The following is a 288,358-nucleotide window of genomic DNA, read 5'->3' as shown; positions in this document are numbered from 1 at the left end:
TGGATATCCAGATTTGATTGAATCCTACAAAGGAAAGGTTCTAGGGCTAGTGCGAAAAGGAGGGGTGATAGTGGGCATCCTTGCCTAGTCCCATTGGTGATCCCGAAGGAGGAAGAGAGAACTCCATTTACCTTTACTTGAGCACTTGGTTGGGCATAAATACTTTAAATCTATCGGAGCATATTTTCTCCCACCCCTATATATCGCAGGACCGAAAGAATAAACTGCCAAGTAACCCGGTCGAATGCCTTCTCTGCATCTGTCTCCAGAAATACACATGGTAGCTTAGATAAATTGGCTACATGTATTAAATTTACAACCTTAGTAGTATTGTCCCAAGCTTCTTCGGGTGTCCTGTCTGTTACGCTGGGCCTTTCAGTTATTTTGGGTCTTTCGGCTCTATCCATTTCGGGTTTCCCCGTTGAGGAGCTCTGTTTGTTTGGGGTGAAGTTAGTTTTTGATTGCTGTTCCCAACTAACATGTCTGCCTAGTCCTCTCCTATAGAACAGGAACATAACCCACAAGTCAAGAATTACAGAGGCTGTGTCCGTCCATGGACGACAGAGAAAGGGATTTTAAGGTGAGTACAAAAAATCCTATTTTCCCAGTTACAACAATACTAATAACAGAAAATTATGATGACCAGATGTTACTTACAGGTTTGAAGACTGCTGTTATACAGTACATGTTGCTGAGAATGTGTTTCTAGCACGACAGCATCGCACTGATTCTCGGCGACATGGTGCCGACATCTCGCACTCGCTGGATTAGACAAAGCACATTCCAGCGAACGAGTCATAGAAGCGACGGGAGATCCGACTTGGATTCCTGCCAATTCTAGCTGCGGCATTTGGTATGCATCCTGAGAGGGAGAACTCCACGCCAATTTTTAAATAAAAAACCGACATGGGTTCCCCCCCCAGGAGCATACCAGGCCCTTAGGTCTGGTATGGGTTGTAAGGAGACCCCCCCTACGCTGAAAAACTGACGTAGGGGGTCCCCCTACAATCCATACCAGACCTGTATCCAAAGCACGCTACCCGGCCGGCCAGGAAAGGAGTGGGGACGAGCGAGTGCCCCCCCTCCTGAGCCGTACCAGGCCACATGCCCTCAACATGGGGGGGTTGGGTGCTCTGGGGCAGGGGGGCGCACTGCGGGGCCCCCCCACCCCAGAGCACCCTGTCCCCATGTTGATAAGGACAGGGCCTCTTCCCGACAACCCTGGCCGTTGGTTGTCGGGGTCTGCGGGCGGGGGGCTTATCGGAATCTGGGAGCCCCCTCAAATAAGGGGGCCCCCAGATACTGGCCCCCCACCCTAAGTGAATGAATATGGGGTACATCGTACCCCTACCCATTCACCTGGAGGCAAAGTGTAAAAGTAAATAAACACGACACAGGGTTTTTAAAATAATTTATTAGTCTGCTCCGGGGGCCCCCCCTGTCTTCTTTAGCTCTTTTAGCAGGGGGGGCTTCTTCTTCACCGCCGTCTGGTTCTCTTCTGCTCTCCGGGGGGTCTTCTCCGCTCTCCGGGCTCTTCTCCGCTCTCCGGGGGGTCTTCTCCGCTCTCGGGGGGTCTTCGGCGCACCCCGGTTCTTCTCCCGCTCTCCGGTGCCTTCTCCTTCAGGGCTGGCCGCCGCTATCTTCGTGTGTTAGCTCAATTACTAGCAGGTGGCCAGCCCGCTCTTCTGTGACGTCTTCTTCTTCTCTTCTCTTCTTCTGCCTTCTCCCGATGTTGACACGACACCTCTTCTCACTGCAATGACAGGTGCGCGGCTTGCATCCGATTTATATAGGCCTCTCTTGTGATGTCACAGTCCCATCATGCTCCGGTACCTACCCACGTGTTACCTAGCCCTGAAGGAGAAGGCACCGGAGAGCGGGAGAAGAACCGGGGTGCGCCGAGTCAACAGCAGAGAAGATAGAAGAAGACCCCCCCGAGAGCAGAGAAGACCCCCCGGAGAGCGGAGAAGACCCCCACGAGAGCGGAAGAGAACCAGACGGCGGTGAAGAAGAAGCCCCACCTGCTAAAAGAGCTAAAGAAGACAGGGGGGGCCCCCGGAGAAGACTAATAAATTATTTTAAAAACCCTGTGTCGTGTTTATTTACTTTTACACTTTGCCTCCAGGTGAATGGGTAGGGGTACGATGTACCCCATATTCATTCACTTAGGGTGGGGGGCCGGTATCTGGGGGCTCCCTTATTTGAGGGGGCTCCCAGATTCCGATAAGCCCCCCGCCCGCAGACCCCGACAACCAACGGCCAGGGTTGTTGGGAAGAGGCCCTGTCCTTATCAACATGGGGACAGGGTGCTCTGGGGTGGGGGGGCCCCGCAGTGTGCCCCCCTGCCCCAGAGCACCCAACCCCCCCATGTTGAGGGCATGCGGCCTGGTACGGCTCAGGAGGGGGGGCGCTCGCTCGACCCCACTCCTTTCCTGTCCGGCCGGGTAGCGTTCTTTGGATACGGGTCTGGTATGGATTGTAGGGGGACCCCCTACATCGGTTTTTCGGCATAGGGGGGTCTCCTTACAACCCATACCAGACCTAAGGGCCTGGTATGCTCGTTTTTTTATTTAAAAATTGGCGTGGAGTTCTCCCTCTCAGGATGCATACCAAATGCCGCAGCTATAATTGGCGGGAATCCAAGTCAGATCTCCCGTCGCTTCTATGATGGCTTTGTCTCCAGGCTTTGTCTCCAGCTCGGCGCTGGCTCCCACGATGGGGCTCGTAGGTGGTCAATCTCGCCGAGAAAGGGAGCGAGATTGACACAATATCGCGGTCACCTACTGTAATCTTCAGTTTTCAACTCTGGTTTTTAACTCACCACTTAGTCAAGTTCCATTTGGTCAGAGTTCCAGCAAGCAAAAAGTGAAAGCTCAATGATGAGTAAGATTAAAAATTAGTTCTACAGAAAGTAATATAGGACCTGTATCACCTGTGACCAATTAACCCATCCCCTTAATTAGTAGTCTGAAGGAAGGAAAGAGAAAAAAAAATAAGGCTATTTAAAAATTGACAGAAAAGATCTTAAAAACTGTTTTCCACTCTCCACTCAAATGTTCCACTCTTCAGCTTCCAACCAGCAAATCTTGTGACATTCTTGCTTAGGATTTTTAATATGTCCTTATTTGGGCAATAATTTAATTGATAAATATAACTCTTAACATACCCAATCCTATAAACAAATGTTTGAACTGACCCTAATTAACAAATGTAACCACTTAATGTAAAAATATCCTATAATACTAATATTAAAGGCTAGATTATCTTCACCTAATATTTTTGCCAGAAACTATACACCTAAATAAAATGGAAAATTGTATCATACTTACCAGTAATTTTCCTTTCCTGGTGCCTATCCATGGCAGCATACCTGTGATAGAGCTCCGCCTCGACTCCTCCTTCAGGACTAGTGAATAGCATAAATTAAAGACATAGTCCCTCCCCCAACATTCTCCGTAATATAGAATACCGAGGGTGGGAGCGTATGCTGCCATGGATAGGCACCAGGAAAGGAAAATTACTGGTAAGTTTGATACAATTTTGCGTTTTCCTGGTGCCTCCATGGCAGCATACCTGTGATAAATAACTAGCTGACATGGGTGGGATGATGCTTAACAATAAATGTTTAATTAGAAGAGGATATAGCAGCCTGAACTGCCCTTCTTCGGAACTCAACACTCGTGAGAGCTCCTGGACCAATATGGTAGTGTCTGAGGAACGTATGGTGAGAAGACCAGGTGGCGGCCCTGCACACCGTCTTCAACAAAACATTAGCCCTTGCTGCCCAGAAAGCCGAGACTGCCCTTGTAGAATGAGCATTCACTCAGGATGGAGGATGAAACAATTGAGGTCGAATTCTATATTTAACCCATTGGGCGATAAAGACCTCATTTCATGTATCTATCTTGATTCTGACTGACTTAGTGTCCGTACCATATGGCTACCTCTCCAGTGGGGATTATATTTATCAATTGCCCAAAATTTAAGATCTTTGGGGTTCATATTATGGCACGAAGCGAAATGGCGCGACACATTATGATTCGGGAAGCCCTTTTCAATATTTTGAACGTGTTCCCTAAGCCTCTTCCATAAAGGTCTTTTAGTGCGGCCAATGTACTGCAAAGAACACGGACATTGTAGAGCATAGACAACTCCCTTAGTCCTACATGTTATTAGATCTTTTATTTGGTATTCCTTTTGTGTAACATTGGACGTGAAACTGGAAAACTTTTGGCCATTAAAATTGGTCTTCTTGAAGGCAAAACACCTTTTACAAGGGAAAAAACCCTTTCCTTGAAAAAAGGTTAGGGTGTTTGATTTGGTGGGAGGATCGGGTACATTTTTTGCCACCAAATCCCTCAAAGAGGGAGCACGTCTATAGATTACCCTTGGCATACTTGGAAGTATACATTGTAGCTGTTGGTCAGCTTGCAATATGGACCAATGCCGTTTGAAGATCGATTCCAATTGTCTATGTTGGACATTATAATTCAAAATAATTGGTATATGGTCGTCCATGGTTTTACTTGTTATCTTATCTTCAATTAATGTCTCTCTGGGTATGTCCAACACGTTTTTTATTTGCATCTGTATGAAACTACTATCATATCCTTTTTTGGTAAATTTCTCGCCAATCCAATTGGCTTGTTCCAAATAGGTCTGGGGATCGGTACAATTCCTGCGAATTCTTACTAGCTGACCTTTCGGTATGTTGATGAGCCATGGGTCATGATGGCAACTATCTACCGGAATATAACTATTCCGTTCTGCCGGTTTGAAAAAGGTTTTCGTAATAATCTTATGAGCTTCAAGTGTAATTTCTAAATCCAGAAATTGTATCTTTTTATCATTAATAGTATAAGTAAGTACAATATTTTTCTGATTAAGATTCAGTTTCTCAAAGAATTGGACTAATGATTCAGCATCTCCCTTCCATATGAGAATACAATCATCAATGAATCTTTTATACAGAACCAATTGATCTGGCAAGTTCTGATAAATAGCAACTTCCTCCCACTCGGCCATAAAGACATTGGCAACACTAGGTGCGTATTTAGCCCCCATGCCAATGCCATTTAATTGCCGGTAATACTTCTGTCTATACCAAAAATAGTTATGTTGTAGGCCAAATGCCAAACATCTCAACATGAATCTATTCTGTTTAGACACAAGTGACCCAAATTTGTTTAGAGCCCATTTTGATGCCTGAATTGCTTCTATATGATTGATAACAGTATAGAGCGAGGACACATCAGCAGTTGCTAGTAGGTAGTTCTCCGATGTTTCAACTTTTACAGTGTCCAAAATCTGAATCAGATGTTTGGTGTCCCTTAGGTAGGCCCTTGTTTGTGGGACCAAAGGTTGAATGAACTTGTCTACATACTGTCCTAATCTTGCATTTATGGACTGAATACCATTGATAATGGGTCTACATGGAGGTCTCAGAGGGTCCTTATGAATCTTCGGAATTGTATATATAATAGGCACCCTACAATTATCAGGGACTAAGTACTTAAATTCTCTTTTATGAAGTACTCCTTTGTCCCTTCCTCTTTGTACCAAATCAATTAGTTCTTCCTTGTATTCATTCGTAGGGTTTCCTCTCAATTTGATGTACGTACTAGAATCTTGCAATTGATTTTCCAATTCTTCATAATAATATTCTTTTGAAAGTACCACTATAGCTCCTCCTTTATCCGCAGGTCTAATTATGACCTGTTTATTTTCCTCTAATTCTTTTATTCCTTTGTGTATACTTTTGGAATCAGGGACTTTTTTTATTTTCAATTTATCCAGGTCTCTAAGTACCAATTTATTAAAAACTTCAACATGTTCATTATTATGAACCTGAGGGTTAAATAATGATTTATTCCTCAGTTGGCTGTGTTGGACTCTCCCCAGAAGATTTTGATCCTGTGCTCCTTTAATGGGTTGGTTCATCATATATTTTTTGATATTTAGCTTCCTGGTATACTTCTGTATATCTACATAGACATCAAATTTGCTTAGGTTGCGTTTTGGTGCAAACTTGAGCCCTTTATCCAATGTTAAAAGTTCCGTACGTGTTAGTTCAATCCCACTAATGTTGTAAATGCCCTCCCCTACTGGACTTTTCTTCTTTTGGACCTTGTGTCCACCTCTGCATCCTCTCTTTCGTTGGGGCTTCGCATATGTGTCATTTGATCGTACCGTGGAGGAGTTCTCTCGCTCCGACGATACTCTAAAAAAGAACGTGAATCATTTTCCTCTCTATAATTATCCAGTGGCTCATATTTGTTATGCGTGGGTATGGGACTTCTTCTATTATCATACTGATAATAGTCCCTGGTGATAGTGAAAAAATGACCGGTGACAATATGTGAAAAATGATACTACAGCGCTAAATTAAATAATCAAAAATATACCATTAATAAATCACCAAATAATAAAAAGCTGCAAAAATATTGTAGTGGGTCAAACAAAGTGAAAAAGTGAAATATGTAAATAATTGCGCTAATTACTAACTTAAATAATGATGCCAACCGTGCTAAACAGTGATTAAAGCTCTGGGTATAATAACACAGAAAAAACAATATAAGAACAAATCCACAAAATATGTCCAATTGTGCTTAAGATGTGCACCAGTGGTTCAATTGAAAAACAACATCCAGTTCAGTGCAGTGATAAAAAATCCGATGTGATCACAGACACACTCCTGCTTCACAGATAAGGGATCTCCTCCACACAGACACCGCTCATGGAAAAGAAAAGAAACAACTCATTGCGCAGATGGTAGGGCACCAAAGAAATCAAAAACCAAGATCTAAATCTCCGAGAAAACCTGCTTGGAAAAATAAGAATAATCAGAAACAGCCTAAACCTCCGCAAAATCGACAAGATTATCAAGGGGGACAACAGTATGGTTACCAACAGGATCACCAGTACTATACACATGAGTGCAGGGATCCTAGGGATAATTATCCCCAACAGCAATCCAGACCATCATCCCAACAATATAATTATGGGAGCTCAACTCCCAGGGACTATTATCAGTATGATAATAGAAGAAGTCCCATACCCACGCATAACAAATATGAGCCACTGGGTAATTATAGAGAGGAAAATTATTCACGTTCTTTTTTAGAGTATCGTCGGAGCGAGAGAACTCCTCCACAGTACGATCAAATGACACATATGCGAAGCCCCAACGAAAGAGAGGATGCAGAGGTGGACACAAGGTCCAAAAGAAGAAAAGTCCAGTAGGGGAGGGCATTTACAACATTAGTGGGATTGAACTAACACGTACGGAACTTTTAACATTGGATAAAGGGCTCAAGTTTGCACCAAAACGCAACCTAAGCAAATTTGATGTCTATGTAGATATACAGAAGTATACCAGGAAGCTAAATATCAAAAAATATATGATGAACCAACCCATTAAAGGAGCACAGGATCAAAATCTTCTGGGGAGAGTCCAACACAGCCAACTGAGGAATAAATCATTATTTAACCCTCAGGTTCATGATAATGAACATGTTGAAGTTTTTAATAAATTGGTACTTAGAGACCTGGATAAATTGAAAATAAAAAAAGTCCCTGATTCCAAAAATATACACAAAGGAATAAAAGAATTAGAGGAAAATAAACAGGTCATAATTAGACCTGCGGATAAAGGAGGAGCTATAGTGGTACTTTCAAAAGAATATTATTATGAAGAATTGGAAAATCAATTGCAAGATTCTAGTACGTACATCAAATTGAGAGGAAACCCTACAAATGAATACAAGGAAGAACTAATTGATTTGGTACAAAGAGGAAGGGACAAAGGAGTACTTCATAAAAGAGAATTTAGGTACTTAGTCCCTGATAATTGTAGGGTGCCTATTATATATACAATTCCGAAGATTCATAAGGACCCTCTGAGACCTCCAGGTAGACCCATTATCAATGGTATTCAGTCCATAAATGCAAGATTAGGACAGTATGTAGACAAGTTCATTCAACCTTTGGTCCCAAAAAACAAGGGCCTACCTAAGGGACACCAAACATCTGATTCAGATTTTGGACACTGTAAAAGTTGAAACATCGGAGAACTACCTACTAGCAACTGCTGATGTGTCCTCGCTCTATACTGTTATCAATCATATAGAAGCAATTCAGTCATCAAAATGGGCTCTAAACAAATTTGGGTCACTTGTGTCTAAACAGAATAGATTCGTGTTGAGATGTTTGGCATTTGGCCTACAACATAACTATTTTTGGTATAGATAGAAGTATTACCGGCAATTAAATGGCATTGGCATGGGGGCTAAATACGCACCTAGTGTTGCCAATGTCTTTATGGCCAAGTGGGAGGAAGTTGCTATTTATCAGAACTTGCCAGATCAATTGGTTCTGTATAAAAGATTCATTGATGATTGTATTCTCATATGGAAGGGAGATGCTGAATCATTAGTCCAATTCTTTGAGAAACTGAATCTTAATCAGAAAAATATTGTACTTACTTATACTATTAATGATAAAAAGATACAATTTCTGGATTTAGAATTTACACTTGAAGCTCATAAGATTATTACGAAAACCTTTTTCAAACCGGCAGAACGGAATAGTTATATTCCGGTAGATAGTTGCCATCATGACCCATGGCTCATCAACATACCGAAAGGTCAGCTAGTAAGAATTCGCAGGAATTGTACCGATCCCCAGACCTATTTGGAACAAGCCAATTGGATTGGCGAGAAATTTACCAAAAAAGGATATGATAGTAGTTTCATACAGATGCAAATAAAAAATGTGTTGGACATACCCAGAGAGACATTAATTGAAGATAAGATAACAAGTAAAACCATGGACGACCATATACCAATTATTTTGAATTATAATGTCCAACATAGACAATTGGAATCGATCTTCAAACGGCATTGGTCCATATTGCAAGCTGACCAACAGCTACAATGTATACTTCCAAGTATGCCAAGGGTAATCTATAGACGTGCTCCCTCTTTGAGGGATTTGGTGGCAAAAAATGTACCCGATCCTCCCACCAAATCAAACACCCTAACCTTTTTTCAAGGAAAGGGTTTTTTCCCTTGTAAAAGGTGTTTTGCCTGCAAGAAGACCAATTTTAATGGCCAAAAGTGTTCCAGTTTCACGTCCAATGTTACACAAAAGGAATACCAAATAAAAGATCTAATAACATGTAGGACGGAGGGAGTTGTCTATGCTCTACAATGTCCGTGTTCTTTGCAGTACATTGGCCGCACTAAAAGACCTTTATGGAAGAGGCTTAGGGAACACGTTCAAAATATTGAAAAGGGCTTCCCGAATCATAATGTGTCGCGCCATTTCGCTTCGTGCCATAATATGAACCCCAAAGATCTTAAATTTTGGGCAATTGATAAATATAATCCCCACTGGAGAGGTAGCCATATGGTACGGACACTAAGTCAGTCAGAATCAAGATGGATACATGAAATGAGGTCTTTATCGCCCAATAGGTTAAATATAGAATTCGACCTCAATTGTTTCATCTCTGATAATTAATTAAGTACTTGAATAATGTTGTGATAATGCCTATATAAGGATCTGGTTTTACACATACATATATATCTTTTTTCCTCTCTGCATTTTTAATTTTAATTTTAATTTTCATCTGCAATTTAAAAAAAAAATTTAAATGAATTTTAGAATATCTATTGATTTTTTCAAGGTGCGCTATATTGGGATTTTTTAATTGTATATTTCTAATTGTATATGAATGATGCGATTATGTCTGTGTCTATTTTTCATATTGTATTGATATGTTTTTGCTACACAAGCTGTGATATTCTTTTTAGCCACTGGAGGCTGCTATGCCTTTGATGCATATCCCCAGTGTTTGTTTAAACAAATGCTAATCGCTAAAGTTTTTTAAACAAGTTTTAATTGTTCTTATGTATTAAAATTGCCAACATGCATTTTGTACAGTGCGTGTTTAATTCTTTTATGCCAGCAATGATGAAGATGTTTAATCACTCCCTCGCTCCCGTCTTTGCTTAATTGCCTCACTGACTATAAATAACATCAGCTGAGAGCGGACGGGTAGTGACCCATGATTAAGTCAAGTGACCATTGACGTAACGCGTGGGGGAAGAGTTACGAGCGGGACGGATAGTGGATTCGAATGAGGAGATGAAACATCAGCTGAGCGGCTCTATGAAGGATTGGTGCACTGGTTATCTATGCATTGTTTTAACGGCAGTATCGTGAGTGTGCTATTGCTAGAGAATCATCTTGTGTTTCTTTGGTGCCCTACCATCTGCGCAATGAGTTGTTTCTTTTCTTTTCCATGAGCGGTGTCTGTGTGGAGGAGATCCCTTATCTGTGAAGCAGGAGTGTGTCTGTGATCACATCGGATTTTTTATCACTGCACTGAACTGGGTGTTGTTTTTCAATTGAACCACTGGTGCACATCTTAAGCACAATTGGACATATTTTGTGGATTTGTTCTTATATTGTTTTTTCTGTGTTATTATACCCAGAGCTTTAATCACTGTTTAGCACGGTTGGCATCATTATTTAAGTTAGTAATTAGCGCAATTATTTACATATTTCACTTTTTCACTTTGTTTGACCCACTACAATATTTTTGCAGCTTTTTATTATTTGGTGATTTATTAATGGTATATTTTTGATTATTTAATTTAGCACTGTAGTATCATTTTTCACATATCTTCACCCTGTAGGCCTTCTGGATTAACTTCACAACCCAAGATGCCAGAGTTCTGATGGAAGCTTCTTTGCCCCTGTATTTACTGAACGGTACAAAGTCTCTCAGAGTTTCTGAAGGGGTCGGTGGCTTCTAGGTAGGCCCTGAGCACTCTGGATACATCCAGCTCACGACAATACTCTGAACCTGTGTCTGTAAACACTGGTAGTGCCCAGGGTTCCAACAGGTGGCTTGGAGTAGCGACCTTAGGTGTGAACCCTCGAAGGGGGTGAAATTCCACCCTGTCGCGGAAGAAGGAGATGTGGACGTCACCTATCCCTAAGGAGTGAAGTTCCGTGAGCCTTCTGCCGGATGTAATAGCTAGCAGGAAAGCCGTCTTTAGTGTTAGGTTCCATATTGCTACTTGTTCCACTGGAGCAAAGGGATGGTCAGATAGAACTTCAAGGACCAGGGACAGATCCCACTCAGGCCCCATACACACCATAGAATCTATCCGCAGATAAATCCCATCAAATGGGTTTCTGCGGATAGATTCTATGGTGTGTACACTCCGTCGGATATTTATCCGCGGATAAATCTCCCCTGGGATGGATTTCCAGCAGATGGATATTTGCTGACATGCTCAACAAATCCATCTGCTGGAATCCATTCCAACGGATGGATCCGCTCGTCTGTACAGACTTACCGGATCCATTCGTCCAAAGGGATTCCCCGCACGCGTCATAATGATTTGACGCATGCGTGGAATTCCTTATATGACAGCGTCGCGCCCGTCGCCGCGTCATAATAGCGGCGACGGCGCAACACGTCATCGGCAGAGGATTTCAGCGCGGATTTCAATGCGATGGTGTGTACACGCCATCGCATAGAAATCTTCTGAAATCCTCGAGAGGATTTATCCGCGGATACGGTCCGCTGGACCGTATCTGCGGATAAATCCTCTCGTGTGTATGGGGCCTCAGGAAAGGATCGTCTGACAGGTGGACGAATCTTCAATACTCCTCTGAGGAAAGTGACTACCAAAGGATCCTCCACTATGTCTTATTTGTTGTGGCAGAGATTGCTTCTACCTGCATTTTGAGGGAGCTCCGACCAAGCCCCAGATCAAGTCCTGTCTGAAGGAAACCTAGAATATTGGACATAGAGGGAAGGATTGGATCAAATCCATTTCCGGTAGCAAATGACAAGAACTTGTCCCAGATTTTTGAATAGATGGCATTAGTTGCAGGCTTTCTGGCTCGAACCTTCGCCTTTTCAACCTCCAGATTCGAAGATTCAACTTCTGAGGGTTTGGATGAACTAGACTGCCTTGCGACAGAAGTTGAGGGAAAGAAGGGGCCCTAATTTGGAGAGCTCACACTGAGGCGCATGGCTAGAGGGAACCAGGGTCTCTTCGGCCAATACGGAAGTACTGCCACCACCTGGACTGACTCCCTGAGGAGCCTCAGGAGGAATTTGAATATTAATGGCCTGGAAGGAAAGGCATATGCGGTGGTGAACTTCCAGGGGCATGACAGGACATCCACTGCCTCGGCTTGTGGATGCGGCATCCGAGAGAAGAATCTGTCCAGCTTAGCATTCTTCGGGGAGACGAACAGATCTACCTGAGCGGGATCCCATATGCTGGCAATCTGATGGAAGACGAGGGGGTGGAGAGCCCACTCGTTGTTGTCCAGGAAGTTTCTGGACAACGTGTCTGCACCCCAGATACATTGCTCTGGGGTCCAGGAGGTTCTTCTCTGCCCAGAGCATGATCAGCGCCACCTCCTTGAGGAACGACCTGCTGCGAGTGCCTCCTTGCTTCTGCAGATAAGCGACAGCTGCCATGTTGTCTAAGCGTAGTATTCTCTGGCCTCTGATTTGGGATGCCAAAGAAGTTAGTGCTAAGAAGGCTGCCCTCATCTCCAAAATGTTGGATACCACTCCCTGGGTAGAACATGACCATCTACCCTATATTCTGGTTTCCCCGTAATGGGCTCCCCAGCCCTGTCCACTTGCATCGGACATAATTGTGATCCAAGGATGGGGGCCCAGGTGACAAAGTTTGGAGAGGTTTTCTGGAACTGTCCACCAGTGAAGACTCCTGTGCATTACTCCCGTCAGCATTATCGTCTGAGATAGTCATTGTTTCTTCCACTGCGCCAAGAAACCTGTCTGGAACTACATAAAGTGCCAATGGGCCCAAGGAACCATGGGTATACAAGAAGACATTGTGCAAATGAGGCTCAGGCATTGTGAAGCCGTCAGATACGGGCTCCGGATGACCTTGATCATTCTCTGGGTGACAATCCTTGCCTTTGGGGGTGGCAATGACACTGTCCCCTCCTGAGTGTTGAACATTGCACCCAGGTAGATCATCTGCTGTGTGGGTGCTAGTTGACTCTTTTTGGAATTTATTAGCCACCCTAGCTCCTTTAGGGACTGTAGAAGAATTTCCCGGTTACATACCAACTGATCCAGATTGCTTGCTAGGAGGAGGATGTCGTCAAAGTAGTGGTATATCCTCAAGCCCCTCTCCCGCAGGGGAACCAGAGCGGATATTAGTATCTTGGTGAACACCCTGGGAGAGGTGCACAGACCAAAAGGCAGGGCTTGAAACTGTAGGTGGGTCCATCCCACTGCAAATCTCAGATATTTTTGAAATGCAGGTAGAATTAGAACGTGTAGGTATGCATCCTGCAGATCGACTGAAATCATCCAATCTGATGGCTGGACTGCCTCAATAATCGTCTGCAGGGACTCCATTTCGAAGCTTTTGGGGCAGATATACCGGCTGAGCCTCTGAAGGTCTTTCACAGGCCTCCACCCACCTGTCCTCTTTGGGACCAGAAATAGGGTGGAGTAGAAGCCTGCGAAGCCCTCTGCCAAGGGAACCATAACAGCCGCCCCCTGATGCTAGAGTGACATTAGAAAGTTTTACAGAGCTTGAGCCTTCGGCAGAGAGGATAGAATCTCTGTTTCTTTGAAAGAATTCCGAGGTGGGGGATGAGAGAAATTCCAAAGGTGCTCCCATTGAATTGTTGGCAGAACCCAGGGGTTCTGGCAGCATGTGCCCAGACTGGGACAAAGAACTTTAGCCTGACTCCCACCGGGAGTGCCTGGGCTACTCTGGCGTCAAAAAGACTGCTTCTGCTCCTGTGGTGCCGGAAAGGTCCTTCATCTTCCTGTTCAAAAAAGAATGTCTGAGTACCTTTCCAAGGTCTTTTGTTGTCTCTGGTCTGTCTTGACTGCCTAAAATCCCTTGGATTTGTCTGGCGGAACCTAGAGTAACCGCCTCTGAATCTTCGCATCCATCTGTCCTGGGAAAGCATACCAGACTTCCCTCCTGACAGCCTGGAGATAGATTTATCCGTTGTGTCTCCGAATAGTGCTTTCCCATTGAATGGGATTTTGCACCAATTTTGTTTGGAGGATAAGTCAGCCATCCAATCTTTCAGCCAGAAGGCCCTCTTCACCATTACTGAATGCAACATGGATATGGCAGAGCACCTGATCATGTCAATGGCCGCTACCCTGAAAAAGTCTGCAGACAATCTAAGCTCTTCCAAGGCCAGTTGATGTCTTCTTAGACGAAACGCGTCGGATTTGTACGCCAGCATCAGCTGCTTTTATCACGCTAATTTCTATTTTTTGCATGATTTTTAAAATAGTTTTTTCTTGGAGTTGTTTTTTTGGCAAATTTTGCATTAAATATTGCCGTTTTTACGGATTCACACTATGTGGAGTTTTTTTGTCCTTTACATATGCTGTTAATCTTTGGGGGTATCCTTGATTGACATGTCCTGGTGGCCATACACTCGAGTTTGATACAGCAGGAGCGGCTTTGTTACAGTGAAGGAAGGAGGTGTCCCATGGGTCCATTCTAAGTGTGACCAAAAACGCTGAAGATCCACCGCCATACATAGTTACATAGTTACATAGTTAGTCAGGTTGAAAAAAGACACAAGTCTATCCAGTTCAACCACAAAAAATAAAAAAACAAAATAAAAAACACAGTAAAATCCTATACACCCAACTCCATACCCACAGTTGATCCAGAGGAAGGCAAAAAACCCCAGCAGAGCATGATCCAATTTGCTACAGCAAGGGAAAAAATTCCTTCCTGATCCCCCGAGAGGCAATCGGATTTACCCTGGATCAACTTTACCTACAAATCTTAGTACTCAGTTATATTCTGTACATTTAGGAAAGAATCCAGGCCTTTCTTAAAGCAATCTACTGAGCTGGCCAGAACCACCTCTGGAGGTAGTCTGTTTCACATTTTCACAGCTCTTACTGTGAAAAAACCTTTCCGTATTTGGAGGTGAAATCTCTTTTCCTCTAGACGTAAAGAGTGCCCCCTTGTCCTCAATGTTGACCGTAAAGTGAATAACTCAACATCAAGTTCACTGTATGGACCTCTTATAAATTTGTACATGTTGATCATATCTCCCCTTATTCTCCTCTTCTCAAGAGTGAATAAATTCAGTTCCTCTAATCTTTCCTCATAGCTGAGCTCCTCCATGCCTCTTATCAGTTTGGTTGCCCTTCTCTGCACTTTCTCCAGTTCTCCGATGTCCTTTTTGAGAACTGGTGCCCAAAACTGAACTGCATATTCCAGATGAGGTCTTACTAATGATTTGTACAGGGGCAAAATGATATCTCTGTCTCTGGAGTTCATACCTCTCTTAATACAAGAAAGGACTTTGCTCGCTTTGGAAACCGCAGCTTGGCATTGCATGCCATTATTGAGCTTATGATCAACTAAAACCCCCAGATCCTTCTCCACTACAGATCCCCCCAGTTGTACTCCCCCTAGTATGTATGACGCATTCATATTCTTAGCCCCCAAGTGCATAACTTTACATTTATCAACATTTAACCTCATCTGCCACATAGTCGCCCAATTAGACAGAGCATTGAGGTCGGCTTGTAAATTGGAGACATCCTGCAAGGACGTTATTCCACTGCATAGCTTGGTGTCATCTGCAAAGACAGAAATGTTACTTTTGATCTCAGACCCAATATCATTTATAAATATATTGAAAAGTAAGGGTCCCAGCACTGAACCTTGGGGTACACCACTGATAACCTTGGACCATTCAGAGTACGGTGAGCTGGGTCCACCTCTAAGGGTAAGAGTATTCATTTCTCCCCCTACTCACTGGTGAGAGCACTCCCGGGTGACGTCATTTACAGTACACCATATCTTCAGCGATCGCACATGAGCACGGATTATAGTGTGGACAAGAATACTCCTATTGGTTCTTCATGTGATGAACTGTTATATTTCCTAGTTTGACCATTTGAGTCCCTATAGACTGCCTATCTTTATTCATTTCAGTGGCTTAAGGTTGCCATTTTGATTTATACCAGTTTATATGATCTTTATTGGTATTATTTGTACAGCACTCCTCTGTTATATTTCACTTTTTTCAGAGTTCACGATTTATACCAGCTTATCTGATCTTTATTGGTATTATTTGTACAGCACTCCTCTGTTATATTTCACTTTTTGCAGAGTTCACGTTGGATTTATATATATTTTTATATACATTCCTTCTTATATTTGTGTACATACTGGGCTAGATTCACATAAATTAGCAGATCTTTAGGGTCCGCGTAATCTGTGTGATTTACGATCCGCCTGTGCAATTTAGTAAGGCTAGTGCAGTATTCACAAAGCACTTACCTTAAAAATTGCACCGTCGGATCGTAACTCCCCCGGCGGAATTCAAATTCCGCGGCTAGGGGGAGTGTACAATTTAAATCAGGCGCGTACCCGCGCCGATTTAACTGCGCATGCGCCGCCGGCGAAATTTCCCAGTGCGCATGCTCCAAATGACATCGCTAGGACATCATTGTTTTCGGCGGCAACGTCAATTGCGGCCATCCGTATTCCAGACCGACTTATGCAAACGATGTAAAAATTTGAAACTCGGCGCGGGAACGACGGCCATACTTAACATTAGCTACCCCTCATATAGCAGGGGTAACTATCCGCCGGAAAAAGCCGAACGCAAACGACGTTAAAAAAAAACGACGGGCGGGCGTTCGTTTCTGAATTGGCGGTTCTCCTCATTTGCATATGCGACGCGTAAAAGACCGAGGCGACACCTAGTGGCCGGCGGGAGATTGCAGCCTAAGATCCGATGGTGTAAGTCACTTACACCAGTCGGATCTAAGGGAGATCTATGCGGAACTGATTCTTATGAATCAGTCGCATAGATCCGACCGTCTGGACTCAGAGATACGACGGCGGATCAGGAGATCCGCCATCGTATCTCTTTGTGAATCTGGCCCACACTGTTTATGTGAAGAGTCTAGTAACAGACTTATTGGCACATTGGCCCGGATTCACAAAGCACTTGCGCCGACGTATCTGGAGATACGCTGCGTAAGTGTAAATGTGCGCCGTTGTATCTGTGCGCCGTACCCACAGAACTAGATACGCCTGAAAATAGGCTTCTTCCGACCGATGTAACTTTCCTACGCCGGCGTATCGTGTGCGCATATTTACGCTGGACGCATCTGGCGCTCCCATTGATTTCCTATTCAAATATGCAAATGAGGGAGATACGGCGATTCACGAACGTACATGCGCCCGACGCAGGCTACGTGTGGTGCGAGTAAGTTGTACATCCTGCCTAAAGTTATCCCTCATAAAGCAGGTGTAACTCAGCAACAGACGTGCACAGGTTAGCTGGAGAGCAGCTGCAGCAGCACCGTTACGGACGAGCTGAGCAACCACACTTGCAGGACAACACATCTGTATGCCAACATGCCAGGGGCAGCCATGGTCATAGCACTACTACTGTGTCCACAGGCACGTAGGAGGGCATGGGAGAGGATATACCGAACGCGCATGAACATCTTTGGCATGGGGGAATCTGAGGTGTATCGCATCTTCAGATTCAGCCCTGATGCCATCCTGGAATTAGCCACAGCCCTGCATGATGACATCACCAGCAAGACACAACGCTCACATGCAGTGCAGCCAATGGTCAAGGTACTGGCAACACTGCATTTCCTTGCCAGTGGATCTTTTCAACGTACAAGTGGAGTCGTGTCTGTGATGTCACAATCCACCATGAGCAGATGCGTGCACCAGGTTGTCCCCAAAATCCTCACACCCATGTCCCACCACATCATCAAACCCACCTATGAGCATCTGCGGCAGAAGGCAATGCAGGATTTCTACAGAATTGCCGGATTCCCACGCACCGTGGGGTCCATTGATTGCACACATGTGGCACTATGCCCCCCCCCCCCGTGCCACAGAGCACATATACTGCAATCGTAAGCATTGGCATTCCATCAACGTACAGGTGATAGCGGATGCCCAATGCCTCATATGGCACGTCCGTGCCAAACACCCCGGGGCCAGCCACGACAGCTACATATACCATCAAAGCACCATCCCAACAGAATTCGAACAGAGCGTGTACAGGGACAGCTGGCTGGTTGGTGAGTGACATGGGTGTCAGGCATGCCTGTCCGACCCCATGATGCAGACATCACTAGGGGCACATGCACGACTAACATCCTCCTGTCTTTTCCCTTCCAGGTGACTCGGCATATGCACTTGGGCCCCATCTCATGACTCCATACCATAATCCCTAAACCAGAGGAGAGAGAAGATTCAATGCTGCACACATACGTACCCGTGCAGTGGTGGAGCGCACATTTGGCCTCCTGAAGTCCCGTTTCCGATGCCTGGATAAGTCCAGGGGACCATGTTGTATTCCCCAAACTTTGTGTGCCAGATCATCGTGCATGTTGTGTGCTGCACAACTACACCATGACAAAGGGCCTGGAGATTGATATATGTGATGACCTGACCCCCCAACCACACAGCCCCCCCTGCCCGAGGCTACCCCGTCTGCTGAGGGAACAGCAGTCAGGAGTTGCCTCGTGGAACGCATCTTTGCACGTTAAACACACACATTCATCATGGCACATGGACAATGCACGCATGCACACCACTGTCGTCCCTAGCTCACACACACCACATCCACTTCACATTGGATTAGCCCAAGTCCACCATGCAGGACTTGGGAGCAGCAACGCCGCGCCAAGGCTCCAATGGTGTTGCTGTCCATTCATACCACATTCACATGGTCGTAGGGATAACCTCTCCCTGACGACCCAGGGTGACACACCTTGCTGGCAGGTATGTCACCCACACATTCACACACCAGTCACACTGTGGCCTGCACTCCTCACCGTGTGCATTCACTACAAAATAAATAAAACGCTCATAAGCTGAGCAAAGATAATGAAAAAAAGGCAATCAATTGCCCTGTCGTGGGTGGGCCACGCCTGGTGCCACGGCTCTGGCTCCTTAGTTGTCTGGGGGAAGCCTCAGGTGGGGGTGGTGGGGCATCAGGAGGAGGCTCATCCCCAGGTCTGCCACTCTTGGCAGGTGCTGGCTGCCTGCCCTCCAACGCCAGGGCAATGCAGGTGAGGACCGCATTAGTGTGCGCCTGCATCCGCAGCTGGCGGGTGGTGTTGTGCTGCTGGTGGCGCCTCGTCTGCCTCCCCTCCGCCTTGATGGCAGCAGTATTGGCCTTTACAGCCACTGCCAGGCTCTTTACCTCTGCCACGAGGCATGATGTTGTGGCCTGCAGGTCCCCAACGCAGGTGACAATCGCAGCACAGTTCCCACTGACATCCTGCAGGCTGTCATTTATCTGTGCCGAGAAAGCCAGGCTGTCTGCCACACGTTGCAGGTCCCTGGCTACAGCACCCATATGGCGGGTCTGGCGGGCCTGATACCTCGCAAGATTTTCCTGGAGGGACTCAGGAACCCCCCTTGTCTAGCGCGTCGCCTTCCTGGGGGCAGGAGAGGCTTGGGGCCGTGTGTATGGGGAGGCCTTTGAGGGGCTTTCCCTGATGGTGGAGGAGGGTGAGGGGCTTCCCCTGATGGGGGAGGAGGTTTGGGAGGGTCCAGGGATGATGGGATCCTCAACAAGGTAGACAACTTCCTTCAGGTCCCCATGCTCCTCCACAACTTCCTCTAGAGGAGAGGTGTGGGCACACTCATCCGGGGATGGCGTGGATCGTCCAGCAGATGTCGATGGCCCAGCTCCCTCCAGCACATCTGTGGATGATACAAAGCATTCACATGTTGGTGGATCCACACACTTGTCACATGTTCCCTTCCACCCCCTCACATGCTACACACCGGATAGGGGATAAAACACACTTACCTGTCCTCAAGGCCTGGTCACCGGAATCAAATCCCTCCATGCCCTCCACCTGCTCCCGCTGCAGACATTGGGCGATGACCTCCTCCTCATCGGTCAACCGCAGGCCAGAGACTGGTCCTCCTCCCGTGCCCCTGGCGTGCCTCCTCATAAGGGCCAGCTTGTCACAGACCCGACGTCTCAGGTCATTTATCTTTTTGTTCACATCGTTGGGGGTCCTGGTCTCATTACCGACAGCATTGACCTCCAGGGTGATCTCCTCTAGGATCTCCCTCTTACGTGCCCTGCTGGTCCGGGCACTGTGGGCACCATGGAGGAACTGATCAAATTTGGCTATTGCCGAAATAATAATAGCCCTCTCCTCCTTAGAAAAGTTCTTCTTCCTCCTCTCCTTGCCTCCATTTACAGCTGCCGCCATCTCTCAGCAAAAGTACCTTGCTTCAGGGGGAGGAAACAAGCAGGATATACTTTTGCGCCGGACGGGCGTATTACTGGGCGTATTTATGCGCTTGGCGTAAGCCGGTGGGCCGGCGTATCCCAGGAAGTTGCGCCGGTGTAGTTGTGAGCATGCGCACAGGGGAGCCCTCATACATCCACGTCACTGCGCATGCTCCGTTCATGATACGCCGGGCGTAAAACACTGCTCCATGCTCGGACCATCATTTGCATAAGATCACACCCACTTGCACTTACGCCAACAAAATGACGTTAAGCAGGCGCAACGTTGGGAGCATTTCCATTGTGAATACTGTGCTCGCCGCTCTGCGCAACGTCGGCATAGCGTATATTCGATACGCTACGGCGGCATAAATATGCGCCGATGTATGTGAATCCGGGCCATTGTGTTTATTATCACTGTATTTCACTTTAGAATAGGTTAATTCCTTCAAATGTATAAAAAAGTGGGGAGAGTTGGGACTTTGAATGAGATGCGTTTTAAGCAGTCAAACATTTAGGCCAAAATGTATTCAGCCACATGTCTTTAGTAAAAAAATCGCAATGAGCGTATATTTATTGGTTTTCGCAAAAATTATAGTGTCTACAAACTAGGGTACATTTTCTGGAATTTACACAGCTTTTATTTTATGACTGCCTATCTAATTTCTTGAGGTGCTAAAATGGCAGGGCAGTACAAAACCCCCCCAAATGACCCCATTTTGAAAAGTAGACACCCCAAGGAAACTTCTGAGAGGCATGTTGAGTCCATTGAATATTTTTTTTTGTCCCAAGTGATTGAATAATGACAAAAAAATGACAAAAAAAAAATACAAAAAGTTGTCACTAAATGATTTATTGCTCACACATGCCATGGTTATATGTGGAATTTTTGATTTCACTCCTCACTACCTATCATAGTTTTGAAGGCCATAAAATGCCAAGATGGCACACAACCCCCCCAAATGACCCCATTTTGGAAAGAAGAAACCCCAAGCTATTTGCTGAGAGGCATGTTGAGTCCCTGGAATATTATTTTTTTTTGCCCCAAGTGATTGAATATTGACCAAAAAATGTAAATTAAAAAAAAATTACAAAATGTTGTCACTAAATTACATATTTCTCACACATGCCATGGTTATATGTGGAATTGCACCTCAAAATACATTCTGCTGCTTCTCCTGAGTACGGGGATACCACATGTGTGGGACTTTTTGGGAGCTTAGCCGTGTACGGGACCCCGAAACCAATCACCAACTTCAAGATTTCTAAGGACATAAATTTTTGATTTCACTCACACAAATCTTGAAGGCGGTGATTGGATTTTGGGGTCCCGTACGCGGCTAGGCTCCCAAAAAGTCCCACACATGTGGTATCTCCGTACTCAGGAGAAGCAGCAGAATGTAATTTGGGGTGCAATTCCACATATAACCATGGCATGTGTGAGAAATATATCATTTAGTGACAACGTTTTGTAATTTTTTTTAATTTATTTTTTTGGTCAATATTCAATCACTTGGGGCAAAAAATTAAATATTCCATGGACTCAACATGCCTCTCAGCAGATAGCTTGGGGTGTCTTCTTTCCAAAATGGGGTCATTTGGGGGGGTTGTGTGCCATCTTGGCATTTTATGGCCTTCAAAACTATGATAGGTAGTGAGGAGTGAAATCAAAAATGTATGCCCTTAGAAATCTTGAAGGCTGTGCTTGGTTTTCGGGGCCCCGTACGCGGCTAGGCTCCCAAAAAGTCCCACACATGTGGTATCCCCGTACTCAGGAGAAGCAGCAGACTGTATTTTGGGGTGAAATTTCACATATAACCATGGCATGTGTGAGCAATATATAATTTAGTGACAACTTTGTGCAAAAAAAAAATCAGTTTATCATATTTCCGCAACTTGTGTCAAAATATAGAATATTCCATGGACTCGACATCCCTCTCAGCAAATAGCTTGGGGTTTCTAATTTCCAAAATGGGGTCATTTGGGTTTTTTTGTGCTATTTTGGCATTTTATGGCCTTCGAAACCGTGATAGGTAGTGAGGAGTGAAATCAAAAATGTACACCCTTAGAAAGCCTGAAGGCGGTGATTGGTTTTTGGGGTCCCGTACGCGGCTAGGGCTCCCAAAAAGTCTCACACATGTGGTATCCCCGTACTCAGGAGAAGCAGCAGAATGTATTTTGGGGTGTAATTCCACATATGGGGGGAGTATGCTTTGCGCGTGGGTGTAAGCATTACTGGCACTAACTAGCTACCTAGCAGCACCAGCGACAATAATACAGTGATCAGAAAAGCGATCACTTAGTGACGCTGGTAATAGGGGGTGAAAGGGTTAACTCTAGGGGCAATCAGGGGTTAAAACCTTTATTAGAAAATGTATGGGGGTACCTAACGCTATAAAAACCTAGCGGGCGAACCTCAAAAAATAACTAGCTACCTAGCGGCACTAATACAGCGATCAGAAAAACGATCGCTTAGTGACGCTGGCAATAGGGGGTGAAAGGGTTAACTCTAGGGGCAATCAGGGGTTAAAAACTTTATTAGAAAATGTATGGGGTACCTAACGCTATAAAAACCTGGTGGGCGAACCTCAAAAAATAACTAGCTACCTAGCGGCACTAGCAACACTAATACAGCGATCAGAAAAACGATTGCTTAGTGACGCTGGCAATAGGGGGTGAAAGGGTTAACTCTAGGGGCAATCAGGGGTTAAAACCTTTATTAGAAAATGTATGGGGGTACCTAACGCTATAAAAACCTGGCGGGCGAACCTCAAAAAATAACTAGCTACCTAGCGGCACCAGCGACACTAATACAGCGATCAGAAAAATTATCGCTTAGTGACGCTGGCAATAGGGGGTGAAAGGGTTAACTCTAGGGGCAATCAGGGGTTAAAACCTTTATTAGAAAATGTATGGGGGTACCTAACGCTATAAAAACCTGGCAGGCGAACCTCAAAAAATAACTAGCTACCTAGCGGCACCAGCGACACTAATACAGCAATCAGAAAAAACGATCGCTTAGTGACACTGGCAATAGGGGGTGAAAGGGTTAACGCTAGGGACAATCAGGGGTTAAAACCTTTATTAGAAAATGTATGGGGGTACCTAACGCTATAAAAACCTGGCGGGCGAACCTCAAAAAATAACTAGCTACCTAGCGGCACTAGCGACACTAATACAGCGATCAGAAAAACGATCGCTTAGTGACGCTGGCAAAAGGGGGGTGGAAGGGTTAACATTAGGGGCAATCAGGGGTTAAACCTTTATTAGAAAATGTATGGGGGTACCTGTTATGGTTAAGTACTATCACGACCGGACCCCATTGTTCCTCATAACTTAGTCAGCGCCGGAGATCACTTTGAACCAGTAATTGCACACTGAGACGAGTTCAGGGAATGATCTAATGATATATCTTTATTCATGGCTTTATATAATATTCTACAAGCAATAAGATAACACAAGAAATTAACCTGTTCATACATCCGGTGGAAGTACTAATATGGTCTTAGCGATCGGGGGCGTGGCCGGATGAGGGAGAGATTGGGAGTGAGAGTAGTGATGTGAGTATGAGTGTGTGAGGCTTCCACACCTCCCCGCTCCCGGGCAAAATACATGCTGCCTAAGTACTGATTCCTAAATCCCAGAGATGACCATTCTAAAGGACTGTCGTGTACCTGTCTGTTACCCGCTGCTCTGACGGGATTGGTCGGCTGCAATCGGAGGGATCGAAGGCTGCTGGACGCTGAGACGCTGAGCTGTGAGCGGGCTCCCCCGGCTGTTCCCCGACTTTTCCCCGACTGACTCCCCGAGTGTTGTTCAGGGGGGGCGGTGCGAGACTCGGGTCTCCCAGACGCTACTCCCGAGATCTCGCGAGACTACGGAAACTCGCGAGTGTGCCTGTCACGCTGATCGGAGCTGGTCGGCGTTGGGGAGACGACTCGCAGAGCTGGAGGAAGGCGATTTGCTCCACCAGGATCACTGCCGGAGGGGATAGAGTAGATCACAGAGGAGGGACATTACACTACGCGTGGAGGTACTGGTAAGGAGAAGCCTGCTCCAGCGCGCAAGTATAAACTACCTAGCGGTTCCCTGGTAGCTGCCCGAACATTTGGCATTTGGGATTTTGTCTTTGCGACTCCCCTCTCTTTTTGACATCAATAGACCACTATTATTAAAGGAACAATGAGAGCGATCTCAACTGCTGTTTAAGAAGGGGGGAGAGGAAAGGAAAGGAGAGGATTTAAACATTCCTTTAAAAAAAAAATCAATTTGTTTTCCTACTGTGTGGACTGAGATTTTGAATACATATAAGAGTCTGTTGGCTGCTGTTCTCCTTTATAGCGAGGATCGGGACCCAACTGAGCCACTGAGAGCGGGGGAAAGATCCCAGGGCTATTATTAGAGCTACCAGAGGACTGCATAGAGGCAAAGTGGAAAGAGCCACATTGTATGCGAGGGTATTGGTAAGGAGACAACTTCTGAAGCACGCAGGGACAAGTATCCAATGCTCTCTGGTGGTTCTCTGCGCTTATTGCCCATTGCATTAGAAACAGTGTGAATCTATGTGTTTCCTCCCTATTAACAATAGACTATCTTCTGATATGGGGTCCTAGATAGTCTTTGGGAGCCCCTGGGAGACTTGTCCCCCCCCCTTCTTTTTTAATATAGTTGGGATATTCTCTTTTGTATCTCCCTGTCTTTTTTTTTTCTCCTCCATGTTTACCATGACTAATAAACGTGGGCCTGAGGACCAGCAAAACTTAGAGGGAGCCCCTACCACACGGTCCGCTAGGGGAAAGGAGAGGGGTAGCCAGGCTGCAGCGGCTAAACTGGACCATTTCTTTCATCCATCTCAGCCCATATCCCAAGCGCCCACTAAAGGAGGCCCATCACCACCAGCTACACAGCCCAAGGGCTCCGTGGGTTCATCGGGGGTTAGGAAAAGTCAGGGGTCGGTGGTCTCTAAATCAACTAACCCCACAAATCTAACTGGGACTAAAGCCTCGACTACTACTAAAGGACTTGGGGGGGAGGTACATGGAGCTGCGTCTGCATTGGCTACGCTTACGATACCTGATCATACTACCGTACCCGGCCCTGAACTAGTAGAAGACCCCACATTGAGGGATGTCCTGCGAGCTGTCAATGATTGTAAACAATACATGGTGGGCTTTGATAATCAGTTAAAGAACCTGAGTGATGAGCTTGTCTCAATACATCAGGATATACGCAAAACTGTTGAAAGAGTTACCACCCTGGAAGAACGAGTGAGTACGGTGGAGGATACCCTGTATCCCTTTGAGAAGGAACTCAGGGGTCTACAGGAGAAAACGAATCAACAAGCAGCCAAATTGGACAAAGTCGAGAATAGACTTCGAAGGAATAATGTCCGAGTGATCGGTCTTCCGGAACGGAGTGAGGGGCCCAACACTATATCCTTCATGGAGGGCTGGCTTAGGGACATTTTCGGCCCAGCCACGTTCTCGTCCTTTTTCTCTATTGAAAGGGCTCATCGGGTTCCTTTCAAACTCCCGCAGGAAGGAGGGCGCCCTAGATCATTACTCTTTAAGTTCTTCTATTATGGCGACAAAGTCACTCTGCTCCAAAAAGCCAGGGAAATGGGAGATATCATGTATAAGGGAGTGAGAATTTCCTTTTACCCCGATTTCTCTCCTGATTTGCAAAAACGCAGAGCCGAATTTACGCAAATAAAACGTACCCTACAGCACCACAAGGTGGTATATGCCTTACAGTACCCGGCCCGGTTACGGGTTACAGCCCTGGGCAGGACTTTTTTTTTCAACTCACCGGCAGAGGTGGCACAATGGCTGGAGGCAAACAGCAAGGATCTCTAGACATTAATACAACATAACTATATGTCTCCCCTCTTTTTTTTTTTTTTGGAGGGACATTTTTTTTTTTTTTTTAGGTAGTAGCTATGCTACCGAAATAATTTCTCTTTTTTTCTCTCACAACTTGATCGCTTACACAAGGAGAAAAACACTATAAGATGAATAACACTATAAAGACTCACTATTTTGTGGGGGGGGGGGGTTCTTTCTCTCTCACAATTTGATTGATTACACAAGGAGAATAATATTACAGAATAATAACACTATAATGACCCACTATTTTTTGGGGGGGGGGTTTATTAGAGGGGGAAGGGGAGAGGGGAGGGGGGAGGGGGGAGGGGGAGGTTTTTGAAGGCAAGGAAAATATATATTAAAAAATTCTTCTTTGGGGGGGGGTAAAAACCTTTTTTTTTTTTAGGGAGGGCGTGATACGTACCTATTGTCACTTACTGTTACTTATATAGCCATACAATGTTCACTTGTATATTGCTAATGATCCTAATCTGTTTAAGTCTTTAAGTCTTTATATCTACAGACAATTAGCTTATTTTTTTTTTTAGTTCGATTGGGTATACAAGGAAATTTGCACTATAAGATTAATGGCACTAAATATCCCACTACTTTGAGGTTTTCTCTTCTTGCTTCAGGGAGAGGGAGAGGGGGTAGGTGGTGGGTGAGGGGGGAAGGAGGGGGACCCTTCTTTTTCTGTAAGGGGATGGGGGTTATTTGGGTTATAGAGGGTGTAGTTTTGAATTGATTGACACTTTATTGATACTTTTATAGTTGTATTATGCTTATTTATATATTATTAGAGGTTCCAGTCTGCCTGAGCTACCACATACACGGATAATTGGTTTACCCAACTAACTGGGGGGTGGGGGTGTACTATGTTCACTCTTATTATGCTAATGACTCCAATTTATGTAGGTTGGTAAATTGATCGATAACTGGATTAATTTGATCAACTGTGGAGTCCCTCTTCTCCTTCCTTCTTTCTTTATTCCCCCCCTCTTCTTTTTTTTCTTTGGGGAGGGGGGAAGGCAGACATTCTCTTTTTCGACCCTGAGAGATGGAGGCTCGGAATTTGACTAGGGGGATGGGGGGGAGATGAGAGGCTCTCGCTCCTCTGCTGAGGGAGAGAGGTGAATAAGTGTGAGAATGGGAGTATGGTTGCGGTTAGGTGAGGGTGGTGAGGTCACAGGTGAAGCCCTATGGGGAAGCCCAGGTAGGCAGGGGGGAGGGGGGATTGGGGAGGGGGGAGGTTGGGAGGGGGGAGGGGAAAAGTGGGAGGGAATTTTGGGGGAAAGAGGTATCTTGGTCATCATAGAGGAGAGGAGAGGTCTTGGTTTTGATAAGTGGCAGAAGGATGGGGAAAGGGAGAGAGAAGGGGATGAGAAAAAATCGGCTGCTCTATGTTATGCTATCTTATTTTATGTCATTGCTACTTTATTTAGTCCATGGCTTTGAGGATTAAATCATGGAACGTACGAGGGCTAGGGGACCCCACTAAGAAAGCACTGGTGCTGGCTTCAATGGAGGGAAGGGGGCCAGGGATACTCTGCTTACAGGAGACACACCTGACCAGGGACACGATGACCCAGCTGGGTCTACGAAAATTCCCGTTCCGCTACCATTCTGTACACTCCTCATATTCGAGAGGAGTGAGCATAATGGTGGGGAAAGGTGTGCCATTTACATGTGAGAGAAGTTTGATAGATGAGCAGGGGCGGTATGTGTTCCTGGCCTGCTCTATTGAAAATAAGAATAATAGCAGTGGGTGACTATAATGAAGTGCTAGGATAGAGCCTATGACAGATTCCCCTCGACATACGATCCAAATATGGAACAAGGGAGCCGACTGGCCCATTTTCTGGATGAGATGGGATTAAAGGATATTTGGCGTACTCGACATCCTTGTATCCGACAGTATTCTTGTCTATCTAGCTCCCATGCTACTTTGTCCAGAATCGACATGGCCTTGGGAAACGAGTTGGCTCTGGGCATGGTTGAGAAGATAGAATATGGGCCAAGGGGAATCTCAGACCACTCACCATTGGACTTAGTGATTAGGAGGAGTAAGAGCACCTCTCTAAGAGAGTGGAAAATTAGTCCATACTGGCTCGAGCTATTGGGAGACTCACAGGAGCTGTTGAATAGCTTGAAAGAATATGTCAAAATAAACACAGGCTCAGCAAAGCCTGGAGTGGTCTGGGATTCGCTGAAGGCTTACTTGAGGGGTTTGCTGATCCAGAGAGTGGCAAGAGTACAGAGAGAGTCTAGGGCATGGGAGGAGGATCTTAGAAGTGAAGTGATGGTAGCTGAACAAAGATATATTGAGACCCCGTCCCCAAGCAGGCAAAGAGAGTGGCTCGACAAACAGAAGGTCTATAAAATGGCTACCATGAGAAAGGCAGAGAACCATCGAATATTTCAAAGACAAACCCAATTTGGGGAGGGGGAGAAAGTGGGACGAGTATTGTCCTTGCTGACTCGGGCCAACTCCCCCTCTTCAAATATTTTGGCAATTAGGTCTTTAACAGGTGATATTTCTATGGACGGTAGCGAGATAAGACAAATATTCCACGGCTTTTATAAATCTCTCTATAAATCAAGGGGAGGAAACAAAGGAATGGAAACCTTCTTCCAGGGAATTCCAGCTCCAACACTGTCAGATAAAGATAGGGAAAAGTTGGATTCTCCAGTTACATTGGAAGAACTACAGTTGGCAGTAGCGGGGATGTCCAGCCACAAATCACCTGGCCCGGACGGGCTCCCAATAGAGATCTACAGGCGCTTTGGTGAAGCTTTGCTACCAGAATTGCTTCAGACATTGAAAAGTGCTTTTTTGGAAGGGCAGCTTCCCTCCTCTATGATGGAGGCAACGATTGTTGTAATCCATAAAGAGGGAAAGGATAAACTAGACCCGATCTCCTACTGCCCAATATCATTGCTCTGTACAGATGCAAAAATCCTCGCCAAAGTACTGGCAGATCGCTTAAAAGGGTGCATTGAGAGCCTTATCCACTCTGATCAATCAGGATTCATCCCAAACAGGTCAACTAGCAAAAACATCAGAAGAGCCTTCTTAAATATACAGATTCCCATTGACAATGAGGGCCCTAGAGCTCTTCTGGCTTTAGACGCCGCTAAAGCTTTTGATAGCATCGAGTGGCCATACCTATGGAAGGTATTAGAAAGCTTTGGATTTGGCCCAACATTTATTAAGTGGGTCAAACTCCTATACAGCGAACCACGAGCAAAAATTTAAATTAACGGTGAAGTCTCAGATATATTTGAGCTCGAGAGAGGGACGAGACAGGGTTGTCCCCTTTCACCTCTTCTGTTCGCACTTGCTATGGAACCTCTTGCTATCAAAACCAGATTAAATAAAGACATACAGGGGTTTAGAAGGGGTATAGAGGAGGACAAGATATCGCTTTTTGCGGACGATGTCCTGTTTTTTATAGGAAATGTGGATAGCTTGTTGACTAAAGTGGTCCAAATGGTTAAGGAGTTTGGAAGATTCTCGGGACTAAGTGTTAATTGGGATAAGTCGGCCTTACTCCCAATAGATCCGTTGGGGGAACAGACAATTGCCGAAATGCCCCAGCTGAAAATATCAACAAAATTGAAATATTTGGGGGTTTGGATCACTAGTGAAGTTAAGGAGTACACCACCAATAATATAGCTCCACTATTGTTGAGACTGAGATTAAAGAAGGATGTCTGGGGCCGCTTCCCCCTCTCTGTAGCTGGGAGATGCAACCTGATAAAAATGATCTGGCTACCCCAGATATTATATGTTCTCCACAACTCTCCAATTTGGGTGAACCAAATATGGTTCAAACGAATGGAAACATTATTCAGGGAGTTAATGTGGAAGGGAGGCCAGGACAGAATTAGACTGCAGACTATGCAGCTCCCGGTGAAGGAGGGGGGATGGCGGTCCCACACCCTAGAACATATTTTCTGGCATCTCAGTTGCAACACATGGTGGGTTGTGGTATTCAAAATCCGGGTAACAACGACTTTAGATTAATCCTATTAAGGTCCCCACATAAAATCCTAATAGAAGCTCTGGAAGCAAACTCATTTCGCCATCAGTGCCCAACTGTAAAGCTAATCAACAAAGTGTGGCAAACTACTAAAGCTTTGCTGGGATATACTGGTGTAACTGAGTATGCCCCCCGTGGGCACAATGAAAACTTGACAGAACTTAAAGATATTGAAATCCCTAAGATCTGGGAGAATCAGGGGATAACACGGGTATTACACATGTATGAGGGAAACTTAATTAAAACGTTTTCGAAATTGAGGGGTGAATTTAACATACCAAATAAAACATTCTTTAATTATCTACAAGTCAGGCACGCCCTCCAAACCCAGTTTAAGATTCATCCGATGGTTAGGACCCATACCCCTGCGCTTCTTAAAATGATTCAGACTAACATCACAAAAGGTCAAATCTCTGTACTGTATGGGAAATTGGGGGCTAAAGCCATAAGTCAAACCGGGGTCTCTAAAAGCCGAGAAAGGTGGGAAAGAGACATTGGATTGTTAACCTCTGAGCAGTGGAACCAAATCTTACAGAGAGGAACATTGGTGTCAATCGCCCCTGCACAGAGATTGTCCCATCTATTCCTACTGCACAGGGTCTATTACACCCCTAAAAAAATGTTCGTACTAGGCTGGAATGTAAGTGATGAATGCCCCAGGTGCAAAGCAACAGGGGATTTCATCCACATGTTCTGGAGATGCCCCAAGCTTTTTAGATATTGGATAGAAGTGATAAATAGGATTAATAAAATCTTTAAGACCTCTTTAGAACCGGAGGCCAGAACTTGCCTCCTAGGAGACATGGAAGACCATAGAATCCCTGCAGGAGCTTTGGAAAGCGTGCTTAGGTGCCTTTTCCAAGCTCGGAAGCTAATAGCACAGAGATGGCAAGCGCATGTTCCTCCAACAGTCGAGAACTGGGTTGAAACCATCAATGCTCTGATTTGGTGCGAGAGGGTGGCCTTTATTAAGCAAGGAAACTACAACAGGTTTAGAAGAGTGTGGGAGCCTTGGCTGACAGAAATGGGAATATCCGTGGAGAGATAGTCTCTATAGGGGGACCACAAACCCCCCCTTATCCCAGTAGTTGGTAAAGCCGAATGACAAGGAGAAATCAATCTAATATCGCTCTCTCCAGTCCTGGACATGCTGGATTCCCTTTCCAGGTTTTTGAGATTCGACACTTTCTCCCTTTTTGTTTTCTTTCTCTCTCTTTTTGTTTTCTTTTCCATTCTACTCTCTTCTCTTTTACCCCTTTATTCTATTCCTTGTCAACCAATCAAAAGACAATGTAGACCAAGATATCTGCCTCTACTTTTTTATAACATGTTTATAATATTAATAGGGAGGGTGGGAGGGGGGAGAAGAGAGGGAGGGGATGGGGTAAATTAAGGAATTTAAATAATATATGCTTGGTTATATGTAGAAATATAATGTAATTGTACCAGACAATGTAAACTATCGATATGTAAACATATAAATCTGTAGATATGTCTATTTTTTGGAAAACAATAAAGAAAAATTAAGATAAAAAAAATATGGTCTTAGCATCTTATGGTACAACAACAAGTTTTATCAGCAGACATGTTCTCATAACAATACATTGAAATGCGTCTTTAACACAGAACTCTGTCTATAAACTCCAAAACATAAGATAAGCGTTAAAGGTCAATAACAAGCTATGTTCTATAAACAAATGGTTACTTTAGAACAGACTGAAACAGAGAGACAAATAATGTCTTGACGAGATGAATCTAAGATGGATACTTATTCCTAAAATGGGGTCACAATGGCTCATATCCTTTCAGTACCTAACGCTATAAAAACCTGGCGGGCGAACCTCAAAAAATAACTAGCTACCTAGCGGCACGAGCGACACTAATACAGCGATCAGAAAAACGATCGCTTAGTGACGCTGGCAAAAGGGGGGTGAAAGGGTTAACTAGGGGGTGATCAAGGGGTTAAAAGTGTTAGGTCCAGGGTAGCCCCCTACCCCCCCAATAAAGGTTTTAACCCCTTGATCACCCCCTAGTTAACCCTTTCACCCCCCTTTTGCCAGCGTCACTAAGCGATCGTTTTTCTGATCGCTGTATTAGTGTCGCTCGTGCCGCTAGGTAGCTAGTTTTTTTTTGAGGTTCGTCGCCATGTTTTTATAGCGTTAGGTACCCCCATAAATTTTCTAATGCTATAAAAACTAGCTACCTAGTGGCACGAGCGACACTAATACAGCGATCAAAAAAATGATCGCTTAGTGACGCAGGCAAAAGGGGGGTGAAAGGGTTAACTAGGGGGTGATCAAGGGGTTAAAACCTTTATTGGGGGGGTAGGGGGCTACCCTGGACCTAACACTAACTGCCTGACACTAACTGCCTGTCACACTGACACTAAATGCAGTAATCAGTAAATGATCACTGCTATTTAGTGACAGTGTGACGGGGGGGGCTGGGGGGTGATCAGGGGGTGACCGGGGGGGGGGGTTGTGTGCCTATGTGTACTGGTGTCAGTGTAGTGCTTGTGTACTCACTGTTGTGATGTCTCCGCTCCTCCACCGGATGAAAATACCGGCGGGAGGAGCGGTGACATCACTTCCTCCTCTGCCTGTGTTTACAGTGCAGGCAGAGGAGGACGCGAATTGGCTGAGAGCGATCCGGAGGGGGCGGACAAAAGCTAACTGCCGCCCCCTCATCCTGGATCGCTCCTGAAGCCACGGGGACCACCGCAAGTACCAGGGGGGGTCCCGATCGGACCCCCCACCCACGTCTGGGGTTGCCACCTCATCCCTTTAAAACCGAACACATATAAATTACACAGGTTCTGAGGCTAATTTAATGCAGGTAAGGCACCAAATGAGTCTAATTACCACCTTAATTAGCCACAGAACCTGTGTAATTAATATGTGTTCGGTTTTAAAGGGATGAGGTGGCAACCCTACCCACGTCTAGGCAGGCACGTACAGGTACGTTGATGTGCCTGTCCGTGCCATTCTGCCGACGTAAATGTACATGCGGCGGTCCGGAAGTGGTTAAACATACATTTTTTTTATCACCATTTTTTTGAGAATAAAAACAAAGGTATCTACCACAGAGCAGTGTCAGTGAAACCTAGCAGGTCACAGCTGAGGAGACTCTGGCAGCTAACCCTGAATCTGAGTTAAATTGTCTCAGGTGGGTGGGCTAATGCCATAAACCACCATTGCAAATTGATTCTGGAAGAAAAGGGCAAATCTGGCCCTTTTTCCAGAATCCAAGATGGCCGCAGTGATGTCAAGTGGTATACAAAACAAAACAAAAACTGTAGCCCACCGCTGATTTCGGGGGAAACAAAACAACAACTGCAAGCCTGTCAGGATAAAAGGCACCTGCCCCATCAACCTGACCAGACTTAAAGGGAGCATCACAAAGTAAGACAACAAGCACTAAAGGAGACCTAACAGGCAAGTTAAAGGAAGGAAGGGATGGGAGAGGGGAGAGACAAAAAACAATATATGCCTAAAAATAAAATGGAAACCACCAGCCTGGAAGGATGTGAGCTGATCTTTTTGCGACTCCACTGCATTCATGAAGCAGCAAATGTTAAAGACATAAAAAAAATTACTTGACTTGAACACCCAGCGGCACCAGCGCATACAGATAGGATAAACCTGAGTGTAACTGCATCCAAAGGGTAGCCAAAGGGGTTATAGCAATAATAAGATACCAATATGTAGTAGGTGGTGAGCGCATCCGGGTATGGAGGTCCCCAAAAAAGAGCCCAGTAGCTGTTTTTTTGGGCTCTTTTTTGTGCGCTCTTTTTTGGGGACCTCCATACCTGGATGCGCTCACCACTTACTACATATTGGTATCTTATTATTGCTATAACCCCTTTGGCTACCCTTTGGATGCAGTTACACTCTAGGTTTATCCTATCTGTATACGCTGGTGCCGCTGGGTGTTCGAGCATTATATTCTATGCTGCCTGGCTGTTACCCACTGCCATTTTGCAGTTTAGATAGAATTGGTTGGCTCTACGATTAGTGTGGCCCATTTGAGGCACACATCAACCTGTTACCAAGTACTAATTTTGTCCACAAACATGTCACTTTTAAGCATATCTTTTGACTTCATACAAAATACTACTAGCTCCTGAAGAAGCGATCCTCGCGAAACATGTGAAGCTAAATAACTTATCCTACTATACAATACAGTCACACATCTTCTCAGTAAAATGTTTGACTGGTTCTGGACTTCTATTGGATAATTTCTTGGTCACTGCAGTTATACTGTAGTTCTTTTAGTTTTAAATTTATTTTGATGTCATGTTTTGTGTGTTTTATATATCTTTTTAACTAACCCCCACGGGCATGTGTTAATAAATGTATCTGTACTTTTACTATTGGTGCCTATAAAGTCCATTTTTTTATGTCTTTAATATTTGCTGCTTCAAAAATATTTTCGGGACGTGGCACTGCACTATTCTAGACACCCACAGTCCATCCTGTGGTTAGTGATCTAACAAATATTTAACAATTCCACTGCATTCATCATGGATGCGATAGCAGACTGCGTTCCTGTGAGGAAACTCTGCGAAAAGACCCCAACAGATCCATAGAGGGGTTTCCAGTCTTATCAGCACTGTGAGAGGCCCAAGAACAGGGACTGCGCACGGGAAAGGCTAAACCCAGTGGACGCTGCCGACTGCAGAGGTATGGACATACTGCTACTCTTCACCAGCACAAGAAGGTATGAGGAAAAAAGGAGAATGTTGGTGGAGGGACTATGCCTTTAATTTATGCTATTCACTAGTCCTGAAAGAGGAGTCGAGGCGGAGCTATATCACAGGTATGCTGCCATGGAGGCACCAGAAAAGTTGTTTACACCTTTCATGACAGGCCCCACTTCAACAATGACAGAGTCATTTGGTGCTTTTTAGGATAAAGCCCCTTTTAGGGGGAAGTGCTTTTTAGTGGAAACCTTCTCTTTGGATATATTCAATTCCTTTTCTTCATGTACCTATTTGAGATATTCATGTGTATCGTGAGGACAAAACACACTTGTGATTTTAAAATGCTTAGAAGCATAAAATGAAACTCATATTGGCAAATATTTTAATAATAGTACATTAAAGTGAAACTAAAGCTTTGTTTTTGTTTTTCATTAAAATAACAAATGTGTTATACTGGCGTTCATGGCTCCTCTCCTCTGCCGAGTGTCCACCATAAAAAAAGTTTCCTATGGTAATCACTTGTGCAGGCTTGATCTCTCTGCTCACTGGTTTTGACTCACAGCACCAATTAATGTATGAACTGGCACAGTGCCTTCTTTTTAGTAAATCACCCCCTAAGTGTCATTCCTGCTTGCTGCTTTATTCATTTGCTATCAGCATAAATCACTTCTGCCAAGTTTTCCTGACACCAAGATAAAAGTGGTTACAGGGGAGGGAGCTCCCGCTGATTGAGAGCTTCAGCTCTGTCCCTGTGTGCTGTGTGAAAAGGGTGTGTCTCTCTCCTCACTGAGCTCTGCACAGTGTAGTTTTAACTTTCCAGCCCCTGTTTTCTAAATGTTCATACAAGTTTTTTTTTTTTTTTTTATTGTTTTTATTTGAAAATTTTTCATCAAACATACACTTGGTAAAAAGGGAGCAAACATACATACACAATACGGCATCAAGGGAGCGGCACCGACAATGGGACCGCGAACCAGATTAACCGTTATACTCCTATACAATATAACAAATATCCATTATATGTATCCAAGGACACCAATGTGAGCAACTCAAATGAAATTGTTAGACCTTTCAGTTTATCAGTCCTCTATTGAGGTGAGATGAGATCGATAAAAAGGAAGGTGCTAAAACCATAAGAAGTAAAACATGAGGAGAAGAAAGAAAAGAGGGGAGACAGAAGAGGAGAAAGGAAGAGAAGGAAAGGGAAGGGAAGGGAAGGGAAGGGAGGGAAGGCTGAAGTGGTGAGCAGTAGGTTAGTAATTAGAAGAAGAAAGTCTTAGTCCGCTTTTACGGGAGTAAACCAAACACCAATAAATCAAATATCAGTTTTTAACCATATACCAGGTAGTCCATATCTTCCACAGGGCATCAAATTTACATCGCACCCCTCTCCTACTGGCCAAAAGAGACTCAAAAGCGTATTGCGTCTGTGTCATAAGGAGAACCTCTGACGCGTTTGGGGCCCTGTCAGCCTTCCACTGTTGTGCGAGCAATGATCTAGCAGCCAAGAGGATATGAGTCACCACCACTCTGCAATCTACAGGGAAGTTTTCTATCCCCACATGTAGAATCGCCAAGCTAGGACTGGGCCGAGTTAGAATACCAGTGATCCTAGATATATATTGGAAAATAGAGTGCCAAAAACTAGTCAAATGCTTGCAGGATCACAGCATATGGAATAGATTGCCTATTCCTCCACAATTCCTCCAGCATAACGGGGAACTTTGGTTTCCAAATTTAGAGATTCTATAAGGGGTGAGGTACCACCTTAGTGCTATTTTCTGGGATAGCTCCCAGTGGTTGATACATCTAGAGGAGGAATAGATTGCGCTGAACGCTTTAGTCCACTGAGCTTCCGTGACTGTTATTCCTAGGTCGGACTCCCACTTCCTGAAGGGTTGAGATTTAACAAAGCGCAACTTGCTTTGGAAAAGGTTGTAGAAGAATGAGATACCCTTATGGGGTGTTGGGAAAGTATGGTAAAAACTCCACACCTCCCTAGCCATGAATTTACGACATGGTCCAATTGAGTTCAGGAAGTGGGAGATGCGAAGATAGGCATAATGGTCTGGGGGGCCTAGGTTGAACTTGTCTACCAGGGATTTGAAGGTGAGAAGGGCATCCCCAGGAACAAGTCCTGAACAATTCCAATCCCCCTTGCCCTCCAACTGGATAGGGAGAGGTTCGGAATGACCAGAGACAGTGTCTCCAGCGGGATGGGGACTTCTATTAACTCGGAAGTGGGAAACTGAACCTCCCTCAGAGCCCTCCAGGCCAACAAGGAGGCCCGGAGAGTAATCGGGAGGTCTCGCAGACCAAATGGTCTCCAGACATCTGCAAGGAGGAGAAGATCAAGGCTGGTGGCTGGACCCAGGGCCCGTTCGATAGACCCCCAAACTGAATCAGCGTGGGGGGTCATCCAAGTCGCAAGTTGCGTCAGAATAGACGCTCTGTAATAGTCCCTAATGTCCACCAGTCCCATACCTCCGGCCCTCCTATGCTTAGTCAGTAGCGGCTTAGAGCATCTGGGACGTCTGGAGCGCCAAATGAATCTGGCAAGGAGTGTGTTCAAGGCTTTAAGATATGGGGCTGGTAGAGGGGTGGGGAGAGTTCTAAACACGTAGAGTATCTGCGGAAGAAGTAGCATTTTAAATGCCGACAGTCTTCCAGACCAGGACATTTCCACATTAGCGAGTCTGCTAACTTCTTTAGTCAATTTATCAATTAAGGGTGGGTAGTTGGCACTTGCTAAATCACATGGGTCCGGGGTCAGCTTAAGTCCTAGATAGGAGATATGGGATTTAGCCCAGGAGTAGGGGAAACTCACTTGAAGTCTTGACTGTAAGGGGGAGGGAACGCTCAGTCCCAGGATGACTGATTTGGTAAAGTTAACTTTATAGAATGAGATCTCACTAAACACCTGTAGGGTATCATGTGCATGGCGTAGGGACACTAGGGGAGAAGTCAGAAAGAGGATGATGTCATCCGCAAACAGATTAATAACATGGGACCTATGCTGTATCTGAAAGCCCTCAATACCTGGGTGGGACCTGATCCTCTCCGCCAACGGCTCCATCAGGAGATTGAAAATTGAGGGGGACAGAGGACACCCCTGGCGGGTGCCATTTGATATTGAAAAGGTGTCTGACAGTAGGTTTGAGGTATACACCTGGGCACACGGGGAGGAGTAGAGAGCGAGCACGGCCGAGAGTATCGGCCCAGAGAACCCAAATTTCCCCAGGGTGTTTTTCATATATCCCCAATGTATCCTGTCGAACGCCTTCTCCGCATCCAAGGAGAGTAGCAGAGAAGGCGTCCGACAGGATCTAGCATGCTGCATAACCCCCAACACCCTCCTTGTAGCATCTGACGCCTGCCTCCCTGGAGTGAAGCCAGACTGGTCAGACTTAACAAGAAAGGGAAGGACAGATAAAATTCTATGGGCCAATATCTTTGCGTATAATGTTACATCGGAGTTCAACAGCTAGATCGGCCTGAAGTTGGAAGGAGTGGTGGGATCTTTACCAGGCTTTGGGATAGTAACCACATACGCCTTGAGCATCTCAGGAGGGAAGGAGGTAGAGGACACCGCTTTGGCATATAAGGTATGTAGAGCTGGAACCAGCTCGTCTTGGAACGTTCTATAATAATCGTTCGGAAGACCGTCGGGTCCCGGGGATTTGCCTAGGGGGAGTGAGCTAATAATCTTTCTAATTTCAGGCTCCGAGATAGGAGCATTTAGAGAGTCTAGTTGTGACTGAGAGAGGGACAGAAGGTTAACACTAGCCAGAAATTCCTGGATCTTGTCATCGGAGGGTTGTGGAGTGTCAGGGTCATCCCTGAGATTATATAGGGACGAATAGTAATCGGCGAAGGAGTTCGCTATGTCTTTAGGATTAATAATTTTGTGCTTGTTAGTCGGATGGATCAGGAAAGGGATCTTAGCTTTGGTTCGGGCTGCTCGGAGCCTTTGGGCTAAAAATTTTCCCGCCCGATTACCCGACGAGTAATGGTTCAATTTCAGCCGTTGGAAATGTTTGTCATATTGCTCAATAAGAAGGGACCTGAGCTCTGCCCGACGCTGCGAGAGGGTTTTCCCTAGTGCCGCATTAGCGCTAGATTTATTTTGGGCTTCAAACTTTTTGATGTCATCTAGGAGCTGAGTCATTTTCAGTGTCCTCTGCCTTTTCTCCCTTGCACAGATCTGAAGGATCACTCCCCTAACCACCGCCTTATGGGCACACCACACAGTAGTTGTGTTAGAAACCGACCCCACATTATTTGCAAAGAATTCCGACAGACATTTAGCAATGGTAGTAGCATGAGTAGGCACTTGAAAAATCCTTGAATTTGCCCTCCAAAGATATGCAGGACTGGGAGTGTGCCCCTCCGCCACCGTTATAGAGACAGGAGCGTGATCTGACCACGTTATATTGTGGATGGCGGAGGAGGACATTGCCTGCAAAAGCATCTTATCAACCAGTATGAGGTCAATTCTAGAATAGGAATTGTGCCTGGCTGAATGAAAAGAATAGTCACGTTCTGTTGGATGGTGGCACCTCCAAACATCAAAGACGTCCTCTGAGTGCAACAGCTGCTGGAGTTGAGGAGGGGGTCTTTTCAATGTAGAGGAGGAGTCCAGGGCATAATCAACTGTCAGGTTGTGATCTCCACATATTACCAGGGACCCTCGTTTCACCGAGGCAATCTTAGCATAGGTCTTTTTCAAAAAACGGAGCTGATGGGAGTTAGGTGCGTACACATTAGCAATAGTGAAGGGTTTGTTGTTAATTTCTCCCACCATGACCAGGTATCTCCCCCCAGGATCTGCAAGAACTTGCTGTAAGCTGAAAGCCACTGAGTCCTTTATAGCCACCAAAACACCCTTGTTCTTGGCTGGGGTAGAGGCCATAAAAATGTGCGGGAAACGTTTGTGTGAGAAACGAGGCGGGTTGTCAGTGGAGAAATGGGTCTCCTGAAGACAGAGGACATCAGCCTGGAGGGCCAGAGCCTCCCTCCAGACCGAGGCCTGTTTGGCGGGGTGGTTAAGCCCATTCACATTAAAGGAGACAATTTTAACCGCCATTTGGGGATAGTAAACGAAATTGGAAACAGTACCTTGGTTTCATCCTTGGAAAGCAGTTCATCTTGCGGTGCAGCCAGCTTTCAGTGCCGAGTGGATCCAGCCTTCCCAGGGCTGTGGGGAGAGTAGGGGGTGTATACAGATCTTTCCAATGTAGAACAGGGTCCGACGACCAGAGAGGAGGAAAATGAGTAAAAAGGTCAGAGTCAAAGGAAAAAAACAACAACATGGAGTTCACTAAAAAAGCTTGAAAAAGCAAGAGCCAGAGGGTAGAATTTCTACCCATAATCAAGGGGGATCAAAGGAACGTAACAAACTGAATACTCCGGATGGAGTGGGAACCTTGGTGTGATTACTGAGCCACTACATTCTGTAGGGGGAAAGGATCACTCAGTGCGCTTCTTGCCTCTTTTCTTCCTGGACACTGTTTGCCATTGGTAGTGCTGATCAATCTTGGCAGATGGCATGGGACCTGAGGATGCCTGAGCTGGGAGGATATCCAGGGATCGGAGCAAAGAGAGGCCCTCCTCCAGACTAGCAATGGTTGTGTCTTTCCCATCATGAGTGACAGTAAGCTTCACTGGAAAACCCCATCTGTAGGGAATGTTGTGATTGCGCAGAGCTTTGGTGATCGTCACCAGTGACCGTCGTTTCTGCATAGTGAATTGTGATAAGTCTGCGAACAGTTGGAGCCCAGCGAACTGTTCCGGAAGTTGTTGAACTTTCCTGAAGGAGACCATGAGCTGCTCTTTAACTTGATAAAAATGTATCCTCATCAGGACGTCACGGGGTACATTTTCAGGCAGGAAACCTGGTTTGGACAGTCTGTGAATTCTGTCAATCTGCAGCTCTGACTCAGAGACATCAGGGAGGATCTGCTGCAACAGACCTCTGGCATATTGCTGTAGCTGGGCGGGGAGCACTGTTTCAGGGACCCCCCTTAGCTTAACATTATTATGCCTTGACCTGTCCTCGAGGTCAGCGACCTTTGCCCTCAGCCAGGCTATTTCATTATCATGTTCAGAGTGGGCATCAATCAGTGAGTTGTGAGAGGATGCAAATTCTCCCATTTTTTCTTCTACATGGGTGATTCTCTCCCCCAGCTCACCTACATCTGCTTTAAAATTCCTCATGCACTGCAGCATGTCAGCATGCATGGAGCTCCTGAGGGAGACAAGCATGTCTTTTAACGTAGTGTCAGACACTGCCTTCCCTGAGGTGGGGAAGGCAGTGAAGGGGTCAATTAGCTCCCTCGTGTCCTCCAGGGCCTCAGCCCCCCCCCCCGCTCACCTGACTGATGTTCGCCGCCAGGCGAGGCTTAGATTTGGCAGGGCTCCTGTCGGCCGGGGATGATCCGCCCGAAGATCGCTGTGTGGTGCCTGGATGCATCACCGGGCTCGAGGCCGTTGATCGGGAGCTGCAGGGTGAGGTAGGAGATGCGTCCTCCAGGCCGGCGCTGGTGCCATCTTGTTTTAGGCCTCGGCTTTTGGGAGGATAAAATTCCTCTAATTTCCGGGGCTGGGACCCCTCTTTTTGCTTACGGGTCATGCCACCCGTGTCTCCGAACCTCCAGGCGAGAATGGGGCAAGTGATGGGCGGGAAATCCGCCGCTGTCGCTAAGTGCTAGGTTCCCTTGGACGGAGCAGCTCGATCACACGTCCATACAGCCGCGCGGTAGCCACGCCCCCATACAAGTTTTTTTAACCACTTCAGCCTCAAAGGTTTTACCCCCTTAATGACCGGCCTATTTTTTGCATTATGGCACTGCTTCGCTTTAACTGACAATTGCGCGGTCGTGCAAGGTTGTACCCAAACAAAATGTATGTCCTTTTTTCCCACAAATAGAGCTTTCTTTTTGTGGTATTTAATCACCTCTGTTTTTTTTTGTGTGCTATAAACAAAACAAGACCGACAATTTTGAAATAAAATATATTTATTACTTTCTGCTATAATACATATCCAAAAAAATAAAATAAAAATGTATTCATCAGTTTAGGCCAATATGTATTCTGCTACATACTTTTGGTAAAAAAATCAAAATAAGCATATATTGATTGGTTGGCAAGTTTTAGCGTCTACAAAATAGGGGATAGATTTATGGACTTTATTTATTTTGATGTTTTTACTAGTAATGGTGGTGATCTGCGATTTTTAGCTGAACTGCAACATTGCGGCGTACAAATCTGACCCCAAGTGACACTTTTTGGAGACCAGTGACATTATTACATTGATCAGTGCTATAAAAATGCACTGATCAATGTATAAATGACACTGGCAGGAAAGGGGTTAACACTAGGGGGCGATCAAGGGGTTAAATGTGTTCCCTGAGTGTGTTCTAACTGTATGGGGGGTGAGCTTATTGGAACACCACAGAGATCGCAGTTCCCGATCACTGGGAACAGCAGATCTCCATGCTGTCCCCTGACAGAACGGGATCCACCTTATTTACAATTCATGAATAGCCACGAATAGTTTTAAATTACTTTTTTTCGTTCAGATATTACATTTTGTGCAGAGACAGTTCTAAGCACGGGAAACATGCGCTACAGGCAAATCCCCATTATGCCTCTGGACATCAAGTTTACCATGCACGGACCGACAGACGGGTAAATCAGTTTGCGCAGGAGAGCTGACCTGCCGCAGTATATACTGTATACTGTGGCTGGTCGGCAAGTGGTTAAATTCTGGAATTTAATGGTTGTAGAGAAGACAAGACTGCAGATACACAGGTAAAACGTATTTAGGAGAATGTGTTTCATCTCTGTGTATCACCTGAGGCCAGTCACTTTACTGGGAATATGTTAGGGTTTACAACCACTTTAGGGGAAAAAAACTTTTACCTTTACAACCACTTTAAAACAATGTTTTGCTAGGGACAATGTCAGCACACAGTTAGTTACAGACTATTAGGGGGATTAAAATGTAAAGTTTAGTATGGTTTTAACCACTTCAATACAGAGTACTTTTACCCCCTTCCTGCCCAGACCTATTTTCAGCTTTCAGCCCTGTCGCATTTAGAATGACGTGGTTATGCAACAGTGTACCAAAACAGCATTTTTATCATTTCGTTTACACAACTAGAGATGTATTTTGGTGGTATTTATTTACCACTGGGTGTTTTATTTTTTTGCTAAATAAATGAAAAAATTAATGAAAATGTTGAAAAAAAAAGATTTTCTTTGTTTCCGTTGTAAATTTTTTTAAAACATAATTGTTCTTCATAAATTTAGGCCAAAATGTATTTTGCTACATTTCTTTGGTGAAAATAACTAAAATCAGTGTATATTATTTATTCTGTAGAAAAGTTATAGAGTCCACAATGTATGGTATACATGGTGTGACGGTATCGGTATGATATCCCCATCAAGCATTCCCTCCTCTCCATACAAGACCATCACAGGATCCCCCACACATGAGTCAAGACTGGATGCTGGAACCAAGACTGAGTTTAATGTTATATCACACAGCTTATATGTCATTTCCAAAACTGTTACAATGACAAATCTCCGCCCCCCTCACACTGGGGCTTCCATACAGATTACAGGCAGACACGACGGAGCCGAGTCTGAAAACACATTTTCTTTAGATAATGACATCAGTGGAGTTGAGTACTAGTTGTACTAAATACATTAACTAGACAACTCGACCCCGCATATAGAGAGATAATTACCACAATGAAGCAATCAGAATAATTAACACAAGCCACATAAACACAGATCTCCTTCACACAACACAATAGATCAATTAACCTTTAGAAATAGTGAGGGGACATTAGCACTTCAATAACCGGATGGTAATCACAATGGCAAGCAGGGAGCATTAAACTGAGACATATAGGCAAATGTATCACAATGGCCCCCCTTTTTCTCCCTGCTCCGGAAAACCCGGTTGGACCTTCCCTGGTCCAGTAGGGTTGACGGGTTCAGAGCTTTTAGTCCGAGGTTAACTCCGTTTGGCATGACTGACCTCCCTTGGCAACTGCTTCAGACTCAGGTATGCCACCGGGTCGTCAGATCACACGCCGGTCAGTCCCCAAGTCTTTGTGCGATCTGCAAAGTCACCAGAAGTCAGTGTGAAGACGGCAAATGGGTCTGTGCGCCGCCATCTAGGTGTCCCGCTATGGGAGGGGCAGGTTATGGCTCTGAAGTGACAGTCACATGAGATTCATAAAAAAGAAAAAGTTATATTTGTTGAAATGCTGTAGCACTGGTGCTCAGAGTCCGGCGGGGAGGGGACTCAGAGCCCCATAAGGTCAGCCACCCCCTGCTCCCTCCGCAGCCGCCGGTTCTCCTCTTTGAGCTTCTCCAGCTCCATCTCCTGTCCATGGAGCCTGGGGGGGTCAGCCCGCTGTGACCTCAGGTGGTTGTTCTCCTCCTCCATGCGGCTTATGCACTCCTCCAGCTCTATGTACTCACGGATCAGATCCTGCTTGCTCATGTCTTGCAGGCTCTCCACGTGGTCCTTCATCATCAGGAACTGGGTGGTGGTGTAAGAGGCCACCGGTGGGCCCTTGGCGAACATCTCGGCCCGCATCTGGGGCGCCCGCTGCGATTCCATCTCCTCCAGTCGCTTCTTCTCCTCCCAGGTCCGCTGGTTATATGACTTCCAGGACCTCTTCTTCTTGGAGGGTAGCTGGCGGTGCCTCTTTCTGCCCAGCTCCCTCCAAGGCCCCTCCGGCTCATGGCTGTCGCCCATGAACAGCTGACAATGGTGTTCCCTGTTGTCCGTAATAACAGATTGTACCATGAGGGCTTCGTAAGGGGTGCCCAATGGTTCTTCCTGACCCAGCTCCTGGGGATCCCAAGCCGAGTCTACACAATGGGCTGCTGCTGGTGGGCGGTACCCAGGTTGAGACCAATTTGACCTGGTGTTGTCATTCATGGGGCAATTCTGCTTGAAGTGACCCAACTGTTTGCACCGGAAGCAGCGTTGTTCGTTGTCCTCCTGGCGTGGGTAGCGAGGGCTAGATGTCATCGGTCTGTTAGGCGGTTGGTATCTAGCGGCTGGTGGGTGTGAGGGCGCCGTTGGTCGTGGAGGTTGTACCCGTGGTGTGACCTGGTTTGTCTTGCGAGTATCCGCATATTCATCCGCCAACTTCGCGGCCTCTGGTAGAGTCATGGGCCTGCGATCTCTCACCCAATCTTTGACGTCCGTCTGGATGTGATTGTAAAATTGCTCCAGGAGCATTAGTTGCAAAATGTCCTCTGCGGTGGTGGCCTGGCTGCTGTTAACCCAGTTAGAGGCCGACAGGGACAACTGGCATGCCCACTCCGCGTAAGAGTCTTTCGTGGTTTTGCGTGAGTCCCTGAACTTCTGTCGGTGGGACTCTGGGGTTACTGCATAACGAGCCAGGAGCACTTCTTTAACCCTGGCGTAGCTATGGATATCCTGATCTGGCACGGTCCGGAAAGCATCAGAAGCTTTGCCTGACAGTTTGCCTGACAATATTGCAACCCACTCTCCTCTAGCTATTCGGTGCAGGTTACATTGTCGCTCAAAATCCGCCAGGTAGTTATCAATCTCACAGTCCTTTTCATAAAAAGCTTTAAAAGCGCTAAACGGAATCTTCCTTGTGTCTGCTGTGCTGTACTCACTGTTCGGAGAAGGTGCGGCTGCTTGTTGGACTGCTGCCAGTTTTAACTGTAGTTCTGCGTCCCTTATTTGTTTATCCTTCTGTAGCTCTGCGTCTCTTATTTGTTTATCCTCCTGTAGTTCTGCGTCCCTTATTTGTTTAGCCTCCTTCGCTAACAGGTCCATCACTCTCAGCACCACATCTGCCGTTAGGTTCGGGCCGAACCACGCTAGCTTCTCTCTCATTAGCTTGTTGGCTGGCGATTCCTCCTCCTGAATCACTGGTGTCTCCATCTCTTGTACTGCTGGCGTTGCTGCAATCCCGTCCTCCTGGTCTATCTCCATTGATTCTGCTATGATGACCCGCTCGGTTTTGTTGCTAGCAATCCTTCCACGAACTTCCAGTAGTTCTTCCAGTGTCTGCTTGGAATCCCGGTGTAAAGGAGAGTAGAAGGGAAAATCCCACTGCTACCAACCAATTGTGACGGTATCGGTATGATATCCCCGTCAAGCATTCCCTCCTCTCCATACAAGACCATCACAGGATCCCCCACACATGAGTCAAGACTGGATGCTGGAACCAAGACTGAGTTTAATGTTATATCACACAGCTTATATGTCATTTCCAAAACTGTTACAATGACAAATCTCCGCCCCCCTCACACTGGGGCTTCCATACAGATTACAGGCAGACACGACGGAGCCGAGTCTGAAAACACATTTTCTTTAGATAATGACATCAGTGGAGTTGAGTACTAGTTGTACTAAATACATTAACTAGACAACTCGACCCCGCATATAGAGAGATAATTACCACAATGAAGCAATCAGAATAATTAACACAAGCCACATAAACACAGATCTCCTTCACACAACACAATAGATCAATTAACCTTTAGAAATAGTGAGGGGACATTAGCACTTCAATAACCGGATGGTAATCACAATGGCAAGCAGGGAGCATTAAACTGAGACATATAGGCAAATGTATCACACATGGTATATCTGAAATTTATCAATCCTGATGTACTGACGACCTATCTCATTCCATGAGGCCCTAAAATGCTAGGACAGTACAAACAGCCCTCATATTAACCCTTTTTGGAAAGTAGATAGTCCAAGGAAATTAAGTAAGAGGCATGTGGGGCTTTTTGAAGTTGTAATTTTTCTATCATCATTTTTTTGTAAATTGAAGAATATAAAACATTTTTATGTCTTTATTTTTTATTACATTTTTTTCTTTGCATTTTTTTTAACACACTGTGACCAGAGCAATATAATTTTATCATAGTAACATTGTACTACTCTGGGAAAGTTTTAACACATTCTGATTGCTTATAGCAGTGAACTACATTGCTATAAAGAAAGCATTTTACTGAATGAAAAATGGTTCATTCAGTTTGTTTTGTTGTGATTAGCTTTTATTGGTCAAAGCTAATAATCACAGGGTAAATATGGACTGTGATTGGCCCTGTCTGTACCATGTAATCACATTGACCAATCACAGCTAGCAATACAATTGTACACAAAGGATGGCATGAAAGGAAGCCAACCATTGTTTATAACTGTCATGTGACCTGCTGTGATTGGTCACAGCGGTGACATGGTATTGGCAGTGAGCCAGTACACTGATCAGCCACTGGCTGTGTCCACTGCCGCACAAGTGGCACCTTCTGAGAGGACATCATATGATGTCCACTCAGAACGGTAAAGCCACTGCCCGGCTATCATTCTACTATAGGCCGGGAAGAAAGGTGTTAATAACTCTGCAAATACATACACTAGATGGCCATACACTGCTAACATTTCCACTCAAAATGTTTTCATTTCAAAAACATTTGTTGGATTTTCTAATTACTGACATTAAATTTTGACTATAGGTGACGGGAAAATTTGAAAAAAGCAAGAAGTAAAATGTTTCTCAAACCAACAAATGTCTAACAGAACTATAGGGAGAAAAAACTGCGCTTGTCAAAAACTTTCTAAATATATATGCGTCAAGGCAGCAGAAGAATTGTGATAAGCATATAAAGTCCAATATAAAAGTAAACTGCGCCAAGTAGGAAACCAGATATCAGGTAAAAAGCAATGATAATAGATAATATGAATAAAAGCACATTCAGTCCAATAAAAAGTTCGTAGCAGCACCACCATGTGTCAGCAAAACTTCAGTGTGAACACACCACCACCAAACTGAAAGCCGCTTACCAGAACCACCCAAACATTAGGCATGTAGACAGATTCTTCTATTCAATGGGCTCCACATCAGCTCCTATCCCCATTGAGAACGTCTGTTAATGACGAAACGTCGTCTGGGAAGGCGCACACTGACGTTGCCGCATTCCATCTGAAGGAGGAAGGGCTCCTATTGCTGGCCGGTATACATACACACTTTTAATCATGAGATGTTTGTAAGTACATGTCCTATGCATTTTTATTAAATATTTTGTACGGTATCACGCTATGGTCCGTTTTTATTTATATACCGAGGATATGTTCAATCATCGATGTGGTGCAATTTGAGATCTGCTCCCTGGATCCCTCCCCAGTCTGATGCTAATTTGATGTGGAGCCCATTGAATAGAATCTGTCTACATGCCTAATGTTTGGGTGGTTCTGGTAAGCGGCTTTCAGTTTGGTGGTGGTGTGTTCACACTGAAGTTTTGCTGACACATGGTGGTGCTGCTACAAACTTTTTATTGGACTGAATGTTCTTTTATTCATATTATCTATTATCATTGCTTTTTACCAGCCTGATATCTGGTTTCCTACTTGGCACAGTTTACTTTTATATTAAATTTCGAACAGAGAATGTGCAAATAACTGAATGTAAAAAGCAAATACAATTTTTTTGAAGTGTAGCACTACCCCCCAGAGGAGCTGCTGGTTTGTTTTGGGTGGCATGTTACCTTGTGTTCGTGTTTGTCTAGGGGTATTTGGTGAAAGTTGTAGTAACGGAATGTCCATACAACAGGTGTCTTTTCTGTGCTCTTTATTACCTAGCTGGGTAAAAACAATAAAACTTGGTGAAGAATAGAGGTTTAGCGAAAGTGGAGATAGCAGATTCAGGTGTGAGCGATAGGGAAACAGTCCTGTTTCCAACGATATTTTCTTTTTCACCACTCAAGCCTGAGTGGGTGTAGTGTACCTGGACAAGCCTTTCTCACAAGCCAGGCAGCCAGAATGTCACTCGGAACTTGGGAAAAGAAGTCTCTGCCACAGACCCTCCCAATAATTTCAGATAATAATAGTCCGAAATCCTCTTGACTAGACTTGACACCTGGATCTCCTTCAGGTAGTTTTAAATTAGGGTAATGACTGACAGGTGACCAACATCCAGCCTCTCAGTGTCCAGTTCCCCTGGTCCCCAATGGATGGTCAGGCCCCTATTGAAACACCAGCCTCTCTTGGTACTCCACAGGCAGACTCTCCACCGTACGGTTTTCTCCAACAGGGTTGACAGCCCAGGACCACCTTAAGTGGGACCCAGTCAATTACTGAGTCCCCAAGCGGCAGATCAATTGCTCCAGGCCAACGTGGTCCTGAAGCCAGGATCTCTGCTTTGCACGCGCACCCCGGCCCGGAAGGCCATTTGCCGGGACGGCGTGGAGTGGCTACCCTAAAGGTGAGGAGAAGACCCAGGGAAATGACGTCTGCCCCATAAATACCATCTCCCAGCATGCACAGCGAGGGAAACTCCTCCTGATAGGCTGCTGGGGAAAAGTATCCAGACCTTGACTCCACTGCTGCCATCTGCCGACCTGGGGTGGAACTGCACCCCAGGAACAACAGCATGAGCCCACAGCACAGCCAAGCTGGGACAGAAGCTCCAAATTTGAACTAATTAACATTGGTCAGAGTTGCTTAACTCTCTGACCCCCTCTAAATTTCAATAGCACCGGTTCTGAAAAGTAACCAGGCGCTACAGAAGCATTTATGAGTGACATTTGTTTTTTGTATCAATAGTCTTTATTAAATGTTTTCAGGTATACAAAGAACAAAACAAAACAAAAGATGGTGATATGCACAGCACCAATATACAGAAGTACAGCAAATAAATATCAAGAAAATGTGGAGAGACCCCCTAAATGGGGCTTTAAAGGCAACAAAAATATGTAGTAGTCATAGTAGTCAAAAAATGAAGTATTTTAATATACAAAGTGAAAATTATACAAAATGAAAATTATACATATAAATTGTTTAAAAACAGTACATGGATGGGTGTCATTGAAAAGCAACGTCCATGAAGACGTACACGGCCCTACGCGTTTCGGATTACCCTTCATCAGGGGCCGAAATGTGTGTAGTCAACATATATAGGAACCACTTTTCTAAAAAACAGAAAAAATACATATGTTACAAGTGTTACAAAAATGAAAAATGGCAATAAATACATCAAAAGGTGCAGATAAAAACACATACCACTCACAGCGCTTAATCAACCCTGCGCATCCCAGAAAAAGGACACCACTGTCAGGACGCAGAAGATTCCTCTGGATGGAAAATAGGAGGAAAGAAGCCGGCGGTGCAGAATCGCATATAGCAAGATCTCAAGCCCTTATAGTCCCAAAGTGACGTGTAATAATATACAAAACCTGTCCATAAATAAGGGACAGGATGAGTATGAATATAGTTAAATACTAAACCATTTACAAAAAGAAATATCTAAAATATATATAAATAACTGCATACCTGAGGTTTGCAGAAGTGTGTCAGTATTTTATTTGGCCAAAGGTGTCAGTAGAGAGCTAAGCAAAGCTCCAGCCTGTAAATACAATGGATGGCAGATAAGAACAGGCATTAAAATAGAAAAACAAAGCACAAATGAGAATTGAAGGCAAAAATGAATGGAGAGGTCCAGAGTAAAAGGTTGCTTACATGGGATGGACACTCAGTATGGCCCAAGGACGTGCCGCTAGTACCACTGCCGTCCAGCAGTGTCTGACATTACTGGGCGGCTGAACGTTTTTATAGGGAAGCAGTAAGGCGGGCATTAGTATAGTGGGCGTGGTCCGAAGGATCAGGCAGGACATGATAGGCCAGCTGTAATGAGGGGATGGTGATAGACAGACGCAATTGCGTCATGACAAAGGGGCGTGGCCAGACGGGACGAAGAGATGCTGGTAACACAGCGCCGCCCAAAAGGGCGGAGTCACGACACATAATACGTCGCAGCATCGAGGAAAAGAAGGGGGCGTGGCCGGGCGGGGCAGAGAGACGCCGATCATAAAATCGGAACCATAACAGCGCCGCCCTGAGGGGCGGAGTCACGGCGTGTGATACATCGTAGAATGTATGGGAAGGCAGGAGAAAACTGCCAAGTGACAACCCGACACAGAAATGAAGGCAGAACAAATGCTGGATGAGAATAGGCTAATGCAAAAGAAGGGGGCAGTACAGAAAGGAAGGTTACAAGAAAAATGTCTGCAGAAAACGTTTTACTAGAAAGTAATTGTGGGTTACAAAAACTGCTGGGAAAAATACCAAGCACAGAGTATATGATAGAAAATGAAACTTTAGACAAAACCATTTGAATATACAAACGGCATTGTTCTAAATGCGATAGGCCAAAGACACACAGCAAATAATTAAACATATTTAGTTAGTAGATATGTGGACAAGGGCAAAAGGGAGAGAGATCCAGGGACATATAGGAAACTCAAGGGGGAATAGATAATAACCCCTGTAATTTCCAAGTCCCTGTTATGGGCGCAGGTATAGACCCTTGGTCAAACGACACCTGAAAGGTGCGGGGGGACCAGGTCTGGGAAAGCCGTCCCATAAAAGGGGGACGGCTTACGTGCGCCCAGCTATATATAGCGAGACAAACACCGCTCGGACATCAATTCTGGGCCTGAGGGAAGTCCCCAAAAATGGGAATGCGCAGGGGATACAAGGACATGATAGTAAATATATAGATCATCAATATGAGCACAAAGATGAAAGCAAAAAAATCATCAAATTAACGAGAAACATGGAATGCAAAATACAAAATACAAAGAAGCAAAAACACCAAACAATTTAATCTCATATCAATCTTTCTCACACCCCCCAGATGAAAAGCCCTCCAAGAAGGGTCTAAAGCTAATCTGTTCATTTAGACCCGGAGGGTGGTTGGCCTCTAGCTCCGCAATCCAACGGGTTTCGAGTTGTAACAGAATTTTGTTCCAATCACCCCCTCTGGGATTAGGATGGACTCTGTCAAGGATCAAAAATTTGACCCCAAGAAAGAGTCCATCGTGTTCAGTCAGAATATGACGCCCGAGGGGTAGATCAGGATTGGCCGTACGCATGGCATGCAGATGACGGGATGCCCGTTTGTGAAAGGGTAGTTTGGTCTTGCCCACATAAAACCTCTTGCAATGGCAAGTTAGCAAATACACTACACCAAAGGTTTTGCAATTGGCATAGTGTCTGGGTTTATGGAGCTGACCATTAGGTAAGACAATTTGCCGATCGGAATTGATATAACGGCAAATAGAGCACCCTCCACAAGTGAAGGTGCCTTTCCTCTTACATGGATCACATCTGAAGGTACCTTTATACTCGCTTGTCACGAGATGGTCCCTAAGTGATTGGGCTCGGCGATACGTAATCGACGGTTCCTTTGATACGAACGGTCCCAATTGGGGATCGATCAAAAGCAAATGCCAAAACCGTTTCAAAATATTTCTAGTTACTTGATGTTGGGTGTGGTATTTGGTAATTATCCTAACACCCTCGTTGTTATCAGAGGACTTCTTTTCTTTATTAGTCAAAAGGAGTGGCCGTAGATGCCCATTGGCACGTTGAAAAGATCTTTTTAAGTTTTTCTTAGAATAACCTCTGAGTAATAGCCTATCTCTTAATCCTGCCGCCTCTAGAAGGAAATCTTCTTGCGTCGAACAATTTCGCTTAAGGCGCAGGTATTGGCTATAAGGTATTGATTTTATTAATGGAGAAGGGTGGGCACTGGTGGCGTGTAAAATGGTGTTACCCGCTGTGGGTTTTCTGTGAAGCCCCGTTGACATGGTCCCATCAGGACCTTTAATCAGGGTAACATCAAGAAAGGCGATTCTAGAGCTACTAAAATTCATTGTGAATTTGAGGTTGAAATCATTGCGGTTCATGATGGTCATGAACAGCTCAAGCTCTGGAATGGAACCCTCCCAGATCATAAGAACATCATCTATGTATCGGTACCATCCCGATACAAGATGAATGAAGGGTTGTACAGGGGTGCTGGTCAAAAATAGCTTCTCCCACTCCCCCAGGTACAGGTTGGCATACGATGGGGCACAAGAAGTCCCCATCGCAACCCCCTGCACCTGGAGGAAGTGGGAGCCATCAAAAGAAAAAACGCCGTGGTAAAGTATAAATTCCAGTGACATAATGAGAAATTCCCCAAGCCTACGATCTCCCCGAAAAATGGGGAGGAGAATGTTCTTCATAGCAGATAATCCCAAGGAATGTGGGATTGAGCTATAAAGAGCCTCCACATCGATCGCTACCAGTAGTGCTCCTGGAGATACTTTGAAATGCTGGATTTTTTGTAAGAGGTGGATGGTATCCTTTATATAAGATGGGAGGTGCAGTACAAAAGGTTTGAGGTGGGAGTCAACCCACATACTGAGATTCTCAGTTAGCGCACCATTGCCAGATACAATGGGTCGCCCTGGTGGGTTGACAATGTCCTTATGGACCTTAGGTAGACAGTAAAAAGTAGGTATTTTAGGGTATTTAATGCGTATAAATTCCCACGTGTCTTGGTTAATTGCGCCTTGGGAGAACGCCCCATCCACCAGAGCATAGAACTCGGTTTCGTATTTGATGATAGTAGATTTTGGGATGGGAGTGTACCAGTCCTTGTTAGAAAGGATCTTTAGACACATACTCTTGTACTGATCATTGGTTTGAATCACAATGTTCCCTCCTTTGTCAGCAGGCTTAATAGTAAGCTGGTGACATTCTTTTAGTTTCTCAAGTGCCTCATTAGGTTGGTAAGTCGTACGTCCAGCATTCCGAAACTTATGGAGTTTCTTAATCTCAGCCGTAGTGAGGGTCACAAAGGCAGCTAGATTGGAATTCATTTGTAGGGGGGGGAACTTATCAGATTTGTTTTTTAATATGTTACGTGGTGGTTCAGAGGGTATAGTTGAAGTAAATTCGGACATCAGATCTTCGAGGTCCGATAGGCCACTGGAATCTACCAGGTCCACCTCATCACATAGCGATAAGAGTAGATCAAGATCATCTTTATGTTGTTGAATGCTAGCATAGGAGATTTCTTTTTTTGGTTTGGAGTATAGGCTCTTTAGAAGCAATTTTCTAGCAAACAGATGAATATCCTTTGTAAGCTCAAAGGTATCTAAGGGTGCCTGAGGGCAAAAAGTTAGACCTCTCATCAATAAGGTCCTCTCATCATTGGAAAGCTGGTAATTTGAAAGATTGATAATATCCATGCCTGTGTTAGACACAGGGTGATCGGAAGGATCGCATGGTGATTCTACGTGCCTTGCGATGTTGGAAGGACTTGGGGAAAAAAACTTAGGGACCATCTCGTGACAAGCGAGTATAAAGGTACCTTCAGATGTGATCCATGTAAGAGGAAAGGCACCTTCACTTGTGGAGGGTGCTCTATTTGCCGTTATATCAATTCCGATCGGCAAATTGTCTTACCTAATGGTCAGCTCCATAAACCCAGACACTATGCCAATTGCAAAACCTTTGGTGTAGTGTATTTGCTAATTTGCCATTGCAAGAGGTTTTATGTGGGCAAGACCAAACTATCCTTTCACAAACGGGCATCCCGTCATCTGCATGCCATGCGTACGGCCAATCCTGATCTACCCCTCGGGCGTCATATTCTGACTGAACACGATGGACACTTTCTTGGGGTCAAATTTTTGATCCTTGACAGAGTCCATCCTAATCCCAGAGGGGGTGATTGGAACAAAATTCTGTTACAACTCGAAACCCGTTGGATTGCGGAGCTAGAGGCCAACCACCCTCCGGGTCTAAATGAACAGATTAGCTTTAGACCCTTCTTGGAGGGCTTTTCATCTGGGGGGTGTGAGAAAGATTGATATGAGATTAAATTGTTTGGTGTTTTTGCTTCTTTGTATTTTGTATTTTGCATTCCATGTTTCTCGTTAATTTGATGATTTTTTTGCTTTCATCTTTGTGCTCATATTGATGATCTATATATTTACTATCATGTCCTTGTATCCCCTGCGCATTCCCATTTTTGGGGACTTCCCTCAGGCCCAGAATTGATGTCCGAGCGGTGTTTGTCTCGCTATATATAGCTGGGCGCACGTAAGCCGTCCCCCTTTTATGGGACGGCTTTCCCAGACCTGGTCCCCCCGCACCTTTCAGGTGTCGTTTGACCAAGGGTCTATACCTGCGCCCATAACAGGGACTTGGAAATTACAGGGGTTATTATCTATTCCCCCTTGAGTTTCCTATATGTCCCTGGATCTCTCTCCCTTTTGCCCTTGTCCACATATCTACTAACTAAATATGTTTAATTATTTGCTGTGTGTCTTTGGCCTATCGCATTTAGAACAATGCCGTTTGTATATTCAAATGGTTTTGTCTAAAGTTTCATTTTCTATCATATACTCTGTGCTTGGTATTTTTCCCAGCAGTTTTTGTAACCCACAATTACTTTCTAGTAAAACGTTTTCTGCAGACATTTTTCTTGTAACCTTCCTTTCTGTACTGCCCCCTTCTTTTGCATTAGCCTATTCTCATCCAGCATTTGTTCTGCCTTCATTTCTGTGTCGGGTTGTCACTTGGCAGTTTTCTCCTGCCTTCCCTCGATACTACGACGTATCACACGCCGTGACTCCGCCCCTCAGGGCGGCGCTGTTATGGTTCCGATTTTATGATCGGCGTCTCTCTGCCCCGCCCGGCCACGCCCCCTTCTTTTCCTCGATGCTGCGACGTATTATGTGTCGTGACTCCGCCCTTTTGGGCGGCGCTGTGTTACCAGCATCTCTTCGTCCCGTCTGGCCACGCCCCTTTGTCATGACGCAATTGCGTCTGTCTATCACCATCCCCTCATTACAGCTGGCCTATCATGTCCTGCCTGATCCTTCGGACCACGCCCACTATACTAATGCCCGCCTTACTGCTTCCCTATAAAAACGTTCAGCCGCCCAGTAATGTCAGACACTGCTGGACGGCAGTGGTACTAGCGGCACGTCCTTGGGCCATACTGAGTGTCCATCCCATGTAAGCAACCTTTTACTCTGGACCTCTCCATTCATTTTTGCCTTCAATTCTCATTTGTGCTTTGTTTTTCTATTTTAATGCCTGTTCTTATCTGCCATCCATTGTATTTACAGGCTGGAGCTTTGCTTAGCTCTCTACTGACACCTTTGGCCAAATAAAATACTGACACACTTCTGCAAACCTCAGGTATGCAGTTATTTATATATATTTTAGATATTTCTTTTTGTAAATGGTTTAGTATTTAACTATATTCATACTCATCCTGTCCCTTATTTATGGACAGGTTTTGTATATTATTACACGTCACTTTGGGACTATAAGGGCTTGAGATCTTGCTATATGCGATTCTGCACCGCCGGCTTCTTTCCTCCTATTTTCCATCCAGAGGAATCTTCTGCGTCCTGACAGTGGTGTCCTTTTTCTGGGATGCGCAGGGTTGATTAAGCGCTGTGAGTGGTATGTGTTTTTATCTGCACCTTTTGATGTATTTATTGCCATTTTTCATTTTTGTAACACTTGTAACATATGTATTTTTTCTGTTTTTTAGAAAAGTGGTTCCTATATATGTTGACTACACACATTTCGGCCCCTGATGAAGGGTAATCCGAAACGCGTAGGGCCGTGTACGTCTTCATGGACGTTGCTTTTCAATGACACCCATCCATGTACTGTTTTTAAACAATTTATATGTATAATTTTCATTTTGTATAATTTTCACTTTGTATATTAAAATACTTCATTTTTTGACTACTATGACTACTACATATTTTTGTTGCCTTTAAAGCCCCATTTAGGGGGTCTCTCCACATTTTCCTGCTTACCAGGGGTGTTGGCAACTTCTGGAAATCACACTGAGATGTTCCATTTATGCTTTTGTATATAGGGTAGTAAATACCCATGAAGGTGGCTTACTCCCATCTTCTATCCCCCGTCTCTTACATCTCTGCTTGATTTCCATCTATTTTGTTTTTTATTCCCTTGGAATAATATTGTAATTTCTCTGTTTTTTCGGAATACAATAACTTTGTTGTCATTTTCGTTATATAATTTCCTTACTAATTTTTGCTTTTGGTATCTGGCAATTTTGATACTAGGTGCAGCTTTTGACCCATAGTACTCATCATGTTTCAGGGCAGTGAGTGGGAAGAACTTATGAAAGGTTACTCCACTAACCATCACAAGGGAGAAGCCATACAATCTGAGCTCTCCTCTTTGTGTAACCAACTTGGTAGATTAGTGGAGAAAAAGACGGCTCTTTTTTGGCACGTTGATAGCTTTGAGAAGTATCTGCGAGAGGATATTAACCCTTACGGGCTCCGTATCCAGATCTTCCCATTGTTAGACAACGTGGACTCTGATTTTCGCAAAAAATGGGAACATAACCTTCAGACATGTTCTGCAAATATGATGAAATTACTCATAGATGAATATAAGATTAGACTTGGGAAGGTTGAAAAAGACATTGATGATATTTATACCAAGCTCCAACCCTTTTTGGCTCTCCCCGCTTTTAAAGAGCATGAAACCAAAATTAAGGGACGTCTAGATGTAATTACTGCCGAAACCCTATATAAGAAAGACAACAAATTTTGGAGGGACAAACGATCCTTCCAAGAGGGTAAAGCCTATAAATGGCAAACAGGCTATTCTATTCAGCAAAACTCCTTTAGGGGAGGTTCTACTTTCATCCCCAAAAAGGGTCAAAAAACTTCATCCAATGCCTCTAACAATGTCCCCCCAGCAAATTCTTCAAGAAACAGGAGCACGAAACCCAAACAAGCTCTATCTGACAAGGATGATAATACCACTAAAAAACGGCTAGTCCAAGAGTCAGGACCTACAAAAGCTCCTATTATTAGTGAGAAATCCAACAAACAAAGCAATTGTCAAGCCCAGACCACCGGCTTGTTTCCGGTGTTCTCGGCTTCACAACAATTGAATACACAATTAACTCTTGAAGGACTAAGACCAACAATTACTGAAACCACTGATATGGGTTTTTTTCCCCAAGTCCTTCCAACATCGCAAGGCACGTAGAATCACCATGCGATCCTTCCGATCACCCTGTGTCTAACACAGGCATGGATATTATCAATCTTTCAAATTACCAGCTTTCCAATGATGAGAGGACCTTATTGATGAGAGGTCTAACTTTTTGCCCTCAGGCACCCTTAGATACCTTTGAGCTTACAAAGGATATTCATCTGTTTGCTAGAAAATTGCTTCTAAAGAGCCTATACTCCAAACCAAAAAAAGAAATCTCCTATGCTAGCATTCAACAACATAAAGATGATCTTGATCTACTCTTATCGCTATGTGATGAGGTGGACCTGGTAGATTCCAGTGGCCTATCGGACCTCGAAGATCTGATGTCCGAATTTACTTCAACTATACCCTCTGAACCACCACGTAACATATTAAAAAACAAATCTGATAAGTTCCCCCCCCTACAAATGAATTCCAATCTAGCTGCCTTTGTGACCCTCACTACGGCTGAGATTAAGAAACTCCATAAGTTTCGGAATGCTGGACGTACGACTTACCAACCTAATGAGGCACTTGAGAAACTAAAAGAATGTCACCAGCTTACTATTAAGCCTGCTGACAAAGGAGGGAACATTGTGATTCAAACCAATGATCAGTACAAGAGTATGTGTCTAAAGATCCTTTCTAACAAGGACTGGTACACTCCCATCCCAAAATCTACTATCATCAAATACGAAACTGAGTTCTATGCTCTGGTGGATGGGGCGTTCTCCCAAGGCGCAATTAACCAAGACACGTGGGAATTTATACGCATTAAATACCCTAAAATACCTACTTTTTACTGTCTACCTAAGGTCCATAAGGACATTGTCAACCCACCAGGGCGACCCATTGTATCTGGCAATGGTGCGCTAACTGAGAATCTCAGTATGTGGGTTGACTCCCACCTCAAACCTTTTGTACTGCACCTCCCATCTTATATAAAGGATACCATCCACCTCTTACAAAAAATCCAGCATTTCAAAGTATCTCCAGGAGCACTACTGGTAGCGATCGATGTGGAGGCTCTTTATAGCTCAATCCCACATTCCTTGGGATTATCTGCTATGAAGAACATTCTCCTCCCCATTTTTCGGGGAGATCGTAGGCTTGGGGAATTTCTCATTATGTCACTGGAATTTATACTTTACCACGGCGTTTTTTCTTTTGATGGCTCCCACTTCCTCCAGGTGCAGGGGGTTGCGATGGGGACTTCTTGTGCCCCATCGTATGCCAACCTGTACCTGGGGGAGTGGGAGAAGCTATTTTTGACCAGCACCCCTGTACAACCCTTCATTCATCTTGTATCGGGATGGTACCGATACATAGATGATGTTCTTATGATCTGGGAGGGTTCCATTCCAGAGCTTGAGCTGTTCATGACCATCATGAACCGCAATGATTTCAACCTCAAATTCACAATGAATTTTAGTAGCTCTAGAATCGCCTTTCTTGATGTTACCCTGATTAAAGGTCCTGATGGGACCATGTCAACGGGGCTTCACAGAAAACCCACAGCGGGTAACACCATTTTACACGCCACCAGTGCCCACCCTTCTCCATTAATAAAATCAATACCTTATAGCCAATACCTGCGCCTTAAGCGAAATTGTTCGACGCAAGAAGATTTCCTTCTAGAGGCGGCAGGATTAAGAGATAGGCTATTACTCAGAGGTTATTCTAAGAAAAACTTAAAAAGATCTTTTCAACGTGCCAATGGGCATCTACGGCCACTCCTTTTGACTAATAAAGAAAAGAAGTCCTCTGATAACAACGAGGGTGTTAGGATAATTACCAAATACCACACCCAACATCAAGTAACTAGAAATATTTTGAAACGGTTTTGGCATTTGCTTTTGATCGATCCCCAATTGGGACCGTTCGTATCAAAGGAACCGTCGATTACGTATCGCCGAGCCCAATCACTTAGGGACCATCTCGTGACAAGCGAGTATAAAGGTACCTTCAGATGTGATCCATGTAAGAGGAAAGGCACCTTCACTTGTGGAGGGTGCTCTATTTGCCGTTATATCAATTCCGATCGGCAAATTGTCTTACCTAATGGTCAGCTCCATAAACCCAGACACTATGCCAATTGCAAAACCTTTGGTGTAGTGTATTTGCTAACTTGCCATTGCAAGAGGTTTTATGTGGGCAAGACCAAACTACCCTTTCACAAACGGGCATCCCGTCATCTGCATGCCATGCGTACGGCCAATCCTGATCTACCCCTCGGGCGTCATATTCTGACTGAACACGATGGACACTTTCTTGGGGTCAAATTTTTGATCCTTGACAGAGTCCATCCTAATCCCAGAGGGGGTGATTGGAACAAAATTCTGTTACAACTCGAAACCCGTTGGATTGCGGAGCTAGAGGCCAACCACCCTCCGGGTCTAAATGAACAGATTAGCTTTAGACCCTTCTTGGAGGGCTTTTCATCTGGGGGGTGTGAGAAAGATTGATATGAGATTAAATTGTTTGGTGTTTTTGCTTCTTTGTATTTTGTATTTTGCATTCCATGTTTCTCGTTAATTTGATGATTTTTTTGCTTTCATCTTTGTGCTCATATTGATGATCTATATATTTACTATCATGTCCTTGTATCCCCTGCGCATTCCCATTTTTGGGGACTTCCCTCAGGCCCAGAATTGATGTCCGAGCGGTGTTTGTCTCGCTATATATAGCTGGGCGCACGTAAGCCGTCCCCCTTTTATGGGACGGCTTTCCCAGACCTGGTCCCCCCGCACCTTTCAGGTGTCGTTTGACCAAGGGTCTATACCTGCGCCCATAACAGGGACTTGGAAATTACAGGGGTTATTATCTATTCCCCCTTGAGTTTCCTATATGTCCCTGGATCTCTCTCCCTTTTGCCCTTGTCCACATATCTACTAACTAAATATGTTTAATTATTTGCTGTGTGTCTTTGGCCTATCGCATTTAGAACAATGCCGTTTGTATATTCAAATGGTTTTGTCTAAAGTTTCATTTTCTATCATATACTCTGTGCTTGGTATTTTTCCCAGCAGTTTTTGTAACCCACAATTACTTTCTAGTAAAACGTTTTCTGCAGACATTTTTCTTGTAACCTTCCTTTCTGTACTGCCCCCTTCTTTTGCATTAGCCTATTCTCATCCAGCATTTGTTCTGCCTTCATTTCTGTGTCGGGTTGTCACTTGGCAGTTTTCTCCTGCCTTCCCTCGATACTACGACGTATCACACGCCGTGACTCCGCCCCTCAGGGCGGCGCTGTTATGGTTCCGATTTTATGATCGGCGTCTCTCTGCCCCGCCCGGCCACGCCCCCTTCTTTTCCTCGATGCTGCGACGTATTATGTGTCGTGACTCCGCCCTTTTGGGCGGCGCTGTGTTACCAGCATCTCTTCGTCCCGTCTGGCCACGCCCCTTTGTCATGACGCAATTGCGTCTGTCTATCACCATCCCCTCATTACAGCTGGCCTATCATGTCCTGCCTGATCCTTCGGACCACGCCCACTATACTAATGCCCGCCTTACTGCTTCCCTATAAAAACGTTCAGCCGCCCAGTAATGTCAGACACTGCTGGACGGCAGTGGTACTAGCGGCACGTCCTTGGGCCATACTGAGTGTCCATCCCATGTAAGCAACCTTTTACTCTGGACCTCTCCATTCATTTTTGCCTTCAATTCTCATTTGTGCTTTGTTTTTCTATTTTAATGCCTGTTCTTATCTGCCATCCATTGTATTTACAGGCTGGAGCTTTGCTTAGCTCTCTACTGACACCTTTGGCCAAATAAAATACTGACACACTTCTGCAAACCTCAGGTATGCAGTTATTTATATATATTTTAGATATTTCTTTTTGTAAATGGTTTAGTATTTAACTATATTCATACTCATCCTGTCCCTTATTTATGGACAGGTTTTGTATATTATTACACGTCACTTTGGGACTATAAGGGCTTGAGATCTTGCTATATGCGATTCTGCACCGCCGGCTTCTTTCCTCCTATTTTCCATCCAGAGGAATCTTCTGCGTCCTGACAGTGGTGTCCTTTTTCTGGGATGCGCAGGGTTGATTAAGCGCTGTGAGTGGTATGTGTTTTTATCTGCACCTTTTGATGTATTTATTGCCATTTTTCATTTTTGTAACACTTGTAACATATGTATTTTTTCTGTTTTTTAGAAAAGTGGTTCCTATATATGTTGACTACACACATTTCGGCCCCTGATGAAGGGTAATCCGAAACGCGTAGGGCCGTGTACGTCTTCATGGACGTTGCTTTTCAATGACACCCATCCATGTACTGTTTTTAAACAATTTATATGTATAATTTTCATTTTGTATAATTTTCACTTTGTATATTAAAATACTTCATTTTTTGACTACTATGACTACTACATATTTTTGTTGCCTTTAAAGCCCCATTTAGGGGGTCTCTCCACATTTTCCTGCTTACCAGGGGTGTTGGCAACTTCTGGAAATCACACTGAGATGTTCCATTTAAGCAAATAAATATCAGTTATCAAGTTAAATGTGTTTGGGCCAAATTGACCAGCAATCGTCAAACTTTTTACAATTCAGCGCATTAATAGCTAACAAACGTTCAAACGTGTAATTCCTGTGTACCCCCATTTTAACATCAGAAATGTTTATAGCTTTGTTCGACTTCCAATGTTTCAGGATCAATTAACGAGTTTCTAAAAGTATGTGGGTTACCACTGGCCTAGTGTTGTGTGGGAATTGTTCTATATTTAAATGTAGGATCGCTAAGGCAGGGTCAGGAGCAGTGAGTAGTCCAGTCAAGGAGGAAATAATTTGGAACACCTGGTTCCAGAGGCTTTTAGTATTTGGACAATGCCAGAGCATATGCATTAAGTTTCCTTTTTGTCCGCATCCCCTCCAGCAGTCAGATGTCAGTCCTGGGAAGAACGATGCCAGTCTAAGAGGAGTATAGTGCCATCTATCCACTTTAATCCCTGACTCCCAGTGCTTGACACAATGGGAAGCCCTATGAATTTCTTTGAACGTGCACTTCCACTGGGCGTCAGAGAAGGAAGCACCAAGGTCTGATTCCCATTTTTTCATGACATTAGTTTTAGAGAACTTTAGTTTGTCCTGAAGGATATTGTAAAAGAAAGAGATACCTTTCTTATCATTTTTGTCTATGAAGTAAAAATTCCAGACTGTGCTCGGTAGAGCTATAGTGGGCGAGGCCATACGCTTTAGGCAGTGAGTTATCTGCAGGCACTTATACAATTTGTCTTCCGGGAGTTGATATTGTGTCATGAGCTGGCGTGCAGGTTTATAGCTGGAGTCTTCATACAAGTCAGATAGAGAAGTTACCCCCCTGTCAGTCAGGTCTCCTACCTTTAACATTGGAATCTTAGATTCCAGAAGCACCAAGGGAAGTTTGTAGTTAATGTTACGCATTTCCCCGTGTGGCTGGTCCAGAAGGAATCTCCAGGCCTTTATGGAGGCCTGCATTGGGGGTGAGAGTAAGGTCAAGTCCCACCTATCCCACCTGTCACCCAGAAGTAATAGTGTTAGGTCTTTAGTAAGTGATATATCAGTTTCAATCTCCACCCAGAGTGTTTTTTCGATGGTTAGAACCCAGTGTTTCACTTGGTCCAAGCGTGCCGCCCATAGGTAGTCATATATGTCTACTAGGCCCGCCCCCGTACATGCTTATGGGAAATGAGGTTGTTGCGAGAACATCTAGCTTTCTTGCTATTCCCTTTTTTTATTTTTTTACTTATCTTTTATTTTATTTTCTCCAACGAATACCATACAGTTAACATAAAGCACTTCTACTAATAATATTACAAGTACATAATTCACATAAATTATCATACCTCAAGTCAATATCTATACAGTCTTCACTCCTATTACTCCCTCTCTCCCTCCCACCCCTCCCTTCACACATAAATTATCATACCTCAAGTCATTATCTATACAGTCTTCACTCCTATTACTCCCTCCCCTCTCCCACCCCTCCCACCCTCCCCCTCCCTCTCCTCCCAACTTCCCCCCTCTCCTTCTAAATAAAGGACCTTGCTCTTAAGATCATTCCTTAGCCGCCTAGGCCCTCCTTCCTTCCCTCGCACTTTCTATGCCACCTCTTAGTTCCCCTCCATGAGCCTCTTTCCTTCTTCAGATCTAATAAACATGTTCCATCCTGACCAAGTATCGTTATACTGTGTCCTCCTATTCTGTGCTGAATGCACCAAATCTTCCATTGCTCCTACCTCCTGGATCCTATTGAGCCAGCCTACGATGGAGGGTACACTTGTGTCCCTCCACCTCAGCGTGACTCCTGCCCTTGCCGCATTTATCATATGACACACTACTGATTTCCTATATTTCTGCACATATATCTGTGAACTATGCAGCAAAAAAAGGCGGGGTCGTCTGGGATCAAATCTTCAATACATTTTTGACTAATTCTTCGCACCTCATCCCAATAATGCCTTATTTTGTTACAGGACCAAAAAATATGTAAAAGTGTTCCCTGCTCTCTGCCACATCTCCAACAGCTTCCATCTACATGTTTATCAAATTGGTGTAACCTTTCTGGGGTATAGTACCATTGTGTTAGGAGCTTATAGTTCGCTTCTTGCGTCTTTGAGCACACCGAAGAATTGACTGCCAAAAATATTATTTGTTTATGCTGGGTTGGGGTGAAAATTCTCCCCAGATCCCTCTCCCATTTCCTAATACTTGGCATCACAAAATCTTCTGGAGGTGTGTTCAAAAACCCGTACATTTTAGACAATACTCTTGAGAGAGGTTCCACTCCGTTACAACATCTCTCCAATGTTGTCAATTGTCTTTGAAATTCCATTATCTGTCCCAAAGATCTTAAAAAATGGCTTACCTGAAGCGCCTGCCATAGTGCGAGTTCAAATGGGCCTCCTACTTCTGTTAGGTCCCCAATTGAGGGCCACTCACTTGACTTTAAAAAGTCTAAAACCTGACAAAGGCCCTTTCTTCTGAACTTTTCAGCTATACCCCGCTCCAACCCTGGAGTAAAATTAGGATTACCTACTATAGGTAACAATGGTGATTTACCTGGTGTGTATTTCTTGTCTCCACATATTTTTGCTGAGATTTGCAATGTTGGGCCTATTATAGGGTGTCTCTTAAGGTATCTAGGAAGTGCCGAATAGCACCATGCTGCTCTAGATAACGGGATTGGACTTGCATATTGCTCTATATTTACCCATCGTTTAAACTCTCCATGTCTGCACCAGTCTACCAATCTGGTCAAATGAGATGCTCTATAATATTTTATTATGTTTGGGATTGCCATCCCTCCTATCTTTTTGGGCATTCTCAACAGCTCCCTTTTAATTCTAGGTTTTTTCCCTGCCCATATAAATTTCATAAACAGGGTATTCACCTGTCTTAAAAAAGTTATCGGTATAGAGATTGGCAGGGCCTGGATCAAATACAACATTTTTGGTAAGATGCACATTTTCACTATACTTCCTCTCCCGAACCATGAATGCAGTCCTTGTCCCCATTTATCTAGCAGTATTTTCATTGCATTATATAGTGGAGGAAAATTCAGCGCAAACATGTTCTTAATATTTGATGATATATATGTACCTAAGTATTTTAGTACTGTCACCCATTTGAACCTGAAATTCTGTTTCATTGTATCCCCTATTGATCCTGGAATCGTTACATTCATCGCTTCTGATTAAGTTTTATTAATTTTCATGTTAGATATTTTCCCATAGTTCTCAATTTCTCGTACAAGATTGGGAAGTGACATGTGGGGGTAAGTCACTGAGAAAAGCAGATCATCCGCGTATGCTGCTATCTTATGTATCTGCTTTCCCATCTGTATTCCCTGAATATCTACATTTTGTCGAATTCTGTTTAGTAAGGGCTCTAATGTGAGGGCGAACAGCAGGGGCGACAGAGGGCAGCCCTGCTTGTACCATTTTTAATTTTAAAGGGAGATGAAAGTACTCCATTAACCCTTACTGAGGCACGTGGGTTTGTATATACACTCATGATCCATCTGATCATGCAATTTCCCAATCCCACCTGTCTCAGTACTTCCTCCAGAAACCGCCAGCTCACCCGATCAAACGCTTTTTCTGCATCGGTATTCAAAAATACACAGGGAATTTTTTTCTCTCCAACATAATGTACCAGGTTAAGGATTTTAATCGTATTATCTTTAGCCTCCCTCCCCGGCACAAATCCCACCTGATCCATATCCACCAACTGAGCTATCCATGGTTGAAGCCGAGATGCTATTATTTTTTGAAAAAAACTTTAAATCTGTGTTTAACAACGAAATAGGTCTGTAGCTACCGCACTCCGCCGGGTCCTTCCCCTCTTTGGGGATCACGGTAATATGTGCCAGAAGTGCTTCCAGAGGGAATGCCGCAGTACCCCCCAGTGCGTTGAAAAACTTTGACATATGTCCATTTAATAACCCGGAGAATTCTCTGTAATAACTCACAGAGAATCCGTCCGGGCCTGGAGATTTCCCTAACTTCACCTTTTTTAAGATTTCCCCTACTTCTTCAGTAGATATAGGGGTCTCTAATTTCTTTCGGGCTAATGAAGGTAATCTGGGCATTCCTTTATCTCCAACTGTGTGTCCCCCTCTGATGGTAAATTATATAGGGCCGAATAATATTCCTCAAATGTCTGAGCTATCTCTCTTGTTTTTTTTAGCAGTTGTCCCTCTTTCCCTTTAATTTGTGGGACATAGATTATTCTACTATTTTCTTTCAGTTTCCCTGCGAGCAGCTTCCTACATTTATCCCCCATCTCGTAGTTAGCCTTCCTCCCTCTCTGTATAATTGCTTTAGCTTTATAACGCATAATCTCTGATATCTGCCTCCTCAATTGTCCTAAATCCCTCCCTACCTCCGATGTTTGTTTTTTCTTGTGTTGGATTTCTAATCTCTGAATTTCCTCTTATATCTCCTTAATCTGTTTCTCACGTTTTTTTTTTTTTTTTTTCAGGTATGACCCATGTTTTATCAGGATCCCCCTGATCACGGTCTTGTGGGCCTCCCACACCATTCCTGGGTCACTACCTGGTATGTCATTGACCTGAAAGTATGCTGCAATCTCCCTAGCCACATCCTCTTTTACTTCTGGATTTTGCAACAAACTCTCATTCAACCGCCAAGTTCTATCTTGGGCGAATACCGTATTAGATAGGGAGAGGCACATACTGATCGGGGCATGATGCGACCACGTTATATTCCCAATTGTTATTTATGATACTGAAGTGATCAGATAGTGAGGGATAAGAAACATATCTATACGTGTATATACTTGATGTGGAACAGAGAAAAAAGTATAGTCCTTTTCATCTGCATGAAAAGTCCTCCACACATCCACTAATTGTACCTCGTATAGTTTCTTTATTATCCCCCTTCTGATCTTTCCTGGGATCGACGAGACCCCTGAAGATGCATCCATTTTGGGATCCAAAGTAATGTTAAGATCTCCTCCCAAAATTAATTTCCCCTCTGAGAATTCAACTAATTCTGTAAGCGCTTTCTTAATGAATCCATCTTGTTTAGTATTTGGTGCATACAGCATAGCCAGAGTTACCTTAACCCCTCCTATACTCCCCTTCAGGAAAAGGAACCTGCCATTAAGATCCAGGCGTTTATCTTGTAAAGTCCATGCTACTCGATTAGAGATCAAAATTGATACTCCCTTGGACTTCGCCTCCTGATTCATCGCATGGTAGACGCATGGAAAAAATCTGTTCTGAAGAAATGGCAGGCCCCCTCCCCTAAAATGAGTTTCCTGTACGAAGGTCACATCTGTCCCCCACCTAATTAAATCCTTTAACATCATTTTCCGTGTTTCTGGTATATTGAGTCCTTTGGCATTCAGGGAGGTTACTTTTATTGTCCCCATCTCGATAGAGGGGAGGAGGAGAGGAGAGGAAGGGAAGAGAGAGAAAAGGAAGAAGAGAGAGAGAAAAAAAAAACAAGAACTACCCTGGTACCTTTGTACCTACCCCACCCCCTTTTCTATGCCCCTAAGGGAAAAACAAACACCCAAGGCTGGATGCTTCTCCAGTAATCACCGTGGGTGTATACCTACTCTGGGGGGATATAATGGAATGGTCAAGTGGCTCCCACCCAGCTTCCCTCCACCCCCCCCCGACTATCTTCATCCTTCTCTTCCATCTCTTCTTCCTCCCCCCTTCCCCTTCATTCTCCCTTTCCTTTTCCTTCTTTCCTTCCCCCCCGCCCCACCCGCAGATTTTCCCTTCTTTTCCCCTTTTTTCCTGATGTCTACTATCTAATATCTATTATCTAATACTAACCCTCTACTTCTCTTCTCACTCTCCATGGTCACTAATTATATTTATTTATTGTGTGTATTTTTATTTAATTTTTTGTCTCACTTTCTTATTTATCTCACTTACTCACTTTATCTCACTTTCCAGTCAAGTTTACTCAAAATTAATACTACCAAACTCCAAGGGTCCTATACACTCCCATAGGAGGGGACCCCCCCCTCCTTAACCAATAGAGCTTATTCACACTTGTAAGGCGGGGCTCCTTTCAGGGGAGATAAAAACTGGAAGAAAAAAAAAAAAGGGGGAAGGGAAAAGAGTATACCACCTATATCCCAGCAACGGCAGCAGCCTACCCCCCCTTTGCCCTTTCAGACATATATGAAAACCAGAAGAGAAAAAAGGGGGTACAAAAACTATCTGTACTACCCCTTCCCCCCACCCCTCATCTTGGCCACTTCACCACTTATATTTGTTATCTTTATTACCATATATCGAACAGGGAGCCCAGAAAACAGGAGGCCCCCCGAGTTTGACCCCCCCCCCCGATGTCACCTCCCTCCCCACCTCCCTCACCCAGCCTTCCACCTTTTAGTGAGAGAAAAAAAAAAAAAGTAAACCCCTAAAAAAGAAAAAAAAAACCCAATGTGTATATCTCTTCACATATACTTATCAATCCCTACTATCATTATTCTCTTATACACATTTTCTCTTAAAGCGGTGGTTCACCCTCCATAACAAATTTTTCGCATAAAATGAGGCATAGTAGCGCGAGCTACAGTATGCCTGTCTTTATTTTTTTATCCCCGTACTCACTGTGCACTCGTAGAGACAAGATTATGACTCCCTGCGGGGAATGGGCGTTCCTATGGAGAGGGAAGGTGATTGACGGCCGGCTCTGGCACGTCACGCTCCCCGAAGACAGCCGGAACAGGTCTCGGCTCTTCGCGGCGCTATACGGCACCTGCGCACAGACTATGCGCAGGCGCCGTGAGGCGCCAAGTCCTATTTCGGCTATTTCCGGAGAAGCGTGACGTGCCAGAGCCGGCCGTCAATCACCTTCTCTCTCCATAGGAACGCCCATTCCCCGCTGGGAGTCGTAATCTTGTCTCTACGATTGCACAGTGAGTACGGGGATAAAAAAATAAAGACAGGCATACTGTAGCTCGCGCTACTATGCCTCATCTTATGCTAGAGGAAAAAAATATATATATATTTTTATTAATAGGGTGAACCCCCGCTTTAACTCTAACATATAAAGTCCAGTGTATCCTGTGAGTCAGTGACTTTTTGTGCAATGAAGAAACCTTGTATAAATAACCCCATGGTTCTGTTCCCATGGGTCCTAGTGGAAAGAGAAAAAAACACACACCCTAAAAAAAAGAAAAAGGCCAAAAAAGAAAAAAAAAAGGGGAAATTTTCCCAGAAGATCCCACACAACTCACCCTCAAAAGGGTGAAGGGGGAAAAATAAGTGCCCCAAAAATATACCGCCCCAAAAATATACTCCTACCCCCAAAAAATATATATTTAGTCTCGTGTCTCAGACCCTTAGTTCTATATCTTCTTATCTCAGTTTTTAATCCTTAGTGAATTGTGCTATTTTAGTTAGTGTAACTCCTACTCCATCGTGCTCCATCGTGCCCCATCCGGTGGAAAAGGTCTGGGCCGGCAAGTAGGGAGGAGTCAGACAAACCTCAAAAAAAAAAAAAAAAATTGGGGGGAGCACAAGGGAAGGAAAAAAGTGGGGTCACTCCCGTCTTCTGACCTTCCTCAACCTCTATATTGGGTACCCCCATCTATAACTCCCCCCGTTCCCTTTACTTTGTCCAATAAGGGGCGCAACATGGCCCTTCCTTGTAGCGTGGCCTTAGATAAGTCAGGGAGGATTTTTATCTGCACCCCTTCAGATACAATCTCACCAGCTTCCCACAGTGCTCTGCTGACCATCTCTTTGTGAGCATATCTATGGAAGCACCCAATTATATCTCTAGGCCTGTCCAAGTTCGTTGAGCGGGGGCCCAGTTCTCTATGGAGTCTTTTAAATTCAAACCCCTGGGGGGAGGGGAGCGCACCAACTGGTTACATAACCCATTTATCATTGTCTGCAGAGACTCCTTCTCGACCGTTTCAGGGACCCCTCTAAATCTTAAGTTCCTGCGTCTGCTACGGTCCTCCATTTCCTCCAACCTCAGATGCATATGATCAATTTTTAACATATATGTCTGTTCTATAGCCGAGACCCGTACATCCAAATTTGCCAACAACAGTTCATCTCTATCCAACTTATCTGATATTTGTAGTACTTCTTCCTGCACCACCTCCATATCCTTGCGGTGGGCTTCTTCCATGCGTTTCACCAGCGTCTCCATGTCTGCTTTTGTTGGAAGAGCTTGCAACATAGCTTTCAATACATTAAATTCTGACTCCTGGTCTCTTTGGGGGGGCTTTGTATATACTGTCCCTCTATCTCCCAGGTCTCTCTGGGCCTTCAGGCTTTCAATTCCTCCGCTCTCCCTTACCTCTCCTCCTCCAGCCTGCAACATCTCTGTCCCCACCGTCGGGTTCGTGGAGAGAACAACCACAGGCTTAAGCGTCTCCCCACACGTCACTACTCCACGTGACCTGATCTCGCTGTGCCTGCTTGCGGCTGACCGCGTCAGAGGAAAGTACCGCTGAATCTCCGACTGAGACAGGGGAGTCTGCTTGAACTGCCTACCCGGTCCGGGCGGCTTGGATATCCGCGGCTCCAGAGATGGCTCTCTATGCTGCTCCTCTCCAGGTGATTCAATAACCACCTTTTTCCTCCTCATCCCCCGGTTCCTACCACCACTGTTCGTGCCTGGTTTAGAGACACAGTCCGTCCAGGAAGATGTCTTCTGTAGGGAATTATAGTCACAGTCCACACTGCCGTAACAAGCTGTTTAGAAGCCGATTTTCAGATGGTATATGATGGAGACATCATCTAATCCTAGTCGGGGTGGAGGAGCGTGGCTGTAGCTGTGGAGCGCGTCTGTCTCTACTCCACCATCTTCCGGTCACACCCCTCTCGGCAATTCCTTGTCTTGCCATTCCATATATATTTCCACCCGAGGTCTGCCAATTTCATAATATAATGAAACGGTATATGTACTGATAAGGTGCAAAACACATACAGAATTTGTGGTAGTATCAGCATTTTATAAGCAGATATCCTACCCATCCATGACAATTCCTTTTTCGCTACATCTCTAAGTTGGGCCTCGAGTTTGGCGATCAGTGGGGGCATGTTGGCTTTAGAGAGATCGGACACCTGATTCGTAAGCACAATACCCAGGTATGTGATGCCTCTCGTGCTTCAGGTATATGGCAGTTGGGTTTGTAGAGCGGTTTTAGTATGGGATGCCACTCCTAGGTTGAGAATCGGAGATTTAGTGAAGTTGACTTTATAGTAGGAAGCCTCTCCAAAAGGATGTGAGGAGTGCATGTGCTTCTTTCAGTGATACCAGTGGGTTGGTCAAGAACAGAATCACATCATCTGCGAATAGATTTATAGTGTGTGTGCTATCGCCAAACTGGAAGCCCAATATTGAGGGATGCGTGCGGACCGCCTCGGCCAGTGGTTCAATCATTAGGTTAAAAATTGTCGGAGACAGGGGGCAGCCTTGCCTGGTCCCATTCGTAATATCAAAGGGTGTTGAAAAAAAGCCCCCGGAGTATACCTGTGCAGACGGAGCAGAGTAGAGGGCCATAACAGCATTAAGAATGTTTACTGCAAAGCCAAATTTGTCTAAAACACTTTTCATGTAAATCCGATGGACTCTGTCGAACGCCTTCTCTGCGTCAATTGAGAGCAGCAGAGAAGGCGTTTGAGTTTTCTCAGCCTGGTGTATAACATTGATTATCCTTTGTGTTGCATTGGAGGTTTGTCTCCCCCTAACAAAGCCCATCTGGTCGCGTTGTATAAGAGAAGGGATGAAATTGGACAGCCTTTTGGCTAGTAGTTTCGCGTAGACTTAAGTGTCCGTGTTAAGAAGGGATATGGGCCTAAAGTTTGCCGGGGTATTAGGGTCTTTGCCTGGTTTTGGTAACGTTACTATATGAGCTTTAAGCATCTCATGGGGCAGGGTAGCAGTATCCGCAGCTTTATTGAAAACCCTAGTTAAGTGGGGTGCCAGAATACCACTGAACGTTTTGAAGTATTCATTAGAAAAACCATCAGGGCCAGGTGATTTGCCGGTAGGAAGAGAGTGGATGATTTTTTCTACCTCATGGGGCTGGATGGGCGAGCTAAGTTCCTCGAGCTGATCAACTGTCAGGGATGGGAGGCGTACTTGGTTCAGGAACGTTTGTATAGATTCAGTTGTTGGTTGAGGTGTATCAGGGTCTTTATGCAGATTGTATAAGGAGCTGTAGTAATCTGCAAATTACTTCACTATGTCTTGGGGATTAGTAATTTTATGCAATAGAGTTCCCTGAGGTGTTCTCTATGGTTATTTAGTTGTTTAGTTACGGACTCTGAGGGTGATTTCTTATTTTGGGATTCTAACTCCCGCAATTTTGAGAGAGCCCTGTCAAATAGTTGTGCTTTCCTTTTTTTTTCTCTAGCCCCTAATTGAATTAGGATGCCCCTCATGTATGCCTTGTGTGCGTTCCAGAACACACTTGGGTCCTCTACCGAGCCTGAATTTTCTAGGAGGTAATTTTTAAGGTGTAGAGTAGCGTGCTGTAGACAGTGTCGTTCCTGAAGCAGTTTAGTGTTGCAGCGCCAGATGGGGGGTGAGAGGGAGACTCCTTTTTCAGCAACTGACATAGAAATAGCAGCATGGTCTGACCATGTACTGTAATATCGTGAATCAACACCTTTTCAACATGTTGTAACAACCGTTTGTCCATTAAAAACATATCTATACGAGAATATGTGTCGTGTCTATTTGAGAAAAAGGTATAGTCTCTTTCGCTCGTGTTAAGACATCGTCACGCGTCGAACAGCTCTTCGGCGTGAAGCAGGGGTTGTAGTGCAGGAGTACCCTTGGGTTTACCTCCAGAATTGTCTACTTTTGGGTCAGAGGTGATGTTAAAGTCTCCATACACCAGGAGGTTCCCATATTGAATGGATTTAGCTTTGTCGATCACCTTGCGTAGGAAGCGTAGTTGGCGTGCATTGGGCGCATATACAGTGACAATCGTGTACGGCTTAGGCCGTGTACAGACGACCAAACATGTACGATGAAACCGGTCCGCCGGACCATTTTCACCGTACATGTCTGCCCGGGGATTTCTGTATGGTGGCTGTACTCACCATCATACAGAAATCCGCGACGATGACGCGGCGACGTGGGCGGCCCTGCCAGTTCAATGCTTCCACGCATGCGTCAAAGTCATTCGACGCATGCGAGGGATGGAGGGCGCTCGGACATGTACGGTAGGTCTGTACAGACGACCAGAGTCCAGAAATATTTGCCCGCTGGAAAAAGGCCCGGCGGGCAAATGTATGCTGGAATCCTGTCCGCTCGGGCCTACACACGACCGAACATGTCTGCTGAAACTGGTCCGCGGACCAGTTTCAGCAGACATGTTCGGTCGTGTGTACGGCTCAGAGTTGAGGTCCCCCGTGATGATTATGTGTCTGCCACTTTCGTCCGTGATAAACTCTTTGGGTTGAAAAGCCAGAGAGTCCCTAATGGCCAGTAACACACCTCCAGTCTTGCTGTCCGGTGTGCATGCCAGGTACACAAATGGGAAGTTCCTATGTGAGCAGTGAGGGGCTTTGTGTAGCTGGAAATGTGTTTCATGCACGCATAAAATATCCACCCCTTGTCTGGAGGCTTCAGACCACATAGAAAACCTCTTCGCCGGTTGGTTCAATCCCCGGGCATTAATGGATAAAAATGATATTGTCATTGTGACAAAGTTGTGGAGGTCTCTGTGGAGATTGTGTGCTGGTACTTACTGCGACCAAAAGGGATTCTTTACTCTGTGTCATTCTGTCATCCAAGGGAAGGCAGGTCGAATCCTCTCCTGAAGTGATGAGCCAAGATTTGTTGGTGGTTCTGTGCATATCAAAAAACTGAAAAAAGGGAACAAAAAAAATAACAGCAAAAGTCAACTGGATAATACTAAGAAATGGATCCATAACTGATCCTCGTGCAGACGTAACTGCTACTTAGAAGAAGAGGGGTAAAGAGAATATGCTAACTGCGTTATCTCGACCCCGGAGATAATAGATGTTTAAGTTGGTTCAAAGATTTGCGTTTTCACCGGCTTTCTTCTTGGCAGAGCGTTTGTGGGACACCACTTGCCAGTCATTGTGTATGGGTTGCAGACCAGACGTGGATGGAAGTTGAGCCGGTTGGTCCGGAAGTATACCCCATTTGCGCAGGAATGAAAGCCCTTTGTCTAAAGTGGTCACCATGGCAGTAGCCTCGTTGTGGGTGATGGTAAGAGTGGCAGGGTATTTCCATTAATGCAGGATGTTGTGGTTTCTTAGAGCTTATGGGCCAGATTCTCAGAAGAGTTACGCCGGAGTATCTACTGATACACCGCCGTAATTCGAATTTCCCACCGTCGTATCATTGTTTTGTATTCACAAAACAAGATACGACGGATTTAGGCGAGGATCCGACTGGTGTAAATCACTTACAGCGTCGGATCCTAAATGCAATACAACGCCGACCGCTAGGTGGCGTTTACGTTCAGGTCTCATTTGTTTATGCAAATGAGCCTGATACGCCGATTCCCGAACAAATTTGCGTCGCGTAGCCGTCGCTTACGTCGTTTGTGTAAGCATAAGGTTACCCCTGCTATATGAGGGGTAACCTTACACCAGTCCGCCGTATGCCATGTTAAGTATGGCGTCGGGTCCGCGTCTTTTCCCGTCGGGTACGTTGTTTTCCTAAGTCGTTCTTGAATACGACTTTACGTCAATGACACACACGTCGGCGTCATTGACGTTTTCCGTCGAGAACTGGAGCATGCGCACTGGGCTATTTTAAGCCCAGCGCATGTGCAGTTTGATCAGCACGGGGGCGCGCTTAATTTAAATACAAGCCGCCCCCTTTGAATTACGCGGGGATACGCCGGGCCTTTTACACTACGCCGCCGCAAACTACGGAGCAAGTGTTTGGGGAATACAGCACTTGCTCCTGTAAGTTGGGGCGGCATAGTGTAAATAGCTTACGCGACGCCGCCGCAGGATCTTAGAGAATCTGGCCCTTAGTAATGGTCAACAAGTTGCGTTGTTTCTGCAGCAAGTGTCTGGAAAGATCCGGCAACAGTCTGACAGTAGTGTATTGCTGGGGCATACCCCCTGGCTTACGTGAGGCCTGTAAGAGTCTATCTTTAATGTGATAAAAATGTACACTTAGCAGAATATCTTGGGGGATATCATCAGGGAGGAACGTTGGTTTGGGGATCCTGTGGATCCTGTCTACCAGAAGATCCTGATCAGATGCCTCTGGTAACATGGAGGAAAAGAGAGCTTGGGAAAATTGCAGGAGCTGTGAGGGAGGAATAGATTCAGGGATGCCCCTCAGTTTGATATTATTCCTCCTGGACCTGTCCTCGAGGTCCGAGAGTTTGTCTTTTATCCACTCAATGTCCCTTCCGTGCTCAGAGTGTGCCTCCACCATTGTATTATATGAGGTAGTGAAGTCCCCCATCTTGGATTCATCCTGTTGCACTCTATTGCCCAGGGAATGTACTTCCCTCCTGCATTCATTGAGGCCAGTAATCATGTCAGCCTGTAGTGAGGACCTCAGGGACAGCAGCATCTCCTTCAATGTAGTGTCCGATATGGGCCTGTCAGCCATTGGGAAGTCTGCTATGGGATCCCCCCGTGTCTGCCGGTTATCTGTGGGGACGTGAGGCCTGCTTACCTCCATACCATCCTCCGGCTGCCGCCTAGGCGGCGAATCCCTCCGCGGTTTCGATTTCACCGGGCTTCGGGTAGTGGGGCTATTTGACCCTGAGGAGGATCCGCTGGCGGCATGACCTGGTGGAGAGAGCCGGGAGGGATCCCATGGAGGCTAGGCTGTGCTCTGGGCCTGTGCTCCTTCTGTGCTTTCCCCACGTCGCCGCCATTTTGGAGAGGTCCACGCCCTGGGTGAATAAGAAAGCTGTCAATTTTCTGTGGCTGCTGGGGATGTTTGCGATTTCTCGTCATCACGGACAGTTCACAGAGGGTTTATCCATCCGATGGTGGTGTCAGGGGCCTCGGATGGTGCCAGTGGGCACTGATGGCTGTAGATTATCTCCGGTAGGCGAGCGGAGCTCCTGGGTTACGCATCCATCTTGGAGTCCAGCAGCCACGCCCCCCTATGAGTGACATTTGTCAAGTGATATCTCTAATGCCAAGGTCAAAGGGGCATGCTGGAAAACCAGCATTCAATCCGCACTTGCAGCCAGTACCAGAATTATATGGAGTTTTTGACATAAAAGGGATGCTTTTTACAGGTAAATATGCATAAAACACATTAAATGCCAGAATATTCTTATGTCAAGATATGTGTTTTAAAGGAAGGTTTGGCAACAGGGCCTCTTTAATTTAAAAAGGAAAAACAAAAACAGAAAAACAATTGGGGGTAGATTCACGTAGATCCGTGTATCTTTGCGGCGGCGTAACATATCCGATTTACGTTACGCCTCCGCAACTTAGACGGGCAAGTGCTGTTTTCTCAAAGCACTTGCTCCGTAAGTTGTGGCGGCGTAGCGTAAATCGGCCGGTGTAAGCCCGCCTAATTCAAATGTGGGACGGGGGGCGTGTTTTATGTTAATGTTCTGTGACCCGACGTGATTGACGTTTTTCACGAACAGCGAATGCGCCGTCCATGGAATTTCCCAGTGTGCATTGCTCCTAATACGCCGCAAGGACGTCATTGGTTTCGACGTGAACGTAAATGACGTCCAGGCCCATTCACGGACGACTTACACAAACAACGTAACTTTTTCAAATTTTGACGCGGGAACGACGGCCATACTTAACATTGGTACGCCGCACTTACGCCACCATATAGCAGGGGTAACTATACGCCGGGAAAAGCCTAGCGTAAACGGCGTAACTGTACTGCGTCGGCCGGGCGTACGTTCATGAATTTGCGTATCTAGCTGATTTACATATTTCGATGCATAAATCAGCGTACACGCCCCTAGCGGCCAGCGTAAATATGCAATTACGATCCGACGGCGTAAGAGACTTACGCCTGTCAGATCTAAGGGAAATCTATGCGTAGCTGATTCTATGAATCAGGCGCATAGATACGACGCCGCAACTCTGAGATACAATGGCGTATCTGGAGATATGCCGTCGTATCTCCACTGAGAATCTGGCCCTCTATTGTCAAAAGTATTGGAAAGCCTGCCTTTACACACACATGAACTTTAATGGTATCCCAGTCTTAGTCCGTAGGGTTCAATATTGAGTTGGCCCACCCTTTGCAGATATAACAACTTCAACTCTTCTGGGAAAGCTGTCCACAAGGTTTAGGAGTGTGTCTATGGGAATGTTTGACTGTTCTTCCAGAAGCGCATTTGTGAGGTCAGGCATTGATGTGGACGAGAAGGCCTGGCTCACAGTCTCTGCTCTAATTCTTTCCCAAAGGTGCTCTATTGGGTTGATGTCAGGACTCTGTGCAGGCCAGTCAAGTTCCTTCACCCAGAACTCGCTCATCCTTGTTTTTATGGACCTCGCTTTGTGCACTGGGCGCAGTCATGTTGAAACAGGAAATTACTATCTTCAAACTGTTCCCACAAAGTTGGGAGCATGAAATGTCTTGTTATGCTGACACCTTAAGAGTTCCCTTCACTGGAACTAAGGGGCCAAGCCCAACCCCTGAAAGACAACCGCACACCATAATCAACCCTCCACCAAATGATTTGGACCAGTGCTCAAAGCAAGGTCAATAAAGACATGGATGAGCGAGTTTGGGGAGGAAAAAAATGACTGGCCTGCACAGAGTCCTGACATCAACCCAATAAAACACCTTTGGGTTGAATTAAAACGGAGACTGCGATCCAGGCCTTCTCGTCTAACATCAGTACCTGACCTCACAAATGCGCTTCTGGAAGAATGGTCAAACATTCCCATGACTCACTCCTAAACCTTATGGACAGCCTTCCTAGAATAGTTTAGGTATGTTATAGCTGCAAAGAGTGGGCTAACTCAATATTGAACCCTACGAACTAAAAGTGGGATGCCGCTAAAGTTCATGTGCATGTAAAGGCAGGAGTCCCAATACTTATGACAATATTGTGTATGTAAATTTACAACTATACCCATATATTCTATAATACATATATTTTAAAACATAAAATTACATATTAATAACATCATAATATGTTTTATTCCATAATATTATATATATATATATATATATATATATATATATATATATATATATATATATATATATATATATATATATATATATATATATATATATATATATATATATATATATATATATCCCTCCCTGGAACAAAGCAGAAAATAAAAAGGAAGATTTGATCAGCAATACTAACTAGCTATATTCCCTCTTGTACATCTGAACTTGTAATCTTCCTTTTTTTTTATGTACAAGTGTCACCAGGGATTGTAACTTTCTGAACTCCGAAGTAACTTTTTACTTTTACAACACAATTCCCAAAGAAAAAGTATGTTGTATAATCCACTGATCCATAGTTTTTCAGACGTAAATCAGCATGGTTCATGTTACAACAACCCACCACATCCCTTGGCAAGTATATGGGCATATTTTGTGCACTAATTTATTTTCTGCTGAGCCCTGCCAAAGATCAATAAGATACATGGATGAATATATTTATGTTACTCAAGGGTTTCAACAACATTTTATAAATAAACAAACCTGTAAACTGAGGGGCAGAGCAATATTAATCTATATGACATATAAGAAAAAAACATATAAATAAATACAAATGATTCTAACACAAATTAACACCTTCATACCACAGGATCATAGTATGATCAAAAATAGCACAAGAAAGAACATATTACAGTGCCTTGAAAAGATATTTCTACCCCTTGAAATGTTCCACATTTTGTCATGTTACAACCAAAAATATAAATCTATTTTATTGGGATTTTATGTGATAGATCAACACAAAGTGCTACATAGTTTTGAAGTGAAAGGAAAATTATAAATTATTTTAATTTTTTTTGCAATTAATTATCTGAAAGTGAAATTTGTAGTCAGCCCCCCTGAGTCAATATTTTGTAGAAGCGCCTTTCAGTACAATTACAGCTGCAAATCTTTTTGGGGATGTCTCTACCAGCTTTGCACATCTAGAGAGTGACATTTTTGCCCATTCTTCTTTGTAAAATAGCTCAACCTCTCTCAGATTGGATGGAGAGCATCTGTGAACAGCAATTTTCAAGTCTTGCCACAGATTCTGAATTGGATTTAGGTCTGGACTTTGACTGGGTCATACTAACACATTAATATGTTTTGATCTAAACCATCACTGTAGCTCTTGTTGTTCGTTTAGGGTTGTTGTCCTACTGGAAGGTGAACCTCCACCCTAGTCTCAAGTGTTTTGCAGACTCTAACAGGTTTTCTTCTAAGATTGTCCTGTATTTGGCTCCATCCATCTTCCCATGAACTTTGCTTAGCTTCCCTGTCGCTGCTGAAGAAAGGCATCCCCACAACATGATGCTTCCACCACCATGTTTCACGGTGGGGATGGTGTGTTCAAGGTGATGTGCAGTGTTAGTTTTCCGCCACGCATAGCTTTTTGCTTTTAGGCTAAAAAAGTAAAATTTTGGTCTCATCTGACCAGAGCACCTTCTTCCACATGTTTGCTGTTACCCCCACATGACTTCTTGCAAACTGCAAATAGGTGTCACAAACTATGGTGAACGGAAGTGAACCACAACTGCGGTTAGCAAGGATTTCAATGCACCTCTCTATGTGAGATTTCAGTACGGGACCCCAGGCGTCACTCCAATCAAAGAACAGGAGTTTGGGGGTTCTCTACATCATATCACTTTAACATAAAGAAATGCATTAGGCCACTAAGGGAGCAGGTATGAAATACCTTCAACCCCTAGCATAGAAAAGATAAGGTGAACATGTTCAGTAACTTAGGGCATGGACACATAAACAAGTAACTACTTATGTCAAGCATGCAGTTAATTAAGCAAGGTGTAGGCAACTTATAATTGCGTAAGAGAGGCAAATAAAGCTCAGGTAATTTAAGAGTGTATGTCCCTTTAAGATACTCCACAACAAAAACAGCCAAAGACACAACAGACAGTCCCAAACAGTATGTTAATACTTAGCAAGCCAGAGTTAAATACAGCAGTTGTTATAGAAGCAATATATGTAGTAGTTAATTCTGAAGCACTATAAATGAAACAATTGCTACATATCCGTTGCAGGGCATGCATCTTGTTGTATGTTAGCAGCCAGATATTCCGTAGTGCAGGGTGTCCGCAAGAAAGATCTCTTAGGGTGTCCCCAATAATGGCAGCATGGATGCAGTGAGGCACTAGTTTAGATGGCCATATAGTGCAGCAAGGCAGTCTTGTCGTAGTAGAGGTATTAGCTAGATGGCCGTAGTGTTCGTGCCAGATTGATGTCCAGCGTGGGAGTGATGGTACCAGTATGTGTAGCGTGGCCGAGCTACGGCTGACAATAATAGAACGGCGTGTGCATAACACGCCATTCTATTTAAGGTTGAGAGGCATGTGTGCCGTATAGCTCGGCACTTCTGTGTTCCAGGCTGGAACGCACGCGGCGCTTGGCGATGAAGTCATTGAGTGGCCGCCGCGTCATGCTCCAGCGCAGAATGCATTACGGCGCCAGGCGCCTATTACAATAGGACTTCTTATGGCTTTCTTTTAACAATGGCTTTCTTCTTGCCTCTCTTCCATTAAGGCCATATGTGTGGAGGGCACGGCTAATAGTTGTCCAGTGGACAGATTCTCCCACCTGAGCTGTGGATCTCTGCAGCTCCTCCATAGTTACCACGGGCCTCTTGGCTGCTTCTATGATTAATACTCTCCTTGCCTGGCCTGTCAGTTTAGGTGGACAGCTATGTCTTGGTAGGTTTGCAGTTGTGACATACTTTCTATTTTGTGATGAAGGATGGAACAGTGCTCTGTGAGATGTTCAACGCTTAGTATTTTTTTATAACCTAACCCTGCTTTTAACTACCCATAGGCCCCTCCCATATAATTATAATATTGTCAACATAACGTTTGTATAACGTCATCTTGGCCCTTTTCTGATGTATTTTTTCTGCTTCCTATTTTGTCATGACCAAATTAGCAACACTGGAAGCATACTTGTTCCCATAGCTACTCCTTTCAATTGTTGAAAATACTCTCTATAAAAAAATATTATCGGTCATGGCAAAATCTAGCAACTCAAGACTGAACTCAATTTGTTTCCTTTTAAGGTCAGACATGCACTCCAATGCCCACCTTACTGCATCCATTGCAACCCTATGGTTGATCCTGGTATACAGTGAATTCACATCCACTGTAACCAAATGTCCATTATCCTTATATGTTCCAGAATTTAGTAACTTACCGTAAATACTCGAGTATAAGCTGAGTTTTCAGCAATTTTTTTGTGTGCTGAAAACGCCCCCTTCGGCTTATACTCCAGTCACCTTTTTGCGCCTGATCTCCCAGATTTTGGGGACTCGGTACCGGCCGCCACACATGTAGCCCCACTCTTCCTCTACAAGTGTAGACCTATGGCCGGGGAGCACAGATTTTTCAAAGCCGGGGACCCCTTGCATAGACTCCCATGTTAAACAGTAATTTCTTCAGTGATTTTGTGGACCCAGTACCAGCCGGTCATAGGTCCCCTGGTACACATGTAGCCCCACTCTTTCTCTACACGTGTGCAAAGTTTGTTGTCTGGGGGACCTGCGGCTGGGGGGAACCAATTTTTCAAACCCGGGCACCCCTTCCATAGACTCCCATGTTAAACGTCAGTCTAGTCATGGACACAGTGAGGCATGGGCACAGTGAGGCATGAGCACAGTGAGGTTTAAGCATGGGCACACCCTCGGCTTATACTCGAGTAAATACGTTTTCCCAGTTTTTTGTGGTAAAATTAGGTGCCTCGGATTATATTTGGGTCGGCTTATACTTGAGTATATACAACAATCAATTTCCCACTGTCTTTAAGATAAGCCTCATTCTTTATTACAATTTTCTGTAAAAAATTATCTATATACTCACCAATCCTCCAGAATAGTGATCCAATCCCACTTTCAATATGTCTCCCTTGAGGTTTGGTAGTGCTCGTATGCAGTGGCGTAGCGTGGGTTGTCAGCGCCCGGGGCAAGGCAAGTAATTTGCCCCCCCCTAACTTGTGGACTTTCAGCACTCCCCAAGTCCTGTCCCTTCCCTTCCTACAATAGTATTGACCAGCCTGATTCCTACACTGACCACTACACTTCACTGACCTACCTGATTCCCACACTGACCACTACACTAACTAACCTGATTCCTATACTGACCACTACATTACACTATACTGACCACTATACTACACTGACCTACCTGATTCCCACACTGACCATTACACTAACCACTATACTACACTGACCACTATACTGACCTACCTGATTCCTATACTGACCACTACACTAACCACTGTACTGACCACTACACTACACTGACCACTATACTAACCACTATACTGACTACTGTACTGACCACTACACTGAGAAATACACTATCCTGATTCCTGACCACTACACTGACCAGGGCTGGTGCAAGGATTTTTGCCAACCTAGGCAAAACCTAATTTTGACACCCCCACTGACCCCCCCCCCCCGGTAGTGGAGGCATGCTGTGCGGGGTAGTGGAGGTGTGCTGTGCGGGGTGGTGGAGGTGTGCTGGGATTGTGATGTCCAGGATTGCATAGCTGTATGACAGGTGGGGGGAGTGGGCTGGTGTGTGGAAGTCCTGTGGATCTGATCTCATTGTTCTCAGAACACAAAGTAAATGTCCATGCCTCCACCCACATTTCTCTCCTGTTCCTGTGTGTGTTGTACCCCTATTTATGGACCCCTCTCAGCTCCCATCCATGGACCCCTCATCTCATATTACAGTCCCAGCGCCTGTTAATGTCATCTCCCACTGATTCCATGTCCCCCCCATAATTAATGTGACAATCCCAGCTCCACTGATTCCCTCCTGTCTTGTCCCATTCATGTGTATATTAGTGTGTCTTTCCTCTCTTCCCTCCATCTCTCCCCTAGGCTGCTCCCCCTCTCCCGCATTCCTCTCACCTCCACGGTGGAGTCTCCACCCCCTGCTGCCTGCACTCTATTCCTGGCTCCGTGCTCTCCTTCCTCCCCAGCATTGGCTCAGCATGCCTGTAAGAGTGTCAGCGGCTGCCTTCCTCCAGATTTCTGGTACCTTGCTGGAGTAATCTGGCTCGGAGCTGCTGACTCGCCATGCTTGGCACCTTGGCACCTTCACTCAGTGGCGGTGCTGGCCTGTCCACGATCGCGGTAGATCCTGGAGTCCCGCCTCCACCCATGTTCAGTCTCCTGCACCCTGTGATTGGGCGAAGGCAGGACTCCAGGAACTACCACGATTGTGGACAGGCCAGCACCGTCGCACATGACCCCATAGGCCCAATCACAGGGCGCCTGAGACTGAACATGGCGGCAGAGCCGCACGGGGACACAGTAAAGTATATTTAGGAGGCAGCCACTGTGACACATACTGGCGTGCGCCCCCTAAATGTTGTGCCCGGTGCGACTGCCCCCCCACGGTATGCCACTACTCGTATGGATTTTTGGTTGGTAATATTTTATGGTTGGGACTCTGGGGGCTTTCAGTAACAAATAATTTGCTTCTTTATCTGTTAATATTTTAGATTTCTTCCCTTTCTTTTTTTTCCAAATCGGATCCCCGCCAACGTCATGCTAATGCCAGTGCAGCAAGGGGGAGGCAAGCAATGAGCTGATCACCCTCATGCAGCGAAGCTGTCAACGGTCGACCCACATTCCCCCCTGTTTGTGGCACAAGATGGACAAGCACTTCCCGCATAATTGCGTCATAAGACGCCATGAGTAAGGCATGAACACATGGCGTTGAGGCGCAAATTACAGTATCATCTTGTAAAGAATAAGTAAATGCATAAATACAAAGTGGTATTTGTTGTAGATGTATGCAATACAACTTATGCATAAACAAACAGCATGAACAGCATAAATATTGATCGATCCCAATATCCAATAAGGATCTGTATAACTGGTTAAACAAAATGCAAACTCATCTATAACTGGGTTTGTAGGGAATTGTGTTATGTACATTAGAAATGTCACATTATAGGAGGAATAAGGAAAAGGTCTTTATAGTTGGTTGGTCGTTTAAGTGATTGCATGAGTGATGAGTCTAGGTGGTTATTGTACCTCTAAAGAAGTTTTCCATAGGGAACAGCAAATTAATATTAGATATTAGGATATATTCCTAATGACTAAGTTGAGGTGTTTGGGGGATGTAGGTTGAGTGGGATTGGATGAAGGGCAAATGAGTGAAATGGGGGAAGCACTAATTATTCTCTATGGAGATGAGACGCTTGAGAGGGTCTCATCTATTTCAATGTAAAAATACCATACTGGTGATCCCACAATAGGGATAAAACTCTGCTGTGAAAGGGAATTTAAAAAGACACATGGCCATACACTAAAATTAGAAGAGAAGCAGTTTAACCTTAAACTGCGTAGAGCAGTGGTCATCAACCCTGTTGTCACGATCAGGCGTCGGGCTTGAAGACCAATTGCAATAGCAGTGGCAGGACAGGAATACAGGCAGTCACTTCTGGCAGATGACACAGGCTCCCCTGAAGTGCAGAGTCTAAGTACTAGCTGGTTTTCCCCAGAGCTCCTGATGGTGGAGATGGATTTAGCTGCAAGCTAGTACTAGGTCGCGGTCCTCAAGTTTGCCCCACCAGGGTGTGAGCAAGCCGGGGTCCAATAGCGGATAAACAGACAAAGATGAAACAGCAGCATGGTCAGTAAACAAGCCAAGGGATTAATCACGAGTGGCTGCAGGTTGGGATCAAGCAGTAGAGTAGTCAAAGAACAGGCCGAGGGTCAAACACGGGTGGTTGCAGATCGGGATCAGGCAGTAGAGTAGTCCCGGTACAGGCCGAGGGTCAAACACAGGTGGCTGCAGGTACAGCTGGCAGCAGGAAACACAACAGCAAGGCACTGGCAGTGAAGGCACAATAACCTGGCAAAGAGGAAGTGCTGAGACAAGGCTTTTATAGGAAGTTCATGGGAGGAGCAAGGGGTTCAAGGTTCAACAGCAATCAAGACACCAAGCAGAGTATTCTAATGGATCAGATAGGTTTATCCAGCAGATCAGGGAGGGAACTGTCCAGCATCCCAGATAGCTCAGTAGGAAGAGTCAATGCCAGACACAGAAGAGGTCCCAGGTTCAAGCCCAGGTCCTGACACCTGTTCTCAGGGCCCATTAAAAGGCCAGGTTTGAAAGGTGATATCATTTGCTGCTCAGTGATTGCAGTTTTTTAGTTTACATCTCCCCAAGGTAATACATAAAATATGGCCTGTTAGTGGGCCCTGAGGACTGGGTTGATGACCACTGGTGTAGAGGGTTCTTTACTGTGAGAGCGATAAGGATGTGGAATTCTCTTCCACAGGCAGTGGTTTCAGCATAGATCATTTCAAGAGGCACCTGAGTGAACGCAACATACAAGGAAATACTGATATAAAAACACACATATAGGTTAGACTTGATGGACTTGTGTCTTTTTTCAACCTCACCAACTATGTAACTATGTGGTGGAGAGGTAGGAAAGGAATGTTGACCGGGGGAAATAGATCCTCTGTCTCCACCAAAAGTGTTAATTTGTCTACTCAACAGCGTAGTGTTAAGTGTAAAATCAAAAAGTTGGTGAACATACCCTAGGTATGCTTGTGGTTAAATATCTCGACACAAGTCCTCTCTAGCTCATCCCTTGGGTAGGGGCGGGAGGCCTTGTGTCTAAGACAAAGAATAGGACCTGTATATGGTATTGCTTTGTCAGTTTTAGCTTACTAGCTAAATGTGTCTGACCCATAGGTGTTGTGTATTTTCTGAGGTTCGGAAGTGAGTCCAGCAGGCTCAGGGGTGTGAAAATTTAGCTGGGGAGTCTTTAGCAATATGGATTAATTCTTCCATCTCTGCAATTCTATTAATGCGAGTATGTGATAAACCCCAGTGTATTGGGTTACACATCTTGGCGGTGTCAATTAGATGTACTACCAGGGATTTACGATATGTGTGTACCAGTACAGTAGAGTGGTGAAGAATGAACTGGGGTGAGTTGTGCTGCAGGGAACAGTATTATTGTAATATTAGACATGACCACCAGACGTGTAGTAAAGTGACAGGTTCCCTGGAACATCTCCAGCATCTATTAGATATGTTTGGATCATATTTGTTGAGTAATACCGGAGTATGATAATTTCGGGTCAAGGTCTTATAACTGTTTTCCTGGATTGAGACATTGAGCAAGCCTTTGTGGGCAATTGTAAATATCTGTTGCCATTGCTCCTCTGTCAGCTTTAATTGCAGATCTCTTTGTCAAGTTAGACATGCTTTCCCAGAGTTAGGGGACATGTCTGCAAAAAGCATATTGTGAATATTAGCAATTACATGTTGTTAAGAATTAGAGTTGACCAGACACCTGGATGTTCGGGTTCGACGTGTTCGGCCTAACTTCGGAAAAAAGTCCAGGTTCGGGACCCGAACTTGACCCTGAACCCAAACCCCATTAAAGTCCATGGGGACCCAAACTTTTGAGTACTAAAATGTCTCTAAAACACTAAGGGAAAGGGCTAGAGGGCTGCAAATGGCAGCAAAATGTCGGTAAGAGCATGGAAAGTACCCTGAAAATAAATGTGGATAGGGAAATAACTAAAAAAAAAATAATAATAATAATCTTGACCTAGGAGGACGAGGTCCATATGGAGTAGGAGGTTGAGGTGGCGGTGGATGTGGCAGGGTGGGTGGAAGCGGCGGTGGAGGAGGACGAGGTAGCCAACACAGCAGGTTTTGGTTCTTAATTGATTTATTTTTTAAATTAGGGTACACCCCAAAAGAGTGAGAAAGATCTAGGGTTGCCACCTCATTCCTTTAAACCCGAACACATAGTAATTACACAGGTTCTGGGGCTAATTTAATGTCGACAAGGCACCAAGTGAGTTTAATTAGCAGCACCTAATCAGCCAGAGAACCTGTGTAATTAATATGTTTTTGCTTTTAAAGGGGTGAGGTGGCAACCCTAGAAAGATCAGAAAAACAAGAATGGCTGGGTAAGGCCGGCCCGGTATACGTGTCTATTCTGCACAAGGTACGGACAAGTCCTGTGGGATCCATGCCTGGTTCATTTTAATGAACGTTAGCTTGTCCACATTGGCTCTGGACAGGCGGCTGCGCTTGTCTATGATAACGCCCCCTGCCGTGCTAAATACACGTTCAGATAATACACTGGCTGCAGGGCAGGCCAGCACCTCCAAGGCGTAAAGGGCAAGCTCAGGTCATGTGCCAATTTGGGGACCCAGAAGTTTAAGGGGGCAGACCCGTCATTCAGTACGTGTAGGCGTGTGCACACATACTGCGCCACCATGTTGGTGAAATGCTGCCTCCTGCTAAGACGTTCCATATCAGCTGGTGGTGCTGGTTGTTGTGGCGTGGTGACAAAGCTTTTCTACAATTGTGTACCTGGTGTTTGTTGGTGCAGGAACCCACCCATCGGAGCCACTTGTGAATGACTGCCCTGAAAGCCTTGGAAATGATCCCCATTCCTCCTCCTCCTCTGCCACATCCTCTTCCATCATCGCCCAAAGCGTTTTTTCAAGGAGGCATAGAACTGGGATAGCAACGCTGAGAATGGCGTCATCGGCAGTGGCCATGTTGGTGGAGTACTCGAAACAGTGCAACAAGGCACACAGGTCTTGCATGGAGGCCCAATTATTGGTGGTGAAGTGGTTCAGTTCCGCAGAGCGGCTCACGCGTGCATGCTGCAGCTGAAGCTCCACTATCGCCTGCTGCTGCTCGCACAGTCTGGCCAGCATGTGCAAGATGGAGTTCCACCTTGTGGGCACGTCACATATGAGGCTGTGAGCGGGAAAGCCGAAGTTACGCTGCAGCGCTGCCAGGCGAGCAGCAGCAGGGTGAGAACGTCGAAAGTGCACACAGATGGCCCGCACTTTCTGCAGCATCTGTGGCATATCGGGGTAAGTTTTAAGGAACCTCTGCACCACCAAATTCAGCACATGCGCCAGGCAAGGGATGTGCGTCAAACCAGCTAGGCCCAGAGCTGCTACGAGATTTCGCCTGTTATCGCACACCACCAGGCCCGGCTTGAGGCTCACTGACGCCAACCACTCATTGGTCTGTTGTTCCATGTCCCTCCACAACTCCTACACGGTGTGAACGTTTTAAAACTGCCTGCTAGCGTTTACCCATGGCTGTGCTGAAGTTGGTGGTGAATGTGTTACGTTGACCGGATGAGGAAGCGGTAGAGGATGAGGAAGCGGAGTAGGAGGAGTTAGCAACAGGAGGTAAACTGAAGCGCCCTGCAAACCTCGGTGGTGGAAGAACATGCGCCAAACTGCTATCCGCCTCAGGCCCAGCCGCCACTGCATTTACCCAGTGCGCTGTTAGGGAGATATAATGTCCCTGACCGTGCTTACTGGTCCACGTATCCGTAGTTAGGTTGACCTTGGCAAAGATGGCGTTGCGCACTGCACACCTGATTTTGTCCCCCACTTGGTTGTGCAGGGAAGGGATGGCTTGCCTGAAAAAGTAGTGGCGGCTGGGCACGACGTACTGTGGGACAGCCAATGCCATCAGGCTTTTAAAACTCTGCGTCTCCACCAGACGGAATGACAGCATTTCAAAGGCCAGGAATTTTGAAATGCTGGCATTCAGGGCCAGGGATCGCAGGTGGGTAGGGGGTACTTCCTTTTCCGCTCCAGTGTTTGGGAGATAGAGAGCTGAATGCTTCCATGGGACATTGTGGAGATGTTTGGTGACCCAGATGGTAGCGTTGCTTTCCGGTCCGCTAATTACGGGGTGGCAGGTGGCACTGTCACTGTAGAGGTGGATGAAGAGGCCGAGAGGCCCGAGACTGAAGCAGAAGAGGAAGCAGGAGGAGCCAGAGACCGTTCTTGTTTTTTGAGTAGAGTTGAGCAAACTCGAACTGTAAAGTACGGTACGGACTTTGGGTTTTTCCCGAACCCGGACCCGAACCCGAATAATTGCTGAAAGTTTGGGTCCGGGTTCGGAGTTCAGGAAAAAAAATGCGCGGAGGTCCCCCCAAATTCAATAACCAGACCCTTTAGGTCTGGTATGGATATTAAGGAGAACCCCGCTGTCAATTTAAAAAAAAAATGACGTAAGGTTCCCCCTAAATATCCATAACCAGACCCTTCAGGTCTGGTGTGGATTTTAAGGGGAACTCCACCCCAATTTTTTTTTTAAAAATTGCTTGGAGTTCCCCCTAAAATCCACACCAGACCCCTTATCCGAGCACGTTGACCTGGCCGGCCGCAGAAAAGAGGGGTGGACAGAGTGCGGCCCCCCTCTCCTGAACCGCACCAGGCCACATGCCCTCAACATTGGGAGGGTGCTTTGGGGTGCAAAGGAGACCCCCAGATCCTGCCCCCCCCCTGTGTGAAATGGTAATGGGGTACACTATACCCCTACCATTTCACGAAGAAATTGTAAATAGTAGTTTTCAGAAAAAAAAACACACACACCGTAGAACAAATTACTTTATTAATTAAACCAAATAAAAATCCAGCAGTGAAAATAGACGATCGATGCTGCTCGCTGCTCCATCGTTGTCTCTATCCAGCGTCAGGTGATCTCTCCAGCGACGAGTGATGTCTCCAGCGATTGGTCCAGCGTTATTGAATATGGGGGGACCTCCGCGCATTTGTTTTTGTTTTTTTTACTAAAAGTCCATGTCCCATTGACTTCAATGGGGTTCGGAGTTCGGGTTCGGGTTCCCAAACCCGAACTTTTTTTTTTAAGTTCGGGTTCGGGTCCGAACCCGAACATCCAGGTGTCCGATCAACTCTATTTTTGAGGTGTCTACTCCACTGCCACTCGTGCCTTGCACTTAGATGCCTGGTCATGCAGGTTGTGCTCAGGTTGAGAACGTTTATGCCTCGCTTCAGGCTCTGATTTCACAGCGTGCAAACCACTCGTGTCTTGTCATCAGCACTTAGTGTGAAGAACTGCCACGCTAGGGAACTCCTTGGACCTGGCTTTGGTGTGCTCAGTCTCTTGCTGCGTTGGGCAGTAGCAGGCGTACTGTCTAGGGGACGGACAGTACGCTTTGGCACCCTGCTCCCTCTTCTGGTGGCTCTGTGCAACCACCGCCTCTTCCTCTGAACTACATGGGTCACCTGCATGAGGTTGATGCCATGTGGGGTCGAGGACCTCATCGTCCACCACATCATCTTCCACCCAGTCTTCACCACTGCCCTCCTTGTCGGTCTGCACAATTGCGAAAGCAGCAGCAGCTGGCAACTGTTTTTTATCATCATCCGAGACGTGCTGTGATGGTCCCCCCATGTACTCATCTTGAAACATAAGTGGTTGGGCATCAGTGCACTCAATCTCTTCCACTTCTGGGGCAGGGCTAGGGGGTTAGGTGAAAGACTGATGGACATCGACTGCAGGTGCCAACTCTGATCTTTCAGCACAAAACTGGTTGGGAGACAATGTGAAGGAACTGGAGGCACTGTCAGCAACCCAATCTACTATCGCCTGTTCTGCTCCTGGCCTCAACATTCGTAGAGCCGGATTAGGACCGACCAAATACCGCTGCAGGCTCTATCGCCTACTCGCACCTGAGAAAGGTGTTTCACTTGTGCGTGTAGCTAGCGCAGATCGACCACGTCCCCTCCCTGCAACAGGAGCTCCACAAGCAGCACCACAACCGCATCCACGTCCCTTATTTGACGTTCTCCCCATATTTCTCAAATGTAGGATCTTGCCCTAAATGGGTGTTTTTTTATAACATCCAGTTTATTGAAAGAGAAATTAGAAGGGCAAATATGGGAGACGCAGCTCCCAACATATGTATATTACAAAACTTTAAACAATCCAGCATACGGTACATTATCTGAAGGGAACCATAATAGCCAATTGTATTTGGCAAAAAGAGAAAGAAAGCCATTGAGAGACAAGTGTAAAATGTATATATCAACATATGTAGTACACGTCAGGTAGCATCAGAAGTAAGCATTCTGTTAAAGTTCATAGTAAAATATAAAGTAACTATGAGTGAAGGCTTAGGGAAGAAAGGAAAAGAAGGGAGCAGAAAATAAATATATAAATAAAGTCCTCAAACACAGTCAATTTTAGATGGTCTAGGTCTCAGCCACCAACCTGTCATAATCCTTAGAAAATTTAAATTGGACCCAGGGAGACCAAGTTTGGAAACACTTTTCAGTGCGGTCAGAGGATTGGGCTACTGTTTCTTCCATATCATAAATTTCAGCTACTCTAGACAACCAGTCTCGGATCGAAGGGACCCTGGATGACTTCCAGAACAGGGGCACAAGGGCCTTGGCTACATTTAAAAGGTGTTTAGATAGTGAGTTCTTATAACTCTGATATGACATGTTGGAGATATGCAGAAGGCAGCAGGCAGCGTCAAGTTTCAGCTTGGTTTCTGTGATCAATCGGATTGTCCCGCATACTTTCCGCCAATAGGGGACAATTAGAGGGCACTGCCACCATATGTGGAGCAGGGTGCCTCTGTCTGCATTGCACCTCCAACATGTATCCGGTGTCTGCGGGAACCAAGAATGTAGTTTCACCGGAGTGGCGTACCAGTGAGTGAGCAGTTTGTAAGCAGTTTCCTGCGTTCTGGTGCTCAGGGAGCATTTATGAGCGAAAGTACATGATCTCTTCCACTGAGGCCCTGAAATCGGAATATCCAGAGCTTGCGACCATCTCTCTCTGAATCTGTCATCTACGTGGACCGGATTATCTGTGAGCCATGCATATGAAATTGAGGTAGTTTTTTGTATGGGTACGCCCGCCAGGCACACTGACTCCATCTCCGTAGGCTTCCTATTAAAGTTGGGTCTCCTAGAAGTGTGATTTAGGTAGCTCCTCATTTGGAAATACGTCCAAAGAGGAAGGTCAGGCCTATCAAAGTCTATTTTAAGGTCGCTAAAGTCCCTAAACATGCCGTCTCGAAAGCAATCTGAGGCGAGTATAGGTTTAGTGGTGTTGGGGGCGCGAAGAAAACAATTCTCCATCCCTGGGGGAAAATCAGGGTTGTTTAACAAGGGTGATAATGGGCTCAGTGATGTGGACAAGTCAGTCACCTTTGACAGCTTGTGAAAAACTCCCAACGTGGTCCCTACCAGTGGGTGCGTCTTTAGAGAGGTAGGATAGCTAGTCCAAGATATCCAAGGAGAGAAACGCAAGGGGATGGGGCATAGATCAACCTCAATTTGTATCCAATCCTTAAGTCGGTGATTACAATGCCAATCGACTATTCTGGTGACATGTGCAGCAAAATAGTAGTTTTTAAAGTCGGGGGTACCCATACCTCCTTTATGCTTAGGAAGCGCTAACAATTTGGCTTTAATTCTTGGGGGTTTGTGGGCCCAGATGAATCTCTGTTGGATCGAGGAGACAAGTTTAAAAAATTTCAAGGGGATTCTAATCGGTAGGTTGCGGAACAAGTATAAAAGTTTTGGCAGGATGACCATTTTGCATATGGCTGCCCTCCCAAACCAAGAGAAGTTGCAAGTATGCCAACTCTTCAGGTCACTGTCGATTGTTTAAAGGATGCCTCTCAGCAATGACTCTTCTAATGAAAGGTTCGAGGGAAAGAATAAGGAGGAGGGGCGAAAGGGGACAACCCTGTCTGGTACCATTATTTATCTGAAACGTTTCAGATAGGGATCCATTGATCTCAATTCGAGCTGAGGGGTTTTTGTAGAGTGCGGAAATCCAGGACCTCATGTGTGACCCCAACCCTATATGCTGGCAAGTGTCCATCATGTAGTCCCATGCAATCCTATCGAAGGCCTTCTCAGCGTCGGTGGACAAGAGAAGGCCCTCGATTTTCCAGGTGCGAGCCGCATAAATTAAGTTAAGTGCTTTGATAACATTGTCCCTGGACTCCCTACCGGGCATGAAGCCAGCTTGGTTTGGGCCTATGATATCATGTAAAAAAGGTCGAAGCCTGTTGGCCAGAATTTTCGCCAACAGCTTGACGTCCAGATTAAGAAGTGAGATCGGCCTGTAGCTGGCACAACTCTGGGGATCTTTGTTTGGTTTTGGCAAAACAGCAACGTGTGCCGAGAGAAATGTGGGGGGTACGTCTCTAGGGGAGGCTAAAGAGTTCAAGGCTTTCCGTAAGGGATCAACAATGAGCTCCACAAAGGTTTTATAATAAATGGAGGTGAAACCGTCTGGGCCTGGACTTTTCCCTGCCTTAAGATCTTTAATAACTAACTGTAATTCTGAGTTCCCTATAGGTGATTCTAGTTGTTGGATCACTTCCTCCGATAAGGAAGGGAGATTGGAAACTGCCAAATAATCTCATATCTCCTGCATTCTAGTTTTAGAGGAGTTAGAGGGGTTTCCCTGAACCGGCAGGCCATATAGGTTAGAGTAGTATTCATGAAAGTGTTGGGATATTTTGTCTGTGGTCACATCGATTGAGCCCAATTTATTTCGTATGCCCATGATGTTATGCACGGAACTAGCATCTTTCAAAGCCATAGCTTTGACGCCATGTTCGTAGTACGCTTTCTTTAAAAAAAATAAAAGTCGTTTGGCTTTAGAGTCTAGGAGTTGTTGAAGGTCTTTCCTCGCGTTGAGTAGTGTACAAGCTGATCTTTCAGAGAGGGACTGTTTGTGGAGTGTCTCAAGTCTATGAATTTTGTCCGAAAGGAGTTTAATGGCATTTTCCCTTTCTCGTTTGCAGTGTGTCCCCAATCTAATGAGTTCCCCCCTCACTGTGCATTTGTGGGCTTCCCATATTGTCAGGGGGTCCATGCCCGGGGTGACGTTACGTTCAAAAAATTCCTTCAGAAAAGAGGTAATGTCAGGGAGCAGTAGTGGGTCGGTTAATAGGGATGGGTTTAGTCCCCAAGAGTTGGGTTTGGGAGGAGGTCCATGCATTTAAGGGATAGTGAGGTTGGGGCATGGTCTGATATGGATTGGATACCTATGTGTGCTTCCGTAATCAAGTGAAGGTCCCTCTGAGTTGTAAAGATGTAGTCAATTCTGGCATGGCGGTTGTGGGGAATGGAATGGAATGTGTAATCTTTGTCTTCAGGATGAGTAAAGCGCCAGGAGTCTATTAGTTGCATAGACCCCAATAGGGCCTTAATACCCTTAAGTATCCTGTAAGTGATGGATGATCTTCCCGTCGAGGTATCCGCTAAGGGGTTCAAAGGTATATTAAAATCTCCGCCCAGGATTATACAGCCGGAACTAAATCCCTGGAGCAGAGATAACGTGTTCCTACAAAATGTAAGATGGGAGGAGTTGGGGAAATATACGTTAGCCAACGTGAGAGGCATCCCATTGCACTTCCCATTCAGGAAGATAAATCTTCCCTCCGGGTCCAGGAGTTTGTCTGTTATGTCAAAGGAAGCATGTTTACTTATTAAAATGGAGACGCCCTTTGATTTTGCGAGGTTATTCGTGGCATGGTATGCCTCAGGGAAATAGGAGTCAGTGAGCCTCGGTACTTGGGCGGTTTTGAAATGAGTTTCCTGTAGGAAAACAAACTTCGGCTTACCTTTCCTGAGCTCCCTCAGTGGGTAGTTCGCCATTCGGGAATATTCAACCCTCTAACATTATGAGAGATCACCGTAGGATTACGGCCGAGAGACGAATATGCCATCTCGAGGACGCAGAGAGAGATGGAAGACTGCTGCTGGTAGTAGAGACTAGGTACAAGACCAAAAAGGAAAAAAACAAACGTTAGAGTCAGAACAGGTAAGTTTGTCATGTATGTAAAGCAAGGTAGATTTGCGCTTCTCCTTATTAGTATCAGATATTAAAAAATAAATGAAAAAAAGTGTTGACAAATGAGTGGGTGAGTGTTAAACAAAGAGTTAAATTCTAATTGGGATACCAAAGGACTCCAATTGAATTCAGTAGGTGAAAGGAGAGTTTGAGATGAAAAAAACTTTCAATTTGGTGCTGCAATAGTGGAATTTGCTGGAATATTCAGCAAGCAAAAATGTGTTAATATGGTAATAATGCGCAACCCACAAACATATAAGTGAAGAAAAAAAAGTTTACATATGTGAAAATCAATAAGCATAAAGTCTGTAGTTAAATTTTCCTGTGTAAGAAAATTAATATAAAATATAAAAAAATAGTCCAAAAAACATAAATTGTTAAAATTAGGTGCATAGAATCAAATGCAGTCCAAAAAAAAAAAGGAAAGAAAATTCCTAATTTCTGACACCAACGATCAGCTTGTTCCAATATAGGAAAAAATTCTACATCCATGCAGTATAGATAATACGGTGGAGAGTGCAGATAAATGAGCCTCTTACCAGAGAGACGATTTCATAGGCATGTCATCCCCGACCTGGGAGCTGTAGGTCATGCAAGCCGACAGGATCTGGCGTTCTGTGCTTCAGGTGCAGCAGCGCTTGTAATCCACTCCTCAGCAGTGAAATGATCTTTAATTTCACTGCTGAGGAGTGGATTACAAGATCCTGTTGGCTTGCATGAACTACAGCTCCCAGGTCGGGGATGACATGCCTATGAAATCATCTCTCTGGTAAGAGGCTCATGTATCTGCACTTTCCACCGTATTATCTATACTGCATGGATGTAGAATTTTTTCCTATATTGGAGCAAGCTGATCGTTGGTGTCAGAAATTAGGAATTTTCTTTCCTTTTTTTTTTGGACTGCATTTGATTCTATGCACCTAATTTTAACAGTTTATGTTTTTTGGACTATTTTTTTTATATTTTATATTAATTTTCTTACACAGGAAAATTTAACTACAGACTTTATGCTTATTGATTTTCACATATGTAAACTTTTTTTTTTTCTTCACTTATATGTATGTGGGTTGCGCATTATTACCATATTAACACAAGTTTGTCATGTAACCCAAAGCCCCGCCGGAGCTGCAGTGGGGCACCAAATAGGTTGAAAATTTCAAATTTCGAAATTAGAAAATTTCAAATTTCGAAATTCGAAAATTCAAAATTTCGAAATTCCGAAATTTCAAAATTTCGAAATTTTGAAAATTTAAAATTTCGAAATTTAAAATTTCGAAATTTCGAAATTTTGAAAATGTTCTCTATAGTGCCATCGTGACCTGATCAGCCTCCACTGACTCCGGGATCCCCCGTACCCTTATATTGCACCTCTGTGCTCTATTGTCGAGGTCCTCCAGGTGCCTGTTAATGTCAATAAAGTGTTCAGCATAGGAGTGAGAGACCTTCTCCAATCTGCGAATCTCCTTGTCCCTGCGTCTCCCCTCCACCTCAGCCGCCTCCATTTTCCCATTAAGGACCATGAGGTTGGACTTTAAGTCTGTAATGGCTGCTGAAAATGTAGACTTTATGTCAGCAGCAATTCCTGTCATGTCCTCATAGGTGAGGGGTCTATGGTTACGGGCATCTCCCTTACCAATGTCCTCAATGGCGGACTGGGAATCCTCGCTGAATTCCTTCTCGGTGTGTGGCGGCGCCATCTTGGATCTCGCCGCACTGTTCCGAGCAGACGCCTGATTTTTGAAAATATCGGCGATATCTCTTCCCTTAGAGGTAGCCGAAGAGCGGTGGGATCTCGTGTGTGGAGTGCCGTATGATCTCCTGTGCATCCTGCATTAATTTATTGCGGAGAGACGGGTCTCAGGCTGTGAGAACGACGGAGCTCCTGAATCAAGCTGCCGTCTCCATTGCGCGCCAATCCACGCCCCATGGGTGTTTTTTTAATAGAACAATAGAAGAACACTAGCTAAAGTGTTTATCTAACAACTACAGATATGCAGGAAACGCACCAACAAAAAAATATTTAAAATGGAAAGGCTCTCGCGCTATCGGTGCTAAACACTAGGGGGCACTGCTGCAGTCACCTGATAATCTGTCCTCGCCAGAAAATAGGTAAAAGTGTGAATGTGTGATGATGACTTTGCTAACTGGAATAAACAAAAAAGTGATAAAGGCCCACCAAGTGGGTATAGTGACCACTAGGGGCTAAAGAAAGAGAAAATATTTTAAAAATCATTAAGGAAACAGTTCAGGTCAAAATCTATATTGAGACCTCTAGGGACAAAAGTGTCCATGCAGAAAATGTATTTTGATTCTAGCTGACTCAAAGACCTCACCTTGTGTCCACCTCTCCATGGCCTAATATAAGGTGCAGTACCCCAAAATTTAAGTTGGGAGGGGTCTCTGTTATGGACTACATCAAAGTGTCTGGATACACTATGCTTATCAAACCCATTTTGAATGTTAACCACATGTTCTTTAATCCGTACTCTGAGGGGCCGTTTAGTGCGGCAGACGTATTGTAGGCCGCAACTACACTCAAGCGCATAGACGGCGCCCTCGGTGTTGGACCCAATAAAGTCTTTAATTTCATATTGTGTGCCATTACTGTTGGATTGGAAGTTCATTTTCTTTTCATTGGGTCGTTTGGTACGAATGCAGGCATAGCACCTTTTGCAGGGGTAGAAGCCTTTTCCCGTAAAAAAGGTAAATTGCTTTTTTGGTGGGTCAATGACGCTTTTGACCAGTTGGTCTCGGAGAGTAGGGGCTCGCTTGTAGATGAAATTTGGCTTCTCTGGTGAAACATCTTTCAATTTGCTATCCGCTTTCAAAATATGCCAATGGCAAGTAATGATTTTTTCTGTTTTCTTATGATGGATGTTATAGTCTAGACATGTGCACTGCCAAATTATTTTTTTTTTCGTTTATGTTATTTTCGTTTTTTTTACTTTTTCGGAAATTCGGGAAAATAAAAAAAAAATTGTTTTTGTTTCATTCGTTTTTTTTATTTTTCGGAAATTCGGGAAGATCAAAACAATTTTTTTTCCGTTTTATTCGTTTTTTTGCTTTTTTCGTAAATTCGTAAATTCGGGAAATTAAAAAAATCTGAATTCAGAAATTCGGAATTCCGTATTTTCGGATTTCCGAAAAATCAAAAAACGAATAAAACAAAAAAATGAAATTTCCGAAAAAAACGAATGAAACGAAAATTAAAAAAAATATTTTCGGAAATTCAAAAAATTCGGAAAATTTCGGAAATGAAAAAATTCGGAAGTACGAAAAAAATTTAATTCGAAATTTCTAAAATTCGAAAATTAAAAAAAAGAAAATTCCAGAATTTCGGAAACTCCACAATTCGAAAATTCTGATTTTTTAAATTTTCGAATTTTTCAATAATCGAAATTTCGAAAATGAAAAATTTGAAATTTCGAAAATTCGAAAATGAAAAATTTCGAAAATTCGAAAATGAAAAATTTCTAAAATTCGAAAATGAAAAATTTCGAAAATTCGAAAATGAAAAATTTCGAAAATTCGAAAATGAAAAATTTCGAAAATTAGAAAATTCGGAATTTCGAAAATTAGAAATTTCGAAAATTCATAAATTCGAAATTTCGAAAATTCATAAATTCGAAATTTCGAAAATTAAAAATTCGTAAATTCGAAAAATAAAAAATTAGAAAATTCGAAAATTTAAAATTTCGAAATTCGAAAATTTAAAATTTCGAAATTAGAAAATGTAAAATTTCGAAATTAGAAAATGTAAAATTTCGAAATTAGAAAATTTAAAATTTCGAAATTAGAAAATTTAAAATTTCGAAATTAGAAAATGTAAAATTTCGAAATTAGAAAATGTAAAATTCCGAAATTTCGAAAGTTTAAAATTTCGAAATTTAAAATTTAAAAATTCGAAATTTCGAAATTCCGAAAATTTAAAAATTCGAAAATTTAAAAAAATGAAAAATTAGAAATTTCTAAAATTTAAAGATTCGAAAATAAAAAATGAAAAATTGGAAATTTCGAAAATTCGGAATTTCGGAAATTAAAAAAAAACGAAAATGAAAAATTCAAAATTCGGAAATGCGAAATTGAAAAATTGGAAAATTCGAAATTGAAAAACGAAAAAAAAAACGAAAATTCGAAAATTGAAAAATTCGAAATTTTAAAATGAAAAATTCGAAATTTTAAAATGAAAAATTCGAAAATTCGAAATTTTGAAAATCGAAAATTAAAAATTCGAAAATTAAAAACATAATGAAAAATTCAAAATTTCGAAAATTGAAAAAATAAAAAATAAAAAATGAAAAATTCGGAAATACGAAAATTTTGAAATTAAAAATTCCGAAATTCGGGAATTAAAAAATTCGAAACTTCGAAAATTCGGAAATTCGGAAATTCGATTTTTCAGAAATACGAATAATCGGAAATTTGAAATTCGAAATTTTCGGAAGTCCGAAAATTCGGAAATAAAAAATTGGTCAAAACGAAAATTCTAAATTAACGATTTTCCAAATTTTCGTTAAACAACAAATTAGAAACTAAACGAATTGCACATGTCTATTATAGTCTAGCATCATAGGAACTAAATCTGATCTACTGGTTCCTTTCTTATTTTCCCCCAGGAGACTGCTCCTAGATGGCTTGGTGATTTTCTCTTGGATAAACTTATCCTCATAGCCTTTCTGTGTGAATCTTTCACCAATCATATTGGTTTGTGTCTGAAAATCTTCTTAGTTTGTGCAGTTACGCCTGAGTCTTAGCATTTGGCCTTTGGGGATATTAAACAGCCAGTTCCTGTGGTGGAAGCTAGTGATGGGGAGGTAGCTATTACGGTCAACACTTTAAAAAAAGTTTTCGTGACATACTTGTCATTTATAAGAGAGATTTCGAGATCCCAAAAACTGAATATGTTTCTCTTCAATTTGCCACGTAAGGACAATATTCTTAAAATTATTGTTAAGGTTTTCAAAGAAGGAGATAAGTTGGCACCGATCTCCATTCCAGATAATAAAAATATTGTCAATGTACCGTTTGTACACTACCAAATCGTCTGGCTGTTCTAGGAAAACTGATTCCTCTTCCCACTCGGACATGAATAGTCCTGCAACACTTGGGGCAAACTTGGCTCCATGGCCATACCAGTCTTTTGTTGGTAATATTCATGATTATACCAGAAGTGGCTGTGTTTAAGACAGAAATCTAGACATTTGATGATATATTTCCTCTGCACGCATGGTAGTTTTGTGTGTTTGCGAAGTCCCCATTTGGTGGCTTTGCATGCTAAATAGTGAGGAATAATGGTATAAAGTGATGACACGTCGGCGGTGGCCATCAGTAGAGGCCCTGTGTCATTTCTTCCTTCCAACAAATTTAGCATGTCTTTAGTATCTTTGAGATATGCTCTCGTTTTTTGTACAGCTGGCTGAAGGTATCTTTCAACATATTGTCCCAATCTTGCTGTGATGGACTCAATTCCATTCACTATGGGTCTTAAGGGGGGATTGGTCTTATCCCTATGGATTTTGGGCAATGCATAAATGATAGGAGTCCTGCATGCCTCAGGTATCAAATATTTGGCTTCCTTTTTGTCTAAAACTCCTTTCTTTAGGCCCAGATGTACCACTTGTTCCAATTCCTTCCTCCATTTGAATATTGGGTTGCTTGGTAATTTACTGTATGTATTACTATCTCCTAACATGTTGATCATGCCGTTGTGATACTGTTCGGTGGTCTGTAGAACTATCCCACCACCTTTGTCGGAAGGCCTAATGACAAGGGGCCATATTCTGAGTAAAGTTACGATGGAGTAACTCAGGATACTCCATCGTAACTCCCTTTTTTGACCCGTGTATCTATGCTCCTGATTCTCAGAATCATTTTTGCATAGATACACTTAAGATCCGCCATCTGTAAGTCACTTACACTGGCGGATCTTAAATGCAATGACGCCGGCCGCCGCTAGATGGCATTTAAGTGAAGGAGTCATTTGCGTATGCAAATGATCCTTCTACGCCGATTCACGAACGAGTTCGCGTCGCGTAACCGTCGCTAACGTCGTTTGCGTAAGCGGAAACTTTCCCCTGCTATATGAGGGGTAAGTTTCCGCAAGTCTCGCGTAGGCCATGTTATGGATGGCGTCGGGTCCCCGTCGTGTTTTTTCATCGGATACGTCGTTTACGGAAGTCGTTCTTGAATACGACTTTACGTCAATGACGCACACGTCGGCGTCATTGACGTTTTCCGCCGAGAACTGGAGCATGCGCACTGGGCTTTTTGCAGCCCGGCGCATGCCCAGTTCTTTTGTATCGGGGGCGCGCTTCATTTGAATAGAAGCCGCCCCCTTGGAGATCCGCCAGGCTACGCCGGGACACTTACACTCCGCTGTCCCAACTTATGGAGCAAGTGGTTGGGGAATACAACACCTGCTCCAGTAAGTTGGGACAGCGGAGTGTAAGTGCCCTAAGCGAAGCAGGCGGATATTTACTCAGAATATGGCCCAAGGTCCTTTCTTTTAGTTAATTTCTGTATTCCTATTTTGATTGATTTAGGTTCCTCCATTTTCTTCACCGTTAGGTTTCTCACTTCTTCTGTTACCATGTTTTTAAAGACCTCTATATGTTTGTTATCTTTCACTTTAGGGTTGAACGTGGATTTATTTTTACTTTGCACCACTGCATTTTCTTCTCTCACTCGAGCGTTGATGGGCTTTTCTAACAAATATTTTTTAATGTTCAATTTCTGGACATATCTCTGTATACTGATGTACATTTGGAATTTATCTAAATTCCTCACAGGTGCATAATTCAAGCCTTTGTCGAGTACCGACAGTTCTTCATGAGTGAGGTGCATCTGTAAGGTTAAAAATCCCTTCTCTGTTTACTCTCTTCGTCTGTTTTCTCTTTCCTGCTCTACATCCTCTTTTCTTGTAGGGCTTCTTCTCCTTATTTCCTCTGTTTTCCTTGGGGGGTGGTGTTCCCTCCCCCTGTCTAAAAAAGACTGGTTGTGTTCCTGTTCATATCAGTATTCGTAATCTCTTCTATCATCTCTGTTTGTGTCTCGTAGGTCTCTTAAGGGGGCGCAATGATTATACGTGTGGATGGGACTTCTCTCTCTTGGCCTCTGAGATGGAGGATACCATCCATCTCTGGGGTCGTAGTAATGACTAGGGCCTGGACTCCTAGCATACGGTCTGGGTCCATAGTGTTGTTCACCTCTGTATTCTCTAGTATCATAGTATCCTCTCGGGTATACAGGACTTCTTTCTTGTTTTTGTGGTTCGGTACAAGGGCCTCTTGTATCCTTCTGTCCCTGGTTTTGTTTTGTTCAGTGGTTGTTGTGTGTTTTTTTTTTCAATTCTTTTGTGGGGTACGTTCCATCTGTGGATGTTTCCCCTTACTATTGTGTGGGGTCTGGTTGCTAGGTTGTCTATGTGCTCCTTCTTGGTTCTCATGTCTAGATTGATCTTCTTTTGGTTTATTTTCTCTTGTATCCCTCTGAGTTACATCTGGTCTCTGTCCCTCTACAATGGGGGGCAGTTCTGGATGTTGTGGCCATTGTCTGGCCGGTTTTTCTGGTGTTGAAAAGGTAGAAATTGGATCATATATATCCATATTATTTTGCCATTTGTAAGCTAAGTCATTTTTGTAGCCCTTGATGTCCCTAGAGTATTTCTTACTCTTCCTAGTTTGTACGTCTATATCTTTCTTTGTTAAGTCTTTGTTCAATTGGGTCGTTAGTCGTTTGAACTCTGCTGAATCTTTATGTGTCTCTAGTTGTATTTTCAATTCTGCAATAGTTTGATCTATTTTACAAATTTTCTTCTGTTTTCTTTTGAGCAATAGGTGGAGTAATTCTGTGCCTTTCTCGTTGAAGAATCTAAACCATTCATCAATCGATTCTTGGTCTTTAAGCCCATCATTGGGGGGACATCCCACCTGAGACATCTTGGAACGATGTTGGCTTTGATATATCTGTCAAAGGTGGTGACATCCCACCACAAACTAACCTTTTTCTCCAACCCATGCCCAAGTCTACGCATAAGGCCGGGTACACACGGACAAACATGTATGGTGAAAGCGGTCCGTCGGACCGTTTTCACCATACATGTCTGCCAGAGGGCTTCTGTACGATGGTTGTACACACCATCGTACAGAAGTCCGCGCGTAAACAATACGCGGGGCGTGTCCGCGGTGTCGCCGCGTCGATGATGCGGTGTCGCCGCGACAATGACGCGGCGACGTGGGCGGCCCGCCTTTAAAATGCTTCCACGCATGCGTCGAAGTCATTCGACGCATGCGAGGGACGGCGGGCGCCTGGACATGTACGGTAGGTCTGTACTGACGACCGTACATGTCCGAGCGGGCTGAATTCCAGCGGGCTGTTTTAAAACAAGTCCAGGAATATTTGTCTGCTGGGAAAAGGCCCGGCGGGCAAATGTTTGCTGGAATTCGGCCCGCTCGCGCCCACACACGACCAAACATGTCTGCTGAAACTGGCCTGCGGGCCAGTTTCAGCAGACATGTTTGCTCGTGAGTATGGGGCCTAAGGTGTTCAATGTTGCTATCTGTTTTGGGGTCTTCATTATTAAAGACTACATCTATTTCCATGATTGCAGCAAGAGTAAGTAAGGAATGGTGATCAAATAAAATGGAAAGGCTCTCACGCTATCGGTGCTAAACAATAGGGGGCACTGCTGCAGTCACCTGATAATCTGTCCTCGCCAGAAAATAGGTAAAAGTGTGAATATGTGATGATGACTGCGCTGTCTAACTGGAATAAACAAAAAAGTGATAAAGGCCCACCAAGTGGGTATAGTGACCACTAGGGGCGGTAAACCTCTATTGGATAAATTAAGGTGTACAGGGTGTACCGGGTATATCAAAAGTATAACAACAATGTGAACAATTTGCATAGGCTCAAACAAACTTAAGGCAAAAAACATATACAAGTAAATCAATATAAATGTGAAATGAGTCCAGTGAGTCAACGTCCAGGTGAAATATAACACACAAGTGTAGGATAAAACAAAGTCTTATGGACAGTGCTTACAAGAAAAGCCAGACTCCAATGTTGGAAGGACAAACTTCAGTGAAGACACCTCTTGTGGCTCATAATTGCTCACCTCAAGGCTGTAGCATGGACAGCCTAAAACACCACAGATGTATTCTTAGTAGGGTTGAGCGAACCCGAACTGTAAGTTCGGTACGGACTTTGGGTTTTTCCCGAACCCGGACCCGAACCCGAATAGTTGGAAAAAGTCCGGGTTCGGGGTTCGGGTATGTTTTGGCGCGCTGCACGGCAGCCAATCGCCATTCGTGTTACTACTGTGACTGGGAACTGATCACAGCCATGCCTACTTATGGCATGGCTGTGATTGGCCAGTGCAGCATGTGACCCATAATGTGACGTGCCTCTATATTAGATAGAAGCACACAGCACAGATCGTCACTCTGCTTTACTCTAGATAGGGAAAGGCTGCTGGAATCTGCTGCTTAGGGAAAGTCTTAGGTGTATCTGGCTCGTTTTCACTGTATTTCACTTATGTGAGGGAAAGGTTGCTGAATCTGCTCAGGGAAAGTGTTAGGTCTATGCTGTTATACTGCTCCAGAAATATCAAGAAGCACACTTTATTTCTTTGATATCTGCATCATCTTATGGCATCTGGCTCGTTGTCACTGCTTCACTTATGTGAGGGAAAGGCTGCTGAATCTGCTTAGGGACAGTTTTAGGTGTATGTTGCTCCAGAAATATCAACAAGCACTCTGGGCCAAATCCTCAAAAAACGGGCTTAACTTAACTTTTCCAAGTTAAGTTACACTGCCGTAAATCTCCCAAGTTAGGTGCCGATCCTCAAAGCACTTACCTGGAAATTTTCGGCAGTGCAACTTAACTCCGTCCGGCGCAAGGCGTTCCTAATACAAATGGGCGATTCCCATTTAAATTAGGCGTGCTCCCGCACCGGACGTACTGCGCATGCCCGTGACATCATTTTTCCTGACGTGCATTGCGTGTTTTTACGATACGCCGAGTTTTGAGAATCGCGCCGGGTAAAAAAGTTGCGTCGGGAAAAAAAAAAAAGATACGGCGGGAAAAAAAAATTCTGAATAAAAAAAAAAACGTGTCGCGAGGAAGAAGGGTCTACTTTTACAAGGTGTAAACAGTTTACACTTTGTAAAAGCAGCCCTAATTTTACACATGCAAACTAAAACTTACGGCGAAAAAATGAAGCTGAAAAGCTTTGTGGATCGCCGTAAGTCCTAATTTGCATACGCTAGGCGGCATTTCGACACAAAATGCCCCCAGCGGCGGATGCGGTACTGCATCCTAAGATCCGACAGTGTAAGTCTCTTACAGATGTCGGAACTTCTGCCTATCTTTGGAAAACTGCTTCTGTGGATCAGTTCCAAAGATAGGCACAGGGATACGCAGGCGGAACAGCAGATCCGCCTGCGTATCTCTTTTGAGGATTTGGCCCTTTATTCCTGTGACATCTGCTGTGCTTCATATAGTTTAGGAATTTTGTTCAACTATAGGGGCAGTTTGCAATCTATAGGTGACTGAGTATTTCAACAGCACTACACCTGCCACACCACCTGTGCACCTGTGATATACTGTGTTTCTGTCAAGTACATAGTCAGGGAGAGTTTCCTGAAATATTTATAAAGGTCAAAAATCATTATATTTTTTATTTTAATATTTTTTATGTTATTTTAAGTTATTTCCCTATCCACATTTATTTCCAGAGTACTTGCCATGCTCTTCCTGACATTTTGCTGCCATTTGCAGCCCTCCAGCCCTTTCCCTTAGTTTTTTAGAGACATTTTTGTAGTCAAAAGTCCGGGTCCCCATTGACTTCAATGGGGTTCGGGTTCGGGTCAAAGTCCGGGTTCGGGTTCGGTCCCGAACCCGAACTTTTTTTTCAAAGTCCGGGTTCGGGTCCGAACCCGAACATCCAGGTGTCCGCTCAACTCTAATTCTTAGTATAGCAGCAAGACTTGTATGTAGCTGGAGGAGGGCTCCACATCAAATAGGCATAGAAAAAAAAAAGGAAACAGCAAAGGGATAATGGCGTAATACTGTGAGGGTACTTTGGGAGATGATAAATCACATGCACATGCACTCACATGGAGGCCGTCAACAGTGGGCCTATCTCCAATGAACAGCGAGTTCGCAATGATCCTGTCTGTGATCCTGGGTTTCTCTCTTCTATTACTTCCACCTCCTGACTTGCCACGTAGTGTCAAGTAAGTTGCTCAGAGGATGTGGATGGAAGAAAAGAGAGGGAGGCACATAGTACAGTTCCGCATACACTATTTATTTGAATAAAACATAAAAAACTACACTCACATTTGCAAGAAGGGACAGTTCCAAAACAAACGAGCGGCGAGCTCGTCTCCCTGCCGTCAGAGCGTGTAGGATCTAGTGCTTCCTGGTCCCTACGCGTGTCGTCACACCATGTGACTTCATCAGGGGATGACACTAGATGAATACCGCGATCTTAAATAGACCGCCGGAAAGTCTGCTGCACTGGATGTCCGTCGGCCATTTTGCCAAAGCCCGCTATAGATATTACAGCCGTCGCCATATTGCCTGAGTCTCCTATCTTATATTATAGGCTTTGGTGGGCGGAGGAAAAAACAAGGCTGGAGTGCAGACACGGGCACACTAAATGTGTTTAGCCCGTACGAAAAAAAAGGGAATAGGCATAACAGTGTACTAACCTAAATACAAAAAGGGGACAGAACAAGAATTAAAAAAGAAGAAATGGGGGATGAACAATATAAATGCGAGTGGCACCATATCAAAGGCTGGGTAGCTGACCGACCCAGACATGTGCAGCCCTTCACAATGTATACAGCCATATAAAAGGTAAAAGTATACAATTATTTGCCCTAAATGAGTGTTTTTGGAATAGCACAATAGAAGAACACTAGCTAAAGTGTTAATCTCACACCTACAGATATGCAGGAAACGCACCAAAAAAAATATTATTTGCCCAAAATATTTTTTTTTGAATAGCACTAGAAAAATAGAAAACAGTATGTAACGTGTGTATCTCACACGTAGAGATATGCAGGCAAGACTGCAAAAATTGGAGGAAGAACTGTAAAATATATGTTTTTGCCCTAAATGGGTGTTTTTTGAATAGAACAATAGAAAACAGTATTTAAAGTGTGTATCTCACACATACAGATATGCAGGCAAGACTGCAAACACTGTAGGGAAAACTGTAAAATATATATTTTTTTGCCCTAAATGGGTGTTCTTTGGATAGAACAATAGAAGAACACTAGCTAAAGTGTTTATCTCACACGTACAGATATGGAGAAAAAACTGCAAACACTGGAGGAAACACTGCAAAATGTTTATTTTTTCCCTAAATGGATGTCTTTTGAATAGCACAAAAGAAGAAAAGTATATAAAGGGTGTATCTCACAGTAACATATGTAGTGTTGGTGTAATATGCAGAGTATCTCACAGGAACATATGCAGTGCTGGTGCAATATGCAGAGAATCTCACAGGAACATATGCAGTGCTGGTGCAATATGCAGAGTATCTCACAGGAACATATGCAGTGCTGGTGCAATATGCAGAGTATCTCACATGAACATATGCAGTGCTGGTGTAATATGCAGAGTATCTCACAGGAACATATGCAATGCTGCTGCAATTTGATTTGTGAAGCAGGACTGACTCTTATATATTTCTCTCCCTATAAGAACCACCTGGAACCTTTCCCTAAAGTATCTAATGCAGAGTATCTCACTGGAACATATGCAGTGCTGGTGTAATATGCAGAGTATCTCACAGGAACATATGCAGAGCTGCTGAAATTTGATTTGTGAAGCAGGACTGACTCCTATATATTTCTCTCCCTATAAGAACAATCTGGAACCTTTCCCTAAAGTATCTAATGCAGAGTATCTCACAGGACCATATGCAGTGCTGGTGCAAAATGCAGAGTATCTCACATGAACATATGCAGTGCTTCTGAAATATGCAGAGTATCTCACAGGAACATATGCAGTGCTGGTGCAATATGCAGAGTATTTCACAGGAACATATGCAGTGCTGGTGTAATATGCAGAGTATCTCACAGGAACATATGCAATGCTGCTGCAATTTGATTTGTGAAGCAAGACTGACTCCTATATATTTCTCTTCCTATAAGAACAATCTGAAACCTTTCCCTAAAGTATCTAATGCAGAGTATCTCACAGGAACATATGCAGTGCTGGTGTAATATGATTTCTGAAGCAGGACTGAAGAAAGTGGCGGATTTGAAAGTATATCCAGTAAGGAAGAAATTTAGTTTGTAATTGATTACAGGTGCTCTTGGGTGGCAATCAACACCCTAATTAACGATTGTGCCACATCCTAACATGATTTGATTAGAAATTTATGGAGAAAAAATTTACTTTAGTCACTAATAAAAAAAAGTTATTTTTTTTTAATATTACACACATTGATACAAAAATTACACTTGATGCATCCTAAATGGATACACAAGAAAATACTATAAACAAAAGGACTACGTGTTAGGCCAAAGATCGATAATCAATAATAGCAATTTTCACTTGTTGTGGGGAAATACGTAATGAAGATGCCCACGCCAGGAATGAAGGAGTATCTCTTTGGTGAGTATCCACAAAGTTCTTGAAAAAGTTAAAATTTGCTCAACATGTTTCGAGATTAGAAAGATCGCTTCCTCATTAGCTTCTAAAGTTTAAGGAATTTTTTTAAAACTACAATACATGCCTAAAAAACAGTTTTAGTGTTAATGGCATCTATATGCAAGGTGTATGATACGACTTCACTTCCCCTGATGGCAACTGGGGAATGAAGTCCCGATCTCGCTGTTATATGCACCCCGCTCGCGTCTTCTACAGACAGTGTCTGATGTCACGTGAGCTGGCCGAATCGAGTACACTGTTCATGCGCCGACCGGCGCCTGCGCACTCGGAAACTACTGGCGTGTCTCGAGTGCGAGAAAGGGCGGAAGTACTCAAATGACACATCAGATGGAAGATGTGTCATGATATGCCATTGGTGGATATGGAACATCACTCCTCTCTCTGGATTGGGAGGGAGTAAACCAATCCCCAATGGCTTGGGCAGCCACATATTCCCCACGCCGCCCCAGTCTCCACTGCATCGACGGAAATAGTGTATGTTAAACTTAAAAGCAGAAGTGCCGAAGATCAAGGACCACTGGACAGGAAACATTTGAAATGCATGTCAAACAACATACTGTAAAAAACACAATAAAGGTGGCTAAACTTAGCATATATATATCGTATAGCTAGTGCAGTGATCTATAACAGAACAAAAACAGAACAAAAAACAGAAAAAAAACGAAAAAAAAAACAAAAAAACAACCATAAACAAACAAGACAAAACCAAGCAACAACAACATTCTACACCACTCTACTTAATTATAAAATCATATAGGGTCGTTAGACTCATACGATTATTTTCTTGAGTATTGAGCAAGTCTCAAAGATTGCAAGCAGATATTGAGTTTCCTAATACAAAAATCTTAGTATCTTGAATAGTTGTCATAACGATCACTGCTAACAGTATGGATGGTATGTACTGCTTGATGGTGTCATGTTCTAAAACAGGTGGGGGGCCTAGTATTGGAGAGACTAATGCCGCGTACACACTTTATGTGATGAAAAAAAATGACATTTTTAAAAACGTCAATTCAAAATGACCGTGTGTGGGAGAAAACTTTGTTTCATGTCTTGTGAAAAACGACAAAAAAAAATTTAAGCATGCTTCAATTTTATGTGTCATTTTTTTCAAAACGTCGTTTTATGTTTCACAGAAATTGACCGTGTGTAGCAAAAAACGATGTTTAAAACGACGTTTTTAAACCCGCGCATGCCCAGAAGCTAGTCATGAAGCGAGCTTCAATGGAAAAAAGTGGTGAACGTAACCTCGCTTTGCTAGAGCATTGTGAAAAAACGATGGTGTGTAGGCAACGTCCTTTTTGAAAATTGAAGTTTTAAAAACGTTGTTTTTTACTTCACAGAAAATGTCGTTTTTTTCCATCACATAAAGTGATGGTGTGTATGCGGCATAATAAATCATGGCTCAAGGAATCAACTGGCTATCACACCGGTTCTTCATAGGAAGTTATATGATAAAACTTAATTGATTCCTGGTGGCTTTGTTGCTTCCAAACGTTCAATCCAGACGGTCTCCCTCTGGAGAATTTGTTTTATCCCAATTTCCACCATGAGGGTCTTTGGGTATTACCTCAAGAATAATAAATTTAACCATTGAAGTGTCAAACTAATGGTATAGACCCAGATGGCAGCCAACTGGTGTGATCATTTTAGCATATTGGGAATAGTATATGTGATCAAATATTCGTTGTTTGAGCTGGCGGATTGTTTTACCCACATAAAAAGCCCTACATCTATAGACCATGAGGTATACCACCCCTTCTGTGTTGCAAGTGCCATGGAATTGAGGACGCAAGATTTCACCATTGGGCAACTGAAAACGCGAGCCTGTTTGTAACCAGGGGCAATATGTATATTGCCCACATGTAAGGCCTCGTGTTTGAGCATGTCTTTCATGATTGGGTTTGTATTCACTTGCAGTTAATTTTTTGCCAATAGATGAGCTTTTCCGAAAGACTATTTCAGGTGTTTCTCTGACATACTTGCCCAGTGTCGGGTCTGAGCAGGTACCAGTGCTGTTCCAAACAACTTTTAAGGATTTATGATGAGCCGAATATTTTGAAATAAACTTGGTGATCTGCTGATTTGAATTGATTTTTGGACTGGAGTAGAGTAGGGATACTCGTTCCCTTCGGATGGCCTTATTGAAGGCCCTTCTCAGAAGGCTTTTACTATAGTCTAGTTTTAGTAGGCGTGTGCGCAACTCATTGGCCTGCTGCCTGAAGTCGGCATCTTGCGTGCAATTCCTTTGCAGGAAAATGTACTGCGCATACAGAATACTGTGGACAAGGAGCCTAGGATGTCCACTATTAGAATGCAGCAGGGTGTTGCCTGCCGTGCTCTTGCGGTGTAATTTGGTAACCACATTGTCAGAGGAGTCTCTGTATAAGTAAATTCATAAATGGTATAGAATTTAAATGCCAGTCAAAAGTAAATTTTAAATTAAAACATAGACAGACAGACAGACAGATAGACAGATAGACAGATAGACACACAGATAGATAGAGACAGACACATATAGATATATATATATATAGAGAGAGAGGGGGGACAGATAGATAGAGACAGACAGAGATAAGAGATCTGTAAATCATAGCTGTAGGTCACAGTGCTGGGAGCCCCTCAGTCACACATACAGGAGATGTGTAAGGCTCCAGATTGTCGGGTGAAGCACGGCACCCTCCCCTCTCCCTCCACCCTCCAGTCCACTCTCAGTCCGATCACAATACAGGCTGAGAATACATAGAGCACAAGGTGCTGCTGTACATGGATGAGGTGGACAGTGACACCGGACAGACAATGAGAGAGACAAATAAAGTGTTTTAATAAGTTACATACCTCAGAGTCCTAGAGGCAAAACCAAAAGTGACACTGCCCTGGGGAAATCACTGGCCATTTCCTACGGCGCTGCAGACATGAGGAAGCAGGACCCAATGAGAGTGGAGAGTGACTGGAGAGGCGCACTGCAGAGCGCTACGGAGCTTAAAACAACCCTGCAAATAAAGCGTCTTGCATGCTTGCATTGGCATGATGCTACAATGATGCTTCAATAGTGCACTGTGCCCAATGCCCGCCCTGAACATAGTGCACTTAAAGGACCTTTTTTTTATTAAAAGGCCAAAAAAAATACTTTTTTTTCCTTTACTGGCTTTGGGGGGGGTGGCACCCATCCACCCCCTTTGGACGGGCCGCCGCTGTTCACATATGAGGGAAGTGTCATAATGTGGGGCATTAGGAAGAAGTCTACAAACATACTTGCATTTTTCGTCATGGACCTATACCCGAAATAATGGGTCTGCCTGGCGGTTTGGTCTTGTTTTTATGTATCTTAGGGATGGCGTAAAAGATTGCCTCCTTTGGAAAGGCTGTATTAAAATATTCATGGTTGATTTTTTTTTTTTTAATTGTTTATTTAAAGATTTTTAAGTCATACAAAGTAATAACAAATTCCAGACATTTGATTGGTCGAGAATATAGGAAGTAAACAATCACATTGTCAGCAGAAAACATACAGGTCTGGATGTATACATGTTTGTTATAACAAAAAAGAAAAAAAAATAGGAATTAAGTAGCGAGTTCAACAAGAACAGCTAATCATGGCTCTGCTGAGTAGAAACCTATATCAACAAACTATTACTTATACATAGGAAAAATAAAAAGCGAGAAAAGAAAGGGATATTATCCTATATGAAGCAGTGAGGGGGTATGGGCAATGGGTAATCAGTTATGGTGGGGTGGGATGAGGCTCTGTTAAACTCAGAAGAGTCCCATCTCTCCCAAATAGCTTCAAATCTGGGTAAGGAATCATCTATGACAGCTGTAAGACATTCCATCCTTCTAATATCAGCAATTGTTTAAAAGAATTGTGCAAAGGTGGGAGGGGAGGTATCTCTCCAGCGTTGTGGGATGACACGTTTGGCTGCCAGTAAAAGAAAAGCCACCAATTTGCAAAGAGTTTTTGAGATTTTCGGGAAAGGTAGGCCTAGCAACATATATAAAGGCTGAAAAGGTACGCTGATCCCTAGGACCTTCTCGAGGAGATCATGAACCTGTGACCAGAAGGGAGTAATTAATGGACAATCCCAAATTCATAGGTAGATTTATCAATCAATGCATCTGTATAGGCTGTATTAATCAATAGCTTGAATTCCAATTTATACTGTGCTGTGACCTCAATTGTGATGGGTCTATACCATTCTGTATTACTCAAAATGTCAAAGCACTAATAGCCAGATTCAGATAGACTGGCTTAATTTTGAAGCGGCGTAGCATATCGCATATACCCTACACCGCCGTAAGTCAGAGAGGCAAGTGCTGTATTCACAAAGCACTTGCCTCATAATTTACGATGGCGTAGCGTAAATGGGCCGGCGTAAGCGCTCCTAATTCAAATGATGAACAGGGGGGCGTGTTTTATGTTAATGACTAGTGACCCAACGTGATTGACGTTTTTACGTCAATCACGCATGCGCCGTTCGTGGACATATCCCAGTGTGCATTGCTCCAAAGTACGCCACAAGGACATATTGGTTTTGACGTGAACGTAAATTACGTCCAGTCCCATTCACAGACGACTTACGCAAACGACGTAAAAATTTCAAAATTTGACGCGGGAACGACGTCCATACTTAACATTGGCTAGGCCAGCTTTTTGTTTGACTAACTTTACGCAGGAAAAAGCCTTACGTAAACGACATAAAAAAAAGCGCCGGGCGCACGTACATTTCTGAATCGGCGTATTTAGCTCATTTGCATATTCTACGCGGAAATCAACGGAAGCGCCACCTAGCGACCAGCGTAAATATGCACCCTAAGATACGACGGCGTAGGAGTCTTATGCCGCTCGTATCTTAGCCTAATTTAAGCGTATCTGGTTTCCCGAATATGCTTACATTTACAACGGCGTAGATTCAGAGTTACGACGGCGTATCTACTGATACGCCGGCGTAAACGTCTCTGAATCTAGCTAATAGTCTCATATTGCTGACAAGTTAATAGGACTATGTTACCGCCTTTGTCCGAGGCTTTAATGACTGTATCATCTCTAGATTGTACATTTTTCAATGCTTCTTGTTGTTTTTTGGTCAGGTTTGATGAGATTGGGAGAGATGGCATATTTTTTATCTCTCTGACCATGACTATCAAAAACGCTGTCACTTAAGGATTAGTATTTAGGTCAGGAAACTGGTCAAATTTGTTTTTAAAAGATGGGATTTTGGTTTCAACATGGGGCCCCTGACTTGGTTCGTTTTGTTGCGTATTATCTTATTCTTGATTTTCATCTAACAAAAGCATGAGGTCCCTTAATGCTCTAAAGTCTTTCATGGTATACTTTTTAATCTGCTCTGAGAGGTCCTTTTCTGCCCTAAGTGTCTTTCTACCAGGATCTGGTATAGTGTAAATTATTGCGCTGCTAAATGTGCATGTATCAAGCTGCTAAACACAGCTACTGAAAAACAAGAAGCAAAAAACAGAATGGAAACAAAAAAGTGTAGCGCTCTGATACAAAAAAGGTATGACAGTAAAATCAAAAACCACGCATGATCAATATGCAACAATGAGAAATGCACATATGTATGGAGGTACAAATGTTGTAAGCAAATGACTAAATGTCCAAAATGAACCAAGTGATGGATGAATACAAAGTTCAAAATTGAAGGGTGAGATGAAATCTTCAAAAAATATATGAATATAAATGAATTTCAAAAATAAGGAATATCCCGTCACCAATGTGGATGCAGGCTTACCGGAACTTGTGGACTCTGCGAAATGTATATTTCCAGAGTCAATCAGGATTGGTATAGACTGGAAACCACTGTGTGGAGCTGCTTCAGGAAGGGGTCCACAAATGATCCAAATATCATGACCTGGGGGGAACTGGAAGGTCTCTCGCTCAGGGAATGCAGGAGATGGTCATCCGTTAGTGAAGGTTACATGTGAACGTGGAAAAGAAAAGAGGGGACGCCATAGTGTAGTACCGTCAAAATCAGTTTAGGTTTAATTAAAGATTGCACTTACATGTCAGTTGAGAAAAAAGCGCACTTCAATAAAATGATGGCAACATTGGAGTCATCCCTGACGCGTTTCGTGTGAGTACACGTTGTCAAAAGGGTATCCCTCCCATGTGGCCAGCAGACAAATTTATAATGAGCCCCCAAACACATACAACTCACCATCTGGGAGGAGTCACTCAGAACAGCAACACTTCCGGGTAGGAATCAGATCTGAACAGAATGTTAATGTGAAATAGCACTCTGAACATGTAATGAGCACATGGGTGGCGAAAAAAAGCAACAAAAAAGAAGAAAAATGGAAAATCAGAACGTCTGTAATGCACAAGTGCTTGAAACAAGCACTTCCTGGATGTGGCAAGATGGCGGCGGGGCGTGCGCTCCAAGCCTCATCTTGACACAGTGTTCTGATAGGGTGTATAGAAAAGAGGAGGCGCTCCGAACGGGCGCTTCCTAGTTACAGCAAAATGGCGCCAGAGCGTGCGCTCCAAGCCTCGTTCTGAGTACATGTGCTGAGCAGGAAGTACCGCAGCACATAACGGCAAGCCGATACAGACTAGAAACGTCAGGATGGGGGGCGGATCAAAATGCAAATCTATGTAGTTCACCCCTCACTGTGGTTAACGCTGTGCGTGTCAAGTGGACCGGAAGTAATGACTCATGATTGGTCCACGTGATGCTCCGCAGTAAAAAAGATCAAAAAAAAAAAGGGGAAAATGTAAATGCACTGGCTAACAGAGAGGCCGGCTGATTTTTGGATGACTGAAACACCACACAATATTTGGAAGTATAACTTCCAAATGCATCGGAAAGCCAAAATGCATTAATAGACAAAAAATCATTAATGGAATAACCTAAAAAAAGGGAAAAGTTCCAAGTAAGAGTCTAAAAACATAAGTAAAAAATCGTGTAAATGACATACTTATAAAAAATGACCTTTAATATTAAAAAAAGACAGTGACGGAAATCAACTGTAATAAATAGTGCAGAATTGTGGAATCTAATAATGAAAAAATTCCGCAAACTGCAACAGATAAAAATTGTGTAAAAATATATAAAAATCGAAATATATCTGTAAAGCAATGCTGAGTGAGTCATCCAGATGATAAGTTGGAAGTACGGACAAAACATGCGTTAACAAGTAAAATAGTCAATATATCAATTTTATATTTAACAATAAATGTAAAAATTGTTAAAAAGATGTCAAATGAATGAGCATATGTATTGAATGACAAAAAAAAAAAAAAAAAAAAAAAAAAAAAAAGGGGGGGGGGGGGGGTTGTGTACACAAAGTTCCTACGAAATTGAAACATGACAGTTCATGCCTTATCAATAAATGAATTGATATCCCATTCGACGTTCAAGCCGAAGGGATGATAAGATTGGAGTTCATATATCCAATATGTTTCTAATTGAGAAACCCCTCTTGTCTTAGCCCCTCCTCTCCAGGGAGGTATGTACCGGTCAATAATTGTAAATTGTGTACCGGAAGGGTTTCTATCATGACAATGTCTGAAGTGGCGAGGAACCGTGTGGTTCGTATCGCCACTTATAATTAAAGCGATATGTTCACCCACACGTATCGAATAGGTACGGATCGTGCGGCCGACATATTGCTTACCGCATATACAAGTAATGAGATAAACAATGTAATTTGTTTCACAGGTGCAAAAATGCTTAATCTCATACTGTTTGTTGGTCACAGTGGATGTAAAGTGTGTAATTTTACGTCCCTTTAATGAATTGTGTAGGCACACCTTACATTTCCTACATGGAAAAAAACCAATAAGATCATGAAAGAAGGAAATCTTTGATGGGGGATTGATGATGTTGGGCGCAATCCGACTCTGTAACGAGGGTACACCCCTAAAGACTAATTTGGCACGTTCTGGGAGTACAGATCTAAGGACACTGTCATTCCTAAGAATGTCCCAATGTTTGTCTATGATGTTCTTCACCTGTCTATGTTGAGTGGAATAAGATGTAATCATGGCATATTTAAAACTATCATCCTGCACCCGTTTTGGTTTGGCCACAACGAGAGATGATCTGTCCAATGAGAGAACTCTCTGTAACTCCAGATCGAGTACATCACTTAAGTAGCCTTTATCAACAAACCTCTGTTTAAGCATCGTGGCCTGGCGTAAATAGGACTCTGTATCAGTGCAATTCCTACGCAGTCTCAAAAACTGACTACGAGGAACCGACTGAAGCCATGAGTTATGATGGCAACTGCCAATGGGAATGAAACCATTCCTATCAGTTGGTTTGAAATAAGTCTGGAAACTGAACTTGCGATCGACAAGTCCAATCTCAAGATCCAAAAAATTGATTTTGGTGAAACTGTATTCAAAAGATAATGAGATGCCTCTATCATTCTGGTTAAGAGTCTTGAAGAAAGACTCTAACGATTCTGGGCTGCCATTCCATAGGAGGAGGATGTCGTCTATGTATCTGGCCCAAAGGACCAAGGACGGATGGTCCTGTGCAAAGACGACATCCTCCTCCCACTTGGCCATGAACAAGTTCGCTAAACTGGGTGCGAACTTGGCCCCCATGGCTACTCCTCGTTGTTGGAGATAGTAACACTGGTTGAACCAAAAATAGTTTCGTTTGGTTGCGAACTCCAACAACTCTAAGATGTACTCGCATTGAAACGAGGCAAGAGTGGGTTCACGATCAAGAAAATGCTTAACAGCAGCAATGCCCAGATGATGGGGAATGCAGGTGTAGAGGGAAGCAACATCTGCCGTGGCCAATAAATAGTCGCCCTCAACAGTTGTTTTTTCTAATAGACGTATGGTGTCACCAGTGTCTTTCAAGTAGGATGGAGTTTTTTGAACAAGTGGTTGTAAATAATGATCGATATACCGGCCTATACGGGACGTGACCGAGTCGATGCCGCTCACAATGGGCCGACCGGGGGGAGCAGTGGGATGCTTGTGAATTTTAGGCAGGTAGTATATTGTAGGTATACGTGGAACTTTGGGTACTAAAAATGTTCTTTCTTTGTCATTCAAAATCTTTAACTCATAACCCTTATTGACAAGGCTTAATAACTGAGTTTTGTAGATATGGGTAGGGTTATTCGGAATTTCCTTATAAGTACCGGGTTCACTTAAAATACGGTACATCTCAGATTCATAGTCTGACTTATCCAAAATCACAATGCCCCCACCTTTGTCGGCGGGGCGTATAACCAGGTCCTTTCGGTCGCAGAGGGAGCGGAGGCCCGAACTGCTAACCGAAGGTAAATGGGGTGATTTAATGGACAATTTGGATAAATCCCTTAACACGCAGTCCTTGAAAATCTTAACGGCTGGTGCTACCGCCACTGTGGGATTAAAAAGAGATGGATTAGCTAATCCGGAATGCACCGTGCCGGACGTTGCTGCCCGTTCTTCATGACTGCGTGTATTGGAAATCAAATATCTTTGAATATTGATTTTACGTATATATTTATTTATGTCAATAAAGGTCCCAAATTTGCTGAGTTGTTTAGGGGGAGCAAACTTGAGACCTTTATCAAGTACTGATTGTTCGGCGTTTGTAAGTGTCTTAGTGCTAAGATTGAATACACCAAGGCCTCTTAAACCCTCCTTCTCTTTCCTCGTCTGGATTCGACGGCCCCCTCTGCACCCTCTCTTGGATTTGGACCTTTTTTCTTTTTTGAAGACCGGTCCTCGTGAAAACCCTGATTGCCATGTGTGTTTGAATGGGCATATGGCTGTGGTGTATGTTGATAATCATTCCTCCCATAGGGTTCTGAAATATAGCCACTTTGATTTCTCAGAGGTGAGAATCTATTGCGGGTTGGGATGGAGGGTGCATAATGTTGGGGAGGATAGTGATAGTATGGTTCATGGTGCTCCCTATAAGGGTCAGGTGAAGCATAACTATCATAACGATGATGGGAACGGGGTGCATTTTGTGAAAAGTTGCCACGAGAATGCCCTCGTCCACCCCTTTTACCTCTACTGGTGACTCTACCTCTGTTCTGAGGGTCAGGAGTATGGAGACTGGATTGTGAGTGTCCAAGTGGTAAAGGTAATGAGCCTGTATTAATGTTGGGGCCCATTGGTGGTATGCGGTTGGAACCGAATTGGGCCGCTAGACCACCTGAGACCATAGATGGAACAGGGAGCGATGGTAAATCTACTCCAGCTGCTGGCGTGGTATCCATTGTTAAAATGGGTATGGCGGCTTTTTGCCATCCAAAAACACAACTATTCTTATAGTCTCCTACATCCCTTGAATATTTTTTATGTTTTTTTATCCTTTGGTCGCGGTCCTCCTTTTCAAGGTGACTCTGCAGATTAGTTGATAAGGAACTGTATTCAAGGGAATTTTTATGGGTCTGTAATTTATCTTTGAGCTCTTTGATCTCTTTATCAAAGGCTGAAAGTCTGGACCTTTTTTTTGAGACTAGGAAGCCTAGAAAGTTGGTGCCAGCCTCATTGAAATATTTGAACCAGGAATTGAGATCTAATTCACCCTGTTGGGGGTTAACATTCCAACGTAAGCTGCGTGGGACCATACTCTCAGCAATATATTGTTCTAAGAAAACTATATCCCATAAAATGTGCAACTCTGATGTCATAACATTTTTAAGTCTTAAAAAAAGGCCTCCTAATTCAGAGTCATTCCCAGTGGTGGAAAAGACTCCTTCTATATTAACAGTCCGGGATGCTCTATAATCAAAGACATCCATATCCAGAAAGACACCTGGTTGGACTGATAAGCTGCTGCAACAATAAGAAATTTTTCAAAAAAAGCAAATGGTATAGTGTAAATTATTGCGCTGCTAAATGTGCATGTATCAAGCTGCTAAACACAGCTACTGAAAAACAAGAAGCAAAAAACAGAATGGAAACAAAAAAGTGTAGCGCTCTGATACAAAAAAGGTATGACAGTAAAATCAAAAACCACGCATGATCAATATGCAACAATGAGAAATGCACATATGTATGGAGGTACAAATGTTGTAAGCAAATGACTAAATGTCCAAAATGAACCAAGTGATGGATGAATACAAAGTTCAAAATTGAAGGGTGAGATGAAATCTTCAAAAAATATATGAATATAAATGAATTTCAAAAATAAGGAATATCCCGTCACCAATGTGGATGCAGGCTTACCGGAACTTGTGGACTCTGCGAAATGTATATTTCCAGAGTCAATCAGGATTGGTATAGACTGGAAACCACTGTGTGGAGCTGCTTCAGGAAGGGGTCCACAAATGATCCAAATATCATGACCTGGGGGGAACTGGAAGGTCTCTCGCTCAGGGAATGCAGGAGATGGTCATCCGTTAGTGAAGGTTACATGTGAACGTGGAAAAGAAAAGAGGGGACGCCATAGTGTAGTACCGTCAAAATCAGTTTAGGTTTAATTAAAGATTGCACTTACATGTCAGTTGAGAAAAAAGCGCACTTCAATAAAATGATGGCAACATTGGAGTCATCCCTGACGCGTTTCGTGTGAGTACACGTTGTCAAAAGGGTATCCCTCCCATGTGGCCAGCAGACAAATTTATAATGAGCCCCCAAACACATACAACTCACCATCTGGGAGGAGTCACTCAGAACAGCAACACTTCCGGGTAGGAATCAGATCTGAACAGAATGTTAATGTGAAATAGCACTCTGAACATGTAATGAGCACATGGGTGGCGAAAAAAAGCAACAAAAAAGAAGAAAAATGGAAAATCAGAACGTCTGTAATGCACAAGTGCTTGAAACAAGCACTTCCTGGATGTGGCAAGATGGCGGCGGGGCGTGCGCTCCAAGCCTCATCTTGACACAGTGTTCTGATAGGGTGTATAGAAAAGAGGAGGCGCTCCGAACGGGCGCTTCCTAGTTACAGCAAAATGGCGCCAGAGCGTGCGCTCCAAGCCTCGTTCTGAGTACATGTGCTGAGCAGGAAGTACCGCAGCACATAACGGCAAGCCGATACAGACTAGAAACGTCAGGATGGGGGGCGGATCAAAATGCAAATCTATGTAGTTCACCCCTCACTGTGGTTAACGCTGTGCGTGTCAAGTGGACCGGAAGTAATGACTCATGATTGGTCCACGTGATGCTCCGCAGTAAAAAAGATCAAAAAAAAAAAAGGGGAAAATGTAAATGCACTGGCTAACAGAGAGGCCGGCTGATTTTTGGATGACTGAAACACCACACAATATTTGGAAGTATAACTTCCAAATGCATCGGAAAGCCAAAATGCATTAATAGACAAAAAATCATTAATGGAATAACCTAAAAAAAGGGAAAAGTTCCAAGTAAGAGTCTAAAAACATAAGTAAAAAATCGTGTAAATGACATACTTATAAAAAATGACCTTTAATATTAAAAAAAGACAGTGACGGAAATCAACTGTAATAAATAGTGCAGAATTGTGGAATCTAATAATGAAAAAATTCCGCAAACTGCAACAGATAAAAATTGTGTAAAAATATATAAAAATCGAAATATATCTGTAAAGCAATGCTGAGTGAGTCATCCAGATGATAAGTTGGAAGTACGGACAAAACATGCGTTAACAAGTAAAATAGTCAATATATCAATTTTATATTTAACAATAAATGTAAAAATTGTTAAAAAGATGTCAAATGAATGAGCATATGTATTGAATGACAAAAAAAAAAAAAAAAAAAAAAAAAAAAAAAAGGGGGGGGGGGGGGTTGTGTACACAAAGTTCCTACGAAATTGAAACATGACAGTTCATGCCTTATCAATAAATGAATTGATATCCCATTCGACGTTCAAGCCGAAGGGATGATAAGATTGGAGTTCATATATCCAATATGTTTCTAATTGAGAAACCCCTCTTGTCTTAGCCCCTCCTCTCCAGGGAGGTATGTACCGGTCAATAATTGTAAATTGTGTACCGGAAGGGTTTCTATCATGACAATGTCTGAAGTGGCGAGGAACCGTGTGGTTCGTATCGCCACTTATAATTAAAGCGATATGTTCACCCACACGTATCGAATAGGTACGGATCGTGCGGCCGACATATTGCTTACCGCATATACAAGTAATGAGATAAACAATGTAATTTGTTTCACAGGTGCAAAAATGCTTAATCTCATACTGTTTGTTGGTCACAGTGGATGTAAAGTGTGTAATTTTACGTCCCTTTAATGAATTGTGTAGGCACACCTTACATTTCCTACATGGAAAAAAACCAATAAGATCATGAAAGAAGGAAATCTTTGATGGGGGATTGATGATGTTGGGCGCAATCCGACTCTGTAACGAGGGTACACCCCTAAAGACTAATTTGGCACGTTCTGGGAGTACAGATCTAAGGACACTGTCATTCCTAAGAATGTCCCAATGTTTGTCTATGATGTTCTTCACCTGTCTATGTTGAGTGGAATAAGATGTAATCATGGCATATTTAAAACTATCATCCTGCACCCGTTTTGGTTTGGCCACAACGAGAGATGATCTGTCCAATGAGAGAACTCTCTGTAACTCCAGATCGAGTACATCACTTAAGTAGCCTTTATCAACAAACCTCTGTTTAAGCATCGTGGCCTGGCGTAAATAGGACTCTGTATCAGTGCAATTCCTACGCAGTCTCAAAAACTGACTACGAGGAACCGACTGAAGCCATGAGTTATGATGGCAACTGCCAATGGGAATGAAACCATTCCTATCAGTTGGTTTGAAATAAGTCTGGAAACTGAACTTGCGATCGACAAGTCCAATCTCAAGATCCAAAAAATTGATTTTGGTGAAACTGTATTCAAAAGATAATGAGATGCCTCTATCATTCTGGTTAAGAGTCTTGAAGAAAGACTCTAACGATTCTGGGCTGCCATTCCATAGGAGGAGGATGTCGTCTATGTATCTGGCCCAAAGGACCAAGGACGGATGGTCCTGTGCAAAGACGACATCCTCCTCCCACTTGGCCATGAACAAGTTCGCTAAACTGGGTGCGAACTTGGCCCCCATGGCTACTCCTCGTTGTTGGAGATAGTAACACTGGTTTTTTTTTTTTTTTTTTTTTTTTTTTTTTGTCATTCAATACATATGCTCATTCATTTGACATCTTTTTAACAATTTTTACATTTATTGTTAAATATAAAATTGATATATTGACTATTTTACTTGTTAACGCATGTTTTGTCCGTACTTCCAACTTATCATCTGGATGACTCACTCAGCATTGCTTTACAGATATATTTCGATTTTTATATATTTTTACACAATTTTTATCTGTTGCAGTTTGCGGAATTTTTTCATTATTAGATTCCACAATTCTGCACTATTTATTACAGTTGATTTCCGTCACTGTCTTTTTTTAATATTAAAGGTCATTTTTTATAAGTATGTCATTTACACGATTTTTTACTTATGTTTTTAGACTCTTACTTGGAACTTTTCCCTTTTTTTAGGTTATTCCATTAATGATTTTTTGTCTATTAATGCATTTTGGCTTTCCGATGCATTTGGAAGTTATACTTCCAAATATTGTGTGGTGTTTCAGTCATCCAAAAATCAGCCGGCCTCTCTGTTAGCCAGTGCATTTACATTTTCCCCTTTTTTTTTTTTGATCTTTTTTACTGCGGAGCATCACGTGGACCAATCATGAGTCATTACTTCCGGTCCACTTGACACGCACAGCGTTAACCACAGTGAGGGGTGAACTACATAGATTTGCATTTTGATCCGCCCCCCATCCTGACGTTTCTAGTCTGTATCGGCTTGCCGTTATGTGCTGCGGTACTTCCTGCTCAGCACATGTACTCAGAACGAGGCTTGGAGCGCACGCTCTGGCGCCATTTTGCTGTAACTAGGAAGCGCCCGTTCGGAGCGCCTCCTCTTTTCTATACACCCTATCAGAACACTGTGTCAAGATGAGGCTTGGAGCGCACGCCCCGCCGCCATCTTGCCACATCCAGGAAGTGCTTGTTTCAAGCACTTGTGCATTACAGACGTTCTGATTTTCCATTTTTCTTCTTTTTTGTTGCTTTTTTTCGCCACCCATGTGCTCATTACATGTTCAGAGTGCTATTTCACATTAACATTCTGTTCAGATCTGATTCCTACCCGGAAGTGTTGCTGTTCTGAGTGACTCCTCCCAGATGGTGAGTTGTATGTGTTTGGGGGCTCATTATAAATTTGTCTGCTGGCCACATGGGAGGGATACCCTTTTGACAACGTGTACTCACACGAAACGCGTCAGGGATGACTCCAATGTTGCCATCATTTTATTGAAGTGCGCTTTTTTCTCAACTGACATGTAAGTGCAATCTTTAATTAAACCTAAACTGATTTTGACGGTACTACACTATGGCGTCCCCTCTTTTCTTTTCCACGTTCACATGTAACCTTCACTAACGGATGACCATCTCCTGCATTCCCTGAGCGAGAGACCTTCCAGTTCCCCCCAGGTCATGATATTTGGATCATTTGTGGACCCCTTCCTGAAGCAGCTCCACACAGTGGTTTCCAGTCTATACCAATCCTGATTGACTCTGGAAATATACATTTCGCAGAGTCCACAAGTTCCGGTAAGCCTGCATCCACATTGGTGACGGGATATTCCTTATTTTTGAAATTCATTTATATTCATATATTTTTTGAAGATTTCATCTCACCCTTCAATTTTGAACTTTGTATTCATCCATCACTTGGTTCATTTTGGACATTTAGTCATTTGCTTACAACATTTGTACCTCCATACATATGTGCATTTCTCATTGTTGCATATTGATCATGCGTGGTTTTTGATTTTACTGTCATACCTTTTTTGTATCAGAGCGCTACACTTTTTTGTTTCCTTTCTACCAGGATCAAATATGTCTTTATAAGTCAATTTTCTCGCAAAGAGATAAAGGTCTTTAATGACCTCATGTTTGTCTATGTTGGTGTTGGGACAATAACTAAGGCCTAGTTTAAGGACTGATAGCTCATCATTAGATAAAGGATAGGGAGTTAGGTTAATAACACTCAATTCCTCATCATAATTAGAGACGTACACAACGGTTCGCCGGCGAATAGTTCATGGCGATTTTTGCTTTTTTGCGTTCGCCTCCTATTAATTAACATTGAGCAAAATTTGACCCTCTACCTCACAGTCAGCAGACACATTCCAGCCAATCAGCAGCATACCCTCCCTCCCTGACCCTCCCACCTCTAGGGCAGCATCCATTTTAGATTCATTCTGAACCTACATGCTTAGTGAGAGGAGGGACAGAGTTGCTGCTGCTGATTTTATAAGGAAAGCGCTAGCTAGGCCAGTGGACTCCAGTCCTGAAAGACTCATCTGATCTCTGCTGTTAGAACAGCACCCCAAACAGCCCTTGTTAGGGCTAATCAATCAGTCTGCTTTTTTTTTCTCTGTAATCTGTGCTGCATGGTTTACAGAGAGAGACAGAGAGAGAGAGTGTAATTTTTTGGAGTTCGATAGAGCAGGCAGGCTAGTCAGTTAATGTTACAGTGTGTAGAGGATATATATATATACATCACATGTGTAGAGGATATATATATACATCACCAGGAGTTGTACATATATTTATACACTGTATAGTTTAGTTAGATTAGAGGTGCAGGGTGCTGTGTAATATAAAGGGGTCCAGTGGTGCAGGGTGCTATGTAAAGGGGCCTAGAGCTGTGGGGTGCTGTGTAATGTAAGGGGCCCAGTGGTAAAAGCTGCTGTGTAATATAAAGGGGACCAGTGGTGCAAGCTTCTGTGTAATATAAAGGGGTCCAGTGGTGCTGGGTGCTATGTAGAGGGGCCCAGAGCTGTGGGGTGCTGTGTAATGTAAGGGGCCCAGGCTCACAGTGTAAACTGTGCCCAACTGCCTGCCAGTGCCACATCTCATCTATATTGTGTTGGCACAGTTGATAAGATATAAAAACAAAATTCACTGCAATAGTAAATAGTAGTCTTTTTCTTCTGCCAGGGTGTCTTTGCCTCACAGGGTAAACTGTGCCCACCTGCCTGCCAGTGCCACATCCCATCTATATTGTGTTGGCACAGTTGATAAGATATAAAAACAAAATTCACTGCAATAGTAAATAGTAGTCTTTTGTCTGCCAGGGTGTCTTTGCCTCACAGGGTAAACTGTGCCCACCTGCCTGCCAGTGCCACATCTCATCTATATTGTGTTGGCACAGTTGATAATAGGGATGAGCCGAACATACCCGGGTTCGGTTCGCATCAGAACGTTCGAACAGACCGCGGGTTCGCGCGAACATTTAGAACCCCATTGAAGTCTATGGGACTCGAACGTTCGAATTCAAAAACGATCATTTTAAAGACCAATATTCAATTTAATGTTGGTAAACGTCTTTCAGAACCCGGGTCTTGCCCCAGGGAACATGTATCAATCGAAAAAAATATTTTAAAAACGGCTTTTCCGGAGCAGCGATTTTAATGATGTTTAAAGTGAAAAAAAAATGAAAAATTCCTTCAAATATCACACCTGCTCTGTGTCTCTAGTAGTGGCACGTGTTTAGAAATGTCCCTGCACAACATTAAATTATTATAAGAACAAAGTAATTTAATACTGCTTGCGCACGTGCTGTGTGGGAACAAAATCTCGATTATTTTAGGGGTGGTGGGGGGGTGGCATTATCTTTTTGGGAAAGCAAAATTGTAGAAAAAAGGGCACCCCTCAAACATACTGTAATTGTAGCGCAACAAAGAGCCACATGCAAAGTATTGCATCAAAAATTGTTATTAGGCGCCCCTGTTACACCGGGGCATAAAAATGTGTCCGTAGGCGCAACAACACTGCAACCCCTCCCAATATCTGCAATTGGAGCGCAACAAGGAGCCACGTGCAAAGTATTGCATCAAAAATTGTTATTAGGCGCCCCTGTTACACAGGGGCATAAAAATGTGTCCGTAGGCGCAACATAACACCAGAGGCGTCCCTGGGGGGGGCCAGAGGGGGCCCTGACCCCCCCAATATCATGCTGTGCCCCACCATGTGCCCCCCCAAAAAAAAAATTTTTTTTTTTTTTTTGTGCAATTTTTGTATTTTGCTCCCCGAGAGGGAGAGCGTCCCCAGTAAGCTCTGCGGGGAATTCCTCCCCCTCCCTGTGCTCGCCGACACTGCATAATGCGAGCGCTCACACAACCAGATATTCTAGCCTGGGCCGTGTTTAAGTGTGTGCACTGCAGACTGCAGTACACTGTAATCACTGAACTACATTATCTCCATCCCTTCTGTCCCCCCCGATCTGTCTCCCTCCCCCTCTTCTGTTCTTTCAAAACATTCACAATTTACTTTCACTTTCAGTTAGGCAGATAATATACGGTGCAAATTTCTTTCCTGCATCCACAGATTGCAGGAAAGAAACTTGCATGATTCCCCCATCAACAGACAGTGCTGACAGGGGAATATCCCTCCTGCCCAGCAATTATATTCTCCCGACAAACAGTGATTATCACCAGTGGCTATACAGCAACCACTAGTAATCATAAGAGAATCTGCTCATTAATAATTCAAATCTCAGCCAGTTTCTGCTGAACCAGCTGAGATTTAAACTGTCTATGGCTGGTCTTAGCTCTTAGGCAGCCCATACATTGATTAGCACTGTGGAGTGTCGGCTTCCTGGCGGGATTGGACATGTGGGATTTCAAACACACCCGAGCCCATCTCTATTGGTTGTAGACAGTTGAGCTCCCTGCAGGTTGCTTAGCAGCAGTGGACCCTTCTCTGACATGCTGATCGGGATGCAATCCAGGTGATGCTCTTAGTCAAATCCTAGTCATAAATATCAGAGATTTTATTGATCAAAGCCCACACTTTACAGGCATAGAGCCCACACTTTACAGGCATAGAGTCCACACTTTACAGGCATAGAGCCCACATGGCTGCTGATCATACGGTTGATTATATTTATGTGGTTGTACTCTTGATGCTACTAAATACTGTGTTTATTAGATCTGACTGGGAGCATCACCTGGATCACATGCCGATCAGCATGTCAACAGAGAAGGTTATACAGCATTACTGCTACTAGGTGACCAGCTGGGGGCTCAGCTCTCTATAACCAATAGTGCCAGCCTTCCCCTGCATGCATCCATAATGTCACCAGCACTAGATCCTAATAGACTGCCGCCGCTGCCAAGGAGACAGACGCCAGACCAGCTCTGTAAATAGCAGGGACAGGACAGCTGGGGAACCCTAGAGTGGCAGAACACCAGGGCCCGGTGGCAAGACAACCTTTGCAACCCTGATAGTTCTCCCACTGCTTTGGACCCTTATATTTTCTTGGTGTGCTGGTGACATATCTCTTGTTTTCTGCCACCCTGGGGGGCCCCAGTATAGTAGGAAGGGAGCTCACTGCAGAACATGTGAAAGGGCCCATAGTGGGATCGTAGTAAAGGGCCCCAGGATATATATATATATATATATATATATATATATATATATATATATATATATATATATATAATTGCATTTTATAGTTGGCCCCACTACTTTTGTCCCTGTCCCCCCATGTGCCCCCCCTAAATATGAAAGCTGGAGACGCCACTGCATAACACTGCAACCCCTCCCAATATCTGTAATTGGAGCGCAACAAGGAGCCACGTGCAAAGTATTGCATCAAAAATTGTTATTAGGTGCCCCTGTTACACAGGGGCATAAAAATGTGTCCGTAGGCGCAACATAACACTGCAACCCCTCCCAATATCTGCAATTGGAGCGCAACAAGGAGCCACGTGCAGAGTATTGCATCAAAAATTGTTATTCGGCGCCCCTGTTACACAGGGGCATAAAAATGTGTCCGTAGGCGCAACATAACACTGCAACCCCTCCCAATATCTGTAATTGGAGCGCAACAAGGAGCCACGTGCAAAGTATTGCATCAAAAATTGTTATTAGACGCCCCTGTTACACAGGGGCAGAACAATTGTGCCTTAGGCCACATGCAAAGTATTGCATCAAAAATTGTTATTAGACGCCCCTGTTACACAGGGGCACAAAAATTAGGCCTTAGGCCACGTGCAAAGTATTGCATCAAAAATAGTTATTAGGCGCCCCTGTTAAACAAGGGCCGGAAAAATTAGGCCTTAGGCACTGGTGGCGGAGCACAGAAAAACAACATTTCTTACTAGCTAACAGCATGAAAAGTGAGGAGGAGAAGGATATTCCATCAGCAGCACAACAGGACAGTCACTCAGCATCAGCAGTCTCAAAGGGATCTGATATTTCAACACAAAATTCTTATTCAGTAACATCAGCATCAGGTGCTTGGTAGCCGGTGTTGATCCAAGCCTGATTCATTTTGATGAAGGTCAGTCGATCAACAGAGTCGGTGGAGAGGCGTACCCTGTGATCGGTCACAAAGCCTCCAGCAGCACTGAATGTGCGTTCTGAAAGAACACTGGATGCAGGGCAAGCCAGTAGCTCAATTGCGTACTGTGTAAGCTCTGGCCAGTGATCCATCCTCAAGACCCAGTAAGCCAGAGGATTTTTCGTGGGGAAGGTGTCCAAGTCGGATCTTGCCGCTAGGTATTCCCGGACCATGTAAACCAGACGCTGGCGATGGTTGCTGGAACCGGTCAGACCTTGGGGCTGCGGACTAAAAAATTGTCTGAACGCATCGGTCAGACGGCCACCTTTTCCACCGCTCCTTCTCTGACTCACCGAAGCCTCAGCAAGACGTTGTCCAGGGCCAGGTTTTGGTAATCCCCCCGGTTCTGGGAACGCATTGCACAGACCCTTCTGCAAGGCCTCCCGCAGAAGTTTCATCTTCTGCTCCCTCTGCGATGGCAACATAAGATCCGTTACCTTACTCTTGTAACGTGGATCAAGGAGAGTTGCCAGCCAGTAATGATCCCTCTCCTTGATAGCACGTACACGAGGATCCTTACGCAGGCTTTGCAGGATCAGGGAGGCCATGCAGCGTAGGTTTGCAGAGGCATTCGGGGCACAGTCCTCTGGGTCACTGAGGACGACAGGATCCTCAGCCACCTCATCCCAGCCACGTAAAAGTCCACGTGTTCCTTGGGACTGTAAATGATCCCTTGAAGACTGCTGCTGTTGATGCTGAGTGCTAGGCTCCACCTCCATGCTGCTGATACAATCCTCCTCCTCCTCCTCCTCCTCCTCCTCATCCTCATCCTCCTCCTCCTCTTCCTGTGTTCCAGGTGGGCAAGCAGGAACAGTGTCTGGATAAAGGGGGCCTTGAGAGGTAAGGAAGTCCTCCTCTTCCTCCCTCTGTTATGCCTCAAGGGCCCTGTCCATTATTCCACGTAGGGTGTGCTCCAACATGTGAATAAGCGGGACAGTCTCACTGATGCATGCACTGTCACTGCTCACCATCCTCGTGGCCTCCTCAAATGGTGACAGGACAGTGCATGCATCCCTGATCAAGGCCCACTGGCGTGGTGAAAAAAAACCAAGCTTCCCTGAGCCAGTTCTGCTGCCATATTGGCACAGGTACTCATTGATGGCCCTCTGCTGCGTGTGCAGCCGCTGCAGCATGGCCAACGTAGAGTTCCATCTGGTGGGCATGTCACAGATTAGGCGATTCTTGGGCAGGTTGTATTCCCTCTGGAGGTCTGTCAGCCGAGCAGTGGCATTATATGACCTCCGGAAATGCACACAGACTTTCCTGGCCTGCCTCAGGACATCCTGTAAGCCAGGGTACCTGCCCAAGAACCCGCTGCACCACCAAATTGAGAACATGTGCAAAACAGGGCACATGGGTGAGTTTTCCACGTCGCAGGGCAGAGAGGAGGTTGGTGCCATTATCGCTGACTACCATTCCAGGCTTCAGCTGGCGTGGCGTCAACCACCTCTGAGCCTGCCCCTGCAGAGCTGAAAGAACCTCTTCCCCAGTGTGGCTCCTGTCTCCCAAGCACACCAGCTCTAGCACCGCATGGCATCTCTTGGCCTGCATTCCTGCGTAGCCCGTCGTACGCCTACGGAGCACGGCTGGTTCCGAGCCAACATCACCACAGGAAGAGGCCACAGAGGAAGAAGAAGAGGAGGGGGTGGAGGAGAGAGGTGTGTCACAAGCAGTAGTAGTGTTTTGGAGGCGTGGCGGCGGAACAACCTCCAAAACTACTGTACCTTGCCCTGCGTCCTTCCCAGCTGCCAGCAGAGTCACCCAATGGGCCGTAAAAGACAAGTAACGTCCCTGTCCATGCCTGCTGGACCATGAGTCAGCAGTAAGATGCACCTTACCACTGACCGCCCTGTCCAGCGAGGCATGGACATTGCCTTCCACATGCCGGTAGAGAGCTGGAATCGCCTTCCGTGAGAAAAAGCGTTTGGGTACTTGCCACTGAGGTACTGCACATTCCACAAACTCACGGAAGGGGGCAGAATCTACCAACTGAAAAGGAAGCAGTTGAAGTGCTAGCAATTTTGCTAAGCTAGCATTCAACCGCTGGGCATGAGGATGGCTGGGAGCGTACTTCTTTCGGCGCTGCAGCAGCTGGGGCAGGGAAATTTGTCTGGTAATATCAGTAAATTGCCCGCATGTACTACCATAACTACATTGTGACACACCTATTTCTACACCTTCGGTGCAGGCTGCAGAGAGGACTGGGGGTCTAGTGGGGTTGGAGGTCACAGAAGGGCAAGGGGAGGACCGCTTTGGTCTTTGGTGTGGGTCTTTCTGGTATGTCTGCCAACGAGCTGCATGGCAGGTCGACATATGTCTGGACAAGCATGTGGTGCCCAAGCGGGTGATGTTTTGGCCACGCGAGATACGCTTGAGACATATGTTGCAAACAGCAAAGGTACGATTTGATGGACAGGTTTCAAAAAAGGCCCACACCAAAGAACTTTTGCTGTACCGTTGAGACACAGCAGCGCCACGTAATGCAGTTGGTGTGCTGCCCTTAAGCTGACCCCTGGAGGGCATCCTGCCTCTTTGGAGATGTGCCTGTGCCTCGTCCTCCTCTTCCTCCTCCTCCTCCTCCTCTCTCCTATCAGGCACCCAGGTAGAGTCAATGACCTCGTCATCCCCTCCCTCCTCATCATCACTGGCAACAACCTGGCAGTATGCTCCAGCTGGGGGAACATCACTCCCAGATTGTTGTCCCTCTCGGCCACCCCCTCTCCCTGGGCTCACATCAATGCCTTCCTCTATCAGTGTTCCGTCATCGGAGTCTTAAAAACGCTGCGCATCTTCAGCTAGCATGTACCCAACACTGTGTTGAAACAGTTCGGGGGACTCCTCAGGAGGACACGGTGGGACTAGGGAAGGATTGTGTGATGCCATTGTGCAGAGGGTAGAGGACGCCTTGGCAGCTGCTTTGCCAGACAAACTATGATCAGTCTGTGTGAGAGAGGATGAGGAGGATGAGGACGGCTTGGTCATCCACTCAACTAATTTCTCAGCATGTTGAGGCTCAACACGGCCAGCTCCCGAAAAGAAGGATGAGCGGCCACGGCCACGTGCTGAAGAGGATGCACCACATCCATCACCAGCGTTACCTCTAGATGCAGAGCCTGCTTGCCCTTGTGACTCTCTGCCTCTCTTTGTCCTTCCAGCCATAGTTATGCGTTCAGGTGTTATGTAACAAAATAGTCGCAGTCACACCAACTGCGTTCAGATGGTATTAAATAGCAACCACACAGTAAGAGCGACTTGGCTCAAGTGTTACGTAACAAAATAGTCGCAGTCACACCAACTGCGTTCAGATAGTATTAAATAGCAACCACACAGTAAGAGCGACTTGGCTCAAGTGTTACGTAACAAAATAGTCGCAGTCACACCAACTGCGTTCAGATGGTATTAAATAGCAACCACACAGTAAGAGCGACTTGGCTCAAGTGTTATGTAACAAAATAGTCGCAGTCACACCAACTGCGTTCAGATGGTATTAAATAGCAACCACACAGTAAGAGCGACTTGGCTCAAGTGTTATGTAACAACATAGTCGCAGTCACACCAACTGCGTTCAGATGGTATTAAATAGCAACCACACAGTAAGAGCGACTTGGCTCAAGTGTTATGTAACAAAATAGGCGCAGTCACACCAACTGCGTTCAGATGGTATTAAATAGCAACCACACAGTAAGAGCGACTTGGCTCAAGTGTTATGTAACAAAATAGTCGCAGTCACACCAACTGCGTTCAGATGGTATTAAATAGCAACCACACAGTAAGAGCGACTTGGCTCAAGTGTTATGTAACAAAATAGTCGCAGTCACACCAACTGCGTTCAGATGGTATTAAATAGCAACCACACAGTAAGAGCGACTTGGCTCAAGTGTTATGTAACAAAATAGTCACAGTCACACCAACTGCGTTCAGATGGTATTAAACAGCAACCACACAGTAAGAGCGACGTGGCTCAAGTGTTATGTAACAAAATAGTCGCAGTCACACCAACTGCGTTCAGATGGTATTAAATAGCAACCACACAGTAAGAGCGACTTGGCTCAAGTGTTATGTAACAAAATAGTCGCAGTCACACCAACTGCGTTCAGATGGTATTAAATAGCAACCACACAGTAAGAGCGACTTGGCTCAAGTGTTATGTAACAAAATAGTCGCAGTCACACCAACTGCGTTCAGATGGTATTAAATAGCAACCACACAGTAAGAGCGACTTGGCTCAAGTGTTATGTAACAAAATATTCGCAGTCACACCAACTGCGTTCAGATGGTATTAAATAGCAACCACACAGTAAGAGCGACTTGGCTCAAGTGTTATGTAACAAAATAGTCGCAGTCACACCAACTGCGTTCAGATGGTATTAAATAGCAACCACACAGTAAGAGCGACTTGGCTCAAGTGTTATGTAACAAAATAGTCGCAGTCACACCAACTGCGTTCAGATGGTATTAAATAGCAACCACACAGTAAGAGCGACTTGGCTCAAGTGTTATGTAACAAAATAGTTGCAGTCACACCAACTGCGTTCAGATGGTATTAAATAGCAACCACACAGTAAGAGCGACTGCGGTCAAATGCGATTTAACAGCACACACGCAGTGACACCAACTGCGTTTAGTTGCTATTAAACAGCACACACACAGTAATAGCGACTGCGGTCAAATGCGATTTAACAGCACACACGCAGTGACACCGACTGTGTTTAGTTGCTATTAAACAGCACACACGCAGTAATAGCGACTGCGGTCAAATGCGATTTAACAGCACACACGCAGTAATAGCGACTGCGGTCAAATGCGATTTAACAGCACACACGCAGTGACACCGACTGCGTTTTGTTGCTATTAAACAGCACACACGCAGTAATAGCGACTGCGACTACGTGTGTGTTATTTGTTACATAACACACACGCAGTGACACCAAATGCGTTTAGTTGCTATTAAACAGCACACACGCAGTAAGAATGTCTGCGTTTCTGTGCAATTCAATAGCCCAGTTGCATTAACCGCGACTGCGCTTCTGTGCAAATAAATTGCACTCGTGCAGTAACAGGTAATGCGTCTGTGTGTGCAATTAAACTAGCACACGTTCAATAACTCAGAATAATATTTTCAAGCTAATCCCTAATGCAGGCAATACAACACGTTAGAGCACTGCATGTAGAACAATCTCCTGCCTGACAGATACTAATAGATCAACTAGATGATTAACTATACTGACTACACTTCCTACTCTATCTATCTATCTATCTATCTGGTAGAAAAGACACGTCTCTATCTCTCTATCTCTCTCTGTCTGACTGATCTGCTCTCTGTAACAAGCTGGAACACACTACAGAAGGCAGCCGTGCAGGCTGCCTTTTATAGTGTGGGGCGTGTACTAATCCCCCTGAGCCATAATTGGCCAAAGCCACCCTGGATTTGGCCAATTATGGCTCTTCGTTTTTTGAGCGCTGTGATTGGCCAAGCATGCGGGACATACAGCATGCTTGGCCAATCATCAGCGCTCAACGCCGCAGTGAATTATGGGACGTTTTGCGTCATTCGAATTTGGCGCGAACGACCCGTTTCGTTCGAGTTTCGACGAACGATCGAACGAACGATGTTCGATTCGAACATACGTTCGAATCGAACGCGGAGCTCATCCCTAGTTGATAAGATATAAAAACAAAATTCATTGCAATACTAAATAGTAGTCTTTTGTCTGCCAGGGTGTCTTTGCCTCACAGGGTAAACTGTGCCCACCTGCCTGCCAGTGCCACATCTCATCTATATTGTGTTGGCACAGTAGCTTGCACGCATAATACAACTAAACTAATCTAAAAAAAATGACAGGCAGAGGCAGGCCACCCCGCAGGGGCCGTCGTGGTGCTGTGATTCCCTTTGGCCCTAGAATAATGCCCAGTGTTCAGAGGCCACGTACCCTGAACTCGAAAAGTTCACGTACAACACCACGGGTACCAGATAGGTGACAACGAGCACCCTGGGATGCCTGCTGTGGTTAGTCTTCGAGTTCAGGGTACATGGCCTCTGAACACTGGGCATTATTCTAGGGCCAAAGGGAATCACAGCACCACAACCACGACGGCCCCTGCGGGGTGGCCTGCCCCTGCCAGTGATTTTTTTTTTATTTGTTTAGTTGTACTATGCGTGCAAGCTACTGTGACACCAGATATGAGTGGCACTGTGCACTGGCAGAAGTTGGCAGAGTAGACGCTGTAGGCCTGACACACACCTGCAGACAACTAACAGCTATTCTATTGCAGTCAAAATTGTGTTTTTTCTTTTTAAATTTAATGTACTATGCCACCAGATATATGAGTGCTGGCACTGGGCAGGGGAACACAGTATACACTATGAGCCTGACACACGCTGGCAGCCAGGCAACTGACTACTATTCTATTGCAGTTAAAAAAAAAAATGTTTTTAAATGTTATGTACTGTGCCACCAAGATAGATGAGTGGTGGGTGGCACTGGGCACAGTGTACGCTGTACCCCTGACACACGCTGGCAGCCAGGTAACTGACTACTATTCTATTGCAGTAAATTGTTTTTGTTTTTAAATGTTATGTACTGTGCCACCAAGATAGATGAGTGGTGGGTGGCACTGGGCACAGTGTACGCTGTACCCCTGACACACACTGGCAGCCAGGCAACTGACTACTATTATATTGCAGTAAAAAAAATAATAATGTTATGTACTGTGCCACCAAGATAGATGAGTGGTGGGTGGCACTGGGCACAGTGTACGCTGTACCCCTGACACACACTGGCAGCCAGGCAACTGACTACTATTCTATTGCAGTCAATTTGTTTTTGTTTTTAAATGTTATGTACTGTGCCACCAAGATAGATGAGTGGTGGGTGGCACTGGGCACATTGTACGCTGTACCCCAGACACACGCTGGCAGGCAGGAAACTGACTATTATTATATTGCAGTAAAAACATTTTTTTTAAATGTTATCTACTGTGCCACCAAGATAGATGAGTGGTGGGTGGCACTGGGCATAGTGTACGCTGTGATCCTGACACACACACACACTGCCTAGCAGGCAACTGCAATTAGATTACAGAGAGAGAAAAAAAGCAGACTGATATACTAGCCCTAAAAAGGGCTTTTTGGGGTGCTGTCCTTACAGCAGAGATCAGATGAGTCTTTCAGGACTGGAGTGGACACTGAAAACAGTAGCCTAGCTATAGTTTTCCCTATAAATTCAGCAACACTCTCCCTCCTCTCACTAAGAATGCAGCTTCAGAATGAATCTAAATTGGATGCTGTCCGAGAGGTGGGAGGGTCAGGGAGGGAGGGTATGCTGCTGATTGGCTGGAATGTGTCTGCTGACTGTGAGGTAGAGGGTCAAAGTTTGCTCAATGTTAATTAATAGGAGGCGGATCAAACAGCGCATATGTTCGTCCGCAGCGGCGAACGCGCAAAAATCGCTGTGGGCAGGCAAATTTTAAAACCCACAGGGACTCTTTCTGGCCACAATAGTGATGCAAAATGGCACGGACAGGCAGAAGGGCGTATATATACGTCCTTGCCTTTCCGCGGGTCGGGGGTCCGATCGGGCCCCCCCCCGCGCGCTGCGTGCGGTGGGCGGATTCCCGCGGGGAGCGATCCGGGACTACGGCGCGGCTATTCGTTTATAGCCACTCCGTCGCGATCGGTCCCCGGAGCTGAAGAACAGGGAGAGCCGTGTGTAAACACGGGTTCCCCGTGCTTCACTGTGGCGGCGTATCGATCGAGTGATCCCTTTTATAGGGAGACTCGATCGATGCCATCAGTCCTACAGCCACACCCCCCTACAGTTGTAAACACACACTAGGTGAACCCTAACTCCTACAGCGCCCCCTGTGGTTAACTCCCAAACTGCAACTGTCATTTTCACAATAAACAATGCAATTTAAATGCATTTTTTGCTGTGGAAATGACAATGGTCCCAAAAATGTGTCAAAATTGTCCGAAGTGTCCGCCATAATGTTGCAGTCATGAAAAAAAAACGCTGATCGCCGCCAATAGTAGTAAAAAATTTTTTTTTATAAAAATGCAAAAAAACTATTCCCTATTTTGTAAACGCTATAAATTTTGCGCAAACCAATCGATAAACACTTATTGCAATTTTTTTTACCAAAAATAGGTAGAAGAATACGTATCAGCCTAAACTGAGGAAAAAAAATGTTTTTATATATGTTTTTGGGGAATATTTATTATAGCAAAAAGTAAAAAATATTGCATTTTTTTCAAAATTGTCGCTCTATTTTTGTTTATAGCGCAAAAAATAAAAACCGCAGAGGTGATCAAATACCACCAAAAGAAAGCTCTATTTGTGGGGAAAAAAGGACGCCAATTTTGTTTGGGAGCCACGTCGCACGACCGCGCAATTGTCTGTTAAAGCTACGCAGTGTCGAATTGTAAAAACGCCTTTGGGCATTTAGCAGCATATTGGTCCGGGGCTTAAGTGGTTAAAACATCAGGTATGATGTTGTATCGATCAGGTATTAAAGAGAAAACAATATCTAACGAGTGGACATTGATGGTCAGACTTTCAGGCCAAGGAAGTAGGTTAAAAAAGTTTAATTTAATAGCATATAAATACAAAACAATAATACAAAATAATATTACAAAAGATTATTATTATTAGCCACTGTATATTCCTCAGAAGTCGCCAACGCACGTTTCGCCGTGGGGCTTCTTCAGGACGAAGACGAGGAATGCATATTTAGCAGAAAAACAGATTTGTATCTGTAATGATACAGTGTAAAGGGTTAATAACATATATATATAAAAGAAAGAAAAAATAAAAAAAATGAATATCTAAGTGTATAATTACATGACAGATGGTCCTCAACGGAAGTATCCATAAGGCATACATGATGCACAGTAAGCGACAGCATACGTCGAAAGTGAAGTTTTGGCAGGAATTTTCACACACAGCACCAGGGATCTAATTTTCACAAAGATATGTATATATATATATATATATATATATATACTGAATAAATCCTTAATTTCATGGTAGTCATTGTCCCCAATGCATATATACCCATATAAAACAGAGAGAGCATACAATAAAGATTAAGATATAGCCAGAGTGTATATATGTGAAGAAAGAGAAGAAAAAACAAAACAGAGAACGGCAGATATGTCTATAATGATAATACCAAAAATATATAGCATTTATGATGTAATATCACAGGAAATCACCTTACAGTAGGTGTTTGTGATATTGTGTTTTTAGCACGACAGCATCGCGCTAAATCTCGGCGACATGGTGCCGAGATCTCGCCGACACTGGAATAGTGACAGCACATCCCAGCAAGCGCGTCATAGAAGCGACGGGAGATCCGACTTGGATTCCCGCCAATTCTACACGTGTGCGGCGTTTGTTATGAATCCTGAGGGGGAAGTCCCCGCCGGATTTTAAATAAAAATACGGCATGGGTTCCCCCCTCAGGAGCATACCGGGCCCTTAGGTCTGTTATGGGTTGTAAGGAGAGCCCCCCTACGCCGAAAAAAAACGGCGTAGGGGGTCCCCCTACAATCCATACCAGACCCGTATCCAAAGCACGCTACCCGGCCAGCCAGGAAGGGAGTGGGGACGAGTGAGCGCCCCCCCCTCCTGAGCCGTACCAGGCTGCATGCCCTCAACATGGGGGGGGTTGGGTGCTCTGGGGCAGGGGGGCGCACTGCGGCCCCCCCACCTCAGAGCACCCTGTCCCCATGTTGATGAGGACAGGGCCCCTTCCCGACAACCCTGGCCATTGGTTGTCGGGGTATGCGGGCGGGAGGCTTATCGGAATCTGGGAGCCCCCTTTAATAAGGGGGCCCCCAGATACCGGCCCCCCACCCTAAGTGAATGAGTATGGGGTACATCGTACCCCTACCCATTCACCTGCAAGAAAAGTGGTAAAAACACAAATAAACCACACAGGGTATTAAAATATTTTATTAGTCTGCTCCGGAGGCCCCCCTGTCTTCTTTATTAGCTCTTTTACCAGGGGGAGCTTCTTCTTTGACGTCTTCGGGTGGGTGGGGGCCGCCGTCTGGTTCTCTTCCACCGCCGGGGGGGTCGCTTTTAAAAAAGCCCCCACCCCCCGGCGGGTTTCCTCCGGCGTCTTCGGTGGGGGGGCTTCTTCTTCCGCTACCCCGACGGGTCTTCTCCGCTATCCGGGGGGTCTCCTATGTTCGCCGCTCTCCGCTGTTGACTCGGCGCACCCCGGTTCTTCGTCTCGCTGTCCGGTGCCTTCTTCCGTGCTGTACCTCTTCTTCTCCTTCCGCGCTGTGAGTTCTTCTTCCGCGCTGTGACGTCATGTTCTTCACTTCTCTTCTTCTCCCAATGTTGACACGCCGGTTCTTCTCGCTGAAATGACGGATGCGCGCCTTGCATCGGACCTATATAGGCCTCACAGTCGCATCATGCTCTGTACCTACCCATGTGATACCTACCACGTGGTAGGTATCACATGGGTAGGTACAGAGCATGATGGGACTGTGAGGCCTATATAGGTCCGATGTAAGGCGCGCATCCGTCATTTCAGCGAGAAGAACCGGCGTGTCAACATCGGGAGAAGAAGAGAAGTGAAGAACATGACGTCACAGCGCGGAAGAAGAACTCACAGCACGGAAGGAGAAGAAGACGTACAGCACGGAAGAAGGCACCGGACAGCGAGATGAAGAACCGGGGTGCGCCGAGTCAACAGCGGAGAGCGGCGAACATAGAAGGAGACCCCCCGGATAGCGGAGAAGACCCGTCGGGATAGCGGAAGAAGAAGCCCCCCCGCCGAAGACGCCGGAGGAAACCCGCCGGGGGGTGGGGGCTTTTTTAAAAGCGACCCCCCCGGCGGTGGAAGAGAACCAGACGGCGGCCCCCACCCACCCGAAGACGTCAAAGAAGAAGCTCCCCCTGGTAAAAGAGCTAATAAAGAAGACAGGGGGGCCTCCGGAGCAGACTAATAAAATATTTTAATACCCTGTGTGGTTTATTTGTGTTTTTACCACTTTTCTTGCAGGTGAATGGGTAGGATGTACCCCATACTCATTCACTTAGGGTGGGGGGCCGGTATCTGGGGGCCCCCTTATTAAAGGGGGCTCCCAGATTCCGATAAGCCTCCCGCCCGCATACCCCGACAACCAACGGCCATGGTTGTCGGGAAGGGGCCCTGTCCCCATCAACATGGGGACAGGGTGCTCTGAGGTGGGGGGGCCGCAGTGCGCCCCCCTGCCCCAGAGCACCCAACCCCCCCATGTTGAGGGCATGCAGCCTGGTACGGCTCAGGAGGGGGGGGCGCTCGCTCGTCCCCACTCCCTTCCTGGCTGGCCGGGTAGCGTGCTTTGGATACGGGTCTGGTATGGATTGTAGGGGGACCCCCTACGCCGTTTTTTTTCGGCGTAGGGGGGCTCTCCTTACAACCCATAACAGACCTAAGGGCCCGGTATGCTCCTGAGGGGGGAACCCATGCCGGATTTTTATTTAAAATCCGGCGGGGACTTCCCCCTCAGGATTCATAACAAACGCCGCACACGTGTAGAATTGGCGGGAATCCAAGTCGGATCTCCCGTCGCTTCTATGACGGCTCTGTCTCCATCGCGGCAAGCCAGCTCGGCGCTGGCTCCCGCGATGGGGCTCGTAGGTGCTCAATCTCGCCGAGAAAGAGAGCGAGATTGACACAAAATCGGGTTCACCTACTGTAGGTGACCAATAAAGGTCAAACGAATGGTCCGTGGATTGCAGGGTTAGAAAATCCCAGGCAAACTGCACAGCTCAAAAAGACTGTGGTTATAGAAAGAAAAAGAAAACAAAATATATATAGATAAGGATAAGGATAAATATAGAAAGCCCCATTATTAGCAGCCATAATTGGTTAAATTGTAAGCAAAATCAATTAAACATGAGCCTTGATTCACCTAATTAGGATGGTCTCAGGCTTACTGGGACAACAGAGAGTGGCCACCATATACAGCATGTGAATCCAATTATGGAAATGTTTAAGCCGGTAACGCCGCCAATAGACAAGCACTGCAATCAAAGCAGGAGGCCTATAAGTAAAAGAAAATATAAATAAGAGTGTAACAATTAACACTCTCAGAAAACGCCAAAGGAATATCTAGGAGCGCAAAGATAGCAGCACTTACCACGGAGCAGCATGTGTGACAGATGTCTGTGTCCCAGGGTGTACACAAGGCAACACAAAGCGGATGCGCCTGTGTCTCCCTTAAATAGAGCACATCCCTGCGTCAGCGTATGACGTATGACGTAATTGGAGCGCGCCGACTCGTTCAGGCGGCGCATAAACAAGTCGCATTTTTTGATGTGGCAACGGAACAAATCTTATAGCATAGCCGTGAATCACGGCCAAGCAGTGGCTTGTAAAGAGACACATGTATAAAGGATTGGGCCACTGGTCAAAGTCGGACATAGACCAAAGGAACCGGACTTTAGATAGAGGGCTTACATGGCAGTTAGCTGGAAAAAGGAAAATTAGATATAGATATAGAAAGATTAATACTTAAACGATCTTAAAGCTTGCCATCATGTGGACAAATAGGGACAGCACATCCTATATTGGAAGGCACATAGTGCCCAATTGAAATCTAGAATGGGTGATTGTATAGACACACAATATAGACTGAATAGAAAGAACAGAGGAGTATATACACACATAGAGGACAACGAGTATACCATGAACAATATAGTAAAAAAATAAAATATACAACCATTAGTTGATTAATTCCTGGTTAACCGTTGCGGAGCCAAAACATAAAAAAGGAATTTGGTAATTTGTCGCAACCGTATCTATGAATACTTCCTATAAACAGCACAACATCACACCCATAGGATGGGGCTAATCATATATGCCCCCGGTGCATCCATGGAGGGCCAAGCAATCAGGCAATCGACAGAAAGACATCCATAAGTCTAAAAATATTCATCAATAGATTGTGTATATATGTACAAAGACGTGTGATTACACATTACTTCCTGGGTTGGTATGGTAGTCCCATTACCATTATATTGATAAATAGCACATGACATACATTTTATTATTATTTATAGAAGAGACAAATACTATTCAACAAAAATAGCTAACAAACATATATTCTTCTTATTTGAGATTTTCCCAAGCATCGTTTACGTTTTGATTATATAGAGCATCCATATACATGATATATTGTCTAAGCATAGCCCGTCCCAGTTGGAATAAGTGGGAGAGGTTTAGATGTTGTAGGTTTGCAAGGATGATGATAACAGCCTTACAGTCACATATATGGTAAGGGGTAAGTAGACTAACAGAAAACTTGTTTAGAGATCATTAGACATGTAAAAATGGTTTAAAACTCAGTGAATCATTTAGCCCTGGCCAACAGTTTGCCTTGAGGCGATAGATCCATTGAGTTTCCCGCTGTAGAACTTTCTGATCGAAGTTGCCACCTCTTGGGTCCTCGGTTATGCAATCCAATACCGAAAATTGTATTCGGGGGGTTACATAGCCGTGTGTAAAAGCAACATGGTACCCCATGGTCTTGTTCAATAGACCATTGGTGATGTAGTACATGTGGTCTTTAACCCGTTTCCATAAGGGGCGGATGGTTTTGCCCACATAGAAGCATCCACAGGTACAGAAAATAATATATATATAACCCCTTGGGTTTGACACGTGACATGTTTATGTAGTTTGTGTGTTTCCCCATTGGGAAGGTCAATAGTCTGACCCTCTCTAATTAGGTAGCAGAAATTGCAATGCCCACATTTATAGAGGCCCAGTGTTTCTGACAAACCTGTGATGGGCTTGCAGTAAGTACTTTTTACCAAACGATCTCTAACCGATGTGGACCGTCTAAATGTAATATTAGGGTTTTTTGCCACATATTTAGAGAGAGTAGCATCTGCCGTGATTAGGTGCCAATGTTTTTGGATAAGTTGACGAATTTGGACATGTTGGTCCGAAAAGGTCGTGATGAATCGCATCACGACATTGTCAGACTATCGATCAGGTAGTGTAAGGGTTAGGGTTACAGACTGGGTTAGGGTTAGGGTTACAGACTGGGTTAGGGTTAGGGTTCACAGTGATAGACCAAACTCTGACAGACCAAACTCCCCGTTTAACGCACCGCAAACAACCGCAAACAGTCCATTTGCACAACCGCAAACTCCCCATTTACACAAGGTTGGATACCAAGCTAGTAGAGTTGAGCGGACACCTGGATGTTCGGGTTCGGACCCGAACCCGGACTTTGAAAAAAAAGTTTGGGTTCGGGACCGAACCCGGACTTTGACCCGAACCCCATTGAAGTCAATGGGGACCCGGACTTTTGACTACAAAAATGTCTCTAAAAAACTAAGGGAAAGGGCTGGAGGGCTGCAAATGGCAGCAAAATGTCGGGAAGAGCATGGCAAGTACTCTGGAAATAAATGTGGATAGGGAAATAACTTAAAATAACATAAAAAATTAAAATAAAAAATATAATGATTTTTGACCTTTGAGGACGAGGTCCATACAGTTTTGTTCAAAATTATTGAACCCCCCAATGCTGTAAAGGGTTTTAGGGAATTTAGTGTACATTTGTAATTGTATTCAGAATTAAATCCTACAAGGACTTCATAAAGAACCATATGCAACTAATATGACATCAATTGGTTTTGTAATACAGTAGTAAATGCAAAATTCAACGCAAAGGGCACTGTTGAAACGCTACCTGGTCGTGGCAGAAAGAAGATGGTGACTTTGACTGCTGTGCGCTACCTGAAGCGTAGAGTGGAGAAAAGTCCCCGTGTGACTGCTGAGGAACTGAGAAAATATTTGTCAGATGTGGGTACTGAAGTTTCTGCTCAGACAATACGGTGCACACTGCGTAATGAAGGCCTCCATGCCAGAACTCCCAGGCGCACCCCCTTGCTGTCTCCAAAGAATAAGAGTCGATTGCAGTATGCCAAAAGTCATGTGGGCAAACCACACACGTTTTGGGATTGTGTTCTGTGGACCGATGAAACAAAATTACAACTGTTTGGGCCCATGGATCAACGCTATGTTTGGAGGAGGAAGAACAAGACCTATGATGAAAAGAACACCTTGCCTACTGTGAAGCATGGCGGGGGGTCAATCATGCTTTGGGGCTGTTTTGCTTCTGCAGGTACAGGGAAGCTTCAGCGTGTGCAAGGTACCATGAATTCTCTTCAGTACCAGGAGATATTGGATGACAATGTGATGCAGTCCGTCACAAACCTGAGGCTTGGGAGACGTTGGACCTTTCAACAGGACAATGATCCCAAGCATACCTCCAAGTCCACTAGAGCATGGTTGCAGATTAAAGGCTGGAACATTTTGGAGTGGCCATCGCAGTCACCAGACTTAAATCCGATTGAGAACCTCTGGTGGGACTTAAGGTGGAAGCGGCGGTGGAGGAGGACATAGCCAACACAGCAGGTTTTGGTTTTTAATTGATTTATTTTTTAAATTATGGTAAACCCCAAAAGAGTGAGACAGATCTAGGGTTGCTACCTCATCCCTTTAAACCTGAACACAGAGTAATTACACAGGTTCTGGGACTAATTTAATGTCGATAAGGCACCAAGTGAGTTTAATTAGCAGCACCTTAATCAGCCAGAGAACCTGTGTAATTAATATGTTTTTGCTTTGAAAGGGATGAGATGGCAACCCTAGAAAGCTCAGAAAAAAACAATGGCTGGGTAAGGCCGGCCCGGTGTCTATTCTGCACAAGGTACGGACAACTCCTCTGGGATCCATGCCTGGTTCATTTTAATGAACGTGAGCTTGTCCACATTGGCTCTGGACAGGCGGCTGTGTTTGTCTGTGATAACGCCCCCTGCCGTGCTAAATACACGTTCAGACAATACACTGGCCGCAGGGCAGGCCAGCACCTCCAAGGCGTAAAGGGCAAGCTCAGGCCATGTGCCCAATTTGGAGACCCAGAAGTTTAAGGGGGCATAGCCGTCATTCAGTACGTGTAGGGGTGTGCTCACATACTGCTCCACCATGTTGCTGAAATGCTGCCTCCTGCTAAAACGTTCCATATCAGCTGGTGGTGCTGTTTGTTGTGGCGTGCTGACAAAGCTTTTCCACATTTCGGCCATGCTAACCCTGCCTTCTGAGGTGCTGGCGGTGCCCCTGCTGCGTTGGCGACCTCTTCCTCCTCCTCTGCCTTCGCCTTCTGCTTCCACTGTGCCCCCGCTGCCAGGTGGAAATTGCACCAGCATCGCGTCTACCAGCGTGCGCTTGTACTCGCGCATCTTGCGTTCACGCTCCAGTGATGGGATTGAGGACGGTACATTGTCCTTGTAACGGGGATCCAGCAGGGTGGCCACCCAGTAATCAGCACCAGTCATAATGTGCGAAACACGCCGGTTGTTGCGGAGACACTGCAGCATGTAATTGCTCATGTGTGCCAGCCTGCCCAGAGGCAACGAAAAGCTGTCCTCTGTGGGAGGTGTATCATCTGTGTCCTCTGTATCCCCCCAGCCACGCACCAGTGATGGCCGTGAGCTGGTCTGGATGCCATCCTGCTGTGAACATGGTTCCTCCTCCTCCACCACGTCATCCTCCAGAACTGTGCCCTTGCTAGACAATTGTGTACCTGGCCTTTGTTGGTGCACGAACCCACCCTCGGAGCCACTTGTGAATGACTGCCCTGAAAGCCTTCCAAATGATCCCGATTCCTCCTCCTCCTCCTCCTCCTCCTCCTGTGCCACATCCTCTTCCATCATCGCCCGTAGCGTTTTTTCAAGGAGGCATAGAAGTGGCATAGTCACGCTGATAGCGGCATCATTGGCACTGGCCATGTTGGTGGAGTACTCAAAACAGCGCAACAAGGCACACAGGTCTCGCATGGAGGCCCAGTTATTGGTGGTAAAGTGGTTCTGTTCCGCAGAGCGACTCACGCGTGCGTGCTGCAGCTGGAACTCCACTATCGCCTGCTGTTGCTCGCACAGTCTGGCCAGCATGTGCAAGGTGGAGTTCCACCTTGTGGGCACATCACATATTAAGCGGTGAGCGGGAAGGCCGAAGTTACGAGGCGAGCAGCAGCAGGGTGAGAACGCCGAAAGTGCGCACAGACGGCCCGCACTTTCTGCAGCAGCTGTGGCATATCAGGGTAAGTTCTCAGGAAACTCTGCACCACCAAATTCAGCACATGTGCCAGGCAAGGGATGTGCGTCAAACCGGCTAGGCCCAGAGCTGCTACGAGATTTTGCCCGTTATCGCACACCACCAGGCCCAGCTTGAGGCTCACTGACGCCAACCACTCATCGGTCTGTTGTTCCATGTCCCTCCACAACTCATGCGCGGTGTGTGGTTTTTCCCCCAAACAGGAACGTTTTAAAACTGCCTGCTGGCGTTTACCCATGGCTGTGCTGAAGTTGGTGGTAAATTTGTTACGCTGACTGGATGAGGAGGCGGTAGAGGATGAGGAAGCAGAGTAGAAGGAGTTAGGAACAGGAGGCAAACTGAAGCGCCCTGCAATCCTCGGTGGTGGAAGGACATGCGCCAAACTTCTATCCGCCTCAGGCCCAGCCGCCACTGCATTTACCCAGTGCGCCGTTAGGGAGATATAACGTCCCTGACCTGCTTACTGGTCCACGTATCCGTAGTTAGGTGGACCTTGGCACAGATGGCATTGCGCAGTGCACACCTGATTTTGTCCTCCACTTGGTTGTGCAGGGAAGGGATGGCCCGCCTGGAAAAGTAGTGGCGGCTGGGCACGACGTACTGTGGGACAGCCAATGCCATTAGGCTTTTAAAACTCTGCGTCTCCACCAGACGGAATGACAGCATTTCAAAGGCCAGTAATTTTGAAATGCTGGCATGGGGGTGGGTAGAGGGGTACTTCCTCTTACGCTCCAGTGTTTGGGAGATGGAGAGCTGAATGCTTCCATGGGACATTGTGGAGATGTTTGGTGACCCAGGTGGTAGTGTTGCTTGCTGGTCCTCTAATTGAGGGGTGGCAGGTGGCACTGTCACTACGGAGGTGGATGAAGAGGCAGAGAGGCCCGAGACTGATGCAGAAGAGGAAGCAGGAGGAGCCAGAGACCTTTCTTGGTTTTTGAGGTGTCTACTCCACTGCAGCTCGCGCTTTGCACTTAGATGCCTGGTCATGCAGGTTGTGCTCAGGTTTAGGAACGTTTATGCCTCGCTTCAGGCTCTGATTGCACAACGTGCAAACCACGCGTGTCTTGTCATCAGCACATTGTGTGAAGAACTGCCACGCTAGGGAACTCCTTGGACCTGGCTATGGTGTGCTCGGTCCCTTGCTGCGTTGGGCAGTAGCAGGCATACTGTCTAGGGGACGGACGCTCTGCTTTGGCCCCCTGCTCCCTCTTCTGCTGTGCTGGTGGCTCTGTGCGACCACCGCCTCTTCCTCCGAACTACATGGGTCACCTGCATGAGGTTGATTCCATGTCGGGTCGAGGATCTCATCGTCCTGCACATCATCTTCTACCCAGTCTTCACCACTGCCCTCCTTGTCGGTCTGCACAATTGCAAAAGCACCAGCAGTTGGCAACTGTGTTTCATCATCATCATGCAAGACGTGTTGTGATGGTCCCCCCATGAACTCATCCTGAAATATAAGTGGTTGGGCATCGGTGCACTCAATCTCTTCCCCTTCTGAGGCTGGGCTAGGTGGATGGCCCTGGGAACACATGCTAACAGACTCATCAAAAAGAAGAAGAGACTGCTGCATGCTTTGGGGCTCAGACTGCTTGGCTGATTTGCAAGGGGGTGAGGTGAAAGACTGATGGTGGACATCAGCTGCAGGCGCCAACTCTGAGCTTTCAGCACAAGACTGGTTGGAAAACAATGTGGAGGAACTGGAGGCACTGTCAGCAACCCAATCTACTACCGCCTGTTCTGCTCCTGGCCTCAACATTCGTAGAGCTGGATTAGGCCCGACCAAATACCGCTGCAGGCTCTGTTGGCTACTCGCACCTGAGAAAGGTGTTTCACTTGTGCTTGTAGCTGGCACAGATCGACCACGTCCTCTCCCTGTAACAGGAGCTCCACCAGCAGCACCACGACCGCGGCCACGTCCCTTATTTGACGTTTTCCTCATATTTCTCAAATTTAGGGTCTTGCCCTAATTTTGAGACATTTTAAATACAAAAATAGTGTAAGCTGGTGAAATAGGCAGAGATTCACCTATATATTTCTCCACCTATAGCAAGAAGCAGGAACCCAGCCCTAAACAATGTACTGCACAGACAGTATATCACAGGGGACAGGTGCAGTGCTGTTTAAATATTCAGAGTCACCTATAGATTGCTGACTGCCCCTATAGGACAAATATTTCAGGAACATGTCCCTGAACTATGTACTTGACAGAAACACAGTATATCACAGGTGCACAGGTGGTGTGGCAGGTGTACTGTTGTTGAAATACTCAGTCACCTATAGAGTGCTGACAGCCCCTATAGAAAAAATATTTCAGGAACCTGTGCCTGACTATGCACTTGACAGAAACACAGTATATCACAGGTGCACAGGTAGTGTGGCAGGTGTACTGTTGTTGAAATACTCAGTCACCCATAGAGTGCTGACTGCCCCTATAGAAAAAAAAATTCAGGAACCTGTGCCTGAATATTTATTTGACAGAAACACAGTATATCACAGGTGGTGTGGCAGGTGTACTGCTGTTGAAATACTCAGTCACCTATAGAGTGCTGACTGCCCCTATAGGAAAAATATTTCAATATTTCAAACTGCCATATTTCAAACAAGGACTGTTTGGGGTGCTGTTCTAACAGCAGAGATCAGATGAGTCTTTCAGGACTGGAGTACACTGGCCTAACTATCGCTTTCCCTATAAAATCAGCAGCAGCACTGTCCCTCCTCTCACTAAGAATGTAGGTTCAGAATGAATCTAAAATGGATGCTGCCCTAGAGGTGGGAGGGTCAGGGAGGGAGGGTATGCTGCTGATTGGCTGGAATGTGACTGCTGACTGAGGTAGAGGGTCAAAGTTTGCTCAATGTCAATTAATAGGAGGCGGGTCGAACATTGCATATGTTCGCCGGGAACGGCGAACGCAAACAAGCGAAAATTGCCGCGAACTATTCGCCGGCGAACCGTTCTGCACATCTCTAGTCTTGATTGGTGTGTGAGGCTTCCAGAGGGGCCTGCATGGCCACCTTCTGCACCTTGGGATACTGTTAGAGAGGTAGGCTCGGATTCACAGAGAGCGGGCGCACATTACGCCGCCGTAGCGCAAATCAATGTACGCTACGCCGACGCAGCACAGAGAGGCAAGCATGGAATCCAGTGCTTCCAAAGCTACGTTGGTGTGGCGTAGATTTCGAGGGCGCAGGCCGGCGTAGGTGAAAGTGGGTGTGACCCCATGCAAATGATGGTCCGAGCATGTTGCAGTGTTTTACGCCCGGCGTATCATGAACGGCGCATGCGCCGTGACGTGGACGTATGCCCAGCACCCCTATGCGCATGCTCACAACTATGCCGGCGCAATTTCCTAAGATATGCCGGCCCACCGGCTTACGCCAAGCACATAAATACGCCCGTCCAGCGCTAAAGTACACCAGCTTGCTTGTCTTCCCCCTGGAGCAGAGTACTTTTGCGGTCTAAACCATGTCAGATACTGAGGTGGACAGGGAGAGGAGAAAGAAACATTTCTCGGCGGATGAGAGGGCTATCCTGACCTCAGCCATCTCCAAGTTTGATGTCTACCTCCATGGCGCACAGAATGGCAGGACCAGCAAGGTCAGGAAGCAGGAGATCCTCCAGAAGATCACCCTGGAGATCAATGCCCTTGGGCATGAGACCAGGACCTGGAGGGACATACAAAAAAAAATTAACGACATGCGCTGGCGGGTCAGGGAGAAGCTGGCCAAGGTGAGCAGGCACCTCATGGGGCACAGGAGGCGGACCAGCTTCTTCTCTGAAGTTAACACCTGAGGAGGAGGTGATTGCAAGCTGTCTGGAGCAGGAGCAGGTAGAAGGCCTGGAGGGCTTTGACTCCAGTGACCAGGACTTGAGGAGAGGTAAGTGTGTTTTATCCCCCATCCGGTGTGGAGCATGTGAGGGGGTGGAAGGGAACATGTGACAAGTGTGTGGGTCAACCAACATGTGAATGCTTTGTGTCATCCACAGATGTGCTGGAGGGAGATGGGCCTTCATCTGCCTGTGTCTGACCCATGCCATCCCCGGAACATCAGCCTCAGCCTGACCCCCTAAGAAGCCATGAGACATTGGTGGAGGGGAGTGCCCACACCTCTGCTCTAGAGGTAGTTCTTGAGGAGCAGGTGGATCTCGAACTGGAGGAATGCCTCTACCTTGAGGAGGCTTCCATCTTCCCCGGACACTCAGAGACCTCCATGCCCATCAGGGGAACCCCCTCCAGGGCTACCCCATCCAGGGGAACCCCCTCCAGGGCTACCCCATCCAGGGGAACCCCCTCCAGGGCTACCCCGTCCAGGTGGACTCAACTGGCTACTTCCCCCAGGAAGGCTCTGGCCAAGGGGTGTAGCCGGATCCCTGCAAGAAGGGCTTGAAAGGGAGCAGGCACGGCAGACGCTCCACATGGCAGATATTGCCTGCGATCTGCACAGAGTGTCTGACAGCCTGGCCTCTTTTTTTGGGTCCTCGGATATGCAGCAGTGCCTCACACAACAGGCTGCACATACCCAGGCCATATCGGACTGCCTGCATGACATCAATATAAACTGCACAGCCATGGCCACAAGCCTCTGCGACCAAAGCCAGACCCTAGATGCCATGCAACACCACATGTTAGCAGGGGGTCCCTCGTCATCTGTGGACCAGGGATCTGGGGACGTGCAGGCCACCCAGGACCAACACACTGCGGCTATTGAGGAGCTGCAGGCCACAGCATCCGGGATCCTGGCAGAGGTGAAGAGCCTGGGGGAGGTTGTGCAGGCCAACACTGCCGCCATCCAGATGGAGGGTCGGCAGAACAGGCGCCTACAGCGCCAGACCAATGCCCGCCAGCTGCGGATGCAGGCAGATACCAACTGCGTTCTGACACATTGCTGTTGCCTTAGAGGGGATGCAGGCAACATCTGCCCTCAGATCCAGGAGCGACAGACCAGGGTATGAACCTCCTCATGATGTTCCACCCCCCCACCCGAGTCGTCTCCCAGACAATTGAGGAGCCGTACCCTTGGCACGAGGCCTGGCCCACGAGAGGGCAAATGACTGTCCTCTGAACGTTTGCAGCTCAGAGTATGAGCTTTATATATATTTTTTTGGATGTGCACAGATGTATGTGCCGTCCTCCTGTAAGGGCATGATCCCTATATTTTTCTTTTTTGTCACTGCACACGGTGAGGAGTGCAGAGTGGTGACTGGACACCATTTTGCAGGGGCAGGGTTTGCCCGGTGCTGCTACAGTGTGACTGGTGTGTGAGTGTGTGTGTGTATGTGTGTGTGACGTTCCTGCCAGCAAGGCATGTCACCTTGGTTCGTCCGGGAGAGGTTATCCCCACGACCGTGTGAATGTGGTATGAATGGACAGCAACATCATTGGGGCCTTGGCGTGGTGTTGCTGCTCCCAAGTCCCGCGCAGTGGACTTGGGCTAAACCAATGTGAGGTGGATGTGGTGTGTGTGAGCTAGGGACCACAGTGGTGTGCATGCGTGCATTGTCCGTGTACTATGATGAATGTGTGTGTTTAACATGCAAAGATGCGTTCCACGAGGCAACTCCTGACTGCTGTTCCCTCAGCAGATGAGATAGCCTCCGGCAGGGGGGGACTGTCTGGTTCGGGGGTCAGGTCATCACATATGTCAATCTCCAGGCCCTTTCTCATGGCGTAGTTGTGCAGCACGCAACATGCACCGATGATCTGGCACACAAAGTTTGGGGAATACAACAGGGTCCCCCCGGACTTATCCAGGCATCGGAAATGGGACTTCAGGATGCCAAATGTTCGCTACACCACTGCACGGGTGCGTATGTGTGCAGCATTGTATCTTCTCTCTCCTCTGGATTGGGGATTCCGGTATGGAGTCAGGAAATGGGGCCCAAGTGCATATGCAGAGTCACCTGGAAGGGAAAAGACAGGAGGATGTGAGTCATGCATGTGCTCCTCGTGATGTCTGCATCATGGTGTCGGACAGTCATGCCTGACTCCCATGTCACTCACCAACCAGCCAGCTGTCCCTGTACACGTTCTGTTTGAATTCTGTTGGGATGTTGCTTTGACGATATATGTAGCTGTCGTGGCTGGCCCCTGGGTGTTTGGCACGGACGTGCCATATGAGGCATTGGGCATCGGCTATCACCTGTACGTTGATGGAATGCCACTGCTTATGATTGCGGTATATGTGCTCTGTGGCACGGGGGGGCCGTAGTGCCACATTTGTGCAATCAATGGCCCCCACGGTGCATGGGAATCCGGCAATTCTGTAGAAATCCTGCATTGCGTGTGAGGATTGTGGGGACAACCTGGTGCACGCATCTGCTCATGGTGGATTGTGACATCCCAGACATGACTCCACTTGTACGTTGGAAAGATCCACTGGCGAGGAAATGGAGTGTTGCCAGTACCTTGACCAGTGGCTGCACTGCATGTGAGCGTTCTGTCTGGCTGGCGATTTCATCATGCAGGGCTGTGGCTAATTCCAGGATGGCATCAGGGCTGAATCTGAAGATGCGATACACCTCCGATTCCCCCATGCCAAAGACGCTCATGCGCGTTCGGTATATCCTCTCCTGTGCCCTCCTCTGTGCCTGTGGATGCAGTAGTGCTATGACCATGGCTGCCCCTGGCATGTTGGCATACCGATGTGTTGTCCTGCAAGTGTAGTTGCTCAGCTTGTCCGTAACGGTGCTGCTGCAGCTGCTCTCCAGCTGACCTGTGCACGTCTGTTGCTGAGTTACACCTGCTTTATGGGGAATAACTTTACGCCGGACGTACAACTTACACGCACCGCGCGTAGCCTGCGCCGGGTCACCTCGTCTGGGTAAATGATTAGGCAATTCACATAGGGGGGCCAGGATCTGGGGTCCCCTTTGTTAAAGGAGTCTTCCAGATTCTGATAAGCCCCCTGCCCGCAGACCCCCACAACCACCGGCAAGGGTTGTGGGGATGAGGCCCTTGTCCCCATCAACATGGGGACATCTTCCCCATGTTGAGGGCATGTGGCCTGGTACGGTTCAGTAGAGGGGGGGCCGCACTCTGTCCCCCCCTCTTTTCTGCGGCTGGCCAGGTTAACATGCTCGGATAAGGGGTCTGGTGTGGATTTTTGGGGGAACTCCACGCCATTTAAAAAAAAAAATTGGAGTGGAGTTCCCCTTAAAATCCACACCAGACCTGAATGAATCCTCTCTGAATTGCCGGGAGTCGACAATTCATTATAGCCGCAAGTCCGGTTTTTACTTTCAAAGATTTTTATTGTTTTCACAAAAAAATAGACAAGTTATACTGTAGTTACAAATATAGGGCTCAAAAGACATATCAAAGCCCAAACAAGATAATATAGCAAAACATATAGTATCTAGCTATTTTCAATATATAGATCAGCCTTTAGACATATATACTTCTCCGTACCTCGTAAAATACCATTCTGGATCAAAATTAAAGGGAAGCAACATATAAGAAGAAAAATCTACAATCAAAGGCTCTGTTATTTAGTCACTCCTAACAGAGATGTTAGCTTCATCAAGATATATACCCGGATCAGAGGAACATATAGTGTCCGGATCACAATTGTAAATACAGATAATTGTTCGGCAACATAGCAACTAGGTCCGGCACCCCACTTGGGCTCAAACTGTGCCGAAACTAGCTGCACAAAAGATCATAATTTACTACCTGTACCGACATCCATCAAATATGCAAACCTTTCTTGAGATCCATAAAGAGGACTCTATACATATAAAATTTAAATTATAAAACCATTGATGGGTAATATTCCCATAGGAGGAGAGTTTGTAATACAGAAACAAACATAATTCTAAGGATATGTCTTGTGTCCCTATTTGAATATCAAAAAATATAGAGAAAAAGGACAAGACTGAAAGGATAGCGTATAGACTAGCACTATCCCAAAAATAAAAAAAAGGAAAAAGGAGAGGAAAAGAAGAAAGCGAAAGGAGAGACAAAGAAGTCTAGTAGAACAGCAAAGAGATAAGTAAATACGAGTCAGCTCGCTGATACACTCCTCGAATAGAAACCACTGAGAACAAGTGGAGTATAAATCCTCAGGCCTCGTACACACGACAGAGTTTCTCGGCAGAATTCGGCGAGAAACTCGGTCAGAGCCGGATTCTGCCGAGAAACTCTGTCGTCTGTACACTTTTGGCCCGATGGAGCCGCCGAGGAACTCGTCGAGAAAATAGAAAACATGTTCTCTATTTTCTCGTTGTTCTATGGGAGAAGGCGGCCCGCCGAGCTCCTCGGCGGCTTCATCCCTGAACTCGACGAGGAACTCGATGTGTTTGGCACGTCGAGTTCCTCTGTCGTGTGTACGAGGCCTCACTTGTTAAAGGGTCACTAAAGGAATTTTTTTTTTTAGCTAAATAGCTTCCTTTACCTTGCTGCAGTCCTGGTTTCATGTCCTCATTGTTCGTTTTTGCTTTGATGTTGCTGTAAATCCTCTCTGTTTTGGACACTTCCTGGTTGCCTGTTTCCTGATAACCACAGTACTGGGAGATTTCTCACGGTGGTCACTAATCAAGGAGGTGTGATTACTGTGTGTAAAACGAAACTGGATTGGTGCTGAGGAGTTTTAGACAAAGTATCACTGCTCTCTATTGGCTGACTGCCCTCTAGTGGCTCTCTGTACATCAGAGAACCAGCAAACAACAGCAAAAACGAAACTACACTGCAGGCACATTATATGATTGTTTTTTTATCAATTTTTAATCATTTTTAAAAGGAATCAGTTAACTATTATGTCTCTATGCCCTGTAAACAGTCATTTCAGATTAAAAAAAAAATTCCTTTAGTGACCCTTTAAGTATATGCTATGCTGGAATACCTGGACGCAGGAAAATACCTACATGATGGGCCCATGGTTCCCATATGTTTTAGAACTTGTCCCTGGAGTCAAGCAAAATACTAGAGAGTTTTTCCTGGGTCATAATCCATGATATTTTACGCTTGGCAGCAAAAAATGATACCTTGGGCTGTTTCCAGGCTTTAGCCAAGGTAGATTTAACCCCCAGCAAAATAAAATGGATCAAGCTCCTCGAAATTTTCGAGATCTTGGGGTCATGAATGTTTAGAAGAGCTACTTCCGGGGATCTAGATATTTGCAGACCGGTAACTTTGTAAATAAGATTAAACATTTTATTCCAATACCGTCTAATTTTGGGACATTCCCACCATATATGGACCATGGATCCAAATAGGCCACAACCTCTGAAGCAGATAGCTTCCGAGGAAGGATACATGATTGACAACTTGGCAGGGGTAAGATACCATCTAGATAGAACTTTGAGATTGGACTCTATCAGGGCGATATTCAAAATGCCTTTATATGCTCTCGAAAATACTATAGACCAAGAGTCCAAATCCCAGTCCAACTTCAAATCCCTTTCCCAAGCTGACATGTAGGGGGTCTTGCTGTCCTGATGAGCTAAGCACTGATATATAATAGAGATACCACCCCTCTGCTCCCCCGCACTGCCGCACCATGTCTCATAGTCCGTGAATTGTGGCGGTAGAGGTTTTTCCTGCCATATTTTATGGAGGAAATGATGTATCTGCCCAAACCTAAAGATTTCTGAGTTAGGGAGCTTAAGCTTTTGCTGACAGTATTTAAGAGTCAAGGGTCCAGAAGCTGAAAAAAAATGTCTGATTCGGTATAGTCCTTTGTCTAACAACCACTTAAAAGAATTAATATCTAAACCTGGAATGAAGTCTGGATTATTAAAAATATGGGAGAGTGGTTTACATCTCGAGGTTAGCATTGGAATAGATCTCAACCCATCCCAAAGCAAAAGGGAATGCGATAAGACCGGGGAGAGAACAGCGGGTCTACTCCTAGGGGGAGTCCATAACAGAAAGTCCAACGTGTACGACGGAGTGGCTTGTCTTTCTATCCGAACCCAGTCTGGTTTCTCATATTTAGAGTAAATCGTCGAGAGTTGCGCTAACCGTGCTGCCTGGTAATACCAAACCAGGTTTGGTAGACCTAAACCTGCGTATTTCTTGGGTCTAAGAAGGGTATTATGGTGTAATCTGTGTCCGGACCCACCCCAAACGAACTGAATAATTTTCTTCTGCAGGGATTGGAGGTGATCCTTCCGTATTATGATTGGGATAGCCCTGAACAAGTATAACAAACGGGGTAGAAGGGTCATCTTAATAGAGTGAATCCTACCTAGCCAAGATAGTCCACTTCTAGCCCAAGTTTTCAAATCTAGTTCAAGTTTTCTGTATATGGGCGGGAAATTTGCTGAATACAACAATTCAATTTTGGAGGGAAGGTTAATCCCGAGATATTCTAAGTATTCGTCTTTCAGTGCTTCCACCGTGCTAGGGAGCAAAGAAACATTAAGGGCAAAGGATTTCTTATAGTTTACTTGGAGGCCAGAAGCTTTAGAAAAGACCCTCAATATGTTACATAAATTTGGGAGAGAAGTGACTGGGGAAGTAATAAAGAGTAACATGTCGTCCGCAAATAAGCCACATTTGTGGGTTTGGGAACCACAGGAGACACCGGAAACATTGGGATTGGAGCGAATAGCAATCGCCAATGTTTCTATGGCAATGGCAAAGACCAAGGGCGGGAGGGGGCACCCCTGTCTAGTCCCCCTCGAAATTTCAAAAGGAGATGAATAATGTCCTAATAGACGAATCAGTGCTCTTGGCTTGGAATACAGGGATTTAAGTGTACCCAAAAATTTACGCCCAAATCCCCAACGTTCCAATAAAAGAAATAAGTAGGGCCATTCAATAGAATCGAACGCTTTGTGCAAGTCTAGGGACAAAAGCATACCTCTTTGTTTGGGACCCCCCCTCCCAATTTGATTGTAGAATAGAGACCACGTCTACAGCCCTCCTAATCTGATCAGGTCCTTGCCTGCCTGGGATGAATCCCACCTGGTCTTTATGAATGTATCTACTTATGAAGGATGGCGATTGGCCAAAATTTTTGTCAGGATCTTCAAATCATTATTAATGAGTGAAATTGGCCTATAATTTTCCACCTCCTCCGGATTTTTGTTGGGTTTCGGGATTACTGTAATAAATGCGGTATTGAGGTGAGGATCTAGAGTAGTTCCCTTGGTCTTAGCATTGGAAAATCTAGCCATATAAGGTGCCAGTGTATCTGAGAAAGCTTTATAGTATGGAGCTGATAGTCCATCTGGACCCGGGGCCGATCCCGTTTTCAGGTTCTTAATGACCTCTGTAATTTCCTCTACCGAAAAATCAGCTTCTAGTAAATCTTTATGCGTTGAAGTAAGCTTGGGAATAGGGAGTTCATGGAGGAAATTAGCAATCCCTTTGTCTCCATCACCCTGTGTAGAACTATATAATTTGGAATAAAACTCCTGTAAGGTTTGTATAATTTTATTGGGATTGGCCGTGAGATTTTGGTTCCGATCTCTGAGCTTAGGAAAGGAGAGGGTTCGCATACGTGGGGTCAATTTGGAGGCTAACATGGACCCTATTTTATCCTTCTGGTGGTAGAACCTGGCCCCACTCCACCTTATGTCCTTTTCTGCCTTCACAGTCAACAGCAAATTTAGCTCTAACCTGATGGAATCTATTTGAGTCGCCAAGTCCTTGGTGGGAGACTTTTTATGTTGGGATTTATAATCTGCATATTTATCTTCTAGCTTCCTAATGTCAATAAGCCTTTCCTTTTTAACACGTGATGCCACACTAATTATGTTCCCCCTAATGGCCACTTTATGAGCTGCTCATAGAACCTCAGGAGAAACATCCTCTACATTGTTTAGGATAAAGTATTCTTTTAGGGAATTTTCTAACTCCTTGGAAACTGCAGGGTCGCTTAATAAAGATTCATTTAGACGCCAATACGTTCCCGAAGATTTAGAAAGAGCGTTCTTCACCGACAAGCAGACAATAGCGTGATCCGACCAGAAGGTATCGGCAATAGTAGCCCTAATAGAAGAGGGAATAAGATTGGGAGGGACCAAAATAACTGGACCATAGGGATAAACAAAAGTATTATCCCTGACTAGACAAATTACAGAGTTCCACTTTCTTTGGATTTCTTAGATTTGCCCACATTCCACATCGGAGAAATAGGGCTGGTGGGTGATGGTCGCTTGGAGGAATTTGTGGATGCAGCCGAGACGTCCATAGGAGCTTCCTGGGAAATGAGCTTGAGACGAAGCAGCAACTTCTCCCCCTCTGACAAGCTGGAAAAAACGTGAGCCTTGCCCTGAAATGAAAATTTGACAGCAAAGGGAAAATTCCACCGGTATTTAATTTCCCGTTTAGAGAGAACAGTAAGGATGGGCTTGAGGGATCTCCTCTTTTGGATGGTAGAAGGTGAGAGATCTGCAAAAATTTGGATCTGATGCCCCCGACAAGTTAATTGCTACTGGATCCTGGATTGTTTCATAACCTCTTCTTTGGTAGCATAAAAGTGCGGCTTTACAACAATATCCCTTGGGAGACCATCTTTCCTGGGAGGGCCTAGTGTCCTGTGGGCTCTGTCCATTTCCAGTTGGTGGGGCTGAATAGAAGGGATAAGCTCCTTTACCAGATCTTGCACTGCTTCCGTAATATCAGTAATAGTCTCGGGGAGCCCCCTGACCCTAAAATTATATCTCCTTGTTCTGTTTTCGAGTTCATCAATTTTAGATAAAGCTATGTCCAGTTGTTCCTGGAGGGTTTGAATATGTGCTGCATTTTGATTGGTACAAGACACTGTAATGTCCAATTTACTCTCAATGGCTTCCATCCTAGAGCCCAAGTTGGCACAATCAGATTTGATGTCTCTAGTAATCTGGGCTGCTGTATTTGCTAGCCCCCTTTCAAGCAGATTGGAAAGCTTTAAGAAAAGATCACCCTGAGGGGAGTAGTGGTCCCCTTCGTGCTTGGACGGTGAGGGTGTTGTTAGGTGGAGAGGAGACAGTGCATAGTCCTCAAAGGTGCGGCCCAAGAGGGATTCTGTAGAAGCTGGCAAGGGGGCTTGGATGGGGTGTTGTTTCCCCTGTGTAGCCTGGGAATAGGTGAGGGTGGCAGGGGCTATCACTTGCCTTTGTTCCAGTTTCCCTGCCACCGCCGCGTGTGTGTGAGCTGCGGCCTGGGTCGCGGCCATCTTGGATTCACCGTCCCCGCCGGACTTGTTAAATTCTGGCCCTAGATCTCGCCGTGCAGCCGGATTAGACATCCACCCGATAGCCCCGAGGTGTCCCCCACCAAGATGTCCAGAAATCGGGACCTGATCTGCAATGCTGTGCCCTCTATTGCGATCGAGGGGCCGGGATGTTGCGGAGCTCCTGGATCAGGCGTCCATCACGGAGCTCTCGCGCATGCGCACTCTTGCAAGTCCGGTTTTTAATGACTTTTTTTCTTTCTGAAATGACACTTTGTGCAGAGACAGTTCTAAGTACGGGAAACATGCGCTTTTTCACGTGCTTACTTTACACCCCCCCCTAGGTACGAAATTTAAAGGAATATTTCACTTTTATTGTTTCACTTTTAGCATTATTAAATTCACTGCTCCTGAAAAAACGGCAGTTTTTAAAACTTTTTTTTTGCATTGATACATGTCCCATGGGGCAGGACCCAGGTCCCCGGACACTTTTCAGGACAATAACATGTCCTGAAAAGAGATCTAGAATGGCTTTGTTAGACAGATAAATAAAGGATATTAAAGATAAGCTCCTAACATCCAAAACCACACTGGAGTATAGCACACTATCCACAAGCCTAAAAAAACATTTAGAAAAGGAAGAGCGCAAACAAAAAGTTAAAAAGCAGAAAAAATATACCAGAGATATTGCAGACTATAAAGCTGGCTTTGTTTTCAGTTGGCAAAATAAAGACAATTTGAGGACAAATACGGATCCTCAGAACACAGATATGAAGCTATCCCAACCCTCAACAAATAATGCCAAGGTCCTCTCCTTTTCCCAACCTATGCCGGCACCAATACCCCCTATGAGACAAAATGGGCCTAATAATAGATCTGGGGGACCCAGAACCCCCAATTTCCAACATGGTGGACATCCACCCAATAATAGGGGAAAAGGGAAAGGACCTAGAGGTAGACCGAATAATCATAGGGACCGCTCACATGATGGACGGCCCTATGACCACTCTCCTTATACCAACAGGAACTATAATGATCATCCCCCCAGGAATTCCCAGACCATCCCTGGACGTGGAGGGGGTGGACCCCCTGCTTTCAGGGGTGATTACTCACAAAGAGTATATGACCAACAGTATGGTTATATGGAGAGGGAGGATAACCACTTTGAAAGGTCCCCATATTACAACAATCAAAATCAACCAAGACCCAGTTATTCAGAGGATTTTCACAGGGATCAGGGCAACCACCCCAGGGGGGAAGAACAAAACGGGGTAAGAGAGGGGGGCGGCGCGCCCGGTCGAAAAAGGCAAAGGGTATAGCATGGGCGGGTATTTTTAATCTCAGCAAAGCCGAGCTTACAGAAGCAGAAAAGGTGGTTTTAGATAAGGGTTTGAAATTTGTCCCTCCCTAGGCTCTCAACAAATTCAACACCTTTATATATGTTCAGAAATATGTGCGTAAGCTCAATATTCAGAGGTATTTTTTGACTAATCCAAGTAGGCCCAACCTTCCAGAGGTCTCTTCTGATTTTTTCCATACAGGGCTGTCCAACCCATCCTTATTTAATCCTTCATGCCCCATGGCACCTAGTGTGAAAGTATTTAGAGATCTGGTCCTGAAGGACCTGGATGAACTCCATCCAAGGAGGACATTTTTTGATCCTAATATCAAAAAGGGCCTCAAAAGCCTCTGTGAACGCAAGGACCTTGTCATCCGCCCAGCGCATAAGGGGGGAGGAATTGTAATTCTGGACAAGTCTGCTTATCATGAGGAGATGTCCAGAATTTAAGGGGACACGGAAACATACACAAAAATACCTTTGAATCCCACTAATGGCTTCAAAGCCTCCCTAATTAAACTTATTGAGGTCGGGACCCAAAAGGGTATTTTGGACAAAAAGGAGCGTGCTTACCTCATTCCTAAGGTTCCACGCATCCCAGTAATGTATTTTTTACCCAAAATACATAAGGACAGTGTACACCCCCCCGGGACGACCCATCATAAGTGGGATTAACTCGGTCACCGCCCGTTTGGGGAAGTACATAGACTTCCATCTCCAACCAATTGTCAAGGACATTCCCTCATATCTTAAGGACACCAGACACACCATTGCACGTCTTCAGGATATAACACACAGTGACGACATCCTGCTGGTAACAGCGGATGTCACTTCATTGTATACTAGCATAGCCCATGAGTTGGGGTTCCAATCAGTGGAATGTTTTCTGGATAGAGTTGAGTATCTCTCCACCATACAGAAGCGATTTATTTTAGATCTTCTGCGGTTCGCGACCGCGCATAATTATTTTTGGTATGATGGGGAGTTTTATATTCAACAGAAGGGGGTAGCTATGGGGGCAAAATTTGCTCCCAGCTTGGCGAATATCTTTATGGCCAAATGGGAGGAGGATGTCGTCTATGCTTACAATCGACCAGAGATCGTTCTCTGGGTTCGATACATAGACGACATCCTTCATTAATTTAGCATACATTTTCTGAATAGAAACTATTGCGATTACTGCGATTATTGAGTGTTTTTAGACTGAATATGTATAGACATCTTCTAGCCTTCCTTTTTGCTTTATGACCCATATGTGTTTTTTTAGGTCTATCAAGCACCCATCTGTTGGAATAAATCTTCTCAGGTTAATATATCCATGTTTTTCCAATGATTTATATGAATTACCTGGGCTGGAAAGCCTATGGTTTTCAAGACAGGAGGGATAAATAGGGATTTGGGGCCAGATTCACGAATAATTGCGGCGGCGTAACGTATCGTAGATACGTTACACCGCCGCAAGTTTTCATCGCAAGTGCCTGATTCACCAAGCACTTGCGATGAAAACCTACGCCGGCGTAAGGCGGGCCAATTTAAATGGGCGTGTGCCATTTAAATTAGGCACGCTCCCGCGCCGGACCTACTGCGCATGCTCCGTTTCCGAACTCCCGCCGTGCTTTCCGCGCCGTGACGTCATTTTTTCGAACGGCGATGCGCGTAGCGTAATTCCGTATTCCCGGACGGCTTACGCAAACGACTTTGATTTTTACATTTCGACGCGGGAACGACGGCCATACTTTAGACAGCAATACACTTGCTGACTAAAGTTAAGGCACCAAAAAAAGTGTAACTTTGCGACGGGAAACTAGACTAGCGGCGAGGTAGCGAACGTGAAAAACCGTCGTGGATCGCCGTAACTCCTAATTTGCAGATACGACGGCGTATCAGGAGATACACCGTCATATCTGCTTTGTGAATCTGGCCCATGGTATCCAACATTTAACATCCAATGCATAATATATTTACTAGTATAGTGTACATGGTTAATCCAGATGGCAACTGTACTTTTGTTTTATTAATGTTTTCTTGGTACAGTTTCCCCTGTAATGTACAATGAGCCCTGTGGAACGCATTGTCCTGTCCGATGAAGCGCACGACGCTGGCGTGAATTTTTAGTATGGGGCGTTCATGTCTACATTGAAATACACGCAGCACATCTGAAACGAGGCTTGGAACGCACCGTGGAACGCGCGAGTGACGTCACGACGCCCGACTGGGGGGTCACGTGCGTATGACGTCACGACGCTTGTCGGCGCTGAATGGACAGCGTTCGAGCCCTCTCCCTCATTGGAGGGATGGTGGAGCCAACAGGAGGAGGCATTATACCCATCGGGGGACAGGAGAATAGTACAGCCACTATGATTGGCTATTTACATTCCTTCTCCGGATATCCGGGTTATGGAACACAACACTAAGACATTATCTCTGATTGGAACGCATGCCGCAACTGTTCGGTGGGGTAAGTGCAAATTTCATACAGGTGGGTGCTATTGAGGATATATAAGTGCAGGGAGGGGTGGGGGTCCAGCTGTACACCCCTGTTGAAGTCTTTATCAGATGAAACTGGTCGGGTACGCTGGTCCTACCACCCCTATCTTTGCACTAATACTGGAATACTCCCGTTCACCCACTCAGGGTGTTGGAGTTGCTGTGTTTGCTATTTTCGTGTGCATTCTATTTTTGGAAAAATTTCTTTTGAATTGTTTTGGACATTTTGGAGTTTTCTGTCACTGATGTGATTTTTGAAAGTGATTTTATTAAATATTTTATGCACTTTTACACTATGAGGAGTTTTTTTATTTTCTCCTTTCTACCTCACTGCTGAGAGTGATTGAACAACAATTGTTTTGGTTAACTGGAGTATCTGGAACACCTGGCTGTAGGTGCAATCTGCGCCTATTGGGCATCCATCACGCCAAGGATAATCTACCAGAGGATAACACTTTGACGGTGATCAGAGAGGGCAATCAGCCCATACAAGCTCTTAAGATCCCCCCATCGTACGGTGGGTTGGGGATCCACCGGATCTGGTAAGAGTACCTCATTTAATCTATGTCTTCAAATTTATTGGAGTATGTTCCTTGAAGTATACAGATCCATCTAAGTCTACAGAGAAGGAGGATCATATTCACGCCACCGTCAGGGTGGATGGACTCATGATATAATCTTCTTTTGGGACTTTATACTACAGTTATCTTTAACTGTGGTGGCTCAACTGCATTCTACAAGTGCATGAGGTTCCTAATTATTGTATATGATTGGTATATTTTGTCATCTAAATATACTGGGATTATTTGTTGTTCAATACCACCGTCAATATACCAACTTTTGGGCTTCAGGCCAATTTTGTGTGGATTACCCGGGTAGTATTATTATTTGGGAGTTTTTCTTTGTTTTGTAATTTCACCAGCTAAACATAGTGAAGGTGTTTTCTGGTTGCCACTTCTTGGGATACCTGAAGTACACTTATGGTGTTGATTCACCTAAGAACTATAAGTTTATGCCCATGCTGTGTTAATTACCTATTGATTTCTTTCTTTTCTTTTTTCTTTGGTATGAGCCATTGTACCACAGTCACTATTATTATCTTTCACATATAATATTTGATGCTATTTATAGATATTGTGGATAAGTATATTTAAATTTATCTTTATCACTCACGGGTCACCCCGTTGTGGTTAATCTGTGCGTCTTCGGTGGAAGAGGTCCACTTGGAGGAACACATTGACCTAGGGTTTCCTGTCTTAGTAGATCCACTCTACAAGTGGGTCTTCCATTTCTTGGCGCTACACTTATTTTCTTATTCACATTCACAATTTTCCTTGTTGTTGTGTTGGCTGCCTATGCATACAATTTTTGGGGTTTAGCACAATATATTTATTATTAATTTTTAATAACATGCATATTGGCCTTTAAAATTAGCACTTTAGATTTTAAATGTTCGAGTCCCATAGACTTTAACGGGGTTCTAAAGTTCACACGAATGTTTGATGTGTTCGCAAGTTCTGGTGCGAATCGAACAGGGGGGGTGTTCGGCTCATCCCTACTCTTAATCTTAGGCAAAGAGTTTGGGGTTCATTACATCTGTCACACAGAGAGGAATGCTTTTAGAAAGTAGACAAGGAGGTATCATTGCATACCTACAAGCTCTAGTTTAAAATGCATATGTAAACATGTTTCATTTACAGGGCAGTATGACGTATTCAAGGGTTAACAAATATCATGCACATAGTTTAAAGAGATACCGTGTTAGAATAATACATTTTGGAGAAAGGCACTTGGTAGTTTTATGAATCCTTTAAGAAACTATGGGCCAAATTCTCAAAAGAGATACGCGAACTTAACTAAAGTTTTCTAAATTTACACGGCGCGTATCTTTGCGCCCGATCTTCAAAACGAGTTAAGCCAAGATTTCCGGATTTTCAGTCTTACCTAAAATAGTTACACCTGCGCATCCCCGGGCGCAAATTACGCTAGTCTCGCGCTGTTTTTGATAGGCAAAGATGCAAATGAGGGAGTTAGGGCGATTCTCAAAATTAAGTGTATGCAGCGTATTTTCCGCCCTGTGTGCACCTGTTAGTTTCCCTGTCTAAATTTCCACATTATAAAAGCAGCCCTAATTTTACACATGCCGTGGAAGGGTTTGCTGAAGGTAGTGACTAGAGCTATAGTTGTGAAGGATCTGTCTGGAAAAATGCCTGGGGCATCAATGATTTTGACGGCACTTGCCACCTTACAGGCACAAAGGAGGAGGAGGGCACAGAGGAGGAGGATGAGGGCACAGGAGAGAGTTTATCGGCCACGGCGTGATCTTTTTCAAATGCCAGATTATGAGGTGTATGGCAACTACAGGTTTGATAGGGAAGCCATCCTGGAGATCACCCAACTACTTCAGGAGGATCTTATCACCCCAACCAGATGCCCCCATGCCCTGACACCTCTACATAAAGTGATGGCAACCCTTCATTTTTTATCCAGTGGCTCATTCCAGCGTGCATCTGGAGGTATGGCTGGGATGGTGCAGTCGACAATGAGCCGATGTGTCCATCAGGTGGTCCCTGCCATACTGCGGCGCATGACCAACCAATTTGTGAAGCCCACCCAGGAGGAGCAGCGTCTGCAAGCCATGACTGACTTTTACAGCATTGCTGGCTTCCCAAGGACCATCGGGGCGATAGACTGCACCCATGTGGCACTACAGCCCCCCCATGAAACTGAACACCTGTTCAGAAACAGAAAAGGGTGGCATTCCATCAACATCCAGATGATTGTAGATGCCCATGGCCTCATCTGGCACGTTTGTGCCAAGTTTCCAGGGTCGTGCCACGACAGTTTCATTCTACGGCAGACCAAGATCTACCAAGACTTGGAGATGAACGTTTATGGAGACAGCTGGCTGATTGGTGAGTGACATTGGTGTCAGGTATGCCCCCCCCATGATGCAGACATCACAAGGGGCACATGCATGACTAATATCCTCCTGTCTTTTCCCTTACAGGTGATTCTGGATATGCGTTGGGACCCCACCTGATGACCCCCTTTAGGAACCCCCAAACACCCGGAGAACGCAAATTCAACGAGGTGCACATCCAGACCCGGGCAATAGTAGAGCGGACATTTGGCCTTCTCAAGTCCAGATTCAGATGCCTTGATAAGACTGGGGGTACACTCTTGTATTCCCCAGACTTTGTCTGTCAAATTATTGGGGCATGTTGCATCCTCCATAATTTTGCTCTGAGAAGGGGCCTGCATGTTGAGATATGTCCTGACCTAACCCCCCACCCAGGCAATCCCCCCCCCCCCCAACCACCTCTACCCGGTCTGCTGAGGGCCAGGCAATAAGGAGACAACTGGCTGAAGGCATCTTTGCCCAGTAAATGGACCTTAATTACCTTTATTTGTTTGCTTTGCCAGCCAAAAATCACAGAGATTATGTGACCTTTAAACATTTACTTTGCACATAAAATGCACATTACTTATATGACAATGAGAATGTTTTTTTGTATACAAAACGCACATTAATTATCTCACAATGAGAATGCATGAATGCACACCACTGTGGTCCCTAGCACAGACACATCACATGCACATCGAATTGGATTAGATCCAAGTACCCCCCCCCCCTTTGGTACTTGGGAGCAGTAATGCCCCGCCACGGCTCCAATTATGTCACTGTGCATTCATACACCATTCAGGAACCTTGGATGACTTCTCCCTGGTCCTGGGGATCCCTACTCCACCAAAACTGAGGGTGACACCCTTATGTTATCAGGAATGCCACCCCCCCACATTCACACATCATTCACACACATAAACCAAATCATAAGTACAGTATAAAAAAAAAAAAAAAAAAATCAAAAGTACCCCTGCAACTTACTGATGTTGCCGAGTGCTCCTTCTGGGCTGACCACGGGCACGGGCACAAGCACGGGCACGGCCACGGCCGACTGGGGGATCTTCACGGGGGGGTCTGTGCAGGGGAGGGAGTATCAACACGGGGGGGTCTGTGCAGGGGAGGGAGTATCAACACGGGGGGGGGTTCTGTGCAGGGGAAGAAGGAGCCTCCCCTGGTGTCTGTCCTCCTGCTGGTCTGCCCTCCAAGGCCACGGCTATCCTTGTCAGACAGGCAGTCATGTCAGCCGTATTAGCCTGGCCAGCCCGGGTATTGGCCTGCACAGCCCGGGTATTGGCCTGCACAGCCTGGATGAGGGCAGTCACCTCTGGGCCACGCCTGTTGTGGCGTTCTTCAGGTCCCACAAACACGTGATGACCCCCACTGAGTTGGTGGCCACGTCACCCAGTGACTCCCTCATTAAACCCAGGCTGTGCTCCACCTTGCTCATTGATTTTTTAATTTCACCCAGACTGCGGGTCTGCCGGGCATTGTCCCTCAACAGACTGACCGGCAGACGCACAAACCCCCCCTGGTTTCCGGGGTCGGCCTCCTACTTGCCCCTGAGGCTTGTGGCCTTGGAGGAGGGGTTGGAGTGAGCCATGGGTGCTGCTGCATGTTGGAGGCCTGACTGCTGGGCACCTCTGGGGTACCCTCAGGGGATGACTCAAAGGTCATATCTTGGCCCATCAGGATTTGTTGGCCAATATCAATATTCTCATCTTCCTCCCCCTCATCCTCCTCCCACTCAACATCCAAATTAGGGGAGTTGTGGGCACTCCCCTCCCATGGCGAATCCTGCCCTTCTTGGGACTCTGCATCAGCCTGTTTTGGGGGTGGTGCAGCAGCCTGCCCTGATGGGCCAGCAACCTCCTGCCCTGATGGGGCTGCCACCTCCTGGGCTGATGGGGCTGCCACCTCCTGGGCTGATGGGGCTGCCACCTCCTGGGCTGATGGGGCTGCCACCTCCTGGGCTGATGGGGCTGCCACCTCCTGGGCTGATGGGGCTGCCACCTCCTGGGCTGATGGGGCTGCCACCTCCTGGGCTGATGGGGCTGCCACCTCCTGGGCTGATGACCCAGCAACCTCCTGGGCTGATGGGGCTGCAACCTCCTGGCCATCTGGGGAGGACACAAACAATCACAGGTTGGTGGATCCACACACTTGGCACATCTTCCCTTCCCCCACCCACACATGCTAATCACCAGATAGAAAATTACAAAAAATTACCTGTCCTCATAAGAGGATCAGAGTCAAAGCCAGGCAGGCCCACCACCTGCTGTGGGTGGAAACACTGGGCCACTGCCCATTCCTCCTCACTCATCCTGACTGGGCAGGGTCCCCCTCCTCCAGTGCCCCTGGTATGGGCATGCAGCGTTGCCAGCTTGTTCCGGGACACGCTCTTCAAATCGTTTATTTTTTTTTGAACTCCAGCGATGGTCCTGGTCTACACTACACACACAACAAAGAAAAAAAAACAAGCCAAAAAAAAAAAAACACAAACAGACAGCTACTATAAATTCAAAAACAAACAGGCAAAAAAGAGAAAAAAAAAACAATCACACACCAAAAAAGAAACACTTATCAAAAACAAACAGGCAAACAATCAAAACAAATAACAAATTATCAAAAACAAACACCAACTATACTCTACAACTCCTCCACAACTTTTCTCACAAACAAATCTTACCAACAAACACTGACAAACGTTCAAAGCAGAAGCAACTTGCTTTAGGAAGGGAACACAGGGAAATACTTTTGCAAGGGAAGTGTGTTTGACTGGGGCTATTTAGACACAGGGCGATCCTCAAACTAAGTACGCTTGGCCTTTTACCTATCTCACTGATTGCGATGAGCAAAGTTCTGCACATGCCCAGTGAGGTCCAGATTCGTGCGTGCATGCGCAGTACGGCCGGCCCTTCATTTGCATGGGGTCACGGCTCATTACAATGAAGCACGCCCACTTCATTCCCACTTGCCATAACCACGCCTTACGCCTTGGAACTTAGGTTAAGGATGGCGCAATTTTGTGCGCAAATGCGCTGAGGATACGGCACTTACGACACCAACTTAGGGCGCCGTAACTTAAATGACATAAGTTAGGTAATACTAAATTTGGCCCTATGTCCCTTTAATATATAGACAAAGGCGTGTAGTAAGCATATAATCTTCATGAGTACTTAAGCAACAATTAGTATGGCAAGTCCTACGATAGTAGTATGAATCCACAGTGGCTATCTCCAAGTGAGAAGGTAATTAAACACAGCTGTTTCCAATATATACAGATGGTATATGCAGTATGACAGGAAGGTAATTCACAAGCAATGAATTAGTAGTTTCAGGGGTACTTATCCGTTCGCAGAGGATAAGGCTTCTTAGCAATAGTTTTGTAGTAAGCAATGATATTATGGAGTGAGAGTCTGCTCCAGGTAAATATGCCAGGATGTGCCCATAGCAAGTAAAGTATTGATGGTAGCGTGGAACCCGGTTTAGGATGGGTTAATTGATAGGGGGCAAGCAGCAGGCGGTAGTTTGATAGTAGCGTGGACCTGGGTTCAGCAGGCTACAGCCGACAATAAAGGAACGCTTATATAAACAAGTACTCTAACACTTATTGAAAAGGTAAGTCCATTCAACAAAAATAAATCACAACAGCGCTACTCTATAGGTGGTGTTATCACTCCACCAAGCAGTCCAAAAATCAATGCTGAGAAGCAGATGAGAAATGTCCCAGAAGGAGTGTTGAAAAAGAAAGAAAAATAGCAGTGTGCAGCATCCACCAAAAATCATCTTAATTCACCAGTTGTGATCACTCGCCCCGTCGGGGTTCAAACTCACCGCAATGAAATATAAAATACGCCTTTCAGTGAATAACACTTCATTAACCATGGATCTCAGCGGACAGCTTCTATCATGGAACCAGATGCTTTAAGGACCCTCAGGTAAAACAAGCAAGAACAGAAAAAGCCACCATAGCGTAATTCAGCTTTTAATATGTAAAACCCTCAAGTCCCAGTACATCAGGCTCCCCTTATATATTCAACGTATATTCATTCAAACAGTAATAGGCATTTGAAAATATCACCAGATCCTCATGCGATCGGCGTCAGTGTCTCCTCCTCGCACCGCTGACAGGATACCAGGCAGAGTTACAGCTGCCTCGTCCTGCTTCGGTGGAGCGCGGGGATCCTTCAAATGTATGGTGTAGCAAGCACCCTGACTAGTTTCGCTAGTGAATGGCTTCTACGGAGGGCGTGGCTACACAGCTGACTCCAATATATATCACATCCCTCAGCTCAGCCACAGCCAATCACAGGTCACCAGGCGTGTCAAGAGGTGCACGGCATGCCACGGTGATCAGTATCCAGAATGGCTCAAGCTAATGGTGGGGAGAAGGACCAAATTTATATCTGTCCGCACAAGTTAGTGTTTAAACAGCTGGATGTTCAAATAGTTAGTATTAATAGCGCATAAAGCACATAATACCATAAATTTCATTTACACTCAGCCAGCTTGTTCTAAGGACATAAGAGAAAATAACTAATTTATAAAAAGCAAAAAAGGGGAGAAAATTAATACTAGTGAGCTGTAAATGACACCAGCAGCATTTCCCGCACTTAATACTAGTGAGCTGTAAATGACACCAGCAGCATTTCCCGCACTATAAATTCAAATGTCAAAATTACGATAGTAAAGCTGACATTATATATTGCTAAAATAAAATCATCACAGATACGTCTAATAAAAGCATAAATAGTGACTTATATCCAGTCCATATATAAAATTATACATATATATATATAAAGGATAAACATATAAAAATAGAATATATATAAAAATCAACAAAATTAATTAATTAAAAAGCAATAGACCCAATCCTTCTAAAAATCACTGATAAAACAATTCAGGTCTAAGGCCTCGTACACACGGACGGACTGTCCGTTGAAAAAGGTCCGCTGGACCGTTTTCAGCGGACATGTCCGCCCGGAGAAATCCGCGCGTACACCATACGCAGTGACGTGGCCGCGCCGTCGCCGCGACAATTACGCAGCGACGTGCGCGGCCCTGGAAGGTCAATGCTTCCACGCATGCGTCAAATCACTTTGACGCATGCGAGGGATGGCGGCCGAGCGGACATGTACAGTGAGTCTGTACAGACGACCGAACATGTCTGACGGACAGGCATCCAGCGGACATGTTTCTTAGCATGCTAAGAAATTTTTGTCTGCTGGAAAACGGTCGGCTGGACAAATGTCCGCTGGAAACCTGTCCGGTCGGCCGTACACACGACCGAACATGTCTGCTGAAACTGGTCCGCGGACCAGTTTCAGCAGACATGTTCGGTCCTGTGTACAGGGCCTATCTCTACATTTAACCCCTTAGGGCATAAGGTATCCACAGAAAAAATCCACTGGGTTTCCCTCTTAGAGAGGTCCCTGACCAAGTTAGAGCCCCTCCAAGGAGGTTTCAAATGGTCAACGCCCCAGAATTTGAAACTACTGGGGTCTTTGTTATGGAACCGCTTAAAATGAAGAGAGACATTGTGGTCATTAAAACCAAGGAGAATATTTGTGATGTGTTCCCCAACCCTGACCTTCAACTTTCGTTTAGTGCGACCTATATATATCAAGCCACACGGGCACTGAAGAGCGTAAACGACATGGGATGTATTGCAAGTAATGAATTCTTTGACTGAGAATTCCTTATTATTTGACGTAGACAGGAATTTTTCTACCACCCTCAGTGGTCAATCCACTTCTTTACACGCTCTGCATTTTCAACAGGAGAAAAACCCATCTCTATCCCAAAAGGATGAAGGTCTAGAGCAGTTTCGGTGGGCACGCCATGAAATGAAAGCATACAGTGAAAAATCTAATTGTCCACACCGCACTGCAAACTACATCCCCCATAGTTCTATCTATTGGCTAGCGGTGACGTACCTGAGTGGGAGTGACAAAGAATAAGCGACGGGGGGGGGGGGGGGGGTGACGTGCGCACGCTAATCCAATCCACACTGCACCCACCAATCAGCGGCTAGCTGCCGAAATAATCAGATCTGCGCTTCTAATATTTGCTTCACCCACCAGCCAATCAGTATTGCTGTTACCCGCCCTCCTCCTGCAGCCCGCCACATTTGACAAGAAGATGCAGGCAGAGATGAAAGCGTGGCTGTGCTGTATTGAGGTGGGCGGGAGTGTGCTCTGCTCGGCTCTGTTCCCTGCACTTGCCGTGTTGTAGAGAGCCTGCTTCTCCTCTGTCAGGACCAGAGCTGCTGTGACTCTGACAAGAGCCATCACAGAGCAGGCTTTCTGTGATGGCCCCCCCTTCTCCGGTCAGCAGCACCAGCAGAGAGACCTTCCTCGGCAGGACTGAGTGGTTTGCAGAAGGGGACTGAATTACAGGTAATCATTGTTCAGTAACTTTTCATTATGCAGTCATTTTTCAGTGTGCAGTCATTTTTCAGTGTGCAGTAATTTTTCAGTGTGCAGTAATTTTTCAGTGTGCAGTCAGTTTTATTATGCAGTCAGTTTTCAGTGTGCAGTCAGTTTTCAGTGTGCAGTCAGTTTTCAGTGTGCAGTCAGTTTTCAGTGTGCAGTATGTTTTATTATGCAGTCATTTTTCAGTGTGCAGTCATTTTTCAGTGTGCAGTCATTTTTCAGTGTGCAGTCATTTTTCAGTGTGCAGTCATTTTTCAGTGTGCAGTCATTTTTCATTATGCAGTATGTTTTCATTGTGCAGTATGTTTTCATTGTGCAGTATGTTTTCAGTGTGCAGTCATTTTTCAGTGTGCAGTCATTTTTCAGTGTGCAGTCATTTTTCAGTGTGCAGTCATTTTTCATTATGCAGTATGTTTTCATTATGCAGTATGTTTTCATTATGCAGTATGTTTTCAGTGTGCAGTATGTTTTCAGTGTGCAGTCATTTTTCAGTGTGCAGTCATTTTTCAGTGTGCAGTCATTTTTCAATGTGCAGTCATTTTTCATTATGCAGTATGTTTTCATTATGCAGTATGTTTTCAGTGTGCAGTATGTTTTCAGTGTGCAGTCATTTTTCAGTGTGCAGTCATTTTTCAGTGTGCAGTCATTTTTCAGTGTGCAGTCATTTTTCAATGTGCAGTCAGTTTTCAGTATGCAGTATGTTTTCATTGTGCAGTATGTTTTCAGTGTGCAGTATGTTTTCAGTGTGCAGTCAGTTTTCAGTGTGCAGTCAGTTTTCAGTGTGCAGTCAGTTTTCAGTGTGCAGTCAGTTTTCAGTGTGCAGTCAGTTTTCATTATGCAGTATGTTTTCAGTGTGCAGTCATTTTTCAGTGTGCAGTATGTTTTCATTGTGCAGTAACCTAATGTAATTCTGAAACCTACATTCTGAACAAATTTGGCTGAAACGTAAATTTTTGGTCCTTTTGGGGTGAATTAAGAGGGATGATCAGTCCCATCCTCTGTACAGAGACGCTGGCAGGTTTAATTCTGTGTTGGCACTTTGAAAGAAATAAGTTGGTTTTGTCGCGGTTTGGGCACTCGGGCTCAAAAAGGTTCGCCATCACTGGTCTAGAGGGAGGGTCAAGCACCTTGCATACTACCTTATCTGCAACGCTAGAGGCCCTTCGATATATAAATCCCGGTTCAGATGGTAGAACTGCAGACAAAGTTCTATCCATCAAAAGGATATGCCAATGGTTGGAAAAAATTGCTTCAACCTCCCTATATTGTGAATGGAACCCTGAAAAGAAGTTCCACTCGTGACCGGTGTAGTTTCCCGTGCGGTTATTTTCACCCAATAAATTTTCCCTAGGTATGGAGGCTAGATCAGAGATTATAGAGGTAAGTGACTCATCTCTATACCCTTTTTCAGTAAACTTATTCTTCACAACTTCAGCTTGCAACAAAAAATCACTGACTTCAGAACGGTTTCTTCTGACCCTAGTTAACCACTTGCCGACCGCCGCATGTATATGTACGTCCACAGAGTGGCACGTACAGGCAGATGGGCGTATATGTACGTCCCCGCCTTTCCGCGGGTCGGGGGTCCGATCGGGACCCCCCCCCCGCTACATGCAGTGGTCGGATTCCCGCGGGGAGCGATCCGGGACGACGGCGCGGCTATTCGTTTATAGCCGCTCCGTCGCGATCGCTCCCCGGAGCTGAAGAACGGGGAGAGCCGTATGTAAACACGGCTTCCCCGTGCTTCACTGTGGCGGCTGCATCGATCGAGTGATCCTTTTTATAGGGAGACTCGATCGATGACGTCAGTCCTACAGCCACACCCCCCTACAGTTGTAAACACACACTAGGTGAACCCTAACTCCTACAGCGCCCCCTGTGGTTAACTCCCAAACTGCAATTGTCATTTTCACAATAAACAATGCAATTTAAATGCATTTTTTGCTGTGAAAATGACAATGGTCCCAAAAATGTGTCAAAATTGTCCGAAGTGTCCGCCATAATGTCGCAGTCACGAAAAAAATCGCTGATCGCCGCCATTAGTAGTAAAAAAAAAAAAAATTAATAAAAATGCAATAAAACTATGCCCTATTTTGGAAACGCTATAAATTTTGCGCAAACCAATCGATAAACGCTTATTGCGATTTTTTTTACCAAAAATAGGTGAAAGAATACGTATCGGCCTAAACTGAGGAAAAAAAATGTTTTTATATATGATTTTGGGGGATATTTATTATAGCAAAAAGTTAAAAATATTGAATTTTTTTCAAAATTGACGCTCTATTTTTGTTTATAGCGCAAAAAATAAAAACCGCAGAGGTGATCAAATACCACCAAAAGAAAGCTCTATATGTGGGGAAAAAAGGACGCCAATTTTGTTTGGGAGCCACGTCTCACGACCGCGCAATTGTCTGTTAAAACGACGCAGTGCCGAAACACAAAACCTGGCCTGGGCATTTAGCAACAAAATGGTCCAGGGCTTAAGTGGTTAACTGGCCTTTAGGAATGTTGTGGAGCCACATTGGATGGTGTCCACTGCTCATAGGCAGGTAACTATTGGAGTCTGTCGATTTGAAGAATACTTTTGTTCCCAACCTAAAGGAACGCTGTGTATTATAACAGCAAACAGTTTATAGTGCCAGAAGTGTGGATAACAAGCGGCGCACTTGCGCTCGGCACTTCCACATTCCAGCATGGAACGCAGCGGCGTCAAGCAATGATGTCATTGCGTGTTCGCCGAATGCGTTCCAATGTGGAACGCATCGGCATAAGGGGACAGACGTCACTTACAGTAACCCCCTCCTAAGGGATACCCTCCTTGGGGTATCAGGATAGCTAGTGTGGAATTGGTCACATAAAGTAGGTGCATGTACTTCCATCTAATCAAATATTGTAAACATCCTCTTCTCCTTCTAGAGTCCAGAATCCGTTCAACCTTGTAGTGTTCTTTACCCTGAACTAGAATAGGGGGTGCAGGAGGAGGATTCCTACCGGAAAATTAATTTGGTTGGAAGGGTTTAAGAAGAGAGAGACATGAAATGACGGGTGAATCCTCAGTTGCGGGGGGGAGGGAAAGTTGCATGGTATTCTGATTGATAATTTTGGAAATGGGGAATGGAACAAAGAATTTGTTTGCAAGTTTCCTGGCAGAAATGTGTAGATGTTGATTTTTTGTAGAGAGCAAACTTGATCCTCAACTTTGTAAGATGGTGAAGGTCTATGTCTAAAATCATAATATGATTTTTGGCGATCTTGTGCCAATTTGAGATTTTGCTTCAGCACTTGAATAATTTAAGAGAGGGTAGACCAGTAATCATTAGTTAAGGGTACGTTAGTAAGTAATGGAGATTCAGGCAAAATATTAGGATGAAACCCGTAGTTTGCATAAAAGGGAGAGTAGCGAGTAGAAGAACTGGTAGAATTATTGTAGGAAATCTCTGCGAGAGGAAGAAGGGTGGCCCAGTTATCCTGAAGATGAGTGCAATAGCATCTGAGATATTGTTCAAGACATTGGGTGGGTGATATGCACTAGAACATATATGGTCTATTTGAAGGATCTGACATAGAGCCTTCCAGAATTTAAAAAACGAATTGAGAACCTCTGTCGGAAACTAGGCAGGAAGGAAACCCATGTAATTTAATGACGTGGTCGAGTAAGGTTTGTGCCGTTTCTTTTGAAGAAGGTAACTTTTTAGAGTTGAAAATGTATTTATTGGTTTCGTATAAACAACACATAAAAATAAAAGAATAATACAAAAGGAAACAATAATCAATGGTACATAAAAGTGGCGATCGTGATCAAACACGTAATTTGAGTCAGCCCAATGGCTATCGCCCACAGCTTAACTTCTGATGTCTTATAGGAAGTAATGAACGTCATCGGTCGTCTTTAGGAGCAGAAAACGACTCCCATCAGGCAGGTGTCATTGTTTCCGATCAGATAACATATGAAGAATTCAAAGTAAAAGAAAAAAGAAAAAAAAAGGAAAAGAGAGGAAACGAACGACCTAAAGAAGGTCATGGAAAGGGAAAAAGAGAAAAGGAAAGAAGAAAGAGCAGAAAAGAGCAGGAAACAGTAGGGGTAGGGCACGAGGGCTGCTGTGAAAACATTTGCTGGGTAGGGTCACAGGAGGGCAATGGGGAGGGACATCCGGAGGTATACGCCTCGATCAGCCCAGAAATAGGGTCATAGGTCAGGGCGGTCGTGTTGGGGGTGGCAGCATGTTAATGAGAGTATCAGAGGCGGAGAAGTGGAGCCAAGTCGACCACAGCATCTTGAATTTATCAAAGGAGTCATTGTCAAGGGCCAGCATCTCCTCCATTCTCATGGTATCGTTCATGATTGAAACCCACTGTGACAAGGGGGGAGTGACAGTCGTTTTCCAAAATGAAGGAATGAGCTGTCTCGCTGAGGACATAAAGAAACGGAGAAGACTTTTCTTTTGAGACGAAACCGACCCAGGGAGAATGGAAAGGAGGGCGATCTTGGGGGAGGGTGTCAATGTGTCATCATAAATTTTATTATAACAAGTAAATACCTGAGTCCAGAAGGGGCGGATCCTCTCGCATTCCCACCAGATATGGAGATAGGTCCCTGTAGAAGAGGTGCATCGCCAACATGTGGCTGGAGTAGACGGGAACAATTTGTGTAACGTGAGGGGGTCCCTGTACCACCGTGACAAAACCTTATAGTTCTTTTCCTGGGAGTAGCAGGATATCGTTGATTTGTGAGTAAACAGAAACGAGGTCTGCCAGTCCGATCGGGATATGTCTTCTTTCAGATCTGCAGACCACTTCCCCGTGTAAGGAGGCAAATCACCATGTAGTAGAGCTTGAAGGAGACAGTATATGGTAGAGAGAAGGTGTCTGGGTGTTTCAGAGAGGGAGCACAGTCGTTCAAATTCAGTGTAGGGGCGGTGGATTTGGGAGGAACTGTGTAGACACTGTGCAAATGTAGAGAGGTGAAGGGTGGTAAGCCAGTCCATGGGACCCGTCGATGTGACCGGAGTCCCTCGTAGCGGGTCCACAAAAGAGTGTGCTTGTGGCCAGTCAGAACGCCTAAAGGGCCCTATTGTGGCCGCCCCTATGCCCTGGGGGAATACGGGGTTATCGAACAAAGGGGACAATGGGGAAGGGTCGGAGGACAAGGAGGTGCATAGACCCCTATGGACCCATAGTCAGAGAGGCAATCGTCAATGGCGAGAGGGACGGCAAGCGGGAAAAATTGGACCCATATCCCCAGAGAAGGGCCCGTAGATCCACGGGTGTTAGGTCTTGCTCGATGGCGACAGAAGCCTTTAGGAAAGGGCGGGGGAACCATTCCAGAATGCGTGCCACATGAGTGGCTTTGTAATAAGTCTCAAAGTCGGGTAGACCTGCTCCACCCTGTAACTTCGGGAGTGTGAGTAACTTGTATCTCACTCTGGGCATCCCCCTATTCCACAGAAATCTGATAGCTAGGGAGCGTAGGGCCGCAAAAAAGGTTTTAGGGACTAAAACAGGGATCGTCTGAAAGAGGTATAATAATTTGGGGAGGGTGTCCATTTTAAGGGTGTTGATCCTTCCAAACCACGGTAAGGGGGAACCTCCCCATCCCTCCAAGTCCTTCCGGATGCGAGAAAGTAAAGGGATATAGTTCAGGGAGAACAGGTTGGAAAGGTTGGAGGGTATTGTAACCCCCAAGTAGGACACTCCTTTCGGCTTCCATTGGAATGAGTAGTTAGACCGTAGGGAGGACATCACAGGAGCAGGGAGAGAAATGTTGAGAGCTTCAGTCTTGGAGACGTTAAGCTTAAAGTTACTAAAAGACCCAAACCTTTGAAATTCATGGAAAAGGGATGGTAGAGAGGTATGGGGGTGTTGCACATAAACCAGGAGGTCATCAGCATATAGGGACAGCTTATGGTGAGCGGAGGGTGTTTGTATACCCTGGATGGAGGCGTTCTGCCGGATAGCACAGGCCAAGTGTTCTATAACAATAACGAATAATAGAGGGGAGAGGGGGCAACCCTGCCGGGTGCCATTAGCAATGTCAAACGGCTCAGAGGTTGTGCCGTTTACCAGAACCGAGGCAGACGGCCGGGAGTACAAGGACAGCACTTTAGAGATAAAGGTAGAACCTAGCCCCAATTGTTCCAGTGAAAGTTGAAGAAACTCCCAATTGACCCTGTCGAACGCTTTTTCGGCGTCGAAGGAAAGGAGGCAGGCTTTCAGGCTTGTACGTTGGACAAGGGATATAAGGTGAATCGTTTTAGTGGTGTTGTCTCGCGCCTCGCGACAAATCCCACTTGGTCATTATGAATCACGTTCGGGAGGAGAGGAGACAAGCGATTGGCCAACACCTTGGCGAACAGTTTGAGGTCAATATTGAGCAAGGATATCGGCCGATAGCTGGTACATTGGGAAGGATCTTTGCCTGGCTTAGGGATCACAGAGATGTTGGCGGATAGGAGATCTCTTGAAGGCAGATGGAGATCTTAGCTAAAAGTGGCGCCAGTTGGAGAGCAAAGGTTTTGTAAAAGCGGGGGGTATAACCATCCGGGCCTGGACACTTGCCTATTTTCAAGACTTTAATGGCACCTAGGAATTCGGTCACTGCCAGGGGTTTGTCTAGTTCCAGGGAGTTTAGTTTGGGGATAGTAGGCAATGCTGTTTCCCTAATGTAGTCTTGCATGGTGTCAGTAGAATGGGTGGTGCGGGCGGGTGGGGTTGTGGGGGAGAGGTTGTACAGCCGGGAGTAGTAATCCCTGAAGGCAGAGGAGATGCCTTTCGTATTAAACGTCTTGGTTTGATCAGGGCAGGTAATGAAGGGGATGGAGCCTCGGGGCGGTCTGGGATGGAGGATCTTTGCCAGGTGTTTGCTACATTTGTTGGCTAGAGAATAATAATGATTACGCGCTCTGTCCCGAGCTATCAAGGAATGTGTATCTAAGAGTTGCAGTAGATCTCTACGCGCGTTTGAGAGTCGTACGAACACGGCGGGATCCAAGTCCCGTTTGTGGAGGGATTCGAGGTCCGCTATGGTGGAGAGGAGACGGCGTATGTCATCCGTTCTCATCCGCTTGAGACGGGAACCGTGCTGTATGAGCACTCCCCGGATCACACATTTCAGGGCATCCCATTGGATAAGGGGGGAAGTAGAGTCAGAGGAATGATCAGCGATGAAGTTCCGAATGGTTGTGGAGATGTCTGCCACACAGACGGTGTCCCTCAGTAGATTGTCATTGAGCCTCCAGTGCATACCGACGCGAGATGTTGGAGGGCGGGCTAAGGTCAGATAGATTGGGGCATGGTCAGACCATAGTAGGTGGCCTAGGGAGGCCTGGAGGGGAGTATATAACAAAGACTGTGATATCAGGAAGTGGTCTAGCCTGCTGTAAGAGTTGTGAGCTGCAGAGTAGTGACTGTAGTCTCTCTCTGTGGGATGCTGGATACGCCAAACATCCACCAGATGAGACGCATGTAGTAGGGATTTGATGCGTGTCAAAGAGGAGAAGGAAACAGGAGACTTACCCGAGGAAGTGTCTGCAGATGGGGACATAGCGAAGTTGAAGTCTCCACCGACGATAAGACAGGGGCCCCCAAACGAGGATAATCTGGTGAGAATGGATGAGAGGAACCGAGCCTGGTCCACGTTAGGTACATAGATGTTGGCCACTGTAAAGAGAAAGTCATTTAGTCTCAGCTTAAGAAAAATAAAACGGCCAGCTACATCAATAAAGGAATCTAAGATCTCAGGTTTGAAGGACTTATGAAAACCAATGGACACCCCCTTGGATTTGGCCTGAGGGTTAGTACTGTGAAACCATTGCGTATAGTATTTATTGCGTAGGGCCGGAATAGAGCCCGTACGGAAATGTGTTTCTTGGAGCAAAAGGATATTTGAGCGCATTTTGTGAAAGTGATATAAAATCTGGCTCCGCTTCTCCGGCTTGTTGAACCCCCGACAATTAAATGATGCTAAAGCAATAGGGGTCACCTTAGCCATGAGAGTGGATGGTAAGTATCAATATTGTCCCAGAAATCAGCAGCCCTCGATCGAACCAGCAAAGTTGAGAGAGGCACAGGGAGAAAGAAAGGGGGGAGGAGAAAGGAAGAGGGGAAGTGAGTAGAGGTAGCAAGAAAAAGAGGGGCAAAAGAGAGCAGTAAAGAGCAAAAGAACCCATAATGCAGGAAGGTGAATTACTACATCTCGACCACCATACTCCAAACCACAAATAGGAGGTAAAAACAATAAGCAAAGGGAATCTTGGTTCAGAGGATGAGGTGATCGACAAACTATTCTTAGAAAAAAAAAGGTTCGAAAAAACAAAAACAAAAAAGGCCACTAGGTGGCACCAAAGAACCATAGGTAAGGAAAAAAAAAGAAAGACCCTTACCACTTGACATACGACAGTATATCACTCAGTGTCCAATATGGCACTGAGAAAAAAAAAAACCCTTAAGGGGGGGTGCGAGGGAAGACCCACAAAGCAGAGTAATCCCTAGGTCCCCCAGCTCCACGGAGTGTGAGAGAAAAAAAAAAAAAAAAAAAACAATAATAATAGTAATTATAGAATAGGTTAAAACTAACAAGCATGCAGTACAACATGTAATGATGGCAAATAACAATGACACGTAACAAATTGCAGGGAACAATCAATCGCATGAATAATGCCACACATCTCGGGGTGAACAAAACATAACAGGCCCCCAACATCAGGCAGTCCAGCAGATCAAAAACTTGTCCCACAAATATAGCGATGGTGATAAAAAAAGAGAGGAAAGAGAGAAAAAAAAAAGGGGGGGGGGGGAAAAAAATCAGGAATCCAGCTTATGCTTAGCCATCAGCAGTACAGGGGGGTTCCCTGTAAGAGTGGGAAATCAGTGCGGAAAAGCAGGACATCTCAGTCATTGGGGCCCTGCCGGGGCATGGATCCGGAGCGTTGAGGCGTATGCTTGGGGTTGCGTTTGCGGCCCTGTTTCTGCCATTGAGGTGCAAAGGGGAGGCCCGGCGTAGTAGGAGTGAATGGCCAATCTGGGAGAGAGACCTGCGGAAGCTCCAGTGTGCTGAGGAAGGAAGGCAGATCTCCTAAGGTGCGGAATATGGCGGTTTTGCCCTCGTGGTGTACTCGGAGATGGAAGGGGAATCGCCATTGGTACTTTATCTGTTTAGCTTGCAGTAGCTGTGTAAGCGGCTTCAGAGCTTTCCTCATCGTCAGAGTCTGACGAGACAGATCCGGGAGAAGCATCACAGGGGCATCGTTGAAGAGGATAGTGGTCTGTGAGCTAGCCGCTCTCATGATTTCCTCCTTGATCTTGTAGAAGTGAACTCGGCATAATGTGTCCCGTATAAAAGAGGGGTCAGGGGTCCGGGGCCCCGAGGTTCTGTGCACACGGTCTAATTCAATGGGGTCATCTTTGGGGCGCTGCAGCAATTGGTTGAAAATCGCCGTCACAGCCGTGGGCAGATTTTTGGGGTCAACCGTTTCGGGGATCCCGCGAATGCGTATATTATTGCGACGATTTCTATTTTCGATGTCGTCTTGTTGGTAAGCGAGTTGCTGCAGCATGACAGTGTGGGTATTGAGTATTTGATCATGAGCCTGTACAGTGTTGCTGAGGCTATCAGTGGTGTTATCTATGTCCTCAAAGCGGGCACCCATATCTTTCTTAAGGTCAGAGATCTCCTTTTTGTGCGCTTTTTCTATTCTGTGGACACAATTTTCAAAGTCAGATTTAGTGGGCAGGGTCCTGATGTAACTGTGAAGGGACCTCATCTGGGCCTCCATGTCCCAGCAATCTCCTGAGCCCAGGGATACATTAGACCTGCTCCTGGTGAGCATGGAGGGAAACAGATTGTCCTCAGGGAGCGGGAGATGGCTATGGGAGCTCACCTGCGTGTGGATTGAGGACTCAGAGCGGGCTGGAGACGGCGGGGCCGGCGCCATCTTGGATTCTGGGCGGCGGAGTGCAGCGGCCCGAGATCTGGCGAATAATTCCTCGAGATCGCCGCTTTGTGTATTTCCACGGGTGCCCCTCGGTGCCCGCTGCTTGTCTTTCCCCATATGCGGCGGTGAAGGCGCGTTCCTGCGATGCTTGCGGTCCGTGGAGCCGAAGGACCGGGGAGCTGCGAGCAGACACGTCCTACAGCTCCATGCGTCAGGCCACGCCCCCCCAAGGTAACTTTTTAAGCAGAACAAAATGAGCCATCTTTGTAAGCATATCAACTGTTACCATAATGGTATTGTGACCGTTGAATGGAGGTAGATAAACAATAAAATCTAGGGAAAGTGCCTCCCACAGTTTAGCAGGAATAGGTAAGGACATCAATAAACCATACGTTGGTCTTCTATCAAGCTTGGATCTTACACAGACGTCACAAGTTGCAACGTATTCTTTTATAGTAGTTGTCATGTTGGGCCGCCAAAAGTAACATGGAATAAGATCGATGGTCTTTTCTATTCCAAGATGACCAGCTAAAGGGGCATCATCTAATATTTTTAATATGTGGATAATCATAGACGGAGGTATGTAAAGTTGGTTCTGCTTGTAAAAAAAATCCTTCTTCGTCTTGGGTCAAGCCATGAGGAATAGTAATATTTTGCATATTTAAACTTTGTTTAAGCAATTGTTTTAGATTAAGGTTAGTGTGACAGACTCAGACACTCTTATGTCTAAAATCATCCTATGTCCACTAGGGGCATAGGATGACTGAGAAATTATATCTTGGACTACCTGGGATTATTATGTAATTATTATCCACGATATATTCCAGGATATCTGTAAAGAACTATTTACTGGTTGTCGATTCTAAACTCAACTGGTTAATTGTAAGAATGACTCATTCATAATGTTGGGACACATACTGTTAGATGCTAATGCCGTCACCTCCAGCCATCTCTCTGTTCTCTGTGCTAATTGACCCTGCTATTAAGTGAAGATGTCCTGTGTTTACACTTATGATAATGTGTATTGTATAGCAGGTGAGCGAGGAGACGTGATATCTACCATGAAAAGGTCAGATCTATGAGTCACCTCGTCTGGGTAAATGATTAGTTAATTAGCTCATGTTAATTTATGTTCTGGTTTCCTCCTCTTTAAACTGTATATAAGGTTGCATTCTTGGTTCTATTAAACACTCCATGTTTAGCACACAAACAAGTCTTGTCTCGTTGTGTGTTAGGGGCAGCTGGAATATCAGATATCTATATCCAGACTGATAGGAAGCAGTATATGATGGAAGCACTCAAGCGGAGTGTGGGATGTTCCGTTACAGTTAGCAACCACAAACTTATGAGAGGGAATGAGAGGAGAAGAGAGTTGTTCAATAGGTTCTGAGAGTCCGCCTTGCCGTTTTTTGCACCTGGCCTATAGGTGATCAGAAAATCGAATCTATCAAAAAAAAAAAAAGACTCCAGCACACCTGTCTTGAGGAAAGGGTTTTGTTAGACATGAGATATTGCAAATTACGATGGTCAGTAGAAATTATAGGATTTACAGATCCTTCCAGTAAATGATGCCAATTCTCTAAGGCACATTTGATTGCAAGTATTATTTTTCACCAATAGGATAATTACATTCCGCTGGATTCAAGGTCTTTGAAAAAAATGCTACAGGATGGAGTGGTGAATCAGGAGCAGGGCGTTGGGAAAGTATCGCCCCCAAGGCAGTCTGTGAGGCATCAACTTCCAATACGAAATGATAATTCGGATTAGGAAGCTGGAGAATAGGGGCAGAGGTAAAACGATGTTTTAATTCCTCGAATGCCTTCTGGGCAACATTTGACCACATACAGCTTACAGGTGAGCTGGTAAGTTGGGTAAGGGGTTTCACTACTAAAGATTTTTTTTATACATTTTCTGTAGAAGTTGGCAAACCCCAAAAAACTTTGAACCGCCTTTCTGCAGATAGGTGTAGGCCAATTCAGGATACAAGCTATTTTGGATTGGTCCATGTGTATGCCTTTTGGAGAGATGATGAAGCCAAGGAAGGAGATGGTAGTTTGTTCAAATACACATTTTTCAAGTTTGGCATAGAGGGAATGAGCTCTGAGTCTTGTAAGCACCCATCTGACATGTTTACGATGTTGCAGTAAATCGTCTGAGTAAATACCGTATTTATCGGCGTATAACACGCATAGGCATATAACACGTACCCTAACTTTAAGAGGAAAGTTTCAGGAAAAAAACTATCCACAGCCCCCTGTATATAACACGCAGGCAGTTTACCCTCTATTTTCAAGGTAAAAAAGTGAGTGTTATACGCCAATAAATACAGTAAGTATGTTGTCTAAATATACAACTACGCATATGTCCAGGAGATCTCTAAAGATGTCATTCACAAAGCTTTGACAAGTTGCTGGAGCATTGCACAAGCCGAAAAGCATGACTGTATATTCAAAAAGTCTGTATCGTGTGCAGAATGCAGTCTTCCATTGATTGCCGGATTTAATACGAATCAAATTGTAAGCGCCTCTAAGGTCCAGCTTAGTGAAAACAGTAGAAGCTTGCAATCTTTCAATAAGCTCGGGAATAAGTGGAAGGTGTGATTAACCACTTCCATACAGGGCTTTTATACACACCTCCATACCGGGCCTATTCTGGCACTTCTCTCCTACATGTACAAATCATATTTTTTTTTTGCTAGAAGATTACGCAGAACCCCCAAACATTATATATGTTTTTTTAGCAGACACCCTAGGGAATAAAACGACGGTCATTGAAACGTTTTATCTTGCACGGTATTTGCGCAATAATTTTTCAAACGCCTTTTTTTTGGAAAAAAATTATTTCATGAATTAAAAAAATAACAAAACAGTAAAGTTAGCCCAATTTTTTTGTAAAATATGAAAGATGATGTTACACTGAGTAAATAGATATCTAACATGTCACGCTTTAAAATTGCGCACACTCATGGAATGGCACCAAACTTCGGTACTTAAAAATCTCCATAGGCAACGCTTTTAAATTTTTTACAGGTTACCAGTTTAGATTTACAGAGGAGATCCAGTGCTAGAATTGTTGCTGGCACTCTAACGCACTCGGTGATATCTCACATATGTGGTTTAAACGGCGTTTACATATGCCGGCGGGACTTGCGTGTGCGTTCGCTTCTGCGCGCGAGCTACTGGGGACAGGGTAGGTAGGGAAACCGCCGCTCCAGGTGAGCACAGGCAGGTAATCAATGTCCACTCAGGAAGCACACGGGTGCTGGCAATGCATAGAATTAAGCAGGTGGGAGAATGAATGGACAGCCGCACTCCAAAAAGTCTTGTTGAAAAAAGACGTGCTCTTTATTGTAAAAAGGAAAAAATGCACAGCACACAACAGCATACAGTGGGATAGACATCTGACGCGTTTCGCATTAACAACTAATGCTTAGTCATAGCTACAAATGAAATATAAAATTCTCAATATATACATATGAGGGTGTAAACTTTCCAGGTCCCACCCAGCCTCTGATTAGCTCCAGTGATTAGCTGGATGCAAACCACATGCAGGGGGGGAGGGAAAGAAAAGAAAAACCCAATGTCCAAAACATATGTGCAAGATGTAAAGCTCATAAACAAACAAGATACAATATATGTAAAATATATAAAAAAGGATTATATATATAGATGAATGGCATAAAAGTGAATATGAACACACAAAACCACAAGAAGGCTGACAACCTATTAATAAACCCTACAAGTGAGGTTGCATATTAGATAAAAAGTCAAAATATGGTACACCTGTATAGAAATAAAGTAAAGTAAAATAAACAGAAGTAAAGGTGATGAACAGTGATGTGTGTAAACCATAAAGACCATGGGAAGTGTCAAAGTATATGCAATGATGCAGTGAATGTGAAAAGTATAGCTGTATTCAATGCGTGTCAACAAATGACAGTGGTGATAGTAATCATGGTCATAAAGACCACCAAGTAAATGAGCATTGGGGTACATCGTGAAAAAAAGAGGTAAAAAAGACTGAATTACTGTGACGGCGGTGGGCATGAGAAATGGAAATAAAACGTCTGTGTATATATAACCAATGAAAAGTTCCAAGAAGAGAGAACAATATCAAAGCGATGATATGTGCGGGAGGATTCCCAGCACAGAGTGTGTGGCTAATTGCCGGTAAATAAAATATATATACATGTGGTGAATGAAGTGTGTCCTGTGATATGTTTTATGGTCGGAAAACAAAGAACAAGTTAGTTCGAAGTGACCGACAGTATCGTTTGAAAGAACTAATAAGTGAGATGCCTACAATATGTAGGCATAATGAAAGTGGAGTAAAGAATGCACCATGATGATGAACATAAGAAGTATGAGTCCAACCAATGGTGGTATACATATGTGATATTGTGTATGAAATAGTGAAAAACACAGTAAAAAGTCAATAATAATAAAGCAAAAAGTAACAGGGTTTGAAACAATTTATATCACTGTAGCAGTGTAACATCCCACAGATATGCTTATGTGTATCTCAATAGAGATGATTATTCGGTTGTGCAAGCTAGTAAAAATAAAACCAATAAGGCTGTTATGTTACGGCACGGGGAATATGTATGGTATGCATAAAAGTTTTTGTTGGGAAGAGTAAAATATCTTAAAACCCTGAAACTGATGGGATTGCCATGAGTATTCAAAAATTAAAATCTTGTTTATATATCATTTTATATTTGTGGGTAAAACAAAGTAAAAAGGTTTAATAAAGCAGAAGCCTCAAACCAGGGGACAATATACAGGCTCTATAAGTGTTCATGCAAAAAGCCTCAAAGTGTAAAAAATGGGCTATGTGGACACATATAGAGACAAAGTATACCTGAGAGAATATATATAAGCAATGAAGTGGGACATATCAAGAGATGAGGACCTGAGAATATATACTTGTCGAAGATGGTGAAAAATTAGTGTGTGAGATCTAGTGGTGTCTGTAAAGACCACATAGACCTTATCATGTATAAGGCATCATATAAATAGATGAGCACATGCACATATGAACATGTTCACACACAGTTATTATATGTAAGAATTGTAAGAATAAGACACGTATATTGGTAGATTGGTAGAGAAAAAAAAGGGAGGTAAAAAAAGAGGGGGGGTGAAATGGGAGGTAAAAACAAGGAAGAGAAAAAAAAGGGAGGTAAAAAAAGAGGGGGGATGGGAGGTAAAAACAAGGAAGAGAAAAAAAAGGGAGGTAAAAAAAGAGGGGGGGATGGGAGGTAAAAACAAGGAAGAGAAAAAAAAAGGAGGTAAAAAAAGAGGGGGGGATGGGAGGTAAAAACAAGGAAGAGAAAAAAAAAGGGAGGTAAAAAAAGAGGGGGGGAATGGGAGGTAAAAACAAGGAAGAGAAAAAAAAAGGGAGGTAAAAAAGGGGGGGGGGAATGGGAGGTAAAAACAAGGAAGGAAAAAAAAAAGGGAGGTAAAAAAAGGGGGGGGGAATGGGAGGTAAAAACAAGGAATAGAAAAAAGAAAAAAGAAAAAGGGGAGGTAAAAAAGGGGGGGGATGGGAGGTAAAAAAAAAGGGAGGTAAAAAAAGAGGGGGGGAATGGGAGGTAAAAACAAGGAAGAGAAAAAAAAAGGGAGGTTAAAAAAAGAGGGGGGGGGGGGAATGGGAGGTAAAAACAAGGAAGAGAAAAAAAAAGAAAAAAGAAAAAGGGGAGGTAAAAAAGGGGGGGGAATGGGAGGTAAAAAAAAAGGGAGGTAAAAAAAGAGGGGGGGGAATGGGAGGTAAAAACAAGGAAGAGAAAAAAAAAAAGGGGGAGGTAAAAAAAGAGGGGGGGGGGAAATGGGAGGTAAAAACAAGGAAGAGAAAAAAAATAAAAATAAAAAAAGGGGAGGTAAAAAAAGAGGGGGGGATGGGAGGTAAAAAAATAAAAAAAATAAAAAAATAAAAAGAAAAGTAAGAAGAAAGAAAAAAGCAGTCACCAAAATCAAAAAGGCAGATTAATCATAATAGTGGGAAACATCCCACTCAAAGTTAAGTCCTCTGGGAATTCTCGTATGAAGCGAGAATATCCAGAACACCTCCCTTTTGCAGAGAATCTTGAACCTGTCTCCCCCTCTGATGGGCGTGAGAATTTTGTCAACACCTTGAACGGTGAGAGAGGACAGGTCCTTGGAATGCACTGCATTCCAATGTTTGGCTACATTGGTGTCATGGTTTTTTGAAATATCATATAGGTGGTCGCGCAATCTATCCTTCAGCCTGCGCGTGGTGCGACCCACATACTGTAAATTGCAGGTACTGCACGCAACCACGTAGATGACAAATTTTGTATTGCAATTAATGAAATGTTTAATAGGGAAACTCTTGTCACTAGAGTAGGAGTGAACAAGTGACCCTGTTTTAATCAATTTGCAATATCGACACCCATTCATGCCACATTTAAAGGTTCCCTGGAACTGAAGCCAGTTGGCACCAATGTGCTGACTGGAAAAAAGGCTGGGGGACAATCTGCTGCCTAGGCTGGGAGCTCGGCGGGAAACTGTTTTGACACCCCTTTCCAAAATGTGTTGGTAGGCGGTGTCTCCGTACAGTATGGGTAAGTATTTGTTGACAATAGATTTGATTTGATTGAACTCTGAGCTGAACGGTGTAGAAAAGACTGGGACATCACAATGAGGGGTGCCCAACGTCTTATTAGTGTAAATGTTGCTCAGGAGCGTATCTCTTGGTATTGCGCTGGCTCTGGCCAGAGCCCTATTGACAGTTTTAATGGGGTATCCCCTTTCCAAAAATCTGTTGGACAGAGAAGTCATGGGGATTGCTGCACAAGCGCCTAAGTCTCAAAAATTGACCGTAGGGGACCGCATTAATGGTATGATTGGGATGTGCAGAGTCCGCCCGTAACAAGGAACTGGGGACAGGGGCATTAAAAAAAAATGTTATTTCTTTTTTTTTTTACATATTTATTTATTTATTTATTTTTATTATCACTTTTATTCCTATTACAAGGAATGTAAACATCCATTGTAATAGGAATGTGTGTGACAGGTACTCTTTATGGAGAGATGCGGGGTCAATAAGACCCCACATCTCTCCTCCAGGCTGGAAAGCATGAAATCGGTGAAAAAAAATTCACCGATCTCATGATTACTGTTGCTTAGCAGCCGCAATTGCGGCTTTGTTTACTTACGGTGACCCGGGCGTGATGTCATCACATCGCGCCCGGGTCCTCCGACGGTCATAGAGATGACTGGTGACCATCTGGTCACCAGTCATCTCTATGCTTCCTGCCAGCGCCGGACGATTCGTTCTCCGGGCCCCCGATGGCACAGGAGAGCCCGGAGAAGCACCGGATGGCGGCGGGAGGGGGGATGTCCCCTCCCACCGCCTGTAAGAATGATCTAGCTGTGGAACCACTGCTATGATCGTTCTTACGTTGTTCAGAATCGCCGGCAGAAGAGAAGGATATCTGAATGATGCCTCTAGCTGCAGGCATCATTCAGATATCCCCCACAAAGCCCAGGACGTCATATGACGTCCACCCGGATCGGTAGAGGTCCTTTGTGGACGTCATATGACAATGGGCTGGTATTGATGTGGTTAATCTATTATGGGTCTCAGACTAGCATCCTTGTTCCTCACAAAAAAAACATTCCAGCACTGGCAGGAGAAGTAGAGGGTTTAATAAAACTTTTTTGAGATTGTCCTGCAAATATTTTTTTTAAGTGTTGGAGTTCAGGATGGGAAAGTGAATACATCCTGCCCTTAGGAATAGGGCTACCTGGCAATAGTTCAATGGGACAGTCATATATCCTATGAGGAGGCAATGTCTCCGCATTCTTCTCACTGAACACATCAGTAAATTCCTGGTAATGAGATGGTATCACCTGAAGAGCGAGGTGAAACAAAGGATTAACTTGGTAACAAGTCTGTTTATAGTAAGGAGAATGCAGATCTACTGTTCCTTGTTCCCAGAGAACAGTAGGCATATGTGGCTTAAGCCATGGTAGACCAAGTACTACTGGAAAAAGAGGAGATGGAATGATGTCTAAGGACAAAAATTTGCTGTGATTTTCTCCACAAGACATCAATAAAGGTTGAGTTTGATGCAAAATAGGACCTGATGCAGAGGTTGTTCCATCACTGAAACTCACAGATAAAGGAGTCGATTTACTAATGTGTGGAATCCTTTTTGAAAAAACAAGGCCTGAATCAATAAAATTTCCACAAGCGCCTGTATCCAACAGAGCCTTAACAGGAATCCTGACGTGGGCCCACATCATCCTTTTTCTTTTTTACAAGAGAACAAGAAGATACCGTATGGTCAGGTGAGGCACACTCTCGGATGAGGTAAGTGGACTGTGCACCGTCCTGATCTCCATATTTTCAACAAGAGAAGGGAGACTCAATTTTTGAGGTGTAGGAACAACTGCTGAGTAACTTGATTGACGTTCAGCACATCTCTCTCTTAACCTACGATCTATAGTAATAGAACGTTGTATGATGTCATTAAGTGATTGAGGAAAGTCTGTTCTAGCCAACTCATCCTTCAGTGGTTCAGAGAGGCCGAGGCAAAATTGATTTTAGAGGCTAACATCATTCCACTCAGTCTCGCGAGCCCATCTCTGAAATTCTGCTATGAAGTCCTCAACTGTTCGTCTACCTTGTTTGAGATTCCTGATATCATTTTCAGCAGTCAGTTGTTTACTAAAATCGTCATAAAGCAGAGACATAGGGCCAGATTCAAATAGGAGAGCGGCGGCGTAACGTATCGTAGATACGTTACACACGTGCGAGGGCGTAATTCAAACATTAATTTACATGCATTAATGAATTCTCTGTAGGTCTTTTAGTCACCAGTGAAGGGTACAGGAGGATTGACCTTAGGTTCAGGAGAAACACAAAGTACATTTGGATTCTGAGCAATTAAGTCTTGCAAGGTTTGGTTCTCCAATTGAAGCGTTTGTACAGTATGAGCAAAAGTATTTACTTTTTGTGTGAGAGCGACAACATGATTAGCAAGTTCCGCTGGGTTCATGGTAAGGTTCCTTTATTCTGTCACAAACTATGGTGAATGAGAGTTAAATTACATTAAAGGAGACAATGCATTTCTCTATGCAGTATGACATTCAGTTTTGGACCCCAGGTGTCACTCTTAATCTTAGGAGAAGAGTTTGGGGTTCATTACATCATCTGTCACGCAGAGAGGAATGCTTTTAGAAAGTAGATGAGGAGGTATTATTGCATACCTACAAGCTCTAGTTTAAAATGTATATGTAAACACGTTTCATATACAGGGCAGTATGACGTATTCAAGGGTTAACCAATGTCATGAAAAGTAGCTTAAGAAGATACCGTGTTAGAATAATACATTTTGGAGAAAGGCACTTGGTAGTAATATGTATCCTTCAAGAAACTATGTCCGTTTTAACATATAGACAAAGGTGTGTAGTAAGCATATGCAGCGCTACCCCCTCAGGAGCTGCTGATTGTTTTGGGATCTACCCTTTGTTTGACCTTCCCCTATTTAACTGTCTCAAACCCTCCCTTGACACATAATAAACCTGGTGGGTGTATTGTGACCTCTGCTTGGCAGGGGTCACAATAGCAGGCATTCAACAATGCAATGACAATATATCAACAGTATTACCTTCTTTAGTGGATGATCCCTCAGGTGAGAAAAGTGCACTCCACACAGTCAATGTATTTAAACCAAAGAAGATAAGTTTACTTTATGTGGGTTAGAGAAATCAAATATGGGTTTGAAACACAAGTAAACAGCTGTTATACAATGACACAATATGATTCTGCAAGGGCCCTTGCGGGAATCAGTAAATAACAATAATGACAATATCTGAGCTAAGAATGGTACCATTCAGCTGAACTAAACTAGTGTAAGCAATCTATGCCCGAGAGCTCCCTCTAGCGGGCGGTCCTGCGAAACAGCTAAGGAACGTCTCGAGACTAAAGTTCATGTTGCGGCCGGTTGGTGCACCTTAGGTTTAAAATCCGCAAGTGGTAAACAATGAAAGGAAGATAGTTAAACAAAGTATCCTAAACAGCAACGTTGGTGAACTGATCGCACGTCAGCGTCAGTCACTTCTGTATAATAACTGTAAAGTTAAAGGGCCTCTAAGTTTCAGCTAGAGGCCAGACACGTGTCTCCGGCTTGTAGGGTGGCACTAAGTTAACTGTCTGAAAAGGAGGATTGGAAGTCGAGCATGTGCTCTCTCACCCGACAGGCCCGATCCGCCTGAGTTCCTCTCAAAAGGCGCATTGGCAGGTCACTGCTCCACAGCACAAGGATTCCGGCATCAGGCTCTCCACTGTTTCAGTTGTCAGCTGGGCGGCCTCTCCGATCTCCTGGAACACGAGCTGGGTATAGTGATCTTGCTTCCTTCTGGATGGCGGGTCTCTCGGTGGATTTAGGCCCTGCTTCAGGCCTAGCAGTATGACTGTGCTATCCTCTGCAGCTCCGCAGAGGAGAAGATGCAGGTCCCGAGAGAGAGAGATCATCCCCTTCCTTTCCTTAAGTAACCTCCCCCATAAGTCTGTGCGGAGTTGTCACATGTTCCGATAATGCAAGGCATTGTGGGAAATGTAGTCTGTTTCTCCTAAGAGTCAATGGAGTCCATATCTCCTGATATTTGCCGTCCCACAATGCATAACTTCTTAAAGGTATCTTACATATTTACAAGCGTGAGCAAAGTTCCAGTGGGATTCAGGCCTGTCATTAGACTCTGACAGGATGACCCCACTACACATATAATCTTCATGAGTACTCAAGCAACAATTAGTATGGCAAGTCCTACGATAGTAGTATGAATCCACAATGGCTATCTCCAAGTAAGTAGGTAATTAAACACGGCTGTTTCCAATATATACAGATGGTATATGCAGTATGATAACAAGGTAATTCACAAGCAATGAATTAGTCGTTTCAGGGGTACTTATCCGTTCACAGAGGATGAGGCTTCTTAGCAATAGAGTAGTTTTGTAGTCAGCAATGATATTATGGAGTGAAAGTCCGCTCCAGGTAAATAGGCCAGGATGTCCCCATAGCAAGTTAAGTATTGATGGTAGCGTGGAACCCGGTTTGGGATGGGTTAATTGATAGGGGGCAAGCAGGCGGTAGTTTGATGGTAGCGTGGACCGGGGGTTCACCAGGCTATGGCCATTAATAAAGGAACGCTGTGTATTATAACAGCAAACAATTTATAGTGGCAGAAGCATGGCTAACAAGCGGCGCACTTGCGCTCGGCACTTCCGCGTTCCAGCGTGGAACGCAGCGGCGCCGAGCAATGATGTCATTGCACGATCGCCAAATGCGTTCCAGGGTGGAACGCATCGGCGTAAGGCAACAGACGTCACTTACAGTGATCCATTCTGAGGATGTGCACTTGTCATAGACGGAGTTCGTTGTGCCTGTGAGAAAGATGAAGATAAAGAAGAATCAGATTCAAAATCTTCCTCTGATACATATGCATTATGGCGGTTTGTTTGTGATCGATTTCTATAGCCAGGTCCTCTGCCTCTAATTGGATTATCCCATCTATAGGCATAAAAAAACAACAAGAACACTGGCGCTAAAAAATGGTAGTATAAATGTGAATAATTAATATTTCAGGAGGTTACCAATGTCTCCGTGGAGAGTGTAAGTAGGAGAGTCCAGAGCTGCAGGAAAAAATCGTACCTGGAAGTACTAATTGAACATAGAAAAGCACTAAAATCAGCGCTCATGGCTCTCAAACATATATAAACTTAGTACTAAAAAGTGTAAAAATAAATCCATTTATTGATTACAATAGCATAGGATGGGTCCAATCCAAACATAAAAGATAATAATTGTCAGGAACGTTACTTACCGAGGCCGAGATGCCAAGGGCGGCTCACCTTTGCGACTCGATGCGATCCACCCGCTGGTGTTTGAGACAGAAGGAAGGACGCACCAAGAGGCACCGGGTCCAGTGGCAGAAGGGAATCCAAGGTGGACCGGGAACTGGATAGCCAAAGCTCACTGGAGGCTGTTCAGAAGCACACAGGAAATAGTCCAAACAGAAGGTGCTCAAACAGGGACAAGGCTGAAGAATAATCCAGAGAACAAGCCGAGGTCAAGGGGTTGAGAAGTCAGATAGTCCAAAGTTCAGGCCGGGGTCACAGGGTTGAGGAGAGCAGCAATCCAGAGAGCAAGCCAAAGGTCAGGTAAAACAGGATATCCACAGATAAGGTTTCCAGTAGCAAATACTCCAAACACTGACAACGAACCAGCAATTTGCAAGGAGGAAGGGGCTGGCTTAAATAGGCCGCTCAGGCCACTGATTGGTCCAAAGTAGCACGAGCTCAGAACCAGGCTCCGACGGACAGCAAGAAAAATATCACTGAGCAGTGGCTCAGAGGCAAAGACCTGGACCAGCAACGGAGAGACCCTGGGTTCAATTCCACCCAGAGCCAACTGGGGCGCGACCACGCCTCGCTGTCTGTTTGGCACAGTAGCGATCATGACAGTTCCCCCCCCCCTTAGAAACACCCTCCGGGTGTTTAAAGGAGCTTCCTCATAGGCACTGTCTTTAAGGTCCAAACCACCCTCTTCACTAGAGTAGCCAAACACATCGTCCGACTGGAGAGATATGTTGCCATAGGCATCCATGCCATACACACAGTTCTCATCCAACCCATGGGGAAACAAAGCACCAACGACAGAGTCCGAAGACTTTTTCTTTTTGGACTTCGTTGCTTTTGAAGTTCTGGTAGGGGGTGCACTCACCGCTTGCAAAGCTCGTTCAAACACTACTAGATCCTGCTTACGGATCATAGTACGATTTGAGGCATATGTACAGTCAGGTGGAAGAACTTCAACTGGGGACACCGGAACTGAAGACACAGGAACTGGAACTGGGGACACCGGAACTGAAGACACAGGAACTGGAACTGGAACTGAAGACGCTGGAGCCACAGGAACTGGAGACACAGGAACTGGAGACACAGGAACTGGGGACACAGGAACTGGAAACACAGGAACTGGGGACACAGGAACTGGAACTGGAGACACAGGAACTGGGGACACAGGAACTGGAACTGGAGACACAGGAACTGGGGACACAGGAACTGGAACTGGAGACACAGGAACTGGGGACACAGGAACTGGAACTGGAGACACAGGAACCGGATCTTCAACTGGGAAGGTAGGTACAGATTCTGAGGTAGAGAAAAAACTCCCAATAGTACCCACCTGAAGAACCTTTGGCCGAGGTGGGCGAGTTGGGCAGAGAGATATTAAGTGCCCGCTAGCACCACAATAAAAACAGAGTCCAAAGCCTCTCCTCCGCTCTCTTTCTGTCTTAGATAGGCTGGACCGGATGGCCCCGATTTGCATGGGTTCCTCATCCTCCAAGGTAGGCGTGTGTGCGCCCACAGGAATGTCAAGACTTTGTGGTGGGGGAGCTTCATGGCTGGGCACATACAGAGCTTCATAACTTGGCACACGCTGGACTGGCTTGATGTCATATCCGTACTGGGGCTTCCTGTCCCTAGATACACGTAGGCCACGTGAACTGAGAGCAGACCTGGGAGCGCTGGTCCTCTTGGAGACAGGAATGTATGAGTCCAGAGCAGACATGAACGTCTCCCAGCTGTCCAAGACTGGACTCTTTTCCTGCAACAGCAGATGAGCCCAAGATTTGATTTGCCCTGTTAGTAAGTTGATGGAAGCACGAACCTTAATATAGTCCGTGGCATAGGTCCTAGGTTTAAGGGTAAACAACAGCTCACAATCAGTTTTAAAACACAAGAAGGATGCACGGCTACCATCAAATTTCTCTGGCATGACAACAAATGGCTCAGAATATGCTGGTTCCGGGGCTGGGCGTGCTGTCCCTTTAAATATTTGAACTTCTTGCTGTAGTTCCAGAATGGTATGGTTCAGGCTGGAGACTTGCAGAGCCAGGGAGGTGAGCATTTTGTACAAGTCTGCGGACTCCATGTTATTAGTCAGTCCATTATGTAAGGGCTTACCTTCTTGCAGTTTTTGAACAGCATCAGTCAATACAGACACCTGTTGACACAGGGCTTCAAAGGGTGAGCGTGCCCTGTCGGCCTCAGACATCTGGCTGGTTCGTATTGTCAGGGACGTTACTTACCGAGGCCGAGATGCCAAGGGCGGCTCACCTTTGCGACTCGATGCGATCCACCCGCTGGTGTTTGAGACAGAAGGAAGGACGCACCAAGAGGCACCGGGTCCAGTGGCAGAAGGGAATCCAAGGTGGACCGGGAACTGGATAGCCAAAGCTCACTGGAGGCTGTTCAGAAGCACACAGGAAATAGTCCAAACAGAAGGTGCTCAAACAGGGACAAGGCTGAAGAATAATCCAGAGAACAAGCCGAGGTCAAGGGGTTGAGAAGTCAGATAGTCCAAAGTTCAAGCTGGGGTCACAGGGTTGAGGAGAGCAGCAATCCAGAGAGCAAGCCAAAGGTCAGGTAAAACAGGATATCCACAGATAAGGTTTCCAGTAGCAAATACTCCAAACACTGACAACGAACCAGCAATTTGCAAGGAGGAAGGGGCTGGCTTAAATAGGCCGCTCAGGCCACTGATTGGTCCAAAGTAGCACGAGTTCAGAACCAGGCTCCGACGGACAGCAAGAAAAATATCACTGAGCAGTGGCTCAGAGGCAAAGACCTGGACCAGCAACGGAGAGACCCTGGGTTCAATTCCACCCAGAGCCAACTGGGGCGCGACCACGCCTCGCTGTCTGTTTGGCACAGTAGCGATCATGACAATAATAGTCCATGTAATAAATGCAAATAAATTAGGTAAACAATATACAGTCAGCAATACAGGAACAAAAAAGCTGTGCCACAAAATGTAAACCTTATTAATAACAGACTGTGAAGGTATGATAAGTGAGAGAAGTCTGTATAAATCCTATAGGAATCACTAATTATAAGTCCGTGAGGAAATGACCATATCCCTTAGAAGATTGAACATAGATTCTTGAGGGTTAATTGCTGCAGAAAAAATCCTACTATCCACACCACCAAGTGACATGTAAGCAATGTAAGTGGACCCTCCACCGAAATACTAGGCCGCTTACCAGAGGGCAAGCAATTCAATCAGTTGGGTATAGCCCAGCCACGGCCTTTAACTCCTCAGGGATCCCGGATGGAACAGGTTAACTCCCGGTACACAATAACAGCCAAATCCAATTGGTTCAGTTACAATAAAAAAGAGAGGCGCACATAGCGTGACTCTGTATAACAGACAGTTTATTAAAAAAAAATGAGATATACTCACAAAAGTATGTTTTAAAAAAGTGTGCAAGATTACAAACAAATGCCGTCCGGCATGTAAGGAGCCGCCCTCCTCAGCGTGGTGACGTCACTGACGTAGCCTCCCAGACGCGTTTCGTCATTCACAGGACGTTATCAATGGGGGTAGGGCTTAGACAGTGAATCACCTTAATATAGAGCTGCCGCTCATTGTGAGAGGCGGCGCAATAGATACAGAACCGCCATCTTAGGTGTGGTAAATCTGCCCATGATAGGCGGCGCGGCGTAACAGCCGATCCTGCCGAGCACAATCTCCCAGCGGGGGGGATGGTCTACATCATTGTGTGATATAAAGTACCCCTCAAAAAATTAGGTAAATTAATTGGTACAAATAGTGATTATTCAAATGTTCCATGACCTTTTAAGAAGGTACACGTCTCATAAGTAAAAAATATTAAAATATAGCAACAATCATTGGGGAAAGATTAACCCCCCAGTGATTGCGCTCCATGAGTGAAGGAATAAGCTTGATCTATAAAAAAATATATATATATAAAGTGACAATAATAATAATAGCAGGAGAATTGAGGTTTCCCAATCACCTTGCATAAGAACATTTGTTCATAACAAAAAACGTGAAAAAGGTGTGTATTAAATTAAAAATTACAAAAAGAGAACCTGCCTCCATTGGTGCCTTTCACAATGAGTGCACATTAAGCATTACTAATAAATGCATTTACGTCCATTTCAATATTCAAACCATAGGGAGTATACGTTTTCAAACGATGTATCCAACCCATTTCCATTTGTGAGATTTCCCTCACTAAATTACCTCCCCTCCAGTGTGACTTATATTTGTCGATCCCCAAGGAGAGAGTATTTGAAGGGTCTTTCTTATGCTTCAATCTATAGTGGTTGGAAACGGAATGTTTTTTAAACCCTGCCCAAATATTAGTAATGTGTTCATTCACTCGTATCTGAAAAGACCTTTTGGTCCGGCCCACGTATTGTAGGCCACATGGGCACTGTAACAGATATATATAACAGCCTGTGGAGGCGCAGGTGATGCACGACCCAATCTTATAGTCCCTACTAGTTGCTGTAGAAATAAAGGATGTGACGCACCTCTGGGTATTGGTATTCAAAGTGCAGACTCTACAGCGCTTACATCTGTAATAGCCCTTAAGCTGGTCAAAAAAAACTATTCCTCTAAGAGGAGGGTCAATGACGTTGGCCGATATTTTATTCCTTAGGGACTGGACTCCCTTGAAGATTACCCTAGGTTTTGGGGGCAAAATATTTCTTTCAGCAAGGGGTCACTCATGGCAATGTGCCAATGTTTTTGTACAAGGTGAGTGATGGCCCGGTGTTGAACTGAATAAGTGGTAATGAATGGCACCCCTTCCGGAAATGTATTACCTTCCGTAACCTCCTTCTCACGTAAAAGATCGCTCCTTTCAATGGCAAGGACCTGATTTAGGGACCCTTGTAGAGATTCCTGGCAATAGCCCTTCTCTAAAAAACGGTCAGTAAGCACCCCAGCCTGGATCTGAAACTGCTGGGGATCTGAGCAGTTCCTCCTTAGCCTGAGGTACTGACTTTTGGGAACTCCCTTTAGCCAAGGTTTGTGATGACAGCTATCTGTCGGGATAAAAGCATTGCGATCCGTATCCTTAAAATACGGGGACGTGACAAAAGTACCATCCCTAATCTCAATCTTCAAGTCTAAATAATGGACATTTGTCTGACTGGCCTCATATTTCAATTGTATCCCCTATCATTGGAATTAAGGCTATGTATGGTAATGGGCCACAACAAGGTGGACCTGGATATGGTGTTCCCCCCAATATGAGTATTCCTCCCAACATGGGTGCCTACTATCAGGGTCAGGCACCTAAACCATTTGGAAAGTCGTGGATCCACCATTGAATAAACCCATGTTCTTTCAAAATATAATTGGCTATCATAAATGCCAAAAATGTGCGGTATGTAAAATCAATGCCATTAAAGAACGCAAGACCTTGAATTTCATTTCAAATAGCACCTCACAAGTGTTTAACATCAAATCTTTTATTACATGCTCTATGACCCATGTAGTTTATTTACTTATCTGCCCATGTGGGTTACAGTACGTTGGACGTACTGTAAGAAAGTTCCAGGTAAGGGTCAATGAACACATTGGGAACATAAGGAGAGGATTTAGAGAACATTCTGTTTCTCGGCATTATAGGGAGGTGCATGCCAGGGATCCTAGTGGCACTTCCTTTATTGCCATTGACATCCTCAAACCCCACTGGAGAGGTGGATCAAAAAGGATAGCGATATCAAAACTCGAGATGAGTTGGATATATCGCATGAAATGTCTTAAACCGCAGGGTTTGAATGTGGACATAGAGGTCAATGCCTTTTTAGACAATTCTTAGTGATCTCTTGCTGAACTATTAATTTTCTTCCCCCCTTTCTTGCCACTCCAATTTTCTGGGTCCATCTGAGGATTGTATACTATTGAAATTTGATACTAAAGATGAGGATAGTATACGATTATCGGTTTAATTTTTTGCCTTTAAGATCCGTGTGGGACCCCTTGGGGAGGTAGGTTACCCTTCTGGGGATTGTTCTTGTCTCCAATAGGGATTTACCTACCTGTAATACTCACAGATGCTGGTTAAATGGCAATGTAATTTTTTTATCAACCACTAGAGGGCTCTCAATGTGATATATTAGATTTATTAATTTTTAGATTTTTTATGTTTTGACCTTTATGATTTTAATGTATAGGGAGAATACAGATGTCAGCCAACTGCGATTTCTCTTTCAGATATTAAAATCCCTGTTTTGGCTGATATGATATTAATTTGGGTATAATGTTCATGCTGCTATCTTTCTGGCGTTTTTAATAGATGCTATAAAGTGGTGACATGAATTTACCCGTTTTTAGGTTAATATGGCGTTATCTGTTTATGTATAGTAAGAACATACGATGTGACAGACAGTGACTCTTTAACTAAAACATTTATATGAAATGAATGGTGGGATGTCTGCTGACCATTGAGAATATCCTCATGAGGTAGGACCTTACCCTGCTGACATAGGATAGTCCTATCTATGTCAAGGGCGGTCTTACTGGTAGGAAGTTCCGGGTCATTCAGATCCTCCCCTTCCGGGTTCATTGATCCTGCGGCCGTTCCTGATTGGAGGCTGCTAGCTGAGAGAGAGGCTTGGTTGCCTGCTCTGTAGGCATATAAGGCTGACGTTCAGTGCGTCGCCCGTGCCCTTTGACAACGCCATCTGTGGTGAAATCGATCAGGGCGGAGCCACGCACCGAACGTCATTGCGTTTTACGTGACCCCGGATGCACGGGCGCACGTTTTTTATTTGTATCTGTTTGCTTGTTTTAGCCGGCAATTTTAAATTATATGTACCGCTGTGTATATGTTGCACAATTTTTAATAAATATTTGACGGTACTTCACATTCTGAGCCTATTTCTTCCCCTGGTTCGCCGGATGGACGTGGAGCCGTTAAACACATTGGAGAGGATATTCTGCCTGTCAGCTGTGACCGAGTTTTCTCCATGACCTGAGTGGATCGACACGCTTTTTATGATCGTGGATCTGGTAAGAGCACACCCTTACTTACCTCTCGGTGGGAATATATGTTTCTTCTGACCAGAGACCAGAGGCTGTTCAATATTTGGATCATTTTATTACTCTGCAACTGTTTTTTGCCCATCTATTTGGACATTCATATGTTTTGGGGTTCTGCTGTTGATTTCCCCTCTCATTTTGGACTGCCTAACAATTGATTAGTATGCAATTCTAATGGACTAACAAAGTTTTTTAAGCGTTTGGTCCCAAATAGCAGATTGTTGTAATTACCCCGAAAGGTTTTTCCCATGACTGTTTGGGCATCATCCCTTTTTTTTGCTATTTTTTGCACTAGCACTTTATTCATTTATTCATTTATGCATTTATTTATTTATATTATTTTCGCATTAAGTTGCGACTCCTAGCGCAACTCATCTTTTTTCTTTTTACTTTTTGCGTGTATATCACATGTTTAGCGTTGCTGCTGGAATTACTCACTATTTATTTATTCACTTATCCATTTGAAATTCATTTATATTCATTCTCCTAGCGCAAGGAAAACCCCCCCTCTTTCCTTTACTTGTCTTTTTGATATATTTTTTCCTTGCTGCTTGGTTTTTTTGTTCACTGTGTGCAAACATGGATGTGTTCGAATATCGGTCCTCACGCACCATTGTCAAAGATGGCGTGTTTGAGATCAACAAAGAACCAGATAATGATCTTGGTGGCCTATTCATGAGATTAAAGAATCTTATGGTTGCTGAATTGCATACTCAGTGGGATATTGCTATGTTAGACCAATATGTAGCTGACTCCATGGTTCCAAGGAGCTTAAGATGGGAGGTCAGCCCCCAAAAAGGTGAATTGGAATTGGCTGAATGGTTCCAATATTTTAATGAGGCGGGCGTAAAATTTTTGCAGTTTTTGGCTCAGCGCAAGAAGTGCAAATTAACACGCTTGGATGATGAAATTAAACTCATTAAGGTTAAACTTGGGCCCCTGACTGATAGTGTGGAGTATAAGGAGCGATCCTTAGTTCTTAAAAAACTGTTGGAAAAGGAGGAAACTGAACAAAAGAATAAGAAAAGAAAAAAGTTTAACAGAGATATAGCAGATTATAAATCAGGTTTGGTTTTTGACTGGCAGAGCAAAATCCAAGAAAACGAGAGTAATTCACTGGACATGGATACAGCTCCTCCACCCAATCAAAATATGGGTGCTGTAGCTGCTTCCGGCTCAACTCCTCATACACCTAATAGACCTATCCTTCGCCCAAGAAGGGTCTCCTATAAATCACCGGGGAGGGAGAGATCGTCTCAGTTATCTCAACCTCCAAAACCCAGGGATGTACAGAATAAAGGTCCTTCTGCTAAATCTCCAGGTTGGAGAAATAAAATTAAAGTACGGAAACCAGAAACCCCTCGTCGGGAAGTAAGAGATTTTGGGAGACCTTCTTGGAGACCCCAGGAAGGAGCCAGATATGATTATCCTATTCCAGTGAGCAACCGTTTCCAACCTTTACAGGAATTTCGATCCTTCGGGGGACCCTATCAACAGTTGGGTGCCTCCGGTGGATGGAATAGAGATGATAGGTCATCTTCTTATTACTATCCTTCAATGCCTCCTACCTCCTTCTACCCCTCTAGACCTGTTAACCAATATGACCCTTATTACCAACAAGACCAATGGAGAGATCGAGAACCGAATCAATATCAGGATTTTCCCAGGTCCAATCAAGACCAACTAAGAAGGGTAGACAGAAAAGAGGAAGTAGAGGGGGGAAAAAAGCAAAGAATAAAAAGAAAGAGAACACAATAGGTCAGGGGATCTTCAATCTCAGCACTGTCACGCTGACCTCAGAGGAGGTTACTCTCCTCGATAAAGGATTGAAGTTTGCCCCACCTAAAACACTAAATAAATTTGAGACGCATATGGACGTACATAAATTTTCTAGGAAATTAAGTATGAAAAGGTTTTTTCTTTCTAAACCTGCCATAGCGTCCACTAACATCAATACAGATGTGGAAATTCAACATTCCAATCTTTCGAATGCCTCCTTGTTCAACCCCCCTGGAGGTATGGCACCTAACATCAAGGTTTTTAGGGATGTACTTTTGAGGGATCTCGAAAAAATTGATGTTAGGAAAACCAAACTCAATAAACCCCTGCAGGCTGGTTTTGACCAACTTTGCGAAGAAAAAAGTATTGTGATCCGCCCCGCTGATAAAGGGGGCGGAATTGTGATACTTAATAAGTCTGATTACCTCGAGGTACTTGGTAATATAGTTGGAGATAGGGATACCTATTTACCACTCCCCAAGGATCCCAGACCATCGTATAGGAAAGTCTTGACTGGAATAGTAAAGAAAGGTTATACTTCTGGAGTTCTCAATAAAAAAGAAAAAGCTTTTTTGGTTCCAGCTTCTTCAAGGATCCCAGTGATATACTACCTGCCCAAGATCCATAAAGATCCGGTCCACCCTCCCGGGAGGCCGATAATTAGTGGAATAGATTCCATCTCTTCTAGGGCAGGTAAGTATATCGATGGGTTCCTTCAGCCGTTGGTTAGGGCCTTACCGGCCTTTATCCGCGACAGTAAACATGTGATTAATATAATGAACAACATCCCACATGAGGAAGGTTTATGGTTGGTTACAGCAGACGTCACGTCTCTGTACACCATCATACCCCACGATTGGGGAATTTCATCTGTGAAATATTTTTTGGAAAGGGATTCTGCTCTGCTGGAGATCCAGCAAAGATTCATTATGGATCTTTTACAGTTTGCAACCACTCACAATTTTTTTTGGTTCGGTGGCAAATACTTCCTACAAAAGAGGGGGGTCGCTATGGGGGCTAAATTTGCCCCTAGCCTGGCCAACCTCTTTATGGGGAAATGGGAGGAGGATGTCGTCTATGCTGACCGCAGACCAGAATTGGTCTTGTGGGCTAGATACATAGACGACGTCCTCCTCCTATGGAGAGGATCCAGGGAGTCTCTGGTTGACTTTATGGATTGTCTCAATACCAACAATAGGGGGATTGAATTTAAGTATGAGGCAGATCAGGAGAAGATCAATTTTTTAGATCTGGAAATAAGGGTGGAGGACGGTCAATTTGTGACGTCCACATACTTTAAATCAACAGATCGCAACTCCTTTATTCCCCGTGACAGCTGTCACCATAAGGCCTGGCTGGATTTGGTTCCTAAGAGCCAATACTTGAGGCTTAGACGCAATTGCAGCAAGATGGAAGACTTCGATGAACAAGCCAAAATGTTAACTGCAAGATTTTTAAATAAAGGGTATCAGGAAACAGACCTCTTTAAACAAACGCGAGAAGCTAAAATTATCGATAGAAATGTGTTGTTGCAGGATAAATGCGTTTCTAGTGAGGAAAATAATCAATACATATCTCCTTTCATCACTAGTTATTCAAATCAGCACTATCTAATTAAAAAACTGGTTAAGAAACATTGGCATCTCATCAAAGAGGATGCTATCCTTGGCCCTGCGTTACCAGAACAACCTCGGGTAGTCTTTAGAGGGGTCCCCTCATTAAGGGATTCTCTGGCTCCAGGAGTCGTGGATCCACCATTGAATAAACCCATGTTCTTTCAAAATATAATTGGCTATCATAAATGCCAAAAATGTGCGGTATGTAAAATCAATGCCATTAAAGAACGCAAGACCTTGAATTTCATTTCAAATAGCACCTCACAAGTGTTTAACATCAAATCTTTTATTACATGCTCTATGACCCATGTAGTTTATTTACTTATCTGCCCATGTGGGTTACAGTACGTTGGACGTACTGTAAGAAAGTTCCAGGTAAGGGTCAATGAACACATTGGGAACATAAGGAGAGGATTTAGAGAACATTCTGTTTCTCGGCATTATAGGGAGGTGCATGCCAGGGATCCTAGTGGCACTTCCTTTATTGCCATTGACATCCTCAAACCCCACTGGAGAGGTGGATCAAAAAGGATAGCGATATCAAAACTCGAGATGAGTTGGATATATCGCATGAAATGTCTTAAACCGCAGGGTTTGAATGTGGACATAGAGGTCAATGCCTTTTTAGACAATTCTTAGTGATCTCTTGCTGAACTATTAATTTTCTTCCCCCCTTTCTTGCCACTCCAATTTTCTGGGTCCATCTGAGGATTGTATACTATTGAAATTTGATACTAAAGATGAGGATAGTATACGATTATCGGTTTAATTTTTTGCCTTTAAGATCCGTGTGGGACCCCTTGGGGAGGTAGGTTACCCTTCTGGGGATTGTTCTTGTCTCCAATAGGGATTTACCTACCTGTAATACTCACAGATGCTGGTTAAATGGCAATGTAATTTTTTTATCAACCACTAGAGGGCTCTCAATGTGATATATTAGATTTATTAATTTTTAGATTTTTTATGTTTTGACCTTTATGATTTTAATGTATAGGGAGAATACAGATGTCAGCCAACTGCGATTTCTCTTTCAGATATTAAAATCCCTGTTTTGGCTGATATGATATTAATTTGGGTATAATGTTCATGCTGCTATCTTTCTGGCGTTTTTAATAGATGCTATAAAGTGGTGACATGAATTTACCCGTTTTTAGGTTAATATGGCGTTATCTGTTTATGTATAGTAAGAACATACGATGTGACAGACAGTGACTCTTTAACTAAAACATTTATATGAAATGAATGGTGGGATGTCTGCTGACCATTGAGAATATCCTCATGAGGTAGGACCTTACCCTGCTGACATAGGATAGTCCTATCTATGTCAAGGGCGGTCTTACTGGTAGGAAGTTCCGGGTCATTCAGATCCTCCCCTTCCGGGTTCATTGATCCTGCGGCCGTTCCTGATTGGAGGCTGCTAGCTGAGAGAGAGGCTTGGTTGCCTGCTCTGTAGGCATATAAGGCTGACGTTCAGTGTGTCGCCCGTGCCCTTTGACAATGCCATCTGTGGTGAAATCGATCAGGGCGGAGCCACGCACCGAACGTCATTGCGTTTTACGTGACCCCGGATGCACGGGCGCACGTTTTTTATTTGTATCTGTTTGCTTGTTTTAGCCGGCAATTTTAAATTATATGTACCGCTGTGTATATGTTGCACAATTTTTAATAAATATTTGACGGTACTTCACATTCTGAGCCTATTTCTTCCCCTGGTTCGCCGGATGGACGTGGAGCCGTTAAACACAGTGGAGAGGATATTCTGCCTGTCAGCTGTGACCGAGTTTTCTCCATGACCTGAGTGGATCGACACGCTTTTTATGATCGTGGATCTGGTAAGAGCACACCCTTACTTACCTCTCGGTGGGAATATATGTTTCTTCTGACCAGAGACCAGAGGCTGTTCAATATTTGGATCATTTTATTACTCTGCAACTGTTTTTTGCCCATCTATTTGGACATTCATATGTTTTGGGGTTCTGCTGTTGATTTCCCCTCTCATTTTGGACTGCCTAACAATTGATTAGTATGCAATTCTAATGGACTAACAAAGTTTTTTAAGCGTTTGGTCCCAAATAGCAGATTGTTGTAATTACCCCGAAAGGTTTTTCCCATGACTGTTTGGGCATCATCCCTTTTTTTTGCTATTTTTTGCACTAGCACTTTATTCATTTATTCATTTATGCATTTATTTATTTATATTATTTTCGCATTAAGTTGCGACTCCTAGCGCAACTCATCTTTTTTCCATTTGGAAAGGGACCACGGGGTAGAGGATGGGGTTTGAATGGCTCTAGGGGGCGAGGCCATGTTTCTGATAATACAGATAATTGGCGGCATGGACAAATTGGAGAGGGAGATTATCCATCTCCGGCATACTTTCACCCCGAATCAGGGTCTGGGTGGGATTATAGTGTACCCACTAGACATGTGCAATTCGATTTGTTTCTAATACTTTTTTTACGAAAATTCTGAAATTCGTTAATTACGACTTCCGAAAATTTGGAATTTACGAATTTTCGTATTTCCGTTTTTTTTTTTATTTCCTAATTTTCGTATTTACGAATTTCGGAAATTCGGATTTTCGGAAATTCGGAAATACGAAAAATGTTCGGATTTTAGAATTTTCGAAATTCCAAATTTTTCAATTTTCTAATTTTTCAATTTTCGAATTTTTCACTTTTCCAATTTCGAATTTTTCAGATTTGTAATTTTTCAATTTTCGAATTTTTCACTTTTCCAATTTCGAATTTTTCAGGATTTGTAATTTTTCAAATTTCGAATTTTCGAAAATTCGAATTTTCGAAAATTCGAAATTTCGAAAATTCGAAATTTCGAAAATTCGAAATTTCGAAAATTCGAAATTTCGAAAATTCGAAATTTCGAAAATTCGAAATTTCGAAAATTCGAAATTTCGAAAATTCGAAATTTCGAAAATTCGAAATTTCGAAAATTCGAAATTTCGAAAATTCGAAATTTCGAAAATTTAAAAATGTTTCAAATTTCGAATTTTTCAATTTCCGAAGTTCGAAATTTCGAATTTTCCTATTTCAGAAATTTCGTATTTATGAATTTCGAAAATTCGAAATGGAAAAATTCGAAATTCGAAAATTGAAAAATTCGAAATTTGAAACATTTTTAAATTTTCGATTTTTTCAATTTTCGATTTTCGAATTTTTCAATTTTCGAAATTTCAAATTTTCGAAATTCGGTAATTCGAAAATTCGAAATTCTAAAATCTCGAAAATCAAAATTTCGAAAATTGAAAAATTCGAATATCGAAATGTTTTAATATTCGGAATTTCGTATTTTCGAAGTTTCGTATTTCAAATTTTTCAGTTTTCGAATTTTTCAATTTTCGCATTTTCAAATTTTTCAATTTTCGAAATTTCGAAATACGAATATTCGGAAATACGAAAATTCGGAAATACGAAATTTCAAATTTCGAAAATTCGAAATTCGAAATTTCGAAAATGTAAAAATTCGTAAATTTCCGAATTTCCGAAATGTTTTTTTTCTTTGTTTCATTCGTTTTTTTTTTCGTTTCATTCGTTTTTTGCTTCTTCCCGAATTTACGAAAAACAAAAAAAAAACGAATGAAACAAAAACGGGAAAAACAAATTTTTCGAATTTCCCGAATTTACGAATTTACGAAAAAAAAAAAAAAAAAAATACCATAAACGAAAAAAACGATTTTTTTGGCAGTGCACATGTTTAGACTACCCACCTCTAATGCTTTCTTTCCGTTAAGAGACAGAGAAGGTCCTAAAGGTTATCAGGCTCCTGATTTATCTAATTATCCTGCTCCTAGTGGGGGAGCATGGTTTACTCTTCAAGGGAGTCCAGTCCCTAAGGAATAAAATATCAGCCAACGTCATTGACCCTCCTCTTAGAGGAATCATTTTTTTGACCAGCTTAAGGGCTATTACAGATGCAAGCGCTGTAGAGTCTGCACTTTGAATACCAACACCCATAGGTGTGTCACATCCTTAATTTCTACAGCAACTAGTAGGGACTATAAGATTGGGTCGTGCATCACCTGCGCCTCCACAGGCGTAGTATATCTGTTACAGTGCCCGTGTGGCCTACAATACGTGGGCCGGACCAAAAAGTATTTTCAGATACGAGTGAATGAACACTGTGATGCATTTGCCTATATGTCTCAGTGTAATTCTCCCTGCTTGCCCTGTGTAATTCTGTCCTCGGCTAACAGGTTATTGACGTGCTAATGTCCCCTCACTATTTCTAAAGGCTAATTGATCTATTGTGTTGTGTGAAGGAGATCTGTGTTTAAGTGGCTTGTGTTAATTATTCTGATTGCTCCAGTGTGGTAATTATCTCTCTATATGCGGGGTCGAGCCGTCTAGTTAATGTATTCAGTACAACTAGTAATCAGCGTCCTTGATGTCATTGTCTAAAGAAAATGTGTTTTCAGCATCGGCTCCGCCGTGTCTGCCTAATCATCTGTATGGAAGCCCCAGTGTGAGGGGGGCGGAGATTTGTCATTGTAACAGTTTTGGAAATGACATATAAGCTGTGTGTTATAACATTAAAGTCTGTCTTGTTCTAGCAGTAAGCCTGGACTAATGTGTGGCTTAATGGGCGATCTCAGGAATATTCCTCCTAGTGGAATATTGGGGTGATGTTCTTATGGAAGAAGGGAATCTTTGACGGGGATATCATACCGATACCGTCACAATTGGTTGGTAGCGGTGGGATTTTCCCTTCTATTCCCCTTCACACCCGGATTCCAAGCAGACACTGGAAGAACTACTGGAAGTTCGTGGAAGGATTGCTAGCAACAAAACCAAGCGGGTCATCATAGCAGAATCAATGGAGATAGACCAGGAGGACGGGATTGCAGCAACGCCAGCAGTACAAGAGGTGGAGACACCAGTGATTCAGGAGGAATCGCCAGCCAACAAGCTAATGAGAGAGAAGCTAGCATGGTTCGGCCCGAACCCAACGACGGAAGTGGTGCTGAAAGTGATGGACCTGTTAGCAAAGGCAGAACTACAGGAGGCTAAACAAATAAGAGACGCAGAACTACAGAAGGATAAACAAATAAGAGACGCAGAGCTACAGTTAAAACTGGCAGCAGTCCAACAAGCAGCCGCACATTCTCCGAACAGTGAGTACAGCACAGCAGACACAAGGAAGATTCCGTTTAGCGCTTTTAAAGCTTTTGATGAAAAGGACTGTGAAATTGATAACTACCTGGCAGATTTTGAGCGACAATGTAACCTGCACCGAATAGCTAGAGGAGAGTGGGTTGCAATATTGTCAGGCAAACTGTCAGGCAAAGCTTCTGATGCTTTCCGGACCGTGCCAGATCAGGATATCCATAGCTACGCCCGGGTTAAAGAAGCGCTCCTGGCTCGTTATGCAGTAACCCCAGAGTCCCACCGACAGAAGTTCAGGGACTCACGCAAAACCACGAAAGACTCTTACACGGAATGGGCATGCCAGTTGTCCCTGTCGGCCTCTAACTGGATTAACAGCAGCCAGGCCACCACCGCAGAGGACATTTTGCAACTAATGCTCCTGGAGCAATTTTACAATCACATCCAGACGGATGTCAAAGATTGGGTGAGAGATCGCAGGCCCATGACTCTACCAGAGGCCGCGAAGTTGGCAGATGAATATGCGGATACTCGCAAGACAAACCAGGTCACACCACGGGTACAACCTCCACGACCAACGGCGCCCTCACACCCACCAGCCGCTAGATACCAACCACCTAACAGACCGATGACATCTAGCCCTCGCTATCCACGCCAGGAGGACAACGAACAACGCTGCTTCCGGTGCAAACAGCTGGGTCACTTCAAGCAGAATTGCCCCATGAACGACAACACCAGGTCAAATTGGTCTCAACCTGGGTACCGCCCACCAGCAGCAGCCCATTGTGTAGACTCGGCTTGGGATCTCCAGGAGCTGGGTCCGGAAGAACCATCGGACACCATTTACGAAGTCCTCACGGTACAATCTGGTATTACGGACAACAGGGAACACCATTGTCAGCTGGTCATGGGCGACAGCCATGAGCCGGAGGGGCCCTGGAGGGAGCTGGGCAGAAAGAGGCACCGCCGGCTACCCCCCAAGAAGAAGAGGTCCTGGAAGCCGTATAACAAGCTGACCTGGGAGGAGAAGAAGCGACTGGAGGAGAGGGAGTCGCAGCGGGCGTCCCAGATGCGGGCCGAGATGTTCGCCAAGGGCCCACCGGTGGCCCCTTACACCACCACCCAGTTCCTGATGATGAAGGACCACGTGGAGAGCCTGCAGGACATGAGCAAGCAGGAGCTGATCCGTGAGTACATGGAGCTGGAGGAGTGCATAAGCCGCATGGAGGAGAACAACCACCTGAGGTCACAGCAGGCTGACCCCCCCAGGCTCCATGAACTGGAGATGGAGCTGGAGAAGCTCAAAGAGGAGAACTGGCGGCTGCGGAGGGAGCAGAGGGTGGCTGACCCTATGGGGCCCTGATTCCCCCCCCCCCCGAACTCTGAGCACCAGTGCTACAGGATTTCAACAAATATAACTTTTTCTTTTTATGAATCTCCTGTGACTGTCACTTCAGAGCCATAACCTGGCCCTCCCATAGCGGGACACCTAGATGGCGGCGCACAGACCCATTCGCCGTCTTCACACTGACTTCTGGTGACTTTGCAGATCGCACAAAGACTTTGGGACTGACCGGCGTGTGATCTGACGACCCGGTGGCATACCTGAGTCTGAAGCAGTTGCCAAGGGAGGTCAGTCACGCCAAACGGAGTTAACCTCGGACTAAAAGCTCTAAACCCGTCAACCCTACTGGACCAGGGAAGGTCCAACCGGGTTTGCCGTAGCAGGGAGAAAAAGGGGGGCCATTGTGATGCATTTGCCTATATGTCTCAGTGTAATTCTCCCTGCTTGCCCTGTGTAATTCTGTCCTCGGCTAACAGGTTATTGACGTGCTAATGTCCCCTCACTATTTCTAAAGGTTAATTGATCTATTGTGTTGTGTGAAGGAGATCTGTGTTTAAGTGGCTTGTGTTAATTATTCTGATTGCTCCAGTGTGGTAATTATCTCTCTATATGCGGGGTCGAGCGGTCTAGTTAATGTATTCAGTACAACTAGTAATCAGCGTCCTTGATGTCATTGTCTAAAGAAAATGTGTTTTCAGCATCGGCTCCGCCGTGTCTGCCTAATCATCTGTATGGAAGCCCCAGTGTGAGGGGGGCGGAGATTTGTCATTGTAACAGTTTTGGAAATGACATATAAGCTGTGTGTTATAACATTAAAGTCTGTCTTGTTCTAGCAGTAAGCCTGGACTAATGTGTGGCTTAATGGGCGATCTCAGGAATATTCCTCCTAGTGGAATATTGGGGTGATGTTCTTATGGAAGAAGGGAATCTTTGACGGGGATATCATACCGATACCGTCACAAACACATCACTAATATTTGGGCAGGGTTTAAAAAACATTCCGTTTCCAACCACTATAGATTGAAGCATAAGAAAGACCCTTCAAATACTCTCTTCTTGGGGATCGACAAATATAAGTCACACTGGAGGGGAGGTAATTTAGTGAGGGAAATCTCACAAATGGAAATGGGTTGGATACATCGTTTGAAAACTTACACTCCCTATGGTTTGAATATTGAAACGGACATAAATGCATTTATTAGTAATGCTTGATGTGCACTCATTGTGAAAGGCACCAATAGAGGCAGGTTTTCTTTTTGCAATTGTTTATTTAATACACACCTTTTTCACGTTTTTTGTTATGAACTCAGTCAAGGGTTCCGTTTTCACATATTAAATGTTCTTATGCATGGTGATTGGGAGACCTCAATTCTCCTGCTATTATTATTGTCACTTTATATATATATATATATTTATAGATCAAGCTTATTCCTTCACTCACGGAGCGCAATCACTGGGGGGTTAATCTTTCCCCTAATGATTGTTGCTATATTTTAGTATTTTTTACTTATGAGACGTGTACCTTCTTAAAAGGTCGCGGAACATTTGAATAATCACTATTTGTACCAATTAATTTACCTAATTTTTTGAGGGGTACTTTATATCACACAATGATGTAGATCACCACCCGCTGGGAGATTGTGCTCGGCAGGATGGGCTGGTGGAAATCACTGCCTAATTTGATCACATTAATGACTCAATGAATTTGTAGTTAATTTTGGTCTGGTTACTCCTTTAAGTTCCTAGGTAGTGCACCTTTAAGGTCAGTCTATTGGTGTTTTTTCCTTCTTGGACCTCTATCATAGATGGCCACTTGGAATATCCTTTTAGAAAGGTTTTTGGACCGGGTTTTGGTCATCAAAGCAGCCTAGTTTTTAAAAAAAAATAATTTTTAATTTTCAATTTAAATTAATTTATTTTTCTTTTTAATTTTCATTTTTTCTTCACATTTGCCTTCTGCCTGCGCTTTTAGTTTAGAAGCGCTAGATGGCGAGTATGAGCAGGTGCAGGTTCGGTGAAGTGAGGGGAGAGGCCTTGTGCCAGGCATACACTCTTCACTTTCCCCTTACACGCAGCTTTATATGATTAGTTTTAAACACATCTTCTTCTCGCCACTGATGCTCCTGCTAGCGAACTCGTGAAGCTAATAGTTTTTAAAGATGTTTTGACTGTCCTGGCGGTGTTACGCCGTGCCGCCTATCATGGGCAGATTTACCACACCTAAGATGGCGGTTCTGTATCTATTGCGCCGCCTCTCACAATGAGCGGCAGCTCTATATTAAGGTGATTCACTGTCTAAGCCCTACCCCCATTAATAACGTCCTGTGAATGACGAAACGCGTCTGGGAGGCTATGTCAGTGACGTCACCACGCTGAGGAGGAGGGCTCCTTACATGCCGGCCGCCATTTGTTTGTAATCTTACACGCTGTTTAAAAAACTTACTTTTGTGAGTATATCTCAATTTTTTTTAATAAACTGTCTGTTATACGGAGTCACGCTATGTGCGCCTCTCTTTTTTATTCTAACTGAACCAATTGGATTTGGCTGTTATCGTGTACCAGGAGTTAACCTGTTCCATCCGGGATCCCTGAGGAGTTAAAGGCCGTGGCTGGGCTATAGCCAACTGATTGAATTGCTTGCCCTCTGGTAAGCGGCCTAGTATTTCGGTGGAGGGTTCACTTACATTGCTTACATGTCACTTGGTGGTGTGGATCGTAGGATTTTTTCTGCAGCAATTAACCCTCAAGAATCTATGTTCAATCTTCTCAGGGATATGGTCATTTCCTCACGGACTTATAATTAGTGATTCCTATAGGATTTATATGGACTTCTCTCACTTATCATACCTTCAGAGTCTGTTATCAATAAGGTTTACATTTTGTGGCGTGGCTTTTTTGTTCCTGTACTGCTATATGTTTATTGCACGCTAGCTGATGCCTATAGTGTGTTGAATAGGGGGTTTAGTAGCGCAGTTTTGTTTTTTCCAATATACAGTCAACGATGGTATCATCCGAAATCCAGAGAGCACAATGGGTTAAGGTTTCAGGACTCAGAGAGCTTCCCTAGCTGTCAGCCATCGATGGTAGAGAAGAAGGTGAAGGAATCCTCAGGCGTAGACAGCGCTGGCCGGGACTGTAGCGCGGCTTAGGGCTTTTGTTCCCTAGCTGTCAGCAATCGATGGCGAGGAGGAAGATGAAAAAATCCTCAGGCGCAGACAGTGCTGGCTGGGACAGGGAGAAGACCACACACGTCTTCTCAGTTCCTCTGGGGGGATGACGTCTGCGACGCCAGCTGCCGTCTGAGGGGACAGGTAGCGCTGTGGATGGACAGTGCCGTAGGTCTGATGTTTGCACAAGGAGTATGGGTGTGCTGCTGCACTCTGGTGGAGAGAGGTGGAAATGGCCACCCAATCCTTAGTCCTTCATATACTCATGCTGATATAAGGAAGAAATTAAGGAAAAATACTGGATAAAATCCTCATGGACCGAATATGGATATAAGATCTAAAATAGATGAGGGGGGTTGCCTTGACAACGCGTTTCGCGCTCCGTGCGCTTTTTCAAAGTCCCGGCCCGTGCTACAGTCCCGGCCAGCGCTGTCTGTGCCTGAGGATTCCTTCACCTTCCTCTCTACCATCGATGGCTGACAGCTAGGGTATAGAAGCCCTAAGGTACTGTTTGTTTTCCTTTCATCATAGGAGCTGCTCTCCTGAAACCTTAACCCATTGTGCTCTCTGGATTTCGGATGATACCATGGCTGACTGTATATTGTTTACCTAATTTATTTGCATTTATTACATGAACTATTATTATCTTTTATGTTTGGATTGGACCCATCCTATGCTATTGTAATCAATAAATGGATTTATTTTTACACTTTTTGGTACTAAGTTTATATATGTTTGAGAGCCATGAGCGCTGATTTTAGTGCTTTTCCATCTATAGGCATAGCCTTCTGTAAAGGCCATCATATCTTTATACATTTTGGCTTGTTTTTTGGAGATTATACTTTTATTTAATCTAAGAATTCTTTCAGTTCCTTACGTTTGTCAGCATATTTAGTGTGTGTTTTGATATGTTCATATTTTGTGTGCAGAAGAGCTAGTTCCTCATTCAGCATATACGTGTCCAAAAGATATTGGGACAACAACAGTTGCATACAGTCTTGGCTACATTTGTTCAAAACTCCCTCCCAGGCTCCTTTAAGGTCCTATGAGGTGTTTGTATTAGTAGGAAACATCTGAATTCTTAGGCCCATAGGGCTAATATTTTCCCGAATGTATTGTTTGAAAAACTTCATATGCCAGTGAAGGTTGGATTTATTTTTTAACAATTGCTTTAGTTTGTCAAAATACAGTTTCAAATCATCATCCTCTTTGCTAGAACCACTGTATGAAGTTTAAAATTCATTCATCAGACCTGACCATGCTATACCCACAAAGTCCATTTTAGCTCAATGAAATGGAAAAATCAATATTATTGCAAACAAATAAAAGCTAATTAATTGGTTTCAAGAAAATAGGGGGTAGAAAATTTACAAAAAAAGGGAGAGGGAAACAGATTTGTCCTCCCAAAGTAATAAGCTCAATTGCAAAATACAATTACATATGTCTGAATAGGGATTGATCACATATAGTGGACAAAATTGGTGATTACAGGTGCCCTTGGGTGGCAATCAACTCCCTAATTAACGATTGTGTCACATCCTAACACAATTTAAATTGAAATTTTTGAAGAAAAAAATGACGTTATAGGCACTAATTTAAAAAGTGAAAAATTATTTAATATTACACAAATTGATACAAAAATTACATTTGATGCATCCTAAATGGATAAGCAAGAAGATACTATAAACAAAAGGACTACATGTTAGGCCAAAGATCGATACTCAATAATAGTAATTTTCACTTGTTGCAGGGAAATACGCAATGAAGATGCCCATGCCAGGAATGAAGAAGGAGTATCTCTTTGGTGAGTATCCACAAAGTTCCTGAAACATTTAAAATTTCCTCAACATGTTTTGCGGTTAGAAAGATCGCTTCCTCAGGAGCTTCTAAAGTTTAAGGAAAAACTATTTTAATATACATAAAACTACAATACATGCCTAAAAAACTGTTTTAGTGTTCATGGCATTAATATACATAGAGACTCACCAAAATGTTTTTTGGTGTTGTTGGAGAATATCCCATGCAGTGGTCCTTAAACTCCGACACCCCTCCGTGCCTCACAAGCCACACCCCAGATGACTTGGTAGTTTCCGAGTGCGCAGGCGCCGGTCAGCGCCTGCACAGTGTACTCGATTTGGCCGGCTCGCGTGACGTCAGACGCCATCTGTAGAGCACGCAGCAGGGTGCATATAAAAGTGAGGTCAGGACTTCATTCCCCAGGTGCCACCGGGGAAGTGAAGTTGTATCGTACACCTCACATATAGAATAGCCGGGATCCTAACTGGATGCAGTTGTAGAAACCTTTCTTGTCACGTGTGAACTATGTACCTCATAGTTCTCAATCTATGACATCTTTATGGTTTTATCCATCATTTTATATCTTAATTCCATATATGCATTATTTTATTAGATTTGCCATACCACCTGTAATGGAAACAGCTCAGTATTGATTCCGGCATCCAGAAGATGCATAGACACAATATGAGTATTTTCAGACCTTTTCAAGGTATTTGAATGTAATTCTTTTTTGATTTAATTGTACCTTAAAGGACCTTCAGATCTTGGTCAAATTATTTACTAGTTATCTCTATCTCTTTTCTCCTTTTTTATTTTTGTTTATAGTGAGGTTCCTGGTCATTCCAGTCTATTAATGAGATCTATTAGAATCCACTTAGAAGTTGATCTTTAGGCAATGACAAAATTCCAATCAAGGTATGTTTGATGGTAGATATACAATGTATCATACTAATTCAAGATTGTACAACTTTTTATCAATTAGTGGTCTGAATTTTCTAGAAAGTCAGTGGGCCAGATCCACAAAAACCTGGCGCAACTTAAAAAATCCCATTTAAGTTACACTGCCTTAAAATTTCTACCTAAGTGCCCGATCCACAAAGCACTTACCTAGAAATTTCAGGCTGTGTAACTTAAATCCGGCCGGTGCATCCGTACTGCGCATGCGCGAAGTTACGTTACGCCGAGTTTTGTGGATCGCGCCGGCTAAAAAAAGTTGCGTCGGGAAAAAAAAAAATTAAAAAAATTTGACAGCGTCGCTCGGCATGCATTCCTGAGGGAGAACTCCATGCCAATTTTCAAATAAAAAACCGGCATGGGTTCCCCCCCCAGGAGCATACCAGGCCCTTAGGTCTGGTATGGGTTGTAAGGAGACCCCCCTACGCCGAAAAAATCGACGTAGGGGGTCCCCCTACAATCCATACCAGACCCGTATCCAAAGCACGCTACCCGGCCGGCCAGGAATGGGAGTGGGGACGAGCGAGCACCCCCCCTCCTGAGCCGTACCAGGCCGCATGCCCTCAACATGGGGGGGTTGGTGCTCTGGGGCAGGGGGGCGCACTGCGGGCCCCCCCCACCCCAGAGCACCCTGTCCCCATGTTGATGAGGACAGGACCTCTTCCCGACAACCCTGGCCGTTGGTTGTCGGGTTCTGCGGGCGGGGGGCTTATCGGAATCTGGGAGTCCCCTCAAATAAGGGGGCCCCCAGATACCGGCCCCCCACCCTAAGTGAATGGATATGGGGTACATCGTACCCCTACCCATTCACCTGGAGGCAAAGTGATAGTTATTAAACACACAACACAAGGGTTTTTAAAATCATTTATTAGTCTGCTCCGGAGGCCCCCCTGTCTTCTTTAGCTCTAATACCAGGGGGGCTTCTTCTTCCGCTCTCCGGGGGTCTTCTCCGCTCTCCGGGGGGGGCTTCTTCTTCCGCTCTCTGGGGGGGGTCTTCTCTGCTCTCCGGGGGTCTTCTTCTATCTTCGCCGCTCTCTGCTGTTGACTCGGCGCACCCCGGTTCTTCTCCAGCTGTCCGGTGCCTTCTCCTTGAGCGCTGGCTGCCTGCTATCTTCGTGTGTTACTCAATTACTAGCAGGCAGCCAGCGCGGTCTTCTGTGACGTCATCTTCTTCTCTTCTCTTCGTCTCCCTTCTTCCGATGTTGACCCGACGCCTCTTCTCGCTGCAATGATGGAAGCGCGCCTTGCATCCCATTTATATAGGCCTCACCGTCCCATCATGCTCCGGTAGGTACCCACGTGGGTAGGCACCCACCACGTCCATTCCCCCCATATCCATTCACTTAGGGTGGGGGGCCGGTATCTGGGGGCCCCCTTATTTGAGGGGACTCCCAGATTCCGATAAGCCCCCGCCCGCAGACCCCGACAACCAACGGCCAGGGTTGTCGGGAAGAGGTCCTGTCCTCATCAACATGGGGACAGGGTGCTCTGGGGTGGGGGGGCCCACAGTGCGCCCCCCTGCCCCAGAGCACCCAACCCCCCCATGTTGAGGGCATGCGGCCTGGTACGGCTCAGGAGGGGGGGGGGCGCTCGCTCGTCCCCATTCCTGGCCGGCCGGGTAGCGTGCTTTGGATATGGGTCTGGTATGGATTGTAGGGGGACCCCCTACGTTGATTTTTCGGAGTAGGGGGGGTCTCCTTACAACCCATACCAGACCTAAGGGGCTGGTATGCTCCTGGGGGGGAACCCATGCCGGTTTTGATTTTACAAATTGCCGTGGAGTTCTCCCTCAGGAATGCATACCAAATGCCGTCGCTTGAATGTGCTTTTACATGGTGTTACTAACTTTACACTTTGTAAAAGCAGCCCTAATTTTACACTTGCAAACTAAAACTTACGGCGAAAAAAACGAAGCTGAAAAGCTTTGTGGATCGCCCTAAGTGCTAATTTGCATACCAGAAGCGGCATTTCGACTCGAAATGCCCCCAGCGGCGGATGCGGTACTGCATCCTAAGATCCGGCAGTGTAAGTCCCTTACACATGTCGGATCTTCTGCCTAACTTTGGAAAACTGATTCTGTGGATCAGTTCCAAAGTTAGAACCAGGGATACGACGGCTTACGCCGGCGTATCCCTTTTGAGGATCTGGCCCAGTATTCCTAATTTATTTTGCCCTCAGAACCAGTATTCCATCTGAGATTTCTGCACCCAGATCTTTATAGGCATCCCCACGATTAGTTTTCTCTATTCTAACACCTCCTTACTTATGTAAGTATGTGTTTGTCCTTAGGAATAAATGTTTATATGCATATATTTTTTTTTAACACAGTTAAAATATTCCTTATTTGTATACTTATAGTTACCTGATGTACACCAATATTCCTTTCATATACGCTGTTTCCAATAGGTCTCCTGGTTAGTGGCGGTTAGGGGTGTTTTATCACCCCCAAATCATCTGGGGTGTGGCTTGTGAGGCAGGGGTGTCGGGGTTTAAGAATGACTGCACAGGATATTCTCCAACAACACCAAAACAACTTTTGGTGAGTCTCTATGTATATTAATGCTATTAACACTAAAACTGTTTTTTAGGCATGTATGGTAGTTTTATGTATATTAAAATAGTTTTCCCTTAAACTTTAGAAGCTCCCGAGGAAGCAATATTTCCCTCCAACAAGCAAACATTGCTATTATTGAGTATCGATCCTTGGCCTAACACATAGTCCTTTTGTTTATAGTATTTTCTTGTGTATCCATTTAGGATGCATCAAATTAAACTTTTGTATCAATTTGTGTAATATTAAATAATGTTTCACTTTTTTAATTAGTGCCTATAAAGTTGATTTTTTATCCATAAATTTCTAATCAGTAAGGAAGAGAGTTGCTAGTTGTAATGGCTGCCAACGTATTGCGATCTAAGAGAGTGTTGTCTCAAAAAAAAATGTTGAGCCAGATGCATCTGCTAGAAATTGTGTGGACGGCGGAGAAAGGCCAAATTGAACTTAACAGGTGTGGAAGGCCTGGGGTTGGAAGGAAGATGCATTTTTACTGACCTCTCTAAAGCTGCAAAGAGTTGAGTTGATCAGCGGATGTCCTTTCAGGGCCAGTGGAATGTAATGTAGTATTAGCTACAGAGATGATCTTAATGGTACAGAGGAAAAGGAGTCTTCTAGGTTTACCCAGTCCTTACATTTATGATGTATTGCCCAGTCTACAATTCTGCCTAAGTGACAAGCCCAGTAATGATTTCTAAGGTCTGGAAGTCGATTCCACCTTTTATTTTGGGTTTCAGTAATTGGTCATAGTCAGAGGCGTAACTAGAAACTTCAGGGCCCCAGTGCAAGAAATCATGAAGGGCCCCCCCCATCAGTGTCAGCGCTGGTGTTGAAGGGGTGGCAGCAGTGGTGTTGAAGGGGTGGCAACGGTAGTGTTGGGGGAGATAGAAGCAGTGGTGTTGAGGGGGGGTGACAGCGGTAGTGTTGGGGGGTGGCAGTGGTGGTATTGAGGGGGGTGGCAACGGTAGTGTTGGGGGGATGGCAGCGGTGGTGTTGGGGGGGGTGGCAGCAATAGTGTTGTGGGGGGTAGCAGTGGTGGTATTGACGGGGGTGGCAGCGGTGGTGTTGAGGGGGTGGCAGCGGTAGTTTTGTGGGGGGTGGCAGCGGTGGTGTTGAGGGGGTGGCAGCGGTGTTGTTGAGGGGGGTGGCAGCGGTGTTGTTGAGGGGGTGGCAGCAGTGTTGTTGAGGAGGGGTGACAGCGGTGGTATTGAGGGGGGTGGCAGCGGTAGTGTTGGAGGGTGGCAGCGGTAGTGTTGGGGGGTGGCAGTGGTAGTGTTGAGGGGGGGGGTGGCAGCGGTGGTGTTGAGGGGGGGTGGCAGCAGTGGTGTTGAGGGGGGGTGGTAGCAGTAGTGTTGTGGGGGTGGCAGCGGTGGTATTCAGGGGGGGTGGCAGCGGTAGTGTTGGGGGGATGGCATCGGTGGTGTTGAGAGGGGGTGGCAGCAGTAGTGTTGTGGGGGTGGTATTGAGGGGGTGGCAGCAGTGGTGTTGAGAGGGGTGGCAGCGGTGTTGTTGAGGGGGTAACAGCGGTGGTGTTGAGGGGGGAAACAGCGGTGGTGTTGAGGGGGGGTGGCAGCAGTGGTGTTGAGGGGGGGTGGCAGCAGTGGTGTTGAGGGGGGGTGGCAGCAGTGGTGTTGAGGGGGGTGACAGCGGTGGCAATGATGGGGGATGGCAGCAGTGGTGTTGAAGGGGGGTGGCAGCGGTGTTGTTAAGGGAGGTGACAGCGGTGGTGTTGAGGGGGGGTGACAGCAGTGGTGTTGAGGGGGGTGGCAGCGGTAGTGTTGAGGGGGGTGGCAGCGGTGGTGTTGGGGGGTGGCAGCGGTGGTGTTGGGGGGTGGTAGCGGTGGTGTTGTGGGGGGTTGGCAGCGGTGGTGTTGTAGGGGGTTGGCAGCGGTGGTGTTGAGGGGGGTTGACAGCGGTGGTGTTGAGGGGTCGGCAGCGGTGGTGTTGAGGGGGGTGGCAGCAGTGGTATTGGGGGTGGCAGCAGTAGTGTTGTGGGGGCAGTGGTATTCGAGGGGGGGTGGTAGCAGTGGTAGTGCCATCCTCAAACCACCACCACCTCTTACTGATCCCCCCCTTTATCACCTCTGTTGTAGTGATGATGGGGGGGGATAGGGATGAGATCTGCGGTGGTGGGGGGATCGGATCGATTGCAGTGCAAAATGCCACTTGACAGGACTTACCAGTAATCAATCGATTCCCCCTCAGAAATCTGTCACTGTGCCTCCTCCAGGAATGCCTTGCTTCATGGGTACGACGGGACAGGTAGTCGATGTAGTCGCACAGGGGAGAGCTCCTCCCCCGCCTTCACTCAATAGGTGTTTTTCAGTGTCCGCCCCCTTCATTCTCTCTGTCTCTGGATAGGCGGGGACGGGCGGTACACAGTCTCACAATGCTGTGCTGCCTCTGCCTTCTCTCTCTCTCTTCCCTCAGCGGGCGAAATCCCCCCTCCCCGCGGCGGAACAAACCACACAGTCAGGCGGGCACCTTACGCGGGCGGCAGGCGGGCACCTCACACGGGCGGCACGCGGGCGGCAGGCGGGCACCTCACGTGGGCAGCAGGCAGGCACCTCACGTGGACAAACAGCCGGACGGCGGGCCCCCCTGAAGTGGCGGAACTACAGGGCCCAGTCGCAAGTGCGACTGTTGCGACCCTGATAATTCCGCCACTGGTCATAGTTTATTCTCGGGCGCTTTTGTTTCCATAGGAATTTTATGAAACATTGTTTATAAAACTGGAAGAAGGTTGGGGGAAGCATAAGGAATTGCTTGTAGAATGTATAAAATGCGGGGGATGTTTATGTTTAAAATTGCTGCTCTGCCAAACCATGAAAAGAGAGGTTTGTCCCAATTGTGTAAATCATCTGAGAGCTGAGCTTTAAGTATGGGTGAATAATTTTTGGTGTATAGATCTGACATGTTTATTGTTGGATGTTTAATGCCTGGATGTTTAATTTTGTTGCTTTTCCATTGGAAATGAAAATTGTTCTGGCATTGTGCAACCAGTTCCTGTGGGAGGGTCATGTTTAGTGCATGAGATTTGGCAAATATAATTTTAAATTAGACAGACGTTAAAAAAGTTCAAAATCTTTTAGGAGATTTTGGATTGAGTGTATCTCTCAGGAAAAATAAGCTATCATCAGCAAATGCTGCTAATTTATATGTTATTTCTTATGTCTGTGTAGTTCCCTGAGCTGGACATTGTACTGTATGTACGCGATGATTGAAGCTGCTGGATAGCAGAATCATGGCGGGATGTTGTTTCTTCAAGGTCGTCTATCCGCATGGCTACAGATTGGATGTCACACCTGAGATCCGTGATTGTTATTGCCAGAGTGGCTTTAATGTCCTTAGCAACCAGGCACAGGTCTATTAGATTAAGCGTCTGAGTAGCAGGGGTGCCTGTGTCGGAAGGCTGCGTGTGGTTTCTACCTGAGAGATTAAGGCTGGAGGAGCGTGCAGCAGTGGTAGTGGCCCGAGCAAGAGCCACCACAGCCTTGCATTGCTGGGTTTGGAAAATATCTCCGGAATGTTGTGGCTCATTTGTGTTCCGGAGTCCCTGGGGAAACAGGATTGGGATTGAGGTGAGCCCCCATTTGTTTTCCCCATGGTTGCAGGGTTTTTGGCTCTGCTCTTCTTGTGGGTGTACCTTTGTGTCCCGGAGTGAGAGGATCAAGCAGCTATCATGGTTTGGCACCAAACCACACCACCTTTGTTAATGATTCTTTTTAGCTGTTTTAATTTCTTTGTAGGATTACTTTTTTGTAAGTGGCTTTCACTGACTATAATCTCATAATTTTCTCTTTAAATATGGTATTTATCCCTTTGATGTGCTTCTCCACCATAGCCTTGAAAACATCCAAAACTCACTCTTTTTATTCATGGGATTAAGAACTGAAACATCCTTAAACCGCTATGTAAGTATTCGGTATCATACAAAAATGCCTGTACGTTTTATTCTCTCTTTCTTTTTCTTCCTTCTTCCTCCTCTAGTTTCTCTTTTCCTTTTCTTAATAATTCTCTGTCCTCCATCCTGTATCCCACATTTTTGCTCTCCTGGGTTCTTCATTCATAATTCTGGTTCTGACCTCCCCTGTAGGGTCCTCTGGCCTTCCCCCTTGTGGTTGCAACTCTGGTACCCCCGTTGTGCCAGCCTCCTTTTGGGAGTGGGGTGGGGTGTCCGGTAGTTTAAAGACCCCCTATGGGGGGGGCATGGCTAACCGCCGAGCTGAATGGAAGCCTGAATCCACAGCTCCTGCACTGACCGGAGACTACATCCCCAGCATCGCTGACCCACGCTGCCAAAATGCACCAACCTGACCCTCACACGATGGGGAACCAGCCCAGGTCCTCCCGGAAACGAAAGGAATACCGAGCGCCGCGGAAACTGACAGACTTTTTCTCACAGGCATCGGGTGGATACAGCCAAGATGGCGCCCGCGATCGCTCGCCGCGAGGTGACAGGACCTACGCTGCTTTGGCAGACACAGATGTCCCCTCATCCTCCTTCAGGACACCACTACACATCCACCTCCAGGATCGGGGACCTCTTCATCCCTGAACAGCCCAGCAAAAGCGCGGATGCGCCTGGACACCACAGACAAGGCCTCAGAGGTAAGGCCTGCACTGGACACTCTCCTCACGCAGGCTCCTGTATCCTCCCCCATTGCAGCATTCCCCACCACTAACCAGCCGGTGATAGACACTATGCTGAAGGAGATGCTGATCTCCCTTCACAGCTCATTACATAATGACATATCATCTATGTTTACGGCATTCCGATCAGAGATGATTCATATGAGGTCAAAATTAAGCCATGTTGAAACACAGATGGGCGCCATGACAGTCACTGTGAATGACCTAGTTGATGCCCATGACCATACCCGGGACGAGCAATAATGGATGCGTGCCAAAATGGCGGACCTCGAGGACCGCTCGAGACGCAACAATGTCAAAATACGCGGCATTCCAGAAGCGATCTTGCCAGCGGACCTGAATTCGTATGCCAGAAAACTGATCTCCACAATCCTGCATGACCTCTCCCCGATGGAAACTATCATAGACCGCATCCACCGCTTGCCGAAACCTCCGCATCTCCCAGGCGAGGTCCCCCGCCATACACTCATGAGAGTGCACTTTTTCCATGCCAAAGACATGCTCCTAGCGAAAACGAGACGGCTCGATCAACTACCACCGCCTTATTCGAAATTGCAGCTGTTCGCCGACATCTCTCAATATACCCGCCAGCAGCGGCGTCAACTTCAAACGATTACCAAACCGTTAAACAACCACAAGATCCCCTACCAATGGGGCTTCCCGACCAAACTTCTGGTTACCAGGAATGGAGTAAAACACAGTATTCACACTGTAGAAGAAGGCCTGCAACTGCTTAAGAAGTGGAAAATCATCCCGGACGGGACCGCCCCAATGCAGGTGTCTCACGCTGATGAGGGCCAGACACCCACCGCTGGATTCCACGCCAGCACATCCAGATAACTGTGCGGTCAGTGGCTTTATTGTTCTACAGTCCATCTAAGCACTCCGGTCAGTGCCTGCTCGTTGCAGATACCCACGGACTAATACCCCGCACGACATCAGTAGTCTGTTGCCACACTACTGATCTTCGGTTCTCCCATTTTCCCTACCTGTTTTATTCTTTTTTTCTCTCTCTTTCTCCTCTCTGTATTGACTGTTACCCTCCATTTTGTCTCCCCTCTTGTCCGTATCACGGAGAGCACAAGTCATCCAAGATCCGAACATCCTTGTAAACTACAACGTTCCCTGACCTTGAGCTTCCAGAGGTACCGTAAATTTCTTTGCTGGACCACGGCCTAGCACCCACGAACTGTAAGTAATACCACTCCTTTATTCTCCGCACCACACGAGCTACAATGCCAACATTTTTGTCTCTAAACGTAAAGGGTCTCAACCACCCGGCAAAACGATCCTCCTTATGGAAGACAGCGCAAACTTCCCTTTGCGACGTTCTCTGTGTACAGGAGACCCACTTCAAGCTATCCGCAGAGCCCTCCTGCACCAACAGATCCTTTCCCAACATATTCAGGGTCCTGATAAGGTCCTGATAAGAAAAACGGGGTCCTTATAGCCATCAAAAATACATTGTCTTTTACGCTTCATAATAGCCTGATTGACTCTGAAGGCAGATACCTGGCTCTGGACTGTTCCATGAACAACACCAGATATACGATTGTGACAGTATACGCTCCCAACAAGAAACAAATCAGTTTCCTGAACAAACTCATGAAAAAAATTACACGCTTCAAACAAGGCCACCTGGTCATCTGCAGTGACTTCAATATAGTTCCCGACAACTCCATAGACACTTCGTCCAGATCCAACAGGACTCGGTCACCCATGGGCTCCTTCATACAGGCCAATGACTTGTACGATGTGTGGCGATGCCACCACACCACCGAAAGAGGCTACTCCTACTTCTCACCTCGTCATAATTCATACACCCGGATTGACTATTTCTTGGTTGACAAATGGACATTGCCCAAAGTATCAACTTCCGAAATCTCTACCATTACATGGTCGGACCATGTCCCGGTGGAATTGACCATCACTGACTCGCGGTCCGCCTCCACCACACGGATTTGGCGGGCTAATGCCGCACTCATCCACTCCCCAATCTATTCAGACCACATCAAGGAAAGCTTGGAAGAATTTTTCTCCCTTAATGATGGTTCTGTAGGGGATAACTCTGTCCTTTGGAACGCCCACAAGGCGTTCATACGGGGGGTCTTTATTCAACTGGGGGCTAGAGAGAGGAGGAGGAGGAGATCACAGCGTCTAGACGCCCTCACATCAGAGATCAAAACCAAACTATTCCTGACCCCGATACCAAAACCAAACTTGGCCTCCTTAGGCAAGAGCTGAGATCCCACCTGTTAGACTCATATGAGAAAGCCCATACCCACTTCAAAGCCAAACTATACTCCACTAGCAATAAGGCAGGAAGGGCCATGGCCACTAGACTTAAAGGGCATCACTCTAAAGCTAAAATATCCCACATATACCACCCCACCTCAAATCAAAAGCTTATTGATCCTTCAGCCATTGCGGATGCCTTCCGCCATTACTATAATAATCTTTACAACCTAAAAGACGACGCTTCGGTGCCGCAACCCTCCCTGCCTGACATAGCTTTATTCCTTAAGGAGATCAATCTCCCCACATTGTCCGCGGAACAACTTGAGACGCTGAATGCCCCTTTCACCTCCCAGGAAATCGTAGCCACTATCTCTAATTTATCTTCCAATAAATCACCAGGCCCAGATGGACTCACGAGTGAGTACTATAAACGATTCGGGTCAATTCTTTCCCCCTTCCTGTCTAGAGTATGTAATGATGCTGCCTCTTCCTCCTCTCTCCCTCCAGAAATGTTATCTGCCCTAATTGTTACGTTGCCGAAGCCAGGCAAGGAACCCACATGCCCGCAAAATTTCCGACCCATTTCCCTCCTCAACCTGGATACCAAAATATATGCCAAACTTATCGCCAATAGATTAATTGACCTGATGCCCCTTCTTATTCATAGAGACCAATCTGGTTTCACGAAAGGGAGACAAACATATGATGCCACTCGCAGGATTCTGAACATTATTCATACCGCCGAGTCCACCCGAATGCCTTCTCTGCTCCTTTCCCTGGACGCAGAGAAGGCGTTTGACAGAGTCCACTGGGACTATATGAAGGCGACTCTTCTTAAGTTTGGTTTTCAGGGACATATCCTGTCCGCCATCCTGGCATTATATTCCTCCCCCTCAGCGCAAGTGTACACATCTGAAATGCTTTCTAAGCCGTTCTCTATTTCCAATGGTACCCGACAGGGATGCCCATTGTCCCCGCTCATATTTAATCTAGTAATGGAACCGCTAGCTGAACATGTCAGGTCCACCACTGCTATCACAGGCTTCCAGATCGGAGCTGTAAACCACAAAATTAACCTATTTGCGGATGACGTAATATTGATGATTACAGACCCACTTTCCTCCCTGGCTTCGGTTCAACTGCTCTTACAAAGGTTCAGTAATGTATCTTACTATAAGGTGAATGGACACAAATCCCATATTCTAGATATGGGTCTAGACGCTACTACGAGTAATCTCCTCAGAAATGCATACCACTACTCCTGGGCAGAATCTGGTATATCTTACCTAGGTATCACACTTACCAAATCTCCAAAAGGTTTCTTCTCACACAATTACTTGAATCTTAAGCACATGCTGATACAAGAAACTGCTAAGATCTCCAAATACGAATTCTCTTGGGTAGGCCGCCTGGCCGCCTTTAAGATGATGTTGCTGCCCAGGATGTTGTATTTATTTAGAACACTACCCATACCCCTCTCTCAATCATACCTTACCTCACTGCAATCCATCGTCACACGGGCCCAGATTCAAGAAGCACTTGCGCCCGCGCAACCATAGTTGCGCGGCGCAAGTGCTTACTTGCTCCAGTGTAACGAGTGCTCCTGATTCAGGAACCTCGTTACACCGAATGCAGCCTAGGATGTGACAAACATAAGCCTCCTTATGCCTTCACATCCCAGGCTGCATTCTTGCGTTGGCCACTAGGGGGCGCGGCCTTTGTGATCGGCGTGTAGTATGCAAATTGCATACTACCACCGATTCACAAAAGTTGCGCGGGCCCTGCGTACGCAAGGTACGGAGTTTCCGTACGGCGCCTTTAGCATAAGGTTGCTCCTGCTAATAGCAGGCGCAACCAATGCTAAAGTATAGCTGCGCCTCCCGCTCGCGACGTTCAAATTTCACGTCGTTTACGTAAGTGAACCGTGAATGGCGCTGGACGCCATTCACGTTCACTTACAAGCAAATGACGTCCTTGCGACGTCATTTGCCGCAATGCACGTCGGGAAAGTTTCCCGACGGAGCATGCGCTGTTCGCTCGGCGCGGGAGCGCGCCTAATTTAAATGATTCCCGCCCCCGGCGGGATCATTTACATTAGGCAGCCTTGCGCCCGGCTGCTTAGCATATTGCCCGCGCAATTTACAGAGCAACTGCTCCGTGAATCGCGGGCAAAGCGCAATATTTGCGTGGGCGCAGAGAAAAAAATTTGCTCTTTGCCCACGCAAATATTGCGCGATTCTACTTGAATCTGGGCCACGGTTTGTTTGGCAGGGCAAGAAATCTAGGTGTTGTCATACAAGACTTATCAAACATAGACTGGCGGGTGGAATGGGTCAAGTGGATGTTAAAGACTACTATCTAGCGGCCATTCTAGCACAGACGAAAGACTGGCTCACCACAACACCCTATACGCTGTGGAGCGATATTGAAAATGCTGTGACACCTGGACCGAACCTCTCTACTTGGCTGTTTTATATGACCACTAACACTACTCTACTCCACCTGTATTCCCCTACCATTCAGGCCACCGTCAAGGCCTGGAAAAAGATCCATCACTCTCACTGGCCTGACCTCCTGACAAAACCCATATCTGTCCCCCTTGGGACTTTACAACTGTTGTCACCTGACTTACACATACCGACCTGGATGACGGACCATATGTCCTCTACATCCGACCTCCGCACTGTGGCGACTAACAACTCATTCTTGCAAGTCCAAGAACGATTTCAAGCTCCAACCACTGACTTCTTCACTTACTACAGACTACAACGATGCATGCAAGCTAACCCTTCCCTAGAAGGCTCTTTACCCATCAAACTCTGGAACTACTTTTTCTCAGACAGACATACCTCCAAAGGCACGTCAGTTATATACTCTACTCTACAAGACAAGACCGCATTTCAAAAATCAAAACCCCTCCTTGACTGGGAAAACGATCTACACATGACCTTCACAGATCTGCAATGGCAGAGGGCGATTAAATCCACATACAAGTACACATCCTGCACTTCCTTATGGGAACCTGCCCAGAAACTACTGATGAGATGGTATCTGACACCTCATAGACTAGCTAAATTCTATAGCCACACCTCAAGTGACTGCTGGAGACAATGCAATTCTTCGGGTACCCTCATACACGTCTTTTGGTCCTGCACACATCTCAGACAACTCTGGTCTGATGTTGAGTCACTGCTACAGGAGGTACTCTGCTTCCCAGTGGCACTGACTCCCCAACTGGCTATTCTCAACCTGACCATCAATGATATCCAGCCCAGTCTTCGGCTGGTGACGACTCATATCCTCCTGGCCACAAGACTGTTGATAGCTAGGAAATGGAAGTCGACAGACACCCCTACAGTTGCAGACGTAGTAACATTGGTACACACTCACTATACCTACGAGACTGTCCTGTCTCGTGGGAAACCCACCAATGCTACCCTGGTGGACCTCTGGCACCCCTGGTACTTTTGGTACACTAATGCTCACGCCCATTGATCATCTCTTGATTGCACACTGATACTTCCTGAATGCTGCTCTCCCCCCTTATCCTTCCCCCCTATTTCCCCCTTTCTTTTTTTTTTTTTCTTTTCTCATTCCTTTTCTTCTCTGCTCTTTCCACCTACCCTACCTCTCCTGTTTCCTCTACTCATGAATACAAACATTCACACCAACTGATTTGTTAATGTTTACCGCTAGTATAGCCCATGTTCATTTGTCCAATGTTATGTTCTATCCATCTCTTTGGACCACGCATTCCCGGCTGGCTGCGCGTCTCCTTCATAATTGGTTCCAATGCCTGTTATGTATGTATGTATGTAAGGATTTTCTTTATCACTGCATTGCTATACTATTGTGTATGTTGAAATACCAATAAAAAAGATTTGAAAGAAAGACCCCCTATGGGGACGGTTTTGTAACTCACGGTGCCCATAGTGCTCTCTTGAATATGTATACTCTTCAGGTGGTCTCTCTGGGGTCAAATCAATTCTCTCAGGAGTATGTTGCGTAGTCATTTTTTGGAATTGTACCCTTGTTCCATCAGTGGACGGGGTCCCTTTGCAATTACTGTCCTCTCTAGACCTATTGTCTTTCCCAACCCTAGTATATCCTCCCACTGCCCATATTCTTTAATGGGTGGATTCCTTGGCGTCACATCCCTTTGTGATTATATATTCCTGCCATTTGTTAAGTTTGTTCTTGTTCTTTGACTTATTTTTGGTCTCTTTATCAACTATAGTGACAGTTTTTGATCTCTCCTTATAGTCATTATTGCCCACTAGTTTTAATTGTTTTTAGTTCTTTAATGCTGGTTTCTACCTTCCTTAGCTTATGTCTTCTTTTTATAATTATCTCCATCAATTTTGCCTCGCTTCTATTAAAGAAAGTGAACCACTCATCCATGGCATCAAGGTAAGAGGAAGTCGTGTGAAGTGGGTTGTAACTTCATCACCAATTTTAATATACAATCTAAACAGTTAGAAAAAATTATCAAAAATTATCGGCTTATATTATTAAGAGATGATGTTCTAAAATATACCAAATTTATCGGTGTATAACACGCACAGGCGTATAACGCACACCCTAACTTACAGAGGGAATTTTCAGGAAAAATAAATTCCACAGCCCCCTGTGTATAACACGCAGGCCCAGTTTACCCTCTATTTTCAGGGTAAAAAAGTGAGTGTTATACGCCAATAAATACAGTACTTCCAGAGTGCGCATGCATGGGAGCTCTGAGATGGCTGTCTGAGCCGGGAGCCTTGCATCACCCCTGCCCCATGATCACCACAGTAGACACAACAGGACACAAAAGACCCATCCGATATCAGCACACCTCCGGGACCCCCCTGGATGTCCGAACTGGCCGCCAGATGCTACCTGGGTCCGGAATTCAAAAGAGCAGGCGGGTGTAGCAAGATGACCGCCGCCTCCTTCCCAGCACAGCCACCCACGGCCTACAGAGACAGGACTCAGGACTTGAGGCAAGTGAGTCCCCTCTGTTGATGGAGCCCAGGGCTCCAAACCTAACCTATACGATGGTCATGTCAGAGACACTCATCCTTGATCACTTGGACATTTCAAGTTTGACCTGCAAGCCAGAACACGACTTCGACTTTCTGGAACGTTCACATTTGCTAACTAGGTTCCCTCTCTACAGACACTTCGCCACATATCGGAAATTCAACTAGAAATTCAACTAGAGGAACCAAGATTCTCTCCAAACTCAGGGATCTCTGGCTGGATCCAGAGGTAGGGTATGGGGGGGATGACCTCTGCAGAGTAACCCCACACAAGCCATACACTTTGATTTCAGTGCACTTTCTATACTGCCAATGCTTATTCGTTACTTTGTTGACTTTATGCTGTGTTAGTTTTTATTACTAAGTTTAACATAGAAGCAAGGGTCAGGGGTGACACCATTGCGCCTTTACCCAGTCCACAGAAGCGGACTGTAGCGGAACTATGTATTCTGCCTGGACATCTATAATCATCATGCAGTGAGGCATACAAAGGGTTAATTGTAGAGTGACTCTAACTGCTAAATTCTAATGTCCCCTTCTTCAGCTAATTGACTCTCTTTTGTGTATTGTACAAGTTAGCAGTCTCCTGTCAGGTGTATGCTGATGGGATCATCTGTGAGTGTGTATTGTTCTAAAGGTTAATTGAATTCTATTGATAAAGGAATGTGTCTGATCAGGTCATGTTAAATGTGGTTCGGGGCCGAAATGTCTAGATACTGATTAAGTGATTAACTCAAGGGGATGTCATTATTTTAAAGTATCTGTATTGAAGCCCCCCCCCCCACTGTGTGAGGAGGGGGGGCGGAGAGTTTCATTGTTCCTGTAACAGCTTGTAACCAGATATAAACTAGGTGAATGTACCATTAAAAATAAGTCTACTTGACCCTTCAAAACGTAGCCCCGTCTCGTTCTTGCAAGGGCATTCTATGGGACTATTATTCTGCTCCTTTTACAGCTGCACCTGACTCTCTCTCCCTCTGGATTTCGTGGATGAGGTTATACCAGCTGTACTTACATATCGCAACTTGCCAAGGAAAAGGACGTCTCCAACGGCTGATACCCTCTCACTACTTGGGTAGCCGTTACACGAACCTTTCTCTTATGTGGTATGGGTTATCGGCTCTCTAATAGAGGCTGTCAATGCCAATTGGATGGTACCTGGTGGAACTCTCCCACGCCAGGTGCCGATCGTCTTCTGAGAAGACGCTGCTCTCTGTTTTGTTCTTTCTCTCCCTCCCCCTCCTTTCCTAACCTCTTTCCTTTCTCAAGCCATTGAGCAGAAAATGTGATGCTCCAGACCCCAATATCGGTCCAAACAAAGCTTCTTCAACATCCGGGGCCCTATGGAGAAGACATCAAAGGGTAAGTGATGGCTACATCAACAGCATTCTACCCCTCTGTTCAAATGTCTAATGTGAACATGACAGGGAAGGATCTCACAATTGCCACACACACAATGCACAGGGTTTGAACTCCCCCAGTAAACGTAGAATGCATTTGAAAATTACCGATCCCTGAAAATAGACATAGTTTTGGTCCAAGAGACACATTTTCCAATCCGATACAACCCCAAATTCCTACACTCGCACTACCCAACATTGTATCTAGTGAACGCCGCAAGCAAAAAAACTAAAGGAGTTGCGATCCTGTGCTCGAAGAATAGCAAGTTTTCCCACATCTCTGACCACAGAGACCCTGAGGGTAGATTTATCCTAGTCAAAGGTACCATTGAAGGTAACATTTACTCCATAATTTCTTACTATGCCCATAATAAAGGCCAAACCAAATTCTTCCAAACACTCCTCAAAACCCTGTTACCTCTAGTAGAAGGCAAAGTCATCTTTGGAGGGGACTCAAACATAGCTTTCGACCAGGGACTCGACAAATCAAAACCCCCCCCAAGGCCCAACTGACACGCCCCACCAAAGCTAGCCTGAACATAGCGAAATCCCTTCACTCTCACAGTCTGGCCGACATATGGAGAGAACTTAATCCCTCAAAAAGGGACTATACACACTTCTCAGCCCCCATCAGTCATACGCCAGAATAGATCATATTCTGGTACCCCCACCCTTATTCCATCAACACAGAAGGTGACCATAATCGACACTTCCTGGTCAGACCACTCACTAGTCCTCCTTAATATGCAAAACACCCTCACTAGGCCGACGGGTTTCGCACTGGCAACTTAACAAATCCATCCTGAGTGACCCTGTGTGTTCCCATGGGCAATAAGTTAAAAGGCTAAAAAATAAACCTATGTGGCTCACGGTCAAAGTTAAAAAAGCTATAAACAATAAGAAAGTAGCTTTTAAAAAATATAAAAATGAAGGAACACTAGTGTTGTTTAAATGTTACAAAGAATATAACAGGATATGTAAAAAGGAAATCAAGGATGCAAAAATTCAAAACGAACGACAGATTGCAAAAGATAGGACAAACCCCAAAAAAACTTTAAATATATTAATAGTAAAAAGGTGAAGTCTGAGCATGTAGGACCCTTACAAAATAATCTAGAGTGGGTGACTGGGGACAAAGAGAAGGCACATTTATTAAATGCTTTCTTCAGCTCTGTGTATACAATGGAGCATGGGGGAGCTCATGTCCAAAATGGGGGTGGGAGTGACACAGCCCCAAATCCACAATGGCTCAAAAGTGATATGGTCCAGAAATATTTAGACAGAATAAAGGTGGATTAAGCACCTGGACCTGATGGCATCCACCCACGGATCCTAAATGAATTGAGCTCTGTCATTTCAAAGCCACTGTATCTAATATTTAGGGACTCATTAATGACAGGAATAGTACCACTGGATTGGCGCAGGGCCAATGTGGTGCCCATATTTAAAAAGGGAACAAAGTCTTTACCAAGTAACTATAGACCTGTTAGTCTAACTTCTATAGTTGGGAAGATACTGGAACGTTTAATAAAAGACCACATGGATGAGTTCTTGCTGGAAAAAACTATTTAACCACTTAACGCTCGCCACACGACTATTTACGTCCGCAAAATGGCACGGACAGGCAGAAGGGCGTATATATACGTCATTGCCTTCTAGCAGGTGGGGTGTCCGATCGGGACCCCCCCACTGCGTGCGGCGGGCAGATTCCCTCGGGGAGCGATCTGGGATGACGGCGCGGCTATTCGTTTATAGCCACTCCGTCACGATCGCTCCCCGGAGCTGAAGAACGGGGAGAGCCGTATGTAAACACGGCTTCCCCGCGCTTCACTGTGGCGGTGCATCGATTGTGTCATCCCCTTTATAGACACAATCGATGACGTCAGTCCTACAGCCACACCCCCCTACTGTTGTAAACACACACTAGGTGAAGCCGAACACGTTCAGCGCCCCCTGTGGTTAACTCCAAAACTGCAACTGTCATTTTCACAATAAAGAATGCAATTTAAATGCATTTTTTGCTGTGAAAATGACAATGGTCCCAAAAATGTGTCAAAATTGTCCGAAGTGACCGCCATAATGTCGCAGTCATGAAAAAAATCGCTGATCGCCGCCATTAGTGGTAAAAAATTTTTTTTTTTATAAAAATGCAATAAAAATATCCCCTATTTTGTAAACGCTATACATTTTGCGCAAACCAAACGATAAACGCTTATTGCGATTTGTTTTACCAAAAATAGGTAGAAGAATACGTATCGGCCTAAACTGAGGGGAAAAAAAAATATATATGTTTTCGGGGGATATTTATTACAGCAAAAAGTAAAAAATATTGCATTTTTTTCAAAATTGTCGCTCTATTTTTGTTTATAGCACAAAAAATAAAAACCGCAGAGGTGATCAAATACCACCAAAAGAAAGCTCTATTTGTGGGGAAAAAAGGATGCCAATTTTGTTTGGGAGCCACGTTGCACAAGCACGTAATTGTCTGTTAAAGCGACGCAGTGCCGAATTGTAAAAACGCCTTTGGGCATTTAGCAGCATATTGGTCCGGGGCTTAAGTGGTTAAGCAGCAGACAACATGGATTCATGAAAGACAGAAGTTGTCAGACAAACCTGATTTCCTTTTATGAAGAGGTAAGTAAAACCCTGGACAGAGGCGTGGCTGTGGACGTGATATATTTGGATTTTGCAAAAGCGTTCGATACAGTTCCGCACACACGGCTCATGTGTAAGGTAAGGTCTACAGGATTGGATATATCAGTTTGTAAATGGATAGAAAACTGGCTGAAAGACAGAATTCAGAGAGTCGTGGTTAATGATTCTTACTCTGAATGGTCCAATGTTATCAGTGGTGTACCCCAAGGTTCAGTGCTGGGACCCTTACTTTTCAATATATTTATAAATGATATTGGGTCTGAGATCAAAAGTAACATTTCTGTCTTTGCAGATGACACCAAGCTATGCAGTGGAATAACGTCCTTGCAGGATGTCGCCAATTTACAAGCCGACCTCAATGCTCTGTCTAATTGGGCGACTGAGTGGCAGATGAGGTTTAAAGTTGATAAATGTAAATTTATGCACTTAGGGAATAAGAATATGCATGCTAGGGGGAGTACAACTGGGGGGATCTGTAGTGGAGAAGGATCTGGGGGTCTTGGTAGATCATAAGCTCAATAATAACATGCAATGCCAAGCTGCGGTTTCCAAAGCGAGCAAAGTCCTTTCTTGTATTAAGAGAGGTATGGACTCCAGAGACAGAGATATAATTTTGCCCCTGTACAAATCCTTAGTAAGACCTCATCTGGAATATGCAGTTCAGTTTTGGGCACCAGTTCTCAAAAAGGATATCGGAGAACTGGAGAAAGTGCAGAGAAGGGCAACCAAACTGATAAGAGGCATGGAGGAGCTCAGCTATGAGGAAAGATTAGAAGAACTAAATCTATTCACTCTTGAGAAGAGGAGAATTAGGGGGGATATGATCAACATGTACAAATATATAATATTATAAATTATATATATATATATAAGAGGTCCATACAGTGGACTTGGTGTTGAGTTATTCACTTTATGGTCAACACTGAGGACAAGGAGGCACTCTTTACGTCTAGAGGAAAAGAGATTTCACCTCCAAATACGGAAAGGTTTTTCACAGTAAGAGCTGTGAAAATGTGGAACAGACTCCCTCCAGAGGTAGTTCTGGCCAGCTCAGTAGATTGCTTTAAGAAAGGCCTGGATACTTTCCTAAATGTACATAAAATAACTGAGTACTAAGATTTGTAGGTAAAGTTGATCCAGGGTAAATCCGATTGCCTCTCGGGGGATCAGGAAGGAATTTTTTCCCCTGCTGTAGCAAATTGGATCATGCTCTGCTGGAGTTTTTTGCCTTCCTCTGGATCAACTGTGGGTATGGAGTTGGGTGTATGGGATTGTACTGTGTTTTTTATTTTGTTTGTTTATTTTTTGTGGTTGAACTGGATGTCTTTTTTCAACCTGACTAACTATGTTAAACTATGTTAAAACCACTGAAATAGAGAAATCCCTGAAGGAATACTTCCTACTCAACAATGTAGATGACATTCCCCCCGAGACCCTCTGGGCTTCCCACAAAGCCACCATTAGGGGCAAAATCATCGGCATAGCAACTCAACTAAAGAAAACAAAACTAAAAGACATTAAAAAACTTGGACTTTTGCTGCCCTCAAAATCCAACACAAGAAGTGCCCCTCTAAAGCCCTAATACAGGGGTCCTCAAACTTTTTAAACAGGGGGCCAGTTCACTGTCCCTCAGACCATAGGGCCAGACTATAGTTTAAAAAAAAAAAATAAGAACAAATTCCTATGCACTGCACATTTCTTATTTTGAAGTGAAAAAACAAAACGTGAACAAATACAATATCATAGCAGCAGTAAACAGGGCTGTGGCTGCTGGCATTACTCAGCTGCGGAAGGAGATGAGAGAACATGCTAAATGGCTGTCCGAGCTGGAGCACCGCCTCTCAGACCTAGAGCATGAAGTGCAAGCCTCCCAGGCAAGTAACCAATAAGGAGGAGCCGAACACCCCCCGGTTCGGTTCGCAGCAGAACAGGCAAAAAATTTGTTCGAACACGTGAACACCATTAAAGTCTATGGGACACGAACATGAAAAATCGAAAGTGCTAATTTTAAAAACTAATATGCAAGTTATTGTCATAAAAAGTGTTTGGGGACAAGGGTCCTGTCCCAAGGGATATATATCAATGCAAATTTTTTTTTTTCAAAAACTACTGTTTTTTCAGGAGCAGTGATTTTAATAAAGCTTAAAGGGACACTAATATATATTTTTTTTAAATACCAAACATGTTATACTTACCTCCACTGTGCGTTTTTTTTTGCACACAGTGGCCACGATCCACATCTTCTGGGGTCCCTTGGTGGCTGTCTCGGCCCCCCCGCAAGAGCTTTCCACCTTCATGCGAGCGAGATCGCATGGTGGAAAGCTTTTGCGGGCGCGCGGTCATGTGATACAGTGGTGGCCATAGCCACCGACTGTATCACTCGGCCCTGCCCCCGGCGCGCCGTGTCATTGGATGTGATTGACAGCAGCACCAGCCAATGGCTGAGCTGCTTTCAATCCATCCAGTGCAGCCAATCAACGGCCAGGCTGGGAACCGAAGAGGATGATGGGGACGAGCGTGGGACTTTCGAGGGTCAGGTAAGTAAAACGGGGCTCTACTGACGGGTTGGTACTGTCGGATGTTTTTTCACCTTAATGCATAGGATGCATTAAGGTGAAAAAACATTTACCTTTACAACCCCTTTAAAATGAAACAATAAAAGTTAAATATTCCTTTACATTTTGTACCTGGGGGGTGTCTTTAGTATGCCTGTTTTCCGTGTTTATAGCAGTCTCTGCACAAAATGACATTTCTAAAGGAAAAAAGTAATTTAAAACTACTCACGGCTATAATGAATTGTTGGGTCCCAGATCCCGTCCCCCCATATGTGAATTGGTAACAGGTACATTGTACCCCTACCATTTCCCCCAAAAAATGGTCAAACAATAAAAATAAAAATAGTTGGGACAAGTCCTTTAACCACTTAAGGACCGCCCAACGCCGATATATGTCGGCAGAATGGCACCACTGGGCACAATCACAATCCGAAGCTCTGTGACCGGGACCATGGGACTCGCGGACCCGATCGCCGGTGGAGTCCCGCGATCGGCCCCCGGAGCTAAGGAACAAGCTTCCGCGTTCTTCACTGTGGCGCTGTCATCGATTGTGTGTTCCCAAATATAGGGACGCACAATCAATGACGTCAACAATGACGTCAGACCTACAGCCACACCCCCCTACAGTTGTAAACACACTTGAGGTCACACATAACCCCATCAGTGCCCCCTGTGGTTAACTCCCAAACTGCAATTGTCATTATCACAGTAAAACAATGCATTTTAAATGCATTTTTTTTGCTGTGAAAATGACAATGGTCCCAAAAATGTGTAAAAATTGTCCGAAGTGTCCGCCATAATGTCGGGGTCACGAAAAAAATCGCTGATCACTGCCAAAATAATTAATAAAAATGCAATAAAACTATCCCCTATTTTGTAAACACTATAAATTTTGCGCAAACCAATCGATAAACGCTTATTGTGATTTTTTTTACCAAAAATAGGTAGAAGAATACGTATCGGCCTAAACTGAGGGAAAACAAATATATGTTTTTGGAGGATATTTATTATAGCAAAAAGTAAAAAATATTGTATTTTTTTCAAAATTGTCGCTCTATTTTTGTTTATAGCGCAAAAAATAAAAACCGCAGAGGTGATCAAATACCACCAAAAGAAAGCTCTATTTGTGGGAAAAAAAGGACGCCATTTTTGTTTGGGAGCTACGTCGCACGACCGCACAACTGTCAGTTAAAGCAACGCAGTGCCGAATTGCAAAAAGGGGACTGGTCCTTTACCTGCATTTTGGTCGGGTCTTAAGTGGTTTATAAAAAAAAAAAAAACAGTGCCGCAATCCTTCTATGATCCCGATCCCTGACTCGCAGCTACGAATGATACCGCCTGCACCGGAGGCTTCTGTGACGTGATGGATGACCCCGCCCGCTCCAAGGCAACAGGGGTTTCCTGTGACACGTCAGAGGGGGCGGGGTCACACGTCACAGGTGGCCCCGCCCTTGGTTATAAAAGAGCTGTCAAACAGCTTGTGCGCCATTCGGCCAGGAGTCTCCGGTGGAGGCAGTATCATTTGTTTCGGTGGGTCCGGGACCGCAATCGTAGAAGGATTATGGTGCTGGAGTTTTTTTTTCATTAAAGGACTTTTCCCAGCTTGGTGTGTTTTTTTTTTACATTTTGACATTGTTTTGTGAAATGGTAGGGGTACAATGTACCCCGTTACCAATTGACATGGGGGGCCGGGATCTGGGGGTCTCCTTTGTTAAAGGGGGCTTCCAGATTCTAATAAACCCCCCACCCGCAGACCCCCACAACCACCAGGCAAGGGTTGTCGGGATGAGGCCCTTATCCCCATCAACATGGGGACATCCTCCCCATGTTGAGGGCATGTGGCCTGGTACGGTTCAGGAGGGGGCCCATCTCTCGCCCCCCCTCTTTTCCTGTGGCCTACCAGGTTGGGTCCTCGGATAAGGGTCTGGTATGACTTTTTGGGGGGAACCCCACACCATTTTTTTTAATTTGGCGCAGGGTTCCCCTTAATATCCATACCAGACCTGAAGGGCCTGGTAATGGAATTTGGGGGGACCCCCACACATTTTTTTTATTATTACTTTTATCTGTATTGCCGGGATTGAACAATTTATTATAGCCGCAAGTAGTTTTAAATGTTTTATTTTCCTTTAGAAATGTCATTTTGTGCAGAGACAGTTATAAACACGGGAAACATGCGCTACTTTACAGGCATACTATAGACACCCCCCAGGTACGAAATTTAAAGGAATATTTCACTTTTATTGTTTCACGTTAAGCCTTATTAAAATCAATGCTCCCTAAAAAACAGCAGTTTTTAAAACTTTTTTTGCATTGATACGTGACTTGCAAATTAACCTTTAAAATTAGCACTTATGATTTTTCATGTTCGTGTCCCATAGACTTTAACAGTGTTCGTGTGTTCAAACTATTTTTTTTTGCCTGTGCACATGTTCTGCTGCGAACCGAACCGTGGGGTGTTCGGCTCATCCCTAACCAGGTGTACGAGGTCAGTCAATTTCTGGATTCCTGACTCTGTAGAGGCATTCTTCAGTACCTTGTGCATTGGAAAGGGTTTGGTCCTGAGGAGAGGTGTTGGATCACTGCATCTGAGGTCTTTGCACCTCGTCTGTTGAAGAAGTTCCATATGAATGTAGCGCCCCTTTACTATCAGTAAGGGCACTACGCTAAAGTTAGTGGGAGAATGAGAGAGGCAAGTTGCTCTCATTCTTAATTATGTTAAATTTGGCTGTCGCCAAATCTGGATTGTTCTGTGGGTCAGACTGCGTTCTAGGGATGCCGTTCCATCCCTGAGCATCGGGTGGCATCAGAGAGGTCAAGGCAGAGTCGCTTCTTCTCAGCAGCCAATTAGAGGCGTTTTCCCTCGCAGGACATTCTGGGGAGGAGTATTTCTGTGGCGGAGACCGTTGTTCTTGGTTCTTCGCGGGTTCCTGGTTCCAGGTGTGGCACCCACCTTCAGGGTGTGCGCACATCGCGGGCCCCACCACTATGGGCCACCAGGCCTGGGGTCGCGCGCTACGTGGAGTTCCAGGCTCTGGGCCCTCCTGGTCTGGAGCAACTGATGCTACCAAGGGGCCCCAGCGACTTACTGGGTCCCCCTTCTACTCAGGAGATCCCAGGCTGTATGCCGTTCGGTGGGGGATCGGCTTGAGGAGAACCCAGAGGCAGGTTATCCAAAAGGGCTTGAACGAACTTGGTGACCGGGACATTGACAGGTACACTTGCACTGTCAACCGGTGACCCTAACGCTAATTACTGGGAGGATTCGCTCAATCATTTAGCTCATCCAAGTACTAGGCCTGTGGCAGAGGTCTCATCTGAGCCAGGTCTGTGGCAGAGGCCTGCTCCTCCTAGCAACCTTAAAGTGACGCTTCGGCTGCCAGGCCTGTGGCAGGGGTCTGTCCGGGGACACTTCACCCACTCTGGCTAGAGTGGCGACGAACTGTACTACTACAGAAAGCAGGATTGTTTTCCTTCTATCCAAAGCCTGCTACCGCAAAGTTCCTTTACTTCATCAACCTTTCCTATCTACCTCAAGTTGATGTTGGTCGTGTTGGGCCAATAAATAAAGCATTCAGAAAACCTTATCTGCTGATTGGACATTCGAATTTCTGCTCTACTCACTACCTTCACCCCTAGACATCACACAGAGGTAACTTATTACGCCGATCCCAAATCAATCAGCGGCTCCTGAGGGGGTAGCGCTACATGAAGTTCCCCTCTAAACCCAGGCACAGGCAGGGAAGGGGGAGGCCTCATAAGAGGGAGGGTACTGTCATAGGTAAGCAGCTCAACCCTTGTTTCCCCTTAATCTAATGTAAGTCAGGCTTGATTGCTTTCTATGCCTGTTACCTGTTTAGTTATTGATTGTTTGTTAATTTATTCCAGACTGTTCTCCTGAAGAAGCGGCTTTGTCCGCGAAACTAGTAGAGAAATCCCCAGTGACCTCTACTCCCACTATGACCTTCCCCCTTTTAGGGGTCGATTACTGTGGTGATACACATGGAGTGTCACTTTTTTAATTTCATGTTTGTTTGTATTTTATTGTTTTACAGCAATATTAATAAAAATTGTACTTTCCTTTACATGTGCATTCCTTATTTTCGTTTATCATACCGTAATAGTCCAATTGCCCACAACTTCCCTGGTTTTTGGTTTGGGACCCAAATTCCGACCTGTATTCAGGGTATTGTCATGGATATACAGTAATGTTTGTCTGTCAGCTTACATCTCCTCCTTTAGAGGCCAGCCACTCTCACCTGGCTGCTTAAGTAATCTCTCCTCCAAGTATGGCTCCACCCCATGCCCTATTAGAGAACTCTAGATTAAACTGTTCACTACAAGCCAGCCCTGCTGATCAACATTGTGGGCCAGATTCAGAAAGAGATACGATGGCGCATCTCCTGATGCGCTCGGTCGTATCTATGCGCCTGATTCAGAGAATCAGTTACGCATAGATATCCCTAAGATCCGACAGGTGTAAGTGTTTTACACCGTCGTATCTTAGGCTGCATTTTCTGGCTGGCCGCTAGGTGGCGCTTCCATTTGTTTACGCGAGGAATATGCAAATTACTATTTACGTCGATTCAGAAACGAACGACCGCCCGGCGCTTTTTTTTACGGTGTTCGGCTTTTTCCGGCGGAAAGTTACCCCTGCTATATGAGGGGTATGTGCGACGTATCCTATGTTAAGTATGGCCGTCGTTCCCGCGCCGAGTTTTCAAATTTTTACGTTGTTTGCGTAAGTCGTTCGCGAATACGGCTGGACGTAATTTACGTTCACGTCGAAAGCAATGACGTTTTGCGGCGGATTTTCGAGCATGCACACTGGGATGTTTTCACGAACAGCGCATGCGCCATTAAAAAAAACACTTCAAATACGTGGGGTCAAGCCAAATTTCAATAAAACACGCCCCCCAACATCCCCATTTGAATTAGGCGGGCTTACGCCGGCCCACATACGTTACGCCGCCGTAACTTAGGGCGCAAGTTCTGTATGAATACGGAACTTGCGCCCAAAGTTAGAGCGGCGTAGGATACGTTACGCCGGCCGGACAGATACGCTCAGGTATCTGAATCCGGCCCAGTATGTTTAGCTTTTGTGTGCAACTTGCTGTGTCTTCTACATCTGATTCCAGTTACCGATCTTCGCTTGTTCTTGACTATCCCTGCCTGCTTGTGACCCTGACCGTTGGCGCGTTCTATGTTTATCCTTGTCTGCTAGTCGCCCGACCTGTGGCTTATCCCCTTACTATCCTCCTGTAGCCTACTGTGAGCGTGAGCTGGGAGACTCTGGGGGACGTGACCTGTAGCCAGTTGCAGCCCAGTCCATCCTCACCACTAGAGGCTAGGCTCTGGTTCCATCCGCAGCAGTCAGCCGTAGGGTCCACTACCGTAGCGGCACACTCCTGACCTCAACTGTGTGTATCTGTTACCTGGCCTCAGGTGACCTGACAACTGGTTGATGAAGCCCCAACAACCTTTTGGATCACCAGAAAAGTGAGGCGGTGGAGGCAGCTGGAGTTCTGAAGGACCATGCAATACAGGAGGAGCCACAGATGCCAGAGCAACAGGAATTGGGGCAGGAGCTGGATCGGAGGGTGAGGAAGTGGACACAACCTGCAGCTGGTCCATGCAGGAGGAAATTTCTTGTAGACATTGCATGATCTGATTATGATAGACCTGCTGGACATCAACTCTCTGCGCCAAACATTGAAGTTCCCCAGGGCAAAAAGTCTAAGCCCAGACTGCTTCTTCACCAGGACCCCTAATGTTGGGAATGGCCTTGCAGCAAGCTGGAACCAGGTTGGTGCCCCAAGGTACACCCAGTTGAAAATGTGGACACCACTTAGAAAGTGCAAAGTACAACAATAGGAAACTGAAGGGAAAACCAGGGAAGGAGCACTGCACTGAGCATGTGTATATAGAAAAACATGGAGGTGACCCAGGAAGTAATAGAAGGGAAACTGATATAAACCCACAGTGGAGCAGGTGATGCCCAAATGTGAACAGAAAAGTCAAACACCACATGTGAAATGGAGTCACAGATCTAGCAGAACCCTGCAGCAAGGAGGTAAGAATTTCACAAACAGAAATCAACAGGCTAGACCATGACAGTTTCTAGCCTCTGAGGATTTGTATGATGTATGACATGCTTACATAGCACCAAGAGAGAATATACATTCTATGCCAACATTCAACAGTCCTTCTCAAGACTTGATCTTTTCCTTATAGACTTTACACATTTGTCTGCCCAAATAGGATGGATCACTTGGTTTAAAAAAAACACCTCCAACTTGAAGACTAAATACCTCCATTCTAACCAACACCTGCCAGAGGTACCCTCTCTTCCCAATCATTTTCTCCCTGTTTATGGAATTGTTGGCAGAGCATATACATTCTCATATGCATATCTCTGGCATTTGGGTAGTATTCCTCCCTTTGACCAATCTTATGTCTTCTTTACCCCCCCCCCCATGTGAACTCCTGAATAATTTTGAGAAATAACCCTATATATAGTGAACTTTTCTAAATCCCTTACTGTAGGTTTAGATCCAACTACTATGTCCCAAATTTCCTGTGCTGTTCTCTTCTCATGGGCACATATGTTCTCTGTTAAATACCTTCATATTCAACTGATTAGATCTTGCAACAGGATTATCCCTCTAACTATGATAACTTACTAAAGAAGCTTCACAACACATATGAAGGCCTTATATTTCCAAATTCCTCCTGAATAGGTCACATCTTGTTAAGTAAAATGTTCCTCATGCCACATACTCTCCACATGTGTATGTCATTGCTACTCCCTACTCTCCAATCTCACCTGTGTACAGTTCAGCAAGTCCTCAACTCCTTCATCTGGGTTTATAAAATACCACCTGTATGAAGTTCCATTCTCCATACTTGCCAACAGTCCTGATTTCCCCGGGACAATTCAGAATTTGGCTTTTGTCCCGGGAAAATCTGGAATGTTTTTGGCTAAAAACAGCAGTGGGCTACACAAAGATGGCCGCCGCCGTTGCCACAATAATTGTTTCCCCTTGTGTTCAGTGGAGAGGAGAGGGCATCCAATCGCCTTCTCTTTTCAGTGGATGCAGGGATTGGAGACCCCTTCCTCTCCACTGAACACAACAGGAAGAGATCAGCCGCTGCCATCCCTCCACCCCCATGGAGCAACATGTGACACAAGAGAGCGGAGAGTTTTGTGCTGAGTGCGGTCAGAGACGGGACTGACAGGCTGGGTTGGCTGCTATTTCTGCTTAGTCCGAGGAGGGACACACCGCCATGCCTATGCCACGCTGTTCTGAGGTCTGAATAGTGTATTTTATCTTAGATGGACATGTGCTGGGGGCGCTATGGGAGGGGAGAGGGGGGACTACTAGCACTAGTGGAGAGGGGGTCTGCACTAGGGGGTGTCTATACTGATGGAGGGGGGTTTATGCTTATGGTGAGGGGTCTGCACTGGGGGGTCTATGCTGATGGAGGGGGGTCTGCACTGGGGGGTGTCTATGCTGATGGAGGGGGGTCTATGCTGATGTAGAGGGGTCTGCACTAGGGGGTGTCTATGCTGAGGGGGGTCTGCACTGGGGGGTGTCTATGCTGAGGGAGGTCTGCACTGGGGGGGTCTATGCTGATGGAGGGGGGTCTGCTCTGGGGGGTGTCTATGCTGAGGGGGGTCTGCACTGGGGGGGTCTATGCTGATGGAGGGGGTATCTATGGTGATGGGAGTCTGCACTGGGGTGTCTATGCCAATGGAGGGGGGTCTGCACTGAGGGTGGGTCTATGCTGATGGAGGGGGGTCTATGCTGATGTAGAGGGGTCTGCACTAGGGGGTGTCTATGCTGAGGGGGGTCTGCACTGGGGGGTGTCTATGCTGAGGGAGGTCTGCACTGGGGGGTCTATGCTGAGGGAGGTCTGCACTGGGGGGTCTATGCTGATGGAGGGGGGTCTGCTCTGGGGGGTGTCTATGCTGAGGGGGGTCTGCACTGGGGGGGTCTATGCTGATGGAGGGGGGTCTGCACTTGGGGAGTGTCTATGCTGATGGAGGGGGGTCTGCACTGAGGGTGGATTTATGCTGATGGATGGGGTCTGCACTGGGGGGTATCTATGGTGATGGGAGTCTGCACTGGGGGGTCTATGCTGATGGAGGGGGGTCTGTACTTGGGGGGGGGAGTCTATGCTGATGAAGGGGGTCTACACTGGGGGTGTCTATGCTGATGGAGGGGGGTCTGCACTGGGGGTGTCTATGCTGATGGAGGGGGGTCTGCACTAGGGGGGTCTATGCTGATGGAGGGGGGTCTGCACTGGGGGTGTTGATGGAGGGGAGTCTGCACTGGAGGGTGTCTATGCTGATAGAGGGGGGTCTATGCTGATGGAGGGGGGTGTCAGTGCTGATGGAGGGGTGGTCTGCACTGGGGGGTGTCAGTGCTGATTGAGGGGTGGTCTGCACTGGGGGGGTGTCTATGCTGATGGAGGGGGGTCTGCACTGGGGGGTGTCTATGCAGGGGGTCTGCACTGAGGGTGGTCTATGCTGATGGAAGGGGGTCTATGCTGATGGGGGTCTGCACTGAGGGGGTCTATGCTGATGGAGAGGGTCTGCACTTGGGGGGTATCTATGCTGATGGGGGTCTGCACTGGAGCGTCTATGCTGATGGAGGGGGGTCTGCACTGGGGGGTATCTATGCTGATGGAGGGGGGTCTGCACTGGGGGTGTCTATGCTGATGGAGGGAGGTTCTGCACTGGGGAGTGTCAATGCTGATGGAGGGGGTCTGCACTGAGGAGGTCTATGCTGATGGAGAAGGGTCTGCACTGGGGGGTGTCTATGCTTGATGGAGGGGGGTCTGCACTGGGGGGTGTCAATGCTGATATAGGGGGGTCTGCACTGGAGGGTGTCTATGCTGATAGAGGGGGGCCTATGCTGATGGAGGGGGGTCTATGCTGATGGATGGGGTCTGAACTGGGGGGGTATCTATGCTGATGGGGGTCTGCACTATGGGGTCTGCACTGAGGGGGGTCTATGCTGATGGAGGGGGTCTGCACTGGGGGGGTGTCTATGCAGGGGGTCTTCACTGAGGGCGTCTATGCGGGGGGGGGTCTGCACTGAGGGGGGTCTGCACTGAGGGGGGTCTATGCTGATAGGGGTTCTGCCCTGATGGGTCTATCTTGATGGAGGGGGGTCTATGCTGATAGGGGTTCTGCATTGAGGGGGGTCTATGCTGATGGGGGGTCTGCACTGAGAGGAGAGGTCTATAATGATGGAGGGGGGTCTGTACTTAATAGGGGGTTTATACTAAGGACAGGGGGGGTTTGTACTGAGGGAGGGGGTCTGTACTGAAGAGGGACTGTATTGGGTGACACCAACCCAGGTGACACCACTATAAACAGGAAAAAATTGTGCATACCTTGCAAAAGAAAAAAATGCAAATTAAAGCAGCAACTCAAAAATGTTATCCAACATAAATACTATAGGAGAAAAAATGGAGTCGCGCTAGTGACACCACTGGCTTGTCTCATTTGTAAACAGGGCTTTTGTAGCAAGGTTCCATTTTTATTGTGTGACGCCAAGCCTGCCATGGGGGGAGTCCTGGGTCTGTGTACCGCAGTGAGCTGGGCAATTACTGACTGGGGACATTTGCCATGAGCAGGTCATGTATAATTGTATGAATTCAGTTTTAGTATATGTGATATAGTAGTGACTTCAAGCAACTAAGTATATTTAAAGCCGGTTTTGGATAAAGAATTGTTTTTTTTTGTTGCTGTGTATGTCCCATAGTTAGATTTTTCCTTCGCTTCCTGATCTGGTGACATGAGAAAGTGAGAGGAAAAAGGGTCTATAGTGAAGGGAACACATGTCCCCTATGTGAAGATTTCCCATTGATTCCTGTCCTGGTGATAACTAGATGTAGCACTTTCCATTATGTGCTGATTCAGGGACAGACCATCAGTGGGAATCTGCATAGCAACAATAAAAACCTGAGAGTGGGTTCAGCCTCTCCACCGCCAACCCTCCATCCCTGTGTGTCCGACAAGCCGGGACACTGATGGAAGGACTGGGGCTCCGCTGTCAGGGGAGTCCCGGTCCTTCCATCACTGATGGTCCAGGCTCTCCCCGGCCTTTCCATAGACAAGTCTTCCAAGCTTGGCCTAGGTCGGCCCCACATCCTCCTGCACCAGGGGTACTACAACCGGCATGATCTTCTGGACACAGCTGCTTCACGTGAGCTCCACCAGGCAGTGGTTAGTGTAGTATAGTGGGTGTTGTAGTGGGTGTTGTAGTGGACAGTGTAGTATAGTGGGTATTGTAGTGTAGTGGACAGGTAGGTCAATATACTGGTCAGTATAGGAATCAGGCAGGTCAGTGAAGTGGACAGGTAGGTAAGTGTAATGGTCAGTCTAGGAATCATGTAGGTTAGTGTAGAGGTAAGTATAAGAACCAGGTAGGTCAATTTAAAAAAAGGGGGGATAAGGTTGGGACTTTACATGAGGCATATGATAAACCACCATAGGATCCATCCCTGTAAATGGATAGAAGGGGGAAGGTTTTGGGACTTTAAATGAGATGCGTTTTTAGCAATATGCAATTAAATATATATATGAACTATACAAAATGTTTCCAAAATAACCAGGCTCAAAGTTACCAACCAAAAAAGCAACAAACCAAATTAACCTGTCTACCTGTATGCATTAACCACTTAATCACCGCCCCATAGCCGAATTACGGCTACAAGGCGGTTCCTTAACTCTGGGAGGACGTCCATGGACGTCCTCCCAGAATCAGAGGGCGCGCACACGGGAGTGCACACTCGGGAGTGTCCGTGACCGCCGGGTCCAGAGGACCCGGGCATCACGGATCAAGGTAAATCGCCACTGATAGCGGCGATTTACCACGTGATCGCTCCGTCCAATGATGGAGCGATCACTTGTAAATAAACCGGCGTCATGTGATGACGCCGGTTCCTCCCTCCCCTCTCTTTACTGAACGGTACAGTGTGAGAGGAGAGGGGAGAGAGTGGAGGCAGCAGCAGTGCTGTGGGCTGGATCTGTGACAAATGCAGTCACAGATCCAGCCATCCATCCCGGCTCAGCCATCCCTGCCCAATACTCACAATACCCTGCAATACTCTGCCCCATACTGTGCAATCCCCACAATACTCTGCAATGTCCCACAATACTCTGCAATACCCCGCAATACCCCGCAATACCCCGCAATACTCCGCAATACTCCGCAATACTCCGCAATACTCCGCAATACTCCGCAATACCCCGCAATACCCTGCAATACGTCCCCTCCTGCTTCTACCGACTCAACGCTACGATCGAAGCCAGGATTTTTTTTTTCAGGCTTCCCAGCCTAGAGGTGAGATATGGGGTCTTATTGACCCCATATCTCACTGTAAAGAGGACCTGTCATGCCATATTCCTATTACAAGGGATGTTTACATTCCCTGTAATAGGAATAAAAGTGATCAAAATGTTTTATTTTTTGCGGAAAAACAAAAATAAAGTAAAGTAAAGTGAACAATAAAATATGTTTTTTTTTTAAAGCGCCCCTGTCCCCATGTGTTTGCATGCAGAAGCGAACGCACACGTATGTCCCGCCCACATATAAAAACGGTGTTCAAGCCACACATGTGAGGTATCTCTGCAAACGTTAGAGCGAAAGCAATAATTTTGGCCCTAGACCTCCTCTGTAACTAAAAACATATAACCAGTAAAAAAAATTAAAACGTCGCCTATGGGGATTTTTGAGTGAACCTACTCTAACTTTAGAGTCGGTTCACACTGGGCCTATACGACTTCCAGCACGACTTTCAGAGGCAACTCCAACCCGACTTCAGCATGAACCACAGGGTGACCTGGGGTGACTTGAGGCGATTTACAACACGACTTGAAGTCGCCTCCAGGACAGGGAATGTTAGAAGTGGCCAATCAGAGCTTCTAAGCTCTTTTGACATCATTCTTCTTCCTGTTTAATTTCTTCTTCCCTGTTCCCTGTTTTTCTGTGTCCAAAATGCTCCCTGTGCGTTTAGTAATGTCAGCTGTTGTAGCAGCTGGTTTGGCAGTATTGATCTATTGATCAATAAGGATCTATTGATCCTGCCAGGGATATACTGTTGTCATGGATCTATTTTTGTTGTCAGGGGAACTAGTGTTCCTGTTAGGGATCTACTGTTTTAAGGGGATCTATTGTTGTCAGGGGAACTGGTGTTCCTGTTAGGGATCTACTGTTGTCAGGGATCTATTGTTGTTGTCACAGGAACTATTGTTCCTGTCAGGGATCTACTGTTGTCAGGGATCTATTGTTGTCAGGGGAACTAGTGTTCCTGTTAGGGATCTACTGTTGTTTTAAGGGGATCTATTGTTGTCAGGGAACTGGTGTTCCTGTTAGGGATCTACTGTTGCCGGGAATCTATTGTTGTTGTCACAGGAACTATTGTTCCTGTCAGGGATCTACTGTTGTTGTAAGGGGATGTATTGCTCCTGTCAGAGATCTACTGTTTTCAGTGATCTATTTTTGTTGTCAGTGGATCTATTGTTCCTGTCAGGGATCTACTGTTGTCGGGGATCTATTGTTGTCTATTGCACCACGCCGCAAGGTAACTATAAAAAAAGAGGACATTCCACATTGAATGGAAACATTTAAAAAAGAAAAATAATAAAATAGACAACTTTACAGCGAATATCATGTATGACGCTGTAAAGTTTTTTTTTTTTATTATTTTTTTTTTTTTTTTTTTTTTCCATTTAATGTGGAATGTCCTTTTTTTTGCCAATTGGTTATCCAATGATGTTTTTATAGTTACCTTGCGGCGTGGCGTCGCACCGCTAACTATGGGCTGTTTTACCTTAACCAAAATGGCGCTCACGTGGCTATTGCCTTGCAGATCACAGCGAGGTTTAGCCCTATATATACTGGTGAATGCCCTACCCCCATTGAGAACGTCCATTGATGACGAAACACGTCTGGGAGGATGCGCAGTGATGTCACCATGTTAAGGAGGAAGGGCTCCTTGTATCTGCCGGCCAGCTTACTCTGATTTTAAACCAAACGCTGTTTTTACTGCAATGTTTGTGAGTACCTTACTTGTACTTTTAATGAAATGCTTTTTATGTATAGGAATTACGCTATGGTGCACTCTTCTCTTGTTTCATAAACTGTGCATATTGGAGAGTGTTACCCATCGAGTTTCTGAGAGCTGCTTCTCCCCCGGGATCCTGTGGATTAAAGACCGTGGCTGGGTTATAGCCAAACGCTCAGTTTGCTTGCCCTCTGGTAAGCGGCCTCATTTATTGGTGGAGGGATCGCTTAAGTCAATTTTTACCTGTCACTGTGGTGGTGTGGCCTTTTCATGAATTACCTGCATGAGTGTATCCACTATAGCAGGGATATGCAATTAGCGGACCTCCAGCTGTTGCAGAACTACAAGTCCCATGAGGCATAGCAAGACTCTGACAGCCACAAGCATGACACCCAGAGGCATGATGGGAATTGTAGTTTTGCAACATCTGGAGGTCCGCTAATTGCATATCCCTGCACTATAGGATCGATACTGACTGTTTTGATGCTGATAATATTCATTTATGGACTGACCAATTTACCTCAATCGTTATTATTTATTTAATTATAATTTTCATATTCTTATCAATTGTGATTAATGTGGCGCAGCTTTGTTTGTAAATTCCAAAAGTCCACATGAGATTCACTGGTGACGTGAGCTCAAACAATAAGTGATCCCTCCACCACTACAGGATTGGCTACTCTCACCTTAAGGCATGGACTCCTGTGTTACCAGGTAGTCATGCAAGCAGATGTCATATATGCAGATGCACCCGATGGCAAAATGTCATGTCAGGTCCCTCAGCAGTCTGCAGCAAGGTAATGCACCATATATGGAAGAAAAACAGATCTAAGTGCTCTCTGTTTCAAAATACTAAATTTATTGGGTAAGCATAAAAACTACTCACAAAGATCCAAATGATCAAGCAGCATGTAAAAAAAAGACAGGATTGTTTCCAGAAAGGATGGCAGCAAGTGACATCTGTGTGCTCCTCCCCCATACGCGTTACGTTTCCACAAACTTCCTCAGCGGGGCAGAGCTAAAACGGTGTACGCCTGCTTTTAAATAGACAGCCGTCGTCACGGAAACCGACAACAAGACGAACGTATCCGCACAGACCAAAGCGTCACATGTCGATAGGCGGAAAAACATTATTATTGTACCATTGGTACGAACGGAACGATCAGCTATAAAAAAAAAGGTCCTAAAATGGTCGATCACTGCACAAAACACAAATCGATCATAAGAGCCATACTACTAAGCTTATGATGATGATGGAACACAATCAGGATATCACCATCATGTGGTCATAAATGAGAATAACACCCATTCTTCTGAGATAAATTAAATATATATATATATATGTCGCTCGATACCGTCCTTGAGAAACATTAAAATACAATATTAAATATAAAAAAATATCATTAAGATCAATATAGGACAATAAAATATAACCCCTTAATGTATACATTAATCAAAAATATATAAAAAAAAAACTTAAAATTATATATCAGACAGGAGGCTCATATCTTATGCATTATTCTTTCTTTAATAATGCTCATAGCAGAAAAATACAGTAAACCATTTAATGTAACTGAAAAACTTCAAAAAACTACAATTCCCAGCAGTCCCTGGGCCGCAGTAGCCCCTCCCAGACCGTAGCCTGTATATAAGGGACTGCCTGTGGTAGAATAGTCCTCTTTCTTTGGGGGGATTCCTTCTCCCTGTTACCTCCCCAGTGTCGTTATAGGTACCATAGGGATTATTCCTTTAGATTATATCACTCCCTCGTCCTTTAGTTTTCCCTCTTGCAAGGCGGAATTTATTCTGGCTGGAGGGTTAATTCCTAACAGCAAAAAAATTCTTATCACTACCGTTTAAATATCACTACCTTTTAAAACCCCAGAATCATGGCTGAGGAACCCACATCTATTCCCCCCAGAGGGTAGGGTTTTTCCCTGGATTCTACTCAGTTCATGATGGCTAATCAGATTCAGGACCTTATTAACAAGTCAGTCCAGACGGCTCTGGCCTCGGCCATCCCGCCTTCAGGGTTGCATTTTGCGATACCCAGCCTGTCAGCCCCGCCACTCCAGAATGGCGAACCGCCAACCAAAAAAGGGAAAGTATCTCATAAACAGAAGCATTCATTGGCGGCACCCGACTCCCCGACAGGGGAAGTAAACAATATGTTTCAGGCAGTTCCTTCCTCGGTCTGCCAACCCCAGCATTCACCAGACTCCGATCGACCCCTGGGCCTCAGGGAGTTAGGGGGAAAGAGGCATAGGTCCTCAAGAAGGACAAAACCCGATTCCTACATAGATTCCTCTGACGAGGACTCACCGGGTATTTCTGAGGACAATGAGTCTGACGGCTACGAGTCTGATGCTAGTAAGAGGGATGCTGGGGATACGGCGTTTGACTCCAACGCCACCCCTGCTACGCAGGGTGAAGTGATCCTAAACGCCCTGGGGGAACCATTTTTTTCACCCTGACGCCATCTCCCACCCGAGATCAGGCGAATGGTCCCCTCTACCTCATGTCTCCCAGTACGTGGAGCTCTGGGCCAGAAAGTACTTAGACAGGTCCGCCCGCAATAAGCTGCGGGCTGAATGTCCTAGACCCTTTATCCCCAATAAGGTGGTAGCCACACCAGAGGTGGACCCTATTCTGGCCAAATACCTGGCAAAGTCGGACAAACTCCCCAAGAAAGGGATAGAACGCTCTTTCAGGTCTATCCAAGAACGTATTTTAGATTTGATAGGCCCTCTAACCAAAATCCTAAACTTGTCCGAGCAATCTGACCAGCCGGTTGACTTAGCTCAGTTGCGCGGGTGGGCCCAGAGGGCTATTTGCCTAGCAGGCTCCACCAACACCACCTGCTCGGTGGATAGACGCCACTCCATTCTAATGTGGCTAGATCCCCAACTCTCCCACCTGGCCAAAACCGAACCCGGTCCAGCGGCGGTTGGCATGTTATTTGGGGACAACCTCATGAAGGATATCAACAGGTTCGTAGGCCTGTTTACAGGACTAGACAAGGCCCAAACCTCACTGAAAAGGTCAGGTTCGAATAGAGTTTTTCCCAGGGCCGGCAGAGGTAGAGGCCGATCTGCCGGCCGCGTTTCTTCCTATAGGCCACATGGCAGACCAGCCGCCCAATACCAATACCAACAGGCTCCTCCTTCCTATACCGTCCCAGTGGCGCAACCAGCTCCTTTCTTTCCACCCCGGGGCTGACCCTGGCGCGGACGAGGCGGACGCGGCTACCCCCGTTCCCGTACTCCTACCGGTGAGTATACCTTGCATACCGCAATCACACATACCAGTGGGGGGACGCCTGATGTATTTTATCCACGCTTGGTCTGCGATTACGGCAGACGCGTGGATATTACAGACAGTCTCGGGTTTTCAAATAGAGCTCCTCTCACCACCGGTCTTAGACATTATTCCTCCTCCTATCAGGTTTGCAGACCAAAACGTTGTCCTCATAGACAACAAAATAACGGAACTCAGGTCCAAACATGCGATTCTGGAAGCCGAAAACTCTTCCCCGGGGTTCACGAGCAACCTCTTCCTTGTGAAGAAAAAAGGGGGCGGCTACCGTCCCGTGATAAACCTCCGGGACCTAAATCAACATGTCTGTTACAGACACTTCAAGATGGAGGGTATTCACTTCCTCCGAGACCTCTTGCTACCAGGAGACTGGTTGGTGAAGGTGGACCTGAAGGACGCCTATCTCACCGTCCCGATCCACCCGGAGTCACAACACCTGCTCCGTTTCCTCTGGAAGGGTCGAATGTGGCAATTTACTTGCCTCCCATTTGGCCTGTCGTCCGCCCCGTGGTGTTTCACCAAACTGATTAAACCGGTGGTGGCATCATTAAGGAGCAGAGGGGTACGTCTGATCATTTATCTGGACGACCTCCTCATCATGGCCCGCTCCAGGAGCTTAGCCTCCCTTCACATGTCGTGGACGGTCTCACTATTACAGAACCTAGGGTTCTTGGTCAACCAAGACAAGTCGGTTCTGGTCCCGGCCCAAGAGATGGAGTTCTTGGGCTTCTTGGTAGACACCAATCAAGCCGTTCTCCGACTCCCAAAAGCCAAATTAGCCCTGATACGCAAAGAAATCAGGGCGGTTCTACGCAAGGGTTCCTTGTCCTTAAGGGTTCTGGCCCGTCTGGTGGGGCTTCTAGCGGCCTCCATCCAGGCTATCTTCCTGGCCCCTCTTCACTACAGGGCCCTACAGAGGCTCAAGATTATGCACCTACGCCAGGGCCTCAGGTACGCAGACGAGGTCCCACTCTGTCCGGAGGCGGTGGAGGAACTACATTGGTGGCTTTGTCACGCCGTCGAATGGAACGGCAAGGCCATTTTCAACTCCAGCCCGGACATCATCATAGAGTCGGACGCGAGCCATCACGGCTGGGGCGCTCGTTGCGGGGAAGTTTCCACAGGAGGGACGTGGTCCACTTCTGAAGCAGATTTACACATCAATGCTGTCATGGACCTTGGAGTAATGGAGTGGTTACTGAGCTATATTGAGACATTTCCATTATGTGATAAGCCTGTTTAAAGCCTTTGTGATTATCAGGTGTGGGTGTCTTCTGTCAGAGACAGCCCGTCTGAAGATGTATATGTTTATGCTAAGGGACTTTGTATTGTTCTAAAGGTCAGAAGCCTCCTGTCAGGAGCATTGAATTAGCATTCTATTGTCTAAAGCAATGTAACCTCTCAGAGGTAGTAATTAAGTAGACCGGGTTATTGTGTACATTGATTACCCCCGGGGGGTTCTGTCTCAATACACAAGTCTTTCTATCCAAGCTATTGGACCAATCCCTGTTGACTATTTCAAGTCCTCATTTGCATGGTCAAGGAGGACCTGAGTGAAGACTGCATACTTTACAATTGACCAATGGGAAAGCGGTTGTTGGGGGTGGGATGTACCAAATTCTGTATAAAAGTGTGCTGTGTACTTGAAAATAGAGAGTCCTGTTTGAACTTACATACAGCCTGCCTGGTGTTTGTTCTTAATGGGTCTGAACGGCACATAGCTGTAGTTCGGACCCCGGAACCTTGGATGACTGGACCATCAGACGCTGCAATCTGCAAGCTGACTCACTGGTAGCAGAGGAGTGTCGGGAGAGCAGAACCGGGCGAGAAAGGATCTCGTCACAAATGCATTGGAACTTCTGGCGGCATACTTTGCCGTCAAGAGCTTCATACCACAAGCCTCCAATTGTTGTGTGTTGTTCCGCATGGACAACGTGGCAGCGGTTCAGTACGTCAACCGCTTGGGAGGCACCAGATCCAGAATCCTAGCAGACCTTGCGAAGGAGTTCTGGCACTTTTGCCTAGCACGCAACATCGTCCCTATGGCGGAGTATATTCCGGGGGTCTCCAACACGGTGGCCGACTGGAATTCACGCCATCTCGCCGATTCCAGCGACTGGATCGGTCAGTGTTCCTTAGATTGAGACAGCTTTGGGGCCCGTTATGAGTGGACCTCTTCGCTTCTCGTCTCAACCACCAGTTACCTCGCTTCTTCAGCTGGAGGCCGGATCCGGAGGCGTCTGTGGTAGACGCTTTCCGCCACATTTGGCCCAGGGGAACGCACTATGCGTTTCCCCCCTTCCAGATGGTTTCCAAAGTTCTCCTCCATACGGCGAACCAACGGGCGACGGTTGTGTTGATCACACCCTGGTGGCCGACGCAACCCTGGTTCCCTCTCCTCCTGGGGATGGACGTGGATTATCCCAGGCTGATCCCCCACTTCCCACAACTGCTGACCAACCCGACAAGAGGTCTTCATCCTCTAGTCGTGGAGGGCAACCTCCATCTCCTAGCATGGTTGGTTTCGGGGTCCCGGACGCGGATAGCGATCTTTCAAGATCAGCTAGGGATCTCCTCGCCTTGGCCTGGGCCCCCGGGACTAGATCGGCCTATCGATCTGCCTGGTGACTCTGGGTTCGTTGGTGTGATCAACGGCAGGTTGATCCCATACACGCACCTGTGCCAATAGTGGTGAACTATTTGGCAGATTCTTTTGAATCTGGCAAATCTTATAGTTCCATCAATGTATACCATTCAGCTATCTCGGCATACCATTGCCCAGTGGACTCCCTACCAATGGGAAAACACCCACTGGTATGTAGGCTTCTACGAGGCATTAAATTCAAACGTCCCCCTAAGCCTAGATATCAGGCAACCTGGGATGTCTCCAGGTTGCTCAACATGTTTGCCTCGTGGGAGGACAATGACGACCTGTCCCTAAGACTGTTGTCTTATAAATTGACCGTTTTACTATGTCTAGTTTCAGTCAAACGCGTCTCGGACGTGAGAGCGTTGGACATTTCCAGGCGGCAAATCTCGCCGCAAGGGGTCAACTTTTCAGTGGTCCGTAGGACCAAGACGGGTATTCACTCGGTCTTTTATCCGTTCTTTCCCGCACATCCCCGGCTTTGCGTTGTACGTTGCCTACCGGCATACGAATCGCAGACGGTTGACCTCCGCTCTCCGAATTTTTCCCAACTTCTCGTCTCTTATGTCAAACCTCATCATCCAGTCTCTTCCGCCACACTAGCGCGATGGGTGCGTTCCGCCATGGAGATGGCGGGCATAGACACCTCCCTGTCGGGTGCCGCCAATGAATGCTTCTGTTTATGAGAGACTTTCCCTTTTTTGGTTGGCGGTTCGCCACTCTGGAGTGGCGGGGCTGACAGGCTGGGTATCGCAAAATGCGACCGTGAAGGCGGGATGGCCGAGGCCAGAGCCGTCTGGACTGACTTGTTAATCAGGTCCTGAATCTGATTAGCCGTCATGAACTGAGTAGAATCCAGGGAAAAACCCTCCCCTCTGGGGGGAATAGATGTGGTTTCCTCAGCCATGATTCTGGGGTTTTAAAAGGTAGTGATATTTAAACGGTAGTGATAAGAATTTTTTTGTTGTTAGGAATTAACTGTAACGCTACTGGCGTTATATTGAGCAGGACGAGCGCAGCCTTACCTGATACAGTTAGCTGCGCTCGTCTCCCTGACTCTGCCGCGTCACTTCCTGTGCGCCGCGGCTTGCGTTCCACGCTGGAACGCGGAAGCGCGCCCCCAGCAAGTTTCCTCGTTTCCCGCGCTGTGCGGGCTATTTAAACGTGCAGCAATGACGGCAGGGTGTTCCGCTATTTTGTTGGACCCCTGCCGTCACCCAGGACCCGCTCCTCAAAGCCCTGTGGACCTGCTATCAAGGAGACACTCTCTTCATCCTTCCAGCACCAGGATCAGCGCTCCTTGCAGCCCTCTGCCCACAGTCTGTCCATCCAGGACTGGGATCAGCTCACCCTTCAGCCATCAGCTTCTCGGGCTCCCCATCTGTACCAGCACTCTGCAGTCCTGAATGTAGCCATCTCTGCTTTCTACCAGCAGTACCGCAAGTATGTCTACACAAGTTGTTAAGATCTCCAGCCTATGCTGAACTGTGCTTGTCTATCAATTGCATATCTCAATATCTAAGTCCTGCCTGAATATACTTGTGCATGGTCTCAGCTTGTGATATATATATGTATATGTGTTGGCTCTATCTGCACTGCTTTCAGTAAGGAACATTAAGTAATACTGCTACCAAAAACCTTATATACCTACTTATTCATATACTGTGACTTTAACCGTTACTGCATTATAAAAGCTTATGAGTTAATAAGCTTTCTTGATTGTGCTGGTACTCTATCTGAGGTTGTGATGATATAAACCATTAACTCTTAACCATACTATAGAGTGACTTTTGGTTTACACTGAGAAACCTCCGTAGTTGAGATCCAGTTAATCACAAGATAAATATATAAGACAGGATCTTCACATTAACCCTCCAGCCGGAATAAATTCCGCCTTGCAAGAGGGAAAACTAAAGGATGAGGGAGTGATATAATCTAAAGGAATAATCCCTATGGTACCTATAACGACACTGGGAATCCCCCCATTCTCCCACGGATAGAAAATTGTATAGAAAGGATATTAGGATAAAATACTTATCTGTAATGCCTGCCATGAGCAGAAAGAAAGAGGACTATTCTACCACAGGCAGTCCCTTATATACAGGCTACGGTCTGGGAGGGGCTACTGCGGCCCAGGGACTGCTCGGAGTTGTTTTTTTTACGTTTTTCAGTTACATTAAATGGTTTACTGTATTTTTCTGCTATGAGCATTATTAAAGAAAGAATAATGCATAAGATACTTGTCTCCTGTCTTCATATAACTAATATTTTCCGTCACAAGCTAGGAAAATCTAAATTTATTTATCAGAAGTAAAGCAATTTTGTTTTACATGCTGCTTGATCGTTCGGATATTTGTGAGTAGTTTTTATGCTTACCCAATAAATTTAGTATTTTGAAACGGAGAGCACTTAGATCTGTTTTTCTTCAATATATGGTACATTATACCTTACTGCAGATTGCTGAGGGACCTCACATGACATTTTGCCATTGGGTGCATCTGCATATATGACATCTGCTTGCATGACTACCTGGTAACACAGGAGTCCATGCCTTAAGGTGGGAGTGGCCAATCCTGTAGTGGTGGAGGGATCACTGATGCCGCGTACACACGATCGGTTCATCTGATGAAAACGGTCTTATGGACTGTTTTCATCAGACAAACCGATCATGTGTGGGCCCCATCAGTTTTTTTCCCATCGGTGAAAAAACGTATGCCCTGTATACATGATCGGTTCATCCTATAAAAACAGTCTGATGGATTTTTCCATCAGATATCCGATGAAGCTGACTTTCATCAGCCTTGCCTACACACCATCAGTTAAAAAAACGATCGTGTCAGAACGCGTGACGTAAAACACGACGTGCTGAGAAAAATTAAGTTCAATGCTTCCGAGCATGCGTCGACTTGATTCTGAGCATGCGTGGATTTTTAACCGATGGACGTGCCCACAGACAATTGTTTTTTTCTATCGTTTTTTTAACCATCAGATAATTTTAAAACAAGTTCCTAGTTTTTTCACCGATGGATAAAAAAACGATAGGGCCGACACACGATCGGTTCGTCTGATGAAAAACGGTCCATCAGACCATTTTCATCAGACGAACCGTTAGAACTAGGGTTGAGCGAACCCAAACTGTAATGTTCGGGTTCGTACCGGACTTTTGGATTTTTGGTACCCGGACCCGAACCCGTAAGTTCGGGTTCGAGTTCGGTGTTCGGCAATGTACCTCGTGTGACCTCGAAGCCATCACAGCCATGCCTACTAATGGCATGACTGTGATTGGCCAGTGCAGCATATGACCCAGCCTCTATATAAGCTAGAGGCACATAGCAGAACACGTCACTCTGCTTTAGATAGGGTAGAGAAAGGCTGGCGCTGCTGCTGCTCTGAGGGAGAGAACTAGATGGGAGTCAGACTCAGTCCTGCTTCAGAAATCAATTTACTCAGCGATCTACATAGCACAGCAAGTCACTCTGCTTTAAATACTTTAGGGAAAGGTTCCTGGTGTTGGAATTAGGGAGAGAAATCGATAGGAGTCAGTCCTGCTTCAGAAATCAAATTACACCAGCACTGCATATGTTACTGTGAGATACACCCTTTATATACTGTTCTTCTATTGTGCTATTCAAAAAACACCAATTTAGGGCAAAAATATATATTTTGCAGTGTTTCCTCCATATCTGTACGTGTGAGATACACACTTTAGATACTGTTCTTCTATTGTGCTATTCAAAAAACACCAATTTAGGGCAAAAAAATAATATTTTGAAGTGTTTCCTCCATATCTGTACGTGTGAGATAAAGACTTTAGATACTGTTCTTCTATTGTGCTATTCAATATATTTTGCAGTGTTTCCTCCATATCTGTACGTGTGAGATAAACACTTTAGAGACTGTTCTATTGTGCTATTCAAAAAACACCCATTTAAGGCAAATCATTTTTTTTGGTGCGTTTCCGGCAAATCTGTACGCGTGAGATACACACTTTTGATACCGTTCTTCTATTGTGCGTTTCCTGCATATCTGTACGTGTGAGATATAACCTTTAGATACTGTTCTTCTATTGTGCTATTTAAAAAACACCCATTTAGGCCAAGATTCTACATTTGAGAAATATGAGGAGAACGTCAAATAAGGGAGGTGGCCCCGGTCGTGGTGCTGCTGGTGGAGCTTCTGTTGCAGGGAGAGGACATGGTCAATCTGTGCCTGCTACACACACAAGTGAAACACATTTCTCAGGTGCGAGTAGGCGACAGAACCTGCAGCGGTATTTGGTCGGGCCTAATCTGGCTCTACGAATGTTGAGGCCAGGAGCAGTACAGGCGATAGTAGATTGGGTTGCTGACAGTACCTCCAGTTCCTTCACATTGTCTCCCAACCAGTCTTGTGCTGAAAGATCAGAGTTGCCACCTGCAGCCGATGTCCATCAGTCTTTCACCTCACCCCCCTGCAAATCAGCCAAGCAGTCTAAACCCTAAATCATGCAGCAGTCTCTTCTGCTTTTTGTTGATTCTGTTAGTAGGGTTTCCCAGGGCCATCCACCTAGCCCTGCCCCAGAAGTGGCAGAGATTGAGTGCACCGATGCCCAACCACTTATGTTTCAAGATGAGTACATGGGAGGACCATCGCAGCACGTCTCGGATGATGAAGAAACAAAGTTGCCAACTGCTGCTGCTTTCGCATTTGTGCAGACCGAAAAGGAGGGCAGGGGAGAAGACTGGGTGGAAGATAATGTGAAGGACAATGAGGTCCTCGACCCCACATGGAATCAACGTCATACAGGTGACCTGTGTAGTTCAGGGGAAGAGGCGGTGGTCGCACAGAGCCAGCAGCACAGCAGAAGAGGGAGTAGGGTGCAAAAGCAAAGCGTCCGTCCCCTAGACAGTACGCCTGTTACTGCCCAACGCAGCAAGGGACCGAGAACACCAAAGCCAGGTCCAAGGAGTTCCCTAGCGTGGCAGTTCTGTGCTGATGACAAGACACAAGTGGTTTGCACGCTGTGCAATCAGAGCCTGAAGCGAGGCATAAACGTTCTCAACCTGAGCACAACCTGCATGACCAGGCATCTAAGTGCAAAGCACGAGCTTCAGTGGAGTAGACACCTCAAAAACCAAGAAAGGTCTCTGGCTCCTCCTGCTTCCTCTTCTGCTTCAGTCTCTGCCTCTTCATCCACCTCTGTAGTGACAGTGGCACCTGCCACCCCGCAAAGAGAGGATCTGCCAGCAACACTACCACCTGGGTCACCAACCATCTCCACAATATCCCATGAAAGCGTTCAGCTCCCTATCTCCCAAACACTGGAGTGGAAGAGGAAGTATCCCCCTACCCACCCGCGATCCCAGGCCCTTAATGCCAGCATTTCAAAATTCCTGGCCTTTGAAATGCTGTCATTCCATCTGGTGGAGACGCAGAGTTTTAAAAGCCTGATGGCATTGGCTGTCCCACAGTACGTCGTGCCCAGTCGCCACTACTTTTCCAGGCGAGCCATCCCTTCCCTGCACAACCAAGTGGGGGACAAAATCAGGTGTGCACTGTGCGACGCCATCTGTGGCAAGGTCCACCTAACTACGGATACGTGGACCAGTAAGCACGGTCAGGGACGTTATATCTCCCTAACAGCACACTGGGTAAATGCAGTGGCGGCTGGGCCTGAGGCGGATAGCAGTTTGGCTCATGTACTTCCACCACCGAGGATTGCAGGGTGCTTCAGTTTGCCTCCTGTTGCTAACTCCTCCTACTCCACTTCCTCATCGTCTACTGCCTCCTCATCTGGTCAGCGTAACACATTCACCACCAACTTCAGCACAGCCATGGGTAAATGACAGCAGGCAGTTTTAAAACTTTCCTGTTTGGGGGAAAAACCCACACCGCACAGGAGTTGTGGAGGGACATGGAACAACAGACCGATGAGTGGTTGGCGGCAGTGAGCCTCAAGCCGGGTCTGGTGGTGTACGATAATGGGCGAAATCTCGTAGCAGCTCTGGGCCTAGCCGGTTTGACGCACATCCCTTGCCTGGCGCATGTGCTGAATTTGGTGGTGCAGAGGTTCCTTAAAAATTACCCCGATATGCCACAGCTGCTGCAGAAAGTGCAGGCCGTCTGTGCGCACTTTCGGCGTTCTCACCCTGCTGCTGCTCGCCTGGCAGCGCTGCAGCGTAACTTCGGCCTTCCCGCTCACCTCATATGTGATGTGCCCATAAGGTGGAACTCCACCTTGCACATGCTGGCCAGACTGTGCGAGCAGCAGCAGGCGATAGTGGAGTTTCTGCTGCAGCACGCACTCGCAGGGCCGGACTGGGAGTAAAAACCAGCCCTGGAAAAAATGTCATACCAGCCCCATAACATTATTATACCAGCCCAACAACATAACATCATTATTTTCTTGTTCATAAAAGGGAAAATTATGCATTGTAAAGCACAGTTGAAGAGTGTATTATATATAGATGAGACCGATATGACAGCACATAGGGCTAGGGATATATAACAGCAAATTACAGCAGTTAAAAGTGGTAAAAGTGGAGCAATCATCAAGGGGGACACCTTACATCAACTCCCCCCTTACATCAATGACCCCCCCCCCTCTCAGACTGGCCTGGCGGCGCTGTCACTGACCACCTCTCAGGTGCACTGTGCAGGGATCAGTCAGTCGTCTCCCGGTTGGTGGCTCTGGTTTTCCTATTGTCTCCTCTCCACAGTCCACACACGTCTGACTTCTCCCGTGACCCCCACCGTTGACTCCTCTCCAGACTGCAGACATGATATAAAACAAGAGATGGTCAGAGGCTGTGGGCATGGTACAGGAGATGTCAGAGGCTGTGGGCATGGTACAGGAGATGTCAGAGGCTGTGAGCATGGTACAGGAGATGTCAAGAGGCTGTGGGCATGGTACAGGAGAAGTCAAGAGGCTGTGGGCATGGTACAGGAGATGTCAAGAGGCCGTGGGCATGGTACAGGAGATGTCAGAGGTTGTGGGCATGGTACAGGAGATGTCAGAGGCATGGTACAGAAGATGTCAAGATGGCAGAGGCTGTGGGCATGATACAGGAGATGTCAGAGGCTGTGGACATGGTACAGGAGATGTCAGAGGCTGTGGGTATAGTACAGAAGATGTCAGAAGCTTTGGGCATGGTACAGAAGATGTCGGAGGCTTTGGGCATGGTACAGAAAATGTCAAGATGGCAGAGGCTGTGGGCATGGTACAGGAGATTTCAGAGGCTGTGTGCATGGTACAGGAGATGTCAGAGGCTGTGGGCATGATACAGGAGATGTCAGAGGCTGTGGGCATGATACAGGAGATGTCAAGATGGCAGGGGATGTGGGCATGATACAGGAGATGTCAGAGGCTGTTGGCATAGTACAGAAGATGTCAGAGGCTATGGGAATGGTACAGAATATGTCAAGATGGCAGAGGATGTGGGCCTGGTGGAGGAGATGTCAGAGGCTGTGGGCATAGTACAGAAGATGTCAAGATATCAGGGGCTGCGGGTATGGTACAGTCGATGTCAGGGGCTGCAGGCATGGTACAGGAGATTTCAGGAGCTGCGGGCATGGTACAAGAGATCAATGCAGCCTCAACAGTGCCCATCAAATGCAGCCTCACTGTACCCATCATTGCAGCCTGACCGTGCCCATAATGCAGTCTCACTGCAGTCAGTGTCTGTGCCCAGAGGCGTAACTAGAACCTTCAGGGCCCCCAAGAAACCATGAAGGGCCCCTGGGACCTCTGGTCCCAGGGCCCTTTCTAATGATCCTGGTGTCCTTTTCTCCCATCACGGGGCCCTTGATTTTGGTCCTGCAGAAGGACCCCTTTTACACAATTGAACTGATTGGACTACCCATTGTTTTGTATGGGGAGGTGGATGTAAACAGACGTGTCCATTTACACCTGCCTGCATCCGCTCCAATGAAAAAAAGATGGATGGAGATTCCCCATCCATCTAGCAGATTGGATGACAGTCAGACCGGTCCATAGAGAACAGCAGTCTGTGTCCACTCTGCACAAGTGAAGCAGACATGGACCCATCATCCGCCTGCTCAGCAGGGATCAGCGGAGAGTTCCCCCACTGAGCAGGTGGATTTGCTTGGCAGAGTCTGCCCATGTGAAAAGGCTCTAAAAGAGAGCTCTGTGGACTAATGTAAAGGGAAACCGATGTAAGGGCCAGTTCACACCAGACGCAGTTCCATACAGTTTTGTGCACATTTTTACTGCGCTAAAAATGCATGCACAGTGTTTTCCATGTATTCCAATGGCTCTAGTTCACACCATGCAGTCAGTTTCCGGTGCAGAAACTGACCAAAAACTGACAGCATGGTGTGAACTAGAGCCATCAAGAGCCATTGGAATACATGGAAAACACTGTGCATGCATTTTGTGCAGAAAAAAGCACACGGAACTGCGTCTGGAGTGAACTGGCCCAAAGAGGTACTGTTGGAATCCTGATGTAAGGGGGTCTCTGATCACCAAAGCCCCCACATACATCAGAGTCCCCCTTTACATCACAGTCCACAGAGCTCTCCCTTACATAAGTGTGCTCATGTAACGCTATCAGCGTTAATTCAGTGAGGACGAGCGCAGCTGTATCTTTCCCTAACAGCTGCGCTCTATTCAATAAGACGTCCGCGTCACTTCCGGTGCGCGGACGTCTGCGGTTCACGCTGGAACGCAGAAGTGCGTTCCAGCGTACGGCGCCCGGCTCCTCTCACAAGCCCGGGCTATTTAAACCCCCAGGTTCGGCGGCAGGGTGTTCGGATATTGAAGTTGGACGCCTGCCGCCACCTGAGAATCGGAACCGCCAGCTGGAGCCTCTCTATTTGGGACCTGCATCCATCCCTGTCTTTGGGAATCAGCTCCACAGCGCTTTCTCACACACGCTCTGCTCCAGCCTGCTTGCCACTCCAACAAGCACCTCCAGCCTGATCCCTGCATCCTGGACATCAGTGACCATTTGCCTGGAAAACCTCCACGTGTATCTACAAACTAAACCGCAAGTACCCTATGTAACAAATAGCAAATGCTACTGTGTGTAATCATCTCTACTGTTAAGGGACTGTGTTGTAATACCCCAGTTTTTAGATAAACCAGTAGTCTATTTGTCACACATTATGTCCACGTCCTGCACACACCTCCGGATCTGAACTAAAGTATTAACCATAGTAATTGCATCTACTCACAGCCATCCTATCTATATTTAACACTGACTAAGCCAGTTATTATAACAAGAGACTGTTTGAAGGCTAGCTGCCTAATTTATGCTTATGAGGTAATAAGCTTTCTTGGTTATAAGTTCCTGGTTCTCATTGAAAGTTGTGATGAGTAAACCCCAAACTCTCAGTATTGTTTGAGAGTGAACTGGTGGTTGAACCCTGAGTAGCCTCCGCAGCTGAGATCCAAAACGATAATCTCCAAACCCAGAATAAATTGCAGAGTCATAACAGAATATCCGAACCTAAAAAATGGATCCAGCGGAGCTCGCAAATCATTTAGTTGCACTTTCCCAAAGGGTGGATAATCTTACAGCTAATATGAATGAGTTGCGTATAGAGAATGATGCCTTACGAAACCAAAATTTTGCACAAGCCAGAGAAAGACCTGAACCTAAGGTCTGTCCTCCAGAACCTTTTTCTGGTGAAAGGAAAAACTACAGACAATTCATTAGTTCATGCCGCTTGATGTTTGAACTGCGTCCCCGTACCTACTATTCTGATAGGGTTAAGATCCTCACGTTAATTACTTACCTCAAGGGAGAACCCAGAGTATGGGCCGACACATACGTAGAGGAACACGGAGACCTAGGAGCTTTTGACACTTTTCTTGATGAAATGTCTTTGTTATATGAAGACCCCAACAGTTAACTGCAGAGAATTCAATCAGGAATCTCAAACAGGGGAAGAGGCCTGTGGAAGACTTCATTTCTGAATTTAAATGCTGGAGCAGAGAGACCCAATGGTCTGATATCGCTCTTAGAAACCAGTTCCGTTTGGGTCTGTCGGAGGCCATGAAGGATGAGCTTGCCCGTGTTGAGCTCCCCACTTCCCTGGAAGATCTTATGCACCTCTCAGTCACTATCGATCGTCGTCTTCGGGAAAGAAAAGCCGAACGTGCCAATACTTACCCAGCCATTCCTTTCAAGAGGTCCAGATCGCCTCCCAAGGAATCTCCCATGGAACTTGGAGCTATTAAAGGACCATTGACTTCAGCAGAGAAACAACGCCATAGAGCCAATAATCTCTGTCTGTATTGCTCAGCTCCAGACCACGTCGTGTCCAGCTGTCCCCTTTTGAAGAGGACCTCTGAAGGTAATTTTTCCCACATTAACAAGCTTAATTCAACTGGAACTACATCTAATCGTTATATTTTTATTCATCTTACCTTACAGTGGGATCAAGAAGAGATTACCATTGAAGCAATGGTCGACAGCGGAGCCTGCGGCAACTTCATAGATTCAAGTGTTGTAGAGTTAAATAAAATACCTTTTGTGTTCAAGCATACTCCTGTGTCACTCACTTTAATTGACGGTTCTAGTTCCGCTTCTGGTCCAATCTCTTCTCAAACTTCTCCCCTTCTGGTTACCTGTGCGACTGGTCATACTGAGACTCTCATTTTTGATATTATTTCATCTCCTGTATTTCCTATAGTTTTGGGTCTCCCGTGGCTACTTCTTCATCAGCCTAGTTTCCTATGGTCCACAAATTCTCTCTCTCTGCAATCCACTTATTGTAGAGAGAGTTGTTATCCTTCTTGCCTTATCTCTTTTTCAGAAGCTCACCATGTTAATCTTCCAGTTTATTTACATGAATTTGCAGATGTCTTCAGTAAGACCAATGCTGACATACTTCCTCCACACAGGATTTATGACTGCCCTATAGACCTTATTCCTGACAGTCCAATCCCTACCGCTCGGATCTACCCTCTCTCACAACCAGAGCTTGTACATTTGAAGGAGTATCTAGATGAGAACCTTTACAAAGGATTTATTAGGCCCTCCACTTATCCAGCAAGTGCTGCAATGTTCTTTGTAAAAAATAAGGATGGTTCACTTAGGCCAATAATTGATTATCGTTCTCTCAATAATATCACTATTAAGAACAGATATCCTTTACCACTCCGGAACTCATTGAACGTCTCGAGACCGCTAAGATCTACACAAAACTAGACCTCAGGGGTGCCTATAATTTGATAAGGATCCGTCCGGGTGACGAATGGAAGACTGCATTCAAGACCCGATATGGTCTTTTCGAGTATACTGTTATGCCCTTTAGGTTATGTAATGCTCCAGCAACTTTTCAGTGGTTCATTAATGACATTTTCCGTGACCTTCTGGACATTTGTGTTGTGATTTATTTAGATGACATTTTAATTTACTCTGACACTCCTGAAGAACACAACAAGCATGTGCGTTGGGTTCTGGCTAGGCTCAGAACACACTCCTTATATGCTAAACTTGAGAAGTGTGTTTTCAGTCAGACTACCATCTCCTTCCTCAGTTACCTAATCACTCCTAACGGAATTCAGATGGATCGCACCAAGGTAGACTGCATCTTGTCCTGGCCGGTTCCCCATACCAGGAAGGCCCTCCAGCGATTCCTTGGTTTCTCAAATTACTATAGAAAGTTCATCAAGAATTTTTCATCAATTGTGAAACCACTTACTAGTTTGACTAGTTCAAAGACACCCTTCTCTTGGTCCAAAGAAGCACAGGAGTCCTTTGATACACTCAAAGTCAGTTATACCTCTGCTCCCATCCTTCAATTGCCTAATCCACTATACCATTTTACACTGGAAGTTGATGCCTCGCATTTTGCTTTGGGTGCTATACTCTCCCAAAGACCAACATTATCAGAACCATTGCACCCAGTTGCCTTTTACTCCAGAACCTTATCGCCAGCTGAAAAGAACTACCCAATTGGGGAAAAGGAACTCTTGGCAATAAAAGATGCCTTGGCTACCTGGAGACACCTATTAGAGGGTTCCACACACCCTATTACCATCCTCACAGATCATCGCAATCTGCAACATCTAAAAGCATGTAAAACTCTTTCCGCATGCCAAAATAGATGGAGTTTATTTTTTGATAGATTCAATTTCATAATCTCCTACCTCCCGGGTACACAAAATATTAAAGCTGACTCTCTGTCCCGCATGTATGAAGACCAGTCCATGGAGATTCCTCCTTTATCCATTATTCCTTCCCACCGATTCATTGATACAACTACCTCTTTTAAACAGTTGCTCATTCAAACCCTTTCTAAAGAGCGTTCTCAATTACCTAAGGGACTATTAAAACAATCTAATGGGATATTTACATTCAATAACAAGATTTATATCCCACCAAAGTTACAACTCATACTACTCAAACAACTCCATGATTCTCCTCTCGCAGGACATCCTGGAGTCAGTAAAACCGTCCACCTCGTTAAGAGAGAGTACTGGTGGCCCCATTTGACAAAGACAGTTCAGGATTATGTCAGTTCTTGTCATATCTGTGCCACCAACAAACATTCACGGAAGCCTCCTTATGGACTGCTAACTTCCATCCCAATACCTAATAGACCCTGGGACGTCATTTCCATGGATTTCATAGTTGATCTCCCTAGGTCTCACGGTGCTAATACCATCATGGTCTCAGTCGACGTTCTAACGAAGATGGCTCACTTCGTTCCTTTAAAAAATTTACCAACTTCTCAAGAAACAGCAGAAGCTTTCATCTCCAATGTTCTTAAGCTGCATGGTTTGCCTTCCCAGATCATTTCAGATCGTGGTTCACAGTTTATCTCAAAATTCTGGAAAGCTCTTTGTCAAAACTTACAAATAGATCACCGCATGTCTACCGCTTACCACCCTCAAACAAATGGACAAACAGAACGTGTCAACCAGACACTCGAACAGTATTTACGTTGTTATTGTACACATCTTCAAGATGACTGGTTCCATCTACTTCCCCACGCTGAATTTGCTTACAACAACGCCACCAGCTCTTCTTCTCAGTTCTCACCATTTTACGCCAACTATGGATTCCATCCCAACAGTATGCCTTCTATTTTCCACCCAAATAATGTTCCCGCTCTCGATCAATATCTTTCAACCATAAAAGAAAACTCTGAATATACTCCGTTCTAACCTTGAGGCTGCGCAGCAAAGACAAAAGAGATATTATGATTCACATAGAACAGTACCTCCCTCATACAACGTTGGCGATTTAGTCTGGCTATCCACTCGGAATTTACGTCTTAAAATTCCTTCTAAGAAACTTGGACGTCAATTCACTGGTCCTTTTCCTATCTCTCAGATCATAAACACTAACGCTGTCAAACTACTACTACCTCCAGATTGGAAGATTCATCCATCATTCCACGTCTCACTTATCAAACCATACAAACCTAATCCATTTCCTAACAGAGATCCTCAACCCCCTCCTCCAGTTGAAGTCCTTGGTGAGACCGAAATATCAAGTAGAGAAGATTCTCGATTCTAGGAAAAGAGGTTCTTCCCTCCAATATTTTGATACGTTGGAAAGGCTATTATCCCATTGATGACTCCTGGGAATGTTCTTCAGACATTCATGCTCCTCGACTCATTAAACAATTCCATCGCAGGTACCCTGATAGACCATCTCTTAATAGGTGCACCGGAGGTGCCCCCTTGAGGAGGGGAGTATGTAACGCTATCAGCGTTAATTCAGTGAGGACGAGCGCAGCTGTATCTTTCCCTAACAGCTGCGCTCTATTCAATAAGACGTCCACGTCACTTCCGGTGCGCGGACGTCTGCGGTTCACGCTGGAACGCGGAAGTGCGTTCCAGCGTACGGCGCCCGGCTCCTCTCATGAGCCCGGGCTATTTAAACCCCCAGGTTCGGCGGCAGGGTGTTCAGATATTGAAGTTGGACGCCTGCCGCCACCTGAGAATCGGAACCGCCAGCTGGAGCCTCTCTATTTGGGACCTTTCTGTCCAGCAGCCCTGCATCCATCCCTGTCTTTGGGAATCAGCTCCACAGCGCTTTCTCACACACGCTCTGCTCCAGCCTGCTTGCCACTCCAACAAGCACCTCCAGCCTGATCCCTGCATCCTGGACATCAGTGACCATTTGCCTGGAAAACCTCCACGTGTATCTACAAACTAAACCGCAAGTACCCTATGTAACAAATAGCAAATGCTGTGTGTAATCATCTCTACTGTTAAGGGACTGTGTTGTAATGCCCCAGTTTTTAGATAAACCAGTAGTCTATTTGTCACACATTATGTCCACGTCCTGCACACACCTCCGGATCTGAACTAAAGTATTAACCATAGTAATTGCATCTACTCACAGCCATCCTATCTATATTTAATGCTGACTAAGCCAGTTATTATAACAAGAGACTGTTTGAAGGCTAGCTGCCTAATTTATGCTTATGAGGTAATAAGCTTTCTTGGTTATAAGTTCCTGGTTCTCATTGGAGGTTGTGATGAGTAAACCCCAAACTCTCAGTATTGTTTGAGAGTGAACTGGTGGTTGAACCCTGAGTAGCCTCCGCAGCTGAGATCCAAAACAATAATCTCCAAACCCAGAATAAATTGCAGAGTCATAACAGCTCAGAGGCTGGCGAGATGAGGGGGGGGATATTTCCCTTACCAAAGATGAAGGCTTGGGCCCTGGATTGGTCAGCAAACAAGGACTACTAGCCTGTGCTATACATATACATAGGCTGGCAGAGCATGCTGGGGCTTGTAGTGCACCACACTAGGGAAACCCTAGTGGGCTGCTGTGTTGGTTGATCTGTTCAGCCCCATCAATGACTGACCCACCTGTGTGCTGCTTTATTTTCAATCACTGAGAAGTCTCATTAGGAAGCAAGGCTTTTAGCTGACCTGGAGAGCTGTGGATCCTCTGTGGGGGGTTGCAGCATCCATAATACAAGCTGGCATTTCCTCCACTATCTCCCTGCAGGCTGCTGCTAGAGTTTCTCTTTGGGAAGCATGGAGGAGCTGCCAATGTGGGCGGGGCCGCGAGGACACACACAAGGGGGGGTGAGAGGAGAAGATCCTGCTCTCTGTATTTTCTTTTCTCTCCTGTCCAATGTGCGAGGAGGGGGAGGGAGGGCTGTCAGTGCGGGGTCCGAGCAGTCTGACAGAGAATAGACACTATGCTCAGAACTGAAGCCACATTACTAGCTTTTGCCCCCCCCCCCCCTTCCCCAGCAGACACAAGCTGGTCTAGGAGGAGGAGAGGGGACTTTTCAATCAGCAGCGCGGCTAAAGTTTTCACACTCACAGCTTGCAGACACACAGAGGGAGATACCCGCTGATTGCGAGTGTGATGTACACAGTGTAGTGGAGGAAGATGAGGGAGCGGAGCTCTGCAGCCACAGCTTCGTTTACCTTGTGCTCCAAGGGTGGTCGGCGCGGTTAACTTCTTCTCCTATGCCACGTGACCCTGCAGGAGAAATAGTGGGCGGTGCTGGCGCCGCACGGGACGATGGAACTGATCTGACGTTCAGTTCTCCTGCTCGGCTCCTCCCCTCCCTCAGTCACATGATCGCTCCAGTCCACAGCGGGTCAGATGGGAAGGAAAGTGCGGCGGCGAGCATGGCGGCCGCAACCCGCCGGCGGCCGGCCCGCCGCTGCTTCACTGACATAATGTGACATGCATGACACTGGAGTGACTGCAGCTAGGCATAGGGCAGGCGCCCACCCCTGCATAATTGCAAAGTGCGGCCGCAATGGCGGCCAGCGGCCGCCGCCGTGGCCCACACAGCTGATAAATTTGACTGACAGCAGGCGGCCTACCGGGAATTTTCCCGGTATCCCGGTAGGCCAGTCCGGCCCTGTGCACGCGTGAGTCACTCTGCGGAACAGAACCACTTCACCACCAATAACTGGGCCTCCATGCGAGACCTGTGTGCCTTGTTGCACTGTTTCGAGTACTCCACCAACATGGCCAGTGGCGATGACGCCGTTCTCAGCGTTACTATCCCAGTTCTATGCCTCCTTGAAAAAACGCTTTGGGCGATGATAGAAGAAGAGGATGTGGCACAGGAGGAGGAGGAGGAGGAATCGGGATAATTTCCAAGGCTTTCAGGGCAGTCATTCACAAGTGGCTCAGAGGGTGGGTTCCTGCACCAACAAACGCCAGGTACACAATTGTCCAGCAAGGGCATAGTTCTGGAGGATAACGAGGAGGAGGAGATGGAGGAGAAGGAACCATGTTCACAACGGGGTGGCACCCAGACCAGCTCATGGCCATCACTGGTGCGTGGCTGGGGGGATACAGAGGACACAGATGATACACCTCCCACAGAGGACAGCTTTTTGTTGCCTCTGGGCAGCCTGGCACACATGAGCGATTACATGCTGCAGTGTCTCCGCAATGACCGCCGAGTTGCCCACATTTTAACAGGTGCTGATTACTGGGTGACCATGCTACTGGATCCCGTTACAAGGACAATGTACCGTCCTTAATTCCCTTACTGGAGCGTGATCGTAAGATGTGCGAGTACAAGCGCACGCTGGTAGACGCGCTGCTGGTGGAATTTCAACCTGACAGCAGGGGCACAGTGGAAGCACAAGGCAAAGGCAGAGGAGGAGAAAGAGGTCGCCAAAGCAGCCGGGGCACCGCCAGCACCTCAGAAGGCAGGGTTAGCATGGCCGAAATGTGGAAAAGCTTTGTCAGCACGCCACAACAACCAGCACCACCAGCTGATATGGAACGTCTTAGCAGGAGGCAGCATTTCATCTATATGGTAGAGCAGTATGTGTGCACACGCCTACACGTACTGAATGACGGGTCTGCCCCCTTAAACTTCTGGGTCTCCAAATTGGGCACATGGCCTGAGCTTGCCCTTTTCGCCTTGTAGGTGCTGGCCTGCCCTGCAGCCAGTGTATTATCTGAACGTGTATTTAGCACGGCAGGGGGCATTATCACAGACAAGCGCAGCCGCCTGTCCAGAGCCAATGTGGACAAGCTCAAGTTTATTAAAATGAACCAGGCATGGATCCCACAGGACTTGTCCGTACCTTGTGCATAATAGACATGTATACCTGCCTTACCCAGCCATTCTTGTATTTTTGATCTTTCTCACTCTTTTGGGGTGTACCCCAATTTAAAAAAATAAATAAATTAAAAACAAAAACCTGTGTTGGCTACCTTGTCCTCCTCCACCTACACCACCACATCCACTGCCACCTCAACCTCCTACTCCACATGGACCTCGTCCTCCTAGGTCAAGGTTATTATTATTTTTTTTTATGTATTTTATGTTATTTTAAGTTATTTCCCTATCCACATTTGTTTGCAGAGTACTTGCCATGCTCTTAACAACATTGTGCTGCCATTTGCAGCCCTCTAGCCCTTTCCATTACTTTTTTCGAGACATTTTAGTACTCAAAAGTTCTGGTCCCCATTGACTTCAATGGGGTTCGGGTTCGGGGTCAAGTTCAGGTCCCGAACTCAGACTTTTTTTTCGAAGTTCGGCTGAACCCGTTGAACCCGAACATCCAGGTGTCCGCTCAACTCTAGTTAGAACCTGTTTTAAAATTATCTGATGGTTAAAAAACCGATAGAAAAAAAACGATCGTCTGTGGGGAAGTCAACGCATGCTCGGATATCTGATGAAAAAATCTATCAGACTGTTTTCATCGGATGAACCAATCGTGTGTACAGGGCATTATTGTTTGAGCTCACGTCACCAGTGAATCTCATGTGGACTTTTGGAATTTGTTCGTCACACAATTTCTTTGGACTAATCTACACGTTTTATTTGGACATTTTCTTGTTTTAGTTCTTGTTGTGTTTTTTTTCATCTTTTTACACTTTTATTGCATCAATTGAATTTTGTTTGCGCTGCTCTACTTGAAGTTAGACTAACATTTTGTAGCACTGCCCTCTTGAAGGTCACAAGATAGATCAATACCCCTCTGGCCACCCTGACCCTGAGATTCCTCTGTCACCTCTGACACCCTGGTTTCAAACATTTTTTTCCCTTAGACAATGATAATAATAATGTGCACAAAGAGAAAAAATGTGGGGACTTTAAAAGTGCTGAAAACCTTCCTTTGGAATAACTAATTGTATACCATATAAAATTATAATATACTTTTATTGAATTTGTTAAAATGTGTCTCAAGAATTAAGGACACTTCATTAAAACATAATGTAACAGCATCTAACTACTAGACCCCATGCATTCCCCTTGGTCTCCAAATGTATGAACACTTTGGTAACTGATCAGATATAACATGGATATCAAAGTTGAATCAATCAGAGGAAATGGAACCAAGGAGATGAATTTAACCCAATGCATTTCGCCTTGTCCATTTCTTCAGGGATTTTTTTTTGAAGGGCAGATGGGTAAGTAGAGAAATAGACATACATAATATACATTCTCATACATATGAATATATATATATATATATATATATATATATATATATATATATATATATATATATATATAGTAAGGGGTTAGCTCGGTAGCGGGGTGTGTGACCCCTTGGATGGGTTCACTACACACTGAATTTATGCAGACAGGCAGTCGAAGACGGTTGAAAACAAAGATTTTGGTTTATTCTTCCATCTTGCTGGAAACAAGTGCAAGCATCCAAACAGCATAAACAAAATCAAACATAAAATAAACCCTGGCCACTTGGGGCGTCTATCTTCACCACACAGGAACCTATCTATGGAGTGCTGGGCAGACACTGCTGGTCATACAGCAGAAAAACAATAGTCTTTTGATTTTTATCACACAGAAAAATCAATCCTCTCCTCACCTTCTCAGAAGACTTTCTGACACTGCTTTCCTTACTCACAAAGACTCAGGATGCAGAAAATCAGTGGTAATCCTCTGGACTACTTATAGAGGCCTTAATTGCCTCATTCTGAACAGCTTAAGTTTTCCAATGGCCTTTAGCCTTTTCTGGCTACATTTGCAGCTGACGCCTAATAACAATTGGTGTATTGTCTAAACACGGCAGAAATTTATGTCCCGTCTGTGACAACACCCACAGATTTACCTGACTTCCTGTCACAATATATATATATATATATATATATATATATATATATATATATATATATATATATATATATATATATATATATACACAAATAAATGTATTAAAAATCATGGCATACGTATTATATACACAATTCTGGGGTACCCCAAAAAAGGGCATAAACGCACATCCAGCAAGGCACTAAATGTGAATCAGGTGTCCGTCCAATAGCAAACAGGCAGGCAGATCAACCCAAATGGGGGGAATCCTCACCAAAATGAGCCAAGAGGAGGTCCAATGCATAAGGAAATAAATTTTTTCAAATGCCATTCAATATTCAAGAACGGCACCAAAAAGAAAAACAAATGAAAAAGTGAAAAAGTGAAATGAACCACTATAATATTCTTTCTTCCCTAAATATAGCAGGAAAGACATTGGGCAAGCTTATAAGCCAAACATAACTAATAGGGATGAGCTTTGAGTTTGAGTCAAACTCATGTTCGACTCGAACATTGCCTGTTCGCCGAACAGGCAATGTTCGAGTCGAACATGAGTTCGACTCAAACTCGAAGCTCATGTAAAAGTGTATGGGAGAAATCTAAAGTGCTAATTTTAAAGGCTAATATGCAAGTTATTGTCCAAAAAAGTGTTTGGGGACCTGGGTCCTGCCCTAGGGGACATGTATCAATGCAAAAAAAAGTTTAAAAACTGACGTTTTTTTGGGAGCACTGATTTTAATAATGCTTAAAGTGAAACAATAAAAGTGAAATATTCCTTTAAATTTCATACCTGGGGGGGGGTGTATAGTAAGCCTATGAAGTAGTGCTTGTTTCCCGTGCTTAGAACTGTCACTGCACAAAGTGTAATTTCTGAAGGAAAAAAAGTCATTTAAAATCACCCGCGGCTATAATGAATTGTCAGCCCCCGGCAATACAGAGAAAAGTCATTCATAAAAAAAAAGCATGGTGGTCCCCCCAAATTCAATTACCAGGCCCTTCAGGTCTGGTATGGATTTTAAGGGGAACTCCACGCCATTTTTTTTAATTTGGGGTGAAGTTCCCCCCAAAAATCCACACCAGACCCTTGATACGAGCATGCAACCTGGCAGGACGCAGGAAAAGAGGGGGGAAAAGAGAGTGCCCCCCTCCTGAACCGTAGTAGGCCACATGCCCTCAACATTGGGAGGATGCTTTGGGGGTCTGTGACCCCTCAAAGCACCATGTCCCCATGTTGATGGGGACAAGGGCCTCATCCCCACAACCCATGCCCGGTGGTTGTGGGGGTCTGCGGGCAGCGGGCTTATCAGAATCTGGAAGACCCCTTTAACAAAGGGCACCCCAGATCCCGGCCCCAATGTGAATTGGTAATTTGGGTACATTGTACCTCCACCATTTCACAAAGAAAGTGTAAATAATTGTAAAAAAAAACACACACCGTTGGGAAAGTCCGTTATTAAAAAAATAAAAATAGAAAATAAATTCCAGCGGTGGTAATCCAGTCTCGGTCTCCACTCCAACGCTGTCGTTATCCTGCAATGCCATTTTTTTTTAATTTGGGGTGGAGTTCCCCTTAAAATCCATACCAGACCTGAAGGGTCTGGAATGGATATTTGGGGGGAACCCCACGTCATTTTCTTTTTAAATTTTACGCCGGGTTCCCCTGAATATCCATACCAGACTTAAAGGGCCTGGTAATTGAGTTTGGGGGGACCCCCACGCTTTTTTTTATTTTTTATAAATGACTTTTCTCTGTATTGCCGACAATTCATTATAGCCACAAGAGATTTTAAATGACTTTTTTTCCTTCAGAAATGACACTTTGTGCAGGGACAGTTCTAAGCACAGGAAACATGTGCTACTTCACAGGCATACTATACACCCCCCCCCAGGTACACAATTTAAAGGAATATTTCACTTTTATTGTTTCACTTTAAGCATTATTAAAATCACTGCTTCCGAAAAAATTGATGTTTTTAAAACTTTTTTTTGCATTGATACATGTCCCCTGGGGCAGGACCCAGGTCCCCAAACACTTTTTAGGACAATAACTTGCATGTTAGCCTTTAAAATTAGCACTTTAGATTTCAAACGTTCACGTTCTATAGATTTTAACGGGGTTCTAAAGTTCACACAACATTTTTGGTCTGTTCGCAGGTCAATCTAAGGATACTAGGCAAATGTAAACTTCCAGGATGATAAGCATGGTATACAGATCTGAAATAACATAAAGAGATATACTTATTCAAATTCCAGGATAATCGGTTTAACCATATCAGCTTAATGAAGTGACCAATGTCATAAACATACCTTGTTTTCCTGCAAACATATTCCTTTTTTACTGTTCCAAATTAAAACCTGACTGTGTCATAGAGAAGTGCCTCCAAACAAAGATCCACATCTGACATCACTCAAAACTTTATTTAAATAGTGTGAGAATGGTGATAAAATTGCCATCCTATGACACCAATGCTCTGCTGATTCAGCTGTGGAACTGGTGCTGCCGAATATGCTACCATGCATGTGCCACATTTTCGTGGATGCGTGGTAATGGCACGACATACGGCTGAAGCATAACAGCCTACCAAAGGTATCCCCCCATTGCACCATCAGGGCAAACAGAGGGGTTTGGTCACTGGGACATGTGATGCCTCCACACAGTGCCGAGACAAGGTCATCTAGAGCTCGGGGCGAACATGCCAAACTGCATCCACCCCCCCAAATATGTATGAGCATTACATGTCAGCAAAACTCCCCTCCTCCTGGTAAAAATTCACCCCTTGCTGAAATCCCCCCTCCCAGCACACATCTTTGCCCCCATACCATTCCCCCCCAGCACAAATGACCCCTCCAAAAAATCACCCCTCCTAGCACAAATCTTCTACCCCTCATATCTCCCCTTGGAGTACACATTCTTTATCCCCCTCCTGGCACAAATTCCCCCACATTCCCCCTTCTAGTATGAATCCCCCCAGAAAATGTCCCCTCCTAGCACAGATACCCCCTCAATCATCCCTACTAACACAAATCCCCCTCTATACAGAACATTTCCCCTCCTAGCACAACTCCCCTCCCCCATCTACCATATCACCTCTTCTAGCACAACCTCCTCTTCCTAGCACAAATACTCTCCCCATCCCACACCCAAAATAAATCCCCCTAAATCACCACTCCTAGCAAACCTCCTCCCAAAAATATTCTCCAGGAACAATTCTTACCCCTGCAGGCCCAATTCCCCCTCCCAACACAAATTCCCTCCCCTCAATCTCTTTACAGCACCCCCACCTCACATGACACCACAGTGCCCAGGGCAGCCATCCCTCCTGCCCACCCCTTGTCCCAGCCCTGCCTCCACATCCCACCACAAGCCAAAATCTAGGTCAGTTAAATTCATATGTAAATAGAGAAGCTAACAACACATAAATCCTATGTATGTAGATGGAAATACTGCCATCTACTGGTACAATGTATAATTCCACTATCCATTTATTATTTTACAGCATCTCTACTTAGCTATCTGCCCTCCAAAAAAAAACTGGAGAAGTGGACAAACATCATGATATTAGATGTTTTCCGGACACGTCGCTAATATTGAGGACAGAAATCTTACCCCTCTTCAACAAAAAGTTTAACTAAGAATTAAACCATTATTATAAAGCCATTGGATAAAGGGGGGAATGTGGTAATCATGAATCTACCAAAATATATTAAGATGTGCATGGCCATCATAAACAACAAAACTTGGTATAGACAGATCCCAGAAACACAAATCAAGGAATTTAAGGAGATTGTGGGAAAAGTGATGACGTGACCTATAACGAAATGTGTAGGGCAGAACGAGCAGTGTTGCCTTTGAGGAAGATGGCTGCTTAGACTCTGAGCTCCGTCAGATATCAGCCACAAATAAGCTTACATGGAGGATCAGAGCAGCAATTCAGGCTTCTAATATGGGCACTTTATCCCATGGGAACTTGGCTACTAGGTCCTGTTTACCACAGGACACCGGCGGACATATAAGCCAGAATAAATATAGTTGCGCTAATTGTAAGAACCACCATGACCACCACCGTATGTGTGGAATATATAGTGCAAATTATGAGTTAACACTAATCATACCAGACACTAGGGTTGGGTTGACAGAAATATTTGAGGTACACAAATATGAATGGGAGTAAACAAAGATCATGGGATCAATGGTGAACAAAAATGAACATAAACCCTATGATAAACCATGAATAGTACCATCAATAAATTGACAATATAAAGTGCATGAATTTATACAGTGAAAAGAAAAAAAAAAAACGAAAATGATGGATAAAAGTCCATATAACTCTAAAGTAAGTAAACACCCAGTGATGTTCCAAGATGTCAGCTGAGCCTTCTTCTCGGAGTCAAGAAAACCAAAGTGAGTTCCACCACCATAATATAGGTATTCTGCTTACCAGAGCCAAAGGTCCCTTAAGAATTCAGGACCTAGACCAGCATGTTGTAACACCCAGCAGGCAGGAGACAGCCACTAAATCCGTGTTGTTATGAACCGGCAGATTCCACAGCATAGGCACCAATAATTACTGTATCATGCAAGGAAAACAGATGACTCAAAAGTATTAAACCAGATGACTATTAAAAATGTAACAATAAAACACTCACATTTTGTAAGCATAAGACCAGCCTTAATCCTGTTGCGCCAGCCGGACACCAACAGGAAAACCCATCCGTGTGGAGATCGAGAAGATGAGGGTGATGACATTAGCACGCCGCTCGTTCTGCCCTACGTTTTGTGATAGGTCACATCGTCTCGGGCCCTGTATTAAAGTGGTTAACAGGGGGACCCCCAGATCCCGCCCCACCTATATGAATTGTTAAGGGGTACCCCTACCATTTAAAAAAAAGTGTCAAAAATTGTAAAAAAGACAAGAGACAGCTTGGGACAAGTCCTTTATTAAAAAATCAAAATGTCCAGCGATGTCCATTCCTGTAACGATACGCCAAATTGGGTTCAGGTTTATGGATCGCAACTGCAGAGACTTCTCAGGTTCGAACCCAGGTTTCACTCTTAACTATGTTGAGAGTTTGGGTTCTATCATCACAGCCTCTGTAACGTATATGGCGCTTATTCCGGCATAAGCGACATCAAAGTAAATCTTGGTAATAAAGATACAGATAAGGTAAAGGGGTTTTGAGTAGTCGCAGTAAAAGGACTGCACACTAGGGGTCCCACTGACCCGGGAGAGTGAGCTCAGTGGTATTTGTATTGTATAGACTGATCTGGAATCCTTATGGACTACATAGTCTGAGCATCATAGTTCATTGGTTAATACTAGTAGCAACTGACATCATTGGCAGGGCCCAATGGGGAGGAGAACTGTTGGAGGGTTTAGGTGTATCTCCATATGATTAGCATGCAAGGTTGTGGATAGGCATGAGATGCAACCCTCAATAGTAGTTACTGTAGGAGAGATTAATAGTATGTAATGTATTAAGTAGTCATGTGATACAGTCCAGAATAGTTAGATACTTTAGTAAAGGTTAGTAAAGGTTAGTAAAGGTTAGTACCATGTAAGGTACTGAGTAGCCTTGAGATGCAATCCTCATTACTTAAATATACTAGCAGTGCACAGCGACATGACAGGAAGAGATCGAGCATAGGGAGCGGTGCATAATACTTGGTATCTATAGCAATGAACATAAATTTGAGAGCTGTAGTTCAGGCTCTAGGAGAGCTCCATAGTACTTGATATCAATAGCAGTGAACACAGGCATGGAAGCAAAGCGTCAGGCACGGAGAGAGGTGCATAGTAATTGATATCTATAGCAGTGAACATAAACATGAGTGCTGTAGTTGAGGCTTTAGGAGAACTCCATAGTACTTGATAACATTAGCAGAAGGGATGAGCATCGCGTTCGATACGAACGTATGTTCGACTCGAACATCGGTCGTTCGATCATTCGTCGAAATTCGAACAAAACGGGTCGTTCGCGCCAAATTCGAATGACGCAAAACGTCCCATAATTCACTGCGTCGTTGAGCGCTGATGATTGGCCAAGCATGCTGTATGTCCCGCATGCTTGGCCAATCACAGCGCTCAAAAAACGAAGTCATAATTGGCCAAAGCCAGGGTGGCTTTGGCCAATTATGGTTTAGTACACGCCCCACACTATAAAAGGCAGCCTGCAAGGCGGCCTCGTATAGTGTGTTCCGGCTTTGTTACAGAGCAGAGCAGTCAGACAGTTAGAGAGAGAGAGATAGATAGAGACAGGGGGCCAGATTCAGAGAGAGATTCGATGGTGTATCTCCTGATACACCGTCGTATCTCAGAGTTAGGCTGGTCGTATCTATGCGCCTGATTCATAGAATCAGTTACGCATAGATATGCCTAAGATCCGACAGGTGTAACTGTGTTACACCGTCGGATCTTACCTGCAATTTAAAAATGGCGCGGGGGGCGTTCTCGCTGATTTACGCTGAGAAATATGTTACGACGTTTCCGTATCGGTTTTCCCGGCGTATACTTACCCCTGCTTCTATGAGGCGCAGCTAATGTTAAGTATAGCCGATTTTGATTTTTTTTTACGTTGTTTGCGTACGCCGATTCACAAACCCGTGCGCCGCAAGTTACGCTCACGCCGAAACCACTGACGTCCTAGCGAAGTCAGTGGGAGCAATGCACGCCGGGAAATTTCGTGGACGGCACATGCTCATTTAAATCGGCGCGGGGACGCGCCTGATTTAAATAGTACACTCCCCCTAGCCGCGGAATTTGAATTACGCCGGGGGTTTTACGATCCGCCACCGCAAGTTTGGAGGTAAGTGGTTTGTGAATTACCCACTTGCCTCTTAAACTTGCAGCAGCGGATCTTAAATCACATAGATCACGCGGATCTAAAGATCCGCTGATCTATGTGAATCTAGCCCACAGTGTCTTTTCTACTAGATAGATAGATAGATAGATAGATAGAGCAGGAAGGCTAGTCAGTATAGTTATATTTACAGTTTGTAGAGTATATATTCACATCCCTAGGAGTTGTAAATATATTTATAAACTGTAAAGCTTAGCTAGATCTGCTATTAGTATTTGTCAGGCAGGAGATTGTGCTTGATGCAGTGCTCTAACGTGTTGTATTGCCTGCATTAGGGTTTAGCGTAAACATAGTACTCCGTGTTAGTGGACGTGTGCTATTTAATTGCACACACACGCATTACCTGTTACTGCACGTGTGCTATTTATTTGCACAGAAACGCAGTCGCTGGTAATGCAAGTGGGCTATTGAATTGCACAGAAACGCAGTCTATCTTACTGCGCATTTGCTGTGCATGTGCACCTAAACGCAGTTGGTGTCACTGCACGTGTGCTGTTCAATAGCACCTGAACGCAGTTGGTGTCACTGCGCGTGTGCTGTTTAGCACCTAAACGCAGTTGGTGTCACTGTGCGTGTTGTTGTGGAAAATTTTATATATGTGTACATTTATATTCTAGGATGTGCGTTTTATAGATTGTCATCTGTCTCCCTGTGTCTGATGTTTAATCGAGGAGCGCTCTAACAGAGCGCACTTGGGTTGAATCAAGACCAGCAGTAAAAACGGTCAGTATGAAAACCTTCTTATGGGATTGAAACGTGTTCTCTGTGTGTGTGGGCATTTATTGGTTTGTAGATATCAAGCGCAATGCGCTGGACTGCTTGCTTTCCAATGACTATACACATTAGAGAAGCGAAGTCCACATAACTAGAGAAACCTATTATATCTCTCTTGCGGACTTCGTTATCCCTTATGGATACATATCTGTGTGAGAGGACATTGATAGCTGTCTTGTTGGTGTACTTGTACTGTATATTGACAACAGCAGTAGCAATGTCCCCGTAAATTGCCTGAAGCCTATATGAACACGTAGAATGATCTTTATTCAGATATTGTTTTACTTTGAACAATGTCTGAATGGGATCCATGCTGGCCAAGATGGGGTGTGTGCACTTCCTTTGCCCTGCCTTTCTTTGAGTGCCCTCCCCTTTTCTGTTTGTCATTTCCTGTCATGTGATTTTGTATTGAGGGAAGTGATTGGCTGTTGGGGCCATCACTTCCTGCTTTGTTATTCTTTTGTTTCTAATGAATAGAAGATTTTGAGTTTCCTGTGCTCAGGGCAGAAGCTTGAGATTCCAGCTAGAAGCAGCATTGTTTTCTGACTCTTCCTGGTGCCATGAAGTGACTTCACATTCCTTGTACAAAGAGCTTGTTACAAACGTGCTTTTAAGCACGAAGGAATTGTTTGGTGCTTTGGGTGCTTTGAGACCCTGGAAGTGCACATTTTTGCGCGGTGTGGATTTGCGTACAAAGCCCAAGGGAATTCTTCCACGACAGTGTGCTGTTTAATAGCACCTGTTGGTGTCACTGTGCGTGTGATGTTACATAGCACCTGAACGCAGTTGGTGTCACTGCGCGTGTGCTGTTACATAGCACCTAAACGCAGTTGGTGTCACTGCACATTTGCTGTTACATAGCACCTGAACGCAGTTGGTGTCACTGCGCGTGTGCTGTTTAATAGCACCTGAACGCAGTTGGTGTCACTGCGCGTGTGCTGTTTAATAGCACCTAAATGCAGTTGGTGTCACTGCGCGTGTGCTGTTTAATAGCACCTAAACGCAGTTGGTGTCACTGCGCGTGTGCTGTTTAATAGCACCTGAACGCAGTTGGTGTCACTGCGCGTGTGCTGTTTAATAGCACCTAAACGCAGTTGGTGTCACTGCACGTTTGCTGTTTAATAGCACCTAAACGCAGTTGGTGTCACTGCGCGTGTGCTGTTACATAGCAGCTGAACGCAGTTTGTGTCACTGCACGTTTGCTGTTACATAGCACCTGAACGCAGTTGGTGTCACTGCGCTTGTGCTGTTACATAGCACCTGAACGCAGTTGGTGTCACTGCGCTTGTGCTGTTACATAGCACCTGAACGCAGTTGGTGTCACTGCACGTTTGCTGTTACATAGCACCTGAACGCAGTTGGTGTCACTGCGCGTGTGCTGTTACATAGCACCTGAACGCAGTTGGTGTCACTGCGTGTGTGCTGTTACATAGCACCTGAACGCAGTTGGTGTCACTGCAAGTTTGCTGTTTAATAGCACCTAAACGCAGTTGGTGTCACTGCACCTTTGCTGTTACATAGCACCTGAACGCAGTTGGTGTCACTGCACGTTTGCTGTTACATAGCACCTGAACGCAGTTGGTGTCACTGCACGTTTGCTGTTACATAGCACCTAAACGCAGTTAGTGTCACTGCGCGTGTGCTGTTACATAGCACTTGAACGCATTAATATGTCTGGAAGGACAACAAAGAGAGGCAGAGAGTCATGAGGGCAAGCAGGCTCTGCATCTAGAGGTAATGCTGGTGGTGGATGTGGTGCATCCTCTTCAGCACATGGTCGTGGCCATGGCCGCTCGTCCTTCTTTTCGGGAGCTGGCCGTGTTGAGCCTCAACATGCAGAGAAATTAGTGGAGTGGATGACCAAGCCGTCCTCATCCTCCTCATCCTCTCTCACACAGACTGATCTTAGTTTGTCTGGCAAAGCAGCTGCCAAGGCATCCTCTTCCCTCTGCACAATGGCATCACACAATCCTTCCCCTAGTCCCACCATGTCCTCCTGAGGAGTCCCCTGAACTGAACAGTGTTGGGTACATGCTGCATGAAGATGCACAGTGTTTTGAAGGCTCCGATGACGTAACACAGATATAGGAAGGCATTGATGTGAGCCCAGGGAGAGGGGGTGGCCGAGAGGGACAGCAATCTGGCAGTGATGTTCCCCCAGCTGGAGCATACTGCCAGGTTTTCGACAGTGATGATGAGGAGGGAGGGGATGATGAGGTCACTGACTCTACCTGGGGTGCCTGATAGGAGACAGGAGGAGGAAGAGGAGGAGGAGGAGGAGGAGGAGGAGGAGGAGGAGGAGGAGGAGGAGGAGGAGGAGGAGGAGGAGGAGGAGGAGGAGGAGGAGGAGGAGGATGAGGCACAGGCACATCTCCAAAGAGGCAGGATGCCCTCCAGGGGTCAGTGTAAGGGCAGCACACCAACTGCATTACGTGGCACATCTTTGCTTGGCGCTGTTGTGTCTCAACGGTACAGCAAAAGTTCTTTGGTGTGGGCCTTTTTTGAAACATGTCCATCAGATCGTACCTTTGCTGTTTGCAACATATGTCTCAAGCGTATCTCGCGTGGCCAAAACATCACCCGCTTGGGCACCACATGCTTGTCCAGACATATGTCGACCTGCCATGCAGCTCGTTGGCAAGCATACCAGAAAGACCCACACCAAAGACCAAAGCAGACCTCCCCTTGCCCTTCTGTGACCTCCAACCCCACTAGACCCCCAGTCCTCTCTGAAGCCTGCACTGAAGTTGTAGAAATAGGTGTGTCACAACCTAGTAGTGGTAGTACATGCGGGCAATCTACTGATAGTACCAGACAAATTTCCCTGCCCCAGCTGCTGCAGCGCCAAAAGAAGTACACTCCCAGCCATCCTCATGCCCAGCAGTTGAATGCTAGCTTAGCGAAATTGCTAGCACTTCAACTGCTACCTTTTCAGTTGGTAGATTCTGCCCCTTCCGTGAGTTTGTGGAAAGTGCAGTACCTCAGTGGCAAGTACCCAAACGCCACTTTTTCTCACGGAAGGCGATTCCGGCTCTCTATCGGCATGTGGAAGGCAATGTCCATGCCTCGCTGGACAGGGCGGTCAGTGGTAAGGTGCATCTTACCGCTGACTCATGGTCCAGCAGGCATGGACAGGGACGTTATCTGTCTTTTACGGCCCATTGGGTGACTCTGCTGGCAGCTGGGAAGGACGCAGGGCAAGGTACAGTAGTTTTGGAGGTTGTTCCGCCACCACGCCTCCAAAACACTACTACTGGTTGTGACACACCTCTCTCCTCCACCCCCTCCTCTTCTTCTTCCTCTGTGGCCTCTTCCTGTGGTGATGTTTCCTCAGAACCAGCCGTGCTCCATAGGCGTACGAGGGGCTACGCAGGAATGCAGGCCAAGAGATGCCATGCGGTGCTAGAGCTGGTGTGCTTGGGAGACAGGAGCCACACTGGGGAAGAGGTTCTTTCAGCTCTGCAGGGGCAGGCTCAGAGGTGGTTGACGCCACGCCAGCTGAAGCCTGGAATGGTGGTCAGCGATAATGGCACCAACCTCCTCTCTGCCCTGTGACAGGGAAAACTCACCCATGTGCCCTGTTTTGCGCATGTCCTCAATTTGGTGGTGCAGCGGTTCTTGGGCAGGTACCCGGGCTTACAGGATGTCCTGAAGCAGGCCAGGAAAGTCTGTGTGCATTTCCGGAGGTCATATAATGCCACTGCTCGGCTCACAGACCTCCAAAGGGAATACAACCTGCCCAAGAACCGACTAATTTGTGACATACCCACCAGATGGAACTCTACGTTGGCCATGCTGCAGCGGCTGCACACGCAGCAGAGGGCCATCAATGAGTACCTGTGCCAATATGGCAGCAGAACTGGGTCAGGGGAGCTTGTTTTTTTTTCACCACGCCAGTGGGCCTTGATCAGGGATGCATGTACTGTCCTGTCACCATTTGAGGAGGCCACGAGGATGGTGAGCAGTGACAGTGCATTCATCAGTGAGACTGTCCCTCTTATTCACATGTTGGAGCACACTCTACATGGAATATTGGACATTGCCCTTGAGGCAGAACAGAGGGAGGAAGAGGAGGACTTCCTTACCTCTCAAGGCCCCCTTTATCCAGACACTGTTCCTGCTTGCCCACCTAGCACACAGGAAGAGGAGGAGGAGGATGAGGAGGAGGAGGATGATTGTATCAGCAGCATGGAGGTGGAGCCTAGCACTCAGCATCAACAGCAGCAGTCTTCAAGGGATCATTTACAGTACCAAGGAACACATGGATTTTACGTGGCTGGGATGAGGTGGCTGCGGATCCTGTCGTCCTCAGTGACCCAGAGGACTGTGCCCCGAATGCCTCTGCAAACCTATGCTGCATGACCTCCCTGATCCTGCAAAGCCTGCGTAAGGATCCTTGTGTATGTGCTATCAAGGAGAGGGATCATTACTGGCTGGCAACTCTCCTTGATCCACGTTACAAGAGTAAGGTAGCGGACCTTATGTTGCCATCGCAGAGGGAGT

The sequence above is a fragment of the Rana temporaria genome, chromosome 11 (assembly GCF_905171775.1).
Source record: "Rana temporaria chromosome 11, aRanTem1.1, whole genome shotgun sequence".
NCBI classification, from domain to species: domain Eukaryota; kingdom Metazoa; phylum Chordata; class Amphibia; order Anura; family Ranidae; genus Rana; species Rana temporaria.
This window is presented reverse-complemented; position numbering follows the sequence as displayed.